Genomic DNA, 288,358 nt, shown 5'->3' on the forward strand with positions numbered 1-288,358 from the left:
CATTATTTGTTTCAGAGGTACAGGTCTGTGATTCAACAGTCTTACCCAATTCACAGCGCTCACCATAGCACATACCCTCCCCAATGTCTATCACCCAGCCACCCCATCCCTCCCACCCCCCACCACTCAGCAACACTCAGTTTGTTTCCTGAGATTAAGAATTCCTCATATCAGTGAGGCGTGATCTCAGGGCCCTGGGGTCAAGCCCTACATTGGCCTCCCTGCTCAGTGGGGAGTTTGCTTGAGGATTCTTTCCCTCTCCCTCTGCCCCTCCCCCCAGTCGTGCTCTCACTCTCTCTCAAATAAAGAAATAAATCTTTAAAAAATATGGTCCAATTACCCCTAAAAATCTAACAACCACAGTCTCCAAATGGTCTTAAATTTTAATCAAATTTTGACTCAAGACTGGGTCTCTAACACCCCTGGAATGAATGAATGAATGAATGAAATTTAATAATAGTAAAAAATATGAAAAATAAGTTAAAATCACTCATAAATATCTAAAATACAATATACATGTATATATATTATGTGTATGTGTATGTATATATACATGTTTGTGTATGTATATGTGTAAAACCCAGATGCCCACAGCTAAAGGCTTCTATTCCCACTCTCCAGAGGAAAACACTGTTAACAGTTTGGTTTTTGCCCTTCCTATTTTTCCCTGTGGTTTTATAGACAGAAAATATATTCATATTGGCATGAATATCATATAGATATGTTTAGCTATAGATATGCAAGAATATATGTTTACTTACAAAAATGGGATCATATTATAATTTTTTGTTCTCATTAACAATAAAATATGCACAAATGTCTAGACTAACACATGTTCTACACCATTCTTTTATAATGGTTATGTAATATTCCATTAAATAGCTATATCACTCTCATTAATGGAAATTTAAATTTTTTCCAGGTTTTTTTGTGTGTTTTTGTTATTACAAAAAATAGCTATCAGTAGCTATTCTTGTAGAGAGATATTTTTACTTATCTATTTTATTACTGATTTTTCTAAAAATAGAATCTTGTAGGTGAAACTGCTAGTTCATTGCATAGTATATTTTAAATTTTAATAAATGCTTCCCAATTGCCTTCCAAAGAATTTGTACCAATTTATACTCTTTCCCTGCCAACAGTGTTTGACAGTACCCTGGCATTTGTACTTTACTGGATTAGAAAATATTACCTTTTTATCTCAGAGATTACACTGGTAAGAATGTCATTTCTATATGGAGTGGTCTGTGTGTGTGTGTGTGTGTGTGTGCACGTGTGCATGTGTGTTCTATTTCATCTCCACATTTATATATCATCTAGGTTTGGTAACATTTTAAGTGTGTTGGGAGTATGGACTGTGTCTAACACTAATGGTGTAAACCCCATGGTGACAAGCATTCTGTGGTGTCATGCATTTCGTGGACAGCTTGGCAACTATTTGCCCTGATGTTGAGAACAGCATTCTGCCAGAGTCTGTGCCAACAGAAAACGTTAGTCATCCAATCTGTTCCACAGGACTGAACTGTTTGTTGAAATAAGCCATTAGGAGTAATAAAGCAACGTGAAACTAAGATAATTTTTCTTGAGTTTGCTATTGCTAAAAAAAACATGTATTCTGTCAAGACAGTCAGTAAGCAGTATGAGACCTGCTGCTTACTTGTGCTCACAGGTGGCAGCAAAGTCAATTAGCTTCTTCTACTCGTGGCAAGTAGGTGATACTGACCTACTTTATAAACCTACATGATGGGGGCTTGGGTGGCTGAGTTGGTTAAGCATCTACCTTCAGCTCAGGTCCTGATCCCAGGGTCCTGGGATCAAGTCCTGCGTTGGGCTCCCTGCTTAGTGGGGTGTCTGCTTCTCCCTCTGACCCTCCCCCGTGCTCATGCTCTCTTGATCTCTCTCTATCTTGCAAAAATAATTAATAAAATATTTAAACCTACATGACATTAAATTAGTAAAAGAGAAAGAGAGAGAACATCTTTCATTCTGTATTTTCCATAGAAATTCTCACAATCAGTCCAGCTTTCTATGCCTATTATAGTAAAATAACTTTTTTAAAGATTTTATTTATTTATTCGAAAGAGAGAGAGATCATGAGCAGGGATGAGGGGAAGAGCAAGAGGGACAAGCAGACTCCCTGCTGAGTGGGGAGCCCCATGTGGGGCTCGATCACAGGAGCAAGGATCACAACCAAGCAGAAGGTAGATGCTTAACCAACTCAGCCACCCAGGTGCCCCAATAAACTCTTGATTAATAGATTAACTTCCTCTGAGGTGCCCAAAAGTCTTTTATCAATATTATCTCAAGTCTCACTGTAACTGATATCCATACACAAATAATGTGCTGATCTTGGAGAAGGAATAAAGACCAAAAATGGACCAGATATTATTCCCATCTTCAAAATATGGCAAAATATATATGGAGGTATTTAGTGTGTTCATACCAGTATCTTTTAAAAAATTTCAACTTTTTGAGGAACCCCCATACTGTTTTCCATAATGGCTTCACCCGTTTGCATTCCCAACAGTGCCAGAGTGTTCCTTTTTCTCCACGTTTTCACCAACACCTGTTGTTTCTTGTGTTGTTGATTTTAGTTATTCTGACAGGTGTGAAGTAATACTGCATCGTAGTTTTGATTTGCATTTCCGTGATGATAAGTGATGATGAGAATCTTTTCATGTGTCTGTTGGCCATCTGGATGCCTTCTTTGGACAAATGTCTGTTCATGACTTCTGTACATTTTTAAATTGGATTATTTGTTTTTTAGGTGTTGAGTTTTATTGGCTCTTTATATGTTTTGGACACTAACCCTTTATCAGATATGTTATTTGCAAATATCATCTTCCATTCTATAGACTGCCTTTTAATTTTGTTGATGGTTTCCTTCATTGTGCAGAACAGTATGGACGTTCCTCAAAAAGTTAAAAATGGGACTACCTTATGATCCAGCAATCACATTACTGGGCATTTACCCAAAGAATACAAGAACAGTAATTCACAGGAATACATGCACCCCTATGTTTAGAGCAGCATTATTTACAACAGCCAAGATATGGAAGCAGCCCAAGTACCCATCAAGTGATGAATGGATAAAGAAGATGTGGTTTATATATTCAATGGAATATCACTCAAACATAAAAAAGAATGAAATCTTGCCATTTGCAATGACATGGATGGAGTTAGAGAGTATAATGCTAAGCAAAGTAAGTCAGTCAGAGAAAGACAAATACCATATGACTTCACTCATGTGGAATTTAAGGAACAAGACAAACAAGCAAAGGGAAAAAAGAGAAATAAGAAACTTAGAAACAAATCAAGAAACAAACTCTTAATTATAGAGAACAAATTGATGGTTACTAGAGGGGAGGGTGTTAGGGAGTTAGGTTAAATAGGTGATGGGAATTAAGGAGTGCATTTATCATGCTGAACACAGGGTGATGTAAGGAAGTGTTGAATTATTATATTGTACACCTGAAACTAATATAACACTATATGTTAACTAACTGGAATTAAAATAAAAACTTAAAAATATTTAAAAATGTTGGATACAATGGAAATATTCAGAAGTTATTGAGTATGGTACAGGCTAAGAGCAAAATGTGTTTTTTTTTCATTCAAGACTTTATTTACATTCTATTTAGTTAACATATAGTGTAGTATTGTTTCAGGGCTAGAATTTAGTGATTCATCACTTGCATATAACACCCAGTGCTCATTATAACAAGTGCTCTCCATAATGCCCATCACTCATTTACCCCATCCCCCACCCACCTGCCCTCTAACAACCTTCAGTTTGTTCCCTATAGTTGAGTCTCTATGGTTTGCCTCCCTCTCTGTTTTTATCTTATTTTATTTTTCCTTCCTTCCCCCTATGTTCATCTGTTTTGTTTCTTAAATTCCACGTACTAGTGAAATCTTTTGCTATTTGTCTTTCTCTGACTGACTTATTTCACTTAGCATAATACACTCTAGTTCCATCCATGCCATTGCAAATGACAAGATTTCATTCTTTTTGATGGCTGAGTAATATTCCATTGCATATATATACACACCACGTCTTCTTTATCCATTTATCAGGCAATGGACAGCTGGGCTCTTTTCATATTTTGGCTATTGTGGACATTGCTACTATAAACATTGGGGTGCAAAATATTTTGTAGTCATTATCAGTAAAAAGTAATATTTTGGAAGAGTAATGAAATGGAGACTTCTTTATGGTAGGCTCTTTAGCTTACAAAAATAAGTGTGCTTAAATGAAATACATATAGAATCTACTATAGCAATATAGTAGAATTTAATTTTGTAGAACAAAAGTTATTTAAATATCCAGAAATACTACTGTAGGCTAACAGGAGTTATTGTTCAGTAGTAGTATTATGAGATATTTATATTTTCTTCTGAGTTTTCCCAAATATCCTAAAATAAGTAATTCCAAACATGTTCATATAAGACATAAAGAGCAACATTTTAATCTTCATATGAATATACACTGTAATGAGCTATCAAATAAAGTTATAAGGATTTCATCTTGAAGGTTTTGAAGATGATAATAGGCTTAGACTTTTTCTTTTTTTTATCTGAGTGCAGGTAACTTGCACCTGGTAATTTACATCAAACCTTGGTACAAACCCCAACTCTGACATTAGCAAGCTAAATTCGTCTAAATCAATTATATTACCAGTTTGAGCTATAATTTTCTCCACTATTAAATGTGTATAACAAAATCAATTCTTCAGTTTTGTGGAAATTAAATATAATATAAATGAAATGACTACTTAGCAAAGGTCTGCCACATATTAGGTAGGCAGAGATGGGATATCTATTTACCAAACTCATTTCACTACCCTCCTAGATACACAGTTACATTCTTCAGCCTCAATTACATTTTTGTTCCGAGAGGGAGGGGGGAGGGTAGAGGAAGAGGGACAGAGAGAATCTTAAGCAGGCTCCATGCCCAGCACAGAGCCCTATATGGGACTCAGTGTCACAACCTTGAGATCATGATCTGAGCCAAAATCAAGAGTTAACTGAGCCACCCACCTGCCTTAGCCTCGATTACATTTAAGGGTAGTAATTTATAGAGTTGTGGCCATTGTAATGTAGGTGGCTGTGTTGTGTGCCAATTCTAGAACTGGCCTATAAATACCTTATGCAAAATCCTTCACCATCCCTCTCTCTGCCAGGTGGAAGGCAATGCTAGTTGAAGGTTGCAGAACCTCCAATAACCTGGGTTTTTAAATTACTAAATCAGAAGAACCCCACTTCCTTCACCTACTGAACATCATAAGAGCAATAAATTCTATTGTGTGAAGCCACTGGAATTCTTAAACTTATTTATTAAAGCAGCAAGTGTTACTTTAACTAATGGAAGTTACTTAATAAATGATAGTTGTAATTGTTACTAACATCTCTCCTAATTCTAAGACTTTCTTATTTACAACTGAATTGAAATGCAAGAAAGTGGAGTGAGGGTATGGGCCAAAATTTAAAAGGCAGTTGATAGTGAAGTTGGAACATGATCTATAGTGACTACCATATTATCTGATACCCAAAATAGGACTGGATTTCAGGGAAAGGAAAAGTTCATGCAGAAATATGGTCTAGTGAAGCAAATGCTCAGAGAAGGTACATATCTTGCTGTATCTACCCTAAGGTTTACACAAAACTCTCCTAAACAAAGAAAATGCTGACATATCATCTCCAAAAATATCTTTTAGGTGCTGCTATGCAATTTGAACATGTGACCTTTTCTTTTCTGCACAGTAGAGAGTCAAATTTTTGCAAAATTAAAATATGTGTTGCTTTTGCCTTTAGAATGAGTTATAAACTCAAAGGTCTGGCTAGTAGTGGTCATGAAAAATTCTCTAGACTCATTCCACAGAGCAAGATGCCTTTCAGTGTTGTGGTAATTCCTGTACATGTGTAGTTTGTAAAACCCTTTGGGAAGCAAAGCCCTCTGTAATTGTCAGACGTTCTTTAGATTATTAGACAGTATGGCAGGATAAAAGTGGTTCTAAATTCTGCAAGTCTCTAAGGACATAGGCAATGTTCTGTAATAAAAAGTGTAGTAAGCCACACACTCTACAACACACATTATAACAAAAGTTCAGTTTTTGATTGTCCTTCCTACAAAGTCTTAGTCTTATTTAGGCATAGAATCTATGCCTTAAGTTAGTATACAATGTTCAGATGCTGATAATTTCAGCTAATTTTAAAACTTGGTGAAAATGTCTACTACTTCCAGGCACTTAAAGTGAACATTTCAAGTCTCCATAAGAATGATATATGTAATTACATTACTGTATAATAAATGTAGTTGTGAGATGAAATGGAATAGGTTTCAAAAGGGTCCAAGAATTTCAGTACATAATGATACATTTTCAGTTCTGCAGTTCAAAACAAGATATAATATGGCACAGACTTCTGATGATACACATTAGAGGGGAAAAAAGCCTACAGCAATAGACTGATGGGATGAGTAGTAACAAAAATATCTGACTGCTACACTGTGATTATCACACTTGGTACTTAATATGAGCATCACCATCCCCAAACACAGTCAAAAGTTTAAAGAAAACATTATAGAAAATTAGATGCCAGAGAAAATTATAACTAACTAGGTCAGAAGTGTTCAGAGTGTCAAAAATCAGAATGTCTATTGAAGGGCAGGAAAATGTCACCAGCCTACAAGAAGCAAGTGATGACTTCATAAAATTTGATTATTCTATAAGATGGGATTGTTGAGAGTAAGCAAGAAAATTGATTCCTGGTAGTTAAAAAGTAAAAAGTAAAACTTACCTGCCCTCTAGGTTTCCCCCAAATTATACCCTAAATAAATTAAGGCAGTTACTAAGCCAGTATCTGAAAATTGTGCTGAAGAAGAGTCCCTTCTCTCAGTACTTCTTACAAATTTTTTTCTGCTATCTGCTGAGCCTTTAACTTCCTATTGTGAAATTGCTGCCTATTGTCATTTAAAAATTTAGTTGTGATAAAGTTTAAAATGAAAGCTACCTAATTTTGCTTATATCTTTGCATTTCTTTACGTCTTGATTTAATAGTTCATTGCTTCAAGCTTAACTAAATATCACATCTTTGTTATTTAAAAAACCTGTTTTATAGAAAATAATTGCTTTAAAAACATGTAAGATGTTTCCTTTTGCAGTTATCTGCATATAAGTCTCAAATAGACATATCTGGTCATTTTGAAGGTAATTTATAGGAGAAAAATAGAAATATGAAAGCTCTTTTGGTCCAGGAACTTCAATCTGGTGAAAAATCATTTGGTCCAGGAAACTCAATCTGGCAGCAGTGATCAGGCAAAGGGACTGGTGGATTCCATGGGTAGGTAACCCAAACAAACAACATCCTTTTTCACCATGTTAATTTCTTTTAAAAGTTAATGCAACGACGTGGATGGAACTGGAGGGTGTTATGCTGAGTGAAATAAGTCAATCAGAGAAAGACATGTATCACATGACCTCACTGATATGAGGAATTCTTAATCTCAGGAAACAAACTGAGTGTTACTGGAGTGGTTGGGGGTGGGAGGGATGGGGTGGCTGGGTGATAGACATTGGGGAGGGTATGTGCTACGGTGAGCGCTGTGAATTGTGCAAGACTGTTGAATCACAGATCTGTACTTCTGAAACAAATAACGCAACATATTTTAAGAAAAAAAGAGAAAGAAGAAGATAACAGGAGAGGAAGAAAAGGGGAGTATGTCAGAGGGGGAGACGAACCATGAGAGATGATGGACTCTGAAAAACAAACTGAGGGTTCTAGAGGGGAGGGGGGGAGGGGGATGGGTTATCCTGGTGATGGGTATTGAGGAGGGCACGTTCTGCATGGAGCACTGGGTGTTATGAACAAACAATGAATCATGGAACACTGCACCAAAAACTAATGATGTAATATATGGTGATTAACATAACAATAAAAAAATAAAAAAAAAAGTTAATGTAGAGAATATAGCTTAGCTTAAAAGCAAAACAGCTTTCTAATATTGAATTTCACAATTAGTCACTTTATCTCACCCCTCCAAATCATATCAACAATCCACTAGGAAAAGTGCCCCCACATGGGAGCAGAGAGAAATGCATCAACTTTGCTGGAAGGCTAACTGCCTAGAGGAAAGCAGAAGCTGAATGGATCTTGCTTAGTTTATTTTTCTTATTTCCAAATTTACTTTTAAATGTATCCAGTAGAGGGATAAGTGAGGGGCCAAAGAGAAGCCAGGAGTGATATAGCTAGTAAAAATTCTTCTACATGGAAGAAACCTTCAAAGTTAGGAATAAGGATTCCTACCTTATAGTGTACAAAAAAACTAAGCAGTTTTGAAGAGTAGCACTGCCAACTCAATCATATAAACATCAATCTTCATCCACCCCTTGCTGCTCCTACCTGAGGACACAGCATTGAAAATCAAAATTCAGTATCTTGAAGCATTTTAACTTCTAGCCTTCAAAGAAGAGCCAGATACAATTTCTGAAAAGACAGAATTGGTTGATAAGTGATCTGGAAGGTGCCCTGTTTAGAATCCTGGTAGGGGACAGAATTTCTTCAGATGATTTACATAAACATACTTTAATGAGAGTACTACTTATAAAGGTGTGGGCAGGGTTTCCTTGTCAGCTCAGACTGATAAAACAAAATACCAGAGACGAAATGGCTTAAACAACAGAAATTTATTTCTCACAGTTCTGGAGGCTAGAAGTCCAGGATCAAGGAGCTTAGAAAGTAGGTTTCATTCTGAGACCTTCTTCTCTTGGCTTACAGGCAGCTGCCATCTCCCCATGTGCTCACAAGACCTTTCCTCAGTGAGTGTACCTGGATTCTTATAATGGCACTAAGCTCCACATGAGTGTCCCACATTCATGACCTAATCTAAGCCTAATTACTTCTCAAAGGCTTCACCTCTAAACATCATCACATTGGGGGTTAGAGTTTCAACATACTAATTTGTGGGGGACACAAACTCTCAGTTCATAACAGAGTTAAGAGAACAACCAACAAATGATGAGGCATTCCAATACTAATAAAAGGGTGCCTGGGTGGCTCAGTTGGTTAAATGACTGCCTTCAGCTCAGGTCATGATCCTGGAGCCTGGGATTGAGTCCTGCATCGGGCTCCCTGCTCAACAGGGAGTCTGCTTCTGCCTCTGACCCTCCCCCCTCTCATTCTCTCTCTCTCTCTCTCTAAATAAATAAATAAATAAATAAATAAATAAATAAATAAAATAAAAACCCAACACTAATAATAGCTGAAAACTGGTACCGCCTGTAGGTTACAGAAAAAAAAATTGTATTATCAGAACCAACTGAGAGCTGGAGCTATGGAGGAAGGAGGAACTCCTAGTGGGAGACATAATGATAGAGTGACACAGCTGCTGCAGAAAAGTGAGAGTAAGGCAGGGAAACAGAAGTGCAGAAATGCCTTGACTTCACTGTCCCTCCACCTTCTAATCCCTTGTATTGACTCCCATTGAATCCTATAGAAACCAGAGAGCAAGGAATCCAAGGAGATAGTTATCTGAGACCAACCTCCCAAGGCACAGAGCAAGACAAAGAATAGAGACTGGATCTGGAGGATCAGTGGAGAACCATTAGCACAGAAGAATTTTGCTCAGGAAGAAAAATAATAATAATCTCAGAGATTTGAGAATACATATGTGGTCAACTTAAATTCTGTGAACTAATTTTTAAAGTTTTATCACTGAAAAGTCATGTCAGCCTAGTCTCTCAGACATGCTTTTCCCAAACTAATGCAAACAGAGAACTATCTAGTCACTCTCCTGATAAACATCACCAGAAGAGAATGCCACCATTTCCCATAATAAAATAATTGCAACCATGTTATTTCAATTAATCTGATAGATATCTGCCTTGTCTCTCCTATTAGATGGTATGCTTTTTAGTATGTATTCTAAGAAATTTCACTACTATATACTCTGTGTACTAGTCTTATATTTCTGTATAATAAATTACCACAAACAGCAAATTAAGAAAATACAAATTTATTATAATCTCACAGTTTCCACAGATCAGGAGTCCAGCAAAGTATGTCCTGAAATCAAGGTGTCCTCCAGGCTGAGTTCTTATATGGAGGATGTGGGAGAAAAGCCTTTAACAAGCTCATTCTTATTGTTGGTAGAATATGGTTCCTTGTGGTTATAGGACTAAAGTCTTCATTTATTTACTAGCTATCAGTCAGGGGCCACTCTCAGCACCTAAAAGTAATACACATTACTTGCCATATGACCCCTTCCATATTCAAGACATAAACACTGAACCGAATCCTTTTCATGCTTCAAATCTCTGACTTCCTCACTCTAAACTCTAGACCCAGTTTTATAGGCTCATATGATTAAGTGAGGTCCATATGAATAACCTCCCTACATTAAGCTCAATTAATTGGGGAACTTAATTACAGCTGAAAAAAAATCCCTTTTACTATATAATGTAACATAATCAAGAGAATAATATCTCATATATTTACAGGTTCTACCCATATCAAGAGGAGGAGATTATATAGGGCATGTGCACCAGAGGGCATAAATTTTAGGAGCCATCTTAGAATTCTGTGTACTATACTATAGGAGATCAATAAATTCTTTTTTTAAGAATTTCTAAAGATTTCATTTATTCATTTGAGAGAGAGAGAGAGAGACAGGATGAGCAAGGAGAGGGGCAGAAGGAGAGGAAAAGGAGAAGCAGACTCCCCACTGAGTGGGGACCCCAACACAGGCCTCTATCCTAGGACCCTGAGATTATGACCTGAGCTGAAGTCAGATGCTTAGCTGACTGAGCCACTCAGGTGCCCCGAGATCAATAAATCCTTATTAATTAATCTAATATCTTCCTTCATTCTGAATTTTCCTGTCCTTCAGCTTCCAGGAAAACAAAACGTATTGGTTGGTCATCATCTTTAAAGTTTACCATCCTATTCTTGCAAACTTCCTAAACTATAAATTATAACTTTTGAATTTCTGATAAATAATTTTAACTACTTTAACCTCTTTCCATATGCCCACTTTGAAAATATTCATATTTCAATTTATCTTCTCTCAATCTTATTCAGTTTCTTCATACGTCTCTCACATTGGGGAATCAAGAGCTTTGTGCATTAGCTTGTATGGTGCCAACGAATCACCAAGTAATGATGAAGAATGTTTAAGAACATTGTTCATCCCGGTTACTTTATCTCTACAACTGTTTTTCATGATTTCCTGTTCTTGCTAACATTTCTTAGTTGCCCTGAGGATAAGGGAAAGAAAATCTATGGATAAATGCACTGAATTCATTATTTTTTTAAACTAAAATCAAATAATCAGTTAAAAATCACTTAAGATAACAACTGAATTATAGTGATAACTAATTTGAAAGTAGTTTATTTTTTTTTGCCTCAGTCAGTGATTTATAGATTTAAAATATTGGTTCCCTGAGATGTGTAAGTTAGGGTTCAGATGGAAAAAATAAATAATTGCTCCAGAATATGTAACATAAAACAACTGCCAATGATTACATTTTTCTTGATAATTTTATTTGACTGTCCATAGAACACCACCCCTTGTGAGGGAAGGCATGTCAAACACTGTCTTACTATTTTAGCAGAAATTGCTGTTATTCTACAAGATTTACATTCATGCATTAAGGTGTTCCAGGAAAAAAAAAAATCATACAAAGTATGTTCCATGTTTTCTAATCTATTTGTTACAAGATTAACTTCTGTGGAACAAAGGGTGCCACAATTAAAACCAACCCTAGTTGTATTTTCCAGACTACAGTAAACTATTGAATGTTCTTGGCAAATAAAAAAGCCTCTTACTCACCATGCAGTATAGAAAATGTGCAGTAATTCTTGCCTGGGAGATTATTACATAAGGAATAAGGCAGTGTATAAATATCATACAACATTTTGAACACAAGTGTGCTGGGTTGTTTTTCTTAAAAAGGCAAAATGAAAAAGAATAAATAATGAGAAGCATTTATTAAACTCTGAGTCATTTGTTCAAATCCAAACCAAGTCAGTAGTGACCAGAAGCTATTACTAAGTGATGATGTATTTTGACCTATGAGAAATAAGCTTGCCCAGTTCCTAATCTACATTGATTGGCACTATTTTTTTTGGGGGGGGGGAATGGATGGACACAGATACTTAACATTCCCTTCTATAGGGGTCAACTTTTTTTCTGTGGGGTTATAGCCCATTGATATGACAGTAGAGAAAATTTCAATGCAAATGCTTCTGTGTGACTTTCTGTAGGCAGTTGACTCATAAGTCAAGTTTCAATTGACTTAGGGTTATCTGAAAAGGTTGATCAAATTAGTGCACTTAGGTATGAATAATGCATGGTTTCCTTTCCCAAGTGAGTTGTAGAAAACTTTACAGAAGGACAGAAGAAAAAGACAAGAAGCGCTAATCAATGTTCTATCAACCACCTGTGGATGACTAAAATCATTAAAGTTCCATTGAACTATAGAAGAAAAACTACAACTACTATGACTCCAATTGCTAACTTTAATTAGAGGTAAGAACAATCAGACACACACATATACAGATACAAAGGAAAGGATACTTGCTTCTGATACTGAACATCACACACACACACACACACACACACACACACACATCAGGTAAGGGTTAAAATTTATTCTGTGGGAGGCTAATATTGACAGATTCTAACTCCGGTTTCTATCAGTCTTCAGGCCACTGTGAGGGACTTAAACCAGAACACTACACTGGATGCACTCCTTACTCTCTCTTTTCCTTAGAGGAGAAATCATGGCAAAGGGATCTCTCTTGGTGCTGAACTATATTGACTTGGGGAAGGAAAAGAGAGGCAAAATAAAACTCCTCTTCCTATATGTTTCAATGTGGTCCTTTTCAGTCCTGTGTTCTTATGAGGTGTTGCAACCTCTTATCTTAGGTTCTAGGGTTCTCTCAAAGCTATTCTGGTCCAAACATAGTTGTTAAATCATTGTTTCTGTTGGGGGGGTTATGAGGTCCAGGATGTGGAGATATTAACACCTTTGTAAACTGTTAGTAAAAATGTAAAATGGTGATGCCACTATGGAAAACAGTTCCCAAAAAAATTAAAAAGAGAAATCTGCAGTTCCATGTTCATTGCAGCATTAGTCATAACAGCCAAGATATGGAAAAAATCAAAATGTTCATTGACAACCAAATGGATAAAGAAAATGTGGTATGTACATACAATGGAATTATCATCCACTCCTAGAAAGGGAGGAAATCCTATCATTTGCAACAACATTAAATGAACTTAGAAGATATTAAGCTAAATGAAATAGGCTAGTCACTGAAAGATAAATACTATATGATTCTACTTATATAAAGTATCTAAAATAGTCAAACTCAAGAAATATAAAATAGAATTGTGGTTGCCAGAAAATGGGAGGAGAGGAAAAATGGGAGTTGTTTTTCAGGGTATAAAGTTACATTTATACAAGATGAATAAGTTCTAAGGATCTGCTGTACAAGAGAATGCCCATAGTTAGTTAACCATATGGTGCTGTGTACTTAAAAATTGAAGAGGGTATATCCCATGTTGTGTTCTTACCACAAAGAAAGTGGAAAGGAATGCAAGGAAACTTTTGGAGATGATGTTTATTACCTTATTTGTGATGTTGGTATCATGGGTGTACACATATGTCCATACTCATCAAGTTATTTTACATTAAATATTTGCAGCTTTTTTTTAAAACAACAACAACAAAAAGGATATTATAGAATTATGGCCTTTGGTGCTCCTTCCTTTTTAAGTAGACCAAGCACACTTAAAGAAAACAATGTGGATATTCAGTGGAGGAAAAGACAACACTTGGAAGACAAAAAGCCAAGATTGAAAACTACATTTCTTTTGGCTAAACTGAGGCAAGGCATACAGTCAGTCTCCAGTTTATCACCAACCTCACTTCTCCCTACTATCCTGCACAAGGCTTCCCGTATGCACAGTATATCTCTGGCCATTAAGATATTTAAACTGTACTCCCAGAAATAAATGGACTTATTTCTGGTTACGTACTATGTCCCCTCTCGTTTTTCCTTTGGAACTCTTGAGTACTTAATCCAAATATTGTTTCATGGATATGGTTCCAAAAGACATTGCCTGAGTTTTAAACCCAGACTTTTTAACATACTAACTACATAATCTTGGACAAGAAAGTCAAAATTTTTGAACTCCAATTTCCTTGACTATAAAATGGGAATGGGGAGAGTGCTAATATCTAACTCAAAGGGTTATTGTAAGAATTAAAAACTAGGGCGCCTGGGTGGCTCAGTTGGTTAAGCGACTGCCTTCGACTCAGGTCAGGATCCTGGAGTCCCGGGATCGAGTCCCACATCGGGCTCCCTGCTCAGCAAGGAGGCTGCTTCTCCCTCTGATCCTCTTCTCTCTCATGCTCTCTATCTCTCATTCTCTCTCTCTCTCTCAAATAAAAAAAAAAGAATTAAAAACTAGTTAGTACAGTGCTTGGAACATGGTAAGCACTATATAAATATTTGTTATTACTTTTCTTTTTTTTAAAGATTTTATTTATTTATTTGAGAGAGAGAGAGAAAGAACAAGCACAAATGGGGGATGAGCTGAGGGAGAGGAGTGGGAGAGGGAGAAGCAGGCTCCCCACTGATCAGAGAGCCAGACTCAGGGGCTTGATCCCAAGACCCTGGGATCATGACCTGAGATGAAGGCAGATGCTTAATGAACTGAACCACCCAGGAGCTCCTACTTTTCTTTCAAAGAAGAGGTAGTGTGCTCTTGAACTGCCCAGAGGCTAAAAGGAGATGACAAGAGAGGACATAGGAAGCCAAAAACTGTTTTCATCTGATTAATTATATGTGGCTCAAAAATGAACACAAATACCAATGAACATGAGCTAAGATTCCATTAAATCTTATTTTAGATTCTTTGAGCCTTTTATAAAAATTTAAGGGGGACCTATTTGTCCCACTGAAGGCAGCTTTTTGTTTCATTGTTAGCATAAATTATTTCACTGATTTGAATGCACTCATGAAATATATGTGACAGTTTTGTTTCCTGAAGAAATTGCTTTTTATTATATGTGTTTTCATGATATAAGTTTTCTTACTATTGGAATCAAGACATGGCCAAAAACAATCTAACTTTAAGTTTTACTTTTAATGAAAGTTTTAATGTCAATAATTTGTCAAAGAATGCAGAGCAGTTTAGAAACCTATTTCAGAGTGTTGGAGAAAGTATCCATTCAAGCCAGGGATATTCTAATGTTCTTTGTATGAGACATATATGGAAATGATGCTAGTACTTTACACTAGTGATTTCCCAAGCTGGTGAAAAGAAGTCACCACGAATCATAGTAGCATTTTTTTTAAAGGTGATAGAGCCATAAACAGTAAGGTATCAAATTTCTAAATATGATGTGTGATCTCCTCCACTTTGGGAAAGGAAGATGTTATATCGGTCAACATGAACTAGGTTACAGTAAAGGAATAAACAATTTCAAAGCTCTGTGGCTTGACACAATAAATGTCATATTTCTTGCTCATGCTACATGTCCAGCACAGGTCATGGGGGAGTTGCTATTTGTACTCAGGGACCCACACTGACAGAAATTCTATCTTAATAGCATGGCAGGGGGAAGGAAATGTGGAAAATTATGCATGGGCTGTTAACGTTTCTGCCTTGAGCAGACACACACTAGTTCAGCAAATATTTCATTAGTTACAATAAATCATTTGGTCATGCTTAACTTTAAGAGGACTGGGAAGTGCAATTCTATCATGTGCTGAGAATGATGAGATCTACAGTATTTATGATAAGCCTAATTACTACCACAAATGCTCATCTAATTTGCAGGAAAATTAGAAGTCTGTGTCAAATGGCAGCACTTTTACAAAAATTAGATCTGATTGATTTTGCTTCAATACCTTTTCTTATCCTGGGTCCCCAGAAAATAAATTCTGATGCAAAAGTTCTATGTTACTAAATGTTTTAGGAAGTGTGATATTATACTGTAGCAGGGATGAGGGAAAACAGGAATAAAATAGGAGAATAAGAAGAGTATATATGAGAAAATGTATTAATATGTGGTCACTGATGGGTATCAAGCCCAACAGATTAGTTAATCTTTTGGTACCATCTTCTGAGAAGTCACATAAACTATTGCATTACAGGACTGTGTGGCAGAGAAAGGAAGAAGAATTTATGCACTGGTTCCTGTCTCTTACCAACCTTTTATTCTAAGGGGCATTTAATCTCTTGCACTATAGTTTGTGCAAACATAGCCCCTGATTGAGTCCTGTGGCACTTCATGCCTCACCCACAATGGAAAATTCCTGGAGCAGAAGTTTAGAGACAGGTGATTTGAGCATGAGATAAAGTGTTGGATTTTGTCTACATGAAGTTGGATAGCTCTTACTTTGACTTAGTCATCAAAGCAGAAGTGAGGATGAAACAAGAAGCCATAGGCCCTGGAGATAGGTGAAACTAAGACCTAATGTGGCACCTAAGAGGTTTCTAATATAGCTCCCCTACCCAAAAGGACACAATTATTTTAAAAATTATCATTTCCCAATCAAAAGTCAAATATGATATTAATATTTTACCAAAATATCTGACGTTGACGGAAGGGTTGGAGAAAACAGACAGGAAGGGGCTTCATTTCCCATAGTATCTCTGATAGGAAACTTAAAATTTCCAGACATTCAATAAATATTTGTAAATTAATAAATATTTGTAAATAAATAATGGTTGACAGCAATCATTTTTCTAAAAGGAATCTCAACCTGTCATTTTTAGAATTAATTAAAAAAATAAAATATTAATCGGTATGTCTGAATCATTTTAATAGCCCTCACTTCTCAGTCATGGGAACAAAAGTAGAAAATTCCAAAAAAAGAGTTTTGAAATGTAGAGAAGTACATAAAATGGTAATAATAATAATAATATACTAATATGTACACATATTAGTCATGATAGCAAATGCAATCAGCACTACTTCACAGGTTTCTACCTCAACATCACTTTTTTAAAATGAGACTATCATTGAACCTCTTCATTGACTTTTTCAGCTTATATGTTTAAAATTTCATTTGACCGTAATTCAACTCAACATCCTTTGATCTAAAGAGATATGAAGTTTTTTTTTTTTTTTAATATATAAAGGAACACTTTCTGTTTAAATCTAGCTAATTCTTTCACTGGTCAATGGAAAAAAAAATCTTGTTTTTCTTCCTATGATCCAACAGCTGGTAGACAAAGAAAGGGAGAATAATGAGTTTTAATTATACCTTTCAAAACCCAACACATTTGAAAGCTATTCAGGAATTACCTCAGAGATTTCTCAGCATTAACTTTTGGGTGGTTAAGAAATACTAGCTCTCATTCTACAGGGGAGATGACCAGACTTGTGTAAGCTACAATACTAAAATTTCTAAATTTGCAACCCTTCACAATGATTATTTTATTCAAGGCTTTATGTGTCTGTTTTTTGCCCTCTCCTTTCCATACTTAAGAATGGCCCAATCAAGAAACCAACACTGTAAATCATCATGCAGCTTTTCTTTTCCAATTACATCAACAAACTTCAGATACCAAAATAGAACACACACCAAGCAAAGAAATGAGATTGTAATATCTTCCACTTTAGACAGGGAGTCAGGGAAAGCAAAAAAATGAGAAAGAGGTTGATGATATAAATGATATTTTTAAACTCATTCCTTGGCTTTGAGGGGAAAAAATATTGCATTTGTAGACCAATGAAACAGAATTGAGAGCCCAGGAATAAACCCACCCATACACAGTCAATTAATATTTGACAAGGAAGCCAAGATCATTCAATGGGGAAAGGATAATCTTTTTAAATAAATGATATTGGGAACACTGGATAACCACATGCAAAAGAATGAAATTGCATCCCTATCTTATTCCACTCACAAAAATTAACTCAAAATGGATTAAAGACATAAATGCAAGACCTGAAATGGCAAAACCCCTAGAAGAAAACATACGGGAAAATCTCAACATTGGTTTTGGCAACGATTTTTTAGATATGACACCAAAAGCTTAAGCAATAAAAGCAAATGTCAGTAAGTGGGATTACATCAAACTAAAAAGCTTCTGCACTACAAAAACAATCAACAAAACAAAGAGGCAACTTATATGATAGGAGAAAATATTTGCAAATTGTATATCTGATACAGTGTTAATATCCCAAATATGTAAGGAATTCATACAACTCAAAAAAATCTAATTTAAAAATAGCAGAGGAACTGAAAAGACATTTTTCCAGAGAAGACATACATACAGATGGTGAACAGGTACATGAAATGGTACTCAACATTAATAATCAGGGAAATCCAAATCAAAGCCACAATGAGATATCACCTCACATCTGTTAGAATGGCTGTCATGAAAAAAAACAAGAGATAACAAGTGTTGACCAGGATGTGGAGAAAAAGGAATCCTTGTGCACTGTTGGTGGAAATATAAATTGGTACAGTCACTATGGAAAAAATATGAAGGTGTCTCAAAAAGTTAAAAATAGAAATACCAATGATCCAGCAATCCCACTTCTGGGGATATGTCCAAAGAAATTGAAACCAAGATCTTGAAGTGATATCTGCACTCTTGTGTTCACTGCATTCTCATGTTCAGCATTATTTACAATAGCCAAGATATGGAAACAACCTAATTGCCTACTGATGGGTTAAACGGATAAAGACAAAATGGATAAAAACATTATATATATATATATATATATACACACACACACACATATTATGCATATATATTATAATGTAATATTTCTCAGCCATAAAAAGAAGGAATTTTTGTCATTTGTGACAATATCAATTGACCTTGAGGGTATTATGCTAATTGAAATGAGAAAGACAAGTACTGTATGATCTCATTTATATGTGGAATCTACAAAAAGTTGAGCTTATAGAAACAGAGTAGCATGGCAGTTGCCAGGAACTGAGGTGTGAAAGAAATGAAAAGATGGTCAAAGGGTACAAATTTATTTTAAGATGAATGAATTTGGGGGATCTAACATACACCATGGTAACTGTAGTTAACAATACTGTGTTATATACTTGAAAGTTGTTAAAAAAGTAGAACTTAAATGTTCTAAAAAATATAGTAGTTATGGGAGGTGATGGATTATTAACTAACCTTATTATGGTAATCATTTCACAATATATATGTGTTTCAAATCATCATATGTTACACAATATTTTATGTCAATTATATCTCAATAAAGCTGGAGAAAAAGTAAAGTTTAAGAAATCTGCTCTTCATTAAAAGTTCTCATATTTTGCTAATATAGATTGGTCAATGAAATCTTACTCAAGTAGCTGTCATAACAATTACTAAGGTGATTCAGGTTTACAATATAGATCTGTAATCTGTTTTCATTAGAAAACAATTCTCATATGTTAACATGGCCCATATAGGATCTGGCCCAGCCTTCCTTCTAAACTCATCTTCTACCACTATCTCCCTTGCTCACCATCCCAGCCATATTGATCACCTTTCTGTCCATCAATAAACACAAACTTCTTTTTATGCATGCTGGTAAATCCCTTCCTCCAAGTCTTCATTAGGCTAACTTCTTCCTGTCACTTAGGTCTCTTTTCAAATGTGACTTGATCATCATGCATATGTTTATTGTCTATCTACTCTACTGGAATGTATGTTCAATAAGAGTAGAAACCAAGTTTGTTTGTGTTGTGAACCAGACACTGGATTCATCTCCAGCATATAATACATGAATAAAATATCTATTAAATTAATAATCAGAATTTTACATTTCCTGATCTTTAAAATCCCTTGATAAAATGTCAGTTTCTGGGTGCCTGGGTGGCTCAGACAGTTAAGCATCTGCCTTTGGCTTGGGTCATGATCCCAGGGTCCTGGGTTTGAGTCCCACATTGGGCTCCCTGCTTAGTGGGGAGACTAATTTTCTCTCTCCCTCTGCCTGCTGCTCCCCTTCTTGTGCTCTCTCTCACACACTCTCTCTCTCTCCCTGTCAAATGAATAAATAAAATCTTTAAAAAATATGTTGGTCTCTTGGTTTTTAATCCTGTCACTCATCTTACATATGTAGTATGATTCTTCACATTTCCATTTCTAACTTTCTCTTGTATTCTTTGCTGGAACTTAGCACTAAGGAACAGATTTCATACAAGTCACGGCATTTATGTCTGTTGGTCCCACTTCCCAAGTCTTTGCTACCCTAGGAGAACTCACCTGGAACCTGAAATGTTTACATCATTCAGCTCACTCCATATCTCAAAACTGGAAAGTAAGGCACAATTTACTGGGCACATATTAGGCATATATGGCATCTAGAGAGCATCACTCATAGGCTCTGTCTTTCTAAATATTAAGCTAGGATAGGATAGATTTAGTGACTATCAAGCAAGTTTTACAATGTACTACCCAAATCAGAATGAAACAAAAGATTAGTACCCATGTATTTTATGTGACTGGTTGCAGGTCTTATACACAGAAGTCAGAATGATAACTTGGACAACTGTCTTTTCTTAAAAATACAATTTATAATTTATTTTTTAAATAAAAGTTTTACATATACTTCATATCTACATAAATAAAGAAAAATTTTATTCCCTTGTGCCTCTCTGCCTCTTTCCTTTGCCCAGATATAACAAATTTCAATTCATTTAGCTGCTTTTTAGTTTTTTTACCTATAAACCTCTTAGTAAAATGATTATAACGCTACTTTTTATTTTTTTAAATTTAAGTATAGTTGACAAACAATGTTACATTAGTTTCAGGCATACAACATAGTGATTCAACTTTTCTATATGTTATGCTATGCTCACCACAAGTGTGGCTACCATCTATCACCATACAATGGTATTATAATGTAATTGACTATATTCCGTATTCTATGCCTTTTATTCCCATGAATTATTCATTCCATAACTGGAAGTCAGGCAACTTTCTTATAAGTATGCACTCCCCACTCCATTAATGTGCTGGTCCCACATCTACCATCTTTGTTTCACATTCTCCAAACATTTACTATTGTCCCCTAAATGCTTCCATAATCTATACATTCAAAAATATTGCCCCTTCCTTTTATAATACAACAATATCAAGGAAGTAAAGTAGTGAGCCAAAGACTGGCTATACATTTTAGGAGCTTGGAGAAAACAGAGAAAATAAGTAGTCTTTTGAACTCTTAGTTAGTGTCTTGTAATAATATGTAGAAAAATTTTAATAATGTCATCTCTAAATGGGGCGCTTGGGTGGTGCAGTCTGTTGAGCATCCAACTCTTGGTTTTGGCTCAGGTCATGATCTCAGGGTCATAAGACTGAGCCCTGCATTGGGTTTCATGCTCAGTGAGGAGTCTCTCTCCCTCTCCCTCTGCCCCTCCCCCCTGCTTGCTCTCTTTCTCTCTCTCTCTCTCAAATAAATAAATAAATCTTTAAAAAAAAATAATGTCTTCCCTAAAAGATAAAGTATCAGAAGGGGTTAATTTATATTTTTAAGAATTTATTTATTTATTTGTCAGAAAGAGAGCACAAGGAGGGGGAGTGGCAGGCAGAGGGAGAAGCAGGCTCCCCACTGAACAAGGAGTCAGATGTGGGACTGGATCCCAGGACGCTGGGATCATGACCTGAGCCAAAGGCAGATGCTTAACCAACTGAGCCACCCAAGCATCCCAAGAAGAGGTTAATTTAAATGATCAAAAATAATCATTTAGAATATGCAATGTTAAGTCAGGAATCAGGAACGTAGAAGAAAATCCTCCAAACTCAACACTCTGTAAATCTTTACTAAGACAATTTTACAACATCATGTCTTTCTCACTATTTGATCTCTCAGAGACCAGAGACATTTTGTCAAGCAGGAAAACTTAAGGCAAATTATAGATTTTTGTATATTCTAGAGATTAGTGTCTTTCTTAATAAAAATGAAGTTTTGACTGTGAGTTGAAATAAACATGAAATATAAAATTTTACCAAAATCTAAGTTTTCTTTATTTATTCAGAGCTCATAATTTAGAGTGGCTCCATATAGAGCTTGTATGTAGTATTTCTTTCCTCATTTACAATCTCTCTCTCTCTCAATCTCTCTCTTATTCTCTGTCTCTCTTTCTCCACTTATTCATTAAAGAAAAAACAAACAAGTACACACATTGCTAAGGTTGGCTTTCTTAACAACCTTGCAATCTCTCAAGGTAGACAAATGAGAAAGAAAACATTTTTTTAAAGATTTTATTTATTTGACAGAGAGAGCACAAGCAGAAGGAGAGAGAGGGAGAAGCAGCCTCCCTGCTGAGCAAGGAGCCTGATGTGGGACTCAATCCCAGGACCCTGGGATCATGATCCGGGCTGAAGGTAGCCGCTTAACCGACTGAGCCACCCAGGCATCCCAAGAGAGAAAACATTTATAGAGACTAGTAATAACTACCTTTTAAAATTGTATTTAGACATAACAAGAGTTTGTGTTCTGCTTGATTACTTACTAGCTCTGTGACTTTAAGGAAATCACAACCTCTCTGAACCCCAGTTTCCTAAAATATAAAATGTATAAAGGAAATCACAGTTTCTTAGAATATAAAATATAAATGTATAAAAATTTTTAGTTTCCTAAAATATAAAATGTATCCATTTTTTTGAATGTTGTAAAGATGAAACAAGATAAAAATAAAGCAAGAGGTATAGTGACTGGCACATAAAAAAGGTAGTTTCCTTCCCCCTTATTATTCTTTCACTTCTATTTGTTTCTTCCTTATTTTTTAAATTTTTATTTTTTTAAATTTGAGTATAGTTGATACAAAACGTTATATTAGTTACAGGTATACAACATTATGATTCAACTTCTCTATAAGTTATGCTATGCTCACCACAACTGTAGCTACCATCTGTCACCATACAACGCCATTACAACACCATTAACTATATTCTCTATGCCATGCCTTTTATTCCTGTGACTTCTTCATTTCATAACTGGAAGCCTGTATCTTTCACTCCTTTTCATTCACTTTGCTCATCCCTCCATGCCACCTTCTCTGTGGTTCTTCTTCAAAGAGGTGTATTATGAGATACAAATATGTAGAATATATCACTCTTTGTATTTCAAATATGGTGAAATAGTTAGAAGCATGAGTTTTGAAATCCAACAGATCTAGTTTCCAACTTTAGTTTCTTCACTTAGCTGTGTAACTTGAGTCAGTTGCTTAACCTTTCTAAGATGCAGTTTCCTCATCTATAAATCAAGATGGTAATAGTATCTACTTCTTAGGTTGTTGTTAAATGGGATAAGCAAGTAAAGGACGCTGACTGTTCCAATAGCTGAAAGTGCTCAATACATGTTAGCTGTTTTATCCCTATTGTCAATAACATAATTATTGTCATAATTATTAGCATTATTTTAGATCAGTGTTTTCTTAACTTCAGGTTGGGGGTGAACAAAAAACATTTTTATGTAGGTTTCTTTTCAACTGTCTTTTATAGACAGTGATTAAAGCGCTGTGGAGGAAATATTATATTGGATGATAAAATCTGTGAAAATGTGAATGAATAATAAGGAATTGTCTCTCCATCAACTGGATAAGTTCTTCTGAGCCTGGCTTACATGAGGCAGACTACATGGAAGACTCTTTTGTAGTCCCTTCTATCTTCAAAAATAACAGAAACCAACTCTAATCTAAGAATAAGAGAGTGCTAGGCTTGGAGTCTACCTACCCAAGAACATCACTAAAAATCATGGTACACAGCTGGTTCTATGCGATGCCACTGTTACCACCACTGGGCACAGATACCCCAGTTTGCCACAAATTATCACCAATTTTGGGAAGTGGATACTACCAATAGAACCATTGCCTCATAGATTAGTTCAGATAATGGCAGATAAAAAGAACAATCAACTACTTACATACTAGAGTCTCATCTGATTATTTTGAATGTTTATTCCTAATGCTTATGCTGGTTTGTTTCCTTCTTTCAATAACATCCCCTGCCCCCACCCAATCTTAATAGGCCAAGGTGTGCTGAAAAATCCCCTTATCTGTTAATTCATCTTACCCTCTTTTGTCTCTCTAAATATCTACTTCTTTATTTTTTTAAGTAGGCCCCATGTGAGGCTTGAACTCATGACCCCAAGACCAAGAGTCACATGCTCTACTGACTGAGCCATCCAGGCACCCATAAATCTCTACTTCTTTTATATGTCTAAGCCACTGAGGCAAAAATAAAACTATGTATTTTGCATGGGACAGTGGCAGCAATGAGCTTCCCCATTAAATTAGCCTAATATTTTTTCTCTCTCTTTAATGAAGATGGATAAATATTATACTGTAGCCTAACAACTTTATTAGCTAAGTGAATTATAACCCTTTCAGCAGAAGTCAGGTAATAACATAAGGAAAAGGAGCAATGGGTTTAAGGTCACCTTGGTAGGAAATACAAGCAACATCCAATATGGGCATAAGTAATTCATAGTCCCTAATAACAAAGCACCAACCAGAGCAACACATTTCACAGGTGGAGGGAGTAGTATGTGGTAGGCTGCTCTGAACTGAAATGTGAAGTAGATACTGGTCTTCTTGAGCTCCTGAATGCACACAAGGGAATATACAACATGACAACACACAGCAAGCCTTTTAATCAGTCATTTAGATTTCAGTGGTAGGAAACACAGTATAAGTGCTGGGTTGTAGTAAGACCATTCTCTTATTGCCGACAGAGCTTGCCTTCATAACTAAAAACGTTTACAGCCTTCCAAGAGCCCCAGAATTCCATGCACTCAGGGCCAATCATTCTGAACTAGAAAGTCTTTAAGTGTGTGTTGGCATTTCAAGCTAATAAACTGACTGTCTGATTAAGCAGCTGGAAAATAGGAAGGATGATCTGATTATGTCCAAAGCAGAATTTAACACCCCCAACAAATCCCACTACTTTTAAGGAATCTATGGAACAGAAGGGACCCACCATTGCATGTTGAGGAATTTTTCTGTTGTGAAAGGAAGTGAGAGGAAGGGAAAGGGTAATGACTTGCTGTTAGGGGAAACACATAAAATTTTACTTAGGAGGCACATAATTTGAAATCATGCCATTTGCTTTGACTACATTCCTGTCATTTTAGCCTTTACTAAGGGAAAAAATGACATTTTCTACAATTTCTTAATATCAAGAAAGAATTTTAATGATCATCAAGCAATATCATTAGAATATTACAGTGAAACTTAGTCTTCCCAGGTGATGGTCATTTGTTGCTCTTTTGAAACTAAAAACTAGTTTGTATACTACCTCTTTTCTATGTTCCCAGTATAGCACTGGATATTGTATTATAGTGGCATGAAGAAAGCTTACTACACACTCTAAATCATTAGTGGAAGTTAAGTTTTAATGAGTTATAAGAGAAAAAAAAAGTCTTTTTTTCTTAACCTCAACCTCTTCTATCCTCTATATTCCTCTAAACCCTAGTTATAATCTTCCTATATTTTAATTTCTTTTTATTTTATTTTATTTTTTTAAGCTTTGGAACTTTCTTTTTTATAATTTTATTTTATTATGTTATGTTAATCACCATACATTACATCATTAGTTTTTGATGTAGTGTTCCATGATTCATTGCGTATAACACCCAGTGTTCCATTCAATACATGCCCTCTTTAATACTCATCACCAGGCTAACCTATCACCCTCCCAGAACCCTCAGTTTGTTTCTCAGAGTTCATAGTCTCTCATTGTTCATCTCCCCCTCCTAATTCTCCCCCTTCATTTTTCCTTTCCTACTATCTTCTTTTTTATTTTTTAAATATAATATATTATTTGTTTTGGAGGTACAGGTCTGTGATTCATCAGTCTTACACAATTCACAGTGCTCCCCATAGCACATACTTTATTTTATTACGTTATGTTAGTCACCATACAATACATCATTAGTTTTTTGATGTAGTGATCCACGATTCATTGTTTTTGTTTAACACCCAGTGCTACATGAAGTACATGCCCTCCTTAATACCCATCAATGGGCTAACCCATCACCCCCACCCCCCTCCCCTCTAAAACCTTCAGTTTCTTTCTCAGAGTCCATAGTCTCTCACAGTTCATCTCTCCCTCTGATATCCGCCCCCTTCATTTTTCCCTTCCTTCTCCTAATGTCCTCCATGTTATTCCTTATGTTCCACAAATAAGTGAAACCATATGATAATTGACTTTCTCTGCTTGACTTATTTCACTTAGCATAATCTCCTCCACTCCCATCCATGTGGATGTAAAAGTTGGGTATTCATCCTTTCTGATAGCTGAGTCATATTCCATTGTATATATGGACCACATCTTCTTTATCCATTCATCTGTTGAAGGGCATCTCGGTTCTTTCCACAATTTGGCTATTGTGGACATTGTTGCTATGAACATTGGGGTGCATATGGCCCTTCTTTTCACTACATCTGTGTCTTTGGGGTAAATAGCCAGTAGTGCAATTGCTGGGTCATAGGGTAGCCCCTATTTTTAATTTTTTGAGGCATCTCCACACTGTTTTCCAAAGTGTCTGTACCAACTTGCATTCCCACCCACAGTGTAAGAGGGTTCCCCTTTCTCCACAACCTCTCCAAAATTTGTTGTTTCTTGCCTTGTCAATTTTTGCATTCTAACTGGTGTAAGGTGGTATCTCAATGTGGTTTTGATTTGAATTTCCCTGATGGCTAATGATGATGAACATTTTTTCAAGTGTCCGTAAGCCATTTGTATGTCTTCTTTGGAGATGTGTCTGTTCGTGTCTTCTGCTCATTTTTTGACTTGATTATTTGTTTTCTGAGTGCTGAATTTGAGTTCTTTACAGAACTTGGAAATCAGCACTTTTCTGTAGTGTCATTTGCAAATATCTTCTCCCATTCGGGGGGTTGACTCTTTGTTAGGCTGATTGTTTCCTTTGCTGTGCAGAAGCTTTCTATCTTGATGAAGTCCCAAAAGTTCATTTTTGCTTTTGTTTCACTAGCCTTTGGAGATGTATCTTGAAAGAAGTTGCTGTAGCAACTTCATATGTCAAAAAGGTTACTGCCTATGTTCTCCTCTAGGATTTTGATGGATTCCTGTCTCATATTGAGGTCTTTCATCCATTTTGAGCTTATCTTTGTGTATGGTGTTAGAAAATGTTCAAGTTTCCTTCTTCTGTATACAGATGTCCAATTTCCCAGCACCATTTATTGGGGAGACTGTCTTTTTCCAATTGCATGTTTAGTCCTACTTTGTCGAAGATTATTTGACCATAGAGTTGAGGGTCCATATCTGGGCTCTCTATTCTGTTCCATTGGTCTATATGTCTGTATTTGTGCTAGTACCATGCTGTCTTGGTGATCACTGCTTTGTAATATAACTTGAAATCAAGCAACGTGATGCCCCCAGCTTTGTTTTTCTTTTTCAACATTTCCTTGGCAATTTGGGGTCTTTCCTGATTCCATACAAATTTTAGAATTGTTTGCTCAAACACTTTTGAAAACTGTCATTGGAATTTTTATTGGGATGGCATTAAAGGTATAGATTGCTCTGGGTAGCATAGACATTTTACCAATGTTTATTCTTCCATTCCATGAGCATGGAATGTTCTTCCATCTTTTTGTCTTCTTCAATTTCTTTCATGAGTGTTCTGTAGTTCCTAGAGTACAGATATTGTACCTCTTTGGTTAGGTTTATTCCGAGGTATCTTATGGTTTTTGGTACTATTGTAAATGGAATCATTTCTCTAATTTCTCTTTCTACAGTTGCATTGTTAGTATATAAGGAAGCAACTGATTTCTGTGCATTGATTTTATACGTGCCACATTACTGAATTGCTGTCTGAGTACTAGTAATTTGGGGGTGGAATCTTTTGGATTTCCCACATAAAGTATCATGTCATCTGCGAAGAGAGAGAGTTTGACTTCTTTGCCAATTTGAATACCTTTTATTTCTTTTTGTTGTCTGATTGCTGTAGCTAGGGCCTCTAATACTATGTTGAACAATAGTGGCAAGAGTGGGCATCCTTGACGTGTTCCTGATCTTAAGGGAAATTCTCTCAGCTTCTCCCCATTGAGGATGGTATTGGTTGTGGGTTTTTCATAGATGAATTTTATGAACTTGAGGAATGTTCCCTTTATCCTTATATTCTGAAGTTTTAATCAGGAAAACATGCTGTATTTTGTCAAATGCTTTTTCTGTATAATTGAGAGGACTATATGGTTCTTCTCTCTCTTATTAATATGTTCTATCACAATGACTGATTTTCAAATGTTGAAGCACCCTTGCATCCCGGGGATAAATCCCACTTGGTCATGGTGGATGATCCTTTTTAATGTATTGTTGGATCCTATTGGCTAGGATTTTGTTGAGGATTTTGGAATCCATATTCATCAGGGACATCAGTCTGAAATTCTCCTTTTTGATGGGATCTTTGCCTGGTTTGGGGATTAAAGTAATGCTTGCCTCATAGAATGAGTCTGGAAGTTTTCCTTCTGTTTCTATTTTTGAAACAGCTTCAGAAGAATAGGTATTATTTCTTCTTTGAGTGTTTGGTAGAATTCCCCAGGGAATCCATCCAGCCCTAGTCTCTTGTTTTTTTTGGAAGGTTTCAATTTCCTCTCTCTCTACCCTCTCAGGGATCCCAATAATTCTGACATTGGAACATTTCATGATATCACCTATTTCTCTGATTCTAATTTCATGGATTTTGAGTTGTTTTCCCCTGGCTTCCTCTTTTTCCTTCTTTTCTATCAGTTGGTCTTCTAGATCACTAATTCGTTCTTTTGCCTCGCTTTCCCTAGATGTTTGATTATCTAGATTAGATAGGATCTCATTGATAGCATTTTTTAAAAGATTTTATTTATTTATTTAATTGACAGAGAGAGAGAGAGAGACAGTGAGAGAGGGAACACAAGCAGAGGGAGTGGGAGAGGGAGAAGCAGGCTTCCCACCAAGCAGAGAGCCTGATGCTGGCCTCGATCCCAGGGCCCTGGGATCATGACCTGAGCCGAAGGCAGTCGCTTAACCAACTGAGCCACCCAGGCACCCCTTGATAGCATTTTTAAGTTCTGCCAATTCAGCTTTCATTTCTGCCTTTAGAGACTCTATGTTGTCATTAATCGATTTCTCCATTCTAGCTATTGTCTTCACAATTGCTACCCTGAATTCCGTTTCCAACATCTTGGTTGTATCTATATCCATTTGTAAATCTGTGGCAGAAATCACAGTCTGAGTCTTTCCTATTTGGGGTTTCCTTCTCTTAGTCATTCTGTTGAGGGGTGGTTGCGGGAATGTATGGAGTCCAAATTATTGACCACAACCCAAGCAAAATGCACCTGTTTTATAGGGACCTTAGGGTTGCTGGCCTCTTGTTCTCCCAGCCTGTCTTCTGGGGGAGGGGCATGCCGTGTTATTACTCAGGCAACTCTGTTTGGGCAGAGTTGCCCTGCCGCCTGTGGCAGGGGATGGGCTCAGTGAAAACTGGTTTTGGGGGCGTTTTGTTCTCTGGTGGCTTTCCCTGGCAGCTTTTCACATCTCTTCCAAGAGTCAGAGCAGAAGAGATCATTTCCAACCCTTTGCCTCAGAGCAGAGAGATCATAGTCTGTTCTTCAATGAGCTCTCCAGGCCACACTATCTCCGTTTCTGTCTCTGCTACTATAAACTGCAGTGTCCTAGATTGTGCACCCCTCAGCAATGTTCCCAGTTCTCACTTCCAGGTTGGGGCATGTCTCTGCCCTTTGTCCTTCTAAAACTGCCAGCCAATTCCAGTTTGCACTCATGGCCCAGCCGCTCCAGGTTTCCATCCAGGGGGCTGCCCTAAAGTCCTTTCTTCATCGCTACCAGTCTGCAAGTCTCTGCCCTGTCCCCAGCGTGGGAGGTTATTGCTCACCTGTGGTGTAGGATTGCCATGGCTCCCTTCCCCCTCTTATTATCCTCCAATATGTGCCCACAGAATCATGGCTTAATGCTTTGTACCTCGAAACCAACCACCTGCAATATTCTGTTTGTAGCAATCAAGATCTATCTTCTTATATCTCAGGCTGATTTCGTGGGTGTTCAGAGTGGTCTGGTAGATATCCAGCTCAATTCTGGAGACCAGTTGGAATAGGGTCTATTCCTCTAACATCCTTTCCAGCCCCCCTATATTTTAATTTCTATTGCCACAATCCTGGTCCACACCTTCACTGCAACATTCTCCTTATCTCCAATTTATTCTCATTGGAATTTATTGTTGACATATTTGCCCAAAAAGTACTACAAAATATGGCCCTTATGATTTCCTATACTCAGAAATATTCAATAACTCCTTATCACCAATTAAAGTCCACATTCCTTAGTCAAAGTTTTCCATAATTTTGCCTTTGACTATCTGTCTATCCCATCTCCCACAGGATGTTATTTCTAATTCATCCGAACTAAAATAACCACTTTTCCAATGTTAATGCATTTTCTTGTATAGAAACTTAGAAGCATGCTGAAAATCTACTCTCAGTGAAGCTTTTTCTCATGCTACTTTTTCTACTTTCTACTTTCTCTATGCTCCAATAGCATCCTATTTGCACCAATATTACAGCACTAGCACATTATGACTTGTATTAGTATTATTAATTTACTCAACAATATGCTTTAAACATAGTCATTGATCAGCAACTATTTATTGGATTAATAAATGAGTGAATGTATTTTCAAAGGTCATTATGCCTATCTTTAAACCAGGTACATCAAGGAGACAGAGTATTTCTCTAATTGGGATGGATCCTAGCACTGGTCTGCAGGGTTACTGAACAATTACAGGTTATTTTTCCAGGATTGTACATAAAGCTGAAATATTATGAATTTGTATTAATATTTAACATGTGATGAAACTTCAGCATTAGTTTGATGAAAACTAGAAAATATGAGTCACATTTAAAAATACAGGTATCCTTTCTATTTTTCTCTATTGATAGAGGAACAGTACAGCTAAAATCAGTATTATAAGATATTACAAGTTGAGGCAGGTCTCATGTCACATAAAGTATTTAGGGTTTTCTTTTTCCATTTACTATATGCATAAATATCCCTGGAACTGATTGCATTATAGATATAGAGTTGACAGTTATTCTTTCCATTTATAGAAGCTTTCACTTTGAAAATCTATAAATGAGGTTATAGGAGTGCCTTTTCAAGCAGGTAGCTATAAATTTATTTTTGCTTTTAAGCTGTATCATTATCAAATACTTTTTTATTTTGCAACTAATAGTCCTTGTGTGATGTATTGCAATGGGGGAAAAAGGGTCAAAGACATCTATGCAAAAAACCTGCACAAAATAAACAATAATGACAAAAACAAACCCCCTAGTTTTCAGGGCTTAATGCATCTGCTTCCTAAAACTATAGATTATCAGACAGTGACAACACATGATTCTGTGTGTCTCAATCCAGTTCACCAATAGAAATCATGTAACTTTTATTTTTTTAATTAATATACACTCATGTGGAGGATGAGAGATGTGCTCCCATTAAGAGCAAAGGTACGTTTTTTCCTTTAGAGCATTTACTTAATATGATAAATTTCTGATGACTTCAAAGTCATAACCTCTGGGAATCAACTATTGGTCATGTATGATAAGTTATTTCTTGCAGTACACCAAAGTACTTATCTTCATATTTCCATTTTGCTATTATCATCATAATGATTATTGAATGCCCATAGCATACATAACATCATATTAAGAAGCAGAAGAGTAGAAATAGGGCAAATTAAATCCATCCAAACTTGTTTTCCTACTCACAAATCTGAGGGAACACAATACCATTGACTGAGACATTGGGATAGGACTTAAATAAATGATCCTTTTTAGTGGATCTTTTCTCCGGTTCCCAAACCAAACCACTGATCTCAAGGATCTATGTTTTTCCCCATCAGACTGTATCTATCAAGAAAAAAAAAACATATTTGTAAAGAAATAATATTCACACCTTTTCTTGGGTAGGAGATTTCGTGCACTCCCATATCTTTAATACAACCCATGGATTATTGACTTCCAAATCCAGTCTACTGTATACCTTTCTCCTATGAACTTAAAACTTACATTTTTAACTGCCTACTAAACAGTGCTAACTGAATATCCCATGACTACCTCAAACTCACCCAGCATAAACAGAACTCTTTATCTTTCCACACCAAACTTCCTTTTAATATTGTATTATCTGTTCTATGATATATGTATAGTTGTAAATACAGATAGAGATATGTCATGTATTCAGTTTCCCAAATTGTAAATCTGACATACCTCATCAGTTAATTATTAAGTCTTATCAAATTTATCTTCTGAATAGCTCTGTAACTGATCCTTTTAGTATTTACCTCCTGTATCTGCAAGGTACTATATTAGATGCTGGAGTGGAGGTAGAAGTGAAAAGAAAAAAAAGTTTGGAAAATATAATCTTTTATTATTATTTTTAATTCTAATGTATTTAATATACAATGTTATATTAGTTTCAAGTGTACAGTATAGTGATTTAGTTATTCTATAAATTATGCAGTGTTCATCATGATAAGTATACTCATTAATACCTATCACCTATTTCACCCATCCCCCCATCTACCTCCCCTCTTGTAACCATCAGTTTGATCTCTATAACTAAGAGTCTGGGATCCCTGATTTTTCTGTCTCTTTTTTTTTCTTTTGCTCATTTGTTTTATTTCTTAAATTCCACATATGAGTGAAATCATATGATATTTGTCTTTCTCCTACTGACTTATTTTGCTTAGCATAATGCTGTCTAGCTCCATCCATGTCATTGTAAATGGCATTCTTTTTTATGGCAGAATAATATTCCATTGTATATATATATATATATATATATTTTCATAAACATTTATATATATACCACTTCTTTATCTTTTCATCAGTCAATGGACACTTGGATTTCTTCCATAATTTGACTATTGGAAATAATGCTGCAACAAACATAGCGGTGCCTGTATCCCTTTGAATTAATGTTTTTGTATTTTGGGGGTAAATACCCAGCAGTAGTTCTATTTTTAACTTTTTGAGCAACCTCCATATTGTTTTCCACAGTAGCTGCACCAGTTTGCATTCCTACCAACAATACATAAGGGTTCCTTTTTCTCCACACCTTCACCAACACTTGTCATTTCTTGTGTTGTTGATTTTAGCCAATCTGACTGGTGTGAGGTGATATTTCATTGTAGTTTTGATTTGCATTTCCCTGATACTGAGTGATGTTGAGCATCTTTTCATGTATCTGTTGGCCATCTTTATGACTTCTTTGGAGAAATGTCTGTTCACGTCTTCTGCTCATTTTTAATTGGATTATTTGGGGATTTTTGGTATTGAGTTGTAGGTCATTTATATATTTTGGATACTTTTTATCAGATATGTCATTTGCAAATATCTTCTCTCATTCAGTAGGTTGTCTTTTAGTTTTGTTGGTTGTTTCCTTTGTTGTGCAGATCTTTTTACTTTGATATAATCCCAATAGTTTATTTTTGCTTTTGTTTCTCTTGCCTCAGGATATATATCTAGAAAGATGTTGCTATGAGCAATGTCAGAGTAATTACTGCCTGTGCTCGTTTCTAGAATTTTTATGGTTTCAGGTCTCACATCTAGGTCATTAATGTTTGAGTTTATTTTTGTGTATGGTGTAAGAAAGTGATCCAGGTTTATGATTTTGCATGCAGTTGTCCAGTAGAAAACAGAATATTTAAAACTGAAAATTTGTCAGGCACATTCAACTCAATATGTCTAAAATTTGACTCATTTCTTAGTCATTATCTTTTCCTCCACCATCTACTGGCAAAATCTGTTATTTGAATTATGTTTTTAATCTCATTTATAATTAATGGAACTATAATGATCCAGTAGCCAAGTTAAATAATTCAGAATCCTTTATCAGGTTAAGAAATTTAAACCTCATCTTGTAGGAGATGGGGGACTATTGAAATATTTTTAAAGAATGACATTATCAGATTTTTTTAAACCATGACTCTGGGCAGTAGTGTGAATAACAGTTTACGGGAAAGATTAAAGAGTGAGAGACCTTTAAGAGACTATTGAGCTATTGAGACTATGGTAATAGTCTTGTACAGAAATGATGGGAGCTTGGACTAAGGCAATGCAATGGAAATGAAAATAAGGTTTATTTCACTTGGAAATGTGCATACAGTATTTAAGCTATATACTATGTTGTCCCATCAAAAATGATTTCCTGAAAAATATTTTGAGTTAATTTTTTAGAAAAATTAAAGATGATACTATGCTGGGGCAAAATAACTTATTTTAGGAAGTTCAAAGAGATGATTATGTAGCAGGAAGAAATCTACACTGGGACAAAATGGAATGTTTTAAAGGTTCCAGTAAAAATTGGGTTCAATCCACTGATTCTTTGGAGAATCACTAAGGATCACTTGGTGGGTCAACAACAACCACATATACACTAGACTTTAGATCAAAGACAAGTGGCACAAATAAAACTAACTTGTAACTGAGCAAAAGTTCATGGACTTGATAACAATTTTCTATAAGGCATGTTCAATGAAAAAAATGGAAAAAAATTAGGAAAAGAGTAAATATACATAGTTTAGGAAAAAAATAATTCCCTGTTAATGGAAAAGGAATTTTTGTTTCTTAACAGAAATTTTTTGAGCCAAACTTGTAGAGTAGCTAACAATTATATTCTTACTATGTTTCCAAGTCTGTTATAAGAAATTTACACATTTTGGGGCGCCCGGGTGGCTCAGTCATTAAGCGTCTGCCTTCGGCTCAGGTCATGATCCCAGGGTCCTGGGTTCGAGCCCCGCATCGGGCTCCTTGCTCGACAGGAGGCCTGCCTCTCCCTCTCTCCCTCTCCGAGCTTATGTTCCCTATCTTGCTGTGTCTCTCTCTGTCAAATAAATAAAATCTTAAAAAAAAAAAAAAGAAATTTACACATTTTAACCATTTGCTTTCCATAACAAAAGCTGTAATGTAGATCCAAGTATTATTTTATTTTATGGAGAAGGAAACTGGTATCAGAGCAGTTATGCAACTAACCCAAGGTCAAACACTTCACAGTACATGGCAGAAATTTCTCTCTCATACATAAGGAACTTCTTGCTCTAAGGAGATGGATTTTATAGGGTTCTAACAATAATAACTATCATGTATGGAACAGTAAGTGCATACCAGGCATTGTGCTAAAAGTTGCATGGATTTTTTCATTTAATCTCTACAATAATTCTATGAGATTTTTTTCATTCCCATTTTACAGATAGGGAAATTGAATCACAAAGACCTTAAAACAATTTTTCAAGGCCATACAGCTGGTAATTGGTTCAGTAGCTAATTAAATTCACATTTGTATAAAGTTCACACTCTTAACCATTATGCTGCACTTCCTTTTTAGCAGTAAGCAGCAGTTCAAAGGTTATCAGACTGAGACATTGATTGGCTGAAGTGCTGCAGAGCTTTTTGTTGACAGTATATATTAAAAAAAGTAAGCCAGTCCCCAATTATGCAGTGGATTTTGAGATCAATAGAAACTTTTACAGAATAAGAATCAAGTTGAAGCACATACCAGAAGAAACTTTAAAGATTGTCTTCTCCTGTCAATTTACATAGAGCCATAGTGTCTTCAGGATAACCATACACAAACAAAATCCAGCCTAATGGCAAACTTGATATTCAGTCAACTTAATAAAGAAGAAAAATTTAACATTTATTTGGCAATTTTCTTCTTCAGTACTTTCCACAAATTATCACCAGCATCTAATCCAAAAGAATTAGATAAATAATTATACCAAAACTAAAGGAACAATAATAGAAATGGCTTATAGCTTTTATCCCAGGACTTCAAAGCATATTACAAATATCAATTAATACATCATTCTTCTGGGTGAGAGTATTTTTACATGAAATTAACAGTTGGGTAAGCTGAAAGGCAGTTACCTAACTAGAGACCTTATGCCCAAGGAACAGATACAGAAATCTTGAGTCCCAGTTCTTATGTTCTGCTTCTTGCACACCAAATACATCTAGTAACAATGTCATTAATAGTATTGATTTTGTTTTTCTTACTAGCCAAGAAGGTAGATAATAATCACTCTTAGGTAAGATGTCTAAGGATTGCAGTATGCCAAACATTTTGTAGAATTTAAACTGAGTTTGAAATTTGATGTGATTATATCTCTGGTCTTTTTGTTTAGTAGGTTGAGGTGGGGAGGATAGGACTAAAAAAAATTATCTTTAGGTGGTTCAGAGAAGGGGATACTATACGTAAGTGACTGTTAGTATATGTGTTTGTATATACATACAGACATGTATATATGTCATTTCAACGTTCTCTTCTATCTACATCATATCATGATAAAAATATTTAACTCTTAGTAAATTACTGTGCAATGCAAAAAAAAAATGACTACGAACATTAACTGGTAGTAACTGAATTTGTGAAATCTTCTAACATTATTGGAAATAGCCTACTACAGCAATTATCCTAAACTTCTGTTACTCTTAACAGCTTTTATGAGAGCATTAAGGAATGCAACAATCTTCTTGTGTTTGCAGGCATCATTTCATGTTCCAAAGGCTAATCTAGATTTTATGGTTGTTTTTTTAAAAGATTTGCAAAAATTGCCCATTGCCAAGTGACTTAGGGACTATGAACACTGTGAAAACAATTATGAAACAATATATTTAAATCATAATAATATGGTGCTTGAAGGGCTATTTATGAATATTAAATGAGATGATGTATTTAAAGGAGCCTAATAGGGGCGCCTGGGTGGCTCAGATGGTCAAGCGTCTGCCTTTGGCTCAGGCCATGATCCTAGGGTCCTGGGATCGAGTCCCGCATCGGGCTCCCTGCTCCTTGGGAGCCTGCTTCTCCCTCTGCCTCTCTCTCTCTCTCTCTCTCTCTCTCTCTCTGGCTCTCATGAATAAATAAAAAATAAAATCTTTAAAAAAAAATAAATAAAGGAGCCTAATAGAGTACCTAGCACATAGTGGAAACTCAAAAGTTTGTTTCTTTTTTTACTTTATACTATGTGACAGAGACTAAGCTAATACCAACCATCTGAAAATTGATGTAAGTAAAGGACATATTTCTATTAATTTTATGGAATGAACCAACACTTTATAAGCTATTTTATTTCACTCCTGGAATATGATAGATAGACTCTACAATCTCCTGGGCCATCTTGATTTGAGGGAATGCAGGGAAAAACTGTCATTTGTTCCCAACTATATTCATTCTTTTTCAGAAAAAGTGAAAGAAAGTACCTGGACTGGCTGCTATGCATAGACCAGTGAATCTATGAAGACTTGGCTTCAAGATAAATATTAAGACAGTAAATAGATAACAGAATGGATTTGTGTACTTCTAGAACAAACTTAAAAACTCTTCCAAGCATGACAAGCTGCCACACAGATACAACTTCTTAGTCCTGTTTGCTATAGGTAAGCTGGTCATTGCTGTCTGCTATAGCGAAACTTTCTGTTGGAGGCAAATTTTACTTCAGTTCCTGTTTTGGGTACTTTATGTACACTCTATAGATTACTTACAGTGTTTTGACCTGTTGCCTGGTTATGACCTCTGCCTTCTTTTTTTTAATTTTTTTTATTTATTCATTTGAGACACAGAGATACAGAGAGAGAGAGAGCATGAGCAGGGAGAGAGGCAGAGGGAGGAGGAGCAGGCTCCCCGCTGAACCAGGAGCCCAATGTGGGGCTGATCCCAGGACCCTGGGATCATGACCTCAGCCGAAGGCAGACGCTTAACCATCTGAGCCACCCAGGCACCCCTGACCTCTGCCTTCTTTTTCTCTTGTTCCTGGTTCCATGTCTACTATTAACTTTTGACATCATCCTAACTCCTGGTATTTTATTTTCCTTGGATTCTAATACTCTTAAGATCTATTTATTCTGGTCCTAAACTGTGCTATACCTCTCCAATTTTGGTTTACATTTCTTATTCCTGGGTTCCACCAAAGGTCAATATGACATGCACTTACCTTGAAATGTAGAAAACAATACAGTCCATAAAATGCAATAGAGAATCAGACATAATGTGGGTGAAAAAAACTGAAGGATTAGACTGGATTTATAAACTCAGTCTCTATATACATAAAAGGAAACATTGCCTCTTTTGGTGGAAAGGATGAAGATTTATCACCTCCACATTCTGAGTTCCTTCATTGCTAGATGCATTATGTCCATACCACCCAATTTGAATATATATTCAATATTCATTATATATAATATATTATATGTAACATATAATATAAAATTGCCTATCAGTAGTGAAGGTATTTTTTTAAGAGTGGTAATTTGTAATTTCATAAAGAAGGAGATGGACATCTCCTATTTTGCAGCTTATAAGTTCTTTGTTAATCTTACAATGAAAGATAAGTAATGTCGCTGAGAAATAACATCTCAGTAGAAGAGTTTCACATTTCTATATATATACTGTACATCTTTTCTGCTGCAGAACTCTATTTGAAGCAAACTGGAAGTACTGAATTAAAAAGCCTGAAACTCTGTCCTTAATCAACATTCCTGGGATTGCCAATCCTGTGGCGGGAGTATGCCCTTCTTGAGAAAATTTCTTCAACCTGAAATAAAAAGGCTTGATTGACAGATTTTCATTTTTTTTCTCCAAAGGGAGATATTTTCCTCTTAGTCATGCATTATTAACCTCCAGACCAAAAGGGCAATGAATGACTGAAAGAGCACATAAAATGTGTGTCACCCAGAGAGCAGCCTTCTTGAGTCAGCACTTCACTGATATGTCCATTGGGAAGAACTTTCTAAGAGACTTTCTAAGAGACATTTAGCTTGGAAAAAAAATCCTCAGCCTGCCTTTGCTATGCCTTGCAGGATCCTGTGTTCTGAATATATTGCTAATAGTTTTGGAAGTCATTCATTATTTCCTGCATTCCTGAGATTGTTCAATACATTGAAAGTGGAGGAGGGGAAAATATGCAGTACTTATGGCCCTAGAAGCTTGGAGCCTGAGGGGCAGCAATCTGCTTGCTTGGTTTTATAGTTAAGATTTTTTTTCCTGCAGATAAGCAGATTGTCAATCTTCTGTTGCTCAGCTCACATGCCAAGGTCTATTCTGTTTTCATTTATGAGGTGTTTCTCAGTGGTATCTCTACATTGGTCATGTCATCCTAAAAGTTGATTTTCCTTAGTGTTCTGTGCATCACAGGGGAAATCTTACTACTGCCTTTATCCTGGCACTCAGAAGACAAATGGAAATCATCCAATTCCATTGCATCTAATTCCTAAAATTTACCTTTTAAATTCTTTCTAAGGATTCCAACCTAAACTGATGAACCAAAACAAAATTGCAGAATGGCCAAAGGAGGTTTAACTTAATAGATAATGAATCTCTGGAATGGTATACTTCTTTCCTCCTTTCTTTCCTTCCTAACTCCCTTTTTCTTTTATTTCTCCCTTTAGCAAACATTAATTATCTCAGGGCCTATGATGTTCCAGGTACTGTGGTAGGTATTGAGAGTACAGAAAGTAATGAAACAAGAACCTGAAGCCTTTATTCTTAGACACTAGCATAACTACTTGAAAGGAAAATACAACTGAATAGGGCACTTACAAATGGATGATGATTGCCATAGCAAATAAGGGAATAAAAATAAATAGTTGACAGTGTTTATAATTAAGGTGAAACTTGCCCCTGGGAGAAAGCTCTACATAACAAAACCTAAAAGAGTAAGAACATTGTATGGGATATGAGGTCCAATTGAAATATGCTCAGGAGGCAGCCAGCAACTCATACACCAGGAGAGTTTGGCAATTAAAATAATAAAATCTTAAAGTTGAATTACCTTTATGGGTCAAATAAATTTACTAAGTAATGTACAAATTTGTCTTCTTTTGATTCATCACTTTACCCAGAAACTACTTATGAGAGTCTCTTTAGTTATCAATTTTTAGAAGAAAAAAAATCCCACTTAAATGTCTCAAACTGATAATTCCTGAACATTGGGACCCAATTTGAACATAATATAGTCATTCATTTCAACAAATAATATTATGCTGGAAAGAGAATTAGAGGGAGCACTAAGTACACACTTTAGGGGAATTCAAAAATCTTATAGTTTATTAGGAGAGATAAGTCATATATTAAGTTGAATCATGTAAATTCTGCTTATATGAGTAAAAAATGGTTGAATATCAACAATTTCATGTAGTTCAACTTAATACTAAAATACAAGGACACAAAGAAGAAAGCATAACTAACAAGTAAGATGCAAAAATAGTACCATTGGATCAGAATAAGGGAGAAAATATTGAGAAGTCAATGAGCAGGGAGGTACGGTCAGGGAGAACAGGTTATAGAAAGCTGTGTTGATAAGGTAGTGTTTTGCCTAGATTTTACAGAACATGGGTAAGAATTTTACATACAGGGAGGGAGGAGAAAGATGGTGAAGGAGGAGGAAACCTAAATTTCATCTGGGCCCAGGAATTAAGTTGGATAGATATCAAACCATTCTGAACACCTACAAACTCAACAGAAGTTTGAAGAAAAGAATAGCAGCAAATTTATGAACAGAAAAGCAACCACTTTCTGGAAGGTAGGACATGCTGAGAAGCGAATCTGAGGCAATAATATGGAAAGATAGAATGCAGTGGGAGGGAGCCAGCTACCAGCAAGTGATAGAGCAGCAGAGCACAAAATTGGAACTTTTAGAAGTCTGCTTCACTGAAGGACGTTGCTCTAGTGGCTAGGTGGGGGGTGGAACCCTGGCTGGGACAGGGTGGTCTCAGGACCCTCGGGGTCACAGAAAGACCAGGGATGCCTGAGTGTGGCAGAGCTCCAAGGTACCAGAGCGGGGAAGCTGGCTGTAAAGACAGAACCAAGAAGTGGGTTCTCAGCTCAGGGTTGCCATAAACCATGATCTGTGGCAGAGTCAGGACACTACTTTTCCAGCAGGGACCAAACAAGTGGCAGATCTGGGGAGACTCCCCTTCTTCCCCCAGGAGGAGCAGTGTGGGAGAGCACCGCAGGAATCTGCTAGGTTTGGAGACTCCAAACAGGGTTGTGTGCCAGAGATAGAAATGCTCGTTCACAGGCCAGGTGAGCACAGAGTGTGGTGGGAGACTAGGGAGACAGGAGTGATTGATTGCTTTTCTCTGAGGGCTCACTGAAGAGTGGGGCGCCAAATACTCGGCTCCTCCAGGCCGCCATTTTCATTATCCTTCAAAGCTGTATGGAATGCTTTCAGGGAACAAAAGCTACCAAGAGCAAACCTGCGCAGATTATTTAGTCTGACCCCTGGCAAGGGTGGGGCAATTTCGCCTCAGGCAAAGACATTTGAGAATCATTGCAACAGGCCGCTCCCCCAGAAGATCAGCAAGAACAGCCAGCCAAGACCAAATTTACCAATCAGTGAGAAAGGCAGAACTCCAGCACTAGGGGAATACAGCACATAGAATTCATGGCTTTTTCTCACATGATACTTTAGTCTTTCAAAGTTAATTTTTTAAATTTTTTTTATTTTTTCTTTTTTATATTTTTTGAATTTTTCTTTTTCCCTTTTTCAAACATCTTATCAATCCCTTTCTTAAAAATCTTTTTTATTTTTAGACTCATACTCTATCCTTTTTCTGTAGTTAACCTTATTTTTGTATACATATAAGTTGTTCTCTCTTTAAAATTTTGGTATACAGTTCCTTCTAACAGACTAAAATATACCCTAAGTCTCTAATGTACAGCTTTGTTCAGTCTCCTGCCTGATCACATTCTCCCCCTTTTTTTTTCTAAATTTCTCTTCTTTCTTTCTTCAACAAACTTCTTATATTATCACTTCCTTTTATAAAATCTTTTATAATTTTCATCTTTACAGTATATTCCATTCCTCCATCGTATTTACCCTTATATTTGTACATATATTAGTTTTTCTTTCTTTAAAATTTTAGGATGCAATTTCTTCTACCAGACCAAAATATGCCCAAAATCTAGTTTGCAACGCTGATTTATTCATCAGCTTGATCATATTTAATCATATCCTTTTTTCTTTCTTTCTTTCTTTCCATTTCTTTTCCACCTGGTTTTGGGTCTCTTCTGATTTGTTTAGTGTATATTTTTCTGGGGTTGTGGTTACCCTGTTAACATTTTGCTCTCTCATTCATCTGTTCTCCTCTGGACAAAATGACAAGACAGAAAAACTCACCTGGAAGAAAAGAACAAGAGGCAGTACCAACTGCCAGGGACCTCATTAGTAAGATGTCAGAATTAGAGTTCAGAATGACGATTATAAAGATACTAGCTGGGCTTAAGAAAAGCATGTAAGATACTAAAGAATCCCTTTCTGGAAAAATAAAAGAACTAAAATCTAAGTCAAAATAAAAAAGGCTATTAATGAGGTACAATAAAAAATGGAGGCTCTAACTGCTAGGATAAAGGAGGCAGAAGAGAGAATTAGTGATATAGAAGACCAAATGATGGAAAATAAAGAGGCTGAGAAAAAAAGAGATAAACAACTACTGGATCACGAGGGCAGAATTCGAGGGATAAGTGATACCATAAGATGAAACAATATTAGAATAATTGGGATCCCAGAAGAAGAAGAAAGAGAGAGAGGCAGAACATATATTGGAACAAATTACAGCAGAGACTTTCCCTAATTTGGGGAAGGAAACAGACATCAAAATCCAGGAGGCACAGAGAATCCCCCTCAAAATCAATAAAAATAGGTCAACACCCAACATCTAATAGTAAAACTCACAAGTCTCATAGACAAAGAGAAAATCCTGAAAGCAGCTTGGGACAAGAGGTCTGTAACCTACAATGGTAAAAATATTAGATTGGCAGCAGACTTATCCACAGAGACCTGGCAGGCCAGAAAGGACTGCCATGATATATTCAGGACTCTAAACAAGAAAAATATGCAACCAATAATGCTATATCCAGGTAGGCTGTCATTGAAAATAGAAGGAGAGAGAAAAAGCTTCCAGGACAAACAAAAACTGAACGAATTAGCAAACACCAAAACCAGCCCTACAAGAAATATTGACAGGGGTCTTCTAAGTGAAGAGAGGGACTAAAAGCAACATAGACCAGAAAGGAACACAGAAAATATACAGTAACAGTCACCTTACAGGCAACACAATGGCACTAAATTCATATCTTTCAATAGTTACCTTGAATGTAAATGGGCTAAATGCCTCAATCAAAAGACACAGGGTATCAGATTGGATAAAAAACAAGACCCATTGATATGCTGTCTGCAAGAGACTCATTTTAGACCCAAAGACACTTCCAGATTGAAAGTGAGGGGTGGAAAACAATTCACCATGTATTCTATTTATGTATTCTATCACAATTCATCCATTGATGCTAATGGACATCAAAAGAAAGCTGGAGTGGCAATCCTTATATCAGACAAATTAGATTTAAACCGAAGACTATATTAAGAAATGAGGAAGGACACTACATCATACTTAAAGGATCTATGCAACAAGAAGATCTAACAATTGTAAAAGTTTATGCCTCTAATATGGGAGCAGACAATTTTATAAACCAGTTAATAACAAAATCAAAGAAACACATAATAATAGTAGGGGACTTTAACAACCCCCTCACTGAAATGGACAGATCATCTAAGCAAAAGATCAACAAAGAAATAAAGGCTTTAAATGACATACTGGACTAGAGGGACTTTACAAATATATTCAGAACATTCCATTCCAAAGCAACAAAATACACATTCTTCTCTATTGCACATGGAACATCCTCCAGAATAGTTCACATCCTGGCTCACGAATCAGGTCTCAACTGGTACCAAAAGTTTGGCATCATTCCCTGCATATTTTCAGACCACAATGCTTTGAAACTTGAACTCAGTCACAAAAGGAAAGGTGGAAAGAACTCAAGTACATGGAGGCTAAAGAGCATCCTACTAGAAAATGAATGGGTCAACCAGGAAACTAAAGAAGAATTTAAAAAATTAATTGAAACAAATAAAAATGAAAACACAACTGTTCAAAATCTTTGGGATGCAACAAAGGCGATCCTAAGAGGAAACTATATAACAATACAAGATTTTCTTGAAAAACAGGAAAGTTCTCAAATACACAACCTAACACTACACCTAAAGAAGCTGGAAAAATAAGAGCAAATAAAGCCTAAACCCAGCAGAAGAAGAGAAATAATAAAAATCAGAGCAGAAATCAATGAAATAGAAACCAAAGAACAGTAGAAGAGATCAAAGAAACTAGGAGCTGGTTGTTTGAAAGAATTGATAAGATTGATAAACCCCTGGACAGACTTATCAAAAAGAAAAGAGAAAGGACCCAAATAAATAAAATCATGAATGAAAGGGGAGAAATCACAACCAATACTAAAGAAATACAAACAATTATAAGAACATATTATGAAAAAATATAGGCCAACAAATTAGATAATCTGGAAGAAATGGATGCATTACCAAGATGTTTAAACTACCAAAAGTGAACCAAGAAGAAAGAGAAAACCTGAACAGACCCATAACCACTAAGGAAATTGAAGCAGTCATCAAAAATCTCCCAACAAATAAAAGCCCAGGACCAGATGCCTTCCCAGGGGAATTCTAGCAAACATTTAAAGAAGAATTAATACCTATTCTTCTGAAACTGTTCCAAAAAATGGAAATGGAAGGAAAACTTCCAAACTCATTTTATGAGGCCAGCATTACCTTTATCCCAAAACCAAAGACCCCATCAAAATGGAGAATTACAGACCAATATCCCTGAAGAACATGGATGCAAAAATTCTCACCAAAATACTAGCCAATAGGATCCAACAGTACATTAAAAGGATTATTCACCACAACCAAGTGAGATTTATTCCTGGAATGCAAGGTTGGTTCATCATCCACAAATCAATCAATGTGATAGAATACATAAATAAAAGGAAGAATAAGAAACATATGATCTTCTCAATAGATGCAGAAAAAGCATTTGACAAAGTACAGCATCCTTTCATGATTAAAACTCTTCAAAGTGTAGGGATAGAGGGTACACACCTCAATATCATAAATACCATCTATGAAAAACCCACAATGAATATCAATCTCAATAGGGAAGAACTAAGAGCTTTTCCCCTAAGGTCAGGACCACGGCAGGGATGTTCACTATCACCACTGTTATTCAATATAGTATTAGAAGTCCTAGCCACAGCAATCAGACAACAAAAAGAAATAAAAGGCATCTGAATTGGCAAAGAAGAAGTCAAACTCTCACTCTTTGCAGATGATATGATACTTTATGTGGAAAACTCAAAAGACTCCATCCCAAAACTGCTAGAACTCATACAGGAATCCAGTAAAGGGGCAGGATACAAAATCATTGCACAGAAATCAGTTGCATTTCTACACAGCAACAAGACAGAAGAAAGAGAATTTAAGGAGTCAATCCCATTTACAATTGCACCCAAAGCCATAAGATACCTAAGAATAAACCTAACCAAAGAGACAAAGGATCTATACTCAGAGAACTGTAGAATACTCATGAAAGAAATTGAGGAAGACACAAAGATATGGAAAAGCGTTCCATGCTCATGGATTGAAAGCACAATATTGTGAAAATGTCCATGCTATCTAGAGCAATCTACACATTTAATGCAATCCCTATCCAATACCATCACGTTTTTTCAAAGAAATGGAACAAAGAATCCTAAAATTTGTATGGAACCAGAAAAGACCCTGAATAGCCAGAGGAATGTTGAAAAAGAAAAGCAAACTGGCGACATCACAATCCAGACTTCCAGCTCTATTACAAAGCTGTCATCATCAAGAAAGTATGGTACTGGCACAAAAACAGACATATTGATCAATAGAACAGAATAGAGAGCCCAGAAATGGACCCTCAACTGTATGGTCAACTAATATTCGACAAAGCAGGAAAGAATGTCCAATGGAAAAAAGACAGTCTCTTCAACAAATGGTGCTGGAAAATTGGACAGCCACATGCAGAAGACTGAACCTGCACCATTTCCTTACACCACACACAAAAATAGACTCAAAATCGATGAAAGACCTATATGTGAGACAAGAATCCATCAAAATCCTAAAGGAGAACACAAGCAGCAACCTCTTAGACCTCAGTCACAGCAACTTCTTCCTAGAAACATTGCCAAAAGTAAGGGAAGCAAGGGCAAAAATGAACTAGTGGGACTTCATCAAGATAAAAAGCTTTTTCACACCAAAGGAAACAGTCAACAAAACCAAAAGACAACCGACAGAATGGGAGAAGATATTTGCAAATGACATATCAGATAAAGGGGTAGTTTCTAAAATCTATAAAGAACATCAAACTCAACACCCAAAGAACAAATAATCCAATCAAGAAATGGGAAGAAGACATGAACAGACATTTTTCCAAAGAAAACATCCAAGTGGCCAACAGAAATATGAAAAAGTGCTCAACATCACTCGGCATCAGGGAAATCCGAATCAAAACTTCAATGAGATCCCACCTCACACCAGTCAGAATGGCTACGGTTAACAACAGATGTTGGCGGGGATGTGGAGAAAGGGGAACCCTCCTACACTGTTGGTGGGAATGCAAGCTGGTGCAGCCACTCTGGAAAACAGTATGGAGGTTCCTCAAAAAGTTGAAAACAGAGCTACTATATGACCCAGCAATTGCACTACTGGGTATTTACCCCAAAGATATAATGTAGTGATCCAAAGTGGTACATGCACCCCAATGTTTATAGCAGTAATGTCACAATAACCAAACTATGGAAAGAGTCAAGATGTCCATCAAGAGATGCAAGAGATGAATGGATAAAGAAGATGTGAGATATATATATGTAATGGAATATTATGCAGCCATCAAAAAAACCCGAACTCTTGCTATTTGCAACAATGTGGATGGAACTAGAGGGTATTATGCTAAGCAAAATAAGTCAATCAGAGAAAGACAATTATCATGTAATCTCACTGATATGAGGAATTTGAGAAACAAGACAGAGGAAAAGTACAGAATTAAAGTGTATATACTTTACAATAAACAACATGTAGTTTAACTAAAATAAGGGACAATAGCTATGACGGTAAAGCATGGGATATAATATTAGAATGGAAAGTGAAGGCAAAACCAGAAATGATCTTGCACACCAAGTTATGAGTTTTAATTCCCTAGACAATGAGGCACCTTTCAACAAATTTGTTGTAGCAGAGTTGTGTTAAATCAGAGCTGGTCTGAGTAGCTCAATTGTCAGTGATGCACATGGTGTATTAATTGTAAGTGTAAAGCGAAACAAGGGGAAATTTTAACCATTAGAGTGAAAATGATTAAGGCCCTTGGAACTGTGGAAGATTCAGTCTCCTAAAAAGGATCCAAATATAATAGAGCTGCTTATCCATCGACAACTTTGAGAAATGGTAAGTAGTTTCCTTCTGATATCTTTAGCACCTTTATTCCCTGTTTTCTCCCACATCTGGGTATTTAATTTTCTTCCATGTTTTTTCCATTTCTTCCATTAAAATCAGTTTTCATGTAGAAATATTTCCAATGATTCATTCACAATGAGGTATAAAAGAGCAATACAGCTTGGTATGCCACCTCTTCTGCTCATCCCCCATCCTCAACTCGTAGCTCAAAATAGCCAACTAGTTGATTGCTTATATGATTGGCAGTAGACACTTCACCAGAAGTAGAGGAACTAAGGGGCTGGAATATATGGCTTTTATTTAACCATTGGCCATTACTGTATTAAATACAAAGCCATTGGGTCTGTGTGGAAAACTACTAAGTAAAAAAGAATATGTCCAAAGGACACCCTTCTAAATATTTGAAAAGGTATCATATAGCTGCTGAGTCTTCTCTTCCCAGAATAAAGAATCAATTTTTTTCCTTAAAATAAAAAAAAAATGATTCCAGTTTCCTTCATTCTGTTTGGTTCTGTTTTGGACACTTCCAGCCTAGCCTATCCAACCCATTAATTCATTCTAAAAATCATAGAGCAAAAAAGGTCAAATCTTTCTAAATCATTTATAAACATGCATTTTGGGGGTATAAAAAAAAGGCTTGGTGTCATATCCAGGAAATGTATGCCAAGATCAATGCCAAGGAGTATTTTTTTTAATGTAATTTTCTAAGTGTTTTATAGCTGCAGGTTTTGGTCTTATGTTTAAGACTTTAATCAATTTTGAGTTAGTTTTAGTGAGTTATGTAAGATAAGAGTTCAGTTGCATTCTCCTGCATGTGGTTATCCAGTTTTCCCAACACCATATGTTGAAGAAAATATCCTTTCCCCATTGAGTATTTGTTTTGTTTTGTTTGTCAAATACCAGCTGACTGTATATGCAGGAGTTTATTTTTGGAATCTTGTTTTTGTTCCATTACTTTATGTGTCTATATTTATGCCAGTACCATACTGTTTTGACTACCACAGCTTTGTAGTATAGTTTGAAACCATGAAGTGTGATGTCTCTGGCTTTCTTCTTCTTTTTCAGAAATGCTTTAACTATTCTGGGTATTTTGTGGTTGCATATAAAATTTACAATTTCTTTTTCTATTTCTATAAAAATGCCATTGGCATTTTGATAAAGATTGAATTGAATCTAGAGATGGCTTTGGATAATATGGACATTTTAACATTCTTCTAATCTACAAACATGAGATATCTTTCCTTTTGTTTCTCTTCTTCAATTTATCAAAGTTTTATAATTTTCAGTGTATAGAACTTTACCTCCTTGGATTAATTTGTTTTTAAGTATTGTTTTAAAGGTTTATTTATTTATTTAAGAAAAAGAGAGAGCAAGCAGGGGGAAAGGCATAGGGAGAGGGAGACAAGCAGACTCCCTGCTGAGTAGGAAGCCCCAAGCAAAGCTCAATCCCAAGACCCTGAGATTGTGACCTGAGCTGAAATCAAATCAGATGCTTAACTACCTGAGCCACCCAGGCACCCCATATTCTGAAGTGTTTTTATGGTTTTTGACACTATTGTGAATGGCCTTGTTTTTGAAATTTCTTTTTCACATGTTTTGTGGTCAGTGTATAGAAACACACTGTTTTTTCTATATTGATTTTGTGTTCTACAGGTTTACTGAACTTGTTAATTCCTTCTAACAGGTGTTTTTGGTGTAGTCTTTAGGATTTTTTATAAATAAGGTCACATCCTGCAAACAAAGACAATTTTACTACTTCTTTTTGTATTTGGATGCCTTTTCTTTATCTTGCCTGGTTGCTCTGGTTATGATGAATAGGAGTGGTGAAAGAAAGCACTCTTATCTTGCTCCTTATCTCAGAGGAAAATATTTCAATCTTTCAACACTGAGGATGATGTAGGCTGTGAAATTGTGGCCTTGGCAGCAATTTCCTGGGTATGACACCAAAAGCATAAATAACAAAAACAAAATTAAATAAGCACAACTATATTAATCTAAAAAAATCCTTCTACACAGCAAAAAAAAGAAATCAACAAAACTAAAAGGTAACTTATGGAACTGGAGAAAATATTTGTAAATCAAGTATCTACTAAGAGGTTAATATCCAAAATATAATTTAAAAACTCATACAACTCAATGGTACAAAAGCCCATACAAACCTGATTTTCAAAATGGTCAGAGGAGCTTGGAAATGGCAGAGGAAAAGGATCTTCAGCTCATCTTCTCCCATAGACACATCAAGGCTGAACCTGAATATAGTGTAACTCACTCTGAAAATGACTTAAAACGAGCAGAACAGCTCTTCCACAGCTAAAGATATAAAAAGGAAAAGCCATTTCAAGAAGGGCAGGAGTGTCAGAGAGGCAGCCAGAAAGCAACCTTCAGCATGTTGACCTACAAGTTGGAGAGGTAACACAAGCATTGATGTCCTCCCTCAGGAATGAAGGGATGAAACCTTAAATTAGGCACCCCATGCCCTGGGGATCTGGACTAGAAAGACAAGTCCCCATAATGTCTTCCTTTAAAAATCAACAGGGATTAACTTAGGGAGGCTTGAAAATCAGTGGGGCTTAACTTTGGTTGAGCCAGAGGGTTATCAGAAACTGAGACTCAACCCTTAAAGGGCCAACACAATATAACACTTACTGTGAGACCCAGAACAGAGGCAGCAGTTTGAAAAGTGCCTGTTATACATGAAGGAGATTAATTGACTAGTTTTAAGACATGAGCCAAAGGAGCAGGTATCTATAGAAATTTCTCCAGGAATGGAAGTTTTGGCAGGCACCACTTTAAAAAAACCTCCTTCAGCCTAATGTTAGGCTTAGCTGGCCTGATATTGGTGGGAGCCAGTTCTGACTCTCTCTATCAACCTTATTACCAATACTCATCTCACCCAAACATTCTCTCATATACCCAATATACCCAACCCTCTTCCTGGAAAGTGTCCTTCCAAAGCAGCTTTTGCCCTGCCACAAAGGCAGGCAGCCCCAACTGGGACTGGAGCGCCCTGCAAACCAACTCCAGTCAGCATAGGGAAGGGCCAACTTTCATCAGCTATGGTCATTTAAAGGAATGCTCATAAATATGCTTATGGTGCCTAAGAGAAGAGTGGAAGAACTCAGTACAAACTTCAACAAAGAGATAGAAAACATTAAAAGAAAACAATCAGAGCTGAAGAATACAATAACTAAAATGAAAAATACACTAGAAAGAATCAACAGCAGATTGGAGGATTCAGAAAAATGGATCAGCAATTTAGAAAGGGAGTAGTGGAAATCTTCCAAGCTGAACAACAAAAAGGAAAATAATTTTTAAAATGAAGATAAATTAAGAGAAACTATATAACATCAAGCATAATAAAATTCACATTATGGGGGTCCCAAAAGGAAAAGAGAAAGACAGAGACAGGAAATTTATATGAAAAAACAAACAACAAAATAATAGCTGAAAACTTCACTAATCTGGGGGAATAAAACAAAACAAAACCAGACAATGATGTCCAGAAAACACAGAGAGCCCCAAGCAAGATGAACCCAAAGAGGTCTACATCAAGACACATAATAATTAAAATGTCAGAAACTAAAAATTAAGAGGGAATTGTAAAAAACAAAACAAAAACCAACAAAAAACAAGAGAAAAGGAACTAGTTATGTACAAGGGAAACCCCATATGACTATCAGCTAATTTATGAGCAAAAACTTTGCAGGTCAGAAGGGAGTGGCATGATATAATCAAAGTGCTAAAAGAAGAAATGTTTGTTCATGTCTTCTGCCCATTTTTAATCAGATTACTTGGTTTTTGGTTGTTGAGTTGTATAAATTCTTTATATGCCTTGGATACTAACCCTTTACTGGATATGTCATTTGCAAATATCTTCTCTCATTCAGTAGGTTGCATTTTAGTTTTGTTGATTGTTTTCTTCACTGTGCAGAAGCTTTTTGCCAACAGACACATGAAAAGATGCTCAATATCACTCATCAAGATATACATCAGGGAAATGTAAATCAAAACTACAATAAGATATCACCTCACACCTCTCAGAATGGCTAAAATAAAAAACACAAGAAACAGTAAGTCTTGGTGAGAATGTGGATTAAAAGGAGCCTTCTTGCACTTTTGGGAGGAATGCAAAACTGGTGCAGCCACTCTGGAAAAGAGTATGGAGGTCGCTCAAAAAGTTAAAAATATAACTACCCTATGATCCAGTACTTGCACTACTGGGTATTTACCCGAAAAAAGACAAAAACACTAATTCAAAGAGATACATGCACTCCTATGTTTATTGCAGAATTATTTACAATAGCCAAACTATGGAAGTAGCCAAGTGTCTATCAGAAGATGAATGGATAAAGAATACATATATGTATACACACATGCATTTATACACAATAAAATATTATTCAGCCATAAAAAAAGAATGCAATCTTACCATTTACAACAACATGGATGGAGCTAGAAAGTATTATGCTAAGTGAAATAAGCTAGTCAGAGAAAGAAAAAATACCTGTGATTTCATTCATGTGTGGAATTTAAGAAACAAAATGAATGAGCAAAGTAAAATGAGAGAGAGAGAGAAAGAGAGCAAGAATCAGACTCAACTATAGAGAACAAACTGATGGTTACCAGAGGAGGATGGATGGGGTTATGGGTGAAATAAGTGATGGGGATTAGAGTGCACTTATCATGATAAGTACTGAATAATGCATAGAAATGTTGAATCACTATATTGTACACCTGAACTAATATAACCCTGTATGTTAATTATTCTGCAATTAAAATGAAAAACTTAAAAAAAGAGTGCTAAAAGTAAAAAAAAACTCTACAGCCAAGAGTACTCTACTTAACAAGTTTATTTTATTATTTGGAATTGAAGAAGACATAGAATTTTCCAGCTAAATAAAAGTCAAAAATGTTTATCACCACTAAAATGGCCTTACAAGAAATGTTAAAGAGACTTCTTTTTTTTTTTAAGATTTTATTTATTTATTTGACAGAGAGAGACATAGCAAGAGAGGGAACACAAGCAGGGGGAGTGGGAGAGGGAGAAGCAGGCTTCCCACGGAGCAGGGAGCCCGATGTGGGACTCGATCCCAGGACCCCAGGATCATGACCTGAGCCGAAGGCAGACGCTTAACGACTGAGCCACCCAGGCGCCCTAAAGAGACTTCTTTAAGGAGAAAAGAAAATTTCATAACTAGAACTAAAAAAAATTATGAAAGAAAAAAATTTCACTAGTAAAAGTAAACATATAATAAAGGTAGTAGATTAATCACATATAAAGCTAGTGTGAAGGTTAACAAACAAAAATAGAAAAAATAATTATATCTCTGATAAGGGATACACAAATAAAAATATATAAAATATAATGTCATATACATAAAACATGGAAGGGGTAAAAATATAGTGCTTTTGGAATGTGTTCAAACTTAAGCAAACATTAACCTAAAATAGAATGCTATATCATAAGATATTATATATGAAAGTCATGGTAACCACAAACCAGAAACCAATACTAGATACACAAAATGTAAACAGAAAGGAATCCGTGCAAATCACTAATAAAATTCATCAAATCACAAGGGAAGAGAGCAGGAGAAGAAAGGCACATAAAAGAACTACAAAAACAACCAGAAAACAATGAACAAATGGTAATAGGTATTTACCTACACTAATTACTTTAAATGTAAATGAGCTAAATGCTTCAATCAAAAGACATAGTGTAAATGAAGGAATAAAAAATCAAGACCCATCTATAAACTGCCTACAAGAGACTTACTTCAGACTTAAAGACACAAATGACTGGAAGTGAAGGGAAAGAAAAAGATATTCTATGCAAATGGAAGCAAAAAAAAAAACTGGGGTAGAAATACTTATATAAGACAAAATGGACTTTAAAGACTGTAGAAAAGACAAAATGGGCATTACATAATGATAAAGAGATCAGTCCAACAAGAGGATATAATAATTGTAAATATCTAGCATCCAACATAGGATCGCATAAATATATATGGCAAATATTAACAGACCAAAGGGAAAAACTGAGAGCAATACAATAATAGTAATGGGAATTAACAGCCCATTTATATCAAAGTATAGCTCATACAGACAGAAAATCCAAGGAAACAGTGGCTTTGAATAGCACATTAGACTAGATGAACTTAATATGTATATACAGAACATTCCATTTAAAAACAGGAGAATACACATTATTTTCAAAGGCATATGACATATTCTCCAGTAAAGATCAGATGTTAGGTCACAAAAGAGTCTCAATAAATTTACAAAGTTTGAAATTATATCACGCTTCTTTTCAGACTGCAGTGAAATGAAACTAGATGTCAATTACAAGAAAAAAAAAACTGGAAAAAAACCCACAAATTTGGAAGCTAAACAGCATGCTACTAAACAACCAATGGGTCAATGAAGAAATCAAAGAGGAAATCAAATCAGTCTTTGAGATGATTGAAAATGGAATCACAATGTTTCAAAATCTTTGGGCACACCAAAATCAGTTCTAAAAGTAGAAGTTGATAGTAATACAATGAACAAGAAAAATCTGAAATAAACATTCTAACCTTCAATGGAAAGGAACTAGAAAAAGAAGAACAAAGCCCCAAAGTTTGTAGAAGAAAGGTAATAATAAAGATCAGATGGAAATTAATGAAATAGAGACAAAAATAAAAAAAATAAAATCAATGAAACCAAATAGTGGTTGTTTGAAAAAATAAACAGAAATGATAAACTTTTAGCCAAACTTATCATGAAAAAAAGAGAAAGGATGCAAATAAATAAAAAGTAAGTGAAAGAGAAGCAGTAACAACTAACACCACAGAATAAAAGGATTATAAGGAATTACTTATGAAAAAGTATATGCCAACATATAATTTGGCCTACCTAGAAGAAATGGATAAATTCATAACACTTTACAAAATTCCAAAAATCAGGAAGATAGAATATCTGAACAGATCAATTACTAGTAAAGAGATTGAATCAATTTCCAAAAAAAAAAAAACAACTCCCAACAAACAAAACTTCAGGACCAGACAGGTGCACAGGAGAACTTTACCAAACATTTAAACAAATTCTTAAAATATTCTACTTAAACTACTTATTCTTCTTAAACTACCCCCAAAAATTGAAAATGAAGCAATGCTGACAAATTTCTATGAAGCAAGCATTATCCTGATACCAAAATGAGATGGACACTACAAAAAAATATTATAGGCCAATATGCTTAATGAACATAGATGCACAAATTCTCAACAAAATATTAGCAAAATGAATTCAACAATATATTAAAAAAATTATTCACCATGATTAAATGAGATTTATCCTAGGGATGTAAGGATGTTTTAATATCCACAAATCAATCACCATGATACAAGATATTTTAAAAAATGAAGGATAAAAAACATGATCATTGCAATTGATGCAGACAAAAGAATTGACAAAATTCAACATCCATTCACAATAAAACCTCAACAAAGTAAAAAAAATAATAATAAATACATAAAATCTCAACAAAGTGGGTATAGAGACAATATACCTCAACATAATAAAAGCTATTTGTGACAAACCCACAACTGACATCATACTCAACGGTGAAAAACTAAAATCTTTCCTACAAGATCAGGAACAAAACAGGGATGTACATCTTGCCACTTTTCTTCAACATAGTACTGGAAGTCCTAGCCACAGAAATAAGAGAAGAAAACCAGATAAAAGTTATCCAAGTTGGTAAGGAAGAAGTAAAACAGTTCCTATTTGAAGATGACATGTCAGTATATATAGAAAACCCTAAAGACTCCATCAAAGGACTATTAGAACTAATAAATGAATTCAGTAAAGTTGCAAGGTACAAAATTAACATACAGAAATCATTTGCATTGAAATACACTGTTAACAAAGTAACAGTAAGAGAAATTAAAAACAACAACAATCCCATTTACAATTGTATCAAAAAATATACTAAAGAATAAACTAAGCCAATGTGGTGAAAGGCCTATTCTCTGAAAACTATAAGGCATTGATGAAAGAAGTTGGAGATGACAAGCAAAAAATGAAAAGAGAGACAATGCTCATGGATTGAAATAATTAATATTGTTAAAATATCCATACATCCCAAGGCAATGTACAGATTCAATGCAATCCTCAGTTTGTCACAGAACTAGAACAAGTAATTCTACAATTTCTGTGGAAACACAGAAAGCCTGGAATAGCCAAAGCAATCCTGAGAAAGAAAAATAAAGCTGGAGGTATCACAATCCCAGATTTGAAACTATACTACAGAGTTATAGTAATTAAAACAGTATGGTATTGGCACAACAATTGATAGAACAATGGAACAGAATAGAGAGCCCAGAAATAAACCCATACTTATATGGTCAATTAATTTATGGCAAAGTAACCAAGAATATACAATGAGGAAAAAGCAGTCTTTTCAATAAATGGTGCTGGGAATCTTGGACAGCTGCATGTAAAAGACTGAAGCTGGACAACTTTCTTACAATATATACAAAAATAAATCCAAAATGAATTAACACCTAAATGTAAGATCTGAAACCATAAAAACCCCAAAAAAGAAAACATAGGTAGTAAACACAGGCAATAACTGAACATTGGTCTTGGCAATCCATTTTGGATTGGATTTCCTTAGGTAAGGACAACAACAGAAAAAATAAACAGTTGAGACAATTTCAAACTAAAAAATAACGTACATCAAAGGAAACTATCAACAAAATAAAAAGTCAAACTACTGAATGGGCAAAGATATTTGTAAATGATATATCTGATGGGTAAATATACAATAAAATATGTAACGAACTCTATAACTCAACACTAAAACCACAAACAATTTGATTAAAAAATTGGCAAAAGACCTGAACAGACATTTCTCCAAGGAAGACATGTAGGTGACCAGAAGACATATGAAAAGATACTCAACATATTTAATCATCAGGGAAATGTAAATCAAAATCACAAGATAACTCCTCACTCCAGTCAGAATGCCTAGTATCAAAAAGGCAAGAAATAAGTATTGGTAAGGATGAGGAGGAACAGGAACTCTCATGCACTGTTGACGGAAGTGTAAATTAGTGCAACCACTATGGACAGCAGCATGGAAGATTCTCAAAAACATTACAAATAGAAATAACATACAATCCAGTAATTCCACTTCTGGACATTTGCCTGAAGAAAAAGAAAACATTAATTTAAAAAGATATATGCATGCTTGTGTCTACTGCAGCGTTATTTACAGTAGCCAAGATAGAGAAGCAACCTAAGTGTCCATCAATATATGAATGGATAAAAAAGATATATATCTATAGATAAGTCTATATATAGATCTCTCTGTATATAGATATATACAAATATATATCTCTATATATATCTCTCTCTATATATTTATATATCTATATATACATATCTCTCTATATATAGATATATATCTATATAGAAAGAGATCTATATATAGACTTATCTATAGATATACCGATCTATATCATCTATATCTATATCTATATATAGATAGGCCTTTTCTATAGATCTATAGATCGATCTAGATAAATCTCTTTCTATATATAGATATATAGATAAATAGATCTACATATGGAGTTATATCTCTATATAGATAGATATCCTCTCTTACTTCAGCAACATAGACTAGTTTTGAACATAGAAATGGCAAGGTTCAGAGGAAGACAGAGAGAAAGAGAGCGAGAGAGAGATTCCAAATTAGCACAATATCACTTCTGACATGTTTTATTGACCAAACCAGCCACAAGTAAAACTCACACTTAAAGAGTGAGGATATATGTTCCACCTCTTGATGGGAGGATCAGCAAAGATATATTTAAAAGTGTGTGACTAGCACTTGGATGAAATAGTTGTTCCTAAGATGGCGGCAGAGTTGGAGGATCATAGGCTCACTTTGTTCCATGAACCCAACTAGATGACTACCAAATCATCTTTTATACCCTTGAAATCAACCTGAAGACTGACAGAGCAATCTCCACAACTAAAGGGAGAAAAGAGGCCACGTTGAAGAACAAGCAGGAGACATAACTGGCTTTTCTAACAAACAGAAGAAAGGCAGAGACTTAGACAAAATGCAGAGACAGAGGGATTTATCCCAAATGAATGAATGCGATAAGGCCATGGATGGCGATCCAAACAAAACAGATATAAGTAACATGCCCGATAGAGAATTTAAAGCAATGATTATAAGGATATTCACTGGAATTTAGAAAAGAGTGGAAGACATGATTGAGAACCTTAACATAGAGATAAGGAAAAACATAGTGAATATAAAAGGCTCAATACATGAAATGAGAAACATGCTTGATGGAATGAACAGCAGTATGGAAGAAGCAGAGGAATGAATTAGTGACCTAGAGGACAGAGTAATGGAAAGTAATCAAGCTGAACAAAAGAGAGAAAAAGTAATTATGCAAAATGAGAATAGACTTAGGGAACTCAGTGACTCCATCAAACATAACTTTCACATTATAAGAAAGCCAAAAGAACAAGAAAGAGAAAAGGATACAGAAAATTCATTTGAAGAAATAACAGCTGAAAATGTACCTAATCTGAGGAAGGAAACAGACATCCAGATCCAGGAGGCACAGCGCATTCCCATCAAAATCAACAAAAGGAGACCCACACCAAGACATATTATAATTAAATTGGCAAAATATAGTGATAAAGAAAAAAATAAAATGGCAAGACAAAAGAAGACAGTAACTTAAGGGAAAACCTATAAGGCTAGCTGGAGATTTTTCAATAGAAACTTTACAAGGCAGAAGGGAGTGGCATGATATATTCAAAGTTCTGGATGGGAAAAAATCTGCAGCCAAGAACACTCTATACAGCAAGAGTATCATTCAGAATAGAAGGAGAGATAAAGAATTTCCCAGACAAACAAAACTAAAGGAGTTCATGACCACTAAACCAGTCCTGCAAGAAATATTAAAGGAGATTCATTGCAAAGGAGAGACCAAAAGTGATGAAGAAGAAAGGATCAGAGAAATCTCCAGAAACAATGACAAAACAAGTAATAAAATGACAATAAATACATATCTACTAATAATTGCTTTGAATATAAATGGACTAACCACTTCAATCAGAAGACACAGGTTATCAGAATGGATAAAAAAATGATACCCATCTCTATGATGCCTTTAAGAGACTCATTTTAGACCTAAAGCCACCTGCAGATTGAATGTGAGGGGATAAAGAAACATTGGTAATGTTAATGGATGTCAAAAGAAAGCCAGAGTAACAATACTTATATAGGACAAACTAGACTTTAAACAAAGACAAAGAAGGTATTATATCATAATAAAGGGGACAATCCAATAATATCTAACAAGTGTAAATATTTATGCCCCAACATTGGAGCACACAGTATATAAAACTATTAATAGCAAACACAAAGGAATTTATTGATAATAATACAATAATAGTAGGGGACTTTAACACCCCACTTACATCAATGGGCAAATCATCTAAGCAGAAAATCAACAAGGAAACAATAGCTTTGAATGACACACTGGACCAGATGGACTTAACATATATATTCAGAACATTCCATCCTAGAACAGTAGAATGCACATGCTTTTCAACTGTACATGGGACATTCTTCAGAATAGATCACGTATTAGGTCACAAATTAGGACTCAACAAATACAAAAAGATTGAAATCATACCATGCAACTTCTCTGACCACAACACTGTGAAACTAGAAGTCAACCACAAGAAAAAATGTGGAATGACCACAAATACATGGAGGTTAAACAACATGCTACTAAAGAATGAATAGCTCAACCAATTAATCAAAGAGAAATAAAAAAAGTGCATGGAGACAGATGAAAATGAAAACACAACAGTCCAAAACTTTGAGATGCAGCAAAAGTCGTCCTAACAAGGAAATATATGGCAATACAGGCCTACCTAAGAAGCAAGAAAAATCTTAAATACACAACCTAACCTTACTCCAAAAGGAACTAGAAGAAGAAAAACAAATAAAGCCTAAAGCCAGCAAAAGGAAAGAAGTAATAAAGATTAGAGCAGAAATAAATGATATAGAAACTAAAAAACAAAATCAAAACAAACAAAAACCAGAAAACAAAAACAGTAGAAAAGATCAATGAAATCAGGAGTTGGTTCTTTGAAAAAATTAATAAAATTGCTAAACCTCTAGCCAGACTTACCAAAAAGAAAAGAGAAAAGACTCAAATAAATAAAATCACCAATGAAAGGGGAGAAGTAATGACCAACACTGCAGAAATACAAGCAATTATAAGAGAATATGAAAAATTAAATGCCAACAAATTGGGCAACCTGAAAGAAATGGATATATCCTAGAAACATAAACTACCAAAACTGAAACAGAAAGAAATAGAGAACTTGAACAGACCAATAACTAACAAAGAAATTGAATCTGTAATTGGAAAACTCCTAAAAGACAAAAGTCCAGGACCAGATGGTTTCACAAGTGAATTCTACTAAACATTTAAAGAAGAGTTAATACCTATTCTTCTCAAATTGCTCTGAAAAATAGAAAAGGAAAGAAAACTTCTAAATTCATTCTATGAGACCAGCATTATGCTGATACCAAAGCCAGATATAGACTCCACTAAAAAGAGAAATAGAGGCCAATATCCCTGATGAACATTGATGCAAAAATACTCAGTAAAATACAAGCAAATCTAATCCAACAATATATTAAAAAATCATTCACCACATTCAAGTGGGATTTATTCCTGTGTTGCAAGCATGGTTCAATATTTGCAAATTGATCCATGTGATACACCACAATAATAAAAGGAAGAGTAAGATCCACATGGTCCTTCCAATAGATGCAGAAAAAGTATTTGAAAAAGTACAACTTCCATTCATGAAAAAAAAATAAAACTCAACAAAGTAGGTTTAGAGGAAACATCTCTCAACATAATGAAGTCCAAATATGGAAATCCAGAACTAATATCATCCTAAATGGCGAAAAACTGAGAGCTTTTACTCTAGGGTCAGTAACAAATGGATGTCTACTCTCACCACTGTTATTTAACATACTACTGAAGGCCTAGCCAAAGCATAGAGACAAGGAAAAGGAATAAAAGGCATTCAACTGGCATAGAAGGGGTAAAATATTCACTTTTTTCAGATGACATGATAGTATATTATATAGAGAACCTGAAAGACTCCACCAAAAATACTGCTAGAACTGATAATTCAGTAAAGTTGTAGGATACAAAAGGAACATAGAGAAATCTCTTGCATTTCTATACACAAATAATGAAGCAACAGAAAGAGAAGTCAAGGAATCAAGCCCATTTACAATTGCACCAAAAACTATAAGATACCTACGGATAAACCTGATGAAAGAGGCAAAAGAGCTGTACTCTGAAAACTATAAAACACGTATGAAAGAAAGTGAGTCATCACTGCTGATGCTAAGCAGATTTACTGGTGGGGAGAGAACTAGTGCTTAATTCCAATTTTCAAAAACATGCTCTAGCTGATATACCACAAATTAGAATTAATTCACATATTGCTGTGGTCACATCATGCCAAAAGGCAAAAAGATATCACTAAGTCCCCTCTCCTTTGTCCTCTGTCAGCTGCAAACAAATCCCAAGCCTCCACATCATTTTATGCTAAAATTTTATCTCTTAGGTTAAGAAGTAACAAAGTGAAAAAAGTCAAAACCTTATTCGATCCAGCCCAGTTGCACACAGCTTCCAATAACATTTTTATTTACATTAATGACCAAAGAGAATTCATAAAGTTATTTCAGGTAATTCCATTGTTCATTTACTCATCCATTCATTTATTCAATTCTTCATTCATTCTCCCATCAAAAGTTTTTTGAGTACCTTCTATTTGTCTGACACTTTTCTAGGTGCAAAAAATACAAAGAAAAAATTTAAAAGTGTAATCAATGCTCAGTCAACTTAAAATGTCCTGTATTTTTTTTATTTTTTTAAAGATTTAATTTATTTATTTGAGTGACAGAGAGAGCTTGAGTGGGGGAAAAGACAAAGAGGGACAAACAGACTCCCCACTGAGCATGGAGTCTGACATAGGGTTCCATCCCAGGACCCAAGATCATGACCTGCACTGAAGTCAGATGCTCAATAGACTGGGCCACCCAAGTGCCCCTAAAATGCCCTGTATTTTAACGTTCAATATGTGTATCTGCCTACATCAAATAATTTTATTGGCAATGCATATTTTGAATAAGACTCATACTCAACATAGTCTAGACTCTGCAAGAGACCAAACTTTTAATATAAATACAGCCAATCCTCCTTTGCTGATACAGAAAAACTGAGATTGTTATACTGTACATTTCAATTTACAGTATGTGTGAAAACCATTGGGGAAATATATAGTCTTAACTGCTTAGCTGAAAATTGTCATTATGTCAATAAGAAATCATAGTCAAACATTTCTGTCTTATATATAGCTAAAAGCTAGGAGTAATTTTACACAAATTTATAGTTTTGTTCAGAAGAAAATTATATGTAGGGTTGTTAGTTTCATTACAATTAATATTATTATTGAAGACTTTCGAAAAGGAAACCGAAAGGTTCAGCTACTACACATTAAACACAGCCATTTACTTCAGTCCTCAAACTGGCTGAGTCTGCAGTGTTAATGTGATTAGGTTTCTGTAGTAGTAGGGCAGTTTCTCTACATAGAATATTACATGGTGCCAGTCTATGAATGGCAGCTGTAGGAGTCAGTGGGTTCACTGAGTATTTTTCCTAATCACTCTGAGTCCCTAAGGGCTTGACTTAATGATTGCATCATTCTAGTAATGAAGTCCCTTGAGGACCTCTATAAGTCAGCATTTTAAGCTTTAAGATTTTACTGCTCAAGATACAGTTGGATTGCTGATGCATAAAAATGATTTTAGGGCACTGATTTTTTGGCTCTGTTATTACAAAAAGAAAGTCATGGAAGGTTAGCAATAATGTCTACATATGTTCTGGGTACAGTGAACTTCTAGTAGCCATTTTAATTTTGGCTTTTAACTCCATTGTATCCAAATAAATGATGTGTAATTAATTACATAAAGGCATAGCATGCCTTCTCCCCAGTATTCACTTGGCAGTTCTAAAAAGTTGTATCTTCATATCTTCACTATGGATAATAATATATATCTACTTACATCTCTGGAAAGTTCTCATTAGCTTGTTACTTACACATGATACTTTCACCTTTATCTGATATCCAAGTGTAAAATCACAGTTCTACTAGAACAGCTTTATCTGACATCAATATTTTTTTCTCTAGAATTAAACTATGGTTGTATAACGCTTTTTAAATTTTATCTAGTACCCAAATAGTTCCAATGCTACTTTTCTCTTTTTTCTCACTAGTGACAGATGCAATATCTCATAGGATCATTTTTTAAAGGGCAAATGTTAACATGCCATTTCTCTTCCTATGATCTTATCTTTCTCATTGACCTCTGGATAAAGTGAAACTCCTTAACATGGCATACATGGCCCAGAACATTCTGATTCCTATCATTACTATCTGATTTCAGGCCTCTCTCCATCTTTTTTTTCCATTCTAGCCATAGTAAACTTCTTATTGTCTTTTGAATACACCATGATTTTATACAGTGACATGGACTTTGAACATTCTGTTCTCTTTACTTGTAATGTCTACATCCTTCTCTTGATTAACTCTTACTCATTTTTCATTATCAGGGAAATCTTATTGATCCTCCAAATAGGTAACCCTTCTTTTTGTATACTTCCATTAGACCCAATACTTCTCTTCTAAGGACTTTGTGCCCTTGGACTTAATTTAAGAAATATGTAAAATTATTTCTTTAATATGCATTTCTCCACAGATCTGTTTGGTTTATCAGTATATCTCCAGTTTCTAGCTAAGTGCCTAATACATGTTAATTGACATATTTTATATTAATACCACACATCTCCAGTAGTGAATCAAATATTATTATTTATTTAGGCCCAACCAATGTCAGCCCTGCCCTGCCCCCATACCACCACATATCAGCAAATACACATACCATTATTTCACAAATCTATTTGTATAAGTCATCAGAGGAAACAAAAGATCCGACATCATATTTCATCTAGCTAATTATCTTATAAGTTTCAGATTATTGGTCTCAGAAGCCTGGGAGGAAATAAAATGTAATGAGACTCTATATGATTTAGTGTTTATAAGGATAAATTCAAGAGCCAGGCAACCCGGGATTGAATTTCGGCTCTGCCACTTACTTGTTGCATGAACTGAGGCAAAGTACTTAATTTTGTCATACTTCTCTTTTGGCAATAAAGGAGACAATGATAGTATCTACCTCACAAATTGTCCATAATAATTAAATAATTTCTATTACGGCAAGAGGCAAATACTATCTAAAGTGTTATTAAAATTTTAATATCACTTAATTTGGTGTTTTGTTGTTGCTATTTTATGATTGGTTTGCAGATTTTATTTTTATTTTTTTTGAGGTGAAGTGGAGTGCTTCATATGAACCAGCAAGTCAGCTAATGATTTATAAATAGACAAACTCAATCTACAGATCTTTAAAAATAAGGCTCTGGGGATTCCAGTAGTATGAGGGAGTAAGTGTAAGGTGCTATTTGACATGAAAGCACAACTATTTTGAAACATCTCAGATTTAAGATTTACAATGATGTAAAATAAAAAAAAGAACAAGAGGAGTTTTCACAAACTGCAGTACAACATTAATGATAAAATGGTCTCTGGTATAAAGACTTGAGGTTTAGGATATATACATTCCAAACAAAATTACAATGAGAAATTAAATGTAGCAGAAATGGGATAATAGTCACAGACATTTCAGGAAGGGACTTTAATGTTAGCATAACAACAAGGTAGTGATGTGTAGTTACACCATCAAAATATCTCTAACACAAATAGAAGAAAAAATATGATAAGAAGAAATAAAAGATCATTGGTCACAGTCCAGACATAATTTCTATATACAGGATAATTTATGGGGCTGAACTAAAAAAAAAAAAACCTCACTCTCAACCATCTAAAACAGAACAGAAAATATTACACACATGCACACTCACAAAAAGAGAAGTTGACTCACTATTTTCACTTAATTCTGGGACAGAAGCATTACACTGATCAGAAAAACTGATGGTTATCTTCCAAATATATGACACATATATTTTAGGCCAATCTGTGCTAGAGTTTGTCTATGCCCTGTTCTTATTAGTTTATGCTTCTATTTAGAGCCCACATCAGAATGTTGTTTGGCAGGAGAAAAGATAGATGAAGGCATGTGGTGTTCTGGTATGTCAACATCTAAGGGGGAATATTATGAACAATGATACAAATTAAAACAGCAATGGGAGGGCATGTATTGTGGATGTGGACTCCACACTGCTCAAATATTTCAAATTACATCTAATTTCCAAGTTTAGTAAAAAAAAATCTGAGAGCTACAACTAGATAATATCTAAATTCATTTTAATAAAATCTCAGTAAATAAATATATTACAAGTTGAACTAAGGCCTGTATGAACTAAACTTCAGATCCAGTTGTAAAAGGAAAAAGATGTCAATATGCAAAATGAACAATGAGGGAAGTTAAAGAGACTGTATTCCTCCTGTCTTCCAGAAAATATGCCTAGATACATATCTACTGAATCAAACATGAATTTGTAAAACTGGTATGGAACTTCTGAAAAGGTCTGAAGCGAGAAGAAAAAGGAAAATCTTTATGACAACTCAGAATAAAACATACCTCTTATACTTTTAAGATAAGATGCACATAAAAATTCTAAAATATATATGTTTATTATCCTCAAAGGTAAAGAAAAATGGAATTTATGTGAAACAATACCAGAGAAAGGTTGAAAGAGAACAGACTGAAATTAAAGAAGAAAGACCAAAAAAACTCACTAAAATGAGAAAAAAATGCAAACACATTATATTAGAAATTTAAAAAATCATATCATAGATAAGAAAAGGATAAATAAAAACAGACTAAGCCAAATATCAAAAAAGTAACATGAGAATATTCTTCTCTACAAAAATCATAGAAGACATTGGCATATCACAAGCAGTGGTTCTTAACATTTTGAGGATCATGACAACTTCACAAGATTTAATAAAATGACTTTAAAAAAACACTTATAAACAAGTAAAATATTGGCATAGATTTCAAAAAATTGATTAAATCCTTTGAAGCCAATTTGTGGTTCCCTACAGTTCATGTATTATATTGTAAAACATTTTTATTTATGAAGTTTTTAGAAAAAATGTAATAAAAATAACACTACCCCAAACCAAGTGTGGAAAAGGAGATGAAAATCATTTTTATTATAACATATTTTATTTATTTATTTATTTATTTATTTATTTATTTATTTTTAAGATTTTATTTATTTGAGAGACAGAGTGAGCAAAAGAGAGAGAGCACAGGAGCAGGGGCAGAAGGAGGGAGAAGCAGCCTCCCCTGCAGAGCAGAGAGCCCAATGCGGGGCTCCATCCCAGGACCCTGGGATCATGACCTGAGCCAAAGACAGACACTTAACAGACTGAGCCACCTGGGTGTCCCTAGGTAGAGCATTATGGACATGGGATAACTAAAGAGCTGATGCCCCAAATCCCATCTCCAGAGATTCCCATTCCATTTGTTCTAGAATTAGGCCTAGATGTTGTTCTTTTGTAGAAGCTCAGCCAGGATTGAGGAGGATTCCCCTAGAATAGAAGTCCTGACTTTGACATGTATTGTAACCACTTGAGGAACTTTGAAAAATACTCCTAACTGGGTCTGACCCAGGGATTCTGATTTAATTGGTCTGGGACAAGGCTGGGCATCAGGATTTCTAAGCACTCCCCAGAGAATTTAATGTGTATCCCAGCATGAGACCCAGTGCCCTGGACCAACGATTTCATTTTGCAGATGGGAAAACAAAGCCTAGAAGTGGCAATGTATTCCAAAGTCACACAGCAAAGGAATGAGTGCAGAGAATTATTATAACATATTTTAGAGAATATAAGAAATATCTTAAACATCTACACTAGGCAACTAGGAAATTTAAAATCTAAGGAATAAAAATTATAAAATGTTTTATTATAAAAAATCATTTTGATTGTCAAATAGAGAGATCAAACCTATCAGTTGTGACAATAAGTATAAATAGATTAAACCTCTATTGAAAGGTAAATGTTCTGAGATAAGAAAAATATATTATTACTCCATGTTTTTATAAGGTACATACTAAAAGTGAAATGAAGTAGAATGATTAAAATGAATAGATAGACAAATACATTCCAGGCAATGACATAAAGAAAAATACTTACAATATCAATATTTGACAAAAAGGAAATTGAGACAAAATTAAATCAGACAAAGGGTTTATTTTATATTGATAGGAGACTGATTCAAAATGAATTTTATTGTTCTAGAAAACAACAAAATATTTAAAGTAAAAACTGAAAAAATATATAAATATCAAATAATATTAATGAAGACTCAACTATAGAGTAACACATTGGTGCATTGTTATCAGTTTTAAAATCTAGCCTAAAAGACTACAAATAAGTCAGCAAGATGGTCAAATAAAAAGCCTGAGACCCTCCATCCCCTGATGGAGACACTAATTCAACAAAAATACACAGACCAATTCATTTTGTGAGAAATCCAGAAACCAGTTAAGAGGCTCCTACACCTGAGGTGAGTATTACACCACCTAAAACAAAGCCAGTAGGAAAATTCATGGCCCCCTGTTAAAATAGTCCCTACTCCCAGAATCACATGAGTGGGAGAAAACTACCAGTTCCTGGTTTCTCCCTGGGGAAGGAAAAATAAAAATTGACTGTAGGCCTAATATTCTGAATGGGTGAAGTGATTTGCCAAAGAGACATGATTCTGCCTGTAGTTGCATGGGTCTCACTGAGAACAAAATCGTTGGGCATTGTGCTGTTGTTTCAGAGGACCTGTGGTATAGGAGACACAAGCCAATACAGCTCAGAGACCTCTCCATCAGCAGGAAGAAGTAGAGTGGACAATATGTCCAAATATCTTGTTTTTGTGGGGGTTGCAAAGGGAGTGGTTTCTGTCTAGTCCAACTTAGAATACTGATAGGACTTGGAAAACTCTAGATGGCTGGAGTCTGCTGAGAAAAAAAATCCAGGTGGCATACTGCTGCCTCACAGGACACACAGTCCAGCAGACAAACATTGGAAGGAGAGATATTATGAGTTCCAAGACTGGAAAATCTCTCTAATTAGGAATTTATACAAATAATCTAGAAAACATGCATTTACAGAGTAGACTTTAGAGGACCCCCCCCCCAATCTCTAACAAGGCTTGTTGGTGAAATTCTCTCCATGTATAATGCCAGTCCATAAAGATTGGGAAAGGTGGAAGTATTTCTCAAATGTATTGGTACAAACCCAAAATTACAAGGAATACAAAGAAACAGGGAAAATGGCCAAATCAATGAAGGAAAAAATCTCCAGAAATTGACCCTAATAAAATGGATGTATATACATTATTACAAAAAGAAATCAAAATAGCCATCATGAAGATGCTCAATGAGCTCGGAGAAATGATGCATGAGCAAATGAGAATTTAAAGAAAGACAGAAAATATAAAAAAGAATCAAACAGAAATTTTGGAGCTGAAGAATGTAATAATTGAACTAAAAAAAAAATCACTAGGGTGTTTCAAGAACAGATTTAATCAAGCAGAAGGAACAATTAGTGAATTTGAAGACAGGTCATTTGAAATGATCTGGTTAGAGAAGCAAATTAAAAAAAAAAGAATGAAAAAAAAGTAAAGAAAGCTTAAGAGACTTAAGCAGTCAACTAAGCTGACCAATATATGCATATAGGTCACAAGACCAGAGAAAGGGAGCAGAATTTTTAAATAAAGAAATGACCAAAAGTTCACAAATCTGGCAAAAAAAATGGACATCAAGATGCAAGAAGTCCAAAGTACTTCATTTGGGAAGAACCCAAAGAAATCCACATTGAGACACATTATTATCAAATTGTCAAAAGTCAAAGACAGAGGAAACATTTGAAAGCAACAGGAGAAAAGGAAATCATCACATACAAGGCAATCCTCACAACACTGTTAGTGGGTATCTCAGCAGAAAACATGTAAACCAGAAGAAAGTGGGATGGTATATTTGAAATGCTAAAAGGAAAAAAAAAACTGCTAACCAAGAATACTATATCTGGTAAAATTGCCTTTCAAAATTGAAGGATAAATAAAGATTTTCCCAAAGAAAATCTGAAGGAGTTCATTGCCATAAGGCCTGCCTTACAAGAAATGCTAAATGGAATCCTAAAGTTGAAAAAAAAAAAGATGTTAAAAAAAGCATATTAAAATCTCTCTGGTAAAAGTAAATATATAAACAAATAAAAATGTTCTAATATTTTCATGGTGATATGTAAATCACTTTTGATTCTAGTATAGAAGTTAATGGACTAAAAAAGATAAAATAACTGTAGTTACAAAAGTATACTTTATATTGGATACACAATATAAAAAGAAGTAACTTGTGACATCAATTAACATAAACTATGGAGGGAGAGGATATAGCCCAAAATGGCAGAGGAGTAGGATACTTTAGTTTCATCTGCTCCCAGGAATTCAGCTAAATAGCTGTCAAATAATTCTGAACACCTGCGAACTCAACTGGAGATCTAAGAAAAGAATAGCTACAACTCTACAAATAGAAAAGCGACCACTTTCTCCAAGAATGACAAGACAGAAAAACACCAAAAAAGGTAACAAGAGGCAGCACTGTCAGGGACCTAATCAGTATGGATATAAGTACAATATCAGAACTAGGGTTCAGAATAATGATTGTAAAGGTACTAGCTGAGCTTGAAAAAGGCATATAAGACACTAGAAAATCCATTTCTGGAGAAATAAAAGAACTAAAATCTAATCAAGTTGAGATAAAAAAGGCTATTAATATGATGCAATAAAAAACGGAGGCTTTCATGGGCACCTGGGTGGCAGTTGGTTAAGCGACTGCCTTTGGCTCGGGTCATGATCCTGGAGTCCCGGGATCGAGTCCCACATTGGGCTCCCTGCTCAGCAGGGAGTCTGCTTCTCCCTCTGACCCTCCTCCCTCTCATGCTCTCTATCTCTCATTCTCTCTTTCTCAAATAAATAAATAAAATCTTTAAAAAAATAACAGAGGCTCTTACTGCTAGTATAAACAAGGCAGAAGAGAGAATTGGTGATATAGAAGACAAAATGATGGAGAATAAAGAAGCTGAGAAAAAGAGATATACTGGGTCACCAGGGGAGAATTTGCATAATAAGTGATACCATAAAGCAAAACAATATTAGAATAATTGGGATCCAAAAGGGGGGGAGGGACAGAAGGTATATTGGAGCAAATTATAGTGAAGACTTCTCTAAGTTGGGAAAGGAAGCAGGCAGTCAAGTTCCGGAGACACAGAGAAACCCTCTCAATATCAATAAAAATAGGTCAACACTTCGACATATACTAGTGAAACTTGCAAATCTCAGAGACAAAGAGAAAATCCTGAAAACAGCTCAAGACAAGAGGTTTGTAACCCACAAGGGTAGAAATATTAAACTGGCAGAAGATCTGTCCACAGGGACCTGGCAGGCCAGAAAGGATGGCATGATATATTCACGGTGTTAAATGAGAAAAACATGCAGCCAACAATAATATATACAGCAAGGATGTTAGGCAAAATAGAAGGAGCGATAAAAAGCTTTCAGCACAAATAGAAACTAAAAGAATTTGTGATCATTAAACCAGCCCTGCAAGAAATATTAAAGGGGATTCTGTAAGTGAAGAGAGGGCCCAAAAGTAAAATAGACCAGAAAGGAAAAGAGATAATATACAGAAACAGACTTTACAGGTTATACAATGGCACTAAATTCATATCTTTCAATACTTACTCTGAATGTAAATGGGCTAAACACCCCAATCAAAAGACACAGGGTATCAGATTGGATAAAAAACCAAAACCCATTGGTATGATGTCTGCAAGAGACTAATTTTAGACCCAAAGACACCTCCAGATTTATTTATTTTTTAAAGATTTTTATTTTTTTTATTTTTTGACAGAGAGAGACACAGTGACAGAGGGAACACAAGCAAAGGGAGTGGGAGAGGAAGAAGCAGGCTTCCCGCGGAGTAAGGAGCCCAATGCGGGGCTCCATCCCAGGACCTTGGGATCATGACCCAAGCTGAAAGCAGATGCTCAATGACTGAGCCACCCAGGTGCCCCGACACCTCCAGATTTAAAGTTAAGGAGTGGAAAACAATTTATGATGCTAATGGACATCAAAAGAAAGCTGGGGAAACAATCCTTATGTCAGGCAAACTAGATTTTAAACCAAAGACTGTAATAAGACATGAGGAAGGAAACTATATCATAATTAAAGGATCTATCCAAGAAGACCTAACAACTGTAAATATTTATGCCCCTAACATGAGAAATATCAATTATATGAAACAATTAATAATATTAAAGAAACATATTGTCAGTAATACAATAATAGTAGGGGACTTTAACATCCCACTCACTGCAATGGACAGAGCATCTGAGCAGATCCACAAGGAAACAAGGGCTTTGAATGACACACTGGGGCAGATGGAATTCTCAGATATCTTGAAAGCATTCCATCATAAAGAAACAGAATATACATTCTTCTCAAGAGTGCACATGGAACATTCTCCAGAATAGATCACATACTAGGTCACAAATCAGGTCTCAACTGGTACCAAAAGATTGGGATCATTCCCTGCATATTTTCAGACCATAATGCTTTGCAACTGGAACTCAATCACAAGAAAAAATTTGGAAAGAACTCAAATACATGAAGGCTAAAGAGAACCCTACTAAAGAATGAATGGGTCAACCAGGGAATTAAAGAAGAATTTTAAAAATTCATGAAAACAAATGAAAATGAAAATATAACTATTAAAAATCTTTGGGATACAGCAAAGGTGGTTCTAAGAGGAAAGTAAATAGCAAGACAAGCCTTTCTCAAGAAACAAAAATGATCTCAAATACACCATCTAACACTATACCTAAAGGAGCTGGAGAAAAAACAGCAAATAAAGCCTAAACGAAGGAGGAGAAGAAAATTAATAAATGTTAGAGCTGAAATCAATGGAATAGAAACCAAAAGAACAGTAGAACAGATAAGAAAACTGGAAGTTGGTTCTTTGAAAGAATTAATAAGATTGATAAAGCCCTGGCCAGACTAATCAAAAAGAAAAGAGAAAGGACCCAAATAAGTAAAATCATGAATTAAAGAGGAGAGAGCACAACCACCAGTGAAGAAATTAAAAGAGAATATTATGAGCATTATATACCATTAAATTAGGAATCTGGAAGAAATAGATGCATTCCCAGAAATGTATAAACTACAAAAACTGAAATGGGAAGAAATAGAAAATCTGAACAGTCCTTAACCAGCAAGAAAATTGAAGCAGTAATCCCACATCTCCCAACCAACAAGAGTCCAGGGCTGGATGGCTTCCCAGGTGATTTCTACCAAACATTTAGAGAATTAATACCTATTCTTCTGAAACTGTTCCAAAAAACAGAAATGGAAGGAAAACTACCAAACTCGTTCTATGAGGCCAGCATTACCTTGGTCCCCAAACCAGACAAAGACCACAACAAAAAGAATTACAAACCAATATCCCTGATGAACATGGATGCCAAAATACTCACCAAGATACTAGCCAATACGATCCAACAGTACATTAAAAGGATTATTCACCACGACCAGGTGGGATTTATTTCTGGGCTGCATGGGTGGTTCAACATCTGCAAATCAATCAATGTGATACACTACATAAATAAAAGAAAGGATGAGAACCATGTGATCCTTTCTATAGATGCAGAAAAAACATTTAACAAAGTACAGCATCTTCTCTTGATTAAAAGTCTTCAAAGTGTAGGGATAGAGGGAACACGCCTCCATATCATAAAAGCCATATATGAAAAGCCCACAGAAAATATCATTCTCAATGGAGAAAGTCTGAGAACTTTTCCCCTAAGATCAGGAATACAGCAGTGATGTGCACTATCACCACTGTTGTTAACTTGGTACTAGAAGTCTTTGCCTCAGCAATCAGACAAGAAAAAGAAATAAAAGTCATCTGAATGGGCAAAAAGTCAAACACTCACTCTTTTGCAGATGACATGATACTCTATGTGAAAAACCCAAAGGCTCTACCCCCAAATTCCTAGAATTCATACAGGAATTCAGAAGCACAGAAATCAGTTGCACATCTATACACTAACAATGAGACAAAAGAAAGCAAAATTAAGGAGTTGATCCCATTTACAATTGCACCAAAAACCATAAGATATCTAGGAATAAACCTAACCAAAGAAGCAAAGGATATGTACTCAGAAAACCATAGAAGACTCATGAAAGAAATTGAGGAAGACACACAAAAATGGAAAAATATTCCATGCTCATGCATTGGAAGAAAAATATTTTAAAGATTTTATTTATTTTTTAATTTATTTTTATTTGACACACACAGAGAGAGAAAGAACACAAGGACAGGGAATGGCAGGCAGAGGAAGAGGGAGGAGCAGGCTTCCTGCCAAGCAGGGGGTCTGTAGTGGGGCTAGATCCAAAGACCCTGGGATCATGACCTGAGCTGAAGGCAGACTCTTAACAGACTGAGACACCCAGGCGCACCTAGAAGAATAAATACTGTTAAAATGTCTGTGCTACCTGGAGGAGGCAAGATGGTGGAAGAGTCGGGGAACTCGTTTCATCTAGTCCCTTGAATTTCACTGGATAACTATCAAACAATTCTCATCACCCATGAATTCAACCTGAGATGTAAGAAAATATATCTGGATCTCTACAAGTAGAAATGGGACTGCTTTTTGTAAGGTAGTACATGTGGAGACATGAATCTGAAGGGAGATATCGAGAGAGAAATGGAGGGGGGAGGGAGTCTCCATAAGCCAGCTACCAGAAAGTGATATAGCCCCAGGGGGCAAAATCCAAACCCTTAGAAATCTGCTCCAATGAGAGACATCCCTAACTGAAAGGGGCTCAGGGGATGTAAAGGGTAGAATTCTAGGTGGCTCAGTGTGGTCTCAGTATCCCAGGAGTCACAGAACTAATGGGTGAGCCTGAGCCAGTAGAGTACCCAAGCAGTGGAGCGGGGAAACTCATTACGATCAGGGGGCCTTGGAGGGGACTCTCAGGCTAAGGTGCCATAAACCACCAGCTAGGCTGATTGGGTGACTGCTCTCTGCCTGAGCACCCTGAAAAAGACTGGAATGTGTGGACTGTCTGCCATTCCCCAGCAGGAGTGATGCGGGTTTGCCCTTGACAAGGCAACAGCTCTCAGGGTAGCAGCCCTGGAAAGGATGGTAGGGTGACACTAAGCCATCTGCTGAGAGCAGTGGAGCAAGTATGTGCACGAGCCCATGACCACTCTCAGCCCCAGGACACAAAAAGTGCAATAACATGGGTCCTTGGGGCTCCCCCCAGGGATGATTGCTGTGGGTATGCACCACAAGAGTCTGCAGCATTTAGCACAAACAAAAGTGAAGACTGCTTGCCTCAGAGGGTTTAATGAAGAGGGGATACCACGATCTATAGGCTTTGGGGCTGGAGATGGGGGCATGGCCATTTTTATTCTGATCCTCTAAAGAGAGGCAAAAAGCCTTCAGGGAACAAAGTCACACGGAAGACCAGCTTACTCTGAGCTCAACACCCTGGCATGGACAGTGCAACTCTGCCCAGGCAGAGACACCTGAGAAGTAGCATATCAGGCCCCTCCCCCAGAAGACAAATTAGAAGAACAGGTGCACAACTAGTTTATGGATCCCATAAGACTATAAAACTGCAGTGTTAGGGGTAAATAGGATATAGAACTCAAGGTTTTTTCTGATGATTTGTTTAACTTTCAGTCCAAAATTTTCCATTTCTTTTTTCTTTTTTCCCATCTCAACTAGTTTCTCATTTTATCAAATCTTTGTTTTTAAGTTGCTTTTTAACTGTTAATTTTTACATCCACATTTTATAGATACATACTTCATTTTGGCCTTTTTTTTTACTCTATTAATTTTATTTTGGTATATATATAAGTTTTGCTTTCTTCGCAATTTTGGGAATTAGTGTCTTCTAACACACAGACCAAAATTCACTCAGGAATAAGTAGAACACCCTGATTAGTCCACCTGTTAGATTATATTCTCTCTCCCCCCCCCTCTTTTTCTAATCTCTTTCTTTTCTGTTTTGTTTTCTTTTCTTTTTGTTTGCTTTTCTGTTTTGGTTTCAGAAAGCTTCAGTTTTGTCTAGTGTGTATTTTGCTTGGATTATGGTTAATATTTTTGATTCTGCTCACCAGCCCACTCATTATTCTCTGGGCAAAATGACTAGAAGGAGGAATTCACAACAAAAGAAAGAACCAGAGGTAATGTTCTCTGCCACAAATCTAATCGATATGGATATAAGTAAGATGTCAGAGACAGAATTCAGGATAACAATAATAAAGTTAATAGATGGGCTTGACAAAAGCATAAAAGACAGTAGAGAATCTCTTACTGCAAAAATGAGATCTAATCAGGCTGAACTTAAAAATGTTAAAATGAAGATGCAGTCTAAATTGGATGCTCTAACAGCTGGGGTGAATGAGGCAGAAGGGAGAATAAGTGAACTAGAATACAGGCTGATGGAAAGGAAAGAACATGAGGAAAAGAGATAAAGACAACTACTAGCCCATGAAAAAAAGGTATGAGAAATTAATGATGTCCTGAAAAGAACCAATGTCAGAATTATTGGGGTACATGAGGAGGAAGAGAGGGGGGAAGCCAGAAGGTATATTTGAGCAAATCATAGCTGAGAACTTCCCTAATTGGGGGAAGTAAACAAGCATTTTTATCCAAGAGACAGAGAGGACCCCTCACAAAATCAATAAAAATAGATCAATACTCCAACATATAATAGTGAAGCTTGAAAATTTTAGAGATAAAGAGAGAATCCTGAGAGCAGCTCGAGTCAAGAGGCTCCTTGCCTACAGAGGGAGGAACATTAGACTAAGATCCCACCTATCCACAGAAGCCTGGCAGGCCAGAAAGGGCTGGCATGATATATTCAGTGTACTAAATGAGAATAGGCAGCCAAGAATACTTTATCCAGCAAGGCTGTCATTCAGAATTGAAGGAGAGAAAAGAGCTTCCAGAAGAGACAGAAACTGAAAAAAATATTTGATCATCAAGCCAGCCCTGCAAGAAATATTAAGGGGACAACTGTAAGTGAAGAAAGACCCCAGAGTCACATAGACCAGAAAGAAACAGAGATGCTCTACAGAAACAGGGACTTTATAGGCAATACAATGGCATTAAATTAATATCCTTCAACACTTACTGTGAATGTAAATGGCTAAATGCTCCAAACCAAAAGACACAGGGTATCAGATTGGATAAAAAAGCAAGACCCATCCATATGCTGTCTATGAGAGACTCATTTTAGACCCAAAGACACCTCCAGGCTGAAAGTGAAATGGTGGAGAACCATTCACCATGTTAATGGACCTCAAAATAAGCTGACATAGCAATCCTCATATCAGACAAATTAGATTTTAAACAAAAAACTGTAGTAAGAGATGAAGAGGGACACTCTATTATACATAAAGGGCCTATCCAACAAGAAGATCTAACAATTTTAAATGTTTATGCTCCACATAGATAATAAAACAATAATAGTAGGTGACTTCAACACCCCACTCACAGCAATGGACAGATCATCTACGCAGAATATCAACAAAAAAAACAAGGGCTTTGGATGACACACTGGACCAGATGGACTTCATAGATATATACAGAACATTCCATCCTAGATCAACAGAATACTCATTCTTCTTTCTTGGGTGCATATGGAACTTTCTTCAGACTAGATCGCATACTGGGTCACAAACCAGGTCTCGCAGATACCAAAAGATCAGGATCATTCCCTGCATATTTTCAGGCCACAGTGTTTTGGAACTTGAACTCAATCACAAGAGGAAATTTGTAAGGACCTCAAACACTTGGAGGTTAAAGCACATCCTGCCAAAGAATGAATGAGTAAACCAGGAAATTAAGGAATTTTAAAAATTCAAGGAAACTAATGACAATGAAAACGCATATTTTCAAAACCGTTGGGATACAGCAAAGTTGGTCCTAAGAGGGAAGTACATTGCAATACAACCTCTCTCAGAAAATTAGAAAAATCTCAAATACACAAGCTTACCTTACACATAAAAGAGCTGTAGAAAGAATGGCAAATAAAGCCTAAAAGAAACAGGAGAACGGAAATAATAAAGATTAGAACAGACATCTTTGAAATAAAAACCAGAAAAACAGTAGAACGGATCAACAAAAATAGAAACTGGTTCTTTGAAAGAATTAGTAAGATTGATAAACTTCTAGCCAGCTTTATCCAAAAGGAAAGAGAAAGGGTCCAAATCAATAAATTCAGGAATGAAAGAGGAAAGATCACGACCAACACGAAGGAAACACAAACAATTTTAAGGACATATTATGAGCAACTCTATGCCAATAAATTCAGCAATTTGAATGAAATGGATGCATTCCTGAAAACTTACAAACTACCAACACTGAAACATGAAGAAACAGAAAATCTGAACAGACCAACAACCAGCAAGGAAATTGAAGAAATAATCAAAAATTTCCCAAAAAATAAGAGTCCAGGGCCAGATGGCCTCTCAGAGGAATTCTACCAAACATTTAAAGAGGAAATAATACCTATTCTTCAGATGCTGTTTCAAAAAATAGAAATGGAAGGAAAACTACCAAACTCGTTCTGTGAGGCCAACATTACCTTGATCCCCAAATTAGACAAAGAGGGTAATTACAGGCCAATATCCCTGATGAGCATGGATGCCAAAATACTCACCAAGATACTAGCCAATAGGATCCAACAGTGCATTAAAAGGATTATTCACAACGACAGGTGGGATTTGTTCCTGCACTGTAGTGTGGTTCAACATTTGCAAATCATCCAATGTGATAAATCACGTTAATTAAAAAAAAGACAAGAACCATTTGATTTTCTCAATTGTTGTAGAAAAAGCATTTGAAAAATACAACATCCTTCCCTGATTAAAACTCTTCAGAGTGCAGGGATAGAGGGAACTTACCTCCATATCATAAAAGCCATCTATGGAAAGCCCACAGAGAATATCATTCTCAATGGGGACAAACTGAGAGCTTTTCCCTTAAGGTCAAGAACACGACAGGGATGCCCACTCACACCATTATTGTTCAACATAGTACTAGAAGTCCTAACCTCAGCAATCACACAACAAAAATAAATAAAAGGCATTCAAATTGGCAAAGAAGTAGTCAAATGCTCTCTTTTCACAAATGACATGATACTTTATGTGGAAAATCCAAAAGCCTCCACCCTAAAATTGCTGGAACTCATACAACAATTCAGCAACATGGCAAGATATAAAATCAATTCATAGAAATCAGTTGCATTTCTATACACTAACAATGTAATTTAAGAAAGATAAATTAAGGAATTGATTCCATTTACAATAGCACCAAAAACCATAAGATACCTAGGAATAAACCTAACCAAAGAGGTAAAGGATCTGCACACTCTAGAAACTACAGAACACTTATGAAAGAAATGGAGGAAGACAAAAAGAGATGGAAAAACATCCAATGCTCATGGATTGGAAGAATGAACATTGTTAAAATGTCTATGCGCCCAGAGCAATCTACATTCATGCAATCCTTATCAAATAGCATCAACATTTTTCACAGAGCTGGAACAAACAATCCTAAAATTTGTATGGAATCAGGAAAGACCCCGAATAGCCAGGGGAATATTGAAAAAGAAAACGAAAGCTGGGGCATCACGATGCTTGTCTTCAAGCTATATTAGAAAGCTGTGATCATCAAGACAGCATAATATTGGCAGAAAACAGACACATAGATCAATGGAACAGAATAGAAAGCCCAGAAATGGACCCTCAACTCTCTGTCAAATAGTTTTGACAGAACAGGAAAGAATATCCAATGGAAAAAAGAGTCTCTTCAATAAATGGTGCTGGGAAAATTGGACAGCCACATGCAGAAGAATGAAACTGAACCATTCTCTTATACCATACACAAAGGTAAACTCAAAATGGATGAAAATCTCAGTGTAAGACAGGAATCCATTAAAATCCTAGAGGAGAACACAGGCAGCAAACTCTTTGACCTCAGCTGCAGAACTTCTTGCAAGACATGTCTTTAAAGGTAAGGGAAACAAAAGCCAAAATGAACTATTAGGACTTCATCAAGATAAAAAGCTTCCGCATGGCAAGGGAAACAGTAAATAAAACTAAAAGGTAACCTACTGACCTATTAAATGGGATAAGAAGTTTGCAAATGACATATCAGATACAGGACTGGTATCAAAGATTTATAAAGAACTTATCAAACTCAACACCCATAAAACAAATAATCCAGTCAAGAAATGGGCAGAAGATATGAACAGACATTTCTCCAAAGAAGACAGAAATGGCCAACAGACACATGAAAAAATATTCCACATCACTCAGCATCAGGGAAATACAAATCAAGACCACAATGAGATACCAGCTCCCACTGGCTAGAATTAATGGCTAGAATTAACCATTCAGGAAACAATAGATTTTGGTGAAGATGTGGAGAAAGGGGAGCCCTCTTACAGTGTTGGTGGGGATGCAAGTTGGTGCAGCCACTCTGGAAAATAGTATGGAGGTTCCTCAAAAAGTTGAAAATAGAATTACCCTATGACCTAGCAATTGCACTACTAGGAATTTACCCCAAAGATACATATGTAGTGATTTGAAAGGGCACCCGCACCCCAGTGTGTATAGCAGCAATGTCCACAGTAACCAAACTATGGAAAGAGGCCAGATGTCCTTCAACAGATGAATGGATAAAGATAATGTGGTACACACACACACACACACACACACACACACACACACACACACTGAAATAGAATACTACTCAGCCATCAAAAAAATGAAATCTTGCCTTTTCGGTGACGTGGATGGAACTTGAGGTTATTATGCTCATTGAAATGAGTCAATCAGAGAAGGACAATTATCATATGATCTCATTCATATGTGGAATTTAGGAAACCAAGCAGAGGATCATAGGGGAAGAGGGGAAAACAAAAAAGAAGATGAAATCAGAGAGGGAGACAAACCGTAAGAGACTCTTAATCTTAGGAAATAAACCGAGGGTTGCTGGAGGGGAAAGGTGTGGGGGGATGGTGTAACTGGGTGATATACATTAAGGAGGGCACATGATGTAATGAGTACTGCATATTATATAAGACTGATTAATCTCTGACCTCTACCTCTTAAACTAATAATATGTTAATTAAAAAATAAAAAATAATAAAACCTAAAAAATAAACTATGGAGAGAGTGAAATTTTCAGTTTTTATACAATGAGTTTAAACTGCTAGTTTAAGATCAATTTTTATAATTATGTTTTATGTAAGCCATATGATAACCACAAAGAAAATACCTATATAAGATACACAAAAGAAAACAAGAAAAGATCAAAGCATGTCACTACAAAATCAATGCAACACAAGCTGTTCTGGTTCAAGATGTAGGATGTAGGATGATCCTGAACAGACTTCCTCCATGGAACACACGAAATTATACCCATTTATGGAGCAATTCTTCCTTGAGAATTGAAGGCTGACTGAATAGCTTCTGTGCAATAAAAGTTAAAGAGAATGGTAAAAGAGAACTGCAAGAGAGATGGAGACATGGTAAAGAAGGAAACCCTCACCCCCAATGCTAGGAACATCAGTAAGGAGGGATAGTACTGAGGGACTGGGAACAGATTTTTCTGCCCTGGGACACAGAAAAAAAGCCAAAGTTTAAAAGAGCATCTAGCTTATGAAAGATCCATCCCTAGAACTCTACCAAACAGTGGAGAAACTGCTGAAACTCTCTCTGGGTCAGAGGGACTGGAGAACAACATGGTTTAGACTCCCCCTCCACCTTGAAAGCACAGAGCAGTGCAGGACCCAGGCACCTTAACTAACCTGCTGCCCCAGTAAGCCCCAGGCCTGTAGTGCACACCAGCCCCAGCCATTCCACGAAGGTGGCCACAGGGCAGTGCACATGGGACACCCCTGGTCAGTACTTACTATAGCTCCAGCATTTGCACCAAGGTGACACAGGGGCAAAGCACCCCAGAACACTCCATTCTGATACTTCTTTGGCTTTAGATGGCTTGCTAGGGCACCCCCAGGGCAGATCACTCCAGTGATGCGTGATTCACATCCAGCTTCCCTAACAGGGTGCTCCCTGCTTGAAGCACCTTGAGAACTCCTGACTTGTGACTGCCTTGGTTCCAGCCACCCTGTCAGGGCACTCCCTACATGGAGCACCATGGAAAACCCTCCCCTGGGCTTGCCTCAGCTCCAGTAACATGGCCAGTACATTCCTGCACTGAACATGCCAGGACACACTGGCTTGCACCCACTTCAGCTTCAGCTATCCTGCCAGGGTGTCTGCTACACAAAGAAGTTGAAGACACCCCGGCTTGTACCCACTTCAGCTTCAGAGGTGCTGCAAGGGCACCGGGACTTCCTGGCCCACACACTGCCTCAGTTCTGGCTTACCCACCAGTGCACCCCCAGGACAGAGCACCTTGGAATTGCCCAGTTTACACCCACTTCAGCTTCAACTATCCTGCCAGGGTGATCTCAGAACTCCAGAATCCCTAACATGCACCCACTTCAATTTTAGCTAACCTGTGAGGGTATCTGCTGTGCAGAGAACCCTGAGAACTTTCAATCCACAACTTACCTCAGCTCCACGTGCCCTGCAAGGACAACTTCTATGTAGAGAGCCCCAGAATTCTCTGGCTGACACTTCAGCTTCAGCTATATTGCTAAGGTGCCCTCTATGTGTAGAGACTCAGGACACCCCAGCTTGCATCCATTTCAGCTTTAGCTCTCCTGCCAGAGCACTTGCTATGTGGAGAGCCCAGAAACCACACCAACCTGCATCTACTTCAGCTTTAGCCATCCTGCCATCCTGCATGGAAAGCACCAGGATCCCTTGGCTTCCACCCACATAAATTTCAGCTGTCCTGTCAGGTCACTCTCTGAGCAGAGAGCCTTAGGACCACACCAGCCCACGACTACTTCAACTCCAGCCATCCAGTCATGGCAGTCCTAGCATGGAGTGCCCTGCAAACCCCAGCCCACTCTAGCCACAGTTTCAGCAAGACTGTGAAAGTCACCTAGCACACACAGTCTACATAGGGGATGACCACATATAAGAGCATTCCTTCAAGTTTAGGAAAAGTAGCTGTTTTTACTTAATCCATTAAAAAAAAAACACTGTAAATCCAACAGAATGAGAAGACAGAGGAATATTCTCCAAAAGAAAGAACAAGACAAAACCTCCCCCAAAAAGACTAAATTAAATGGAGATACGAAATATGCTTGATAAAAAATTTAAAGTAAATGATTGTAAAGATGCTCAGTAAACTGGAGAGAAGAATAGAAGAATTCGGTGAAACCTCCAATAAAGAAATAGAAAATATTAAAAAGAACCAATCAAAGTTGAAGAATTCAGTAACTGAAATTAAAAAAAATACACTGGAGGGAATCAGCAGTAGATTAGCAGATGCAGAAGAATGTATCAGTTATTTGGAAAATGGGGCAATGGAAAGCACCCAAACTGAAAAATAAAAAGAGAAAAAAATATTTAAATGGGTATAAGATAAAGGATCTCTTGAACATCAAGTGAACAACCATTCCCGTTATAGGGGGTCCCAGAATAAGAGAAAAAAAGGGACAGAAAATTTATCTGAAGAAATAATAGTTAAAAACTTCCTTAATCTGGAGAAGGAAACAGACATCCAGGGTTAGAAAGCACAGAGAGTTCCAAACAAATAAACCCAAGGAAGTCCACACCATAACAAATGATAATTAAATGCCAAAGGCTAGAGATAAGGAGAGAATTCCAAAAGCAGCATGAGCTAAGCAAAAAGTTACATTCAAGGGAAACTATGAGGCTACGAGCTGATTTTTCAGCAGAAACTTTGCAGGCCAGAATGTTATATTCAAAGTATTGAAAGAAAAAAAAAAGTATAACCAAGAATACTCTACCCTGCATTATCATTCAGAAATGAAAGAGAGAGAGTTTCCCAAAGAAAAGTTAAAAAAAATTATCATCACTAAACCAGCCTTACAAGAAATGTTAAGGGGACTTCTTAAAGGGGAAAAATGAAGGATGCCTGGGTGGCTCAGTTGGTTAAGAAACTGACTCTTGATTTTGGTTCAGGTCATGATCATGGGGTGTGAGATCAAGCCCACCGTCATGCTCCTCACTTCTGCCGGGAGTCTTCTAGAGATTCTCTCACTCTCTTTCCCTCTCTCTCTCTGACTCTCCACACTCTCTCTCTCAAATAAATAAATAAATCTTTTAAAAAAGTGGGGGAGAATGACCATAATTAGATGTAAGGAAATTATGAAAATAAAAGATGTAAAATATGACATCATTATACATAAAAGGTGGAGGAGTGAGTAAAAAAGAAGTCTTTTTTTTAAGAATGTTTGAACATAAATAACCATCAATTTAATATAGACTGCTACATACTTAGTATGTTACATATTAACCTCATTTGAGCCACAAACCCAAAACCTATAACAGATACACAAAAAATAAAGTGAAAGCCAAACACTACAACACTCATCAATCACAAAGAAAGTGAGCAAGAGAAGAAGAAAGTAACAGAGAAGAAATACAAAAACAACCAGAAAACAATGAACAAAATGGCAATAAGTACGTACTTATCAATAATTACTTTAAATGTAAATGTAAAAGGCCTCAGTGTTTAAATCAAAAGATATGGGGTGGCAGAATGAATAATAATTAAAAAAAAACACCTAAGAGCCATCTACATGCGACCTATAAGGGACTCATCTCAAACTTAAAGACACATACAGACTGAAAGTGAAGTGATGGAAAAACATTTACCATGCAAATGGAAGGGAGAAAAAAAAGTCAGGGCAGCAATAGCTATATCAGAAAAAATATACTTTGGAATAAAAACTGTAACAAGACACAAAGAAGGGCATTACATAATGATAAAGGGTTCAATCCTACAACCAACATAACTGTAATTATCTATGCACCCAACATTGGAGCATAAAACATGGAACATATGTATCTAAACACATAAAACAAATATTAACAGATGTAAAGGGAGAAATTGATGGTAATACTAAAATAGTAGGGGATTTTAACATGTCACTTACATCAGTGGATACATCATTAGGCAGAAAATCAATAAGGAAACAGTGTGTTTGAATAGCACATTAGACCAGATGTACATAACAGATATATACAGAAGATTCCATCCAAAATCCACAGAACACACATCATTTTCAAATACACGTGGAAAACTCTCCAGAATAGAATATGTTAGGCCACAACAATATTGCAATAAATTTAAGAAGACTTAAGTCATACCATGCATCTTTTCTGACCACAACAGTATAAAACTAGAAATCAATTACAAAAACAAATAATAACTGGAAAAATACAAACACGTGGAGGCTAAAAAACATACTACTAAACAACCAATTAGTCAATGAATAAATTAAAAAGATAAATGAAGGGGTGCCTGGGTGGCTCATCATTAAGTGTCTGCCTTTGATTCAGGTCATGATGCCAGGGTCCTGGGATCAAGCCCTGCATCGGGCTCCCTTGCTCAGCAGGAAGCCTGCTTCTACCCACTCCCCCTGCTTGTGTTCCCTCTCTTGCTGTCTCTCTCTCTCTGTCAAATAAATAAATGAAACCTTTTTAAAAAAAAAAAAAAGATAAATGAAGACAAATGGAAAAGAAAACAAAACAGTTCAAAATCTTTGAAACACAGCAAAAGCAGTCCTAAGAGAGAAATAGATAGCAATAAAAGCTACCTCAAGAAAAAAGAAAAAGCTTAAATAAACAATCTAACCTAAAACCTAAAGGAACTAGAAAAAGAAGAACAAGTAAATCCCAAGGTGAGTAGAAGGAAGGAAATAGTAAAGATCAGAGCAGAAATAAATGATATAAATTGCACTAAAAAGAAGAACAAACATAGGAACAAACTTAACCAAGGAGGTGAAAACTTTGTACTTTGAAAACTATAAAACACTGATGAAAGAAACTGAAGGAAACACAAAGAAATTGAAAGATATTCCATCCTCATGGATAGGAAGAATTAATTTTGTTAAAATGTCCATACTACCCAAAGCAATCTACAGATTCAATGCATCCCTATCAATATACCAACAGAACTTTTTACAGAACTTGGACAAACTATCCTAAAATTTTAATGTAACCACAAAAGACCCCCCAAAGCCAAAGCAATCTTTTTTAATTTAAATTCAATTAGACAAGGTATAATACATCATTAGTTTTTGATATAATGTTCAATGATTCATTAGTTGAATATAACACCCAGTGCTCATTATATCACGTGCCCTTCCTAACTTCCATCACCCAGTTACCCCATCCCCCCACCCACCTCCCTTTCCACAACCCTCAGTTTGTTTCCTGGAGTCAAGAGTCTCCTGTGGTTTTTCTCCCTCAAAGATTCCTTCCCATTCAGTTTTCCCTCCCTTCCCCTATTGTCCTCTGCATTATTCCTCATGTTCAACATATGAGTAAAGTTATATGATAATTGTGTTTCTCTGATTGACTTATTTCACTTAGTGTATTACTCTCCAGTTCCATCCATGTCAATGTAAATGGTAGATATTCATCCTTTCTAATGGCTGAGTAAAATACCATTGTATATATGAACCACATCTTCTTTATCCAGCAATCTTGAAAAAGAATAAAACTGGAAGAAATCCCAAATTTCTTTTTTTTTATGTTAGTCACCATACAGTACTGCATTAGTTTTTGATGTGGTGCTCCATGATTCATTGTTAGTGTATAACATCCAGTGTTCATTGCCATATGTGCCCTCCTTAATACCCATCACCGGACTAACCCATCCCCCAACCCCTCCCCTCTGAAACCCCCAGTTTGTTTCCCAGAAGCCATAGGTTCTCATGGTTCATCTTCCCCTCTGATTCCCCCCCCTTCATTTTTCCCTTCCTTCTCCTAATGTCCTCCATGCTATTCCTTATTCTCCACATATAAGTGAAACCATATGATAATTGTCTTTCTCTGCTTGACTTATTTCACTTAGCATAAACCCCTCCAGTTCCATCCATGTCAATGCAAATGGTGGGTATTCATCATTTCTGATGGCCGAGTCATATTCCATTGTATATATGGACAACATCTTCTTTATCCATTCATCTGTTGAAGGGCATCTCGGCTCCTTCCACAATTTGGCTGTTGTGGACATTGCTGCTATGAACATTGGGGTGCATGTGCCCCTTCATTTCACTACATCTGTATCTTTGGGATAAATACCCTGTAGTGGAATTGCTGGGTCATAGGGTAGCTCTATTTTCAACTTTTTGAGGAACTTCCATACTGTTTTCCAGAGTGGCTGTACTAGATTGTATCCCAACCAACAAGAGGGTTGCAAGAGGGTTCCCTTTTCTCCACATCCTATCCAACATTTATTGTTTCCTGCCTTGTTAATTTTTGCCATTCTAACTGGTGTAAGGTGGTATCTCAATGTGGTTTTGATTTGAATTTCCCTGATGGCTAATGATGTTGAGCATTTTTTCATTTGTCTATTAGCCATTTGTTAAAATGTCTATGCTACCCAGAGCAATCTATACTTTCAATGCCATCCCAATCAAAATACCAATGGCATTTTTCAAAGAGCTGGAACAAACAATCCTAAAATTTGTATGGAATCAGAATAGACCCTGAATTGCCAAGGAAATGTTGAAAAAGAAAAACAAAGCTGGAGGCATCATGTTGCCCGAATTCAAGCTATATTACAAAGCTGTAATCACCAAGACAGCATGGTACTGGCACAAAAACCGACACATAGATCAATGGAACAGAATAGAGATCTCAACAATGGACCCCAACTCTGGACAACTGATCTTCGACAAAGCAGGGAAAAATATCCAGTGGAAAAAAGACAGTCTTTTCAATAAATGGTGCTGGGAAAATTGGACAGCTATATACAGAAGAATGAAATTTGTCCATTCTCTTACACCATACACAAAAATAAACTCTAAATGGATGAAAGACCTCAATGTGAGACAGGAATCTATCAAAATACTAGAGAACATAGGAGTAACCTTTTCAACATCAGCCACAGCAACTTCTTTCAAGACACATCCCCAAAGGCAAGGGAAACAAAAGCAAAAATGAACTTTTGGGACTTCATCAAGATAAAAAGCTTCTGCACAGCATAGAAAACAGTCAACAAAACTAAGAGACAACCCACAGAATGGGAGAAGATATTTGCAAATGACATTACAGGTAAAGGGCTGGTATCCGAGATCTATAAAGATCTTCTCAAGCTCAACACCCAAAAAACAAATAATCCAGTCAAAAAATGGGCAGAAGACATGAACAGACACTTCTCCAGATTTCAAGATATACTACAAAGTTATGGTAATTAAAACAGTATGGTACTGGCACAAAAATGACACATATATCAATGGAACAGAGAGCCCAGAAATAAACCCACACTTATATGGTCAATTGATCTATGAAAAGGAGGCAAGACTATACAGTAGAGAAAAGACAGTCTCTTCAATAAATGGTGGTAGGAAAATTGAAGAGTTACATGTAAAAGAATGAAACTGAACCATTTTCTTTTTTGTTTATTATGTTCAGTTAGCCAGCATAAAGCAAATCATTAGTTTTTGATGTAGTGTTCAAGGATTCATTAGTTCCACCAATATGGATGGAACTGGAGGGGATTATGCGAAATGAAATAAGTCAAGTAGAGAAAGACAATTAGCATATGGTTTCACTCGTACATGGAACATAAAGGATAGCACAGAGGACCACAGGGGAAGGGAGGGAAAACTGAATGGGAAGAAATCAGAGAGGGAGACAAACCATGAGAGACTCTGAACTCTGGGAAACTGAACAATTTTCTAACCACAAAAATAAACTCAAAATGGATTAAAGACTTAAATGTAAGACCTGAAACCATAAAAATCCTAGAAGAGATCATAGGCAATAGTTTCTTTGACATGAGTTGTAACAACATTTTTCTAGAATGTCTCCTAAGGCAAGGGAAACAAAAGTAAAAAATACAGTTGAGACTACATTAAAGTAAAAAGCTTTTGCACAGTGAAGGAAATTATCAGCAAACAAAAAGGCAATCTATTGAACAAGAGAAGATATTTGCAAGTAATATATCCAATAAGGGGTTAATATCTAAAATATATAAAGAACTTACACAACTCAACACCAAAAAAGCCCAATCTGATTAGTAGCATTTTTTTTTGAAATGGAATAGACTTGACTAGATTAGACTAAACTAGAATAAAATATAAAAGTAAAAGGAATATATTAGTGAGGGAATCATTGTTCCCCAAAACAGTTTTTATTTCAGTTATGTATGTACTTGTGTACTGAGTCTTAGGTTAAAATTTGTTTCTTAATATGTATCATAATAAAAATTGTTTGAAAGTCAGTATACCAAAGGGTAAAATAAAAGCATAAGACTTATTTTGGCCAACCAAATGAAACGTTCTGATTTCTTCTGCTATAAAAATTTTATTTATTTTGTAAGGATTTTATTTATTTATTTGACACAGAGAGAAAGAGAGGGAGAGAGAGAGAGAGAGCACAAGCAGGTGGAGCACAGGCAGAAGGAGAGGGGGAAGTAGGCTCCCCGCTGAGCAAGGAGCCCAATATGGGACTCAATCTCAGGACCCTGGGATCATGACCGGAGCCGAAGACAGACACTTAATTGACTGAGCCACCCAGGCACTCCTGCTATATATTTTTTAAAAATATATTGATACTAAGGATAGGGCATTTAATTTGGAAATAGTTCTTCCCTGTAGCTTACTTATATTTTCATACAAATACAAACATGACTGAGGACTCAAGCAGTGGCTTTCAAAGTGTGCTTACACCAAATATCATTAATCCTTAATTTCAAATTCTTCCACCAGCCAATACTTCAGTCTGCAAGTCAATTACAGTTTATGCTTTGATCCAGTAAACTAATAAATTTGCAAATACGTATTGAATTTCAAACCATATACATGGCACACCTAGACTTCAGCACAGTTTTCCATCTAGTAGACTATAAATGTGGACATTCCCAACAGAAATTTAAAAACTATAGACTACAACCTGAAAACATCAACACAGAAAACTTATAGACCCCAGATTGCAATTCACAACAGCAATTCCCTAAAACCTAGGCAATCCTCTCTTATTCTGTGTAGCATGCAAAAGATCTTCCATTTTCAGAGGCATTGAGAACTTAATTATGTTAATAGGATCTTAGAGGAAACCTTTTTTATAAATATGGAATAGAAAAATAAAAGAATATTGATGACTCTTCATATTTCCAGTGGTGTGAAAACGTTTGCATTCAGCTACCTACAATTTCTCAGCTATTCTCTTTATTTCCTTCTCTGCCTCTGGAGAACATGTACATGATCTCTCTAGTCCAACAATACTACCTGTGGCAGTGGAAGAAAACATAGAAATTATAAATAAAAAGATAACTGGCCTATTCTATGGCTGTGGCAGTTAGAGGTTTGTGTTGAAAAGGCTCAAGTTTTGGAGTTAGACTATGAAACTTTGGGAATCTTCCCCAAACTGGTTGAGTTTTAGTTTTCTTGTTTTCAATGTGGGGATGATGGCAACAATATACTTCCCTGGCAGGGTTTGCATGAAGATTTAATAAGATTAAGTGTCTTTAAAAATATTAGTTCTCATTACTGTTTTTGATAGTGCTCAACCAAAGTTGTCTCACTGGACTATAGAAGAACCTATATTATGGTCACAAGCTGATGCCTTAACCCAAACTCTCACTATTCCAATCCTCAAGTTAAAAAATAAGTAAAAGACAACTTTATTAAAGCCTTATTACCTTTTATGAGCCATCATTAGAAGGCAGATATACCACAGTCATGACATTGTACTGGTTGTTTAGAAGTGCAGGAAATTCATCCATGATTGATAATACTTAAATAAGAAAAAAGAAGAAAACAACCTCATAGACAGCTGACTGTAACCATACAGTGGAGCATAAAAAAGTAAATCATAATAAATGAAATAATTTCAATGTTTCATTGACCACATTCCAAATTATAGAAGCTCTATATAAGGAGTGTAGTCTAAGGTAAAACTTTGGAATTAAAGTCCAAATATGATTTCAAGTCCTAGTTGAACATTGGGCAGGTCACAACCTCTGAGAGCCTCCAGTGTTTTATCTGTAGATGGAGATTAAACAAATTTTCTCTGCTTTTACAACAATATATATCAACTTCTTGGAATCAGGTGTTATAAATATATGTGATCATGGTTTCCCCATACAACTGTACTAGATGGATTTTTAATTATCATTCTCTTTTTACAAAATACATGAAACTGGTGTTCAAAGAGATTAAATAACTGGCTCAAACTTAAATAAAAAATATAGCAGAACCAAGACTCAATTCTAGACTTATGACTTCATAGGACTTTTAACACTCTTTGATTGTACTATAACTATTTCCATTACTGTTGTGAAGATTCTGGATGTAATCATTGTAAGAAATCGTTGTGTATACTGTAAAGCAGTATATGAATGTAAAGCACCATTATTGCTATTGATTCCAACAGCTTAAAAATCTACACTTTGTTATAAGTCTTTTTTTTAAGATTTTATATATTTACTTGAGATAGAGAGACAGAGCAGGAGCATGAATGGGGGGGAGAAGAGAGGGAGAGGGACAAGTGACTCCCCACTGAGCAGAGAGCCTGATGTGGAACTCGATCCCAGGACCCTGAGATCATGATCTGAGCTGAAGGCAAATGCTTAACCAACTGAGCCACCCCAGTGCCCCTATAATAAGTCTTAAATCATGCTTCATGACATACCAAATAAACTAACTAAACCTTGAACTCTAAGACCCAAATGTTCTTATGAAGCATGACTAAAAACAAATGGAACCATATTGATCAGTCCTAAATATATTAGTACCTAATTTTAACATTTGCTTATAAAAGTTTTATTTATCTCCTATATCTTATTATATATCACATAAAGAAAAGTAATTTTGTCTCTTATCTGTCACTTTTTTTTAGATTTTATTTATTTTACAGAGAGAGACACAGTGAGAGAGGGAACACAACGGGGGGGAGTGGGAGAGGGAGAAGCAGGCTTCCCGCCAAGCAGGAGCCTGATGCAGGGCTCGATCCGAGGACCCTGGGATCATGACCTGAGTTGAAGGCAGACACTTAATGACTGAGCCACCCAGGCACCCCTCTTATCTGTCATTATTTTTCCCTAAGGAAAAAAGATCTCTGTCCTTGCCCCATCACCAAATTTTAATAGATAAAACAGGATATAATGGAGAAGTCTGAAGTGCAGAGAATTAGGGATTTTATTCCTTCTCCTTCCTTTTGTAAGCCAGTTTGAATCCTTTTACTATAATCCCACAGGCATTAAATATTTGTTCAATTAAATAAGGATATTCTTTTTAAAGAGGTTCTCTCAATAGAAAATGGATAATCTAATCCAAGGAAAGTAGGAGGGGAAAAAATAAATTTACTGTATAGAATGTAGAACTAACAACTTTGAACCATTGCTGTATAGAATTTCTAAAACATTGAAGCTCCCTTTGTTCAGGCCAGCCATTTTTGCCAGAAGACAAATGCTGAAATATGAAAAAAATTATTTTCCTGTTATAAGGTATATATTGTGTAATTCCATAAATTCACAATAGATAATGATCAACCAAATTGAGTGTTTAATGTGATTTAAGCCTGAGATCCTTGTTCAATAAAATATTTTATAATATCTAACCATTTAACAAAATAATATCTTTACCATTTTATGGATTTCATAATCATGTCTCTCATCTTACTAGTGTACAGAAATCAGTATTGGTGGTTACAAATCAAAGCGTCCACCCACTTTATCTCTCATAATTTATCTTTCACTTCACAGAATTCCCTCTCCAATAAAATGCCTTTCATAAATTCACAAAATTTAATATAATGTCAAGAATTTATATAGGACTATATAGTTTATTAAATAATTTATTAAATACTTTTATATGTGTTATTATATTTATAATGAAGCATAATATATTAAATGAAAATTTTAAAATAATCATTATGAAAACATAAAATACCAAATTGAGACTTACAAAAAAAGTAGATTTTAGATTACACTTAATTTTATCACACCCTTAGTGACTAAAACAAATGCTTATCTAATTTCTATCTTCAACAGTTTGTCAAATTGCCCTAATCTATTATCATAGCTCTGCAAGTTTCTTATCAATCAGACTTAATTTCCATCTTTTCTTCAAATATTACTTTTAAAATGCCATTTGATACATCACAATCCCATAAGAACCAATATTTAACCCCTCGTACTTTTTCCATATATAGTTTCCTGGTATTAATAACAACTTTCTTAGCATTTTATTTCACTTCACACTATGGGAGAAAGAGAAGAACACACAGGAGATCACACAAGGAAAACATTTCCCCAAAGGCACAGATTATCATGAGGCCTATGCCATGGCTGATGTTGAGTCTGGCAGGCACTGCAGTGGAGAAGGAGAGGAGAAGCCCAGGAACACCTGGAAGAGGTAGCATTGCCATTCCATGAACAAAGGGTCAGCAGGTGCCATTATACTCCCTTGCACCTTAGCATAAGTGCATAGACACCTGTTGAAGGTAGCTAACCTGAACACTGGCTTTTTGTTAAACTTTACTCCAAATTCCAAGCTCCTCTGCATTGATATGATTGCCCTTCTGGAACATACCTGCACTAGCCCCAGCATGGCGTGACCCTCTCCCAGAGGGCCAGCTCAAGTCTGTACCACATAAGGTCCCTAAAATATGGAGTTTTAAAACTCAGCTGGCCTGCCTGGGATAAAACACAGGAACACTGCACTGCCAGGTGGGCAGATGGCCTAGACACAGATAAGATGAAGGCAGGGAACTGAGAAATGCCTGGGACACAGAAGGGGAGATTGCTCTTCTGTGAGAGCTTCCTGGAAAACAGAGGGCAAGAACTCCCCTCTCCAGATAGGAGGGAGATGTCTGGGACGTTTACCTCCTCCACCCTTTGGCATAAAATAACTTCAGTAAGCAGGACAATGCCAACAGTGGTGACATACACCACTTACACCAAGCCCCACCCCCTGTGTGTTGCAAGTGGTTCTTTACTAGGGCAAGTGTGGCTGAGAACCAGAGCAACAAGTCCCTACCCCAGAAGACCAGCACAAACCCCTTGCACCTGCCAAGTATACTGACCATAGAGAGTTCCACAATTCAGCTCTAGTGGAAATAACATCAGATCCCTGTAAACAAGCAAAACAGAGCATACCTAGTTAAGACTCACCATACTTTGGATAAGGTCCAAACATTCCCCATGTCAGGCAAGAGAAACTTCGCAGAGCACTGACCTGAGGGAAAGAGCAGCCAAAACACAATAGCAGAGTACACAGCAAACACCAGAAACATTGCCTGAAGTGCCAGGATCTGGACAGTATATGACCTCTTCTTCATAAAGCCATTACTCTCAGGACTGGGAAACACAACAGGCTTTCCTAACACATGGAAGAAGACAGATACCAAGACAAAATGCCAACATGGAGGAATTCATCCCAAAAGACAGAACAAGAAAAGCCAGGGATCTAATCAAAACAGATATAATATGTCTGAACCAGAATTTAAAACAAAAATCATAAAGATACTTGCTGGGCTTTAGAAAAGCATAGAAAACACTAAGGTGTCCCCTATCACATAGATAAGAGACCTAAAACTTAGCCAGGCTAAAATAAAAAATGCTATAACCAAGATGTGAATCCAACTGGATGTAATGATCAAAGGATGGAAGAAGAAAAGGAACAAATAGGTGATATAAAAGATAAAATTATGGAAAATAATGAAGCTGAAATGAAGAGAGGAAGAAAAATATTGGATCATGATTGCAGACTTAGGGAACTCAGCAACTCCATAAAGCATAATAACATTGGTATCATAAGACTCCCAGAGGAAGAAGAGAGGGAAAAAGGGCCAAAAGTCATATTATTTGAGCAAATTATAGCTGAAAATTTCCTTAATCTGGGGAAGAAAACAGACATCCAAATCCAGGAGACACAGAGCACTCCCATTAAAATCAACAAAAGCAGGTCAACAATATAGTAAGATTTGCAAAATATACAGGAAAGGAAAATATCCTTAAAGCAGCAAGAGAAAAGAAGTCCCTAACTTACAAGGTAAGACAGATAAGGTTAGCAGCAGACCTATCCACAGAAACTTAGTAGGACAGAAGACAGTGTCATGATATATGCAACATGATGAATGGGAAAAATAAGCAGCCAAGACTATTTTATCCAGCAAGGCTGTCTTCAGAATAGGAGGAGAGATAAAGAGTTTCCCAGACAGACAAAGACAAAGACTAGAAAGGAACAGAGAAAATCTCCAGAAACAATGACTTTACAGGTAATACAATGGCACCAAATTCATACCTATTACTGGTCACTCTGAATGTAAATGCACTAAGTTCTCCAATCAAAAGTTATAGAGAGAATCAATTAAAAAAAAAAAGACCTATCTATATGCTACCTACAAGAAGCTCATTTTAGACACCGGAAGATTGAAAATGAGGGAATGGAGAACCATATATCATGTTAATGGATGTCAAAAGAAAGCTGGTGTACCCATGCTTATATAAGACAAGCTAGATTTTAAACCAAAGACTATAACAAAAGATGAAGAATAGCATTATATCATAAAAAGGGGTCTATCCAACAAGAAGATCTAACAGTTGTAAATGCTATGCCCACAACATGGGACCACCCAAACATAGAACCAATTAATAACAAACATAAAGAAACTCATGGATAGTAATACAATAATGGCAGGGGACTTTAATACTCCACTTGCAGCAATAGAGAGAACTTCTAAGCAGAGTATCAACAAAGAAACAATGGTTTTGAAAGACACACTTGACCAGATGGCTTAACAGGTATATTCAGAATAATTCATCCTAAAGTAGCAGAATGCACATTGTTTTTGAGGGCACATGGAACATTCTCCAGAGCAGATCACATACTGGGTCACAAAATAGGCTTCAAACCACAAAAAGATTGAGATCGTGTCATGCGTATTTTCAGATCATAAAGCTAGGAACCTTGAAGTCACCCACAAGAAAAAATTTGGAAAGATAAAAAATATATGGAGGTTAACAAAAATCCTCCTAAAGAATGAATGGGTGATCCAGGAAATTAAGGAAGAAGTAAAAAATACATGGAAACAAATGAAACAGAAAACATGATGGTCCAAATCCTGTGGGATGCAGCAAAAGCAGTCATAAGAAGTAAGTATATAGCAATAGAGACCAACCTCCAGATGTAAGAAAAGACTCAGATACAAAACCTAAACGTATGCCTAAAGAGCTAGAAAAATAACAACAAATGAAGCCTAAAGCCAACAGAAGAAAAATAATAAAGATTAGCGCAGAAATAAATGATACAGAAATAAAAAAAAAACCCACAGTAGAACAGATCAGAGAAACTGGGAGCTGGTTCTTTGAAAAAAAAATTAAAGAAATTGATAAACCTCTAGCCGACTTATCAAAAAGAAAAGAGAGCGATGCCTGAGTGGGTCAGTCAGTTAAGTGTCTGCATTCGGCTCAGGTCATGATCCCAGGGTCCTGGGATCGAGTCCCACATCAGACTCCTTGCTCAGTGGGGAGCGTGCTTCTCCTTCTGCCTGCCCCTCCCCCTGCTTATGCTCTCTATCTCTCTGTGAAAAATAAATTAATTAATGAATAATAAATAAATAATAAATAAATAAATAAAATCTTAAAAAAAGAGAGAGAGAAGAGAAAGGATCCAAATAAATAAAATCACATCATGAATGAGAAATGGGTGTTCACAAACAACACCACAGAAATACTAAGAATCATAAAAGAATATTATGAAAAATTATGTGCCAATAAATTGGGCAATCTGAGAGGACCGATAAAGTCCTAGAAACACATAAACTACCAAAACTGAAACAGGAAGAAAGAGAGCACTTGAACAGACTGATAACCAGCAATGAAATTGAATCAGTAATCAAAAATTTCCCAAGAAACAGAAGTCAAAGGCCAGGGGCCTTCCCAGGGGAATTCTACAAAACATTTAAAGAAGAGTTAATACTTATTATTTGCAAACTGTTTCAAAAAATAGAAATGGAAGGAAAACTTCCAAACTCTTTCTACAAGGTCAGTTTTACCTTGATTCCCAAACCAGACAGAGACTCCACTAAAAAAGAGAATTACAGGCCAATATCTTTGATGAATATGGATGAAAAAATTCTCAAAAAGATACTAGCAAATTGAATCCAACAATACATGAAATGAATTATTTATCATGATTAAGTGATATTTATTCCTGGGCAGTAAGAGTTGTTCAATATTCTCAAATCAATCAGTATAAAACACCATATTATAAAAGAAAGGATAGGAACCATATGATCCTCTTAATGGATGTAGAAAAACCTTTTGACAAAATACAGCATCCATTCCTGAAAAACCCCCTCAACAAAGTAGGGATACCTCAATATCATTAAGGCCATATATGAAAGACACACAGCTAATATTATTCACAATAGGGGAAAATTGAGAGCTTGTCCTCTATGGTCAGGAACAAGACAGGGATGTCCACTCTTAACCACTGTTATTTAACATAGTACTGGAAATCCTAGCCTTAGTAATCTGATAACAAAAAGAAATAACAAGCATCCAAACTGGCAAGGAAGTAGTAAAACTTTCACTCTTCACAGAGGACATAATGCTCTAGGTAGAAAACCCAAGGGACTCTACCAAAAATTTGCTAGAACAGATACATGAATTCAGTAAAGTCACAGGATAGAAAATCAACACACAGAAATCTGTTGCATTTCTATACACCAATAATGAAGCAGCAGAAAGAGAAATCAAGGAATTGATCCCATTTGCAATTGCACCAAAAACTATAAGATATGTAGGAATAAACCTAAATGAAGAGGTAAAAGAACTGTACACTGAAAATTATAGAACACTTATGAAAGAAATTGAAGATGATACAAAGAAATGGAAAGATACTCCATGCTCATGGATTGGAAAAACAAATATTGTTAAAATATCTATACTTCCCAAAGCAATCTACATATTTAATGCAATCCCTATCAAAATTCCACCAGCATTTTTCAGAGAGCTAGAACAAACAATCCTAAAATTTGTATGGAACCACAAAATATCCCAAATAGCCAAAATTATGTTGAAAAAGAAAAGCAAAGCTGAAGGTATCACAATTCCAGACTTCAAACTATATTACAAAGCTGTAGTCATCAAGACTACACAAAACGGACACATAGATCAATGGAACAGAATAGAGAGATCAATGGAACAGACATCTATGTGTCTGTCACAAAAACAGACACAAAAATCAATGGAACAGAATAGAAAACCCAGAAATGGACCCACAACTAAATGGTCAACAAATCTTTGACAAGACAGGAAAGAATATCCAATGGAAAAAAGATAATATCTTAGGGGTGCCTGGGTGGCTCAGTCGGTTAAGTGGCTGCCTTTGGCTCGGGTCATGATCCCAGGGTCCTGGGATCGAGCCCCACATCAGGCTCCCTGCTCAGCAGAAAGCCTGCTTCTCCCTCTCCCTCTGCCTGCCGCTCTGCCTATTTGGGCTCTCTCTCTATCTCTTTGTCAAATAAATAAATAAAATCTTTAAAAAAAAAGAAAAAAGAAAAATCTTCAACAATTGGTGTTGGGAAAATTCAACAGCCACATGCAAAAGAATGAAACTGGACCACTTTCTTATACAATACAGCAAAAGAAATTCAAAATGGATGAAAGACCTAAATGTGAGAAAGGAAGCCATCAAAATTCTGGAGAAGAACACAGGCAGCAACCTCTTTCACATTGCCTGCTCCAGCTTTTTACTAGACACATCTCTGGAGATAAGGGAATCAAAAGCAAAAATGAACTATTTGGACTTCATCATGATAAAAGCTTCTGCACAGCAAAGGAAACAATCAACCAAACTAAAAGGCAACCTTCAGAATGGGAGAAGATATTTGCAAATGACATATCTGTTAAAGGATTAGTATCTAAATTGTATAAAGAACTTATTAAACTCAACACTCCCCAAAAAATAATCAAGTTAAGAAATGGGTGCTATACCTAAACAACGAGTCATGGAACACTACATCAAAAACTAATGATGTACTGCATGGTGACTAACATAACATAATAAAATGAAAAAAAGAAAGAAATGGGCAGAAACATGAAGAGACATTTTTCCAAAGAAGACATAGAGATGGCTAAGAGAAACATAAAAAGATGCTCAACATCCCTCATCATCAGGGAAATACATATGAAAACTACAATTAGATATCACCTCACACCTGTAAGAATCACAAAAATTAACAACACAGGAAATAACAGATTTTGGAAGGATGCAGAGAAAGGGGAACTGTCTTACATTGTTGGTGGGAATGCAAACTGGTGTAAACACTCTGGAAAATAATATGGCGGTTCCTCAAGAAGTTAAAAATACAAATACCCTTCCATCCAGCAATTGCACTACTAGGTATTTACCTAAAGGATACAAAAATACTGATTGGAAGTGATACATGAATCCCAAATTTTATAGTAGCATTATCAATTATAACCAAGTTATGGGTAGAGTCCAAATGTCCATTGACAGGTGAATGGATAAAGAGGTGTGATATATATTAGTCAGCCATTAAAAAGAATGGAATCTTGCCATTTGAAATGATGTGGATGAAGCTAGATTAGCATACTAAGTGAAATTAGTCAGAGAAAGACAAATACCATATGATTTCACTCATATGTGGAATTTAAGAAACAAAACAGATGAATATGGGGGGGCGAGAGAGACAAACTATAAAATAGACTCTTAACTATAGAGAACAAACTGAGTGTTGCTGGAGAGGAAGTTGGCAGGGGAATGGGTTAAATGGGTGATGTATATTATGTAAGGCACTTCTTGTGATGAGCACTGGATGTTATATGTAAGTGATGCATCATTAAATTCTACTCCTGAAACTAATATTACACTATATTTTAACTAAATGGAGTTTAATTAAAAACTTAAAAAGAAGAAAGTCCAGGAAAAATATGTAATCTTTAGCTTTTTCAGAGTTTTTCTCTATATTTAACTACATTTAATCTTTGAGTAGAGGCTTTAAAATGTGCTGAGCACAGCAATTTCCTAGTTTTCAAATAAAGACATATGATCAAGTTTTGTCATACTATGGGTTGTTTGTGCCAAGTACTGAGTGTGAGTACCTTGATTAAGTAACTTTTCTAATTCAAATTTCCCCTCATCCTACTGTGTTTAGTACAACTACAATATAACCAGCAGTCAATAAATGCCTGCTAAATTTTAATTCTCTAAATCATGAAATAATTTTATGTTTTATTTTTTAAGAGATTTTATTTATTTATTTGAGAGAGAGAACATGAGTGTGAGGGGGCAGAAGGAAAGGGAGAAACAGACTCTCCACTGAGCAGGGAATCTGACATAAAGCTTGATCCCAGAACCCTGAGATTATGACCTAAACTGAAAGCAGACACTTAACTGACTGAACGACCCTGGTGCCCCAAAATCATGAAATGATTTTATTTTATTTTATTTTTTTAAAGATTTTATTTATCTGACAGAGACAGAGACAGCGAGAGCAGGAACACAAGCAGGGGTAGTGGGAGAGGGAGAAGCAGGCTTCCCGCTGAGCGGGGAGCCCGATGCGGGGCTCATCCCAGGACCCTGGGATCATGACCTGAGCCGAAGGCAGCTGCTTAACGACTGAGCCACCCAGGCACCCCCATGAAATGATTTTAAATCACAGTCTGGATTTATGTTTTAAAGGTTAAACTGAATCCCTGAAGTGACCAATGGTTGGTGATTATTCTGGAAATAAACCCCCCCCAATCGTCTTGGTGTCTCTGCCATTGAGTAATAGTGTACATATGTTCATAATAAATCTTATCCATTACATCAGTGTTGGACATTGAACGTTTAGCTCTCTATTATAATTTGAGATTGTTGGTCAAGAGCTACTACCTAACTGAAGACTATTTTTATTTTAAGACCAGGCTCAAGAGCAAATTGTCATTCATACTCTAAAGTGAACACAATTAAAATGGCAACAAATGATTTATATGTTCAGTTTCCAAAACAGTACAAGTTTTCCAATGGCTTTAGTGTGCCTATTTATGGAAAATATGGGGGGCACATAAATATATCCAATAAAATCTTACTTCTGCCAAACTACAAAAAGGACACATGGGAAAACTTGATATAAAAAAACAATAATGGATCAGCTATAAAATAGTAATAAAGAATAAAGAGACTAAAGTAAGGCATTCTGGTAATTTAATATGAAAAATACAAGGTGGAAAATGAAAATTTAATAGTTTTGAAAAAATGAGCTCGTACAAATGAGGGAAAATCACTTGTACTGAAATATTACAGAGTTAACATGACTGTCAACTACTTTGAGAATTTGTCACTTTTAAACAGATTGATAGTGAATTTGGATTGTTTTTCTGTAATTACAAATTATAATTACCTTAAAATATTTCTGCCATGATGCAATGTTTAGAATTTAATGAGACCTCATGTTAAGTAAAACTTTAAAAGAGCAGCATCATGAGAACCTATTAAACATTAACTCTTACCAAAAGTGAGGACATATTAATAAATTTTAACATGCTCAGAAAAAATTTATTTGGAAAATTTTGTGTCTTTGAGTATGCATCTCAAGGAGAGCAAAGGACATGGGAATTTTTTTCAGAAAATCTGGCTTAAAAATATGAATACAGCTAAAGTGTTTTGTAAACATCATATAAACCAATGCTTCTTAAACTATCTGTGGGGAAAATCAGTTAATTTTCCAAATCTCCAATTTGTTCCAGGCCAAAGTTCTATAAAATATAATAAAAACAGCTAGGAAAATGGAAGAGAAATAATAACAAATACACAAAAGACATGCCTATATTTTTAATATTATAGATTCAATGCACATTAAATTGCTTAATCAAATTGCTACAAAACTAGCTTAACACAGGCCGTGACACAGTAATGTTTTGTAGACTAGTACCTACCTGGGTACTCACAATCTGTATCCCTTAATTAAAACAAAAATAAAGAGAATCTTTTAGGAAAAATATACTAATACAGCAGAAAGACAAAAAATGAAATCAATCAAAACTCTACCTACTGAAGACACTTTATTAAAACGAAAGGGACTACTCTTTCTTGACTTAGGTATAAAAAAGCCATTTGTTTTGCATGGTGTATAAAATACTCCCTATAAATACAAAACTTATAAGTACACACACACACACAAAATACTTCTAAGATCTTCTCTAACTCCTAAACATTACAACATTAAGCATATATGAATCCATCAGTTATCTGGGTTAAATTTATATTTTTATATTAATTATTTTATAAAATTATAATTATAAAAATGTCCTCTTTAAATGAGCTTTGATTTTCATTTATGCAATAAATATTTACTGATGGACCACTGTATGCCAGGCACTATGCTAAGTACTAAAGTTCAGTGTTTCAAACCTGACTTTAAGTACTGTTATGCTTATAAACTCTTCTGCCAAAGGTATAATAGGTGAGGCCATCTCCAGTTTCAGTACAGTAAAGTGTGGATTATTACAAGTCTTAAAATGGTTTAATTTTTTTCTTTATTTTATTTTATTTGTTTATGTTTTATATAAATTCCAGTTAGTTAACCTACAGTGTAATATTTGTTTCAGGTGCAGAAGTTAGTGATTCAAGACTTAGATACAACACTCGGGGCTCATCACAAGTGTACTCCTTAATACCCATCACCTATTTAACCCATCTCCCCTACCCACCACCCCTTTGGTAATTATCAGTGTCTTCTCTATAATTAAGAGTCCGTTTCTTGGTTTGCCTCTCTCTCTTTTCCCTTTGCTCACTTGTTTTGTTTCTTAAATTCCACATATGAGTGAAATCATATGGTATTTGTCTCTCTGATTGATTTTGCTTTGCGTAATACTCTGGCTCCATCCATGTCACTGCAGATTGCAAGACTTCATTCTTTTTTTTAATGGCTGTATATATATATATATATATATATATACACACACATACACACACCACCTCTTCTTTATCCATTCATTAGTCAAGGGACACTTGGACTGTTTCCATAATTTGGCTATTGTAGATAATGTTGCTATAAATATCAGGGTGTATGTTTCCTTTTGAATTAGTATTTTTGTATTCTTTGGGTAAATACCTAGTAATGTTGCTGTATCATAGGGTAAATGTATTTTTAACTTCATGAGGAAGGAACCTCCATACTGTTTTCCAGTGTGGCTGCACCACTTTACATTCCCACCAACAGTGCAAGAGTGTTCTACTTTCTCCACATCCTCACCAAATTTTTTCTTTAAAGAACACAATACAGGAGTGCTTGTGTGGCTCAGACAGTTATGCATCTGACTCTGGATTTCAGTTCAGGTCATGATCTCAGGGTCCTGGGATTGAGCCCTGCATCAGGTTCCACACTCAGTGGGGAGTCTACTCAAAATTCTCTCTCTCCCTCTCCCTCTGCCCCTCCCCCCACTTATGTATACACACACACACACACACACACACACACACACTTTCTTTCTCTCTCTCTCTCTCAAAGACTGTTCATTCTTAGGCCATTTCATTAATTTTACATATTAAACACCAAATTTACAAACTCAACATATTTTTATTTTTAGGTTTTTGGAAAGCAAAGTCTTACATATAGATTTGGGAAATATTGATGGGAGAAAAATTTGGAAAAAATAACTTCAAGGCCTTTCCTGTACCCCTCTTATATTTTATTATTAATGGAAAATATGTAAGAAATTAAGTAGAAAATATATTATTTTGACCTACCATTGTGATCATTTGAAGATTAAAGTGGACATGATGCTGATTTTTTTAGCAAAAATAAATGCCATAGTTTCCAAGTAACTATGCATTGACTATATAAGCATAATATTATCAAAATACTACATTCATCCTATACTTATTTCATGAAGCTAAATCAACTCTTTGAAGATATCAAGGAAGGAAAAAGTACATTACATATCTTTTTTTTTTTTACCTTCATTTATGCCTCAGAATAGTCTTCTATTCTGAAATGCAGTAGACTCTAAACAAATCCACTGAGATTACTACTAGGTTTTGGTGCAAACTTCTATTAGCTTACTGACTTACTGTACTAATGAGAATACTTAAATGTCTTAATTTTTTCTGATGGACAAACTGAGCTGTGCTTTCAAAAGCTTTGATGGACATAACTAACCCAATATCCAGTCCTTTGTAATTTTGTTAATAGCTTACCTTAAAAATGGATTACATTTTAGAGTGCTAAGGCAATGTACATTGAGTGAAAAGTGCAGAAATTATGGGAAAATATCATCAGGTGGAATTTAATACATACATGTAAAGTTATAAAAATCTACTTTGAATGGAAGGAATGGCTCAATAAGTTAAACTCCCACAAAGATTTGAGCAGCTTTTACTGTTACTAAAAAAATTAAAAGTTCTAGATATTGAATAAGTAGGACTTATTTGAGTCCATGTCACAATAATATCTGAGTTCTCAAGTTTGGTCTGAAAGGTTAGGAAAATTATAATGTAGCAAAAATTATATAGAAAAATTTTCTTTATCAAAAAATAAGATATAGAAAATTCAGTAAATTATTTATAGTGATAAAAAGCCTAAAAAGAGGAAGAAAATAATTGAATCATATTTACTTGTTGACAAATTAATTTATCACTTAAGATATTCAGTAAAATGGGTATGTTTATAGAGGAGATGAAACAGTTAATGACATGGTCTTTTAAATTAAGATATGACCTTTATTGTGAAGACAAAATATATACATGTGGGACAAATCGTTAACACCAGACAATATAATTGAATATCAACTTATATTATTCAGTCAATATATGCTATAGGAGATCCCTAAGGGTTCCAGTTTGAAGGCTGGAGCAGTCAGGAGATGAAACTCAAATTGGATATTGTTTAGATATTATTCTGATAAGAAAGGCTCTTCTACATTCTACTTCATCCCCCAATACACACACACACACACACACACACACACACACACACACACACACACTAAAAGGGTCTTAGTTTTTCTTTTCACATTCTGTAAGGTTCATAGGAATACATGAGAAGCCAGACATGTAAAATATGTTATTTTGGAAGAGAATTTTCTGATTCCCAAAGTAGCTGTAAAGACCTCTAAGTATTCTGGGTAACAAAAAAGGAAAACAGATATACTAGTAAAGTTTAGTTGGTTTCTGATATAAGGTATGAAATAAAACTTTACAAAGTGTTCATGAACATTGCAGGTATTGGACAGGTTATTTGCAAATATACTTACATCTCCAACCGAAGAACTATGGGTCTCTTTAGCACAATTCTCTGTACTTACATTTAGGATCAAAAGTACCTGTAGGCAGACAAACCAGTTTGAAGAAAATATCCTCAAAATCTTAAATAATTGCAAATGATTATTTCAAAATATTTTAAAATCCAACATATATGCAACTAGATGTGCATATATTTATTATGCAGTATTCAGTATATGCACAGCAATAATTATATATTCAGCTATAAATCCATGTTTATTTAGAACACACATGCACCTTCACATGCTTATTATTTTCATTTTTATATTTCTACACTTCAGAGATTTTTCCATGAGCTGAATCAGAAGTGTCAAAGCATAGTAATAGAGGCTATTCACACGCAGCCTAATTACCATCTATGGCTATGTCCATAAGCTTAAATCAGATGTAACAAAGGCTCATTATTTAATCCTATTGACAAAAGCAGCCATTTCCAGAGCTCTCTGAATAATAAGGATCTCTTTTTGTTCACTCTCATCTATCACTGCCAATCAGACTATATTGTTTGAATGCCACTTCAATTCTCTTTATGTAAAATATCACAAACTAAGCCAAAACTCAACATATTTTTCTCCTTTTTACTATTTTTTGTAGTGGCTGGTGACACCAGAATTATTTTATTCTATCAGTTTTTTTTTTATTCTTCTTCAATTTTTTTATTTAAATTCTAGTTAGTTAACATACAGAGCAATATTAGTTTAGGAGTAGTTTCATAAATTGTAAGTCATCTTGGATTTCTCTCTAGTCTTAATTACTTAACTATCCTCAATAAAAAATCTTTTGTATTCTTCACCCTCAGATTCACTGACACTTTACAACATTCTGTTGGTTCTCCTCTTTCCTCTCAAATAAACTTTCCTTAGCCTTCTAGACTTTTCTCCTTTTTTGTAAACCTTAAAAGCTTATATTCTATATGACTGTTCTTAGTTCTCTTATTTTTTCACACTCTCCATTGGTAAACTCATTCAAGAGCAAAGACTTCAATAAAAGTTATATTTTGATGATTTCAGTTTATCTCCAACACAGACCTTTTCTTGACTTACAAATTTGGTTTATAGAAGCATTACAAATTATTCAAAACTGTTTCTTCACTTCTTAAGTCAATTGACTCATCTTCTACTCAGTTTTTAATCTTAACTCATTTCTCCCTCTCACTACCCTCTGTATATAATTTCTATATAATAGGTCACAATGCTTTTTAATTTTGCACCAGAATTGTATCATTTAGTCACTCTTTACTTCCACTGTCACTGACACCCTGTTTATCTTGAGGACTTAATTTAGTCCTAACTTGGAAAATTACAACAGCATTTTAGTTGCTACCCATTTTTTTTCAAATTTTTATTTAAATTCTAGTTAGTTAACATATGGTGTAATATTGGTTTCAGGAGTACAATTTGGTGATTCACCACTTATATATAATACCCAGTGCTATCACAACAAGTGCCTTCCTTAATACCCATTACCTATTTAACCCATCCCCCTGTCAACCTCCCCTCCATCAACCCTCAGTCTGTTCTCTATAGTTAAGAGTCTATTATGGTTTGTCTCCCTCTCTTTTTCTCCTTTCCCTTTGTTCATCTGTTTCTTAAGTTCCACATATGAGTAAAATCATATGGTATTTGTCTTTCTCTGACTGACTTATTTCACTTAGTATAATACACTCTAGCTCCAACCATGTCATTGCAAACAGCAAGATTTCATTATTTTTGACAACCGAGTATAATACATATACATATATATTCTTATGTATTCATCAGTCAATCAACCGTTGGGCTCTTCCATAGTTTGGCTATTGTTGATAATGCTACTATAAACATCGGGGTGCAGGTGCCCCTTTGAATCAGTATTTTTGTACACTTTGGGTAAATACCTAGTCATGCAATTGCTGGGTCATAGGGTAGTTGCATTTTTAAACTTTTTGAAGAAAGTCCATACTATTTTCCAGAGTGGCTGCACCAGTTCATATTCCCACCAACAGTGTAAGAGGGTCCCCCTTTCCATGCATCCTCACCAACAGTGTTGTTAATTTTAGTCATTCTGACAGGTGTGAAATGACATCTTCTTGTAGCTTAGATTTGTATTTCCCCGATGAAGAGTGATGTTTGTTGAGTATCTTTTCATGTGTCTATTAGCCATCTCTATAACTTCTTTGGGACAATGTCTATTCATGTCTTCTGCCCATTTTTTAAAAGATTTTATTTTTTTATTTCAGAGAAAAAGTGGGGGGGCAAAGGGAGAGATCTGCCCATATATTAACTGGATTATTTGATTTTTGGATGTTGAGTTTGATAAGTTCCTTATAGATTTTGGAGGCTAACCCTTTATCAGATATGTCTTTTGCAAATATCTTCTCTTATTCTGTATGTTTCCTTTTAGTTTGATTGTTTCCTTCTCTGAGCAGAAGCATTTTATCTTGATAAGGCCCCAATAATTAATTTTTGCTTTGGTTTCCCTTGCCTCCAGAGATGTGTCTAGTTAAGAAGTTGCTGCAGCCAATGTCAAAGAAGTTGCTGCCTGTGTTCTCCTCTAGGATTTTGATGGTTTCTTTTTCACATTTAGGTCTTTCATCCATTTTGAATTTATTCTTGTGTATGGTGAAAGAAAGTGGACCAGTTTCATTCTTCTGCATACTGCTGTCCAGTTTTCCCACCACCATTTGTCTGTCTTTTTACTATTGGATGATTTTTCCTGCTTTGTCAAAGGTTAGTTGACCATATAGTTGTGGGTCCATTTCTGGGTTTTCTATTCCAGTCCATCAATCTATGTGTCTGTTTTTGGGCGAATATCATACTGTCTTGATCACTACAGCTTTGTAATAATATGACTTGAACTCTGGAATTGTGATGCCTTCAGCTTTGCTTTTCTTTTTTAAAGTTTCTTTGACTATTTGGGGTCTTTTGTGGTTCCATACAAATTTTAGGATTCTTTGTTCCAGCTCTGTGAAAAATGCTGGTGGAATTTTGATAGGAATTGCATTAAATGTCTAGATTGCTTTGGGTAGTATGGACATTTTAACAATATTTGTTCTTCCAATCCATAAGCATGGAACATTTTTCCATTTCTTTGTGTCATCTTTAATTGCTTTTGTCAGTGTTCTATAGTTTTCAGAGTACAGGTATATTACCTCTTTGGTTAAGTTTATTCCTAGGTATCTTTTGGTTTTTGGTGCAATTGTAAATGGGATCAATTCCTTGATTTCTCTTTCTGCTGCTTCATTATTGGTGTATAGAAATGCAGCAGATTTCTTACATTGATTTTTGTATCCTGTGACTTTGCTGAATTCATGTATCAGTTCTAGCAATTTTTTGGTGGAGTCTTTTGGGATTTTTACATAGAGTATCATGTCACCTGTGAAGAGTGAAAGTTTGACTTCTTCCTTGCTGATTTGGACGCCTGTTATTTCTTTTTTTCTGTCTGATTACTGAGGCTAGAACTTCCACTACTTTGTTAAATAACAGTGGAGAGAGTGGACATCCCTGTCTTGTTCCTGAATGTAGAGGAAAAGCTCTTACATTTTCCCCATTGAAAATGATATTAGCTATGGGTCTTTCATATGGCCTTTATGATGTTGAGGTATATTCCCTCTATCCCTACTTTGTTGAGGGTTTTTAACAAGAATGGATGCTGTACTTTCTCAAACATTTTTCTGCATCCATTGAGAAGATCATATGGTTCCTATCCTTTCTTTTATTAATGTGATGTATCACGTTAATTAATTTATGAATATTGAACCACCGTTGCAGCCCAGGAATAAATACCACTTGATTGTGGAGAATGATTTTTCTGATTCTTTTGATTTGATTTGCTAGTATCTTGTTGAGAATTTTTGCATCCATGCTATTTTTCAAACAATTTGAGAAGAATAGATATTAAATGTCCTTTAAATGTTGGTAATATTTCCCTTGGAAGCTGTTTGGCCCTGGACTTTTGTTTCTTGGGATATTTTTGATTTCTGATTCAATTTCTTTGCTGGTTATCAGACTGTTCAAATTTTCTATTTCTTCCTATTTCAGTTTTGGTAGTTTATATGTTTCTAATAATTTATCCATTTATTCTGAGTTGCCCAATTTGTTGGTATGTAAGTCTTCATACTATTCTTTTATAATTGTTTGTATTTCCATGGAGTAAGTTGTGATCTCTCCTCTCATTCATGATTTTATTTATTGGGGTCCTTTTTCTTTTTTATTTGATAAGTCTGGCTGAGGCTTATCAATTTTATTAATTCTTTCAAAGAACCTGCTCCTAGTTTCACTGATTTATTCTAGTGTTTTTTTTTCTTGTTTCTATATCATTTATTTCTGCTCTGATCTTTATTATTTTCCTTCTACTGCCTTTAGGCTTTATTTTTTGTTCCTTTTCTAGCTCCTTTAGATTTAAGATTAGGTTGTATATTTAAGACTTTTCGTGCTATATAATTATCTCTTAGGACCACTTTTGCTGCATTCCAAAGGCTCTGGACTGTCGTGTTTTCATTTTCACTTTCTGAATCAGAGATATCTGTGCTGGTTAATTTTACACATCAATTTCAGTGGACCATTTTGTTTTATTTATTTATTTATTTTAATTATTATGTTCAGTTAGCTAACATACAGTATATCATTAGTTTTTTATGTAGTGTTCAAGGGGATTCATTACTTGCATATAACACCAAGCACTCATCACAACACGTACCCTAATTAATACCCATCACCTGGCTGCCCAAACCACCCACCCCCTTCCCCTCTGTAACCCTCAGTATCTTTCCTGGAATCCATAGTCGTTCATGGTTTGTCTCCCCCTCTGATTTCTTCCCATTCAGTTTTCCCTCTCTTCCTCTATGATCCTCTGGGCTATTCCTTATGTTCCGCATATGAGTGAAACCATATGATAATTGTCTTTCTCTGCTTGACTTATTTCATTCAGCATAAGCCCCTCCAGTTCCATCCATGTCAATGCAAATGGTAGATATTCATATTTTCTGATGGCTGAGGAATATTCCATTGTATATATGAAACACATCTTCTTTATCCATTCATCTGTTGAAGGGCATCTCAGCTCCTTCCATAGTTTGGCTATTGTGGATATTGTTGCCATGAACATTGGGGTGCATGTACCCCTTCTTTTCACTACATCTGTATCTTTGGGGTAAATACCTAGTAGTGCAATTGCTGGGTCTTAGGGTAGTTCTATTTTTAACATCTTGAAGCACCTCCATAATGTTATCCAGAGTGGCTGTACCAACTTGCATTCCTACCAACAGTGTAAGAGGGTTCCCCTTTCTCCACATCCTCACCAAAACTTGTTGTTTCCTGTCTTGTTAATATTTGCATTCTAACTGGTGTAAGGTGGTATCTCATTGTGGTTTTGATTTGTATTTCCCTACTGGCTAGTGATGTTGAACATTTTTTCATGTGTCTGTTATCCATTTGTACGTATTCTTTGGTGAAGTGTTTGTTCAAGTCTTCTGCCCATTTCTTGACTGAATTATTTGTTTTTTGGGTTTTGAGTTTGAGAATGTCTTTATAGATCTTGGATACCAGCCCTTTACCTGTAATGTCATTTGCAAATATCTTCTCCCAATACGTGGGTTGCCTCTTTGTCTTGTTGACTGTTTCCTTTGCTGTACAAAAACTTTTTATCCTGATGAGGTCCCAAAAGTTCAGTTTTTCTTTTGTTTCCCTTTCCTTTGGAGACATGACTTGAAAGAAGTTGCTGTGGGTGATGTCGAAGAAGTTACTGCCTATGTTTTCCTCTAGGATTTTGAGGGATTCCTGTCTCACATTGAGGTCTTCTATGAATTTTGAGTTTACCTTTGTGTATGGTGTTAGAGAATGGTCTAGTTTCATTCTTCTGCATGTGGCTGCCCAGATTTCCCAGCGCCACTTAATGAAGGGACTATCTTTCTTCCATTGGATGTTCTTTCCTGCTTTGTTGAAGATTAGTTGACCATAGAGTTGAGGGTCTATTGATGGGGTCTCTATTCTGTTCCATTGATCTATGTGTCTGTTTTTGTGTCAGGAGCATGCTGTCTTGATGATCACAGCTTTGTAATATAGCTTCAGTCAGGCATCATGATGACCCCAGCTTTGGTTTTCTTTTTCAATATTCCCCTGGTGATTTGGGTCTTTTCTGGTTCCATACAAATTTTAAGATTGTTTGTTCCAGCTCTGTGAAAAATGTCAGTGCTATTTTGATAGGGATCGCATTGAAAGTGTAAATTGCCCTGAGCAGCACAGACATTTTAATGATGTTTATTCTTTCAATCCATAAGCATGGAATGTTTTCCCATCTGTATCTTCCTCAGTTTCTTTCATAAGTGTTATGTAATTTCTAGTGCATAGATCCTTTACCTCTTTGGTTAGGTTTATTCCTAGGTATCTGATGATTTTTGGTGCTATTGTAAATGGAATTGGTTACTTAATTTCTCTTTCTACAGTTACATTGTTAGTGTACAGAAATTCAAATGATTGTTGTGCATTGATTTTGTATCCTGCCATGCTGCTGAATGAGTTCTAATAACTTGGGGATGTAGTCTTTTGGGTTTTCCACATAAAGTATCATGTCATCTGCGAAGAGAGAGAGATTGACTTTTTCTTTGCCAATCTGAATGCCTTTTATTTCTTTTTGTTTCCAGTTGCTGAGGCTAGGACTTCTAATACTATGCTGAACAATAATGGTGAGAGTGGGCATCCCTGTGGTGTTCTTGACCTTAAGGGAAAAGCTCTCAGTTTGTCCCCATTGAGAATGATATTCTTTGTGGGCTTTTTGTAGATGGCTTTTATGATATTGAGGTATGTCCCCTCTAACCCCACACTCTGAAAAGTTTTAATTAGGAAAGGGTATTTTGTCAAATTTTTTCTCTGCATTGATTGAGAGGATCATATGGCTCTTGTCTTTTTTTTTTTTTATTATTGATCTGCTCTATCACGTTGATTGATCTGTGAATGTTGAACAACCCTTGCATCCCAGGAATAAATCCCACCTGGTTGTGGTGAGTAATCTTTTTAAAGTACTGTTGGAGCCTATTGGCTAGAATCTTGTTGAGTATTTTGGCATCCATGTTCATCAGGGATATTGGTTTTGTAATTCTCCTTTTTGATGGGGTCTTTGTCTGGTTTTGGGATCAGGGTAATGCTGGCCTCAAAGAACAAGTTTGGAAGTTTTCCTCCTATTTCTACTTTTTGAAACAGCTTCAGTAGAATAGGTATTATTTCTTCCTTAAATGTTTGGTAGAATTCCCCTGGGGAGCCATCTGGTCCTGGGCTCTAGTGTTTTGGGAGGTTTTTGATTACTGCTTCAATTTCATTGGTGTTTATTGATCTGTTCACTGTCTAATTCTTCCTGTTTCAGTCTTGAGAGTTCATAAGTTTCCAAGAATGTGTTCATTTAGTCTAGCTTGCTAAATTTGTTGGCATATAGTTGCTGGTAATAATTTGTAATAATTGTTTCTATTTTCTTGGTGATAATCATGATCTCACCCCTTTTGTGCATGATTTTATTAATTTGGGTCATTTCCCTTTTCTTTTGGATAAGTCTGGTCAGAGGTTTATTGATCTTATCAATTCTTTCAAAGAATGAACTTCTGGTTTTGTTCATCTGTTCTACTGTTCTTCTAGTTTCTATTTCATTGATTTCTGCTCTAATCTTTATTATTTCTCCTTTCCTGCTTGGTTTAGGCTTTATTTGCTGTTCTTTCTCCTTGTCCTTTAAGTGTAAGGTTAGCTTGTGCATTTGTGATTTTTCTAATTTTTTGAGAGAGTTCTGCATAGCTATGCATTTCCCTCTTAGGACTGCCTTTGCAGTATCCCATAGGTTTTGGACTGATGTGTTTTCATTATCACTGATTTAAATGAATTGTTTAAGTTCTTCTTTAATTTCCTTGTTGACCCCGTCATTCTTTATCAAGATGCTCTTTAACTTCCAAGTGTTTGAGTTCCTTTCAAAATTCTTCTTGTGTTTGAGTTCTAGTTGCAAAACACTGTGATCTGAAAGTATGCAGGGAATAATCTTAATCTTTTGGTATTGGTTGAGACCTGATTTATGAACTAGTATGTGGTCTATTCTGGATAAAGTTTCATGTGCACTCGGGAAGAATGGATATTCCGTTGTTTTAGGATGGAATGTTCTGTATATATCTCTGAAGTCAGTTTGGTCCAATGCATTATTCAAAGCTCTTGTTTCTTTGTTGATTTTCTCCTTAGATGATATGTCCATTGCTGTGAGTGGAGTCTTGAGGTCTCCTACTATTAATGTATTATTATCAATGTGTTTTTTATTTTTGGTTATTAGTTGGCTTATATAATTGGTTGCTCCCATGTTGGGGGAATAGATATTTACAATTGTTAGATCTTCTTGTTTGATAGACCCTTTAAGTATGATATAGTGTCCCTCACATCTCTTATTATGGTCTTTGGTTTAAAATCTAATTTGTTTGAGATGAGGATTGCTTACCCCAGCTTTCTTTTGATGTTCATTAGCATGGTAAATTGTTCTCCATCCCCTCACTTTCAATATGGAGGTGTCTTTAGGTTCAAAATGGGTCTCTTGTAGACAGCATATGGATGGGGCCTATTTTTTATTCAATCTGAAACCCTGTATCTTCTCAAGGGAGCATTCAGCCCCTTTACATGAAGTCACTATTGAAAGATATGAATTTAGTGTCATTGTATTGCTTGTAAAGTCCCTGTTTCTATAGATTTTCTGTTTCTTTCTGATCTATGTGACTCTTGGGGTCTCTCTTTGTTTACAGAACCCCTTAATATTTCTTGCAGGGCTGCCTTGGTGGTCTCATATCCTTCAGTTTCTGCCTGTCCTGAAAGCTCTTTATTTCTCCATCCATTCTGAAAGACAGCCTTGTTTGGTAAAGTATTCTTGGCTGCATATTCTTTTCATTTAGTACACTGAATATGTCTTGCCAGCCCTTTCTGGCTTGTCAGGTTTCTGTGGATGGGTCTGATGTTATTGTGATGTTCCTCCCTCCATATGTAAGGAACCTCCTTTCCTTGGCTATTCTCAGGATAGTTTTTTTTGGCTGTAAAATTTGCAAGTTTCACTATTATAGGTCAGGTTGTTGATTTATTTTTATTGATTTTGAGAGGAGTCCTCTTTGCCTTTTGGACTCAAATGCTTGTTTCCTTTCCCAGATTTGGGAAGTTCTCAGCTATGATTTGCTCAAATATACCTTCTAGCTCTCTCTTTCTCTCCACCCCCTCGGAGATCACAATAATTTTATCACTGGAACTTTTCATGACATCATTAATCTCTCCAATCTTTTTTTTCATATGTTACTAACATCTTATCTCTGTTTTCCCCAACCTCCTTCCTTTGCATCAGTTTATCTTATAGATCACTAATTCTCTCTCCTGCCTCATTTACCCTGGCTGTTAGAGTATCTGGTTTAGACTGGATTTCATTCATAGAATTTTTTAGTTCAGCCTGATTAGATCTCATTTCTGCTTAGAGATTCTATACTTTCAGTAATGCTTTTTTCAAGCCTAGCTATTGACTTTATGATTGCTATCCTGAATTCTATTATCTGATATCTTGCTTTTATCCATATCTATTAGTTCTGTGGCAGAGGACATTGTCTCCGGTTCTTTTCTTTGTTGAGAGTTCCTCCTCCTAGCCATTCTGTCGAGGAATGGTTGAGTGAAAGAGCAGAGTCCAAAATATCAACCACAACCCAAACAAGATGCACCCAGCAAAATGTGGAGTAGTCAGAAGCCACCACAGGAAAAAAAAAAGCCAAAATGAAACACAAGGAAATTTTTAAAAATTCAAAAAGGGAGTGAAAATGGGCAGGGGGCTATAATTTCTCAGTATGGACAAAGCAGGGTGTTTCAGTTGTTCTCGGGTGTATTTTGGTCTGTGTGTTAGAGGACACTACCTCCCAAAATTACAAGGAAAATAAAACTTGTATATATATAAAGGTAAAATTGAATAGAGTGAAAAAAGGACCAAAATAAAGTGTATATCTATAAAAAAATGTGTGGAAAAATACAAGTTAAAAAGCTACTATGAAATATAAGTTGATATAATAAACATCTAGTTGAAATGAGAAGGTAAAAAGAAAAAAAAAACAGAGAAAAAACATAAGAAAAAGAAAAAAACAAGGAAAGGAGAATTTTATCTGAAAAATAAACAAGTCATGAGGCTGCACCTTGTGCTCAATATACAATTTCCCCCTGGAGTTGGAATTTCAGTCTTATGGGATCCATAGGATTTTTGTCCACCTGTTCTTCCAGCCTATCTTCTGGGGGTGGGGCCTGCCATGTTTTTTCTCAGGTAACCCTGCCTGTGTGGGGTTGCTCCACCCCCTGTCAGGGGGATGGGCTCAGTGGAAACTGGTCCTCTGTGTGGCTTTTATTCCCTGGAGGCTTTCTGCTCCTCTTCCGAGGGTCAGAGCAAAAATGACCACATCCAAACCTCTGGCCCTGAAAAGAAAATTTGCAGTCTGGCCTGTTTAATAAACCCTCCAGGACTAACAGTCTCCACTTCTGTACGCGCTGTGGAAATCTGCAGCCTCCTGCAGTGCAGTCCCACAGCACCTCTCTCAGAGGTAGTCCCAGGGGCCTGGGAGTGCCACCGCCTTTTGTGTTCTAAAACCACAAGTGGCCGAGGGCACATGCATGCCCCTGAAGCTCCTGGATCATATCTGGGTGCTGCTCTAAAGCACTTTCTGGGCCACTACTGGTCTCAGGTGCGGGTTCCAAATTTTTTCCACCTGCTCAAGAGAAGAGCAATTATTGACTGGCCTGGCTAGCAGTTTATGGCAATCTGAGCCAAGGTCCCTTCCTGGACTCACTGACCATAACCTGCTTCCTGGATCCACTGTTTGGGCACTCTACTGGGTCAGGAGGCCCCTTTTGCTCTGTGGTTCCTCTTATCCCAAGACCACAATGCCCTATCTAGAATTTTGCCTTTTCATTTCCAGAGCCCCTTTCAGAGAGGGATGTCTCTCATTAGAGCAGATTTCTAAGGGTTCCGATTTTACGCTCTGGTTTTATATCACTCTCTGGGAGCCATCTGATGGAGGCTCCCTCCTCCTTCTGTTTATCTTCTAGTATCTTCCCACAGATTCACAACTCCTCATGTCCTACCTTGCAAAAAGCAGTCGTTTTTCTGCTTGTAGAGATCCAGATATATATTCTTACATTTCAGGCTGATTTTGTGGGTGTTCAAAATGGTTTAGTAGATATCCAGCTGATTGAAATGGGGTCCCTTACTCCTCCACCATCTTGCTTACTCCCTTCTCCATTTTTTTATTTCTTCTTTAATTTCCTGTTTAACCCATTCATTCTTTAGTAGGCTGTTCTTTGACTATTTGTGGTCTTTCCAATTATTTTCTAATGGTTGACTTCAAGTTTCATAGTGTTGTGGTCTGAAAATATTCATGGTACGATCTCAATCTTTTCTACTTGTTGAGGCCTGGTTTGTGACCCAATATGTGATTTTTTCTGGAGAATGTTCCATGTGCACTCAAAAAGAATGTGCATTCTGCTGCCTTAGGATGAATTGTTCTGAATATATCTGTTAAGTTCATCTGGCCCAGTGTTTCATTCAGGGGCATTTGTTTCCTTGTTGATATTCTGCTCAGATGACCTTTCCATTGTATAAGGAAGTGTTAAAGTCCCCTACTATTATTGTGTTATTATCAATGAGTTCCTTTATGTTTGTTATTAATTTCTTTATAATATTGTGTGCTCCCAAGTTGGGAACATAAATATTTACAATTGTTAGATCTTGTTGGATAAAGCACTTTTTTTATGTTATAGTGTTCTTCTTCATCTCTTGTTACAGTCTTTGGTTTAAAATCTAGTTTTTCTGATATAAGTATGGCTACTCCAGCTTTCTTTTGACATCCATTAACATGATAAATGGTTATCCATCACCTCACTTTCAATCTATGGGTGTCTCTAAGTCTAAAGTGAGTCTCTTATAGGCAGCATATAGATGGGTCTTTTTATTTTTAATCCGTTCTGATACCCTATGTCTTTTGATTGGAACATTTAGTCCATTTACATTGATAGTGATCATCGATAGGTATGAATTTAATGCCATTGTGTTACCTGTAAAGTCATTGTTGCTGGAGATTTTCTCTGTTCCTTTCTATTCTTTGTTGCTTTTGGTTTTATTTCCCCATTCAAAGAGTCCTTTTTAATATGACTTACAGTGCTGGTTTAGTGGTCTTAAACTCCTTTAGTTTTTTTCTGTGAAGCTCTTTTATCTCTTTTTTTATTCTGAATGACAGCCTTGCTGGATAAAGTATCGTTGGCTGCATATTTTTCCTATTCATCCTGTTCAACATATTACGCTGCATTCTTATGGCCTGCCAAGTTTCTGTGCATAGGTATGTTCCCTATCTTATCTGTCTTGCCTTGTTATTTAGAGACTTCTTTTCTTTTGCTGGTTTTAGGATTTTGTCCTTATCTGTATATTTAGCAAATTTTACTGTGATATGTCTTGTTGTTGACCTGCTTTTGTTGCTTTTGGTGGGAAGTTCTCTGTGCCTCCTGGATTTGGATCTGTTTCCTTCCTCAGATTAGGAAAGTTTACAGCTATAAATTGTTCATATAAGCCTTCTGCCCCTTTTTTTCCCCTCTCCTCTTCCTCAGGGAGTCTTACGATATGAATGTTATTATGCTTTATGGAGTTGTTGAGTTTCCTAGGTCTGCATTCATGATCCAATACTTTTTTCCCCCTCTTCTTCTCAGCTTCATTATTTTCCATAATTTTGTCTTTTATATCACCTATTCATTCCTCTTCTTCTTCCATCCATTGGTCATTACAACCAGTTGATTTCACACTGCTGTTATAGCATTTTTTATTTCAACCTGACTAGTTTCTAGGTCTTTTATCTCTGCAGTAAGGGACTCCCTAGTGTCTTTTTTTTTAATGTTATGTTAGTCACCATACAATACATCATTAGTTTTTGATGTGGTGATCCACAATCCATTGTTTTCATATAACACCCAGTGCTCTCTGCAGTGTGTGCCCTCCTTAATACCCATCACTGGGCTAACCCATACCCCCACCCCCTCCCCTCTAAAACCCTGTTTGTTTCTCAGAGTCCATAGTCTCTCATGGTTTGTTTCTCCCTCAATTTCCCCCCCTTCCTTTTTCCCTTCCTTCTCCTAATGTCCTTCATGCTATTCCTTATGTTCCACAAATAAGTGAAACCATATGATAATTGACTTTCTCTGATTGACTTATTTCACTTAGCATAATCTCCTCCAATCTCATCCATGTTGATGTAAAAGTTGGGTATTCATCTTTTCTGATGGCTGAGTAATATTCCATTGTATATATGGACCACATCTTCTTGATCCATTCATCCGTTGAAGGGCATCTCGGCTCTTTCCACAGTTTGGCTATTACAGACATTGTTGCTATGAACAATGTTCCCCAGTGTCTTCTATGCTTTTCTTAAGCCCAGCAAGTGTCCTTATAATTATTGTTTTAAATTCTGGTTCAGGCATATCACTTATATCTGTTTTGATTATCTCCTTGGTTGTGACCTTTTCTTGTTCTTTTCTTTTGGAATGAATTCCTCCATATTGATATTTTGTCTAGGTCTCAGTCTTATCTGTGTTAAGAAAGCCTGTTATGTTTCCTGCTCCTGAGAGTCATAGCTATATTAAGAAGAGGTCACATAATGACCAGGGCCTGGTGCTTCAGGCAGTGTTTCATGTGTATGTTGTGTGCATTCTGCTGTTGTGTTTTGCCTGCTTTTTCCCTCAGGTCAATCCTCTGCAGAGTTTCTCCTTGCCTGCAGTGTGGAGTGTTTCAACCTTGTCCAGTATGTGCCAAATTTTAACTAAGTGTGTTTTGGTCTGCTCATTAAAAAAAGTCTAGATCCAGTTTCCACTAGAACTGAAGTTTTGCAGTACTCTATGGTCAGTAGACATGGTACATGCATGTGGGTTGTGCCTGTCCTCTGAGGGAGCAACCCACTGCTGCTCTGGCTCTCAGTCACATTTGCTCTGGAAGAAAAATGGTGTCAGCCTGCTCTCTCATACCTGAGGTGGGGAGTTTGCACCTGTCTCTGTTTCAGAAGCTCTCACAGAAGGGAGAACAATCTCCCCTTGTGTGTCCCAGGCATCCCTCAGATACTGGCCTTCATCTTGTCTGTGTCTGAGCCTACTGACCACCCAGTGGTATAGTATTTCTGTTTTTTGTTTGTTTGTTTGTTTTTGTTTTGCTTTGTTTTGTTTTGTTTTTTATCTCACTCATGCTGGTTGGGTTCCAAACTCAAAAGTTTAGAGACCCAGCATGGAGAAGACCTGCATTGATGTTCGGGGGAGGGTCTCACCACATTGTGGATATTGCTGGTTTGTTCCAGAAGGGTAGTAACACAAACTCATAGGGGCTTGAAGTTTATGATAAAGTACTGTAAAATGATGGTATCAGCTAGCTGCCCTCAGCAGGTGCCTCTGCTCCTATGCAAATGAATAGGGCAGCTCAGAAGTGCCCGTGGGATCTTTTGTCCCCTGAGAGGCAGTGCCACCTCTCTCAAATGCACTCCAAGAAGAGGAACTCTCTCATTGTGACCCACGGGATCCTCAGACCATGCTGTCAACTCCCAGACCTCTGCCCTTCTTCCACACAGGAGTACCGCTATGCCCACCAGAATCCACCCCGGTAATGGTGCAGACTTATAAAACTTTAGACTTGAGCTCTACTGTTTGTAAAAACTTGCAATAATCAGCCCCACCCGTTATCCCAGTCAATGGATTTGGGGAAGTGTTTTTCTTGTGCAATCCCCTGCTTGTTTCTCTCCCTTTCTCCTCTCTGTGACCAGGGATCCTTCCCCTCTGCGGCATCCATGATTATTTTCTCCCCCAAATCATATATTTGCACCTCCTACCTTCCACAATGCAACCTCTTTTCTCCCTCTGGTTATGCAGTTTGTTCTCTCAGTCTTCAGATCAATTTCGTGGGTGTGCAGAATGATTTGATATTTATCTACCTGTGTTTGAGCACAGGGTCCCCCTACTATTCTGCCATCTTAACCCCATCCCCAAAGGCTTCCAATTGACCCCTTTTAATCTACCTTCCACATTTTCTCCAGAATTGTATTCCTAAATCAGAAATTTGATTTTATCACCTACCTGTTCAAAACTCCTCAAATTATCATTGATTTATCTTTGTCTCTAAAATCCAAATTGCTTCATAAGGTCCCAAACTTCCTCTCTCCATTATACCTCACTTACCTAGAATGCAATTCTAATCTAGTAATACTGAATTACTCACTCTTCTTTACAGAAATACCCTTTTCTTGTCCATGTTTCCAATACATCTTAAAAAATGTCCCTCATCATTCTTCAATTTAGCCCATGTCCCACTTTGTGAACTTTTTTTGTTACTACCCTAGGCAGAATAATCACTCCATATTTGTCATTCCATAGAAAAATACATCACACTGTGCTGAAATCACTTGTTTATATATTTATCTCCCCACCACTAAAATGTGAAATTCTCCAAAGTAAAGACTATGTCTTCTTAGTTGTATATCCAGAACTTAGAAATTAGTAGGCATAAAATAACTGTCAGAAGGTGGGAGGGAAGAAGAAAGGGTTTCTCAGGTATGCCACTTCTTCTTAATTTCCATATCTACAAATATATCCAGACCTTTATCACACTGTGCCTACATTACTTATATTTGACTATTATTTCTTATACTTGTGGAACCTTACTTAAAACTAAAATCAAGACCTATAAAGAAACAAAATTATGCCTAGAGTATAAGACTTAGAGCATAGTGGCAGAAAATAACACTTGCTTTAATTAAAAATATAATTTGAAGGGACATCTGGGTAGCATAGTTGGTTAACAGCTGGCTCTTGGTTTCAGCTCAGGTCATGATCTTAGGGTCCTGGGATTGAGCCCCACATTTGGCTCTGCATTCAGCCCAAAGTCTGCTTCAGGATTCTCTTTCTTTTTCCTACTGCCCCTCCCACAGCTCGCTTGTGTGCTCTCTCTCCCTCCCTCTCAGATAAACAAGTAAATCTTAATATATATTAATATATATTATATAATATATAATATTTTATAAATTATAAAATAATTACATAATTATAATTACATAATAATTTATAATTATTTTATAACTATATAGTTAAATATTACATATATATAATTTGAAGAAAATATTGAGATTAGAAGATTCCTTTTACACTTTAAGGAGATGGAAAGGTTAATCAGAGATAACTCAGGCAAGAAGAGATATCAGTGTGAACATTTAGTGCTTTGTAATGATCTGAGGTGCTTCATTGCTCAAGTGTAAACTATGGGAGAAGAAGGACAAGGGAAAAGACATTATTAATGCAAATAATGCAAATGTTAACAAAGGTACATCTGCCTACTCATTAATTTCTTCAAAAATAGTTATTTAATGCCAACTATTGTGGTAGATGTTTGTGAATGCAAAAGTAAATAAGACCATGAAAATTCCCTCAAGATACTAAAGAGCAAATATTAAAAATATATATGCCTGTGGACCTAATGGATTTGCCCTCCTGCCTTAATCAACAAGAAAATCTGAAAAAATATGAACAATTGTTTTAATAGATAATCACAACAGAAGAGTGATCCCTGAAAGAAGGGAAATATGTGAGGTAAGGTTTGTGATTACCTGAAAGAAATTTTCAAACAGCAGCATAGGGAGTGGGAACTTATACATAACACAACAATCTCAGTGAGTTGAAGAGAAAGGGCTCAGAGTCTAGGGGGCCAATGTGGTCAGGATCTGGGGGACAAAATACTAAAGAAAAAGAAAGTGCACAGAGAGAGAATTTTGAAAATATCAAGAGAGTCTTTGGCTGAGTGGTGCACTGTGCAAGCATGCAAAGGAAACCACTTCAAGCCAGAAGAAGAAGAATTATAAAGCATTAGGCTGAACTATTCTCAGGGCTCACACAGAAATTGGGAATAATTTATCCAGATGAAAATCACTTGCCATACATGTGGCCTCAGGTATAGTACTTAGAAGGGTAAAGCCTTGGTATGGGAGTGCTAAATTAGCTCTAGACTAAAAGTTCCAAATGATCTGCATTAACAAAGATAAAAAAATTTGAATGGCGTGAGATGAAAAACAAAGAAATTCATTCATAAAAAAGATTTAAAAAAACCTCCAAAAAGATTAAAGTAACCTCAATACTTTAGCTACATAAAAAAAAGTTTAGCACTTTTTAAAGGAATATAACAGAATATAACACCCAGCAATGTAGAGGTTACAGTGTCTGTCATTCAATTAAAAAACAAAAGGCAAGCAAAGAAGCAGGGATGTATAACCCATAACTAGGAGAGCAATCAATTAATAAAAACAAATCTAAAAATTATGGAGATGACAGACTAATTTCAAAGTAAGCAGAAGGAAGAAAATACCAAAATCAGAACAGAAATAAATAAAATACAGACCAGAAAATCAGTAGAAAAAGACTAACAAAACAGAGAGCTGTTTTTTGAGAAGATAAACAAAACTGACAACCAATAACTAAACTAAATAAGAAAAAAAGAGAAGATTCAAATAAAGGAGTTCAGAAATGAAAGAGCAGACATAATAATGGAAACCACAGAAACACAAAAGATCATAATGGGCTACTGTGAACAATTATATGCAACAAATTGGATAACTTACAAATAGATAAATTCCTAGAAACATACAACCTACGAGGACTGAATCATGAAGTAGAAAATCTGAACAGGCAAATAACATGTAAGGAGACTGAATTAGTAATCAAATACCTCTCAGCATAAAAAAGCCCAAAACCAGGTGGTTTTACTGGTGAATCCTAACAAATATTTAAAGAATAACAATCCTCAAACTTTTCCCAAAAATTGAAGAGAAGGGAACATCTCCAAATTCATTTTAAGAGACCAGAACTACCTTGACAAAAGCCAGATGGGGCACTACAAAAAAAGCTACAGACCAAGCCCCTGAACAATATAAACACAAAAATCCTCAACAGAATAGTAGCAAATGGAATTCAACAGCACATTTAAAGGACCAAACACTATGAGCAAGTGGGATTTATCCCTGGGATTCAAGGACAATTCAAAATACACAAATCAATTAATGTGATATACTACATTAGTAGAATAATGATGAAATTCATATTATCGTCTCAATAGGTGGAGAAAAAATCACTTGATAAAATGTGGCATTCTTTAATGACAAAAATGCTTAACAAATTGGGTACAGAAGGAACACCATTTAGTACAATAAAGGCCATATGTTAAAACTCCACAGACAACATAATATTTAACGGTGAGAAGTTGAAACTTTCTTCTAAGATCAGGAATGAGACGAGGATTACCACTCTAACCACCATTATACAATGGAGTTCTGGAAGTCCTAGCCAGAGTAATAATGCAAGATAAAGAAATAAAAGGCATCCAAATAGGAAAAGAAGAAGTAAAGTCTTTGTTTGCAGACAATATGATCTTCTATATAGAAAATCCTAAAGACAATACTAAAAATCTGTTAGAACTAATGAACAAATCAGTAATGTGGCAGATTACAAAACCAACATTCAGAATGTAGTTGCATTTTTATACATTAAAAAAAACATCTGAAAAATAAATTTAAAGAAAAACAATATCATTCACAATAGCTCAAACAACAAAATATTTAGAAATAAATTTAAGGAGATGAAAGATCTGTACACTGAAAACTACAAGACTTTGATGAAATAAATTGAAAAAGACACAAACAAATGGAAAAATATTCCATCTTTATGGATCATAAAAAGCATTATAACTAAAATGCCCATATTACTCAAAACCATCTATAGATGCAATGAAATACCTATAAAAATTCCAGTGGGTGATCAGAGCTTTGTAACATAGCTTGAAGTCAGGCATCGTGATGCCCCTAGCTTTGGTTTTCTTTTTCAACAATCCCCTGGTGATTTGGGGATTTTTCTGGTTCCATACAAATTTTAGGATTGTTTGTTCCAGCTCTGTGAAAAATGTCGATGGTACATTTTATACAAAGATAAACTCAAAATGGATGAAAGACCTCAATGTGAGACAGGAATCCATCAAAATTCTAGAGGAGAACATAGGCAGTAACCTCTTCGACATCAGCCAGAACAACTTCCTTCAAGACATGTCTCCAAAGGGAAACAAAAGTGAAAATGAACTTTTGGGACTTCATCAAGATAAAAAGCTTTTGCATAGCAAAGGAAACACTCAACAAAACTAAAAGACAACCCACTGAATGGGAGAAGATATTTTCAACGACATTATAGATAAAGGGCTGGTATCCAAGATCTATAAATAATTTCTCAAACTCAACACCCCCCAAAAAAATAATCCTGTCAAGAAATGGGCAGAAGTCATGAACAGACACTTCTTCAAAGAAGAAATACAAATGGCTAACAGTCACATGAAAAAATATTCAACATCACTAGCCATCAGGGACATACAAATCAAAATCACAAGGAGATATTACCTCACACCATTCAGAATGGCTAAAATTAACAAGTCAGGAAATAACAAATGTTGGCAAGCATGTGGAGAAAGGGGAACCCTCTTGCACTATTGGTAGGAATGCAAGCTGGTGCAACCACTCTGGAAAACAGTATGGAGGTTCCTCAAAAAGTTAAAAACAGAGATATCCTATAACCCAGCAATTGCACTAATAGGTATTTACTCCAAAGACACAGATGTAGTAAAAAGAAGGGGCACGTGCACCCCAATGTTCATAGCAACAATGTCCAAAATACCCAAGCTGTGGAAAGAGTCAAGATGCCCTTCAACAGATGAATGGATCAAGAAGATGTGCTCCATACATGCAATGCAATATTACTCAGCCATCAGAAAGGATGAATACCTACCATTTGCATCAACATGGATGGAACTGGAGGAGATTATGCTAAGTGAAATAAGTCAAGTAGAGAAAGACAATTATCATGTGGTTTCATTCATATGTGGAACATAAAGAATAACATGGAGGACCATAGGGGAAGAGAGGGAAAACTGAATGGGGAGAAATCAGAGAGGGAGATGAACCATGAGAGACTATGAACTCTGGGAAACAACCTGAGGGTTTTAGGGAGGAAGGGGGTGGGGTGATGGGGTAGCCAGGCTATGGGTATTAAGGAGGGCATGTGTTGTGATGAGCAGTGGGTGTTATATGCAGCTAATGAATCACTGAACACTACATCAAAAACTAATGTACTATACAGTGGCTAACTGAACATAATAAAAAAAATAAAAAATAGAACGATTTCAAACACAATTAGTTGATGATTTCCATGAACTGAAAATGTGAGGGGGTCATACATGCTACACCAGAATGGGAGTGTTCTTTGGAAGTAGTGGTCTAATAAGATTATGAAAAAATAAATGGATTTATTAGAAAAACAACAACAACAAAACTTCCAATGTAACTTATCAAAGAAATAAATAAAACAAATAGTCCTAAAATTTGTGTAGACACACACACACACACAAAACACACAACCCCCCCCAAAAAAACACACACAAAATGAACAACCAAAGCTAGAGGCATTACATTTATTCATTTAAAACTATACTTCAAAGTATAGTAATCAAAATAGTATAGAACTGGCATAAAAATAGACACATAGAACAGTAGAACAGAATTGAAAGCACACAAATAGACTCTCATATATAGAGTCAACTAATATTTGACAAAAGAGCCAAGAATACTCAATGGAGAAAAGATTGTCTAGGGATGCCTGGGTGGCTCAGTCCATTAAGCATCTGCCGTCTGCTCAGGTCATGGTCTCAGGGTCCTGGGATTGAGTCCCACATCAGACTCCTTGCTCACCAGGGAACCTGCTTCTCCTTCTGTTTGCCATTCCCCATGCTGTGCTCTCTCTCTCTCTCTCTCTCTCTGTTTTTCTCACAAATAAAATTTAAGAAAGAGAGAGAAAGGGAGAAAGATGAAAGAAAGATAGAAGAAAGAAGAAAGAAGAAAGAAAGAAGAAAGAAAGAAAGAAAGAAAGAAAGAAAGAAAGAAAGAAAGAAAGAAAGAAAGAAAGAAAGAAAGAAAGAAAAGATTGTCTTTTCAATAAATGGTTCTGGGAAAATTTCATAACCACCTGCAGAAGAATGAAATTGGACCCTGTTGTTTTACACTGCTCAAAAAATTAATTCAAAATCATTTAGGGACATAAATGTAAGTCTTGGAATGGGAAACCCCTAGAAGTAAACATATGGAAAATATGCTTGACATTGGTCTTTGTCATGTTTTTTTTTGACATGATATCAACAGTGCAAGTAATGAAAGGAGAAATTAACTAGTGGGACTATATCAAACTAAAAATCTTCTGCACAGCAAAAGAATTAATCAACAAAATGAAAAAGCAATCTACAGAATGGGATAAAATATTTGTAAATCATATCTGATGAAGAGTTAATATCCCCAATACATAAATAACTCATTCAAATCAATAACAAAAACTAAACATTCTGGTTAAAAATGGGCAGAGGAACTGAATGAACATTTTTCCAATGAAGACATATGAATAAATGTCTATCAGCTACATGAAAAGGTATTCAACATCACCAATCACCAGGGAAATGCATGTTAAAACCACAATGAGAATATCACCTCACATGTTTTATGATAAGTATTATCAAAAAGACACGAAAAGAGGTAGAGGGAACAAGATGTCGGAGGAGTAGGAGACCTGGATTTTGTCTGGTCTCAGGAATTCAGCTGGATAGGGATCAAACCATTCTGAACACCTACAAACTCAACAGGAGATCAAAGAAAAGAATAGCAACAACTCTCTGAACAGAAAAGCAACCACTTTCTGGAAGGTAGGACGTGCGGAGAAGTGAAGCCAAGGCAATATTTGGGAGGATAGATGGCAGGGGAGGGGGCCTCCGTCGGCCAGTTCTGGCAAGTGATAGAGCCACAGAGCACAAAATTGGAACTTTTAGAAGTCTGCTCCGCCGAGGGACGTCACTCCAGTGGCTAAGCAGGGGGTGGAACCCTCGCAGGACAGTATGGTCTCAGGACCCTTGGGGTCACAGAAAGACCAGGGATGCTTGAGTGTGGCAGAGCTCCCAGGTATCAGAGCGGGGAAGCTGGCTGCAGAGACGGAGGTGAGGAGCAGGCTCTCAGCTTGGGGTTGCCATAAACTGTGATCCGCAGCACAGTCGGGCCACTGCTCCTCCAGCAGAGACCCAAAAAGCGGCAGATCCAGGAAGATTCCCCTTCCTCCCCCGGGAGGAGCAGCATGGGAGTGCACTGCAGGGATCTGCTGGGTTTGGAGACTCCACACCAAGTTGGGTGCCAGAGATAGAAACGGTCGGTGACAGGCCGGGTGAGCATGGAGTGTGGCCAGAGAATGGGGAGATGGGAGTGATTGACTGCTTTTCTCTGGGGACTCACTGAGGAGCGGGGCCCCAAGTTCTCGGCTCCTCAGGGGAGGAGATTGGGAGGCCTCCATTTTCGCTCTCATCTTCCAAAGCTATACAGAAAGCTTGCAAGGGAACAAAAGCTCCTGAGAGCAAACCCGAGCAGATTACTTAGCCCGGACCAGGCAAGGGTGGGGTAATTCCGCCTCCGGCAAAGACATTTGAAATCCACAGCAACAGGCCCCTCCCCCAGAAGATCAGCAAGAATAGCCAGCCAAGACCAAGTTTATGGATCAATGAGAACAGGGGAACCCCAGTGCTAGGAAATACAGCACATAGAATCCATGGCTTTTTTACCATGATACTTCAGTCTTTCAAAGTTAATTTTTTTAACTTTTTTTTCTTTTTTTCTTTTTCAACCAACATTTTATCAATCCCTTTTTAAAAAAACATTTTTATTTTTCTTTTTTAGAGTCATATTCTATCCCATCATAGTAGTTACCCTTACTTTTGGCATATACATATATATATATATATATATATATGTTCTTCTCTTTAAAATTTTGAGATAGAGTTTCTTCTAACACATCAAAATATACCCTAAATCTCTAGTGTATGGCTTTGTTCTAGTCTCCTGCCTAATCACATTCTCTCCCATTTTTTTTAAATCTTTCTTTTTTCAAACAACTTCTTATCAATTTCTTTTACAAATTTTTTTATAATTTTTATCTTTACATTCATATTCCATCCTTTCATCGTATCAACCTTTACTTTTGTACATATATAAGTTTTATTTTCTTTAAAATTTTGGGAGGCTCTTTGTTCTAACAGACCAAAATACACCCAAACTCTAGTGTGTGGCACTGATCTATGCACCAGCCGGACCAGATTTGATCATATTCTGTTTTTTTTTTTGGTTCTGTTTTTGTTTGTTTTTATCTTTTTCTTTTTTTTTTTTGCTTTTTCTTTTTTCTTTCTTTCCCCTTTTCTTTCTTCCCCTGAAGACCGGCTTCAGGTCTTTTCTGATGTGTTTAGAGTATATTTTCTGGGGATGTTGTTACCCTGTTAGCAGTTTGTTCTGTCATTCATCTATTCTCATTTGGACAAAATGACAAGATGGAAAAAAACACCTCAAAAAAAAAAGAACAAGAAGCAGTACCTACTGCCAGGGACATACTCAATATGGACATTAGTACGATGTCAGAACTAGAGTTCAGAATCATGATTTTTAAAGATACTAGCTGGGCTTGAAAAAAGCATGGAAGTTATTACAGAAACCCTTTCTGGAGAAATAAAAGAACTAAAACTTAACCAAGTTGATATCAAAAAGGCTATTAATGAGGTGCAATCAAAAAGGGGGGCACTAACTGCTAGGATATATGAGGCAGAAGAGAGAATAGGTGATATAGAAGACCAAATGATGGACAATAAAGAAGCTGAGAAAAAGAGAGATAAACAACTACTGGATCACGAGGGCAGAAATTGAGAGATAAGCAATACCATAAGACAAAACAACATTAGAATAATTGGGATCCCAGAAGAATAAAGAGAGAGAGGGGCAGAAGGTATATTGGAGCAAATAATGGCAGAGAACTTCCCTAATGTGAGGAAGGAAACAGGCATCAAAATCCAGGAGGCACAGAGAACCCCTCTCAAAATCAATAAAAATAGGTCAACACCCCAACATCTAATAGTAAAACTTACGAGTCTCAGAGACAAAGAGAAAATGCTGAAAGCAGCTCGGGAGAAGAGATCTGTAAACTAAAATGGTAGAAACATTAGATTGGCAGCAGACATATCCACAGAGACCTGGCAGGCCAGAAAGGACTGGCATGATATATTCACAGCACTAAATGAGAAAAATATGCAGTCAAGAATACTATATCCAGTTAGGCTGTCACTGAAAATAGAAGGAGAGATAAAAAGCTTCCAGGACAAATAAAAACTAAAGGAATTTGCAAAAACAAAACCAGCCCTACAAGAAATATTGAAAGTGGTCCTCTGAGCAAAGAGAGAGCCTGAAAACAACATACACCAGGAAAGAACACAGACAATATACAGTAACAGTCACCTTACAGGCAATACAATGGCACTAAATTCATATCTTTCAATAGTTACCCTGAATGTAAAAGGGCTAATGCCATAATCAAAAGACACAGGCTATCAGATTGGATTAAAAAACAAGACCAATAGATATGCTGTCTGCAAGAGACTCATTTTAGACTCAAAGACACCCCCAGATTGAAAGTGAGGGGGTGGAAAAATATTTACCATGCTAATGGACACCAAAAGAAAGCTGAGGTGGCAATCCTTATATCAGAAAAATTAGATTTTAAACCAAAGACTGTAATAAGAGATGAGGAAGGACACTATAGCATACTTAAAGGGTCTATCCAACAAGAAGATCTAACAATTGTAAATATCTAAGCCCCTAACATGGGAACAGCCAAGTATATAAGGCAATTAATGACAAAAGCAAAGAAACACATTGACAACAATACAATAATAGTGGGGGACTTTAACACCCCCCTCAGTGAAGTGGACAGATGATCCAAGCAAAAGATCAACAAGGAAATAAAGACTTTAAACGACACACTGGACCAAATGGACTTCACAGACATATTCAGAACATTCCATTCCAAAGTAAAGGAATGCACATTCGTCTCTAGTGCCCAGGGAACATTCTCCAGAATAGATCACATCCTTGGTCACAAATCAGGTCTCAACTGGTACCAAAAGATTGGGATCATTCCCTGCACATTTTCAGACCACAGTGCTTTGAAACTAGAACTCAATCACAAGAGGAAAGTCGGAAAGAACTCAAATATATGGAGGCTAAAGAGCATCCTACTAAAGAATGAATGGGTCAACCAGGAAATTAAAGAAGAATTTAAAAAAATTCATGGAAACAAATGAAAATGAAAAGACAACTGTTCAAAATCTTTGGGATGCAGCAAAGGCAGTCCTAAGAGGAAAGTATATAGCCATACAAGTCTTTCTCAAGAAACAAGAAAGGTATCAAATACACAACCTAACCCTACACCTAAAGGAGCTAGAGAAAAAACAGCAAATAAAGCCTAAATCCAGCAGGAGAAGAGAAATAATAACGATCAGAGCAGAAATCAATGAAATAGAAACCCAAAGAACAGTAGAACAGATCAACGAAACTAGGAGCTGGTTCTTTGAAAGAATTAACAAGATTGATAAACCCCTGGCCAGACTGATCAAAAAGAAAAGAGAAATGACCCAAATAAACAAAATTATGAATGAAAGAGGAGAGATCACAGTCAACGCCAAAGAAATACAATTATAAGAACATATGAGCAACTCTATGCCAGCAAATTAGATAACCTGGAAGAAATGGATGCATTCCTAAAGATGTATCAACTACCAAAACTGAAACAGAAAGAAATAGAAAACCTGAACAGGACCTATAACCACGAAGGAAATTGAAGCAGTCATCAAAAATCTCCCAACAAACAAAGGCCCAGGGCCAGATGGCTTCCCAGGAGTATTCTACCAAACATTTCAAGAAGAATTAATACCTATTCTTCTGAAACTGTTCCAAAAAATAGAAATGGAAGGAATACTTACAAACTCGTTTTATGAGGCCACCCTTACCTTGATCCCCAAACCAAAGACCCATCAAAAAGAGAATTACAGACCAATATCCTTGATGAACATGGATACAAAAATTCTCACCAAAATACTACCCAATAGGCTCCAACAGTAAATTAAAAAGATTATTCACCATGACCAAGTGGAATTTATCCCTGGGCTGCTAGGTTGGTTCAGCATCTGCAAATCAATCAATGTGATACAATACATTAACAAAAGAAAGAACAAGAATCATATGATCCTCTCCATAGATGCAGAAAAAGCATTTGACAAAGTACAGCATCCTTTCTTGATCAAAATTCTTCAGACTATATGCATAGAGGGTACATACCTCAATATCATAAAAGCCATCTATGAAAAACTGCAGCAAATATCATTCTCAATGGGGAAAAACTGAGAGCTTTCCCCCTAAGGTCAAGAATGCAGCAGGGAGGGCGCCTGGGTGGCTCAAATGGTTGGGCGTCTGCCTTCGGCTCAGGTAATGATCCTGGAGTCCTGGGATCGAGTCCCGCATCGGGCTTCCTGCTCCTTGGGATCCTGCTTCTCCCTCTGCCTTTCTCTCTCTCTGCCTCTCTCTCTCTCTCTCTCTCTCTGTCTCTCATGAATAAATAAATAAAATCTTTAAAAAAAAAAAAGAACGCAGCAGGAATGTCCACTATCACCACTTCTATTCAACATAAGATAAGGAGTCCTAGCCACAGCAGACAACAAAAAGAAATAAAAGGGGTCCAAATTGGCAAAGAAGAAGTCAAACTCTCACTGTTTGCAGATGATGTGATACTTTATGTGGAAAACCCAAAAGACTCCACCCCAAAACTGCTAGAACTCATACAGGAATTTAGCAAAGTGGCAGGATATAAAATCAATGCACAGAAATCAGTGGCCTTCCTATACACCAACAAGACAGAAGAAAGAGAAATTAAGGAGTCAATCTCATTGACAATTGCACCCAAAACCATAAGATACCTAGGAATAAATCTAACCAAAGAGGCAAAAGATCTGTACTCAGAAGACTATAAAATACTCATGAAAGAAATTGAGGAAGACACAAAGAAATGGACAAATTTTCCATGCTCATGGATTGGAAGAACAAATATTGTGAAGATGTCAATGCTACCTAGAACAATCTACACATTCAATGCAATCCCCATCAATATACCATCCAGTTTTTCAAAGAAATGGAACAAAGAATCCTAAAATTTGTATGGAACCAGAAAAGACCCCGAATCGCTAGAGGAATATTGAAAAAGCAAAGCAAAGCTGGCAGCATCACAATTCTGGACTTCCAGCTCTATTACAAAGCTGTCATCATCCAGACAGTATGGTACTGGCACAAAAACAGACACATAGATCAAAGGAACACAATAGAGAGCCCAGAAATGGACCCTCAACTCTCTGGTCAACTAATCTTTGACAAAACAAGAAAGAATGTCCAATGGATAAAAATCTCTTCAACAAATGGTGTTGGGCAAATTGGACAGCCACATGTAAAAGAATGAAACTGGACCATTTCCTTACACCATACACAAAAATAGACTCCAAATGGTTGAAAGACCTAAATATGAGACAGGAGTCCATCAAAATCCTAAAGGAGAGCACAGGCAGCAACTTCTTTGACCTCAGCCACAGCAATTTCTTCCTAGAAACATCGCCAAAGGCAAGGGAAGAAAGGGCAAAAATGAACTATTGGGATTTCATCAAGATAAAAAGCTTTTGCACAGCAAAGGAAACAGTCAACAAAACCAAAAGACAACTGACAGATTGGGAGAAGATATTTGCAAATGACATCTCAGATAAAGGTCTAATATCCAAAATCTATAAAGAAGTTATCAAACTCAACACCCAAAGAACAAATAATCCAATCAAGAAATGGGCAGAAGACGTGAACAGACATTTTTCCAAAGAAGACAAACAAATGGCCAACAGACACATGAAAAAGTCCTCAATATCGCTCAGCATCAGGGAAATCCAAATCAAAACCTCAGTGAGATACCACCTCACACGAGTCAGAAAGGCTAAAATTAACAAGGCAGGAAACGACAGATTTTGGTGGGGATGTGGAGAAAGGGGAACCCTCCTACACTGTTCATGGGAATGCAAGCTGGTGCAACCACTCTGGAAAACAGTATGGAGGTTCCTCAAAAAGTTGAAAATAGAGCCACCATACAATCCAGCAATTGCACTACTGGGTATTTACCCCAAAGATACAAATGTAGGGATCCGCAGGGGTATGTGCACCCCGATGTTTATAGCAGTAATGTCCACAATAGCCAAACTGTGGAAAGAGCCAAGATGTCCATTGACAGATGAATGGATAAAGAAGAGGTGGTATATATATACAGTGGAATATTATGCAGCCATCAAAAGGAATGAGATCTTGCCATTTGCAACGACGTGGATGGAACTGGAGGGTGTTATGCTGAGCGAAATAAGTCAATCAGAGAAAGACATGTATCATATGACCTCACTGATATGAGGAATTCTTAATCTCAGGAAACAAACTGAGGGTTGCTGGAGTGGGGGGGATGGGAGGGATGGAGTGGCTGGGTGATAGACATTGGGGAGGGTATGTGCTATGGTGAGCGCTGTGAATTGTGCAAGACTATTGAATCACAGATCTGTACACCTGAAACAAATAATGCCATACATGTTAAGAAAAAAAAAAAAGAAGATAGTGGAAAGGGAAGAATGAAGGGGAGAAACTCGGAGGGGGAGATGAACCATGAGAGACGATGGACTCTGAAAAACTAACTGAGGGTTCTAGAGGGGAGGGAGTGGGAGGATGTGTTAGCCTTCTGATCGGTATTAAAGAGGGGACGTTCTGCATGGAACACTGGGTGTTATGCACAAACAATGAATCATGGAACACTACATGAAGAACTAATGATGTAATGTATGGTGATTAACATAACAATAAAAAAATAAAAACCTGGTAAGATAAAAAAGTACATGAAATAACAAATGTTGATGAGGATGTGGAAAAAAGGGCACCCTTGTGCACTGCTTGTGAGAATATAAATTGGTACCACTGCTGTGGATAACAGCATAGAGGTTCTTCAAAAAAGTAAAATAAAGCTACCATATGAGCCACTAATCTCACTACTGAGTATATATCCAATGAAAATGAAAACAGGATCTTGTTCAGTTATCTTCACTCCCATGTTCATTAAAGCATTATTCATTCTACCCAAGATATGGAAACAACCGAAGTGTCCATCAATGGATGAATGGATAAATAAGAGATGAGATCGTTAGATAGATGATACATAGATAGATGATAGATAGATAGATAGATAGATAGATAGATAGATAGATAGATAGATGATAGATATTGATAAATAGATAAATAGATATATGATAGATAAATAATATATAGATTGATATTCCCTCCAATTGATATTATTCAGCCATGAAAAAGAAGGAAAACTGCCATTTTTAGCAACATGGATGGAACATAAAGGAATTATACTATATTAAATAAATCAGACCAAGAAAGATAAATACTGTATGATATTACTTTTATGTAGAAACTAAGAAAGCTGAACTCATAGAAACAGAAAGGAGAGTTCTGGTTACCAGGGCCTGAGTGGTGGAGAATGGGGAGATATTGGGCAGAACACAAGCTTTCAGTTTTTAGATGAATAGATTCTGGGGAACTAATGTACAGCATGGTGATTATAGTTAATTATACTGTATTATGTACTTGAAAGTTGATAAAGAGTTGATCTTAAATGTTCTCACCACAAAAAAAGAAATGATAATTTTGTAAGGTGATAGAAATATGAGCTTCTCTTATGGTAGCTATCCTATATCAATGCATGCTAATTAATATATAAATTAATACATTGTACACCTTAAACTTTCACAATGCTATCTGTCAATTATATTTCAATAAAGCTGAAAAAATTTAAAGAAGAATTAACACCAATCCTTCTCAAACTCTTAAAAAATATAAAGGGAAAGAACACTTCCAAACTCATCCTATGAGACTTGTATACCCTGATACTGATACTACAGCTTTATAGAATCAGACTACAACTCTTCCATTGGATCTTCCAGTCTGCTGGCATATCCTGAATATATATCTTCATTACTCTGTTTCTATGGAGTACCCTGACTAATACAGATTTTGGTACCATGAAGTAGAGTGCTAACATAAGAAATAACTAATAATGTGGAATTGATTTTGAAACTGAGTAATGGATAAAAGCCAAGAGTTTTTTTTTTTTTTTTTTAAGATTTTATTCATTCGACAGAGAGAAAGACAGCCAGAGAGGGAACACAAGCTGGGGGAATGGGCAGAGGGAGAAGCAGGCTTCTTGCAGAGCAGGAGCCCAACACGGGGCTCCATCCCAGGACCCTGAGCCGAAGGCCGACACTTAATGACTGAGCCACTCAGGCACCCCAAAGCCAGAAGAGTTTTAAGGCTGATATATTAAAAAAAAAAAAAGCCTAGATTACCCTGGAGAAATTATTGGTAGAAATATGGATTTTAAAGGCCGTCCTAGTGGAGTCTCAAATGGAAATGAGGAACCTATTATTGGAAATTGGGGGAAAGGTGATCTTTGCTATAAAGTGTCAAGAAACTTGGCTTAATTGTGTTGTAGAGTTTCATGAAAGATAGAACTTGCAAGTTGTGAACTTGAATATTTAGCTGAGGATATTTCTAAGCAAAGTCTTGAAGATGCAATCTGGTTTCTCCTTGCTGCTTGTAGTAAAATACAAAAGATAAGAGAAAAATTGAAGGAGAAATTGAAGCAAGAGGGAACCATAACTTCGATATTTAAATAATTCTTGGCCTATCCACATCGCAAGAGAGAGAGTATATTCTGGAGAGAATACTAAAGGTTTGGCTAAATAATCATTCAATAAAGAAATTATGAGTGTGACTCATGGATCTAATCAAACATCCATCTCATCAGAAGGCAGGAATAGAGATGGGGTTATTCCAGCACAAACAATGCTAGCTTGGACTAAAAGAGACACAGCTAGAAAAAAATTAAAGAAGACTGTTGGATGTCTGGGATTCTATGGGGCACGACAATATAACTATTCAACTGCTAACATGCATTACCCTTTAAAAAAAAAAAGAAAAGAATGACTCCAAAAATGATTCAGAGATCAGTAGGGCTGTCAGTCCCACCACAGACCCAGAGGGCATAGGTTGAAAATGAGGACAAGACTGTTACCTCCTCAGATGCAGCAGACCAAGCTGTCACAGCCTAAGCCATCAGGGGTGAAGCTACTGCTGAGAGCCTGAGAGGCAGTGCCACCACACAGAGCCAGAGTTGGGCTGCCACCTCAGTGGGCATGTAAGACAAGATCACCACCAAGATGGGTTCAGAGGACAGAGTATTGAAACAAAGAAGATAATTCTAGAGTCTTAAAATCTAATGGAATTTGCCCTGCTAACTTGGACTTACTTGGGAAAAATGACCCAAAGTGTCTTTCTGATTTCTGCCTTTTGGAATGGAAATGTCTATCCTATGCCTGTCTCATCAATGTATTTTAGAAACAAAAACCTCACCTGGTTTTACAAATTAACAGAGGAAGAAAAATTTGGCCTCAGGATAAATCATACTTCAATTCTCACCCATAATTGATTTATGTGATGTTGCTAGATGAGATTTGGGACTTGGAGTTGATTTTGGAATGGGTTAAGATCTGGGGAACTGTTGAGATGGAGGTGAATGTATTTTGAATGCGAGAAGGACACAAATTTTGAATGTCCAGAAGGTGGAGAATTATGGAATGAATTGTGTCCCCCCTCCCAATTCACATATTGAAGTCCTAATCCCCAGTACCTCAGAATGTGACTGTATTTGGATATAAGGCCATTAAATAGGCTATTCAGTTAAAATGGGGTCATAGGGTGGGCCCTAAAACAATCTGACATGTATCTTTATAAAAAGATTAGGGCACACAAAAACACACAAGTCATGTATATGAACAGAGGAAAGACCATAATAAGACAGAGGAAGAAGACAGCCAAGTACAAGAAAAGAGACCTCAGGAAAAAAAAAAAAAAGCCCTGTTGACACCTCGATCTCAGACTTCTAATCTTCAGAACTGTGAGAAAATAAATTTCTCCTTTTTAAGTCACCCAACCTACAATACTATGCTATGGCAGCCCTAGCAAACTAATGCAGCCAGGCAAAGACATCAACAGAAAACAAAACTACAGACCAATATCTTTTATGAATATTGATGTAAAAATCCTCAACAAAATATTAGCAAATCAAATTTGACAACATACTAAAAAGATTAAAAGAATTACATAACCTACCATGTGGGATTTATCCTGGTATAGACAGTATGGTTCAACATATAAAAATTAGTTTATGTTATATACCACATTAAAAGAGTCAAGGAAAAATAAAAGACACATAATCATCTCAAATATGCAAAAAAAAGTATTTGACAAAATCCAAACACTTTTTTTTCCAAGCACTTTGATAATAAAAACACTCACACACCAGGAATTAAAAGAAACTACCTCAAAATAATAAACAGCATATATGAAATTTTCCCAACTCACATAATAATGGATGGTGAAAGATTGAAAAATTTTCCTCTAAGATCAGGAACAAGACAGGGATGCCTACTTTTGCCACTGCTATTGAGTACAGTATTGGAATTCTAACCAGGGTAATTAGGCAAGCAAAGGAAATAAATGACATCCAAATTAGAAAGGAAGCTAAAATATTTTCTCTGATTACAGAAGACATGATCTTATATATGAAAAACGCTAAAGATTCCATTAAAATTTTTAGAACTAATAAATTGAACAGAGTTGCAGAATAGAAAATCAGCACACAAAAGTTAGTTAATTCTCTCTAAATTAACAATGGCCTATCCAAAAGTTAAGTAAAGAAGACAATTCAATTTACACTGGCAACAAAAAGAATAAAATACTCAGGAATATACCTAACCAAGGAAGAGAATGACTTGTACACTGAAAACTATAAAACACTACTGAAAGAAATTAAAGAAGACAAAAGTTACTGGAGAGATATCTCATGTTCACAGATTAGATTTAATATTGGAAAGATGTTACTACTACTGAAAAGAATATGCAGATTCAATAAAATTCCTACCAAAATCCCAATGATATTTATTTGGCAAAAAAAGAAAAATCCATGCTAAAATTCATATGGAAACTCAAACACAATATAGAAGAAGAAAAACAGTTGGAAGACCCACTCTTCCTGATTTAAAAATTTACTACACAACACAGTTATCAAGAGTGTGGTAGTAGCATGAAGGCAGTCATATAGATTAATAGAACAGGATGAAGAGACCAGAAAATAAAATCCCTTGAATATATGGTCAAATGATTTTCAACAATACCAAGACTATTTATTGGAGAAAAGACAATCTTTCCAACAAATGGTGCTAGGAAAACTGGATGCCCACATGTAAAACAATGAATTTGGACCCTTATATTACACCATATTCCAAAGTTAACTAAACATGCATCAAAGACCTAATCATGAAAGCTGAAAGTATTAACTCTTGGAAGAAAACATAGAGGAAAACTTCATGACATTGGATTTGGTGATAATTTTGGGGGTATATCATCAAAAGCATAGACAACAAAAGTATAAATAGATACATTGGACTTAATCAAAATTAGAAACTTTTACATTAAAGGATATCAACAATAAAGTAAAAGGCAACCCTTGGAATGGAAGAAAATATTTGCAAATCATATAAGTAATAATGGATTTATATCCATAATATGTAAAGAACTCCTAAAACTCAACAACAAAACATAAATAACCCAATTAAAAAATGGGAGGGGTGCCTGAGTGGCATCTGCCTTTGGTTCAGGTCATGATCCCAGAGTTCTGGGATCAAGACCCTCGTCAGGCTTCCTGCTCAGCAGGGAGCCTGCTTCTCCTTCTCCCTCACTGTTCCCCCTGCTTGTGCTCTCTCGCTCTTTCTGTCAAATAAATAAATAGAAACTTTACATTTCACTTAGCATAATCTCCTCCAGTCCCATCCATGCTGATGTAAAAGTTGGGTATTCATCCTTTCTGATGGCTGAGAAATATTCCATTGTATAAATGGACCACATCTTCTTGATCCATTCATCTGTTGAAGGGCATCTCGGCTCTTTCCAGTTTGGCTATTGCAGACATTGCTGCTAAGAACATTGGGGTGCATATGTCCCTTCTTTTCACTACATCTGTGTCTTTGGGGTAAATACCCAGTAGTGTAATTACTGGGTCATAGGGTAGCTCTATTTTTAATTTTTTGAGGAACCTCCACACTGTTTTCCAAAGTGGCTGTACCAACTTGCATTCCCACCAACAGTGTAAGAGGGTTCCCCTTTCTCTACAACCTCTTCAACATTTATTGTTTCTTGCCTTGTCAATTTTTGCCATTCTAACTGGTGTAAGGTGGTATCTCAATGTGGTTTTGATTTGAATTTCCCTGATGGCTAATGATGATGAACATTTTTTCATGTGTCTGTTAACCATTTGTATGTCTTCTTTAGAGAAGTGTCTGTTCATGTCTTCTGCCAATTTTTTGACTGGATTATTTTTAAATTTTTTTTGAAAAATGGGAAAAAGACATGAATAGACACCTCACCAAAGAAGATACACAAATTGCCATTAAGTATGTGAAAAAATGCTCAACATCACTAATCATTAGAAAAATGAAAATCAAAACTACAAGGAGATGCCATTCCACACTTATTGGAATGGCTACTATAAAAAAAATTACTCATGTTGGCAAGGATGCAGAAAAATTGGAACCCTTGTGCATTGTTGGTAGGAATGTAAAATGATGCAGTAACTATAAAAACAGTATTGTGGTAACAAAAATCACACACATAATTACCATATGATCCAGTGCAATGATTGATATTATGTGTCAACATAACTAGGCTAAAGTATGCCCAGATACCTGGTAAAACATTATTTCTGGGTATGTCTGTGAGGGTGTTTCTAGAAGAAATCAGCATTTCAAACAGTATACTGAGTTAAGAAGAACGCCTGCACCAATGTGGGTGTGCATGATCTAATTCATTGAAAGCCTGAACAGAACAAAAAGACAGAGGAAAGACAATTTTTTTTTCTTGAGCCAGGACACCCATTTTCTACTGCTCTCAGACATCAGCAATCCTGGTTTACAGCCTGTTGGACTTAGACCAACTTATAGCATTGGCTGTCATTCTTGGGCCTTTGGACTCAGGATGGAATTCACACCATTGGCTCCCGGGTTCTTAGGACTTCATACCCAGACTGAATTACACTACAACTTTTCCTGGTTCTTCAGCTTGCCAACAGGAGATTGTGGGACTTCTTTGCCTCCATAATTATGTGAGCTAATTCCTATAATAAATGCATATAAAAAAAATCACAAAAATAGATCAATAGGACAAAATACAAAACCCAGGAATAAACCCACGATTATATGGACAATTAATCTTTAACAAAGGAGGAAAGAATATGTAAGAGAGTTCCTTCAACAAATGGTGTTGGGAAAACAGGCATCTACATGCAAAAGGCCACTTTCTTTCACCATACACAAAAATAAACTCAAAATGAATTAGGAACCATGTGAGACCTGAAATGTGAGGTCTGAAACCATAAAAATCCTAGAAGAGAGCACAGGCAGTAGTAATTTCTCTGACATTGGCCATTTTTCTAGATATGTCTCCTGAGGCAAGGGAAATAAAAGTAAAAATAAATTGTTAGGATTACATCAAAATAAAAAGCTTCAGAACAGTGAAGGACACAACCAAGAAAACTAAAAAGCAAATAAGTTTTGGAGGAGTGCTAAGATGGCAGCTTGGTAGGAGGGCCCTAGGCTCATCTCCTCCCTCAAACACAACTAGATAACTATCAAATCATTCTGAATATCCAAGAAATCGACCTGAGTAGTGACAGTACAAACTCCATAACTAGAGGGAGAGAAGAGGCCACATTGAGGAAAGTAGGAAGTGTGGAGGAGACGTGGTTTGGGGGAGAAATAGATCACAGGTGCTGCAGAAGGGAGGGATCCCTGGTCATGAAGAAAGGTGAAAGAGAAGCACACAGGGGAATGCACAAGAACTCTTCTTTAAACCCATTGACTGGGAAAATAAGAGGGGCTGATTTTTGTGAGTTTTTGTAACCAGTGGTGTTTGAGGACTGGAGTTTTAAAGGTCAGAGAGCTTGACTGGGTTAAAACCCTGAGGGCATTGCCCTGCTCCTAGAGAGAAGGCAGGCAAACAACCCAGGGGCCTACTGCACAATCTGAAGAATGCCTAAGGTACACAGAGGAGAGATTTTTTCTGCTTCTTGGAGCACATCTGTGAGAGGTGGCATTCACAGAGATGCCTCTCTGACACAAAAGGGCCAGCGGGCACCATTTCCCATCCATGCCCCTCAGCATAGGTGCAGAGCCACCTACTGAGGGGGGTTTACTCCAACACACTGGCTGCCTACCTTTCTTGCTCCAAGTCACATGCCCCAGTGTGACTGCCCTCCTTGGTCGAATCTGCATCAGTCCCACACAGCAAAACTACTCCCCAGAAAACCAGTGCAGGCCCCTGCCCACAACATGTCAATAAAGTTTGGAGTTTTAAAGTCAGCAGACTTGGCTGGGATAGAGCCCAGAGTGCATTGCGCCACTCCTGGAGATAAGGCAGGTAAACAACGCTGAGACAGACAGTGTGAAAACAACAATCTGAAAAATGACTGGGACACACAGTAGGGAGAATATTTACTCTTCTTGGAGTGCTTCCTTAGAGCAGGAAGCACGGAATCCCCTCTCCAGGGACAAAGGAGCTGGCTGGCACCATTTCCCTCATTTGCCACTCAGCATAACCTTCAGTAAACAGTACAGTGCCTACACCAGCAGCCTACCCTGCTCACGCCAAGTCTTGCCCCTGCCCATGCACTCTGCCAGTACTGCCCTTCTCAGGCAAGTGTGCCTCAGAGGGGCCCTTCCCCAGAAGACCAACAGAAACCCCCACCCCCACCATGTCTCCCAACCAGAGAGTTCTGCAAGTCTTCAGTTCTAGTGGAGGTAGCATCAAGTCTCATTTAACAGGCTCACCAGAGAACACCTAGTTATAATTTGCTACATTCTGGCCAAGATCCAAACACTGCCCACTGCAGGCAAGGAGAGACTGCAGATGACTGGACTGAAGGTTAGGGCAGCAAAAACACAACAGCAGAGTGCATGCAGCACACACAAGACACACTCCCAGGAATTGGATATTATATGACCTTTTCTTCACAAAGTCATTATTCTCAGGAGCAGGAAACATAACAGGTTTTTCTAACACAGAGAAGAAGATGACAGAGACTTAGACAAAATGTCAAGACAGAGGAATTGATCCCAAATAAAACAACAAATAAGTTCATGACCAAAGATTTAATCAAAACAGATATAAATAATATGCCTGATGGAGAATTTAAAGCAACAATCATAACGATACTCACTGGGCTTGAGAAAAGAATGGAAGACATCAGTGAGGTCCTTAACACAGAGGTAAAAAGGTTGAAAAACAGAAATGAAAAATGCTATAACATATTAGAAACAGATTGGATATAATATCCACAAAGATGGAAGAAGCAGAGGAACAAATAAGTGATATAGAAGATAAAATAATGGAAAAAAATGAAGCTGAACAAAACAGATTAAGAATTATGGGACAAGAGAATAAACTTACTGAACTCAGTAACTCCATCAAACATAATAGCATTCATATCATAGGACTCTTTGAGTAGAAAGGAAAGACCAAAAGTGACAAAGAAAATAAAAGAACAGAGAAAATCTCTGGAAACAGCATCATAACAAATAATAAAATTACAATAAATACATATCTATCAATAATTATTCTGAATGTAAATGGACTAAACACTCCAATCAAAAGATATCAGATGTCAGAATGTACAAAAAAACAAGACCCATCTCTCTGTTGCCTACAAAAGACTCATTTTATTTTTTATTTTTTAATTAACATATAATGTATTATTTGTTTCAGGGCTACAGGTCTGTTATTCATCAGTCTTAAACAATTCACAGTGCTCACCAGAGTAAATACTCCCCCCAGTGTCTATCATCCAGCCACCCCATCCCTCCTACCCCCAAACACTCCAGAAATCCTCAGTTTGTTTCCTGAGATTAAGAGTATCCTATGGTTTGTTTCCCTCTCTGGTTTCATATTGTTTCATTTTTCCCTCCCTTCCCCTATGATCCTCTGAAGAGACTCATTTTAAACCTAAAGACACCTACAGATTGAAAGTGAGGGGATGGAGAAACATTTATCAGGCTAATGGATATCAAAAGAAATCCAGAATAACAACACTTATATCAGACAAACTAGATTTTAAACCAAAGACTGTAAGAGATAAAGAAAAGCACTATATGATAATAATGGGAATGATCCAACAACAAGATCTAACAATTGTAAATATTTATGTCCCCAACTTGGGAGCACCTAAGTATGTAAAACAATAACAAACATAAAGGAAATCATTGATGATAATAAAATAGAAGGGGTCTTTAAGACCCCATTTACATCAATGGACAGATCATCGCAGCAGAAAATCAACAAGGAAACAATGGCTTTCAATGACACACTGGACCATATGGACTTAACAGATATATTCAGAACATTTCATCTTAAAGCAGCAGAATATACATTCTCTTTGAGTGTACATGGGATATTCTCCAGAATAGATCACATACTGAGTCACAAACCAGAACTCAACAAGTACAAAAAGATTGAAACCATACCATGCATATTTTCAGACCACAATGTTATGAAACAAGAAATCAACCATAAGAAAAATTTAGAAAGACCAGAGGTATATGGAGGTTAAACAACGTGCTACTAAAAAATGAATGGCTCTACCAGGAAATCAAAGAAGAAATAAAGAAAATACATGGAAACAGGTGGCGGAGCAAGATGGCAGAGGAGTAGGAGACCTGGATTTCGTCCGGTCTCAGGAATTCAGCTGAATAGGGATCAAACCATTCTGAACACCTACAAACTCAACAGGAGATCGAAGAGGAGAGTAGCAACAACTCTCTGAACAGAGAAGCGACCACTTACTGGAAGGTAGGACGTGCGGAGAAGCGAATCTGAGGCAATATTCGGGAGGATAGACGGTGGGGGAGGGGGCCTCCGTCCGCCGCTTCTGGCAAGTGATAGAGCCACGGAGCACAAAATCGGAAATTTTAGAAGCCGGCTCCGCTGAGGGACGACGCTCCAGTGGCTAAGCAGGGGGTGGAACCCTTGCGGGACAGTGTGGTCTCAGGACCCTCGGGGGTCACAGAAAGACCGGGGGTACCTAAGTACAGCAGAACCCCCAGGTATTGGAGCGGGGAAGCCGGCTGCAGAGACGGAGCCGAGGCGCGGGCTCTCAGCTCGGGGTGTCATAAACTGTGATCTGTGGCCCAGTCGGGCCACTGCTCCTCCAGCAGGGACCCAACAAGCGGCAGAGCCGGGGAGACTCCCCTCCCACCCCGGGGAGGAGTGGCGTGGGAGCGCACCGCAGGGATCTGCTGGGTTTGGAGACTCCACACGGGGTCGTGTGCCAGAGATAGAAATGCTCCTTCACAGGCCGGGTGAGCACGCAGTGCGGCCAGAGACCAGGGAGACGGGAGTGACTGCTTTTCTCTGGGGGTGCACTGAGGAGCAGGGCCCCGAGTTCTCAGCTCCTCCGAGTGGAGATTGGGAGGCCACCATTTTTACCCTGGTCCTCCAAAGCTGTACCAGAGCTTGCAGGGAACAAAAGTTCCTGAGAGCAAACCCCAGCAGCTTGCTTAGCTGGGACCGACAAGGGTGGGGCAATTCCGCCTCCGGCAAAGACATTCGGGAACCACGGCAACAGGCCCCTCCCCCAGAAGATCAGCACGAACAGCCAGCAAGCCAAGACCAAGTTTAGAGATCAAGGAGAACGGGAGAACTCCAGCGCTAGGGGAATACTGCACATAGAATTCATGGCTTTTTTTACCATGATTCATTAGTTTTTCAAAGTTAATTTTTTTAACTGTTTTTTTTTATTTTTCTTTTTCCCTTTTTCAACCAACATCTTATCAATCCCTTTTTTAAAAAAAATCATTTTTTATTTTTCATTTTTAGAGTCATATTTTGCCCCTTTGTAGTAGTTACCCTTATTTTTGGCATATATATATATAAGTTGTTCTCTCTTTAAAATTTTGAGATACAGTTTCTTCTAAAAGATCAAAATATACCCTAAATCACTAGTGTATGGCTTTGTTCTAGTCTCCTGCCTGATCACATTCTCTCCCTTTTTTTTTTAAATCTTCTTCTTTCTTTTTTCAAACAACTTCTTATCGTATTAATTCCTTTTATAAAATCTTTTATAATTGTCATCTTTACAGTCATCTTCCATCCCTTCATTGTATCAACCCTTATTTTGCACATATATAAGTCTTTCTTCCTTTAAAATTTTAGGAGGCACTTTTTCTAACAGACCAAAATACGCCCAAAATCTAGTGTGTGACAGTGATCTATGCACTAGCCTGATCATATTTGATCATATTTGGTTTTTTTTGTGTTGTTCTGTTTTTGTTTTTATCTTTTACTTTTTGTTTTTTTTTCTTTCTTTCTTTTCTCTTTCTTTTTTCTTTCTTTCCCTTTCTTTTCCCCTGGTTTCAGGTCTTTTCTGATTTCTATACAGTATAATTGCTGGGGATGTTGTAAACCTGTTAGCATTTTGTTCTCTCATTCATCTATTCTCCTCTGGACAAAATGACAAGATGAAAAAAAATCACCTCACCAAAAAGAACAAGAGATAGTACCGTCAGCCAGGGACCTACTCAAACGGACATTAGTACGATGTCAGACTTAGAGTTCAGAATCATGACTTTAAAGATACTAGCTGGGCTTGAAAAAAGCGTGGAAGTTATTAGAGAAACCCATTCTGGAGAAATAAAAGAATTAAAATCTAACCAAGTCGAAATCAAAAAGGCTATTAATGAGGTACAATAAAAAAAGGGGGCACGAACTGCTAGGATAAATGAGGCAGAAGAGAGAATCAGCAATATAGAAGACCAAATGATGGGCAATAAAGAAGCTGAGAAACAGAGAAACAACTACAGGATCACGAGGGCAGAACTCGAGAGATAAGTGATACGATAAGACAAAACAACATTAGAATAATTGGGATCCCAGAAGAAGAAAGAGAGAGGGGGGCAGAAGGTATATTGGAGCAAATAATGGCAGAGAACTTCCCTAATGTGAGGAAGGAAACAGGCATCAAAATCCAGGAGGCACAGAGAACCCCTCTCAAACTGAATAAAAATAGGTCAACACCCCAACATCTAATAGTAAAACTTATGAGTCTCAGAAACAAACAGAAAATCCTGAAAGCAGCTCAGGAGAAGAGATATGTAACCTACAGTGGTAGAAATATTAGATTGGCAACAGACCTATCCACAGAGACCTGGCAGGCCAGAAAGGACTGGCATGATATATTCAGAGCACTAAATGAGAAAAATATGCAGCCAAGAATACTATATCCAGCTAGGCTCTCATTGAAAATTGAAGGAGAGATAAAAACTTTCCAGGACAAACAAAAACTAAAGGAATTTGCAAACAGGAAACCAGCCCTACAAGAAATATTGAAAGGGGTCCTCTAAGCAAAGAGAGAGCCTAAAAGCAGCACAGATCACAAAGGAACAGAGACAATATACAGTAATAGTCACGTTACAGGCAATACAATGGCACTAAATTCATACCTTTCAATAGTTACCCTGAATGTAAATGGGCTAAATGCCCCAATCAAAAGACACAGACTATCAGATTGGATTAAAAACCAAGACCCATCAATATGCTGTCTGCAAGAGACTCATTTTAGACCCAAAGACACCCCCAGATTGAAAGTGAGGGGGTGGAAAACCACTTACCATGCTAATGGACACCAAAAGAAAGCTGGGGTGGCAATCCTTATATCAGACAAATTAGATTTTAAAACAAAGACTGTAATAAGAGATGAGGAAGGACACTATATCCTACTTAAAGGGTCTATCCAACAATACAGTAATAGTGGGGGACTTTAACACCCCCCTGACTGAAATGGACAGATCATCTAAGCAAAAGATCAACAAGGAAATAAAGACTTTAAATGACACACTGGACCAAATGGACTTCACAGATATATTCAGAACATTCCATTCCAAAGCAACAGAATACACATTCTTCTCTACTGCCCGTGGAACATTCTCCAGAATTGATCACATCCTAGGTCACAAATCACGTCTCAACTGATACCAAAAGATTGGGATCATTCCCTGCATATTTTCAGACCAAAATGCTTTGAAACTAGAACTCAATCACAAGAGGAAAGTCGGAAAGAACTCAAATACATGGAGGCTAAAGAGCATCCTACTAAAGAATGAATGGGTCAACCAGAAAATTAAGGAAGAATTTTAAAAATTCATGGAAACCAATGAAAATGAAAACACAACTGTTCAAAATCTTTGGGATACAGCAAAGGCAGTCCTGAGAGGAATGTATATAGCAATACAAGCCTTTCTCAAGAAACAAGAAAGGTCTCACACACAACCTAACCCTACACCTAAAGGAGCTGGAGAAAGAACAGCAAATAAAGCCTAAACCCAGCAGGAGAAGAGAAATAATAAAGATCAGAGAGAAATCAATGAAATAGAAACCAAAAGAACAGTAGAACAGATCAAAGAAACTAGGAGCTGGTTCATTGAAAGAATTCACAAGATTGATAAACCCCTGGCCAGACTTATCAAAAAGAAAAGAGAAATGACCCAAATCAACAAAATCATGAATGAAAGAGGAGAGATCACAACCAACACCAAAGAAATACAAACAATTATAAGAAGATATTATGAGCAACTCTATGCCAGCAAATTAGATACCCTGGAAGAAATGGGTGCATTCCTAGAGATGTATCAACTACCAAAATTGAAACAGGAAGAAATAGAAAACCTGAACAGACCTATAACCCTAAGGAAATTGAAGCAGTCATCAAAAATCTCCCAACAAAAAAAAGGCCCAGGGTCAGATGGCTTCCCAGGGGAATTCTATCAGACATTTCAAGAAGAATTAATACCTATTCTCCTGAAACTGTTCCAAAAAATAGAAATGGAAGGAAAACTTCCAAACTCATTTTATGAGGTCACCATTACCTTGATCCCAAAACCAGACAAAGATCCCATCAAAAAGGAGAATTACAGACCAATATCCTTGATGAACATGGATGCAAAAATTCTCACCAAAATACTAGCCAATAGGATCCAACAGTACATTAAAAGGATTATTCACCACGACCAAGTGGGATTTATCCCTGGGCTGCAAGGCTGGTTCAACATCCGCAAATCAATCAACGTGATACAATACATTAACAAAAGAAAGAACAAGAATCATATGATCCTCTCAATAGATGCAGAAAAAGCATTTGACAAAGTACAGCATCCTTTCTTGATCAAAACTCTTCAGAGTATAGGGATAGAGGGTACATACCTCAATATCATAAAAGCCATCTATGAAAAATCTACAGCCAATATCATTCTCAATGAGGAAAAGCTGAGAGCTTTTCCCCTAAGGTCAGGAACGTGGCAGGGATGTCCACTCTCACCACTGCTATTCAACTTAGTATTAGAAGTCCTAGCCACAGCAATCAGACAACAAAAAGAAATCGAAGGCATCTAAATCGGCAAAGAAGAAGTCAAACTCTCACTCTTTGCATATGATATGATACTGTACGTGGAAAACCCGAAAGACTCCACCCCAAAACTGCTAGAACTCATACAGGAATTCAGTCAAGTAGCAGGATATAAAATCAATGCATAGAAATCAGTGGCATTCCTATACACCAACAATAAGACAGAGGAGAGACAAATCAAGGAGTTAATCCCATTTACAATTGCACCCAAAACCATAAGATACCTAGGAATAAATCTAACCAAAGAGGCAAAGGATCTGTACTCAGAAAAGTATAAAATACTCATGAAAGAAATTGAAGAAGACACAAAGAAATGGAAAAACGTTCCATGCTCATGGATTGGAAGAACAAACATTGTGAAGATGTCAATGCTACCTAGAGCAATCTACACATTCAAAGCAATCTCCATCAAAATACCATCCACTTTTTTCAAAGAAATGGAACAAATAATCCTAAAATTTGTATGGAACCAGAAGAGACCCCGAATAGCCAGAGGAATATTGGAAAAGAAAAGCAAAGTTGTTGGCATCACAATTCCAGACTTCCAGCTCTATTACAAAGCTATCATCATCAAGACAGTATGGTACTGGCACAAAAACAGACACATAGATCAGTGGAACAGAATTGAGAGTCCAGAAATGGACCCTCAAATCTATGGTCAATTCATCTTTGACAAAGCAGGAAAGAATGTCCAATGGAAAAAAGACAGTCTCTTCAACAAATGGTGTTGGGAAAATTGGACAGCCACATGCAGAAGAATGAAACTGGACCATTTCCTTATACCACACACAAAAATAGACTCCAAATGGTTGAAAGACCTAAACGTGAGACAGGAGTCCATCCAAATCCTAAAGGAGAACACAGGTAGCAACCTCTTCGACCTCAGCCGCAGCAACTTCTTCCTAGAAACATCGCCAAAGGCAAGGGAAGCAAGGGCAAAAATGAACTATTGGGATTTCATCAAGATAAAAAGCTTTCGCACAGCAAAAGAAACAGTCCACAAAACTAAAAGACAACTGACAGAATGGGAGAAAATATTTGCAAATGACATATCAGATAAAGGGCTAGTATCCAAAATCTATAAAGAACTTATCCAACTCAACACCCAAAGAACAAATAATCCAATCAAGAAATGGGCAGAAGACATGAACAGACATTTTTCCAAAGAAGACATCCAAATGGCCAACAGGAACATGAAAAAGTGCTCAACATCGCTCAACATCAGGGAAATCCAAATCAAAACCTCAATGAGATACCACCTCACACCAGTCAGAATGGCTAAAATTAACAAGTCAGGAAAGGAGAGATGTTGGCGGGGTTGTGGAGAAAGGGGAACCCTCCTACACTGTTGGTGGGAATGCAAGCTGGTGCAACCCCTCTGGAAAACAGTATGGAGGATCTTCAAACAGTTGAAAATAGAGCTACCCTACGATCCAGCAATTGCACTACTGGGTATTTACCCCAAAGACACAAATGTAGGGATCCGAAGGGGTACGTGCACCGCAATGGTTATAGCAACAATGTCCACAATAGCCAAACTGTGGAAAGAGCCAAGATGTCCATTGACAGATGAATGGTCAAAGAAGAGGTGGTATATATACACAATGGAATATTATGCAGCCATCAAAAGAAATGAGATCTTGCCATTTGCAATGACGTGGATGGAACTGGAGGGTGTTATGCTGAGTGAAATAAGTCAATCCGAGAAAGACATATATCATATGACCTCACTGATATGAGGAATTCTTAATCTCAGGAAACAAACTGAGGGTTGCTGGAGTGGTGGCGGGTGGGAGGGATGGGGTGGCTGGGTGATAGACATTGGGGAGGGTATGTGCTATGGTGAGCACTGTGAATTGTACAAGACTGATGAATCACAGATCTGTACTTCTGAAAAAAATAATGCAACATATGTTAAGAAAAAAGAAAAAGAAGCAGATAGCAGGTGGGGAAGAATGAAGGGGAGTAAGTCGGAGGGGGAGACCAACCATGAGAGACGATGGACTCTGAAAAACAAACTGAGGGTTCTAGAGGGGAGGAGGGTGGGGGGATGGGTTAGCCTGGTGATGGGCATTAAAGAAGGCACATTCTGCGTGGAGCACTGGGTGTTATGCACAAACAATGAATCATGGAACACTACATGAAGAACTAATGATGTAATGTATGGTGATTAACATAACAATAAAAATTTTTAAAAAAATAGAAAAAAAAGAAAATACATGGGAACAAATGAAAATGAATACATGACAGTCCAAAACCTTTGAAATGTAGCAAAAGTGGCCCTAAAAGTGAAGTATATAACAATACAGTCCTAACTCAAGAAGCAGGAAAAATCTCAAATAAATAACCTAACCTTACACCTAAAGAAGCTATAAAAAGAAAAAACAAAAAAACCCAAACCCAGGAAAAAGAAGGAAATAATAAAGATTAGAGCAGAAATAAATGATACATACAGAAAAAAGAAATCAGTAGAACAGGTCAGTGAAACCAAGAGATGATTCTCTGAAAAAAAATTAATAAAATTGATAAACCCCCAGCCAGACTTATCAAAAAGAAAAGGGAAAGAACCCAAATAAATAAAATCACGAATCATAGAAAAAATAACAACAAACACCACAGAAATACACACAATTATAAGAGAATATTATGAAAGACAATATGCCAACAAATTGGACAAGGTGGAAGAAATAGAAGAATGAAACAGGAAGAAATAAAAAACTTGAAAAGACTTATAAGCAGCAAAGAAATTGAATCAGTAATCAAAAACTCCCAACAAACAAAAGTCCAGGGCCAAATTGTTCACATATGAATTCTACCAAACAAGTAAAGAAGAGTTAAAACCTGTTTTTTCTCAAACTGTTCCAAAAAAGAAAAATGCTAGGAAAACTTTCAAATTCATTGTGAGACCAGCATTACCCTGATACCAAAACCAGACAAAGATTCCACTAACAAAAAGAACTACAGGCCAATATCCTTGGTGAACATGGATATGAAAATTCTTAATAAACTACTAGTAAATCAAATCCAACAGTATACTAAAAGAATCATTCACCATGATCAAGTGGGGTTTATTCCTGGGCTGTAAGGATGGTTCAGTATTTGCAAATCAATCAATGTGATACACTATATTTAAAGAAAAGTATAAGATCCATATGATTCTCTCAATAGATGTAAAAAAAAGCATTTGACAAAGTACAACATCCATTCATTAAAAAAAAAAAAACTCAAGAAGGTAGGGCTAGAGGAATCATAACTCAGCATAATAACGGCCATATGTGAAAAATTCACAGCTAATATCATTCTCAAGAGGGAAAAACTGAGACCATTTCCTCTAGGATCAGGAACAAGACAGAGATGTTCACTCACACCACTGTTATTTAATGTAGTACTGAAAGTCCTACCCAGAGCAATCAGAAACAAAGAATTAAAAGGCATCCAAATCAGCAAGGAAGAACTATTTGCAGATGACATGATACTCTGAATAGAAGACCAGAAACACTCCCACTAAAAAATTGCTAGAACTGATACACATATTTAGTAAAGTCATAGTATACAAAATCAAAGTACAGAAATCTGTTGCATTTCTGCACACCAATAATGAAGCAGCAGAAAGAGAAATCAAGGAATTGATCCCATTGCACCAAATACCATAAGACACCTAGGAATAAACTTAACCAAAGAGGTAAAAGATCTGCACTCTGACAACTATAAACCACTGATGAAATAAACTGAAGATAATACAAAAAATGAAGAAAAACATTGCTCATGGATTGGCAGAACAAATATTGTTAAAATGTCTATATAACCCAAAGCAATCTACACATTTAATGCAATCCCTATCAAAATACCACCAGCATTGTTCACAGAGCTAGAGCAAACAATCCTAAAATTTGTATGGAGTCATTAAAAACCCCTGAATAGCCAAAGCAATCTTGGGAAAAAAAAAAAAAAAAAAGCAAAGTTGAAGGCATCACAATTCTGGGCTTCAAGTTATTTTACAAAGCTGTAGTGATCAAAACAGTATGGTACTAGTACAAAAACACATAGATCAATAGACTGGAATATAAAAACCAGAAGTGGGCCGACTACTATATGGTCAATTAATCTTTGACAAGGCAGGGAAAAAAAGAGTGTTTTCAAAAAATGGTGTTAGAAAAACTGGATAACAACAAAATAAATGAAACTGGACCACTTTCTTACACCATACACAAAAATAAATTCAAAATGGATTAAAGATCTAAATGGGAGACATGAAATCATTAAAATCCTAGAGGAGAACACAGGCAATAACCACATTGACATTGGCTGTAGAAACTTCTTAGTAGATATGCCTCCTAAGGGGAAAGAAAAGCAAAAATACACTATTGGGACTTTGAAAAAATTAAAAGCTTTTGCACAATGAAGGAAACAATCAACAAAACCAAAAGTCATCCTACAGAATGGGAGAAAATATTTTGAAAATGACATATCAGATAAAGGGCTATTATCCAAAAAATATGAAAAACTTATAAAACTCAGCACCCCAAAAACAAATAATCCAGTTGAAAAAGGGGCAGAAAACATGCATTGACATTTTTTCCATGGAAGGCATCCAGATGGCCAACAGACTCATGAAAAGATGCTCAACATCACTCATCATCAGGGAATACAAATCAAAACTATAATGAGATATCACCTCACACCTCTCAGAATGGCTAAAATTAACAACACACAGGAAACAACAGGTGTTGGCAAGGATGCAGAGAAAGGGGAACACTTTTGCACTGTTGGTGGGAATGCAAACTGGTGCAGCCACTCTGGAAAATAGTATGGAGGGTCCTCAAAATGTTAAATGTAGAGCTATCCTACAATCCAGCACTTGCACTAGTAGGTATTTACCCAAAGGCAACAAAAATACTGAATCAAAGGATGCCTGGGAGGCACAGTTGGTTAAGCATCCAACCCTTGGTTTTGGCTCAGGTTGTGATCTCAGGATTGTGGGATCAAGCCCCACATCAGGCTCCATGTTCAGTGCAGTCAGCTTAAGACTCTTTCTTCCTCCCCCTCTACCCTTGCCCCTGTGCTCTCTCTATCTCTAATTTAAATACATAAAATCTTTTTAAAATATTGATTTGAAGGACATGCACCCCAATGTTCATTGCACATTATCAATGATAGCAGATTATGCAAAGAGCTCAAATGTCCATTGACTGCTGAATATATGGGATATTCTTAGCCATCAAAGAGAATGAAATCTTTTCATGATGTGGATAGAGCTAGAGAGGATGCTAAGCTAAATAAGTCAGTCAGAGAAAGGCACATACCATATGATTTCACTTGTATATGGATTTTAAAAAACAAAAAGTCAAAGGGGATAAAAAGAGAGAGAGAGACAAACCAAGAAACAGACTCTTAACTACAGATAACAAACTGATGATTACCAGAGGGGATGGGTTAAATAGGTGATGGATATTGACGAGTGCACTTGTTGTGATGATCATCGGGTGTCGTTTGTAAGTGATGAATCACTAAATTCTACATATGAAACTAATGTTACACTGTATATTAACTAATTGGAATTTAAATAAAAACTTGGAAAAGAAGAAAAATCAAAATTAGCTTCAATCATAAATTGTATTAAAAATTTAAGGAAGAAATAATACCAATTTTACACAAATATTTCTAAAATATGGAAGAGTTAAGAACAGTTCTGAACTTATTATCTTGATACCCAAACCAGAAAAAATAGATATTATACATAAAGAAAACTACAGATTACTGTCTCATGAAAAGACACATAGTCTATAACAAAGGTTTAGCAAATTGATTCAAAATACATATAACAAGGATATTACATCATGAATGAATGTTGTTCATAGGAATGCAAATGTATTTCAAACTATAAAAATTAATTGATGTAATTTGTCATATTAAGAGTCTAGAGGTACCTGGGTGGCTCAATCGGTTAAGTGTCTGATTTAGGCTCAGGTCATGATCTCAGGATCCTGGGATCCAGCCCTGGGTCTAGCTTTGTGCTCAGCAGGGAGTCTGCTTGTCCTTCTGTCCCTCTCCCTGCTTGTGGTCTCTCTCTTTCTCTCAAATAAATAAATAAAATCTTAAAAAAATAAGTCTTAAAAAACCCTTATGAACATCTCAACTAATGTAAAGAGCATTTGACAAGATTTGTCCCCATCAATAATAAAAGAAAAAAATAAAGTAACTAAAAATAGATGGAATTTCCTTACTCCCGTAAATGTATTGATGAAAAACTTATAACAAATATATTAATGGTAAAAATGCATGCTTTACTCTTATGATTGGGAACAAGTCAAGAATACCCACTTTCATTACTTCTATTTAGCATTATAATGGATTTCCTAATAAATTAATTATAAGAAAGTAAACAACTCAGTAATGAAATGGGCATATTTGAATACATTAATGAGATGATATATAACCAGCTAATAAACAAATGAAATACTGTCAGCATCATTAGTTATTAGGGAAAGGGGAAACAAAACCACAAGGAGATACCTTTATCCACACACTAAAAAAGCCTAAAATTTAAAATATTAATTGTATCAAGTTTTTGGATGATATAGAAGAACTAGAACTTTCATTCATTGCTGGTAGAAATATAAAATGGTATATCTATAATTTTATAGTTTCTTATATAGTTACACATACAAGGTAAATGAAAACATATGTCCTCAAAAAGACTTGTAGACTACTGTTTATAACAGTTTTAGGCACAGCAGGCAAAAACTGTAAACAACCAAAATGACCATCAATTGATAAATGGATAAATGAATTATGGTATATCTTTACAATGAAATACTATTAAACCATTAAAAGAGATTGACTACTAACACATGAAACAACATGGATTATTCCTGATAGCAATATGGTATGCAAAAGAAGTCAGACATAAAAGCCTATATACTATAAAAATTCTCTTAAATATATATATATATAACAAAAGCAAGTCTATAGTTGGCAAGGCATGGGGTTTGAGAGACGATATTGACAGCAAAGGAGCACAAAAGGACTTTGGACATGATGGAAATATGATATTACATGACGTTACATAATTGTATAACAAAGTTTCATGAAACTTTACACTTAAAATTAATTTTATTGTATGTAAATTACACCTGAATAAAATTAAATCTTAAAAAAAAACAAGAAAAATGAGTTGGGATGGAAAGTTTGTAATATCTAACATTACTGAAAACTTAGTCTATTCTAGGCATAATGCTAAATATGCTATATACAGTATTCTATTATATCCCCACAAGAACCCTGGAAGAGAAATATAATATTATAATCTCATTTTACAGGTTAAAAAAGGGAATTATGGAGATTAAGTAAACCACACAGTCTATGAGCAATGGAGCCAGAATTTGAACCGACGCTTGTCTGGTACCAAGGCTCATGCTCTTTATATTTTGTTATCACACCTCTAAGCATACATTAAGTACAATGATAAAAGTATATTGTATTAATTAAAGTCAAATAAGAAAAGAGAAGTAAATCTAGTCAAGCAAAGGAACTAAAAAAAGGTATAATAAAGTGAATTGTATAAAATTATTAGAAAGTTTATCTATGGACCCTGTTATCTACCACAATTAAGTCTAAAAGCAACTTACAGGTGTGCCCGGGTGGCTCAGTTGGTTAAATGTCTGCTTTGGCTCAGGTCATGATCCCAGGGTCCTGGGATAGAGCCCCACATTGGGCTCCCTGCTCAGTGGGGTGTCTGCTTCTCCCTCTCCCCCTGCTCGTGCTCTCTCTCTCTCTTTCTCTCTCTCTCACTCACTCCCTTGCTCACTCTCTCAAATAAATAAAAAAATCTTAAAAGATAAAATAAAACAAAATCAACTTACATAACAGCAATTTCCTCTACCGTCCCCATCATTTTGTTTCATAAGAAGAAATCTCCACAAAAACATGGACTTGGTTTTATATGTGTTTGTATTGTACAGTGTAATATAGATCCTTAATGTTGAAGAGCAATACTACTACAACAATGAAAACTAAGGACATACGAAAGAAGAAAATTCTGCCAGTAAATGAAGACATCTTTGAAATAAATGATGAATAAAAACTGGCAAACAATTTATTTTCTTATTAAGTATTTAGATTTGAAATGTATAAAAGAAATTTAGGTAATTGAGCAGAAGTTAAATCTCTTACATAAACAGCTATTAGCAAAAAGTAAGGTCCTTGGAATATCAACCAACATTGCCTCTGGCAACCACCAATCTCTTCTACGTATGTATAAATTTGGGTTTTCTTTAGAGAGTCCACACAGAAGTGAGATCATAAAGTATTTGTCTATGTCTGACTCATTTCACTTAGCATAGTGCTCTCAAGGTTCATCCATGTTGTCACAAATGGCAGAATTTCCCTTCATATACATCACATTTTCTTTATTCATCCATCAATGGACACTAAGGTTGTTAGCATGTCTTGGCTATTGTGAATAATGCTGCAATGAATAAGAAGGTATACAGAGGGCGCCTGGGTGGCTCAGTTGGTTAAGTGACTGCCTTCGGCTCAGGTCATGATCCTGGAGTCGCAGGATTGAGCCCCACATTGGGGTCCCTGCTCAGCGGGGAGTCTGCTTCTCCCTCTGACCCTCCCCCCTCTCGTGTTCTCTCTCTCATTCTCTCTCTCTCAAATAAATAAATAAAATCTTAAAAAAAAGAAGGTATACAGATATCATTCATGATAGAAATGTCTTTTCCTTTAGATAAATACCCCAAAGTGGAATTGCTGGATCATATTGTAATTCCATTTTTAATTTTTTTTTGATAAACCTTCACACTGTTTGCCAATAGAGGCTGTACCAATTTACGCTCCCACCAACAGAGCACAAGTCTTCCCTTTTCTCCACATCTTCACCAAACCTTGTTATATCTTGTCTTCTTGATAATAGCCATTCTAACAGATGTGAGGTGATATCTCATTGTAGTTTTGCTTTGCATTTCTCTGATAATTAGTGACATTGAACACCTTTTCAGGTACTTGCTTCAGGTACCTATATATCTTCTTTGGAAAAAAGTGTCTGTTCAAAGACCATGATTTGTGCAATCTTTTTTTTTTCCCTACCTCACTGCTGAGGACAACATAGGTTGCATATGGAATTATAACACATTTTTTTTACAAATTGCATATAGTTCTTATTGGGCTGGCTGTGTTTTAACTATGGTAACTCCTTTATACCCTGAGGCACAAGTGCTTAATTGATGTTAAAAATCACTTAAGGAGATTTGCCAGAAGGGAGAGTAAATGTGCCACCATTGACTTGAATATGGAAGAGCCACACAAAAAAGACCTGAGAACAGCCCCTAGGAACTGAGAGCAACCCCTGGCCAAGAGCCAACCAAAAAAAAAAACAAATCTTCAGTCCTAATATCACAAGAAAATAAGCTCTGCTAATGACCAGTGAGCTCAGAAAAGAGCATCAAACCCCAAATGAAAATGACAGTTGACATCCTGATCTCAGCCCAGTGAGACCATGATGAGGGTATCTAATAGTGCCATGCCCAGATAGCTTACCTACAGAAACTGTGATATAAATAAATTTGTAGTTTTAAGATACAAAAAATACTTAAGATAGGTATGTGGGCACAATTATGAAAATCAAATAAGTACATTAATATATCAACATGGAATTCAAGTTAAAACATATAGGCATGTTATTTATCCAAAATAAAAGTCTTTCTTTCTTCTTTTATGTAATTTCTAAGTATTTCATCTAAATACTTAAGATACTATTCTTGAGTTCCACATAGTGTGACTAAGTTCTGTTACTAGCCAAATGTTCTAGTACAGAAGAAACCCTGTTAGTGACTATTTATTGCATTGTCCCTATGTAAAAATTGGCTCAGCATTTCAGACACTTGGGAAAAAAAAGCTTATTTTTGTTATACAATCTCACAGAAAGTAGAATTTTTCTTTGTTCAGCCTCATCTTCAAGTCATTTAAAGTTATAATCTTACAAAATGATAATCTGTGTCTAGTGTCAGAGATGGTCAGCCAATCACATTTCAGTAATAGTCTCTTGGCATGTTTTTCATTATCAAAGAAAATTTGTTTCATGTAACTTTAAAATAAATAAAACACCTAGGAGGTCTGAAGTTTTGGTTCCTTCCAATAATGCAGCATGTGACACTGATCTGATTCATGTTAAAGGAAGTTGATGGCAATACCTACCAGGAACCATCAGGAACAAGTGTTGTATGACAAACTCACCTATATATTAGTGCCACAGAGTCATCACTCAGAGAGATCAACTGGAAACTCTGCTGGTAGAAAAGGCAAAAGGGACAGAATTATTTCTTAATAGACACCAATAATAAGGAAAGTAATAAGATACACATTTGTGGTTATAGCCTATTTAGATGACTTCCAACAGAATTACATACACCTATAGCTATGTCAGAAGAAAAAAATATCAGGAATTGTATTACAGTCTTGAAGAAAAAAAAGGACATTAATTTCCTTTACTCACAAGGGTTTTGAGGAGTGCTCTATCTCCAGGCTTCCCTCTGTTTTTTTGCAAGATTGAACAAATTTTTTCCTAACAGCGGGTTTATTCATGAACCACTAGAAGCTGAATTATGGGCAGCTTCTTATACCTACTCAGGTTGTTACAGGGCTGGCTGTGCTGGGTCAACAAGCAAGGTCATGTTCAGCTCAGTGAGTGGCTAGATGGGAGTGTCATAAATCAGGAGTTCTGGAGCCTTCTGTCAGAGCTAATATGATCTAACAGAGGTCTGTTCCCATTCAGGTTCAGATTAAACTGTGACAAGTTGCAGATCCCCAAAATACCGGGGGACTCTTAGAGTTTCTCATTTCTAACCTCATTTTCCTAGTGCCTGGCAGAGTTTTCTATAAACTATTTTCTCACTACTAAAGTAACCCTACTTTTAAATTGAGAAATAAAGAATCAATACTTTGGATCCTGAGCGTGTACTTGGGAGACAGAGAATTTGTGATATGTATTTACAATTTTTTTTCTGAACCACCTCTTCCCAAAAAGCCTTTATTTAAAAAATATAATCCCTTCAAAAACAGACTACCTACTCATAATATCCCTTTAGATTTTCCAAATGATGTAATTTTGAAATATTCAACCAAAAAGTTCTGGCTACTATTTCTGAGCATACTGTCACAAGTATACTACTGGCTAGGTCTCTATCATCAATAAATCCTAGCCACATTTCTTTCCCTGATTTTCCAAGTAGTAATCTTTGGAAATTATTGTCAGAATTAATAGGGGACTAGAGACAGACATAGTTCACTCAATATATGTCTGTGAGAATCCATAAAGACATTTTTAGTCTTTGGAAATTCTAACACTTAGGAAGCATTCAGTAAGGTAAAGGTGATGGAAATGTATTTTATTTCCCACAGGCACTATTACTCTCACTACGCCACTGGTGGATATATACTTTGAAAATACAAATATAATCTTTTGAAAATACAAAACTCAACCCTCATATGGATTAGCAAGTACTATAGTTTGGTTGGGCAGGTTTTGTATTTCAGCAGAAAGAGGCCATAACAGGTAAAATTTTATCTCTCTCCAACACTAAAAAAATCTTTCAAAGATGACACACAAATATCACAGAAAATCTTAACCCTTTGTGGCTTGAATGTGTGCATTTTCCCTTCTCTATAAAAAAATGTGAACCTTATTTATGTACTGCTCCAAATGTTTTTATAACTCCCTGATACACATTACAAAACTTCTTGCCATTTGTTGGGCCCAGAGAACACATAAAAAATTGGGAATATATGGATGTACTCATAGAATTACATCAAAATACACATGTATAAGGATGTTCACTGAAGCATTGTTCATAATGTTTATAAGAATGGAAGTGACCCAAAGGTTCATCAGCAGTAGAATCACTAAGTAAATTATGATATTATTCAATCATAAAGCACAATGATAAGTGGCTGTTAAGTATAAATATATACATATACTGGTATGGAACAATTCCCAAGATATTTCCAAGATATTTACCTTATTCAATGTGCAAAACAGTCTGTAAAATGATATGTAGTTTTGTAAGAAGTTAAAAAATATTGTATATAGACACCTGGTAGAATTTTGCAACAATGTGCTTGTATTGCTTTAAGAAATATTGACATGACTTACACAGGCAATTTAATTATATTTTTTTATAATTTTATTCACTTACGGTAATATTAATAATTGATATTTTAAAGACATATATGGTCACCCAATAGGCCTATTTGACCAGAAATCCAGTGTACCAGATTATGAGGATTTCCTTTCAGGAAACTTGAATGAACCTGTAGGCCATCAGTAGTTAAATAAATTTCCTTGAATTTCATGAACAAGTCCCAGAAACACTCCCTCAGCACTATCCAAAGGCTAGCTGCCAGGTGGGTAGAAAAGACTGAGCAGATTTCATCCTAACTCAGCATATTCTAAGAGCTAAACAGTCTATCAAAAAGAATTCTTCAGATAATAAAGTTTCAAAGCTGAACCTTAAAGTGTACACTAATGACCTGATAATTGTATTAATGACTTTTCAATGAAGTTTGAAATTCTCTGTTAACATATCAACAAAGTGTAAAATATTTTACAAGCACAATTTTATTATGAAATTGTGTGAATGTTATGTATTCTACTAGTAATCCTCATTGCCTGGTCTAGAAAATACTTCTGGTTATAGTCTGAGCATTTGGTCAATTAACATTTATAGTGGCTGACAATATATTTTTTACTCATTTTTTTGACTGTTTGAATTGTTTGTTCATTTGTTTGTTAAATATGGAGACCAGAGAAGATGCCCCTACTTTTCTTTGATGACAAGCATCCAACCTGAATGATACCAAGATGAGCAATTAGTTTCATGTACAAAAAAGATTACAACACTTAACTAAGATTATACAGTAACAATGCTGAGATGATAAATTAGCCTTCCTGACCTCCATTCTTCCACTCACTTCATGACTCCATTCTGGCAATCTTAGAACAAAGCAAAATCCATATATAAAAAAAAGAAAACTTTTTTTAAAATTATGTAGTGATTAAATCATACAGAAATGTACATTAAATAATATATATACTCTTGCTTGTACCATTTCAGGCTTGACCATGTAACTTTCTTTGGTCAATGGGATTTAAGCAGAAGTGACAGTATGCCAGTTGCTACCAGATCTTTTAATCACTATCACATTGTTTTTCATTCTTTCCCCTGCCCTCCACATGAAAGAAACCAGCATGTCCAAGATAGGGTCTATTTTTTGAGCTGTGTTCTAGAATGAGAAGACACATGGAACATAGTGGCAAACAACTCATAGATGTAAAATATATATGTGTGTGTGTGTGCTGTAAGCCACTGAGATTTTGGGGTTGTATTTAATCCCAGAAAATGCTCATGAATACACTTACTTATTATTGTTTTATATGGTCAAACTGGTTTTAGTTTTATTTCTATGTTGATAAGCTTCTACACCTGTTTCTTGTATCCTTGATCTTTCTTCTGGGATTACTTTCTTTCTTCCTGAAGAGCAAGCTTTAGAAATTCCTGTAGTGAAAAACTGTTGGCAGTAAACTTCACAGTTTATGTTTGTTCAAATATATCTTTATTCTGCTGTAATTTTTGAAAAACTGTTTTTTGTAGGTACATAATTTTAAGTTGACAGTTATTCATTTCCTTGATTCTTTAAATATTATTTCACTGTACTCTGGTTTTCATTGCTACTATTGAGAAGTCAACTGACAATCTAATTGTCCTTTTGTAGCTAATCTTTCTTTTCTCCTTGGCTGCTTTATCATTGTCTTTGGTGTTCTGAATTTTCAAGCTATGAAAGCAAGTATTCTTTTGCAAAGCAAGTATTTTTTGCATTCTCCTTGGACCATTGGGAATAATTTTTCTAGTCCTTCTTTCACTGAGAGTGTAACAGTTCTATGCAGTGGTCTCTGATCCAACCTCTCATCTCACATAGAGTTAAGGTTTAATTTTCTATCTATGCATGATGCAAAACCCAAGACCTTAATGTTAGAGCCTCTGAGTTTACTCAGATCAATGACTATCCCTATTTCACTATAGCAAGTTTATGAGATTACCATGCTGGTTTTAATTTTTCTCTTTGCTTCTAGTACTTGATGATTTTTCTTAATTTCTTTTGGCCTCAGCAACATATTTCAGTGGATATTTTTAATTATTTTGCTGTATTGAGACTATCTAGGTATTTGTGCCTGAGAAAGTTTCCCATTAGCTGGGTCTACTATGCTAGAATTAAAAGTCAAAAACTGAAGTTTTAAAAACAAAGGCTTTATGGCCAAGAAACATGAAAAAGTGTTCAAGTTTATCAGTAATCAGGAAAATTCATGTCAATATCACAATGAAATACCACTACATGCCACCTAAATGGCTAAAATGAAAAAGATAGAAAATAGTAAATATTCTCAAGGATATGAATAACTGATACCCTGATAAAATACTGCTGGTAAGAGAATATATTGGTATAGTCAAACACTTTCAAAAAAGTTTTGACAATATCTACCAAGATGGATATATGCATACAATATGACTCAGTATTTTCACTCCAAGATATATATCCAACACAAATGATTTTTATGTTCACCAAAGGCATGTATCAATATTTATTTGTCCATTCTACTGTTAATGGACATTTGTGTAAGCTCCAGTTTCAGGCTATTATGAATAATCTACTATGGATAAAGCATGGGAATAATTTAATCTAAAACAGTCATTTTAAAGCTGTAGAAATTCAAACTTGTGAAAATTAAATGATTTACCCAAGCCAGTTAGTGACAGCTATGGAAATAAAATCCAAACCCTTTGACTTCTAATTCAGTACCATTTCAAGCAGGTATTTTAAAATATTGCCTAGGACTTCAAAATCTCTAGAGAAATGTTATGAATATAATATAAAGAGTATGTGTGTCTCCTTTTTGCATTAATGGAATAAGAAGGAACGTTTCATGCTCTTTGAGTTGTTAACTATTTGATATTTTTAGTATCGAATACCAACAAAATTTCCCTATTGTTGTGGTTTAAAAGGGTCCCTAAATAGAACAACCATTTCCCTGCCCAAATTTTAAACTCAATTAAGAGATAGGCAAGGAGTAAAGGAGAAGGAAATAAAAGTATAGGCCTTATTACTGATTAAGCTGATATTGCAGAATGTGACTTATATAAATTTTCTTTCCATACAGGAATAAACCTCTTTACATTTAAGGCATGGAATAGTAGAGAAGAAAGTTTGTTCTTTGCAAGCAGATTTGTTCCACAATGAAGTAAAAACATAATGGGCCTCTGAAATTCTCTAAATGGAATGAATGTAGGCCCTTCAAGGCCTCAGAATATGTATTGTCAATTCTATATACCTTTAATAAGAATACACATTTATCATAGGTGAGACTGTGGAATATGAGGGAAGAATAAAATAACTGAGAAAAATTATTTTGGTTTAAGTTTTCCCAGGATGCTAACAAGTCAGAATGTCAGGATGCTAGTTTATCAGAGTTCATAACCAGTGAATCTCAAAATAAGGAGGAGAAATTTCCCATAGAGATTAATTTTAGAACCATGCACTGACTTTATCTGGAGAAGAATATCCATCTTGGTATATTATTTATGCTCTGAATGTCATTCAAGACACTTATGACCTCTGGCAAAGTTTAATCATTTGAAATGGTGACAGCCCCAGTTACCAAGTCTTATTTTAGATCTCTATTCCCTTTTGTAGATTTCAGACTTCTTAATTCCTGTTTTTGCTTTGGTCCTACATTTATAGTATCCCAATGTTACACTCAGGGTGGTCTCAGTCTAGTGACATAGCCTTCACTATCTTTTCAGAACCAAAATTATCAGTCTTATGCCACAGTAATTTCTCTCACTTTCTCCTGCTAAAGAAGTGCCTGGTCTTGTGAAATATTTCTTATAAAGAAGGGTTTGTGCTTATTCCAAAATTTATGTCTGCTGGAGTATCACTCTCTGCAGATTTCTGAGGTTCTGAAGTGGAGCTGATGTTGACACATCTGAAATTTATCCCCCAAGTGACCTAATATTTACTAATAACACTCTCATGTGTTCCTTAAATCAGTGCCTTCCTTCTGGCTTTGAATCTTTCAAGGTACAATCAACATTTATGTCTGCTATTTCCTTTTTTTCTTTTCAAAAGTGGAATATGCCTATAACATTTTATTGTCCTCTGTTATTTCTCTGTGCCTTTCAGGAAGACTCAGTTTAACCTGCTTCTTAAGTTGGTAACTTTTCATCTCTGACATATGTAGGGTTAGTATTCTTTACTGGATTTGGATGCTTTCTTTTCTTTTGTTTCCCATTTGATTTCTGACCCAGACATTTGTTTTGTTAACATATTCTTCTATATTTCATTTTTTAGGGTCACACATAGTAAGAAATATGAAATCAATAAAAATTGGGCCTGTCAAAAGTATCTACTCTTCAGACAAATCATGTTCACTTTCACCTTATAGAGTTGGATAATAGTACCCAAGAGATACTCTCCCATTAGAACACTGCCTAACCCAGGTCTGAAGTTATCTATCATTGTTCTGTCTTACTCCCCTTTAACATGTTTCATTCTTGATGTACATTTCTTTTGAGCCTTAATTCATTAAATTTCTCAGACTTGTTCCCTTAAGGCACAGGTTATAACTAAATTACTCTGAAATAAATGTGCTGCCTTGAAACTCACTTAATAATTCTATTATGCTATTTTATACTCTTCTTTGTACTTTTTTCACATCAAATCTGTCCAGATTTTCTGTAATTATCTAATATAGTAGTCCTTAAGTTTGCTCTTTCCACCCCTGGATTCTTTATCTGCAATCTTTCAATAATATACTGGATCCTGGCCCCTACTAAAGAATCATATCTGGTTGTTGTCTATTAACTTTCATCTCTTTCTCTGTTTGATTTCATGGGGTTCTAGTCACTCTCTCTAAAATCTAGTGAAAATCTGGATATTTCTCACTTTAATAATATCATTTTCAGGGAAGTTAGATATGCAACAATCTTCATTTCCTTTTTATATCATTATATTCTGGCCTTTGATATCTCATTTTTTCCTTTCATAAAAGTAGGGTGTTCTATGCCTAACAGCTTTACCTTTCTTCTAAGCAACTATCTTGTTTTCACTCTCCTACTGATCCTATTCTGATATTAAAATTGAAACATACTTTTCAAATCACTCTAGATGCATCTTGATTCCCTAAACACCTCTAACTCTTATGGACAAAATACAGGAATAGTATTTTTAAATTGTTTTCCTACATTTGTGTTTTCAGTCATTTCATTAACTTATTTTGCTACCTCAACCCAGGATGATATATTATTTTTATAATCAATTTATTGATTTTCTAATAAAATCTACCACATTTCTATAGGCAAAGTCACAATTTGGACCTCTGTAATTTAAAGTCATAATCAATATTTTAAAAATTATTAAATCTGGACTCATCTCATGACTATTTGGTGGGAAAAAAACAAATGAGTCTATGGACCAACCATATCAGTTCAGTTCCCCCCGAAACACTTAAAATAATTTGTAGGAGGGAATGGGGTACTCTAGTCTTAATGAGTTTAGTACTAATATTTTAAAGTTAGAATAAGACACACTAGTGCTCTGAAGCACATATGCATTTAGTGTACTGTCTTGCAGACTTAGATGCAAAATAACAAAACAGAACCGAGAAATCTTTGTCTAAAAGGCAAAATATCTAAAAGGTAAAAAAATATTTAAAAGGCAAAATATCTAGGAAGTCTTTTATTTTTTTTAACCATTAGTTCAATCTTGATTCAGCTGCCTCTGCTTCCTAAGGTTGCTGCAGTGCTCATGCATCTGCTGAGGTCCACATGAAGCCCCAAACATATGCTTCAGCCAATGTTCATATACTTACAAAATCAAACAGGTACAGTATGAGCTGTAAAGCCCCCATCATTTGACCAAGACCATTTAGGATATATCATATAAGACTAAGGCTCACTTGGTCTGCTGCTTCTTTGCTGAAGCCTGTAGTTGGCCTCATTTTGCTGCCAACCCCACATGTTGCTGAGCTGCTCAGTTTTCCATAAAGTAGCAAGCTTCATTCAATTTTCACTCAATGTAGCTCTTTTTATAAAAGTATGATTTGCTTCTGGTTAAAGCCATCTGAACTGTTGTGACTCACTGTATTAGCTATATATTATTTTATAACAGATTACCCAAAAATTAGTGGCATAAATTAGTCACATCTATTATCTTACAGTTTCTGCTTGTCAGAAATGTAAGCATGACTTTACTAGGTCTTCTGGCTCAGGATCTCCTACAAGGATGCAATCAAAGTGTTAGCTAAAGCTATGGTCTCATCTGAAAGCTCAACTGCAGAAGGATCCTCTTCCAAGCTCACTGACATGGTTTATTGCAGCATTCAGTTTTTCATCAACTGTTGTGATGAGGGCTTCAGTTTCTCACTACCTGTTAGATGGAAGCTGTCCTAAGTTTTTTTTGTCATATGGACCTCCCCAACATGGGCAGCTTGTTTCATTGAAGCATGAAAGACAAAAAGCAGTATAGAGAATGCTGGCAAGATGAAAGTAACATTGTTTTGTACCCAATCATGGAAATATCATCCCATCATTTATTTCATATTCTATTTGTTAGAAGCAAGTTGCTAGCTACAGCTCAAACTCAGGGTGGAGGAAATACACAAAGGTGTGACTACTAGGAGGGGATCATTGAGGGCCATCTTTGAAAGCTTCCTATCACACTTACCATGGGGAAAATTCCACTTGGCTAGCATTTGGGTCCTAAAGTGGCTTATCCAGGTCACATCATTTAAAAGCCAAGTGAACAATTACAAAAACCAGCCATATGGATCCATATGGCCCAATAAAAGCCTGTACAAACTGCCAAAATAAAATGTCCAGTACACACACTAACATCCAAAGACAAAGCTATGTACCTTAGTCCCAAAAGAGCCTCTAAATATGTTGTTTTGGCCTATAATTCTGTACTTCAAAATTTTCTCAAGGGTTTGATGAAGCCCCATCCCCTATTTCTCTTTCCAATTTCTAAATATGTTAGAAGAGAAATGGTTATAAAGCAGATAGCATTCAAAACATCACTGTTATTACTTTCATAGCTGATATTTGAAAATGTGGCTTATATCTGTGGTCAAGTTGACTTTCTATTATTGAATCTCTAAATTAGACAGGTTTATCTACCAACTCTCAGCACTGTCAGACTACCATATATTTTTTCATAGAAGTAGCCCTTCTTTACAATTTAAAAAGGATCAAATTAGGAAATCTGCTCTATATAGGGATGTTCACTGCTAAGGAAAGAATAAAACAAATGTTGGGGATATATACTCTCTGTTTTTCCAAACTCAACAGTAAGATCTAGTTATTCTCCTCTCTTGATAAAGAATAAGTGAAGCCACAGATAAGTGTAGTTTTCTTCACAAGGCAGGAAACACTAAATAGGATAAAGAAAGTTTCCCCACCTAACAACAGTGAATAAAAGGAAAAATTACAATCTAGGCTAAAATTTCCTCCCAATCTGCACCTTTTATATTCTGTAACAGAACATAGTTAATAAGAAATGTTCTTCAACAAAGAAACACTACATTAAATAATCCCTAGGACATAGAACAATAGATTGAAAGTCAATAAACATGTGCTCTATTCTTGTACCTTTTACTTGACCATTCACAAGTTAACTTAGACTTTTTTAAGTTTCAATTTCCTCAATATAAGGTAAGGATGGACTCATAAGGATATAAATGACATGCACTAGATGAATGATTCTCCAAGGGGAAGAAGAATTAGGTAAGGAAGTGACTTGTTTTTCCCATAATATAATAGATCAGATAGCCTAAAAATCCCTCCCTGTGGAAATAAATAGAAAACTAAAATAACCTTGCTGTCAGTTACAAAGAAATAGAAATTAAAGATTTTCCCACAATAAAAACTCCAGGGCCAGATGTCTTCATGGAAAAGTTCTATTAAACATTAAAACAATGCATAATTATAATATTAGATAAGCTCTTCTAAAATGAAATAGCAAGGAATATTCCACAACCAATTTCATAATCTAGAAGAATCTTCATATCAAAGAAATGACAGTATGAAAAATCCATTTCACTCATTACTGTAGATGGGAAAATTTTTAAATATTAACAAAAAACCCAACAATGTAATAAAAGATGATATATTATGACCATGTTAGATTTATTCACAGAATACAAAGTTGGTTTAATATTATAAAATCTATTAATCAAGATATTCAGTCTTATTAATATGTTCTATTCATTACAAGATTAAAGAAGAAGGGTGCCTGGGTGGCTCAGTTGTTAAGCATCTGCCTTCGGCTCAGGTCATGATCATGGGGTCCTGGGATAGAGCCCCGCATCTGGCTCCCTGCTCTGTGGGTAGCCTGCTTCTCCCTCTTCCTCTTCCCCTGCTTGTGTTCCCTCTCTTGCTGTGTCTCTCTCTGTGAAATAAATAAAATCTTAAAAAAAAAGATTTAAAGATTAAAGAAGAAAATAACATGAATATCCCAATACATGAAGAAAATATTGATAAAATTCAGCAATTGTTCATAATTGCAGGGTAGGACTAGAAAGGGACACTTTTAACTGATAAAAATATCTATAACAAGCAAATCTTAAAATAAACTTAATGGTGAAGAATTATTCTCCTTACAATCAGGATGAAAGCAAGAAGTCCTAATATCAACACTTCTACGGAGCATTTTACTGCAAGTCTTAGCCAGTGCACTAAATGTAAAAAAAAAAAAAAAAGAAACAAAGAAACAAAGAAAAACACCAAAGTGTACAAATTAGAAAGGAAGAAACCAAATTTTCATTACTTGGATAATATTGGATTACTTATATAAAAAATAGGAAAATCTATAGACAAATTATCAAAATTAATAAAATTATTAATTATGATGTATAAATAAGAATAATTATATTTCTACAAACTATTATTGGTTAGAAATGTGATTTTTAAAGATATCATTGAAATAATAAAATTAATAAAATAGTAACAACAAAAATAAGGTACTTTGAAATAAATGTAATAAAATAATATAAAAATTCATGTGGAAATTAATATTTATTAAGTTATTTAAAATTAATAAAGACAAATACCATATTTATACATACAAAAACTAGATATAAAAAAGATGTATATTCTTCTAAAGTTGATCCATGAATTCAATGTGATTTATTCATGAAACTTCACATTGATTCTAAAATTTATGTGGAAGAACTTAAGACCCAGGATAACTAAACCAGTTTTATTTTTTTTTTAAAGATTTTATTTATTTATTTATTTGTGAGAGAGAGAATGAGAGATAGACAGCACGAGAGGGAAGAGGGTCGGAGGGAGAAGCAGACTCCCTGCTGAGCAGGGAACCCGATGTGGGACTCGATCCTGGGACTCCAGGATCATGACCTGAGCCGAAGGCAGTCGCTTAACCAACTGAGCCACCCAGGCGCCCCACTAAACCAGTTTTAATGAAGAAATAAGTTGGATGACAAATCTTTATTATATATCCTTATAAATCTACAATAATTTAGAGGATGCAGTGACAGTCCAATACATAATTGGAAAAAGTACAGTGTTCAAAAACATATAGATACTTGCATATATGGAAGGTTTATCTGAGAAATCTGGCATTGCAGATTAGTGGAAAGAGTTTTTTTTTTTTTAAGATTGAATCATCACTTATGCTAGTTAATCAGTTTGTTTTAAGACCTACACACCTGGTGTGTACGTGTGTGTGTGTGTGTGTGTGTGTGTGTGTGTGTGTGTACTGTTTGTGTCATCTGTGTACTCCTCTCACTCCCTGAGGTACACTCATGGGCACACTACAGTGGGCACATCAAGGAATCAATAATTTATGAATTGCCTCATGATTCCTAAAAAATGAATAAAACTGTTTACAAGGGAATAAAAAAGATTGAGTCCTCAACTCAATTACATGAAATAAATTTTGGGGGTCATAAACAAATAAAAAATATGGAGAAAGTTAACATTGGAGGAAATGAAGTAAATGTACATGAAATCTCTGTATTGTTTCATGTGAACCTGCCATTATCTCAAGAAAATTTTCATTTAAAAAATAGAAGATTGGGAGGATAGGTTAGCCTGGTGATGGGTATTAAAGAGGGCACATACTGAATGGAGCACTGGATGTTATATGCAAACAATGAATCACGGAACACAACATCAAAAACTAATGATGTAATGTATGGTGATTAACATAACATAATAAAATTAAAAAAATTTAAAAAATAGAAGAAAAAATACTACAGTTCTTCACACATAATTATGAGTAAGTGATATTTAATGAAAATATGAATTCGTGCCTCCATGTAAATGTGGTTCAATGCTGGATCACAATACAAAATGCACTACTCACCATGAGCCTTGGTCAAAGAAATTTGAAAACCACTGAATTTTAAAGAAGTTATGTAGGGAAAGTGATCATTTAGATCAAAAGTATAAATAAAAATAGATATGTATTTCACATCATGTACAAAATTAATTCCTGATACATTAAGAACTTAAATATAAAGGCAAAACTATTGAACCATAAGAATAATATATAGGAGAATTTTAAAACAAGAACAAAAAACCCCACAAAAGCTGTAAAGAAGACAATTGATAATTTCAATTTAAATTAAGACTTTCTTTCATTAGAAGATAACAAAAAAGAAGGGATAAGATAGCCACATAGTAGAAGAATTTATTTTTAATCATATGATTAATAATTATTAGAATTATATATATCACATGTTAGAATCACATATATATAATTTATTTAATAATCACATATGAATTATACATAATCAGGATTTATGTGTATTTTTATATATTTTATTATATGATTTATATGTATCACTACAGTAACCCTGCAAATCAATAAAAAGAACAAACAACAAAATAATCGGGAAAGAGACATGAACAGATTTTTCAAAGAAAAAGAAACACTAAGGGCATAAATAAATCTTACAAGATAGAGTTTAGCCAAAGACCCTAAACACAAAATAATATAAACTGCACATTTCCACTTATATAAAGTTCAAAAGCAGGCAAACTACATAATATATTGTTTAGGGACACATGCAAATGTGACAAAACTATATAGAAAAGAAGGAAACTATAAACATAAAATTCATAATAATGATTTTCTTGGATTTGAAAGAGAGATGTGATTAAGCATGGATAATACATAGGAGGCTTTAATAGTTTTGTTTGTTTCAAGTTTTTATTTAAATTCTGATTGTTTAACATTTAGTGTAATATTGGTTTCAGGAGTAGAATTTAGTGATTCATCACTTACATATTATACCCAGTGCTCAGGCTTTAACAGTTTTTAATTTTCTTTGAGTGAGTGATTTTTACTTTATCAATATTTTAAAAACTGTACATATATGAATAATGGGTATGTATATATGTTTTAATATGATATAGTTTATTAAGTATTTAAATGCAGAAATAAAATAATACATGAGAGAAATACATAGATTAGAAAGCACTTCCCCAATTGCCCTCAAATAAATAAACATTAAACTAGATAAAAGTTCCACTTTTAATGCATGATGGATGTAGCCTCACATAATGTGTGTGAAAAGGCTAAAAGTAAAGCTCTGCACTGCTATCACCAGGGAGCTATTAAATAGTCTTACAGCGTAAGTAAGAAAGTGCCCATAACTTCTGTGAAATGTGGGAGATGTTTTAGGTCAGGCTTATCCTGGAATTATTCTCTCCAACAAAAGTTAGATTAGAGAAAATTATTCCCATATCTACAGGGCAGCTGAGATATACATAGGACAAAAGAAAAGATATGCAGCATTAAAAAAAGTAACTGTATTTGATAGCCATAAAATCACAGCAAAGAAGAAGAAAACTATTGTTCTGGTATGAAGCAGAAACATCTGTAAGTTTAGTATGCCTTGAAGTAAAGCAACCTCCTTAGAAACAGAACTAATAACACAACATGTAAGAAGAGCACTTATACAATTAAAGACAGACAGAATTCTCTATGATTCATATTAAATACCTAGTTATAAGAGGCCACTCTAAGAAGTCTAGAAAGGAACATAAATTGAGAAAGACTGATGTAAAATACTTAAGGATTATGAAATAAAAGTTCTAAACCTGGTTCAGGAAAGAAACATTTCTTTTGGTCTCACATTGCTCCAAACCCTGATGAGGAGGAATTATTTTATACCAAAATAACATTCTGTAATATTTGTAGATTTTTACATATATATCATGGTGAATGCATGTAAACATTCATGTGTAAATTTAATTCACTAAATTACATAATGTTCTAATGCTATATTGTGGATTAGGCCTTTTTCAAATTATTCTTTCACTTTATAGAATAGTGGGTTAAAAGCCATTCCAGGTAGATTGGTAGATGGAATAGACAGACATGCCAGTTATTATCTTACCATCTTCTCTTTCAAGTGACAACCTTTTATCATAAGACACCAAAAAATCCCCAAGAAAGTTCTCAAATCAATAACTTAGTTTTCCACCCTAAGAACCTAAAAAATGTAGAGCAAACTAACCCCCCCCCAAAAAAACACAAGGAAGGAAATAATAAAGATTAGAATGGAAATGGATTAAAGAGAGAATAGAGAAATGATATATAAAATCAATGAAAATAAAAGTTGTATTTTGGAAAGATCTATCAAATTGACACATTTTTAGCTATACTGACCAAGAAAACAAGAGGGGGTGGGGAGAAAGCTTAAATTACTAGAATCAGAAATGAAAGTAAGGACATTACTGCCAACCTTATAAAATGAAAAGCATTATAAAGGAATACAATGAGCAACTGTACATCAATAAACTATTTAACTTTGATGAAAAAATTCTTAGAAATATGCAAGCTATTTAAATTGACGCCAAAAGAAATAGAACATCTATACAGACCTATAATAAGAGATTGAATTAGTAATCAAATAAAGTACCACCAAAAAAGCCTAGGCCCAGATGAGTTCATTGGTAACTCTTCCAAACATTTATAAAATTAGCACCAAACCTAGAAGAGGAAACATTTCCCAACTAATTCTATGAGGCCAGCATCAGCCCAATACCAAAACCACACAAAGATATGACAAGAAAAGAAAACTAGAGACCAATATCTCTTATTAATATAGACATAAAAATAGCAGCAAACCAAACCCAGAAACATATAAAAAGGATTATACCAGAGTACACATGATCAAGTGAGACTTATCCCAGAAAAGCAAGGTTGAAATAACTATTAAAAATCAATGTGATACACCATATTAATAGAATAAAAGGCAAAAACTCCATGCTTATCTTACTAGATGCAGAAAAGCATTTAACATAATTCAACAGCCTTTCATAATTAAAAAAAAAATTCAGCAAACTAGGAATAGAGGGGAACTTCTTCAATCTGATAAAGGAAATCTATGAAAAACCCATACCTAACATTACAGTTAATGATGAAAGACTGAAAGCTTTCCCCCTAAGATCAAGAACAAGATAAAAATGTCCACTTCTACTGCTGCTACTCAACATTGTAATATAAGTTCTAGCCAGAGCAATTAGGCAATAAAATAAAACAAAAGGCATTGGAATTAAAAAAGAAGTAAACCTTTCTCTATCGATGACATGATTTTATATATAGAAAATCCTGGGGACCCCATAAAAAATATTTAGAGCTAGTAAACAAGTTCACCAATGTTTCAGGATACAAGATGAATACAAAAATTTGTATTTCTATACAATAACAATAAACAGTATGAAAATAAAATTAAGCAAAAATACATTTACAATAGGATCTAAATAATAAAAAATATTTAGGAATAAGCTTTAGCAAAAAGAAGTACAAGATCTGTAAACTGAAAGCTACAAAATTATCATTGAATGGATTATGGAACTAATATATAGAGAGAAGAAGGGAAAAAAAGATGGTAATATCCAGTGAAAAATAAGAAAATTCCTTTAGTTCCCCACATTCCAGAGTCTGTTCCTACTTAGCCCTGTTCTCTTCTATTTTCTATCCTTGCAATTATTCATTTTTCTATCCATTGATTTTTCCTTTGCTTAACAAATATTATTTGAATGACTAATATATACCAAACATTATTCTAAGCATCAGTAATATATTATATGCTGAATAAAACAAATGTCCTTGCTCACATGGAGATTATATTCTAGTGGTAAGTGATAGACAAGAAACAATAAACATTAAAAGTAAATTACACAAGTGGCAAAAGGTGATAACTACTATTGAAAAATAAGAAAAAGTAAGTATAAAGAAGAATAACAATGTGGTGTATAGGTGGAGTAGATGGGTTGGTGAGTAAAGTGACATTTAAATAAAGACATGAATTCTTCTCTAGTGCCCATGGAACATTCTCCAGAATTGATCACATTCTAGGTCACAAATCAGGTCTCAACCGGTACCAAAAGATTGGGATCATTCCCTGCATATTTTCAGACCACAATGCTTTGAAACTAGAACTCAACCACAAGAGGAAAGTCGGAAATAACTCAAATACATGGAGGCTAAAGAGCATCCTACTAAAGAATGAATGGGTCAACCAAGAAATTAAAGAAGAATTAAAAAAATTCATGGAAACCAATGAAAATGAAAACACAACTGTTCAAAATCTTTGGGATACAGCAAAGGCAGTCCTGAGAGGAAAGTATATAGCAATACAAGCCTTTCTCAAGAAACAAGAAAGGTCTCAAATACACAACCTAACCCTACACCTAAAGGAGCTGGAGAAAGAACAGCAAATAAAGCCTAAACCCAGCAGGAGAAGAGAAATCATAAAGATCAGAGCAGAAATCAATGAATTAGAAACCAAAAGAACAGTAGAACAGATCAACGAAACTAGGAGCTGGTTCTTTGAAAGAATTAACAAGATTGATAAACCCCTGGCCAGACTGATCAAAAAGAAAAGAGAAATGACCCAAATCAACAAAATCATGAATGAAAGAGGAGAGATCACAACCAACACCAAAGAAAGACAAACAATTATAAGAACATATTATGAGCAACTCTATGCCAGCAAATTAGATAACCTGGAAGAAATGGGTGCATTCCTAGAGATGTATCAACTACCAAAATTGAACCAGGAAGAAATAGAAAACCTGAACAGACCTATAACCACTAAGGAAATTGAAACAGTCATCAAAAATCTCCCAAGAAACAAAAGCCCAGGGCCAGACGGCTTCCCGGGGGAATTCTATCAGACATTTCAAGAAGAATTAATACCTATTCTCCTGAAACTGTTCCAAAAAATAGAAATGGAAGGGAAACTTCCAAACTCATTTTATGAGGCCAGCATTACCTTGATCCCAAAACCAGACAAAGACCCCATCAAAAAACAGAATTACAGACCAATATCCTTGATGAACATGGATGCAAAAATTCTCACCAAAATACTAGCCAATAGGATCCAACAGTACATTAAAAGAATTATTCACCATGACCAAGTGGGATTTATTCCTGGGCTGCAAGGCTGGTTCAACACCCACAAATCAATCAACGTGATACAACACATTAACAAAAGAAAGAGCAAGAATCATATGATCCTCTCAATAGATGCAGAAAAAGCATTTGACAAAGTACAACATCCTTTCTTGATCAAAACTCTTCAGAGTATAGGGATAGAGGGTACATACCTCAATATCATAAAAGCCATCTATGAAAAACCTACAGCGAATATCATTCTCAATGGGGAAAGACTGAGAGCTTTTCCCCTAAGGTCAGGAACGGGCGGCAGGGATGTCCACTCTCACCACTGCTATTCAACATAGTATTAGAAGTCCTAGCCACAGCAATCAGACAACAAAAAGAAATCAAAGTCATCCAAATCGGCAAAGAGGAAGTCAAACTCTCACTCTTTGCAGATGATATGATACTGTATGTGGAAAACCCAAAAGACTCCACCCCAAAACTGCTAGAACTCATACAGGAATTCAGTCAAGTAGCAGGCTATAAAATCAATGCACAGAAATCAGTGGCATTCCTATACACCAACAACAAGACAGAAGAGAGACAAATCAAGGAGTCTATCCCATTTACAATTGCACCCAAAACCATTAGATACCTAGGAATAAATCTAACCAAAGAGGCAAAGGATCTGTACTCAGAAAACTATAAAATACTCATGAAAGAAATTGAAGAAGACACAAAGAAATGGAAAAACGTTCCATGCTCATGGATTGGGAGAATCAACATTGTGAAGATGTCAATGCTACCTAGAGCAATCGACACATTCAATGCAATCCCCATCAAAATACCATCCACTTTTTTCAAAGAAATGGAACAAATAATCTTAAAATTTGTATGGAACCAGAAGAGACCCAGAATAGCCAGAGGAATACTGAAAAAGAAAAGCAAAGCTGGCGGCATCACAATTCCGGACTTCCAGCTCTATTACAAAGCTGTCATCATCAAGACAGTTTGGTACTGGCACAAAAACAGACACATCGATCAATGGAACAGAATCGAGAGCCCAGAAATGGACCCTCAACTCTATGGTCAACTTATTTTTGACAAAGCAGGAAAGAATGTCCAATGGCAAAAAGACAGTCTCTTCAACAAATGGTGTTGGGAAAATTGGACAGCCACATGCAGAAGAATGAAACTGGACCATTTCCTTACACCACACACAAAAATAGACTCCAAATGGTTGAAAGACCTAAACATGAGACAGGAGTCCATCAAAATCCTAAAGGAGAACACAGGTAGCAACCTTTTCGACCTTAGCCGCAGCAACTTCTTCCTAGAAACATCGCCAAAGGCACGGGAAGCCCGGGCAAAAATGAACTATTGGGATTTCATCAAGATAAAAAGCTTTCACACAGCAAAAGAAACAGTCCACAAAACCAAAAGACAACCGACAGAATGGGAGAAAATATTTGCAAATGACATATCAGATAAAGGGCTAGTATCCAAAATCTGTAAAGAACTTATCAAACTCAACACCCAAAGAACAAATAATCTAATCAAAAAATGGGCAGAAGACATGAACAGACATTTCTCCAAAGAAGACATCCAAATGGCCAAGAAGCACATGAAAAAGTGCTCAACATTGCTCGGCGTCAGGGAAATCCAAATCAAAACCTCCATGAGATACCACCTCACACCCGTCAGAATGGCTAAAATTAACAAGTCAGGGAACAACAGATGTTGGCGGGGATGTGGAGAAAGGGGAACCCTTCTACACTGTTGGTGGGAATGCAAGCTGGTGCAACCTCTCTGGAAAACAGTATGGAGGTTCCTCAAACAGTTGAAATTAGAGCTACCGTTCGATCCAGCAATTGCACTACTGGGTATTTACCCCAAAGATACAAATGTAGGGACCCGAAGGGGTACGTGTACCCCAATGTTTATAGCAGCAATGTCCACAATAGCCAAACTGTGGAAAGAGCCAAGATGCCCATCGACAGATGAATGGATAAAGAAGAGGTGGTATATATACACAATGGAATATTATGCAGCCATCAAAAGGAATGAGATCTTGCCATTGCAACGACGTGGATGGAACTGGAGGGTGTTATGCTGAGTGAAATAAGTCAATCAGAGAAAGACATGTATCACATGACCTCACTGATATGAGGAATTCTTAATCTCAGGAAACAAACTGAGTGTTACTGGAGTGGTTGGGGGTGGGAGGGATGGGGTGGCTGGGTGATAGACATTGGGGAGGGTATGTGCTACGGTGAGCGCTGTGAATTGTGCAAGACTGTTGAATCACAGATCTGTACTTCTGAAACAAATAACGCAACATATTTTAAGAAAAAAGAAAAAGAAGAAGATAACAGGAGAGGAAGAAAAGGGGAGTATGTCAGAGGGGGAGACGAACCATGAGAGATGATGGACTCTGAAAAATAAACTGAGGGTTCTAGAGGGGAGGGGGGGAGGGGGATGGGTTATCCTGGTGATGGGTATTGAGGAGGGCACGTTCTGCATGGAGCACTGGGTGTTATGAACAAACAATGAATCATGGAACACTGCACCAAAAACTAATGATGTAATATATGGTGATTAACATAACAATAAAAAATTAAAATAAAAAAAATAAATAAAGACATGAAAGAAGTAAAGGATTTGGCCCTATAGATATGTGGAGGATGGGAGGGGAGGAAAAAGCTTTCATACATATGCAAGAGCCAAGACAAAGACCTTAATGCAGGAGTGTGCCTGAAATATCCAAGAATAATAGCAAAGATGCAAATATGGGTAGAGTTAAATGAGCTGACATAAAGCAAAGAGAATATTAAGAGATGAAGTTAAGGACATGACACAAAAATGGTAGATTATGTAGGGCCTTGTAGATCATTGATAGGATTTTAGCTTAAACCATAAGATGCGGAACTATTGGAGAGTGTTGATCAAAATACAGACAGTAACTACACTTGTGGTGAGTATAGCATAATGTATAATTATTAAATCACTATGTTGTATACATGAAACTAATGTAACATTGTGTGTCAACTATACTCAATTTTAAAAATTAATTAAATTTTAAAAATTCAGTATCCACAAAGTGCAATAAAGTGAAACACAATTTTAAAAATTAAAAGAGTGGGATGCCTGGGTGGCTCAGTCAGTTAAGCATCTGCCTTTGGCTCAGGTCATGATCTCAAGGTTCTGGTATGGAGTCCCGCATCTGGCTCCTTGCTTAGCCAGGAGCCTGCTTCTCCCTCTGCCTGCTGCTCCCCTGCTTGTGCTCTCCGTCTCTGACAAATAAATAAATAAAATCTTTTAAAAAATTTTAAAAAGAGCTATTTGATCTAATTTACATTTAAAAAGTTACAATAGCTGTTGGCCAAGGGTGAAGCATAGAGGCAAGTTGGAGGCTGTGGCAAAAATACAAATGAAAAATGATCATGGCTTGGATTAGAGTTACAGCACTGGACATGATAAGAAGTGGTTAGATGTAAATCAATGTTATTTACTCACAAATTAGATATAGGGCATGAGAAAGAGGGAGAAATCAAAGATTATCCCACTATTTCTGGCTGATAAGCTGGAAGGATGGATGTTCATCAAACTACCTATACTATTCTTTCAACAAATATCCTTTATATCTGAAGTGATATAAGTAGCTGTTTGTTATTTACAACCAAATGATTCCTTAAAAAATGATATCTAGACTACTTAGATCCCAGTTGACAGTATAGTCAGGATACTTGTTCCCAGAATGGAGCAAACAGGAAAGCAAAATCATATACATGCTACAAGGTACATTATTTTAAACCAATTCAATCTGGAAAATGAATGAGAAAGTGGAAACTCTTCAGTCTAAGAATTCTTTTGCCAACAGATCTCACAATTCTCTCACCTCCTGAATGGAATTTGGTTGATATCATCAATTAGAACTATCTGAAATATTTAGTATATCAATTAAGCAAAGGATTTGAACAAGGTGGAACCCCAGTTCCACTGAAATGAAAAGAATGACGTGATTACTTACATTACAAAAGTTTCCTGCATTATCAGCAGACCATGGAGCAAGACAAGCAATGGAGCACAAGTTGAGTTTAAAATGCCATGTCCTGGGGCACCTGGGTGGCTCAGTCGGTTAAGCATCTGCCTTAGGCTCAGGTCATGGTCCCAGGATTCTGGGATCCAGCCCCACATTGGGAATCTCTGCTCAGCGGGGAGCCTGCTTCATCCCCCACCACCGCTGGTGCTCTCTCTTGCTATCTCCCTCTCTCTCAAATAAATAAAATGTTTCAAAAATAAGAAATAAAAATTAAAATTAAATGCTATGTCCCATAAGCACTTGCCAGTCTGAGTGGAAGAGAAGCATCAGAATAAAAATGTCTCTACTTTTCAGAAAACTGTATCTCATTCTAGAGAAAGAATGTAGTCCCTATGCTTTATTTCATAAGATCTATTTGTTAATACAGGAGTAGCTTTGCAGTGCTTAGAGAATATCTGTGTTTCAAATCTAAGCATAATAATGAACTCTCTTCAAACTGCAAAGTTTATGGAATTATAATTTTTGGAAGAAGAATTAAGATAATTCAAGACATTACATTATCAGTTCTTTCATAATAGGGAAAGAGAAATAGAAGAGAAAACGAAAGCAGAATTTACTAAACTTTTAGGAGGGAAAAGCACTAATCATTCAGGTTTTCAAAGTTATATTAAAAATCTTGCCTTTTGGGGCACCTGGGTGGCTCAGTCATTAAGTGTCTGCCTTTGGTTAAGGTCATGATCCCCATGCTAAGCAAGGAGCCTACTTCTTCCTCTCCCACTCCCCCTGCTTGTGTCTTCTCTCTAGCTGTCTCTCTCTGTCAAATAAATAAAATCTTTTTTAAAATCTTGCCTTTTATTTAATATAATGCATTACTGTTTCAAAGAACTTTAATGGTTGTGCTATTATCTGAAAAGGGGGAAACTTAGGTTTTGAAATGTTATGTGACTCTTCTGCCTAAGGTCATTCATCTACTTAGCAACCAAAGCAAGACAAATATCTAAGCCTTAAAATTTATAAATAAACTGTTTTTTTTTTCTACTATCAATGCTGCCTTTCAATTTTAAACTAAAAAAAGAGAAAATCAGGCAAAATAATAGAGCTTTTTTAATTCTTTAATAGTATCAGAGGGAAATTATGTAAGCTTCAAGTTCTTACATGAATAGGTAAAGCACTAACTCCTTTACTTGTGGAGTGGTTATAATTGACAACCAATGCACTAATTAATAAAAGCACAGGGAATAGCCTGGCAGAAGAACATGACTTTTAGGAAAATCAATAGGTTACTGTAGCATCTTAGACTAGGAATAAAGGTGAAGAAATATTTAAACTGCAAACACTTTGGAAAACAGCAGTGTTCACAGGCCTGTGATTGCTAAGGCAGTTTTAAATATCAGAATGATCTGGTGAGTGCTGCTAGTGGTAGATAGCCACTATAACTTCTTCCAAAGTACCAGTTTTGGGGAGATATAAAACACAATGGTTGTCATTGACTTGGTGGGAAAATATGCCTTTCTTTTGCTGCATATGGCTAGCTTAGGTAAACGGCTGACACAAATAACAGTTGCAAAGTCATCATTGGAATTAGAATGAGTACCTATCTTTGGAGATGTTTTGAGAACATCAGTGGATGAAAAGTGACTTTACTGACCCTATATGATAACTAAAAGAAAGACTTTTTGGTATTTATGATTTTCTTATCAAAGATTACGTAGATACAAGAGATATAAACCAAATAAATATATGTGTTACAGTAGACATCTTCTACTGTTGCAATTGCATGGGCTGTTCTTTATAAGGAAGGTGTACAACTGAAACTATTAATACTACAGATGTTTCTTCAAGTAACAGAGAGGCAGTGTGTGATCCAGCCACATTGCCCCTTGGGTCCTCCTAAATATTATAATACATATTTTAGTAGAGTTAATTGTAATTACAGGTCAAGTCCATGGCCAGGAAACAAAATAAAGCTAATTATACTGTGAAGGGAGCAAACCCTTGATGTCAGCTGAATTAATGATGTGTCAATGGAACTTCCCACACTTAAGGTAAAGCATAAATTTAAATAGAAAGAGGGCATCATTTGGCTACAGGATTCCTACCAAGTATCTATATTTTTTCCTTCAAACATCTGAAAATAGATTTCTTTCTGATTTATTAATTACTAAGCTCTTTCAGATACCTCCTCTAAAGACAAAATGATATCAGATGGAATCTGTCCAAGTTGACAAATGCTATGTCTTTCTGGTTTTTTAAAACAATAAGAAGAAAGTTTGAGGGTTTAGAAACTTAGAATACTTTATTTAAAAATATTCTGGATTCCATTTCTGTATCTGTGATAATGTGAGTATGATCTTGGTTGAAGGCAATGCTTTAGACAAAATTTCCTTTCAAGATACTCCAGCCTCATGAATCTATCATCCTACCTGATGTAATATAAATACACTAACATTGGGTTTATGATTGAGTCTACCTACTCAGGTCAAAGTGATAAGAACCATGGCTTTTGAAAAATTCAAAGTTAAAAAGACAATATGTTATTTGGATAGAGTAATTGTAATTGGATATTTTCCAATATTGGTTAGTGTGTTTCACATGCACAAAAATTCTATTCTTCATCATTGACAATTCCTTCCAGAACAAGAACCACGTAAAGAAAAAGCCATAAAACTATAAGAAATCAAAGGAAATCGATTTCTAAGTCACAAATAGCCTTGAGACACTGTTCAAAACAGATAACCACACATAGAAATGTTATACTAACATGAGGAAAAGCAAGACTGTCAAATGACATTAGAATTAAAAAGTGAAAATAAAGGAAGCAGAATTTTCTCCCCCCCTTTAATGCAAAACAAGGAACAATTTTTTTAAAATGGTATAACCACTGCAAGGCTTTGAAATCCCAGCCACTTACGTCGCTAATGGAACTGACAGGTCTATTTATTCACTGGCCAATTGGAAAAACTGATTATTGCCTCCCCTTTCCTTCACAGTTTAGAGATAAGTAAAATGAGCAACAGAACTCAGGAATAGAGTAGGTATCTCCCCAAACTAATTTCCATCTTCATATTTGGTGTTTTAATACCAAAAGGTAAAGTTGTTTCAGAAGCCACTATTTTTGGTGATGTGTTCATAATTCATACAAAGCTAATAAGAGTGGGATCGATCCCATGTCCCTCAAGCAGTAAGGTTTATCTGTTGTCAATTTCAGAAATTCATTGTCTGTTCAAAGGCACAGTATGAAAGGAGACAGCACAAAATCATTTTTTTTCTTTTTAAAATATATAGGTTGAGAATTGTGTTTTAAAGTCATTATTTGTGCTTCTTTTGGGTTGTGAATAATTTTCTTACAACTGCTGAGCCATCTGTTAAACAGAAGAGCCTTACTTATTAAAAAAGCTGAAGTTAATTTTTTTTCAAATTTCAATAAACAGCTTTTGTTTGAATCCCCTAGACAATGAATACCCTAATAAATAACAGTTAATGGTATTCACAGGTCAAATTAAGTAGGAAAAAAATAAGCTATCCTTTGAAAATTGTTTTAAACACTGTTTTCCATGGAGAAAGAACAACATGCTCATACCTCTGAGCTCTTGCAGCTGTACCATCTGTGGCCAAGTAAAAAACTATCATGTTTGTCATTTCTCTTGACCTTGAAAGACTAGCCCTTAAATGAAAGAATCTGGAAAACTGTGCAACCAACAGCATAATTTCTATGCAGTTTTCTGTCCACAGATTTTTTCATAAGATCTTAACCCTGAGTAATGTTTCTAAGATGTTAAATATAGTTCCCATATTTGCATTAAATGAATTCTGATTAGCGTAGTGATCCCAAATTTTTTCAACACAGCACATTACCTTCTTATTACTACCTCAATGTATTTTGGAATAAAATATTTTCATGAATTTTATAGTGAATTTCTTTTAAATTTCCCTCAACTTTTTTCATTTTCAGGGTTATTCATTTCTGTAGAAATAGTGCATGACTATGGTACAGTTACATTAAAAACTGTAAGGTGTTTAGCATAGTTTATTACAACATAAATATTACTCAAATTTAGTCAATTATATCTGTTGAATAACTGTAATTTCTTGGCTAACCACATGCCCTATTCTTAAATAAAATAATGGATACTCTACTTAATTCAGAGTCCATCTTTTATAGTCCCTTGTGTTTCAAATTAAGGGGATTTAACTATACTTATCCATTAACAGCCAATATAGTGGTCAGCACTATGTTAAAAAGGAGACAGTCCTATAATCAAAGCTTTCCATCTAAATGAAACCAAGTTTGTTACTTAATAGCAAGTAAAATATATCAGCTGCCCTGCTTAGATTAGAGACAATGATGGTTAGGGCTGAAAGCAATACAAGGAAATAAAATATATTCTCACACAAATATATACTTTTTTAACACCAATTATATTCTCTACCATGATCACAATGAGCTCCTATGCTACTCAGGCTTTTAGTGAATTAAGGCAAGGAAAAGGAGGGAAAAAGCATCAGAGATCCAGGGACTGGGAAAGGGAAAAGAGAGATGGTTATAGAAGGCAACTTGTACAATTTCCAGCAAGACATTTTTTATAAAAAACAGCTTTTTTGACTCAGTGTAATATGACATTTTAAAAAAGTTCTTAGGTTAGCAGATGTTTGAGACAAAAACTTAGAATTATTTAGCAAAGTGGAGACATTTATAATTAGTATATTTGTAATTGAATGAATCAGATAGTGGCATGATGCAGAGAAATACTTAAGGGTAGACTTTCTGTTTGGCTTTCTCTTGTTTTCCTTTCAGAATCCTTAACACCAAGTTGGTGGCCAAGTCACAGTTTGTGCTAAGACAAAAGTTGTCAAGTGAATGGATGAGAAGAATGAAAATGGAAATCAATAATGGAAAAAGATGAGAAAAGGGGGGAGAAGAAACAAAGATAAAAGCCAAGTTGAGTTTGGCCCACATAGAGTCATCAAAGAACGAAACAGCCACTTGGACTTTCACACTTCCAGGACAGTGTCTCAGTATTTTCACTATCTCAAATCCCAAATAATACTCTTTCTTTTTAACTAAAAACTTATAGTTTCCCCCTCCTCTTAATGAGTATAAACAGCTCCTAGAGTATTCAAGGGATATTCCAATTTCTCTATAAATTATTAGTTTATATACAATTGTAATAAATGTTTATTGTTTGAGTTTACTCTGAGTAATCCATTAATATCCCTAATCTTCCCTCATGCATTGGTCTTAAAGATCAACTTCAATGTCAGAATGATAAAAAAATTCATTTCTAATTTAACTTTCTCAATTGAAATTTGAATTCAGACTTTGGGGAGAAAACAAAGCTCACTGACCACTATCACAGTTCTATGAGACAGTAGCTATCTGCCATGAACCAATGTCTCAACTATCCTGATATAGCCTCTATAAAAAGCCCATTATGCCTTTGGTAAATATTTTATACACTAGGAAACAAAAAATTTCAATAAGCAAATCTGGACCAGGCCTTCCCAGAAGCAAAAGACAAATAAAATGTGAATGTGTCTAGGTGCTCATATTTAGAATTAAATATAACTCTCTTTAAATTATGCCTACAGAAGTAGTATCTTGCTCATTTTTTCTGGGTATATTAAGCATATTTAAGACTTTTTTTTAAAAGAGAGAGACAGAGGGTACCAGAGTAAGAGAAACACTCAAACATTACAAATATATAAGAAAATATAATCTGTGAATTTGCTCCATTCCATATTCCCAACCTAGCATTTGATCAGAGAAAATCGCTTGGTAGAGTTTTTAGCTTCAAGCTTTGCTTTTTGTCAGTAGTTTAAAAAAATAGTAATCTAAAACAAACAAAAGTTGTAGGAGTAGGAGGGGAAGGGGGAAAATAAGAAATAAGTAGAGTGAAAGGAGACATTTGGTAGCCTCAAGACAGAGTGATTAAAAGTACACCTTGAATGAAGTAAAATGGTCTGAGGATAGAATTTCAGATCTGACGTTGACTAGTTTTAAAACTTAAACAAGGTATATACCTGTATCCCCTTATATCCTCTCCATCAATAAGCTGAGGACAATGACATCTACCTTACAGTTTAAGGCATATGTGTATAGAGACCGATATAAATATATAGATACATATCATGCAGTAATTGATACCCAGTGGATGTTCAATTAATAGTAGTTATTACTATTACTGCTGCTGCTGCTGCTATTATCATTATTACCTGCTATACCTGGTAGAGAGTAAGTAGTGGTATGCCCAAAAGGGTACTTAAATTTGGTCCTAGGCACATTCAAGATTTGTGTTTCATCTTTTTTATTTATTTCTCAAATTAAACTGGGAGGCTTAGGAAGGTTGAAACAACTTGCCCCAAACCTCATATAAAATAAATAGTAATTATCATCATCAGGGAAATACAAATTAAAACTTTAATAAGATATCACATAACACCTGTCAGAATGGCTAAAATTAACAAGCCAGGAAACAATAGGTGTTGGCATGGATGAAGAGAAAGGGGAACCCTCTTACACTGTTGGTGGGAATGCAAACTGGTGCAGTCACTCTGGAAAACACTATGGAGGTTCCTCAGAAAGTTAAATGACCCAGCAATTGCACTACTAAGTATTTACACAAAGAATACAAATGTAGTGATTCAAAGGGGCACATGCTCCCCAATGTTTATAGCAGCATTATCAACAAGCCAAATTATGGAAGGAGCCCAAATGTCCATTTACTGATGAATGGGTAATGAAGTAGAGGTGTGTGTGTATATATATATATATATTCCATATATGTAATGGAATATTACTCAGCCTTTTGCCACAATGTGGATTGAACTAGAGTGTATTATGTTAAGCAAAACAAGTCAGTCAGAGAAAGACAAATACCATATGATTTCACTCATACATAAATTTAAGAAACGAAACAGATGAATAGAGGGGAAGGGGAAAAAAAAAGAGAGGGAAGCAAACCATAAGAGACTGTTAACTATAGAGAACAAATTGAGGGTTGCTGAAGGGGAGGTGGGTGGAGGATGAGCTAAATGGGGGATGGGCATTAAAGAGGGCACTTGTGATGAGCCGTGGATATTATATGTAAGTGATATTTAGTGATAAGAATCACTAAATTCTACTCCTGAAACTTATATTACATTATACATTAACTAGAATTTAAATAAAAACTTGAAACAAGGAGTGAATTTTATGTAATGTGAATTATAAAAATAATAATTTCAACAAATAAACATAGTAGAATCAGAAAAAAAATAGTAATCCTGAAACATTTGCAATAAATACAAATAAATATCAACAAAAGCTAGCATAAGAAAATATATTTCCAAGTCCAACCAATAGACCAATCATTCTAAATGATGCTTGATAAAAAACCAAATTAAAAACAACAAAAAATTTGGACAGTTTTCAGATCATGTTTGCAATTCAATGTGTACCTGAGACTAAGTATGTCAATATCCACAGTATAAACATATAATTGACCTGGTAGAGATGAGTACATTTTGTCTATCCCATTAATATTTGATTTTGATGCAATTCCATTTTGAAGAGAGTTTCTTTATTCTTAGAATATAGGACCAGGAATAAAAATGCAAATCTATAAGTCTATTTTGGGGTGTGATCTTTTAATATAGTACTCCTGGACTTTTTTTTCAGTTGGCTGATCCTTTTGGTAATATAATATATTCATGATCTTCTGATCTCATCCTTTCTGGTTTTCCCCTAGGAAAAAAAATCACCAGAATTAATACAAAGCTATTATCCTCTTCATGTTCAGTCTTTTTAAATATTATAAGTAAAATATTCATGCACAGCAGAAATAAAAATGTGGACAACGTTACCATATTTCATGTATAAACATTTAAGTGATTAATTCACAGACTACCTAAAGATTATTAAATTAAAATCCATGTACTAAAACTAATGTTTACTTAATTTTCACTATATTCTCTGCACTAGATTTAACATTGTATATTTTTTTAAAGATTTTTATTTATTTGAGAGAGAGAATGCGAGAGAGAGAGCACATGGGGGGGAGGGTCAGAGGGAGAAGCAGACTCCCTGCTGAGCAGGGACTCGATCCTGAAACTCCAGGATCATGACCTGAGCTGAAGGCAGTCGCTTAACCAACTGAGCCACCCAGGCGCCCAACATTGTGTATTGTTATTATGATGAATCCTAATAATCACTGTCAGGTTTATTTTTTGTTATATCTTGATGTTTTTCAGGTAAAGAAACTGATATTAAGCAAGTTTAACTAATTTGCTCATGCTTATATAATCTGAATTTGATCTAAGATTTGACTGACTCTAAAGCCTGTTCTCTTTCTACTACACTATGCTGCCCCTAAAACCACTCAAATATTGTTTACAAAATCTAAGAAAAGAATGCTTCTCAAGACTGGTCCAGATCTGATATCAAATAATAGAATTTTTACCTGGGCACAAGCTCCCAGGGAAACATTCCTCCAGCCAGTTCTCCCTATTAATGCCAGAATATTTGATGGTTGCATGGGTATCAGAGACAGTAGTCACAAAAGCAATACCGGGAGACTGTGCTTAACTAGAGATAAACAAATTATCAGGAAAAGGAAAAGGAAGTTCTGGTGGAACCCGTACTGCATAGAATTCCTACCTTCCCCTTAAAGTGCCTTTCCTTTACACCTCCCATAGTTTACTTCCTTATTCTTATTTCTTTGTTCTTCTTCATCTGCCTGCTCAGACCCAGCACATTTATCAGTAACTTCTGCCCAAAAAAAAGTGAAGTATTGAGAGAAAATACAAAACTATACTAATATATTCATAACATTCTCTACTCTCATTTTATACTGATTATTTCACTTTCAATAGTTCTTAGTATATGGGTTTTTGATTCAGTTCCTAATATACACAAAGCCCTAATTTGCATGAATAAATGTATATTTTGAGTATTACTGCATATGTTCTTCAAGCTCCTAGTATATCAGGCACACAGTGTGTGCTCAATAAATATGTTTATGATGATAGTGATGATAAAGATTATAATAATGCTAGACCTGGTATATTAAAAAAATTGTAGTTTGTGACACTAGAGTACCATTTAACTTATCTCAATGACTACCGATCAGTATCTCCCATTAAAGCATACAGTTAATGTAAGGATCTTTAAAGCACTGCTTTGCACATTTAGATGTTTTTGGTACTTAAAACTCTACTTTTACCTCAAAAGAGCCTGACATATGTGACAGCCAGCACAGAATTTCAGAGAAAACTGACCAGAGAAAATGAGAATTCCCACAGAATGTTAGAGTCTACTAGAATTAATGTTAGCAGTCGATTAAAATTGTAAAATATATGAGAACACACATCTGATGGGTTACAAGGAAAATAACTCCACTCAAGTTTTCCTCTGAGAGCCAACATCCTTGTTACCCAGCTATTACCCACTGGCTTATACTCTGACACCCTGGGAAAATACTTATATTCTCGAGGGTCTCTTTGGAATAATGTGTAAAGACTAGAGCAGGCCCCAGTGAGCTAGTTTCCAAGAATGTACATGGATTACTTAATTCCTAACATTCTCTACTTCCAACATATATTTAAGAAGTCTAAAATTCTTTAAAATTCCCGGCTTAAGTGATTTTAGAATTTAACTTTAAGGAAAAACAGTTTAAAATAATTTAAATCAATAAGCAATTAGAATATATGATCTGTCCAGAAAGTGAGAAAATCATTATTGGCAATAGTTTTCGGCTTGGCTTAGGAAGGGAATATATTGACATTTGCACATGCATAAATTCATAATATTAAATTGTCTTGATTCAAACTCACTGATCATGAAAGACTATGGGTAAAAAGAACTCTGAAGAGTCAAGTTGGCGCCATTTAGTCTGGGACTCTGGAGAATGGGTGTTCACTAAGAATATAAAACTTCTCCAAACTAAAGAGTTCTTTCATGACTCTCAAAAGTAAGCTGGAATACTTTCAAGATCAGACATTCTCCTAAAATTTTCACAACTTCCTGAACCTAAAAGTGCCATGGGAAATTTTTTTGTGTTCCCTTAAAAACTCCTTAAATTTCAGAAAAACATTAATAATAATTAAAAATTGTCAAATATGTAAGAATATTTTATTCTATTGTTGAGACTGAGGTTAAAAAGGGAAGTGGAAATGGTTTTTCTATCATTTGCAAATAAACAACACTACTGTAATTTCAATTGACATATTAAAGTATTTTCTATTTTAATGGATAAAAGCAATCTGTTAAATGAATTTAGACACTCATGCAGAGTATTAAGTGATGCTTTACAGTGTTTGCAAAACTTTCAATTGAAGACTTTTTTTCTAAAATGAAAATGCCCTTGCATTATAGCTTTTCACAGAAACCTTATTTATGAGCATCTGCTTATCTTCTCCCATCTCTATACTCTGCCTAGATTCGGCATGATTGTGATATGAACATAGATGGCAGATGGACTTTTGATGTAGTTAATCATGACTGGAGGCAGTCCAAGATATTGGTCCTGAGGAAACATGGCAGGGCTTTTGTGTAATGGTATATAAAGCAATGGAGTTCCTGCACAGGAACTTCTCATTAAAGCTTTTGCATTTCACTCTTACTGCCTTTGAATAATTGCTATTAAGTAGATCTTTTTAACAATAGTGAGAGAAAGAAAAAAGTTGTTTCTGCATAATATGTTTATTGTTGCTCAGTAGCTAATCACTGGAAAAGTCAATTGCCTGTTTTCTATACCTGATTGTAGAAATTTATTTGGTGAATTGTTTTTGTGTGTAAAATGTTGATAAATTATCAAAACCACTTCTGCAAGTATCTGTTTTCTTGCTCCTGATAGTGAGAGAATGAATTTATAATAAATCCAAAAATAGGGGAACATATAGTGACTATTCTTCCTGAAATCAAAACAAGAATAACAATCAAATTTAGATTACTCTCATTAATGTAAAATCTCATTTTTTGAACAATTATATTTAACCAGTTAAAATATTCATCCATTATCCCAATGTAATCATTCTTCCCATTAACTGACAGACCAAGGCTCCCTTTAAGGCAGCCAAAAAGTCAGGCTTTCCTCTGAATTTCAGACTTTTCTATGAATGTTAGCAAACATTTATTGTCAAACTGATAACAGACTCGAAGAGAATAGAGGATTATAACTTCAAAGCCAGAGACAAAATTCTTAGTGGAATGAATTCAAAAAGCAAATGTGTACTGAACAAAGTAGAGACATTCCTGCTAAATCAGTTGCATTAATAGGCATTATTTCAAGCTTAGCCCTTTTATACAGCAATCATCCTGCAAGTTGCCTTTTGGATCATCCCCTATCTCACAAAAAGCTGTGTGATTTCAAAGACTGAAACAACAAAAAGGCCAGAACAACTAATGTAAAATAGAAGATCAATGTGCAGAGATGCCACTTCAGTTGGAAGCATCTTAAAAAGAAGTGTCAGAAACTGAGAAATGAATAATAAATATGACCACCAAGCCATGACTTGCCAATTTCAAGGTTTCATATTCTTCAAAAATAGGGTCAATTTGCCCTGATATGCTGCTAATTGATTTGGAAGTTTCCGTTTCTCCAAGTCACATCTCTTTCTTCATCTGATGTACAGTTCTTAGTGTATTTACTTTTCTCATTTGTAATAAAAGCTCCGATATTAAAAACAAAACAAAAAGCTTATTGTTTCCATTGATCCTTGATGCACTAGCTTAATTTTTTTATTCTTTTTTAAATTTTATTTTATTTTATTATGTTACGTTACTCACCATACAATACATCATTAGTTTTTGATGTGGTGATCCACGATTCATTGTTTTCATATAACACCCAGTGCTCCATGCTGTACGTGCCCTCCTTAATACCCATCACCGGGCTAACCCATCCCCCCACCCTCTCCCCTCTAAAACCCTCAGTTTGTTTCTCAGAGTCCATAGTCTCTCATGGTTCATCTCTCCCTCTGATTCCCCCCCTTCATTTTTCCCTTCCTTCGCCTAATGTCCTCCATGCTTTTAATATAGATTTTTCTTAGAGCTATCCTCCTGCTTATCACTTTGGTTCCTTCTAGGGCAGCCCTTTGCCTCTGCCATCTTCTCTAGTTGTTTGTTCAACATTTGTTAACACTTTCTTCTTTGAAAGATATAGTGGCTTTCAGGATTCAAATTAAATGAAGTATTATTTTAAGAGTAACTTATCTTGAAGGCTATGACCTACATATTTTCACCTGGCACATTCTGGAGTATCAATTTCATATATCTATGCACTTAGTAATTTCTATATTCTTCTCCTTTGAAATATTACTTTATCCATAGCTTGGAAGTTAGGACAGAGTTTGTCTATGTAGAGATGGCTGCAGTCTAGAATTGACATGCTTAGCAGAGTAATAGATGACACACCTTCACTATGCATAACAAAGTAGCACTGAATAGGTGGCCTTTTTTCACTTCTCAAACTTATTATTTCTCAAACCTTCCTAATTATCTTTAAAGACACAACTAGTTATAAAACTATGTTGTTTGTTTAATTTTCTCATAATAAAATATATTATCTAATCAGAAATATTTTTCTTAAATCTATTTTCTGGAAATTTATGTCTGTTTCACATTATGCTCCTATAAGAAAATGAAACAATAAAAAATTCCATAGGAAAGATTTGTTTGAATTCTAACATTGTTATTAATTATGTATTCTATAATTCTACATCCAGCAGTTGCCCTGAAATCTGACTAAGAACGAGGACTAATATCATTCTACCATTGAGAAGAAATGGAACAAAAGTTTCAACTCCCTTTGATATAACCTATCAAGTTCCTTCCTCAACTGTCCCCAAGTGAGAATCCAAATGCATTCTCCATTACACTCCTCCCCCTACACACATATATTAAGCACAGATAGCTCTTTTCCTGTCCTCCATAATATTAAGCTTAAGTTTAATTAAAGATCTGCCACACATTGAAGGAAAGACTGGTTTTCAAATTGGATTTGCCTTTACCAAATATGTCAGTAGTTCATCTTTGTTTGTGAAATTGGATTTGCATACTTCCCCCTTTGTTACCTCTAAATTAAACTGCTAGGACACAACATATATTGAATTCTGTTCAGAAACATTCTTTTATTACTAAAGTTTGATCCTTTTTTTAAAAGGTAAAAAAAATCATAAGCATGAGTGTGTACGCACAAACAAAATGTATGTGGGAGTAAAATGTGCACTGTAGAAGTTGCCTGCCAGCATCCCATTAATTGAAGCTTCCTTGTTTTTCCAAATTCTGAATAATTCCCATCTGCCTTGGCTCTCTCTGAGCATGAAATCCAAATCCTTAATGCAGGAGGGGGGAAGCTGCAGACTAAAGCACTAAGACAGTTTAAGAATGTTAGTTTTGCTCCATGGAGAATACAGAGCTAAGGTTTCAAAGGACTTTTGAAAATACTTGCCTGTCCCCTAAACAATGTACAATTGCTAATGTAAGATGATATTATGCTGCACTGACTATCAACTATGCATTTGCACACATGTTTTTTTTTGTGCAAATATTTTCTCCCCAAAATAGTACAGGTGCTCTGTAAATTTTGCTACATATGACCAAAAATAGCCTTAAGTTTTGGCTGCTGTTATAATTTAATTCCTGTACCTAGCAGTTTGTCACCTCCATTCATATAAATTTCCTCAATTTTATTTTCCCAGGGTTATCTTATAAATTTTACCACCCTCCCTTCAGCCGGGTACCCATTTGCTTTTTCTTGATAGGAATATGGGATCTCATTCCTAAGTCAGCAGCTTTTTAATTTATTATTTACCCCATTGCACTCAGCTCTTCAATTCCCATACACAGAGAAAATTGGTGCTTTGTGCTCATTTCTTTTGGGAGCCCTACATGAGTTTATGAATTTCCTAAACTTAATACCAACAGATAATGATCCACTTTTATTTTACTGCTCATTACAGGTGAGTTTTCAGGACCACTGATCTTTCAACTTTCTCTTTTCAACAGCGTACTTTATATAATGTCCCTTCCATCTAAATTGTGTATTTCATAGCCTTTTGTCTCTAAAATATTGCTTTATAATAATATGCCATACTGACCATATATCTTCTTAAAAGTAGGTTCTGCTTTTGATCACTCACTTCTATCAAACACATCATATGTATTTCTCTTGTATTCGTCAACTTTTCATCTTGAGAAAATAGTTTGATTTTTGCAAAAGAAAAATATTTTTCCCATGAAGAATATGGAGGCTTGCCTTAAGTTCACTTAGAACATACTTAACATTTATAAGCATATAACAACATCCTGCACTAGGAACATGAAGCATATAAAGTTATTTTCTTAGAAAATGTAGTCATCCTGGTCTTTTGCTCCTGAATTTATCTTTTCCTCTTGCCTCATTTCTCTCCCCACCTTTATATGTGCTCTCTTCTGATATTGACATATTCTATACTGGGGATAACAGTATAGTATTATTGCAGCAGCTCATACTCAAGGAGTTTGAAGAGGAGAGATGTCATGCAAAAGAAGAGACTTTCTCTTAGTTGAAGACATAAGTCACTATCAAATATAATACTTCCAAGCAGTGTTCTTTTAAGCTTGCCATAACAGGCTGGAGACTAAAAATCTTTTAATGGATACTAAAGTGTGCTGTGGAGGAAAAAAAAAAGGCTAATGCCATTCTTTTATTTGCTTCACACACAAGGTCTTTGTTTTGTTTTGTTTTGTTTTGTTTTTTAGCAAAAAGTGGGCTTTGTGTTCTGTAAAGTCACCAAGTGGGTTCTATGTTCTATATAACTTCAGTAAAAATAATATTATAGGTTCTAGTTGATATATTGTCTCAAATGGGGTAGGGGGCATAAAGAGTACTGAGATTGATTTCCTGAGAAGTGTTTTTTTAGGACATGCTGGCAAAGGACATGCTAGCCCTTTCTTATTTCCTCTTTCAAAGAATAACATCTAGAGAATGGAAATCTTCCAAATGAGAAAAATTGGGATTGTATAGTTAAAGCTCTAGCAATATTAAGGTGAAAAAAGTACTACTGTGACAGAGAAAAAGTTATGATCCTTGAAGAAGTTTTTCAGACTGGATTTCACCAACAGTGCAGGGACAACATTGTTTTATCCTGAGTACTCATTCAAAGTGTAACAAATCATAAACAGCAAGGACTTAGCTGAGGAAAGTTAGCTACCAAAGAGGAACCTATTGGAGTAAACTGATTACTTACAAATGAACACTCTCTGAATTATTTTTGAAATTATATCTGTCTTCTGTGTTCTTTATCATCCAGGTATTTGCTATTTTATTTCTAATCATGTAAGAGGAAAGGGGAATAATAAAAACCTTAATAAAAGCTATAGAATGGGGTGCCTGGGTGGCTCAGTCATTAAGCATCTATTTTCGGCTCAGGTCATGATCCCAGGGTCTTGGGATCGAGCCCCATGTCGGGGTCTCTGCTCCAAGGGAAGCCTGCTCCTCCTTCTCCCACTCCCCCTGCTTGTGTTCTCTCTCGCTGTGTTCCTCTCTGTCAGATAAATAAATAAAACCTTTAAAAAATAAAATAAAATAAAATAAAAGCTATAGAAGACTTCCTCGTAAGCAGTTGAAAACTCATTATTGGCTTGCATTATCCCTGCATATAACCCTGCTTGACCTATTCATTTCTATTAGGACTGGTGTCATAACATCAAATAAAGTTCCTTTTTGAGGGGAGCAAATGGAAGTAATCCAGATCTTTTGCTGAGGACAGCTAATGTTGAATACCACCTACATCCAGGAACTGGCAAAAGATTGTAATCTGATGCCATAGCTTTTGTTTCTACCTCCTGTTAAACTATTTAAAAAGTTTATTTTGTTAAGTACTTTGAAGAGTGTCTGGCATGTAATGAGTTCTATTAACAGTTTTCTGTTGCTACTGTTGATATTATTATTATTATTATTATTATTATTATTATTGAACTGAGCTAGCTCACTTTGTAGAAAGTGCACTGGGGTGCCTTCAAGGCATCCAAGGAAATTATAATCTATCTGGAAATTGTTGGAAGACTGTTATTATGCCTTTACAAAGATGATGGAACATCTAGTTGACATTAAGGACAATGTCTTCACAATTTGTCTCCATTTTTTTTTTCCTTTTTGATGTGAATTCTGAGGGTGAGTGGATTACAAAGAATTACTTGAGGTTGAGAGGAGGGAACAGAGAGGAAGGAATTGAAGTAATGTTATTAATATCAGGAGCTTCAGATGAAAGCTCTATAGCTGAAATAGTTCATATCAAATAATTTAAACTGAGAATAACTTGATTTAAACCACTCCAAGATAAAGTTGAGATCAAAGCAACCTCTTGTTTCTATTACTCATTGTGCTAAAATACAGCAAAAGCCTGATTACAATTCTTGAGCCCAGGAGACATAATCTATGACTTGGACTAAAGCTGTGTTTTTAGAACAGAATAAGCTTTCAATTCATCATTATTCCCTCTGTAAACTTATTTTGGTTTAAAAAAAAACTTTAAGTATATTTTATTCTACCACTAAACATTCTCCAGCAATAGGTTAGAGAAACCATGAAAATGGTAGCCACCGAGGATCAGCAAGAGGAAAGTATAATTTACCTTTAGACAAAAGTGATTGTTTAAAATTTTTAAAGGGCACTGCTTCTGACACTTACAGGATGAATCTTTTATTTTCATCCTTTGTTATATTAATTTTTAAAAATGTTCCCTTCCCAAATAATTCCTTCATAACTCAAATTACTTATTCTCCTAAACTAATTTATTCTTCATTCTTCATTCTCTAGCTGTAATCAACAGTTTATACCTAAATATTTGGCCTCATTCTTTGAGAGAGGCCTAGAATTGTTTTTTAAATTGCTCTATCTCAGAAAGTATTATCTTAGGAAAAAAATGAAAAACCCATTAGTAAGATGCCCAGAAATTGTCAGAAGCCATGAACAATTGGCCCGCTGTTTTTTTTTTTTCTTTTTTGCTTTGTTTTGTTTTGTTTTGTTTTTTGAGCCAATCTGCTGCTAGGAAACATCCGTGTAATTAGGAAGGGGAGTTTTTTACAAATTATAACTAATGGTTAATTGAAAGAAAAACAGATTGGTAAACCATCTGTGGCTTGACTAGCATTGGGAAGAACTAGATCAGCTGGTTCTCTGTCATTGCTCTAATTTATAATTCCCAGCAAATAACCACACTGCCATTCCCCGGCCAGTTCTTATGACTCTGCCATCTAATAACTGCAACTGTAGGCAAGTCATTTAACCCCAATATTCTTTATGCCTCAGTTTTTTTATCTGTAAAATTCTGGTAATGGTCATAACTACCTCACAGTGTTGTATGAAGATTTCTTGAGATAAACTGTGGTGTGATTCTGAATCATGTACCTGCTAAAATGCTTAGCATAGTATAAAATAAATATTAGGTGCTGGTATTGTTTTAGTTACTATCAGTACCTAATATCTAATCTAAAGTAGTCAATTAATCTTGTTGTATTTGCTTCTTCATATTTCTAGAAGTTACATTTTTGTTAATAATTTTTTTCTTCTCCAGACTAAAAGCAAGGTATGTGTCTTGCTAAATCACACATTCTGATAAGTTTCACTTTTCACTTCATAAGCCCATTGTAGAGGGGTTTCTATAAAATATTCAGTGCTTTATATCCAAGTTTATTTAATACTTATGACCATCACCAAGATATGAGATAAAGCATTTAGTCAATAATTAAAATAAAAACAACCCATACTTAGTGTGTGTGTGTGTGTGTGTGTGTGTGTGTGTGTGTGTGTGTAAGGGGAAGGGAGAGAAGATTTTTTTTTTATCTGAATAATCCAAATCTGCCTCCTTAGTTATGCAAATCAGTCTTTTCACCTGTGAATATCAACCATGCCATACAGATTTCTAATCTGAAAAAGAACTCCTAAATCTGCTTCAGCATACAGAATTATTTCATTTTTAGTTTGTTCTGTAGTCTATTCCATTACATATCATAATCTGTTGTCTCTGATTTGATAAGCCAGGCAGTGAATGTCACACATTTGTTTGCATCACATATTTGGAGACCCAAAACCAAACACAAACCAGACATGTCCCTAGTAGTTGATTATTAACAAGGACTAGTGGAGAAAGTCAAGCACCTAAGCTGACAAATAGCTGTCATCATTGTGCACAGCAAATAACAACTATTTGGTACTTACTTACTATTCAATTCCATAAACAATGTTAGGTTTCCAAAGTATCTTACAATGAAAACCTTTAAATGTAGTAAAAAAAAAAGTACCTCTCTATTACCTCCCTTAAAACATTACAATGTTACCATATCATCAAATCCAGCTGCTGTTTGTTCATGAGTTACTTAAAAACTCCTAGGAGTACCTGGGTGGCTCAGCCAGTTAAGCATCTACCTTTGGCTCAGGTCATGATCCAGAGTCCTGGGATGGAGCTTCACATTGGGCTCCCTGCTCAGTGGAGAGTCTGCTTCTCACTCTCCCTCTACCCCTCTCCTGGCCTGTGCTCTCTGGCTCTCTCTCTCAAATAAATAAATAAAATATTTTAATTTTTTTACATAAATAAATAAAAAGAAAACTCCTGCATAATATAAAGCACGTTCTAATCTAGAACGTGCTTTATATATATCTAATTATCAAGAACAGTAAATAAATTTCACATTAATTGTCTTAAACACAGCAAAATGAATAATTAACAAATACAGGCTGAAATTTCAAACAAGACAAAGGCCCACAAACTGTGACTCTACCTACCCATTGATTCAACCTACATTGCCCACAGGCATTTTGGAGAAAATGTGTTATTAGATATTCTTGTTTAAGGTGAGATTTCACTGGACTTTAAACTAATGTTTGTAATATATTCTGAATTAAAAGGATGAACAGTATTAAATATTAATAAAATATCAGTATTTTAGAAGTCTTAACCTTATTAACTATCTTTTCTATTAGCTAATTCTCTCTTTCTGTATCCCACTTTGCTCTCACTTTCACTATATCTCATTCCTTTATCATGGATCAGAAAATATGTGTATATGGAATTCCCTGATTTTTTTCCTTTTTAATTCTCAAATGACAACCTGTTCTTTGAAATATGTTAACTAATCTGAGTTCAATAACTACATTTGGAGCATAGTGATTATATCTGAAAGAACCAATCAAAAAATAGCTTTTGAGCAGAAATATCAAAAGTTGTAAAGTACATTTTGTAAAAATGCAGACCTTTATTTTCTGTTGTGACATCCTCCTCATTGCTTAGCGAGATGGATTTCTTAAACGTTTGCCATCACATAAGTGTACTCTTATCTTAAAAGCCTCCATTTTTTGAGAATTAGAGGAAGATGTTAATGGAGTAGAGGGACCCTAGGCTCGACTCATCCCATGAACACAACTAGATAACTATTAAATCATCCTAAATACTCCAGAAATTGGTCAGAAGACTGACAGAACAAATTCCACAGCTAAACAGGGAAAAGAAGCCACATCAAAGAAGATAAGAAGTGGAGAGATGTGGTTTAGTAGAGAAATGGATGCTGTAGAAGGGAGGGAGCAATGGTTGCAGAGACAGGTGAGGGAGACAGAGGATCACATAGGGGAATACACATGAGAGTGTTTCCTTACAGCCATGGGCTGGAAAATGAGAGGGGCTGATTATGGTGAGTTTTTGCAACCAGTAGGGTTTGAAGACTAGAGTTTTAAAGGTCAGCTGGTTTGGCTGGATAGGGCCCTGCCAGCACTGCATTGCTCCTGGAGAGAGGGAAGGCAAACAATGCAGGGGCAGACACTGTGGAAATGGAGATCTTGGGGGATGCCTGAGGCACACAGGGAGGGGTTTGATTTTTTGCTATTCTTGGAGTGTGTCCCTGACAGGCAGCATTCATACAGATGTCTCTCCAGGAACAAGGGAGCTGGCTGGTGAAATTTCCCTCCCCAAACCATCAGCATAAACAGAGCGAACAGTGGGAAGCAGCATAGGACTGACACCAGCTGCCTAATGTGCTTATACCAAGCCCCACAATCAAGTGCTCTGGGGACATTGCTCTTCTCAGACAAGCTTGCCTCAGTCCCAGCACAGTAGGACCACCCCCAGTAGACCAACAGAAACCCCTGCCCACATGGCATGTCCCAATCAGAGAGTTGTGCAGGGCCTCATTTCCAATGGATGTGGTGACAGGTCTCATTTCACAAGCAGACCAGAGCACACCTAGTTAAAACTAACCACATTCAGGCCAGGAACCAATGCTCACAGCAAGCAAGGGCAACCTCTGCAGAAGACTGCCTGAAAGATAGAGCACCCAGAACACAACAGCAGAGGGCATGTAGCAAACACCAGAGACACTCCCTGAAGAGCAGGTGCTAAGCACGGCAGGACCTCTTCTTCATAAGGCTATTACATTCAGAAGCAGGAAACATAACTGGCTTTTCTAACACAGAGAAGAGGCAAAGAGTTAGACAAATTGCCAAGATGGAGGAATTTATCCCAAATGAAAGACCAAGATAAGGCCACAGCCAGAGATTGAAGTGAAACAGATACAAGTAGCATCTGTGATGAATTTAAAGCAATTATTATAAGGATACTCACTGGGCTTGAGAAAATAGTGGAAGACATCAGTGAGACCCTTACCACAAAGATAAAATATTTTAAAAAGAACCAATCAAAGATGAAGAGTGCAATAAATGAGATTGGAAACAAACTTGATGGAATGAAAAACAGGCTGGAAGAAGGACAGGAACAAATAAGTAACCTAGAAGACAAAGTAATGGAAAGAAATGAAACCAAACAAAGGAGAGAAAAAAAGAATTATGCAACACAAAAATAGACTTAGGGGAACTCAGTAACTCCATCAAACATAATAAAATTTGTATTATAGGAGTCCCAGAAGAGGAGAGAGGAAAGGGGGCAGAAAATTTATTTGAAGAAATAATAGCTGAAAACTTCCTTAATCTGGGGAAGGAAACAGACATTCATATCCAGGAGGCACAGAGAACTCCCATCAAAATCAACAAAAGCAAGCCAACATGAAGACATATTGTAATTAAATTTTCAAAATAAAGTGATAAAGAAAAAAATCTAAAAATCAGCAGGACAAAAGAAGTCCTTAACTCACAAGGGAAGATCCACAAGGCTAGCTAGAGATTTCTCAACAGAAACATGTCAAGACAAAAGGGAGTAACATGTTATATTCAAAGCACTGAATGAGAAAAATCTGCAACCAAGAATATTCTTCCACCAAGGCTATCATTCAGCATAGAAGGAGAGATAAACAGTTTCTCAAAGAAAAGCTGAAAGAGTTCGTAACCATTAAACTATCCCTGCAAGAAATATTAAAGGGGATTCTGAGTGCAAAGGAGAGACCAAAAGTGACAAATACAACAAAGTATAGAGAAAATCTCCAGAAACAACAAAAGAAAACAAGTCATAAAATGGCAATAAAAACATATTGATCAATAATTTCTTCCAATGTAAGTAGACTAAATACACCAAGCAAAAGAAATAAGGTGTCAGAGGTGATTAAAAAACAAAAAGCAAACCCATCTCTATGTTGCTTATAAAAGACTCATTTTAGACCTAAAGACACCTGCAGATTAAAAGTGAGGGGGAGGAGAAACATTTATCATGATAAAAGGATTTCAAAAGAAAGCCAGAGTAATAATACTTATATCAGACAAAGTGTACTTAAAACTAAGACTCTGGGAGGTCCAACTTTCACTCTTCACAGATGATATGATACTTTATGTGGAAAACTTAAAAGACTTCACCCCAAATTGTTAGAACTCATACAGGAATTCAACAAAGTGACAGGATATAAAATCAATGCAAAGAAATCAGTTGTATTTCTATATACTAACAATGTGACTGAAGAAAGAGAAATTAAGGAATCAATATCATTTACATTTGAACCTAAAAGCCAGAAGATACTTAGGAATAAACCTAACTAAAGACTAAAAGGATCTGTACTCAGAAAACTATAGAACACTCATGAAAGAAATTGAAGAAGAAACAAAGAAATGGGAAAATGTTTCATGTTTATGGACTGGAAGAACAAATATTGTTAAAATGTCTATGCTCCCAAGAACAACTTATATATTCAATGCAATCCCTATCAAAATATCATCAACATTTTTTTCGGAGAGCTGGAACAAATAAGCCTATAATTTGTATGGAATCAGAAAAGAGTCCAAATAGCCTAAGGAAAGTTGAAAAAGAAAACCAAGGCTGGTGGCATCACAATTACGGACTTCAAGCACTATTACAAAGCTGTAATCATCAAGACAGTATGGTACTGTCACAAAAACAGACACATATATCAATGGAACAGAAATAAAGAGCCCAGAAATGGACCCTCAACTCTATGGTCAACTAATCTTTGACAAGGCAAGAAAAAAACATCTAATGGAAAAAAGACAGTCTCTTCAATAAATGATGCTGGGAAAATTGGACAGCCACATGCAGAAGAATGAGAGTGGACCATTCTCTTACACCGTACACAAAGATAAACTCAAAATGGACGAAAGACCTAAATGTGAGACAGGAATCCATCAAAATCCTAGAGAACACAGGCAGCAACCTCTTTGACCTCAGCCACAGAAAATTCTTGCTAGACATGTCTCCAAAGGCAAGGGAAACAAAGGCAAAAACGAACTATTGGGATTTCATCAAGATAAAAAGCTTCTGCACAGCAAAGGAAATAGTCTACAAAAACCAAAAGACAACCATCAGAATGGGAGAAGATATTTGCAAATGTCCATCAGATAAAGGGCTGGTACCCAAGATCTATAAAAAACTTCTCAGATTCAACAACCAAAGAACAAATAATCCAATCAAGAAATGGGCAGAAGAATGGATAAAGAAGATGTGGTATATAAGGAATATTATGCAGCCATCAAAAGGAATGAAATCTCGCCATGTGCAATGACGTGGATGGAACTGGAGGGTATTATGCTGAGCGAAATAAGTCAGTCAGAGAAAGACACGTATCATATGACCTCACTGATATGAAGAATTCTTAATCTCAGGAAACAAACTGAGGGTTGCTAGAGTGGGGGGGGTTGGGGGGGATGGGGTGGCTTGGTGATAGACATTGGGGAGGGTATGTGCTATGGTGAGCGCTGTGAATTGTGTAAGACTGCTGAATCATAGACCTGTACCTCTGAAACAAATAATACATTATATGTTAAAAAGAAGAAGAAGAAGATAGCAAAAAGGGAAAAATGAAAGGGGAGAATTTGGAGGGGGAGATGAACCATGAAAGACTATGGACTCTGAGAAACAAACTGAGGGTTCTAGAGGGGAGGGGGTTGGGGGGATGGGTTAGCCTGGTGATGGGTATTAAAGAGGGCACATATTGAATGGAGCACTGGGTGTTATACGCAAACAATGAATCATGGAACACTGCATCAAGAACTAATGATGTAATGTATGGTGATTAACATAATAATAAAAAAATAAAATAAAAAATAAATAAAATAAATACCCAGGAATGGATTGACTATCCATAGGATTTGTATTTGTTTAATCTTACAAGTAACTGGAAGTTAGCTTTTAGCAGTTACAAGTAACTGGAAGTTAGCTTTTCAAAGTGGTTGTACTATTTTTCATTCCCACAGCTATATGAGACTTACAGGTGTTTTATGTGAGATTTCAGACTTTCTGACTTTAGCCATACCAACAGATATGCAATGATATCTCATTGTAGAACTGACTTCTTTCCCTCATGACAAATGAGTTGTGCATCTTCTCATGTGCTAATGAACCATTCATATATCTTCTTTTGTGAAGTTTCTGTTCAAATCTTTTGACCAATTATTTTATTGTGTTGATTATCTTAACAGACTATATGATATCTAATACTAGAGAAAAGTTCTTTGTAGGAGATAAACATACTTCTATACTGTGGCTTCCTTTTATGTTCTCTTAAGGTTGTCTTTTCTTTGAGTTACATATAGAAAGATAAAGATAGATAAATTCATTTTCATATCCAAAGAAATAATTCATTGCCTTCTTTAAGCTTGCAAAAATATATGGTTGAACTTTTTGGAAAATATAAAAAACACATTGAATTTCAGGGTATGAAAGTTTTTGTTTTTGCAATTTAAACTGTTTCAACAGCTATATTGAGATATAATTTACATGCAATAAAGGGTATATAATTAAAGTCTAAAAAAAAAATGGGCAAAAGACATGAACAGACATTTCTCCAAAGAAGGCATAGAGATGGCCAACAGGTACATGAAAAAATGCACTTGCCATCAGAGAAATACAAATCAGAAACACAATGAGATGCTGCCTCACACAAGTCAGAATGGCTAAAATTAACAAGTCAGGAAACAACAAATGTTGGTGAGGATGCAGAGAAAGAGGAACCCTCTTACAGTGTTGGTGGGAATGCAAGCTGCTTCAGCCACTCTGGAAAACTATATGGAGGTTCCTCAAAAAGTTAAAAATAGAGTTATTATGACCCAGCGATTGCACTATTAGGTAAATACCAAAAAGATACAAATGTAATGATCCAAAAGGGCACCTGCACCCCAATGTTTACAGCAGCAATGTACACAACAGCCAAACTATGGAAAGAGCCCAGATGTCCATCCACAGATGAATGGATAAAGAAGAGTGATATATAATATTAGCCATCAAAAATAATGAAATCTTGCCATTTTCAACAATATGGATGAAGCTAGAGGGTATTATGCTAAGTGAAAAAAGATAACCAGAGAAAGACAGTTAACATGATTTCACTTATATGTGGAATTTAAGAAATAAAACAGGGGAGCATAGAGGAAGGGAGGGAAAAATAAAACAAGCTATAATCATAAATAGAGGCAAACTATAAGAGACTCTTAGTCATAGGAAACATATTGAGGGTTGCTGGACAGGAGAAGGGTGGGTGGATGGGGTAACAGGATGATGGGCATTATGGAGGTTTCTTGATGATGAACACTGGGTGTTTTATGATTAAGGAGGTCTCCTGATGATGAACACTGGGTGTTATATACAAACGGTGAATCACTGAACTCTACTTCTCAGACTAATAATACACTATATGTTAATTAATTGAATATAAATAAAATAAAATAAATAAAATTTGCCAGTTGGGATCAAGAAAAAAAAAACAAAAAACAAACATAAAAACAAAGCTAAGACACTGACAAGAGACAAAGAAGGGGGAGATAGCCCTGAATAGATGGCAGAGGAGTAGGGAACCCTATTCCAACTGGTCCCAGGAATTGAGCTGGATATATACCAGACCACTCTGAACACCCAGGAAATCAGCATGAGATGTAAGAAGATAGATCTGGATCTCTAAAAACAGAATATCCCAGGAGGTTGGTTTTGAGGTATGAAGCAGGAAGCCGTGATTCCATGGGCAGATATCAGAGGATAAACGGAAGGGGCCATGGCAATCCTACACCACCGGTGAGCGATAATCTCCCATGCTGGGGACAGGGCAGAGACTCGCAGATTGGTAACGATGGGGAAAGGACTTTAGGGCAGCCCCTCCAGACTGAAACCTGGAGTGGTGGGGCCACATCTGCAAACTGAGGCTGGCGGTTTTAGAAGTACAAATGACACAGACATGCCCCAACTTGGAGGTGAAGACTGGGAGTGCTGCTGAAGGGTACACAACCCAGGACACTGCAGTTTACAGCAGCACAGACAAAAACGGAGATAGTGTGGCCTGGAGAGCTCACTGAAGAATAGACTGCAATCTCTCTGCTCTGAGGCAGAGGGTTGGAAATGATCTCTTCTGCTCTGATTCTCAGAAGAGATGTGGAAAGCCACAAGGGAAAGCTGCCAGAGGACAAAAGCCCCCCAAAAACAGTTTTCACTGAGCCCATCCCCTGCCACAGGGGGCAAGGCAACTTTGCCCAAACAGGGTTACTTGAATAGCAACGTGGCAGGCCCCTCCCCCAGAAGACAGGCTGGGAGAACAAGAGGCCAGCAACCCTAAGGCCTCTTGAAAACAGGTGCATCTTGCTTGGGTTGTGGTCAATAATTTGGACTCTGTACATTTCCTCAACCACCCCTCAACAGAATGACTAGGAGGAGGAACCCCCAAAATAAGAAAGACACAGAGACTGTGACTTCTGCCACAGATTTACAAATGGATACAGATATAACCAAGATTTGGAAATGGGTAGCAATTGTGAAGACAATAGCTAGAATGGAGAAATCGATTAATAGCAACATAGAGTCTTTAAGCGCAGAAATGAAAGTTGAACTGGCAGAATTTAAGAATCCTATTAATGAAATCCAATCTAATCTATATAATCTAACAGCTAAGTAAGTGAGGCAGAAGAATGAATTAGTAACCTGGAAGACAATTTAATAGATAAAAAGGGAAAGAGGAGGCCAGGGAAAAACAACTCAGAATCCAAGAAAATAGAATCAGAGAAATAAGTGACACCATGAAAAGTTCCAATGTCAGAATTATTAGGATCCCTGAGGGGGTGGAGAGAGAGAGAGGACTAGAAGATATATTTGAGCAAATTGTAGCTGAGAACTTCCCTAAACTGGGGAATGAAACAAGCATTCACATCCTAGAGGAAGAGAGGACCCCTCCCAAGATCAAAGAAAACAGGCCAATGCCCTGGCATGTAATAGTAAAACTCACAAATCTTAGACCCAAGGAAACCATCTTAAGGGCAGTTAAGGGGAAGAGATTCATTACGTACAGAGGGAGGAACATCAGAATAAGGTCAGACCTATCCACAGAGACCTGGCAAGCCAGAAAGGCCTGGCAAGACATATTCAGGGTACTAAACGAGAAGAACATGCAGCCAAGAATACTTTATCTGGCAAGGCTGTCATTTAGAATGGATGGTGAGATGCAGAGCTTCTAAGACCAGCAGAAACTGAAAGAATATGTGACTATTAAGCCAGCCCTGCAAGAAATATTAAGAGGGGTTCTATAAAAGGAGAAAGACCCCAAGTGTGATATGGGACAGAAATTTACCGAGACAATCTATAGAAACAAGGCCTTCACAGGCAACATGATGACAATAAATTCATATCTTTCAATAATCACTCTCAACATGAACAGCATAAATGCTCTCATAAAAAGGCACAGGGTTGCAGATTGGATAAAAAGACAGGACCCATCCATATGCTGTCTATAAGAGACTCATTTTGAACCTAAAGATACATCCAGACTGAAAGTGAAGGGATGGAGATCCATCTTCTATGCCAGCAGACCTCAAAAGAAAGCTGGGGTAGCAATTCTTATATCAGACAAATTAGATTTTAAGCTAAAGACTGTAGTTAGAGGGGCGCCTGGGTGGCTCAGTTGGTTGGGCGACTGCCTTCGGCTCAGGTCATGATCCTGGAGTCCCAGGATCGAGCCCCGCATCGGGGTCCCTGCTCAGCGGGGAGTCTGCTTCTCCCTCTGACCCTCCCCCCTCTCGTGTTCTCTCTCTCATTCTCTCTCTCTTTCAAATAAATAGATAAAATCTTAAAAAAGAAGACTGTAGTTAGAGACACAGAAGGACACTATATCAATTTTAAAGGGTCTATACAACAAGAAGATCTAAAAATTATAAATATCTATGCCCCAAAATGGGAGCAGCCATCTACATAAGCCAACTGTTAACCAAAATAAGAGTCATATTGATAAAAATACATTAATTGTAGGAGACCTTAATACTCCACTCTCAGCAATAGACAGATCATCTAAGCAGAAAATCAAAAAAGAAACAAGAGCTTTGAATGACACACTGGACCACATGGACCTCATAGATATATACAGAACATTCCACCATAAAACAACAAAATACTCATTCTTCTCAAGCGCACATGGAACTTTCTCCAGAATAGACCACATACTGGGTCACAGATCAGGTCTCAACCAATACCAAAGGACTGAGATTATTCCCTGCATATTCTCAGACCATAATGCTTTGAAATTGGATCTCAATCACAAGAAAAAATTTGGAAGAAATTTAAACACTTGGAAGCTAAAGACCACTCTGTTCAAGAATGTTTGGGTCAACCAGGAAATCAAAGAAGAACTTAAACAATTCATGGAATCCAATGAGAAAAAAAACACCTGAATCCAAAACCTATGGGATACTGCAAAGGCGGTCCTAAAGGGGAACTACATAGCCATCCAATCCTCACTCAAAAAAAGAAAAAAACAGAAAAACCTGAATTCACCAGCAAATTTTACACCTTAAAGAACTATAGAAAAAGCAACAAACAATGACTAAGACATGCATTAGAAGATAAATAATTAAGATTAGAGCAGAGATCAATGAATTAGAAACCAGAAACACAGTAGATCAGATCAATGAAACTAGAAGCTGGTTCTTTGAAAGAATTCATAAGATCGATAAACCACTGGCCAGACTTATCCAAAAGAAAAGAGAAAGGACCCAAATTAATAAAGTTATGAATGAAAGGGGAACAATCACAACTAACACCAGGGAAATAGAAACAATTATTAGAAATTATTATCAACAACTATATGCCAATAAATTGAGCAACCTAGAAGAAATGGATGCCTTCTTGGAAATCTATAAATTCCCAAGATTGAAACAGGAAAAAACTGACAACCAGAATAGGCCAATAACCAGTAATGAGATTGAGGGAGTGATCAAAAACCTCCCAAAAAACAAAAGTCCAGGGCCTGATGGATTCCCTGGGGAATTCTACCAAAAATTCAAAGAAGAAATAATACCTATTCTCCTGAAGCTACTTCAAGAAAGAGAAACAGAAGGAAAGCTTCCAGACTCATTCTATGAAGCCGGCATTACCTTAATCCCCAAACCAGGCAAAGACACCATCAAAATGGAGAATTTCAGACGGATATCCCTGATGAATATGGATTCCAAAATCCTCAACAAAATCCTAGCTAATAGGATCCAACAATATATTAAAAAGATCATCCACCATGACCAAGTGGGATTTATCCCCGGGATGCAAGGGTAGTTCAACATTCGAAAATCAATCAGTGTGATAGAACATATTAATAAGAGAGAGAAGAACCATGTGGTCCTGTGGGATTTATCCCCAGGATGCAAGGGTGGTTCAACATTCGAAAATCAATCAATGTGATAGAACATATTAATAAGAGAGAGAAGAACCATGTGGTCCTCTCAATTATACAGAAAAAGCATTTGACAAAATACAGCATCTTTTCCTGATTAAAACTCTTCAGAGTATAAGGATAGAGGGAACATTCCTCAAGTTCATAAAATCCATCTATGAAAAACCCACAACCAATATTATCCTCAATGGGGAGAAGCTGAGAGACATTCCCTTAAGATCAGGAACACGTCAAGGATGCCCACTCTTGCCACTATTGTTCAACATAGTATTAGAGGCCCTAGCAACAGCCATCAGACAACAAAAAGAAATAAAAGTTATTCAAATTGGCAAAGAAGAAGTCAAACTCTCTCTCTTCGCAGATGACATGATACTTTATGTGGGAAATCCAAAAGATTCCACCTCCAAATTACTAGAACTCATACAGCATTTCAGTAATGTGGCAGGTACAAAATCAATGCACAGAAATCAGTTGCTTTCTTATATACTAACAATGCAACTGTAGAAAGAGAAATTAGAGAAACAATTCCATTTACAATAGTACCAAAAACCATAAGATACCTCAAAATAAACCTAACCAAAGAGGTAGAATATCTATACTCTAGGAACTACAGAACACTCCTGAAAGAAATTGAAGAAGGCACAAAAGGATGGAAGAACATTCCATGCTCATGGAATGGAAGAATAAACGTTGGTAAAATGTCTATGCTACCCAGAGCAATCTATACCTTTAATGCCATCCCAATAAAAATTCCAATGACAGTTTTCAAAGTGTTTGAGCAAACAATTCTAAAATTTGTATGGAATCAGGAAAGACCCCAAATTGCCAAGGAAATGTTGAAAAAGAAAAACAAAGCTGGGGGCATCACGTTGCTTGATTTCAAGTTATATTACAAAGCAGTGATCACCAAGACAGCATGGTACTGGCACAAATACAGACATATAGACCAATGGAACAGAATAGAGAGCCCAGATATGGACCCTCAACTCTATGGTCAAATAATCTTTGACAAAGTAGGAATAAACATGCAACTGAAAAAGACAGTCTCCCCAATAAATGGTGCTGGGAAATTGGACATCTGTATACAGAAGACGGAAACTTGAACATTCTCTAACACCATACACAAAGATAAGCTCAAAATGGATGAAAGACCTCAACGTGAGACAGGAATCCATCAAAATCCTAGAGGAGAACATAGGCAGTAACCTTTTTGACATATGAAGTTGCTACAGCAACTTCTTTCAAAATACATCTCCAAAGGCTAGTGAAACAAAAGCAAAAATGAACTTTTGGGACTTCATCAAGATAGAAAGCTTCTGCACAGCAAAGGAAACAATCAACCTAACAAAGAGGCAACCCACAGAATGAGAGAAGATATTTGCAAATGACACTACAGAAAAAGTGCTGATTTCCAAGTTCTGTAAAGAACTTCTCAAATTCAGCACTCAGAAAACAAATAATCAAGTCAAAAAATGAGCAGAAGATACGAACAGACACATCTCCAAAGAAGACATACAAATGGCTTACGGACACTTGAAAAAATGTTCATCATCATTAGCCATCAGGGAAATTCAAATCAAAACCACATTGAGATACCACCTTACACCAGTTAAAATGCAATAATTGAAGGCAAGAAACAACAAATTTTGGAGATGTTGTGGAGAAAGGGGAACCGTATTACACTGTTGGTGGAAATGCAAGTTGATACAGCCACTTTGGAAAACAGTGTGGAGGTGCCTCAAAAAATTAAAAATAGAGGTACCCTATGATCCAGCAATTGCACTACTGGCTATTTACCCCAAAGACACAGATGTAGTGAAAAGAAGGGCTATATGCACCCCAATGTTCATAGCAGCAATGTCCACAATAGCCAAACTGTGGAAAGAGTCGAGAGATGCCCTTCAACAGATGAACGGATCAAGAAGATGTGGTCCATACATACAATGGAATATGACTTAGCCATCAGATAGGATGAATATCCAACTTTTACATCAACATGGATGGGACTGGAGGAGATTATGCTAAGTGAAATAAGTCAAGCAGAGAAAGTTAATTATCATATGATTTCACTTATTTGTGGAACATAAGGAATAGCCTGGAGGACATTCGGAGAAGGAAGGGAAAAATGAAGGGAGGGGAATCAGAGGGAGAGACAAACTATGAGAGACTATGGACTCTGAGAAACAAACTGAAGGTTTTAGAGGGGAGGGGGGTGGGGGGATGGGTTAGCCCAGTGATGGGTGTTAAGGAGGGCACGTACTTCATGGAGCACTGGGTGTTATACAAAAACAATGAATTGTGGATCACTACATCAAAAACTAATGATGTATTGTATGGTGACTAATATAACATAATAAATAAAATTAAATTAAAAAAAGACAAAGATGGGTGTTATATAATCATAAAGGGGATAATCCAACAAGAGGACAGAACAATGGTAAATATTTATGCCCCCAACATGGGAACACCCAGATATATTAAAAATATTACTAACAATCATAAAGGAACTAATTGATAATAATGTAATAAAAGAAGGGGACTTAAACACCCCACTTCCTTCAGTGGACCGATCATCTAAAAAAAAAAAAATCAAAAAGGAAATGATGGCTTTGAATGACACTGGACCACATGGACTTAGTAGATACATTCAGAGCATTCCATCCTAAACAAAAACAAAAACAAACAAAATACACATTCAAGTGCACATGGAAACTTCTCCAAAATATATCACATATTAGGTCACACAAATAGGCCTCAACAAATACAAAAGATTAAGATCATACCATGCGTCTTTTCTGACCATAACTCTATGAAACTAGAAGTCATTCACAAGGAAAAATTTGGAAGGATCACAAATACATAGAGGTTAAACAACATGCTACTAAACACGGGCCAACCAGGAAATCAAAGAAGGAATTAAAAAAACACATGTAAACAAATGAAAATGTAAACACAATGGTCCAAAACCTTTGGGAGCATTGGTGGTATATTGGTTAGCATATCTACCTTCCGAAACCTTTGGGATGCAGTAAATATGGTCCTAAAAGGGAAGTATATAGCAATATAGGCCTATCTCAAATAAACGACCTAACCTTCTACCTAAAAGAGCTAGAATAAGAATATAAATGAAGCCTAAAGTCAGCAGAAAGGATAATAATAAAGATTAAAGCAGAAATAAATGAAAAAAACTAAAAAAAATAGACCACATCAATGAAACCAGAAGCTGGTGCTTTGAAAAAATTAATAAAATTTATAAAGCTCTAGCTAGACTTACCAAGGAAAGGAAAAGAACTCAAATAAACAAAATCACAAATGAGAGAGGAAAAATAACAACCAACACCATTATGTACATTAGCCAAATTATGGAAAGACCCCAAGTGTCTATCAACAATGAATGTGGTGCATATATACAATGGAATATTGCTCAGCCCTTAAAAAATGAAATCTTGCCATTTGCAATGACGTGGATGGAGCTAGAGAGTATTATGCTAAACAATATATGTCAGAGAAGAACAAATGCCATATGATTTCACTCACATGTGGAATTTAAGAAATAAAACAAACCAGCAAAGGGCCAGAGAGATAGAGAGAGCAAACCAAGAAACAGACTCTTAAGTATAGAGAACAAACTGATGGTTACCAGAAGGGAGGCTGGTAGGGGAATTGGTGAAATAAGTGATGGGGATTAAGGAGTACCTTTGTGATGAGCACTGGATGATGTATGGAAGTGTTGAATCACTATACTGTACACCTGAAACTAATATTATACTGTATGTTAACTCACTGTAATTCAAATAAGAACTTAAAAAAGAATTTTGGAAATACCAGAACATCATATTTATATAATCTATTAATTTATTAAGTTCAGGAATTCTAGTTCAGGAAAAAAGGAAGACGTATTCATATAATTTGTATGTATTGTTCATGGTGAAGTATAGCCTTCTATATTTTAAAGTATAAATTTTAGCAGTTCTATACTTTAAAATGTGAATTTTAGCATAAATGATAAAAAAGTCTGTTCAGACGTGGATGGAACTAGAGGGTGTTATGCTGAGCGAAATAAGTCAATCAAAGAAAGACATGTATCATATGACCTCACTGATATGAGGAATTCTTAATCTCAGGAAACAAACTGAGGGTTGCTGGAGTGGTGGTGGGTGGGTGGGATGGGGTGGCTGGGTGATAGACACTGGGGAGATTATGTGCTATGGTGAGCGCTGTGAATTGTGCAAGACTGTTGAATCACAGATCTGTACCTCTGAAACAAATAATACAATATATGTTTAAAAAAGAAGAAGAGGGGTCGCCTGGGTGGCTCAGTTGGTTAAGCGACTGCCTTCGGCTCAGGTCATGATCCTGGAGTCCTGGGATCGAGTCCCACATCAGGCTTCCTGCTTGGCGGGGAGTCTGCTTCTCCCTCTGACCCTCTTCCCTCTCGTGTTTTCTATCTCTCATTCTCTCTCTCTCTGAAATAAATAAATAAAATTAAAATTAAAAAAAAAAAGAAGAAGAGGATAGCAGGAGGGAAAGAATGAAGGGGGAGAAATCGGAGAGGGAGACGAACCATGAGAGACGATGGACTCTTAAAAACAAACTGAGGGTTCTAGAGGGGAGGGGGTGGGAGATGGGTTAGCCTAGTGATGAGTATTAAAGAGGGCACATTCTGCATGGAGCACTGGGTGTTATACACAAACAATGAATCATGGAACACTACATCAAAAATTAATGATGTAATGTATGGTGATTAACATAACAATAAAAAATTTTTAAAAATCTGTTCAAAATTATGTTTTTATAAAAAACTATGTTCATACAAAGTGCACAGTTACAAATCAATGAGAATAGTGCTATTAACAGAGGACTTATTCTGGAACCAAAGGTGAATTTACTTTTAGTAGTAACCTCAGCTTTCCATTTCTGATAGTCTTTTTTAAATTTTTAAAATTTTTTTCTGATAGTCTTTTTTAAATGTTTTTGAGTGTAGTTGAGACACATTTTATTAATTTCAGTTATGCAACATAGTGATTCAACAAGTTTATAAGTTATGCAGTCTCTAATAGTGTTAGTAGTGATATCAGAACTTAAGATAAGAGAAAATAGGCTTTCATAGAGCCAGATGGACCCAAACATAGCCAAGTTCAGCCACAGAGCCAGAAATTTTAGAATTATTTGGGCAACTATTTTTTCTCCGAAGTTTGAAGGATATTATGTCTATATAGTGGGTATAGTTTGCTTTAGCTCAATCAGATCCTCTTTCAAATGAACTTCACTAATGTGTCAGATGCATGATAATTTATATACTTCCTGAGATATGAATTCTGAAGACAGCTGCAGAATTTTTTTTAACATGAATCATTTATTTTTTTAAATACCCAGTTAACACATGATCATTTTAGAAGAACAAGAACATATAGATAAGTGGGAAAAATTAAAATCATTTCAAATCCCATTATTCAGAGTTAACCATTGCTGACATACTGATGTATATCTATATAAAATGTATGAGCACTGGGTGTTATACACAAACAGTGAATCATGGAACACTACAACCAAAACGAATGATGTAATGTATGGTGATTAACATAACATAATAAAGTTAAAAAAATGTATGTGTGCATGTAAAAGAGAAATAAAGAGACAGAGAGAGAAAAATGTTTACTAATAAAAATGGAACTATACTAGTGTTCAATAACCTGCTTTTATACATATGTCATGGATATCTTTCACGCTAATTAAGTACAGGGCTATGTATTCATTTTTTTTCTGGCTTCATAACATTCCACTCATAGTATGTAATGATTTAATGAGTTTTCTTTCCATGAATATTTAGATTGTTTTCATTTTTTTTCAGCTGTGTAAATATGACTACCATGAACCCATTTGTGTAAAGGTCTTTCTGTTCTTGTACTAGTATCATATTAGGATAAAATCCTCAAAATAATGCCCATTAATAAGGGTGAAGGGGCTGAGATTTTACTTTATTTGCAAGGCAAACATATTAGCATGCTACAGTTTTATGGGTGTTGGTAGAAAACATGAGACTCCTGGGTTAGAAATAGAGGACAGTTTAATATTCATAACATTAACAGTAGCCAGAGTATCAACATTTTTTTTCTGGCCAATACCCCAAGCCCCAGTTTTCACAGAGTGACTCAAAAGGGGGCCTGATAACACCTTTACACACAACTGGTTGTATTACAGGAGAGAAACACTGAGCTTAGGGAAACTGAAACTTTTATACTGAGCAATAATCATGCCTCTCCTTTACTCCAGAGTAAGATACTATCTCTATATTTTAAAATTGTAAAAAAACAAAAACAAAAACAAAAACCTGTCTCTGCATTGGAGGGAGACATTATTTATGTTTTCCACTATATAAACATTCTTGGAAAGATCATCCAGGATAAATGACAGTCAGTGTCTCACTATCAAGATGTGTAGTAATGCAAAAAACCCTAGGATTGGATAATTGCCTCCCAAAAGGATTATTTAGTCAGAGTGAATGTGCATTGTAAATATTTCCCAAACTGCCTTATTTAAAGTTTATACTAATTTTCACCCCTACCAATGATTCAAAAGTGATATTTCGCCATACTTTCAGCTACACTAGATTTTGTCAGCCTTTTATTTATTTATTTTTTTAAGATTTTAATTTATTTATTTAACAGAGAGAGACACAGCGAGAGAGGGAACACAAGCAGGGGGAGCAGGAGAGGGAGAAGCAGTCTTCCCGCCGAGCAGGGAGCTGGATACGGGGCTCGATCCCAGCACCCCGGGATCATGACCTGAGCTGAAGGCAGATGCTTAACAACTGAGCCACCCAGGAGCCCCTTTGTCAGCCTTTTAAATTTTAGCTATTATGATTGAGGAAAATGGCACTTTATGTTCAAAATTTTTAATTTCTTACTAGTGAGATTAAACATATTTTGATGATTATGTTTACCATTTGTATTTCTTCTTTGTAAATTGCCCTTTCATGTCCTTTGTGCAGTTTTCTATTGTTTTTATCTTTTTCTTGTTGATTTAGAGGTAACCTTAGTATATTGAAATAAGAACACATTATACATCATGTATTGCAAATACATACTACATATACCTTTCTGCTCTCTCTTAACTTTGTTTTTTTAGCTGCAAGAAATTTGAAGCATTCATTTGCACTCATTAAAACTCCTGACTCTCTTCAGAAATTATAACTTTCTACCCACAAATAGTTCTGCATTTAAAAAATGAGTTCAGTATCATTCAACAATATGAAATGCATGTAGTCTTCACATAATATCTGCTAAAGTCATAGTCATTTTTAAGTTTAAATACCTATACACCTTTGAATGTATCAACAGTGCTTTTGCTTTTCTCCTGAAGTTTCACCAAGTTCACTGTGGTCAGATATCTTGTCATATCAGTAAGAAAGTACAATATTCTGAACTGTAGGAGTTCAAAAAGCTTAGCCCCTCAGAGGTCTTTCATTCCAAAAAAACCCATGCTCAGTGAATTTCTTTAGGAAATTTCATGATCTAGCCATCTAACAACATCCAAGAAACTTAAATATCTTTTCCTCTTTGGCTTCTTCCAAATATCTTATAAACTGACTATGGTTAGCAGCACAAACGTAAAAAAAAAAAAATCAGTCTCAATCACTTCTTTCACATGTTACCTTATCTGCCTGATAAATGATAAGGTGGAAATTATGTAGAGAATCTTTCCTTTTTCACATAAATGAACTATTGAAATGTTCCCTTCTTTTGTAAATGACTAATCTATAGAAAGTAAATCCAAGTTTTATATGTTTGAAACAATGTTTTCAAATTGTCTAATGGCAGGTGGTTAAATACTCAGTATACGAGGCATAATGGAAACTTTGATATTTGTTAGTAATATCAGGGCTGATCTGTGATGAAAGGATGAACTATCCAATAAATAGAGCTAGAAAAAATGGTTTTCTATAGTAAAAATAAAATTGAATCCCTACCTCAAATTATATACAAAACAAAAACTCCAGGTGAATTAGATGCTTTGATGTATAAAGAAATCTTTAGCACTATTTTTTTTAACTTTAAAGGACTCACCTTAAGAGAAGTGAAAATTTTCTTAATCAAAATGTAAGAACTGTTAACCACAAAATAAAACATTAATCATTTTGACTAAATTAACAACTTATTTTCTTTAAAATAAACATAGTGAAATGTAGTAAAAAGCACACAAATGGATAGAAGGCATTTGTAACACATATAATTGTTAAAGGGCTGATACTAACAATCCTATAAATCAATAGGGAAAGGACAAAGAATATAAACAGGAAAATAGGTAAAAAAATATTATGTCATTTCATAAAGGATAAGAAAAAATGGATATGGCTGGTAAACATACACCGAAAGGCTTTACCTCATTAATAACATAATAATATATGATAAAGTATAATAATGACAATATAATGACCTCAAAGAGACATTATATTATACTCATTTGAATGGAAAAAATGTTAAGAATTTTTACAATACCAGATGATATGGCCCAATAGGATCTTGATAATGTTGCTGGTGAGAGTACAAGCTGATATGATCACTTTGGAAAACAGTTTGTCATTATCTTGTAAAATTGAATATTCATGTACCCCATGACTCAGCAGTGACACTCCTAAGCATATAACCCCCAATATTTCTTGTACAATCACAGAATTATTCATAATAGCACTATTTTTAATAGTAAGGGGAGTGGCACAAAAAAAGAAAGTAAAACAAAACAGTCACAATAAGAAAAACAAAAGCCTAGAAACAACTAAAAACCCATCGTCAGGACAATAGATAATATGTTCAGTGCAAAGAACAAAACCCAGAAGATTACATAGGATGGTGCACTTTTATAAAGCACAAACACAACTAAAATTAAACCATATATATCTTTGGCAGATGTAAGTATGAGATTTTAAAATGTAAGGGAATGATAATGTAAAAATCAGGATAGTGTTTATCTTAGGTAGAGGGGAGTAGGTGATGGGCTAGCAGAGAAGCACAGAGGCAGATGTTAGTTATTGTCAATGTTCTGGATCCCAGGCCAGATAATGGGTTCAATGGAGTTGATTATATAATTAGAAAATAAAACTACTTTGTATGACTTTTTTGTTGCTAAAATTTTCAAGTGTGCCACATTCTGAGATAAGGTGGGCTTCATTTGATGATGATGCAACTGGCAGAATTCCCTTTGTCAAATTCTACTCTCTCATTTGACTAGTGAGAAAGCTGAGTCAGTCCTAGAGAAACAAGACCATTTCCTTATATAGCCTAGGCTGCACCAGTAATAGTATCCAATTCTCCTGGTTATTGGCCACAATAACTAGACAAGGGATGAAAATTATTCCAACTGACTCAATCAGTGTCTTTCCCAGAGATTTTTATCAATGGTGGTGGTGTCATGGCTTCTTTACCTCTCAGACTGTAAACTGTGAGTATGGGAGCCCTGAATTACTGCTGTCCATATCCCCTACTATTTGGAAGAGCTAGTCTGTGAAAATGGCCAGTTACTCTGGCAGACAGCAAGAAGCAGAAAGTAGAGCTCAAAAGAGTCCTAATGTTGTTTGAGTCCTTGATGCAGTTGTATTAGATGAGAATTACATTCTTAGATTTCCTAGTTAAATGAGCCAATAAATTCTCCTTTCTGTTCAAGCCTTTTCAAGTAGGAATCCTGGCACCTACAACCAAACATTGTTGACCAACATATTCGGGGAATGCTTAAAAAGACAAAGAATCAGCAGCAGAGATGTGTTGAAAGAAAACACTTCTTCAATATTTCCTCTGGTATTCATTGACTATAATGGGTTTATGTCTTATTCCAAACCTCAAATTTCCTACCTTTACCTTTAGACTCTGTGGATTTCCTAATTAGTTGCATTCCTTTACTTATTTTTCTTTTAATTTTTATTTATTTTTTGTTTCAAGTTTTTATTTAAATTCTAGTTAATATATAGTGTAATACTGGTGTCAGGAGTAGAATTCAGTGATTCATCACTTACATATAACACCCAGTGTTCACATGACAAGTGCCCTCCTTAATACCCATCACCCATTTAGCCCACCCCCACAACCCCACCCACCTCCCTCCATCAACCTTGAGTTTGTTCTCTGTCATTAAGTTTGTTTTATGGTTTGCCTGTCTCTTTTTTATTTCCCCAAATATATCTGTTTTGTTTCTTAAGTTCCATATATGAGTGAAATCATATGGTATTTGTCTTTCTCTGACTGACTTATTTCACTTAGCATAATACACTCTAGCTTCTTATGATGACTCTGAATCCTTTCTGTGTCAGCACTGACTAAGCATCCAATGAAGACAAGACCCTGAACTAAGCAGTAACACTAAAGGAAGGAGAAGGCATATCTAAGAAATAAAGGATGTACTGCTTGGCATTGAAAAACTTGCAATTTAAAAGGAAAGACACAGCGGCGCCTGGGTGGCTCAGTCGTTAAGCGTCTGCCTTCAGCTCAGGTCATGATCCCAGGGTCCTGGGATCGAGTCCCACATCGGGCTCCCTGCTCGGCAGGAAGCCTGCTTCTCCCTCTCCCACTCCCACTGCTTGTGTTCCTGCTCTTGCTGTGTCTCTCTCTGTCAAATAAATAAATAAAATCTTTTAAAAAAATAAAAGGAAAGACACAGATACATACAAAAATACCAAAAGCATTTGACTATCTATACTTGCAGAGCTTCTCTATTCAGAATTTTTACTCAGCTTTCTCTTTGACCTCAGTGTCTCAGTTTTTAAAAAATGAGTTGCTTGCTACACTGATTCTTGAGAAAGATCGTTTTTAAATATGTCTTTTCTTGAATCTCAAAGTTCACTTTGGATGGAGAGGGAAGAGGATATCAGTGAACAGAGATATCAGTGGTTATTTCTCTAAGACTATGTATACGGGAAGAATTTTTAAATGATGGAAAGGTCTTTGGATACTGTAGTAGTCCCAGTTTTTGATAGAAATAGAACCAATAGGATATGTGTGTGTGTGTGTGTGTGTGTGTGTGCATGCACACACGGGTGTGCGCACCTGTATTTATCCCCTTTTCCACCTCAATATATATAATGATAGAAAGAAGAAGAGGGAGGGGGGAGGGGGAGAGAGAAAGAGTGTAAGGAATCGGCTCACATGGTTATGGAGGTTGATAAGCTCTAAGATCTGCATACAATTGTTAAGCAGGAAACCTAGGGAAGCTGATGCTTTAGTTCCAGTCTGAGTCTAAAGTCAGGAAAAAACCCCGATATTCCAGCTCAAAGACAGGCAAAAAGAATCCTATCTTGTGGGAGGGGCCATATTTTTGTTTTATTCAGGCCTTAAACTAATTGGATGAAGCCCATCTACATTAGGGAGAGCAATTTGCTTTACTCAGTCTACTGATTCAAATGTTAATCTCATCCAAAAACACCATCACAGAATAAAGTTTGACCTAATATCTGGGTACCTCATGGCCCAGTCAAGTTGATAATAAAATTAGCCATCACAGACACTGTCTAGTTCAAATCCCTTGGTTTGCAATTTGGAAAGTGAGATCTAGGGAGGTTAAATAATTACTCCAAGCTCACAGTGCTAGTTTGTACAAATATCTGGAACTAGAACCTAGGTCTTCCCAATTCTAGTTCAGTGCTTTTTCCACCATATAACATTGACTTCTCCCCTTCCCCACTCCAGTGTAGATTAAACACTAATTAAGTATGCCTATTACTAGAAACACTAAAGTATAATTTAAACAAATGGAACCACCTGGGGCGCCTGGGTGACTCAGTCATTAAGTGTCTGTCTTCGGCTCAGGTTATGGTCCCAGGGTCCTGGGATTGAGCCCCACATCGGGCTCCCTGCCCTGCAGGAAGTCTGCTTCTCCCTCTCCCACTCCCCCTGCTTGTGTTTCCTCTCTCACTGTCTCTCTCTCTCTGTCAAAAAATAAATAAAGTCTTTAAAAAAAATTTTTAAAAAATGAAACCACCTGGAATAAATGGATGTTTTTTGGCTAACTTCAACTCTTTTATTAATTGATTAATGTAGAAAGAACACAAGATTGAGATTCAGGAGAGGGTTCTTGTTTTTGCTTTTCCTGTAGCTAATTTAATGAACTGGGAAGATCACTTAATGCTCACAGGGTTTAGTTTTCTTCATCTGAACAAGAGGGGCTGCATTTTAGGTTCTAAAATTTATATGCAAATTTCTAATCCTGATGCCACCCAAAGTATCCAAGGATGCCATCAAGCTTTTTGGTATTTGAATGTAGACATTAGTTGCAGACTGCACAATCCCCACAAGTCATTCTGTTTCTGGTCCTGAATTTGCTGGTGTCACAAATCCATTATCAAACTTTTGGATTGTTATTAACTCTAATTGCTCTCTGCAGTGACATTTTCTAGTCGTATCTCCTCTACTAGGGTCCCTTCTATAAATGGTGTTGTTTAGAGTTTAAAAGTGAACAAAAGGGGGCACCTGGGTGGCTCAGTCGATTAAGCCTCTGCCTCTGGCTCAGGTTATGATCTCAGGGTCCTGGGATGGAGCCCTGCATCCCTGAGCAGGGAGCCTGCTTTTCCCTCTCCCGCTGCCTCTCCCCACTGCTTGTGCTCACTCTCTCTCTCTCTCTCTCTCTCTCTATCTATCTATCTCAAATAAATACATAAAATCTTCAAAAATATTTTAAAAAGTGAACAAAAGTTTATATAATAATAGACTAGCCATTTATCAGGCATTACCCCATGATGAGTTTCTCCAACTTAGAAAGGTTAAGATGATTATCGACTTTCTTAATATTTATGTTGTCAGTTCAACTATTCCCTCCTTGTAATACTGAAGCTTGGGTTAGTAAACCTTTCTTATCTTGGTTCTGTAGTTCCATACTCTTGTATAATAAATAGCTAATGTATTATAATAACTTCCTCAAGCCAGAATATTTTTTCTGTATATTTTATTATTATTTTTTAAAGATTTTATATACTTATTTGACAGAGACACAGCAAGAGAGGGAACACAAGCAGGGGGAGTGGGAGAGGGAGAAGCAAGCTTCCCGCCGAGCAGGGAGCCCAGTGCGGGGCTCCGTCCTAGGAGCCTGGGATCATGACCTGAGCTGAAGGCAGATGTGAACGACTGAGCCACCCAGGCGCCCATTTTTTTCTGTATATTTTAGTCTTAAGACCTCCTAAAGTAACATTACCCACTCCCTCATTCCCCTTCTATTCTGGAATTTTCAAATATTTTGAACAGAAACATTAGAAGCTCAGTTTTATATAAGAGGTTTCTCATACTCTTCCTTTGGGATTTATGTTAAAACAAAGAATTCAATTCATTGAACTGAAAATGATTGAGAAAAAGCTATTGTACTATGTCAAGGCTATATCCAGGAAAACAACACCTGAGAAAAATAGGACAAAGATACAGATGTCCAACTGGTGACAGTAAAGCATAGTATCAATTATGTTTTCATATTAACTCACTAAAGACTTGGCACTACCATTAAGCTTAAAGCTGTGGGAGTTACAATTAGGGAACTATCATATCCTCTGATATTAGTCTCCATTGTTTAAATTATAATAGAATAATGATTTAGAATAAGCTGTTGGTGAGGATGTGGAGAAAGGGGAACCCTCCTACACGGTTGGTGGGAATGTAAGCTGGTGCAGCCACTCTCGAAAACAGTATGGAGGTTCCTCAAAAAGTTTAAAATAGAGCTACTATACGACCTAGCAATTGCACTACTGGATATTAACCCCAAAGATACAAATGTAGTGATCCGAAGGGGTACATACACCCCAATGTTTAGAGCAGCAGTGCCTACAATAGCCAAACTATGGAAAGAGCCTAGATGTCCATCAACAGATGAATGGATAAAGAAGATGTGATATATATATATACATATACATATATATATATACAATGGAATACTATGCAGCCATCAAGAGGAATGAAATCTTGCCATTTGCAATGACGTGGGTAGAACTAGAGGGTATTATGCTAAGCGAAATAAGTCAGAGAATGACATGTATCATCTCTGATACATGATCTCACTGATATCAGGAATTCTTAAACTCAGGAAACAAACTGAGGGTTGCTTGAGTGGTGTGGGGTGGGAGGGATGGGGTGGCTGGGTGATAGACATTGGGGAGGGTATGTGCTATGGTGAGTGCTGTGAATTGTGTAAGACTGATGAATCACAGACCTGTACCTCTGAAACAAATAATATATGTTCAAAAAAAAAAAAAAGATAGTAGGAAGAGGGAAAAATGAAGGGGGGAAATCAGAGGGGGAGACGAACCATGAGAGACTATGGACTCTGAGAAACAGACTGAGGGTTCTAGAGGGGAGGGGATTGGGGGGATGAGTTAGCCTGGTGATGGGTATTAAGGAGGGCACATATTGAATGGAGCACTGGGTGTTATACGCAAACAATGAATCATGGAACACTACATCAAAAACTAATGATGTAATGTATGGTGATTAATATAACAATAAAATAAAACTGAAGAAGAGAAAAAATATATATTATGATCTCTATGAAAGAGATTTAATAAATTGTTACATATAAAAAATAAAGAAAGAAAAAAAGAAAAAAGAAAAAAAAAGAATGAGCTCAACTATGATTGTGCTTGGGCAAAGGGTAAGTATGAACAAACTTTGTCTATTACTCTTTCCAGCTCTTTATTTATAGATCATCAACAAGCTACAAATAAAGGCCAACTATGATAGTTGGAAAAATTAAGGGTTTTTTTTTTGTGCAGGTATCATTTTTTCCCAGGGGTCCTTATATGTTTTATTTTATCTTTATTTTTTTATTAAGTTTTTATTTAAATTCCAGTTAACATACAGTGTAATATTAGTTTCAGGTGTACTATATAGTGATTCAACACTTCCATACAACACCTGGTGCTCATCACAAGTGCACTCCTTAATTCCCATCACCTATTTAACCCAGCCCCACCCTCCTCTCCTCTGGTAACCACCAGTTTGTTCTCTATAGTTAAGGGTCTGTTTCTTGGCTTGCCTCTCTCTTTTTTGTTCCTTTGCTCATTTGTTTTGTTTCTCAAATTCCACATATTAGTGAAATCATATGATATTTGTCATTCTCTGACTTATTTCAACAAACATATACTCTCTAGCTCCATCCATGTTATTGCAAATGGCAAGATTTCATTCTTCTTTCATTCTTTCATGACTGAATAATATTCCATTGTGCATATACGTGTGTGTGTGTGTGTGTGTGTGTGTGTACACTGCTGTTTCTCCAGTTTGGCTGTTATAGCTAATGTTGCTATAAACATCAGGGTGCATGTATCCCTTTGAATTAGTGTTTTTGTATTCTATGAGTAAATCCCTACTAGTGCAATTGCTGGATTGTAAAGTAGTTTTATTTTTAACTTTTTGAGGAAACTCCATACTGTTTTCCACAGTGGTTGCACCAATTTGCATTCCCACCAATAGTGCAAAAGGGTTTCCCTTTCTCCACATCCTCGCCAACACCTGTTGTTTCTTGTGTTGTTAATTTTAACCATTCTGACAGGTATGAGGTGGTAGGTCATTGTTGTTTTGATGTGTATTTCCCTGATGATGAGTGATGTTGAGCATCTTTTCATGTGCCTGTTAGCCATTTGGATGTCTTCTTTGGAAAAATGTCTATTCATGCCTCCTGCCCATAACTGGATTTCAACTGGATTTTTTTGTCTTTTGGGTGTTTAGTTTGATTAGTTCTTTATGTATTTTGGATACTAACCCTTTATTAAATATGTCATTTGCAAACATCTTCTCCCATTTCTTAGTTTGCCTTTTAGTTCTGTGGATCATTTCCTTTGCTGTGCAGAAGTTTTTATTTTGATGTACTCCCAAGAGTTTATTTCTGCTTTTATTTCCCTTGCCTCAGGAGACATACTTCGAAAGAAATTGCTATGGCTGATGTCAAAAGAGGTTACTGCCTGTGTTCTCTTCTAGGATTGTTATAGTTTCCTGTCTCACATTTATATCTTTAATCCATTTTGAATGTATTTTTGTGTATGGTGTAAGAAAGTGGTCCAGTTTCATTCTTTTGCATGTTGTTGTTCAGTTTTCCCAGCACCACTTGTTGAACAGTCTTTTTTTTTCCTTTGGATATTCTTTCCTGCTTTGTCAAAGATTAATTTACCATATAGTTGTGGGTTCATTTATTGGGTTATCTATTTTATTCTATTGATCTCTGTGTCTATTTTTGTGCTCGTACCAAACTGTTTTGATCACTAAAGCTTTGTAATATAACTTGAAGTCTTGATTTGTGATGCCTACAGTTTTGCTTTTCTTTTTCAAGGTTGCTTTGGTTGTTTGGGATCCTTTGTGGTTCAATAAAAAATTTAGGATTGTTTTTTCTAGCTCTGTAAAAACTGCTGTTGGTATTATGATAGTGTTTGCATTAAATGTGAAGATTCCTTTGGGTAGTATAGACATTTTAACAATATTTGTTCTTCCAATCTTCCAATCCATGAGCATGGGATGTCTTTTCATTTCTTTTTGTCATCTTCAATTTCTTTCATCGGTGTTTTATAGTTTTCAGAGTATAGGTCTTTCTTCTCTTTGGTTAGGTTTATTCCTTTTGTTTATTTTTTATTATTTTTCTATATTTTGGGTTTTTTTTCAAGTTTTTATTTAAACTCTAGTTAACCAACATATAGTGTATATTAGTTTTAGGAGCAGAATCTAGTGATTCACCACCTACATACAACACCTAGTGCTTATGACAAGAAGTTTATTCCTACACATCTTATTGTTTTGGTGAAATTGTAAACGGTATTGATTCCTTAATTTCTTTTTTTGCTACTTCATTTTTGGTGTATAGAAATGCAGCAGACTTCTATACATTATGTATCCTGCAACTTTACTGAATTTGTATATCAGTTCTAGACGTTTTTTCGTGGAATCTTTTGGGTTTTCTACATAGAATATCATGTTATTTGCAAACTGAAAGTTTGAATTGTTCCTTGCCAAATTGGATGTTTTTTTATTCCTTTTTCTTGTCTGATTACTGTGTTAGGACTTCCAGTACTATGGTTAGAGTGGTTAGAGTGGACATTCCTGTCTTTTTCCTGACCATAGAGCAAAAGCTCTCAGTTTTTCTCCAGTTAAGATGATATTAGCTATGTTTTTTTCATAAATGGCCTTTATGATGTTGAGGTATATTCCCTCTAAACCTATGCTGTTGAGGGTTTTTATCATGAGTGGATGTTGTACTTTTACAAATGCTTTTTCTGTATCTGTTGAAATGATCATATGATTGTTATCCTTTGTCTTATTGATGTGATGTATCACATTGATTGATTTGGGAATATTGGAGCACTCTTGCAATCCAGTAATAAATCCTTTTCGAGCATGGTGAATGATTTTTCATGGATTGTTGGATTTGGTTTGCTAGTATTTTATTGAGAATTTTTGCATCTGTATTCACCAGGGATATTGTCCTGTACTTCTCTTTTATAATGGAGTCTTTATCTAGTTTTGATATCAGGTTAATTCTGGCTTCATAGACAGAATTTGGAAGATTTCCTTCTGTTTTTATTCTTTGGAATAATGTGAAAAGAATAGGTATTAAGTCTTTTTAAAATGTTTGGTAGAGGGGTGCCTGAGTGGTGCAGTCGGTTAAGTGTCCAGCTCTTGATTTTGGCTCAGGTCATGATCCCAGGGTCCTGAGATTGAGCCCTGCATAGGGCTCTGCACTGAGCATGGAGCCTGCTTGGGATTCTCTCCCTCTGCCTGTCCCTCTGTTCTTTCTCTCTCTAAAAATAAGTAAATATATCTTAAAAAAAATAAATGCTTGGTAGAATTCACCCACAAAGCCATCTGGCCCTGGACTTTTGTTTGTTGGTTTTTTTTTTATTACTGATTTAATTTCTTTGCTGATTATTTGTTCAAGTTTTCTATTTTCTTCCTCTTTCAGTTTTAGCAATTTATATGTTTGTAGGAATTTATTCATCTCTTCCAGGTTGTCCAATTTTTGGCATATAGGTTTTCATAATATTCTCTTACAATTGTATTTCTGTGGTGTTGGCTTTTATTATTCCTGTCTTATTTGTGATTTTATTTATTTGTATCCTTTCCATTTTCTTTTTGATTAAGTCTGGCTAAAAGTTTGTAAGTTCTATTAATATTTGCAAACATCCAGGTCTTAGGTTAATTGGTCTGTTCTTTTTTATTTTAATTTCGATATCATTTATTCTGCTTTAATCTTTATTTTTCCCTTCCTTCTGCTGTCTTTACCCTTTGATTTTGTTCTTTTCCTAGCTGCTTTAGGTGTAAGGTTAAGTTGTTTATTTGAGATTTTTCTTGGTTCTTAAGGTAGGCCTGTATTGTTATATACTTCTCTCTGAGGACCACTCTTCCTGCATCACAAAGGTTTTGGACCATTGTGTTTTCATTTTTATTTGTTTCCATGTTCTTTTTTAACTTCTTTGATTTCCTGGTTGACCTATTCATTGCTTAGTAGCATGTTGCTTAACATCCATGTATTTGTGGTCTTTCTGACTTTTTTCTTGTGATTGACTTCTAGTTTCATAGAGTAATGGTCAGAAAAGATGTAAGGTATGATCTCAGCCTTTCTGTGTTTGTTGAGGTCTGTGTTTGTGATGTAATATGTGATCTATTATGGAGAGTGTTCCATGTGCACTTGAAAAGGATGTGTATTCTGTTATTTGTTTTGTTTTGTTTCACTTTTGTTTTTGTTTTTATTTAGGATAGAATGTTCTGAATATATCTGCTAAGTCCATGTAGTCTGGTGTGTCATTCAAAGCCATCATTTCTTATTGATTTTCTGTTTAGATGATCTGTCCACTGATGTAAGTGGGGTGTTTAAGTCCCCTTCTATTATTACATTATTATCAATTAGTTCCTTTATGTTTGTTAGTAATTTTTTAATATATCTGGGTGCTCCATGTTTGGGGCATAAATATTTACCATTGTTCTGTCTTCTTGTTGGATTGTCCCTTTTACGATTATATAACGTTCTTCTTTGTCTCTTGTCAGAGTCTTAGTTTTGAGTCCACTTTGTCTGATATAAGTATTGTTACTCCAGCTTTCTTTTGACAACTATTTACATGATAAATGTTTCTCCATCCCCTCACTTTCAATCTGCAGGTGTATTTAGGTCTAAAATGGGTCTCTTGTAGGCAGCATAGTGATGGGTCTTCCTTTTTTTTTTAATCCCTTCTGACACCCTATGTCTTTTGTTTGGTGTGTTTAGTGTACTTACATTGGAAGAATTATTGATTGATATGTCTTTATTGCCATTTTATGACTTGTTTTGTTGTTTCTGGAGATTTTCTCTGATACTTTGTTGTCTTCGTCACTTTTGGTCTCTCCATTGCACTCAGAGAGTCCCCTTTAATATTACACTTCTTAAAAATGTTATTTATTTATTTGAGAGAGCATGAGAGAGAGAGAGAGCATGAGCGGGGGAGGAGAGAGAGAGGCAGAAGGAGAAGCAGACTCCCTGCTAAGCAGGGAGCCCAATGTGGGGCTCAATCCCAGGACCATGAGATCATGACCCAAGCCCAGGACATTTGCTTAACTGACTAAGCCACCCGGGTGCCCCCCTTTGATATTTCTTGCAGGGCTGGTTTAGTGGTCATGAACTCCTTTAGTTTTTGTTTGAGAAACTGTTTATATGCTGAATGATAGCCTTGGTGGAAGAATATTCTTGGCTGCAGATTTTTCCCATTCAGCACTTTGAATATAACATGCTACTCCTTTCTGTCTTGACATGTTTCTATTGAGAAATCTCTAGCTAGCCTTATGGGTCTTCCTTTGTGAGGGAAGGACTTCTTTTGTCTTGCTGATTTTTAGATTTTTTTCTTTATCACTCTACTTTGAAAATTTAATTAAAATATATCTTGTTGTTAGCCTGCTTTTGTTGATTTTGATGGGAGTTCTCTGTGCCTTCTGGATATGAATGTCTCTTTCCTTCTCCAGATTAGGAAAGCTTTCAGTTATTATTTCTTCAAATAAATTTTCTGCCCCCTTTCCTCTCTCTTCTTCTGGGACTCCTATAATATAAATTTTATTATGTTTGATGGAGTCACTGAGTTCCCCTAAGTCTATTTTTGTGTTGCATAATTCTCTTTTTCTCTCCTTTGTTTGGTTTCATTTCTTTCCATTACTTTGTCTTCTAGGTCACTTATTTGTTCCTGTCCTTCTTCCAGTCTGTTGTTCATTCCATTGTCTGTTTCCAATCTTACTTATTGCACTCTTAATCTTTGGTTCTTTTATAAGATTTTATTTATTTATTATTTTAGAGAGAGAAAGAAAGAGAGCAGAAGGAGGAGCATAAAGAGAGGAACAAGCACCACACTGATCGCAGATCCTAACACAGGGCTCAGTCCCACAACTCAGATCATGACCTGAGCCAATACCAAGAGTTGGACACTTAACCATCTGAGTCACCCAGGCACCCCTGATTGATTCTTTTTTAACTATTTTATCTTTGTGGTAAAGGTCTCACTGATGTCTTTCATTCTTTTCTCAAGCCCAGTGAATACCCTTATGATCATTGCTTTAAATTCTCCATCAGGCGTGTTACTTATATCTCTTTTGTTTCAATCTTTGGCTGTGGTCTTATCTTGTTCTTTCATTTGGGATAAATTCCTACATGTTGGCATCTTGTTTGAGTCTCTGCCTCTTCTCTGTGTTAAAAAAAAAAAAACTGTTATATCACCTGCTACTAAAAGTAATGGCCTTATGAAGAAGAGATCATGTAATGTCCAGGGCCTGGCACTTCAGGGAGTGTTTCTGGTGTGTGTTTTTTGTGCTCTGCTGTTGTGTTTTGGGTGCTTTATCCTTCAGGCCAGTCTTCTGCAGAGGCTCTAAGGAGAGCCAGTATACTGTGGGCAGTGTTTGATCACTGGGCTGAAAATGGTGAGTTTTAGGTAGGCATGCTCTGGACTGTTTATTAAATGAGACCTGACACCAACTCCACAAGAACTAAGGCCCTTGCAGAACTCTGGTTGAGAGACAAGGTGTGGGCTGGGGTTTGGGCTGGTCTTCTCAGGGGGAGGGGTGCCTGCAGTGCTGTGACTAAGGCAAGGTTGACTGAGAAAGGCAGTCTTGCTAGAGAGCAGGGGTATAAACAAGTTAGGCAGCCAGTGTCAGCACTGCACTGCCTACTACAGGTTGTTGTGTTTATGCTGAGGGACAGGGGAGGGAAATAGTGCTAGCCAGCTCCTTTTCTTCCTCAGAGAGTTTTCTCCATGAACACTGCCTCTTAGGGATCCACTTGGAGAAAAGTATATAAACCTCCTCTGTCCCCCAGGCATTCTTCACATCACTGTTTCCATATTGTGTTCCCCCAGGTTCTTTGCCTGCCTTCTATCCAGGAGCAGGGCAGTGCCCTCCAGATTCTATCTCAGACAAGCCCCCTGACCTTTAAAAGTCCAGGCTTTAAGTCCCACTGATTGCAAGAATTTACAGAATTCAGTGCCTCTCATTTTCCAAACCAATGGCTTGGGGGAAACCTCTTTTTGCATCCCCCTGTGTGCTCCTCTCTCTCCCCTTCTCTGTGACTATGGCTCCCTCCTCTCTGGAGCACCCATGATCCATGTCTTCCCTAAACCATGTCTCTGCACTTCCTACCTTCTTCAATGTGGCCTCTTTCCCTTTAGTTGTGGAGTTTGTTCGGTCAGTGTTCAGATCAATTTCTGGGGTATTTAGGATGATTTGATAGTTATCTTGTATTTGTGGGACAAGATAAGCCTAAGGTCCTCCTATTCTACTGCCATCTTCTTCCTTCCCTCAGTTGTTGAAATATATCTGGTATTACCAAAATTCTTATATTTTCAAATAATGTTGTAGTAAATATCCTTTTAATATGTCGTTCTACATGTGTCTGATTATTTCTTTAATTTCCAATCTGTGGATTTACTAGGTCATAGGAGTAAAGCTGTTTAAGACTCTTCATACATATTGCCAAGTTTCCCTCAAGATAATTTGCACTGATTTACACTTCATTGTCAGTGTACATGAGTGCCAATTTTATAATATTCTCACCAGAACTAGCTATATATTAAAAATCTTTTCCTAGTTTGCCAGAAAAAAATGATTTCATTATTTAATTTGGATTTTAATTTCTTTGGAGGTTAAATATGTTTTCATAGATTGATAGTATTTATAAATTTTATCTTTATGTCCCTTGTTCAGTTTTCTTCTAAAATGCTTCATGTCTTCTAATTGGTATGCTTCTGATATTCATATATTGAAAATATTAATCCTTCATCTGTTATTTATTTTTCAATTATTTTTCAAGTTTGTTATTTTTCTTTTAATGATATTCATTGAATTTGTTTTTAAGTTGTATGCAATCAATTATTTAATTTTTCATATATAGTTTTTTCTTTAGAAGTCATGTTTACAATATCCTTCTACAGCTCCATGACTATATAATACTCACCTATATTATTTCATTGTTTAGTAGGCATACATATGTTTATAAACACACACATGCTCACACACGTATATTCATAAATGAGATTAGACTGTAATTTGTTTGTGATACAGGTTATCTTTGCCAAAGTAGTGCATCAGAGTTATGCTGTTATGCTAGGTGTGAAAATGAACTTTGTGGCTTTGAAGAGTTTATTTTCTGGTAATATAAATTTTAAAAGTACAGGAATTTCCAGTTTCTTAAGGGTTTAAGACAAATTAGCCATAAAACCATTTGGACCTGAATTATCTTTCAGGCAATTCCTTTAAACTTTTCTTTTCCCAACTTCCTTTAGAGTTATTGGTCTATTTTGTGTTTTTATTCTGGAAACACTTTAGCAGTTTGTATTTTCTTCTAGAAAACTGCCCATTTTATCCAGAAATTCAAATTTTAGCATATATTTATTTTTTTAATTCTCATAAACCCTCATTTGTTTATGTATATGTATAAATAAGTATATATCTATGTACATGTATATAAAGACAAAAGGCGAGAAAGAGGGTAAGAATTTTGTCTAGTTTTATTAGTCTTTTCCTAGACTATTAAATGAGATTTTGAGGAAAGTGATGTAAAAGAATGACAATGGGGGCGCTTGGGTGGCTCAGTTGGTTGGGCGACTGCCTTCAGCTCAGGTCATGATCCCGAAGTCCTGGAATCGAGTCCCGCATCGGGCTCCCTGCTCAGCGGGGAGTCTGTTCCTCCCTCTGACCCTACCCCCTCTTGTGCTCTCTCTCTCACTCTCTCTCTCTCAAATAAATAAAAAATAAAATCTGAAAAAAAAGAAAAAAAAAGAATGACAATGGTAGGGAAGAGTAGTCCAGGTAATTTGAAATGAATGAGCCAAGTACTTTCACAAGTTGGATTCACATGAAGAACGAAACCCTATGAAGTAAAAATGGCTTGGAAATTATTTATCCTAATGACTACTGCTCTTGGGAGAGGAAAATACTTGAGTACTGTCTTTATTAAACTAGATTTCAATGGGCTATTACCAATAAGGCACTTTGCTGGAAATTTAGATAAATTATCACCGGTTAGTTGGATGTGTTAATTGTACTGCCATTGCCAAAGAGCAATGCTTACCATAGCCAAGGTTCTCATAGAGAGAAAATGTAAGGGATGGCATAATTTCTAACCTTAAAATTATTGCAAATGTTGGACATCTTAAAATACATAGGCTTAACCACTAACATGCACTGAGAATCACATTTTTAAAACGGTGACACACACATAAAATAAAATTTAAATAAATATAAAATTTTATCTAAGATAAGATTCCATTCATTGTTAGTAATCCTAGACCAATAAGCTAATTTTTAACTTATGTTCTCTTTGTTCTTAGTCTCAGGATTGAGAATGAGAATTCTTAATTTAGGATGAAAAAAAAAATAAAGTCCACTGCATCATTACAAACTTTTGGGCCTGTCTGGGGAAAAAAGTCTCACAACTATGGCTTTCTAACAAGAGACCAGAGTACTTCCAAATCCTATCAAAGAGAAGATATGAAGGTGTTTTTCTAGCATCCCCGGTCATTATTATGAATTCCCACAATTTTCCTCTACAGTTGAAAAATGAAATGAAGAGGAAAGGTTATAAATAAATGTGCTTGCTACTGTGACAGCCTTTCATCCAAAAAAAGGGTAATTTTCCCTTTCTCAATACTAATTCCTTGCCCTTTAAGATAATATTTTACATATATTTATATATTTTGAATCAAATTATCCCTTAACAACATAACACACAATATTATGAATGCACAAAATTTTAGACTATGTTTTGAAAAAGTTTTATATTAAAAACCAAGTTTTGGCCACAGCAACTTCTTAATAGACACATCATCAAAGGCAAGGGAAACCAAAGCAAAAATGAACCATTGGGACTTCATCAAGAAAAAATCCTTTTGCACAGCAAACAAAACAGTCTACAAAACTAAAAAGCAACCCACAGAATGGGAGAAGATATTTGCAGATGACATATTAGATAAAGAGCTAGTATCCAAAATCTATAAAGAACTGATCAAACTCAACACCCAAAGAACAAATAATCCCATCAAGAAATAGGCAGAAGACATGAACAGACATTTCTGCAAAGAAGACATCCAAATGGCCAACAGACACATGAAAAAGTGCTCAACATCACTCGGCATCAGGGAACTCCAAATCAAAACTTCAGTGAGATACCACCTCACACCAGTCAGAATGGCTAAAATTAACAAGTCAGGAAATGACAGATGTTGGTGAGGATGTGGAGGAAGGAGAACCCTCCTGCACTGTTGGTAGGAATGTAAGCTGGTGTAGCCATTCTGGAAAACCATATAGAGGTTCCTCAAAAAGTTGAAAATAGAGCTACTATATGACCCAGCAATTGCACTACTGGGTATTTACCCCAAAGATACAAATGTAGTGATCCAAAGGAGCATGTGCATCCCAATGTTTATAGAGCAATGTCCACAATAGGCAAACTATGGAAAGAGCCTAGATGTCCATCAACAGATTAATGGATAAAGAAGAGTGGCATATATATATATATATATATATATATATCTTTTTTTATATACATATGTACATTTTTGTGATGGAATATTACACACCCATCAAAAAATGAAATCTTACTATTTGCAATGACATGGATGGAACTAGAAGGTATTATGCTAAGTGAAATAAGTCAATCAGAGAAAGATAATTATCATATGATCTCACTGATATGTGGAATTTAAGAAATAAGGCAGAGGATCATAGGGGAAGAGAGGAAAAAATGAAACAAGATGAGACCAGAGAGGGAGACAAAGCATAAGAGACTCTTCATCTCAGGAAACAAATTGAGGGTTGCTGGAGGGGAGGGGGGTGGAGGGACGGGGTGGCTGGGTGGTGGACATTGGGGAGGGTATGTGTTGGGTGAGCATTATGTATTGTGTAAGACTGATGAATCACAGACCTGTACCCCTGAAACAAATAATACATTATATATTAATAATAATAAAATAATAATAATAAATCAATTAAAAGACAAGTTTATCATAGTTTACTTTAAAAATTACATTTAAGGGTGCTTGGATGGCTCAGTTTGTTGAGCGTCCAACTTTTGAGTTCGGTTCAGGTGGTGATCTTGGGGTTATGAGATCCAGCCCTGCATTGGACTCCGTGCTCAGCTGGGAGTCTGCTTGGATTCTCTCTCTCTCTCTCCCTCTGCCCCTCCCCCATGCTCTCTCTCTCTCTCTCCCTGCCTTTCTCTCTCTTAAATAAATAAATAAATCTTTTAAAAAATTGCATTTAGACACAACTGAAAAGTTTAAAACCTTGTCAGGTCTACAATAGTTTCAACACAGCCTCTAGACAATACCATGTACAAGGAAATATTTCAATACAATGTGGTACATCCTAAGATCCATCAATCTTCTTATTTAAATAAAATAAAGCATGTATATTTATCTGCTCACTGTTTTTCAGTATGGTGGAAGATCCTTTCATAGTAGAGATAAGCAATATTTCCAGCATTTAGCTGTGTTGATCTTTTCATTTGGGGGCAGCAGATGAGAGAGAATTGACTGTGAAAGCAAATATTGTTTCACTAGATTATACAAGATTGCTGAAAGTCACATAAATGAATGTACTATATTTTAAAGCACCAAATATCCTATGAACTTAGACCACTGATATTTCCTTTTTGAAAAATCTGTACTCACAGTATAAAATATGAGTTAATCTTGGTCAAAAAGTTCTAGCTGAGTACATAAAAGTTGTGGCACACCACATAAGGGAAGTTCTAATAGGTACATCAGATCAATTTGCAATGGAGCTTATCTTTGATGCAAATAAGATTAACAAAATACACCAACACGCAACAGAACTGATATGTTCAGCTATTGTAAAGATCTAAACCAGCACTGATGCTTTAGTTCCACTATTTATTCCACAAGCCAAAGTAGAGACAACTCTTGTTTCATGTAAGTAACACATGGTGTACTTTGCCAAATGCTTTTTCTTCATCTAAAAAAAAAAAAAAAGGTAACACATGGTGACCATGAGGCTAAAACAACTTTGATATCAGCCCAGAGGATTCTGAGTCCTCCAAATTTAGTGTTCTTTTACACTGATTCTGAAGTGCTACAGCCTGGCTCTAGAAATCTAAAACTATAAAATCCAGAAGGCCAAGTATTGACAAGAATCTATGGATTTTCTCTACTCCAGGCCAAAGATGGTAGATAGAAGCATTTCCCCTAAACAAATATTTGGTTAGCACCGATGATGTGCCAGGCACTGTTCTAGCACTGTAAAAAAAAAAGAATAAACAAAACAGACAAGATCCCTGCCCTTATGAAACTTATATTCTGATTTTAAAAAAAGATATAGGAAGAATCACAGCAAATATTATTATTTAGCTATTTATTTGTTTTCTGGGAAGATGGTCTTTCTAGAAAAATAATTGAATGATAGGGAGAGATGTGATATGATTAGGAAAATTTTAAAATGGAAGCACTTTCAAAGATCTGAGATAATTTGATCAAAGGCCTGTTTTTGGAAAAAAGGGCTTTTTTCATAAGAGAAAAGAGGAAATAATATGGAATGCAGTACAAGAAATTAAAAAGATATGTTTCACTTTTCTAAAGTTAATTCTTGTTATTGAATTAAACCTAACTGTATACATAGAGCTGAGTAATTAAACTCCAAACACATCATTAAATAATTTCATTTAAATAATTATTGAGCACCTGTTCTGTGCCAGGCACTATGCAACAGTAAATAAAACACATGTATTCCCTGCTTTCCATCCTATAATCCAAAATAAAATGTGTTAAGCATAATGATGGAGTGAACAGGGGCTTGTGAGAGTTCATACTAGAGATTTCAACTCATCTGAAGGGTAAGGGAAGCCTATTTGAGAACGGGACATTTTATCTGAGACTTGAAGGATAAGTTAAGAAGGGGGAAGAGGCTGAGGAAAAACTGTTTCAAGCTGATGGAATAGCATATGTGAACCCCTAAACTAAGAGAAATGTCACTGCACATTCCAGAAACAGAAAGAAGTTCAAAGTGGGTGGCATGTAGAAAGCCAGATTGTGCAGATTCTAAAACTAAGGTAATGATTCTGGATGTTATCTGCTGGAGGGAACTTATTGTTAATGTTACAGCATTTACATTTGTTTAAAAAAAGATCATTCTGTCTAATGTGAAGATGGATTGGAAAAGAAAATGATGTGGTAGAGACTCAAAGACCCATTTTTAACAACCATGTTCAGGACCATTATATTTGAATTTTCCATTATTGGAGGAAAAGAAAGTAAGGGATTTTAATGGAGTTTAGAATTATGGAAGCTACATTAAGAGTTGTTTTTGATACCCTTTCCTTTGCTATGATTCTTGTAGTCTGAGATTGGAATACATCTGAAGCTCCCTTTTCTATATTAGACTTAAGTGTCCTTGTTCTTGGGGCCCAACCCTTGATCCCAACATACATTAATCTTCCTTTGAACTTATAAATTGAGGAGGTGCAGTGTAAGTCATTCTCAAAATTTATTTATTCATTCAATAAATTTATGGGTGTCTCTTACAACACAGACACTGTTCTAGGTGTTAAAGATACATCTGTGAATAAGACAGCAAGACTTCACTTTCACTGGGCTTATGTTTTAGTAAAAGGAGACAGACAGTAAAAAAAATAATTCTTGATAGAAGAAATACCTAACATGAAGAAATATGTAATAGAGAGTGACTGCCAGTGGTGGGTGGGATTAAATAAACATGCCATTAGATTGGGTAGTCAAGAAGGGGCCTCTCTATGGCAACAATGCTTGAGCTGTGACTGAGATGAAAAGAAACATGCTATTCAAGATCAGAGGATGTAGTATTCCAAGTAGGAAGAATGAAAATGAAAGGGCCCTTAAGAGAGAATGAATTTGGTATGTCTGAGGGGCAGAAAGGTCCATTTAGCTGAGCCTTAGCAAGCAAAAGGTAAAGTGGTAGGGGATGAGGTTGAAGAGGCATGCAGAGGTTAGATCATCTAAGGCTTTGTAGTTTATTTTAAGTAATAGGAGTCTTTGTTTAAAGTATGATGAGAAGCCAAAACAACTCAATACCAATCATGAAAAATCATAAGTGTACAGTTTATATCCAATAGATCATCATCCACCCTTACCTTGAAGGTCTTACTTTAACAGGAAGTATATAGCTCCATATCTACATCTAGTCAACCCAAGGTCTTTATAAAAAACAAAGAGACCAATTATAACCAGTTGTGAGGTCAGTTTGCAATAGTGTACTTCAGTATGAACTGAGCTTACACTGACTTCATATAAACTCAATGAGCCATCAGAGAGCAAATTCACATATACTCACCTACAAATTTGGACGCCTGGCTTGAAGAATTAACAGGGTCCACTTCAGGGAATCCTTGAGAATAATCATCAGTAGAGTAAGCAGGGGCATTTGCTATCTATCAAATGTTATAATTTGAAAATGGTCTGGAACCTGCCTTTAAATTGTTCCCAGAGTTTTTGGGTACAGAGTTTTGACTGCCCAACATTCTCCCTGTAGAAGAAGAAGATAGCTTATGTTTCCATAGCAAAGGCAAATATCACCAAAAAATAATCCTTTTTTAAAACCTTAGCTTATTTCTGAGGCAAGAAGAAAAAAAATTCTTTCCTTTTTGGCAAAAACTACTTTGTGACAATGAGCATATGTATTAAATCATTTTCTTTCTTGAGAGTAATAATAGAGTGAGTAAGCCAAAGCAGAAACAAGCAAAAAGCAGAAAATCTTACAATTGTAATTGTCATGGCTTTATCTTACACTCCTCAGAAAGTTCACTATGTTTAGCCAGTCATTTAAGTTCCTTTTCTTACTTGTCTTGATCCTTTTCCTTAATGACTATTCTTCATGTAACTGTCAAACCTTTGCATTGTGACAGCCTAAATTAGTGTTTTGATAGTTCTCCCTTTGAAAGAAGGCAACAAAGCAAACAACTGCCAAATATATGCCAGGAGCTATATAAATTGGGGATACTGTGCCCCAAAAGAACCAGAATAATTGTTATCTTGTTACTTTGTTACTAGTTAATAAGCACTTTCCAAACAACTCATTTGGTAGGCTTTGGAGCTGCTTAAACCAGGAAGTTTTGTTTTGCTAATAACATATGCACATACTGAGTGCTCAACAAATGTTTGAGTATCTAAGTGCACATATGACTGATCAACTAATTAAACAATGGGAGGTTAAGGCAAGTGAGGTTCAATGATGTTAACTGACTTGTCCAAATTTTCACAATTAGTAAACAGCAGAGCTATAATTTGAGCACAAATCTAGTTCCAAACACATGTTGTCTTCAGCATAACACTGGTTATTGAATGAATAAGTGAATGAAAGAAAGAAAAAAGTCCATAAAGTATGTCTACCATCAGAAATAAAGCATTTTCAGGGGCACCTAGGTGGCTCGGTCAGTTAAGTGGCCAGCTCTTGATTTCAGCTCAGGTCATGATCTCAGGGTCCTGAGATGGAGCCCCACATTGGGCTCTGAACTCAGTGGGGCTTCTGCTTGAGGATTATCTCTCTCCCTCTGCCTCTCCCCCAGCTCTCTCTCTCTCTCTCAAATAAATAAATAAATCTAAAAAAAGAAATAAAGCATTTACTTAGATCAGTAAAATTCAGGTTCTCTATTCAACAAACTTGAACATTCAATTTATCGCGAGTTATGCATACAAAGTACAAGTATTACTTTAAATTATAAAAAAGTTATTGTTCATAACTAGACTTCTGTCAAAAATTTATTTATATGCTTTTCATTTTTATTTCCTACAAATAAGCAAGTTTAAAGAGAGCAATAAAAAGAGTGCCAAACAAAGATACTAAGAGACCAGAAAATTGTGTGTGTGTGTGTGTGTGTGTGTTTGGCCAATCCATCATTTTATTACTGATCTTGAATGGTAAATAGAATTATAAATCTGTGAGACATCTTTGGCTGTTTGTTGTCTCTCTTTTTTATCCTATACATTTGGAATAGTAAAACTAATCATATACTTATTCCTCAAAATCAAGGTGGCAAGAATTTTATGAAATTATTTAAGTTCTTTTTTTAGAAATATAAACACAGTATTATTCCGATTATGTGAAATATGGAACCAGTCAATGCTAATCTGGATGTGAGAGGAGAAAGCCTATTTTTACTTTGTTCTCCTTTTTCCCCAAATAACAGTGATGGCTATAGAGATAGGTCTGCGGAGACCAGAAAATATTTTTAAATTTTGCCTTTAGCCATTACCTCAAAACCTCAAAACATGGAGAAAATAATATCTTTAATTTTACATTACAAATTACACAGATATTTCTACAAATATATATTCATAAAGCTTTGTCATACTCTTCACTTTTTGCACATACTTTTTAATTCATACACATCTTCATATATATATAATTAAATTTGCAGTTCAAGTTTTACAAGTTTAATTATCTTGGTGTGTCTTTGAATGCATGTTTTTATGTTCTGTGAGGAGTTTGAGAAATTTGGGACTGATAAAGGAAAAGATATGACCACAAGAGACAGTAACACAAAACAGCATACTGGGTGGCCTTTGGACAGGGTTTCCTGAGAAGTCCCTCACAAGCAGTCTTAGCCAGAGGCTAAGGCAAAGGGATATTTACTCAGAAGAGGAAGGGAAGGAAGGAACTCCCTGGGGTAGTAAGGGATCAAGGGAGGGCTTAGGTGTCTAGGTAATGTCACTCAGCAGCGTGGTGGAAAGTCTGGGTCAGAGAGCTCCAAAGGGCCATAGCAGCTTAGAGTCTTATAACCCACAGGCACTACTTTATCCAAGACCAGCAGATGTGGGGCCAGATTTCATATAGTATACAGATGAGTCAGGTCTTAAATTACTAAAAATATGCTTTGGGGGATATTTTAAAAACAATTGAATAAGTACAAATTTGAGTTTGGCACTGGTAGGCTTTTGAGCTAATAGGTTTCAGCCTATTGTAAAGAAATAAACAATCTAGGGGCCAATACACAAAGGTCATCTTTGGCTCATCCTTTTAAGAAAAAAGTCCTGGGGCCTCTGGGTGGCTCAGTCATTAAGCATCTGCCTTTGGCTCAGGTCATGATCCCAGCGTGCCAAGATCAAGTCCCACATCGGGCTCCCTGCTCAGCCGGGAGCCTGTTCCTCCCTCTCCTCTCTCCCTGCTTGTGTTCCCTCTCTTGCTGTCTCTCTCTCTCTCTCTGTCAAATAAATAAACAAAATCTTAAATAAATAAATAAATATCCCAGTAACAATCAGAATAAAAAAAACAAACATTTTAATATCATTATATAATACATAACTGCTACTATAATTATTCATGATTTCAATATTCCTACAAATACACACATATATACATTAATATTTAGAGAGTAGAGCCACCTATAGTCATTTCCCCAAGTACTTCATTCTAAATAAAAAATGAGTGATCTAAATTAAAAGTTATCTTTAATGCAGTAAATGTTTTGGTAATCCAGAAAGAAAAATAATTGTTTTGATCAGGAGATAAGCAGTCCATGCAAATACACAGTTTCAAAGATAGTGGTTTTGACATAAACCAGATATACATTTTTATATGTAAAGTACACATACATATTTAAAGATGTGTGTGTGTGTGTGTGTGTGTGTGTGTGTGTGTATCACTATCTGGAAATATTAAAGAAAATCTCAAATAAAAAAGGATCAGGATTCTAATTGCAAACCATAAATATTTTCTCTATCATCCAAGCAGATAATATGAATTTCAATGGACATATTTTTCTAAGTACACCACAAGTTTTTTTCCCTTGAAGAAGATACATTTCACCAGAGCAATGTTGAGGAAAATAGAGGAAAGAGAGGATAAAATACACATGGTCTTAAGTACTTGCTCTTTCCACCAGTGTGAAGTGAAGACAATTTGTTGGCAACAGCCCTCCCACTCTTCAATGTTCATGCTTTGATGTAGGTACTGCTCCTCATGTTCCAGAAAGCAAGCACTCTGGTACTACACCACAAAGCATCCTACCTGGAATTCTCAGTATGTCAAATGCTATCCCTGTTTCCCATCTCTATCAAAACACACCTATCTTAAGCACCATGCCCTTGAGAACATAAGTGACTACAGCTTCTCTGATGAACTATCCAAGGTAAAACACTAATGGCTTAATGTTTATCCATCTTTAATAACATTGTATTTTCTCTAAAAAAAAATAAGTAACAAAAGATAGGCAATTAAAAGACATTTAAGGGAAAGGAAATATTAGAGGTCAGGGGAAATTTCAAAGGATTCTCAAAATATGCCATTTGATCCATGGCATACTTCAATTATGCCTAAAGAGATGCTATTTAATCAGGTAACTAAAGGAGTAAGTTCAAGAAATCTCAGATGTCATCTCCAATTATATTAAAATATTTTTCAAAATCATAGAATCAAAGATGTTTACAGTATTTATTTATGCAAAAGTGGAAATAATCTAAATGTCCAAATAAAAGGTACTGGGGAAATAAATTAACAGCCATACAGTGAGATACTATGTACTATTTAGTAAATTTAGTATGTACTAAAATGCTATGAAAGTATATTTATTGATATGGAAATATGTTCATATGAAATTATGGAAAAATGTGAAAATGTAATTTGTAAGCCAGTGCATATATCATATTTTTGTAACCACACACACACACACACACACACACACAGCTAAAAATACTGTAGGAAATTTTGAGTTTTCTCCAAATAGTGGGATTATAAGCAATATTTTATTATCTTGTTTATGCTTGTTTGCATTTTCTACCTTTTTAGATCAAAAGGAAAACATGTATTTTTTATATGTATATATTTTTTAATTTAGGAGATGATACATTGCTTTAATAAGAACCAGTAACTTGAGGAAAAGATACTCATCATGGTATCTTCAACAGAATAGATGCTTAAGATTTCCTTGTTTGTTTTAATTTAATTATTTATTTATTTAGATTAAAAACTATTTTATCCTTTCTGGTGTTTTCATTTTCTTATTTTTAATACAAGCATAGTTAACATACAGTGTTATATTATTTTCAAGTGCCCAATGTAGTGATTCAACAATTCTGTATATTACTCAGTGTTCATCAAGACAAGTGTACCCTCAAACCCCTTCACCTAGGTCACCCATCCTTCCCTACCTCCTCTCTGGTAACCATGCTTGTTCTCTATAGTTAAGAGTCTGTTCTTTGGTCTCTCTTTTTTTTTAATTTATTTGATTTGTTTCTTAAATTCCAGATATGAGTGAAATCATATAGTATTTGCCTTTTTCTGACTAATTTTGCTAATCATTATACTCTCTAGATACATCGTGTTGTTGCAAATGGCAAGATTTCATTATTATAGCTGAATAATATTCCATTATATATATATGCCACCTCTTCTTTATCAGTTCATCTATCAGTGGACACTGGGCTGCTGCCATAGTGTGGCTATTATAACTAATGCTGCAATAAACATAGAGGCATGTGTATCTTTTTGAACTAGGGTTTTCATTTTCTTTGGGTAAATATGCAGTAATGGAATTACTGGATCATAATTTTATTTTAATTTTTTGAAGAACCTCCATACTGCTAGCCACAGTGGCTGTACCAGTTTGCATTCCCATCAACAGTACAAGAAGTTTCCTTTTTCTCCACATCCTCCCCAACATTTGCTTTTCCTTATGTTTTGTTTTTACCATTCTGACAGGTGTGAAGTGATATCTCATTGTGGTTTTGATTTGCATTTCCCTGATGATGAGTGATGTTGAGTACCTTTTCATATGTCTATTGACCACCTGTTTATCTTCTTTGGAGAAATGTCTATTCATGTCTTCTTCCCATTATTAATTGAATTATTCATTTTTTAGGTGTTGAGTTTGATAAATTCTTTATATATTTTGGATACTAACCCTTCATCAGACATATAATTTGCAAATATCCCCTCCCATTCAGTAGGTTGCCTTTTAGTTTTGTTGATTGTTTTCTTCAGTATGCAGAAGTTTTCTATTTTGATGAAATCCCAATAGTTTATTTCTGTTTTTGTTTCCCTTGCTTCCAGCTATGTGTCCAGTAAGAAGTTGCTATGGCCAAGGTCAAAAAGGTCACTGCCTGTGTTCTACTCTAGGATTTTGATGGTTTCCTGTCTCACATTTAGGTCTTTCATCCATTTGGAATTTATTTTTGTGTATGGTGTAAGTAAGTGGTCCAGTTTAATTCTTCTATGTGTTGCTGTCCAGTTTTCCCAACACCATTTGTTGAAGAGACTGTCTTTTTCTCATTGGACATTCTTTCCTGCTTTGTCAAAGATTAGTTGACCATATAGTTGTGGATCTATTTCTGGAGTCTGTGTGTTTGTTTTTGTGCCAGTACTATAGTGTCTTGATCACTACAGCTTTGTAATATAACTTGAAGTCTGGAATTGTGATGCCTCCAGCTTTGCTTTCTTTTTCAAAGTTGCTTTGTCTATTCAGGGTCTCTTGCATGTCCATACAAATTTTAGGATTGTTTGTTCCAGCTCTATGAAAAATACTGGTGATATTTTGATTGGGATTACATTAAATGTGCAGATTGCTTTGGGTAGTATAGACATTTTAACAGTATTTGTTCTTCCAATCCATGAGCATGAAATGTCATTCCATTTCTTTGTGTCCTCTTTCATTTCTTTCATAAGAGTTCTATAATTTTCAGAGTGTAGATCTTTGGTTCTTTTTTATGTTGTCTATCTCTTTGCTGTGGATCTCACTGATGTCTTCCACTCTTTTCTCAAGTCCAGTGAGTATCTTTATGATTATTACTTTAAATTCTCTCTCAGGCATATTACTGAACCCTGTTTCACTTAGGTCTCTTGCTGTGATTTTGTCTTGTTCTTTCATTTGGGATATATTCCTCTGTCTCCTCATTTTTGTCTACTCTTTGCATTACTGAATGTTAGGAAAGTCAGCCATGTCGTCTGCTCTCTTGAAACTAGTGGCCATATGAAGAAGAGGTCTTGTAGTGCCCTGCGGTACAATGCCCCCTGTTCACCAGAACTTGGTGCTTCAGGGATATCTCCTGTGTTTTGCATGTGCTCTGTTGTTGTTGAGGTTAAGCCACTTTTTCCTTCAGTCCAGTCACCTGCAGTGGCTCCCATTGCCTGTTGTGGGCAGTATTTTGTACCTGTGGAGTTAGTCGGCCAGTCTGGAGCTGCCTTGGGCTTAAGTTGAGTCAGAGCAAGCATTTGCCAGAGATGCAGTAGCACAAAACTGCAGGGGACTTTCCCTGTGAAGCTTTCATTGGTGGGTGGGGCCTGCAATCAAACCAGCTATTTTCTCCCAGCCCACTGCTGGGACTGCAGTCTCTTGGTGTGTGTAGTTATCTTTCCCTTTCCCTGGGGGCAGGAGTCCTTTGGAGTGGTGCTGGCTACTGTTCTGGCTGCTTGCACACTGCCAGGCCTGTGGTCTCACTTTGGCCAAGAGCATATTGAAGGAGGTGTATCTGTCAAAATGGGGGGAGGGGGGCAGGATGTGCAGGGTTAGCAAGTTAGGTAGTGAGTGTCCACATGTGCTGGTTCCTACAGGTGGCCATGTGTTTATGCTAGGGGGCAAGGGGTAGAAATGGTACCTGCCAGTTTCTTTGTTCCTGGAGAAGTATTCCAAAGATCTTTGCCCTTCCAGCACACACTCTGAGATTAGTACACAAATCTCCCTCCCATATTCCCCAGGCATTTTTCAAACTGCTGCTTCTATACTGTATCTCTTCTGGCTATTTATTGTGCTATCTCTTTAAGGATGAGGATTTGGTTTCCTTTCATCCCACCAGCTCTCCTAGAGCTGAGCCTGCTGATTTTTAAAGTTCTAGGTTTTAAATCCTGCTGCTTGTAAAAATCCACAAAATCCAGTCCCTCTTGTTTACAAAGCCAAATGTTATGGGGATCTTTCCCATGTGGGACTTCTGGTATGAGGGTCTGTTTCTCTCCCCTCTCCTGGCCCATGGCATCCCTCTCTCCTGTGGACAGTCCTGTGGGTCTGTTTGGCTCCCATCCAGGTCTCCACATTCCCCACCAACTTCAATGTGGCCTCTTCTCCACATTTAGTTATGGAGTTTGTTCTGCTAATCTTTGTGTCATTTTCTAAGTTATTTACACTGATGTGAGTGTTATCTAGTTGTATCTGTGAGATGAGGTGAGTTTAGGTTCCTCCTACTCTGCCATCTTACCCAGAAGTCCTCTAGATGCTTAAGATTTTTAATCAAAAGAGAGTCATACAAGTTACTGATTTTCAGATTAATCAGTTTTATAGTATTTTAGTGGTATATTCAATGTATCTTACTCCTTTTACCCATTCCTTTGGAAAGTTTTAAGTTAGGCTTTAAAATTTCATTCAGAAACCATCATATGATCACAAAGAAGATTTGATATTATAAGATACAAAATTAATAAAATATGCTCTTGGCCATGTGAAGACACATTGAGAAGGTGGCCATCTATAAGCCAGGAAGCCGGCTCTCACTAGACTAACCATACCTTGATCTTGGACTTTGCAGTCTCCAGAATTGTGAGAAATAAATGTTTGTGGTTTAAAAATAATAAAATATAAATTTTAGAGGCTACTTCATAATGCTCTACTAATTAATTTCTTGAAAGCTTTCGTATAACAAAACTACTTCCTTATAATGGTATTATAATAATGCTTTTAGCTAAATAACTTCTATCTCTATTCCACCTCACTTGTCATCTTAAACCTTATCATTGCGTGGAATTTCCTTGTTGCCTTAATTGTGCTTCTCCTCATTCTCTGATTGCTATATTATCACATTTTAATAACTTTCTCAGCGTCTTATTGGTCTTGCTACCCATCTAGAATCCTATTCCAAATGTTTCAATTACATTCTCACCAATTCCCTGAACTTTCTAAGTTCTTTGGCTTTGCATTATATCTACCATGCTGAACCCCAATCTTAAATTAATCCAAGAAACCATTTAAAAAATCTCTCCTGATTTGTGCATGTTGCTTCAAGAAAGACTCATCACTATTCTGATTAGATACACTAAATATCCATAATATAAAATTTCAAATGCACCCCCAATTTCAATTCTTTCTTTCCATTTCTAAATAATTATCTTTACTGAATCCACTGCAGCAACTATATACTTTTCTGTTCTCTTCAGTCCCTGTAAACCTTCAGTTATTGTAAAATTTCTCCAATAAGTAGTCTACATTTGCTGCATATTTGCCCTTTGTTTTTTCCCAATTCCTTTCATTCTGAGTTCAACATCTGGTGTGCTATAAATACTATAAAGTCATTATAAAACACCAGTTACCCTGACCTTCTTAATTCTCATTCTAATCGATTTATCTGTATAATTCAGTGTCTTTGACACCCATCCATTCTTACATTTCATTTTCCAATAATTCCTATGATGTTCTTCTCATCTTTTTTTCTTCTCTCATTTTCTCTTTGAATATTCTTCTGTCTCTCTTGTGGAGTCCTCTTCTGTGCACTTCTTAACTAAGTTATACTTCAATGTTCTGTTCCTAATCCTATTTTCATGCTATTAATTCTATTTTTTAATTGTATCTGCTCCCATAACTTCAACAATAATTGCTCAAACCTTAATTCTCTTCTGAAGTGCAGTACCAAATGTATATCTGTCTGATTAGTATTTATTAATGACCCAGAAGCATCTCAAACATAACATATATAAAGCACATCACCTCATCAGACTTCCAACTTTTCCATTCCTTTTGTATTCTCTAAGGACATTTATTTTTCCAGGCATTTAACATTTAAATCAGCATCAATATTTACCCTTCCATATTCCTAGTCATCCCTTATATTTAAGCACGCATTATACCCTGTGACAATATCTTTTTTTTTGGTCACATATTACTCTCTTTCCAAGCAAAGTGTCTACTATCCACTATCTTATCTCAAACACATTCTCACAAGTTTTCTCTATTATAACTTCCAAGCTAGTGTCTTCCTGACTTCAATCCATCACTTTACTCTCCTAAAACACAGATATAATTGCATCATTTCCCTACCCAAACACTTTTGTGGCCTCTCACTATTCACAGAAACAAAGTCAAGCCCATAAAACTGATAGGTGAAGCTTTCTATAGTCATCCCTTATTCTACATTTCTAGTCTTATCTATCACTCATTTGACCCCACAGATATTAAGAAAATTTGATGATGCCCTTTGTTTGACTTGTTCACATTTCTTCCCCACATCCCAACCCCAGCCTCTGAGTCCCAGGCTTACTAAACTTTCACTCATTCATTCAATAACCACTTAGGTACTGAACAATATAATGGACAATTAGGGAAAAAATGGAAAAATGAGTCCTTATTTTGAAAGATTTCATAGTCTAATAAAGAAAGAGATGAATAGATCATTAAAATACAACATAGTAAGCATTATAAGAGAAGTATGAATGAACAAAGAAAGCATGAGGAAACCTGCTTAGTTGATCTGGAGATGGCTTCACACATTAGCTAACATTTGAACAGGGTCACAGAGTTGGCCTATCTCTCATCTTTCTACATACTTCAAAATCACTTTATTTCTACCTCTATTTGTAACACTCAATATAATCTTTGTAGTAATCATTCATCCATTCACTGATTCAACAGTTTTTATTTTCTACTAAGCACTAAGCACAAACAAAAATGACAAAAGCTTCTTATCTTCCTGGAGCTTTAATTTTAGTGTGGAGAGGCAAAAAATGTAAATTATGTGGAATATAAGAATGCCTGTCATAAATACTACAAAAAGTAAATCCAGGTAAAGAGCTAAAATGTACTGCCCATATAGTTACATTCTATTTGCACTTACAATCTATTTGCACTTTTCATAGAAATTATTTTTTTAATAGTTCTTCTGTTGGGTTTTTAGTTTCTCAGGGACAAGAGTCATGGCTTATTTAGTTTTGTATTATGGATGTTTGATAGTTGCATTGAATTGGTTGTAACAAATTTCCTTGAAACTTCTATAGAATTTTTTTCCTTTTATACAAATCTCAGAAGTATTCTCCATAACAAAAGCTGTACTGTTTACACGGCAATAGGGAAGATGATTGTTGAGATGTTCTACATAATCTCTTTCAGTTCATATTCTGTCATAAATGAGCAATTTCCCTTTAACTTCTCTTACTTAAATTTCTCATATTAAACTTCAGATTTCAAGGACACAACAATTGTGAGTGTTCATGGAATTTTTCTGTAATAGGACATGCTCTATAGCATGTAATAGTACATGTCCATAGCAACCCAAAAGCATAATAAAAAAACTAAATAGTTTTTGCTTCATAACTAGGTCAATTAATTTGAAAAAGGAACTTAGAATGAAAGGATAACGATAACAGTTTCAAAAGTACAAATTTTAACTTGTGAAAGATGCTGAACTATAATTACAAACTGCACATCTACAAAAAGAATTTAAAGCTCTTGACAGTTTCTCTGGAATAGCATTTTTGACATCACATTCACTATGGAGAATCATTGATACAATTTTTGTCAAATAAGATTTTTATTAGCTTGTGCATATCATAACTCAGTAAAGATGATGTTTGAGCCTGGACAAATCTTTAACTCAAATCTCAGTTTTCACAATTAACCACCTAACTTTTGTTTAAATAACATAAAATCCATCTATTTAATGTCTTTAAACTGAAATCAAAAATATCACTTTGTTTGGGATATGAAAAGTGGAGCCAACACTGAACAACAACCCCTCAGTGATTAATTCATGTCAGAGTAATAATCTGCACTGCAATTTCCCCAATAATTGTTGAAGCATTAAACCACTCAATAAGAAAAGAAAAGAAAAAGACACTATGTAGAACTTCAAGATGAGTTATATACATTTTACCACTAGTAACAGGATCTTGAAAAAGAGCAATATGTGTCACTTCTGGCAACATGAAGGCAAATGTCATAGCATTTCTAACCACAATGATACACAAAGAAAAGTCCTCACAATTTTAGAAAGATAGGTTATCTGTATTCTTTATTTCCTTCCCACTATAAGTTTGGTTCTAATTTGGTAGGTAGAAACTCATAAAGCTTTCAGATTCATCTCACATATAATTTCTAATTTGTCAAATTTTATAATCTAACTGAAAAATGACTGAGAACTTCCAATGTACCAGTTTATTTTTCTTTTTTTAATATCAGTCATCTTGAGGGGTGCCTGGGTGGCTCAGTCGGTTAAGCATCTGCCTTCGGCTCAGGTCATGATCCCGGGGTCCTGGGATGGAGCCCTGTGTCAGGCTTCCTGCTCAGTGGGGAGTCTGCTTCTCCCTCTCCCAGTACCCTTCCCCTTGCTTGTGCTCTCTCTCTCGCCCACGCACAAATAAATACAATCTTTTAAAAAATATTGGTCATCTTGATTCTCTCCTTTCATTTTTACAGGGTACATATTATCCCTGTACAAACTGTACAAGGGATCAAATGCTCTCCCTGCAACCATTCCAGGAGAGGGTGAGGTATCTGTTCCCTTATTTGCTATTTTATCCAGACTACCTACAGGACCCTGTAAACCCACCAAAAAATTCCCTCTGACAGTTGACAACAAACCAGCCTTTCACTTGAGGTCAGAGAATAGGATCGAATAAGAAATTTTGTCTGTAATTAACATATACTATTAAACATTGATAAGGCTTTCCAAAGACGGTTTTGGAATTCATCTGAATGACCCAGAATAAGAACAGGCAGACGGACGACTGTGTCAGTCAGACTGAGCTATGCTTCAGGAACGGTGCATATTTAAATTGCTTTGATGATCTCAAAGAACAAATCGTGCGTATAAGCAGTTTTCCTTGTTGGAACTCTATATACAGCACATGACAACCTGGCTTCCCTTTTTATTTCCTTTTCAGCCATGGAATTAAATGTTTCAATCTAAATCACATACATACTAGATAACTGCACATATAGTTACATTCAATTTTCTTACCTTCAGAGGCCCCAGAAACATGCCTCCCACTTGGTATTACTCACCTCAGAGATATGTTAAAAGTGTTTGTTAGCATTGAAAGCAAGCTTAGTACAGTCAATGTCTTCCTCCCATTTATTAGATGTTCACCAGCAAGGTCATTTATTCTTAAATTATGTTTACTAGAAAAATGCCCTTATATTTGAATGATTATTTGGGGAAAGATAAAGTTTTTGTGTGAGTCATAAGTGAAAAAAAAAAGGTCATTTGAGAGGATTTCAGCTGAAGAAGAAATTGATGAAGAATATGGAAATGAATTCTAATTAGGCTAAAAGTCTCTAAGAGTGCACCCTATAGTGAAATTAGTGTCTTCAATAGACAATACGCTTCGTTAACAATAGGAATCTGACTTTTATTACACTTTTCTTGGATTTTTCACTTCATGTTGTAACACTTAAATATGCATTAATGACCAGAGGGATGAATCTATTTGCTGTAGCTATTCTGAGCCCCTTGAATGAGCAAGACATTTAGCTTGAACCTTTTAAAGAAGGTAGAATAAATTCTATGATGTATAATCTGGTCACAGATAATGATCTGGTGAGAAGGGTCACCTTTTTAGAAAGCACAAAGAATATTAACAATTAAATGAAGGACCCACTACTATGCATGTTAAGACATTTAGTATCTTCCAAATAAAGGTATATGTTGTTCATATTGATTCTGTGTATCTATCTGATTGTGATGTAGTTCAGACTTGATCAGAAATCTCATGACAAGGTCTAGCATGGAAGATCCAACAGCTATAGTAAAATGGGAAGTAAGTATCCCTAAAGTCTGTTTAATAGCACAACTTTTTCATTCTGGGAAAGAGGGGCTTAAATAAATTCTTTATTTTTAAAAAGTAAGAGAAAGTGAGGTTTTAAAAAAACTAAATATAATGTGCTTAATTGCATAAGAGTCCTTCCTCACTACACTTTATTCTATAATTTGTTAAGCCTGACAAGTTTCAAATACAATAAAATAATGAACTAGTGTTTAGAGTCTATCATTTTACTATTAGAAAGATTTTAATCTAAATAAAAGTTGGCTCAAAATATAATCTAACTCAAAATTGGTTCAACTGGTTGGGGACTTGAAGGTGGAGAGAGAACAAATTGTGGTCACTGTTTCGTTTACTTAATAAGTCCTAGCAAAATGAACAAAGAGAATTATAAGGGGAAACAGCCAGGTACAACATGAATTATCTCTTGAGCCAATGGAATGTTTGTCTAACAATGGTATATCCAATTTCCCAGATAACAAATTTTTACTGTAATAAGATTCCTAAATCCAAGAATAACATTCTGAGAAGAGAAATAAAAATAATCCTGGAATAGGGGGACATTAGGCAAGGAAATATATTACCTTAGAAATTCCTAGTTATTTTTAACCAATTTATATACTCAATATAAAGCAACTCATTGCGATATAATGGTTCAAACCATTATGTCTTCAAGTAATATAGGCTAAGCTGTTAGTCCTGCAAAGGCCTCACAGAGAATGAGCCGTGTAACTTCTCTCACATGTGGAACTAAGTGCCTCTTCCCAATCACTTCCCAATCACTATACTGAGGTATAGGAGGAGGTAGGGAGGGGAGGGTTGCATTTGTTAAATGCAATGTTTTGACCTTTAGACTTGTACTTGAATTGAGCAAAGACAATTAATATAAAAAAGACAAATACTCTAGAACTAGAGAAATGTGAAAACTATTTGCTTCTAATATGTTTCTGACAATCAATGAATAAGAGAAAATGTTATTAGACTAAATTATTCCTCATCAGGAAATGAATGGAATAATTTTATCCTAATAAACATTAGGTTGGATAAGGAGCAGGAAGCTGCATGAAGGGAAAGCATCATCTGTACTTCTTGCCAGACTTTTCATTGCTAAAACCTCACTCTTTGTTAATTCTTTAGTATTTATTTTATTTTATGGAGATTTTTTATCTTCACTATTGGAGTCCTAATCTGGGGAGGTGGGATGTGTGTGATATAACCTATAGTACATGGTTGGAAACATTAAGCAAACGTTTTACCAGTAATAAAAAGTAAAAATCAACTTTTCTTACTATATGTGTACTTAAATCATATATTATTAACCACATGCATGTGGACAAGGAACTATTTTCTAAGTTACTCTGATGACTTATTCATTTTTTTTAAAAGATTTTATTTATTTATTTATTTAACAGAGAGAGAGAGATACAGTGAGAGAGGGAACACAAGCAGGAGGAGTCAGAGGGAGAAGCAGTTTTCCCTGTGGAGCAGGGAGCCCGATGCAGAGCTCGATCCCAGGACCCTGGGATCATGACCTGAGCTGAAGGCAGACGCTTAATGACTGAGCCACCCAGGCACCCTGATGACTTATTCATTTTATTTCAGATTTGCAGAATGATTTCAGAACTCAAAAAACAATTGAAATATAATTGTCCAACATCACTCTGGCTCTTTCCCAATTGCATGTGTTAGACAATTAAAAGAAATCATCAAAGCTGAAGGAAGAAACAAGAAACAAATGTCAGGAATCACAAAAACTACTTCAACAGAACACAGACAGCAGTTAGTTGCAGGCTAGGTATTTTCAACAGTGGAGTAGTTTGACAATTGCAGGCCCCTAAATTATTAGGTGGGAGAGGGAGAGATTTAAAGTTTTTTGAGACAGTTCGGGTTAAAATGTTGTGATTTCTGAACATCTCTATTTCATTTAACACCTATAACCTGATGACCCATGATGTCATCCCAAAGTTTTCCCTGAGCTGCAGATATATAGATCTAACTAAATAGTAAACATTTCTACTTCAATGTCTCAAAAGGTACAAAAATTCCCAATTTTGATCCTCATCACGTGTTCCTTATTGCAAGTCAAAAGCATCCCCTGCTCAAGCCTGAAGCCTGATATCATTGCCTTTAACTCCTCACTTCCCAAAGTGAGGTAATATAGGCTCCTCCTCTAAACCAAAGCTATCAGAAAAATTTCTGCTTCTAAGTCCATATTTTTCCCCAGGAAACATCACCATTATTTTCCCAACAGCACAAGCAAGAAACTTGATGGTAATCAAAGATTTATTCTTCTCCCTGCCTCTGGCCCCTATTCAACACACACACACACACACACACACACACACACACACACACACGACTCACTATGATAATTCTATCTTCCATACCTCTCTCCAAACCTTCCCCTTCTTATCTCCTCAGTCACTAATCTAGACCAGACCATCCATGTCCCTCTCCATGATAACAGTTTTTAAACTTCACCATTGACATCAGAAGTGCATTTCTAACACAAACGTGTTATATCATGCCCTCCAAAATGAGATGAAAAGAAGGGTTATGAGAAGAACCTACTGGGGGGTAAAGAAAACTGTGAAACACTCTCCAATTGTATTATAACTCTTAGAGTATGAATGTCATCATTGAGTCCTCCTTCCCCTCATGCTCCTCCAACTCCTGTTCATTCTAACTCCAGAATGTCTCAAACATTTACCATTTCCTTTCCATCCCTACTGCCACTACCTTAATTCAGCTTCTCATTATTTTTATAGCCTTTTCTCTTGTCAAAATATATTTTGTGCTTCTTTTTTGCTTATAAAAGTAACACAAACTCATTACATCAAAAAATTTTCAGAAAAAGCAGAGAAGTCTAGTGAAAAAAATTAAAATCGTCTGCTATCTCACTTTTAAGAAATCACCATTGTCAAGTATTTTGATGTAAACCCTTCCAGACTTTTTCCATATAAATTTTCCTTCCTCCCTCTTATGTTCTTCTCTCTTTCTTTTTACTTTCCTTCTTTCCCTTCCTTTCTTCTACATCTTAACTTTTTACGAAACTTTTATTATGTATCAAGCACAAAACTGCTAGGGATATACCTGTGAATAACGAATTTACTTTCATCATGCTTACTTCTCGTGGAAGAAATAGGCAACAAAACATAATTACAGATTGTGATTAGTGCTATAAGAGATAAATAGCATGATGTGATGAGGAATGACAGGGGGTACTTAATACAAATGTGGTTATCACATCTGAGGAGGTAAAATTTAAACTGAGATCTAAAGTAGCAGAAGGAGCCATTTTGGGGGGAAAAAAGTGAAAGTGGCTCCCAACAAAAGAGCTTGAGGTGAGGGGGAAAAAGCATGAGAGATGGACTTATGCTAAGTATGTTTTACTGTAACCTGTTTTTCTTCATTTGCCATATGGTGAATACCAGTAAATACACATCAACATTATTTACATCACCCACTGATAGAGATATAGGTTTTCCCCCATTTAAAAATTTTATTTTAATTTCAGTATAGTTAACATATAGTGTTATATTACTTTCAGGTGTACAATATTGTTCAACAATTCTACGCATTACTCATTGTTCATCATGATAGGTGTACTCTTTAATCCCTATCATCTATTTCACCATTTCCCCCCACCCATCTCCCCTCTGGTAAGCATCAGTTTGTTCTCTATAGTCAAGAGTCTGCTTCTTGGGCACTTGGGTGGCTCAGTTGTTTAAGCGACTGCCTTCGGCTCAGGTCATGATCCTGGAGTCCCAGGATCGAGTTCCACATCGGGATCCCTGCTCAGCAGGGAGTCTGCTTCTCCCTCTGACCCTCTTCCCTCTCATGCTCTCTATCTCTCATTCTCTCTCTCTCAAATAAAATAAAATCTTTAAAAAAAAAAGAGTCTGCTTCTTGGTTTGTGCTTCTCTCTTTTGTTTCCCATGTGCATATTTGTTTTATTTCTTAAATTCCACATGAGTGAAATTATATGGTATTTGTCTTCCTTTGACATTTCTCTTAGCATAATACCCTCTAGGTACATCCATTTTGTTGTACCTTGGGAAACTGTGGCCACTTGTAAATCACACCTCAGTCTTCTTGAATAGCACATGTGCATATAATATTTTACCCCTCTCAGAGTTTTCCTGGGATAATATTTCTAGAAATGAAATTTTTATTTTGAAATGTGCACACAACGTTAAGGATTTTGATATATATTATCACCATTCCTCTCAGAATTGTGGTACCAATTATACCACCAGGGGTAATTAATGGAAGTCTCTCATGTTCTTGTCAACACTGTGTATTATAGTTTTTTTCTTATGACTTTCTGGAGATGGGGTTTGACATCTTGTTTTAATTTTCATTCCTTTGATAATTATTGAGATCAAATATTTTTAATATGCCATTTTTTCATCCTTCTATTGGGATATTTTTCTTTTTCTTTTTGATTTAAGAATTTCTTACATATTAATATCATTAATTATCATATATGCAAAAGTAGTTTCCTACTTTCTTAAATTTGGTCTATTTTATTTTGACACATTTTTAATTACTATAGTCAAATCTGTCATTCTTTTTCATTATGAATTCTGTTTTTTTAACATTCATAGAAAGTCATTCCCCTTGACAGATTTTTTGCAAACATTGACCTATATTTTCCTATAGTATGATTTTAATTTTTGCACTTAAATATTTCTTCCATCTGTAATATTTGGATAAGGTATGATATAAAGATCTGTGGCAGAGATAATAGTGACCATCAAACACTTCAGCTATTTTCCCTCATTTTCCAAACTGTTAGGAAGGATCATATGACTAGTTCTGGTGGGTTGGGGAAAAGAATAAAAGACTCAACTCACAACACTACAGCTGTCTCTTTCCCTTCTTCCATGTCTAAGGGGGTCACATGCTCTAGGAAATGCAACTATAAGATATTGGTACCTCTGTCAACAGAGGCCCACTGTCAATCACCAATTGACATGTACTTTAAGTAGGAAATAAGTCTTGGTTTTTTTTTAAGATTTTATTTATTTATTGGTTTGTTTGAGTGAGTGAGAAAGAGAGAGAGAAACAGAGTGGAACATAAGTTGGGTGAGGGGCAGAGGGTGAGGGAGAGACAGAATCTCAAGCAGACTCCATGTAGAGCCCAATGTGGGGCTCAGTCTCACAACACTGAGATCATGACCTAAGCTGATATCAAGAGTCAACCACTTAACCAACTGAGTCACCCAGGTACCTCAAGCCTTAGTTTTTCTAAGCCACTGAAATCTCAGATTTGATTTGTGACTACAGTAAAATATAGCTTAGTGGTTCCCAAACTTTAACAAGCACCATAATTGCTTTGATAATTTGTTAAAACACAGATTGCAGGGTACCACCCTCAGAATTTCTGATTCTGAGGTTTTAGGATAAGGCTTGAGAATTTGCATTGCTAACAAATTTCCAGGTGATACTGATGGTGATGACCATGAACACCACCTTGAGAAATACTGCTCTACTTCACAAATATGAATTAATTTATTTTAATTTTTCTAAATAGAAATTTGCTCCAAAAATATTATTTAATTTTGATGTTGTTTTTTAAATATCCCCTTATCATAAACTAACATATAATTAGACCAATTTCTATTATTTGATTGATTTATCACAGTGACTAACTTGCCTATTCAAGCACTAGTAGCACACTTCTAATTATTATAACTATATATTTTAATATGCAGTAGTATAAGTTCCACCTTTTATTACTCATTTCAAATGCCCATCTTGCAAGGGCATTTTTATTTTCAGATAAAGTTCAGAATCATTTTATTAAGATATAAAATAAAAAAATTCTACTGCAAATTTCCTGGGTTTGTGTTATTTAAAGATTAATTTTGAGAGAATTATATTTTCAGTCATCCAAGGCAAGAACATGAGATTTTTCTCTATTCAAATCTGCTTATATGTACTTTAGTAAAGTTTGCATATTATCTCTTCCCTGGACTATTGCAATAATCTCTTGTAACTCTCCTACCAATTCCAGTCTGATATGACAGCCTTCACAGATCAATCCACCAAAAGGAGGATCCCCAACATGAAATTCATCTACTTGAACACTTTTGATGCTATCTCACTATCTCACTGCTAAACAAATAAGATAAAAACTCCTTAGCCCATGCTCTAGTCCTTAGTTAAAATCTCACAATTGAGAGAAACCTAATGCTATCGATAGTATACCCAATGGCAAAGAATTCTTAAATTTTGGAATTTAGAGCTAAGTGGGGGGGATAGATATATTAAATTCTGATTTAATATACAATTTATCACACAAGATAAATAAATTTGTTCAGGTAAAAAGGACTACCCTTCCAAATTATTCAGAATATTTTTAGATTCCAGACTTGGAGTTTTCTCTAATCTGTTTCACTGTTTTATCCTACAAGTAAAATGGCCAACAATTGAATTTGGCCAGCTTCAAAATAATTTATTTATTTGTTTATTTTTAAAAGATTTTATTTATTTTAGAGAGAGAGTGTGAGTAGGGGTAGGAGCAGAGGGAGAGGGAGAGAGAGAGAGAGAGAGAAGCAGACTCCCCGCTGAGCACTGAGTTGGACATAGGGCTCCATCTCACAACAATGAGATCATGACCTGAGCTGAAATCAAGAATTGGATGCTTAACCAACTGAGCCACCCAGGTGCCCCAAGCCAACGTCAAAATAATTTTAAAATAAGTGAGGAGACTGAAGGGTTAGGTGGATCATCATTATTTCCTCCTCTTCTTTTAGATTCACTTATTATTAGGTAAACACAAGTGGGAGAAACTAATGCATTTCCTAATTATATTGAATAATGGAGTATAGGAATCAGTAAACTATTAAATCCCAGGTTACCGTTAGATGTTTTGTTTGTGAAGACTCTTGTAAAACTTAGTGCTCATATTATTTAGGGTAATCTTAATTTCTATAATAATAGTAAAAAAACCCTAAAAGTTCCAATGGCTTAACAAAATAAAAATTTATCTTTCAGTAATGAAAAAGTAAAATGCAGTTGTTCCTGATAAGTGTATAGCTTTCTTCTACAATGTGATACAGGGACCTAGGTACCTTTCTAGGTCCTTGGAATTCTTTGTATTCAGCTGGCAGATGGAGGAACTGAGTGCAGCAAAAGCACCAACTTTATCAAGATAAGCTATCCCAAAGTGACTTACATATTTCTCCCAGTGTTTCATTAGTGCAAACCAGTCACATGGTCACAAAAGAATGCAAAGTCCATGGTAGGGAGATGTTGTATTTGGCTGGACAGCTATCTTTAGGTGGTAACTCCAAACTATGGAAATGGAAGAGCATAGATCTTTGGTGAATGGTCAGCCATTTCTGTCACAGTGTCTTTCACCATGTTTACAAAGCGATGAAATGTCTGCTTGGTAGGATACTATGGCCAAGAAAATTTTCCCCCTCACCACCTTCTAGTCCATGCCATATTATAGTATTCATTATTTGGAATTCATACTTTGACATTTGATTATCTGTTTTGTGCACTAATTGTTTCATGTGCAGATTTGTCTCCTCAAACATTATAAATTTATCAAGGACAGATAATATGTAGCACAAATAGGTGTTATACATTAGTAAATTCAAGTGAATGCTGCTGCAGTTCTGCAAACTCTGTAAGAGCTTTTCATAACCCTCCACATGAAAATTAAGCTCCTTAGCCTTTGCTGTTATTCTTCCAACTACTCAATCACCTACTTCTCCCTTCATACTCCCTAAATCAACTCAATCAACTCTCTGAAAATCATTGGAAAGCTTAAGGCTTTTGAAAGGCAGCAAGTTAAGATAAGCAAAATTCTTCATATGCTTTAATTCAAAACCTAGATTATAAGTTATTCCAAATTTATGTGGACTATGAACATGTAGATAATTCATGGCTAAAAATAGATGTCCTGGAAAATAATTGAATAAGAGGAAGTAGGAATAGGGACTGGTCTTTAGTGATTCCTAAGTGCTATCCTAAAAGTAGATAAGGTGACATTACTTGAGTATACCTTAGCCACACACATCTTAAACCACCCAAAACCTGGGTAATGATCATATTGTTTGTTGATTCTGTGCCTCAATCCAGAGAAATTATTTGTCCTCCAATCCAGGACTATAATATGCCTCACTTAGCCCAGGAAGTCTTAGTTTATGTCTGTTGTACTGGCATAATTATTAATATGCCCCTTCTACTCTTAAAAAGTACCCCCACTTTAAACAATAAATGATATGGTCATCCTATCTAAATCCTTCAAATCATCTTCCTGTAATCAGTCATGATACTGCTTCAGTGACTGCTGAAGATTTTCTGATGCTTTTCAACATCCTTATAATTATTATTCCACACTATTTCTCTATTAGGTGACTTTTTCTGAGGCTACATTGTCTGCCATTGCCAAGATAGCTAACAGAATGTAAACAATACTACTGTTGATGGAATCTTCATCACATCAAAGATACAGCTCCAATTGCTGGCTACATGGTCTCCATTTTCAGTGTCGCTAATCTCATTGTTCACTCTTTCAGCAGACCTTGAAGTTAGGAAAAGTTGTCTTTCCAACCAGTAAGTGAAATTAGGCACCCCAAAGTAGCTTATTTTTATGAGTTCTGTGCCCTTAGAGCTAAATTAAAGATTATTTAAATGGACTTCTTATTGTCAAATGCAAAAAAAGCCTTTCCTCACATTCATAAGCCCTTCACAAATGATTCTGTGTTTCCGAATAGTACTCGTAGATACTGGGGATGGTATTTTTCTTCCCATTTTCTCAGAATTGTAAATCCTAATGTTTTGAGGAATGTAACTTTTAGTCCTCAAAATCTGTTCCAGCATTTCTCCCAGAAGGCAAGAGATATATACTCAAACAATTCCCTTTGATTGGCTCTTTTGATATCCCATTGTTGGATAAAGTTGGAATGAAAATTAGAGCTCCATTCAGAAGCAATCTCTTTTTGTAACTACTTTATGATGCCATGATGTTTTATAAAAACACTTCTTCTGATTTTTTAAATTAGATTATTTTAGAATTGAGATCTTCCTGTATATTACTCAATATCTTCTTTCCCTTGTTCAGTTGTTGTTTTTGTTATTTAGTTTAGTTTAGCTTAGCTTTTTTAATATGATGTTAAATGGAAATACTTAAGTCTGAATTTGGGCTGAAGCTCTAAAATATTTGGTACCACATATAACAGGTGAAAGTCCACCAGGTGGGATTTACAAAGGTGGCTGAATACTGGTTTCAACATCTTAACTGAGTACTCTATTTTCAGCTTTTTTAAATCTAAAGTTTAGTTAGTTAACATACAGTGCAATATTGTGATCTAGAGTAGAATTCAGTGATTCATCACATACATATAACACCCAGTGTTCATCACAACAAGTGCCCTGTTTAATACCCATCACCCATCTAGCCCATCCTCCACCCACTCCCTCCAACAACCCTTAGTTTGTTCTCTGTCATTAAGAGTCTCTTATGGTTTGTTTCCCTCCCTCCTTTTTTTTCTTTTCCCCATTCCCATATGTTCATCTGTTTTCTTCCTTAAATTCCAAATATGAGTGAGATCATATGGTATTTGTCTTTCTGACTGACTTACTTCATTTAGCATAATACACTCTAGCTTTATCCACATCATTACAAATGGAGAGATTTCATTTTTTTGATAGCTTAGTAATATTCAAATGTATATGTATTTATGTATGCACATGTGAATATATTTGAGTTATATATATATGTGTATGCATATATATATATCATTGCTTTATCCATTCATTAGTCAATAGACATTTGGGTTCTCTCCATAGATTGGCTATTATTGATAATGCTGCTATAAACATTAGGGTGCAAGTACCCCTTGGAATCTGTACTTTTATGTCCTTTGGGTAAATACCTAGTAGTGCAATTGCTGGATAATGGGGTACTTCTATTTTTAACTTTCTTAGGAATCTCCATACTGTTCTCAAGAGTGGCTCAAGAATGGCTGCACCATTTTGCATTCTCACCAACAGTGAAAGAGGGCTCCCTTTTCTCTGCTTCCTCACCAACATCTGTTCTTTCTTGTGTTGTTAATTTTAGCCATTCTGACAGGTGTGAGGTGGTATCTCATCATGGTTTTGATTTGTAACTCCCTGATGATGAGTGATGTTGAGCATTTTTCATGTGTCTGTTAGCCATCTGGATGTCTTCTTTGGAAAAATTTTTATTCATGTCTTCTGCCATTTCTTAATTGGATCATTTGATTTTTGGGTGTTGAGTTTGATAAGTTCTTTAAATTTTGGATACTAACTATCGGATAGGTCGTTTACAAATATCTTCTCCCATTCTGTAGTCTGCCTTTTAGTTTTGCTGATTGTTTCCTTTGATGTACAGGAGGTTTTCAATAGTTCATTTTTGCTTTTATTTCTCTTGCCTCCTGCAATGTGTCTATTAAGAAGTTGCTACAGCCAAGGTCAAAAATGTTGCTGCCTGTGTTCTCCTCTAGGATTTTTTTTTAAAGATTTTTTTATTTATTTATTCATGAGAGACAGAGGGGGGGAGAGAGAGAGAGAGAGAGAGAGAGAGAGAGAGAAGCAGAGGGAGAAGCAGGCTCCCAAGGAGCAGGGAGCCCGATGCGGGACTCGATCCCAGGACCTCGGGATCATGACCTGAGCCGAAGGCAGATGCTTAACCATCTGAGCCACCCAGGCGCCCTCTCCTGTAGGATTTTGATAGTTTCCTGTCTCACATTTATATCTTTAATCCATTTTGAACTTATTTTTGTGCATGGTGTAAGAAAGTGATCCAGTTTCATTCCTCTGCATGTTGCTGCCCAGTTTTCCCAATACCATTTGTTGAAGAGACTGTCTTTTTTCTATTGGCTATTCTTTCCTGCTGTGTCAAAGATTACTTGACCATATAGTTGTGCATCTATTTCTGGGTTTTCCATTCTGTTCCATTGATCTATGTGTCTGTTTTGTGCCAGTATCACATTGTATTGATCACTACAGCTTTGTAATATAGCTTCAAGTCCAGAATTGTTATGCCTCCAGCCTTGCTTTTTATTTTCAAGATTACTTTGGCTATTTTGGGTCTTTTGTGGTTCCATACAAATTTTAAGATTGTTTGTTTTAGCTCTTTGACAAATGCTATTGGTATTTTGATAGGGATTGCATTAAATGTGTAGATTGCTTTGGGTAGTTTAGACATTTTAACAATATTTATTTTTCCAATCCATAAGCATGGAATATCTTTCCATTTCTTTGTGTCCTCTTTAATTTCTTTCATAAGTGTTAAGTTTTCTGAGTACAGATATTTTACCTCTTTAGTTAGGTTTAATCTAAGGTATCTTATGGTTTTTGGTACAATTGCAAATGGGATTGATTCCTTCATTTCTTTTCCTGCTGCTTCATTATTGGTGTATAGAAATGCAACAGATTTATGCACATTGATTTTGTATCCTGTGACTTTACTGAATCCATGTATTAGTTCTAGCAATTTTCTGGTGGAGTCTTTCAGATTTTCTACATAGAGTATCACGTCATCTGTAAATAGTGAAATTGGACTTCTTCCTTACCAACTTGGATGCTTCTTATTTCATTTTATTGTCTGATTGCTGAGGTTAAGAATTCTAGTACTATGCTAAATAGTAATAGTGGGAACAGACATCCTTGTCTTGTTCCTGACTGTAAGGGAAAGGCTCTCAATTTTTCCCGATTTAGGATGATATTAGCTGTGGGTCTTTCATATATAGCTTTTATGATGTTGAGATATGTTCCATCTATCCTTACTTTGTTGAGGGTTTTTATAAAGAAAGGATGGAGTATTTGGTCAAATGATTTTTCTGCATCTACTGACAAGATCATATGGCTCTTATCCTTTCTTTTATTAATGTTTATCACATTGATTGTGAATACTGAAACCCCCTTACAGCTCAGGAATAAATCCCAGTTGATCATGGTGAATAACTCTTTTAATGTACTGTTGAATTTGATTTGCTATTATTTTATTGCGAATTTTTGCATCAATGTTCATCATGGATATTGGCCTGTAATTCTCATTTCTAGTAGGGTCTTTGGTTTTAGAATCAAGGTAATGTTGGCTTCATAGAATGAGTTTGGAAGTTTACCTTCCATTTCCATTTTTTGTAACAGTTTGAGAAGAATAAGTATTAACTCTTCTTTAAATGTCTGGTAGAATTCCCCTGGGAATCTATCTGGCCCAGGACTTTTGTTTGTTGGGAGATTTTTGATTGCTGATTCAATTTCTTCACTGGTTATGGGTCTGTTCAAATTTTCTATTTCTTCCTGTTTCAATTTCTAGGAATTTGTCCATTTCTTCCATGTTGCCCAGTTTGTTGGCATACAATTTTTCATAGTATTCTCTTATAATTGTTTGTATTTCTGCAGTGTGGCTTGTGATCTCCCCTCTTTCATTCATGATTTTATCTATTTGGGTTCTTTCTCTTCTATTTTTGATAAGTCTGGCTAGGGTTTTATCAATTTTATTAATTATTTTGAAGAATCAGCTCTTAGTTTTGTTAATTAATTCTGGGATTTTTGGTTGTTTCTATATCATTTATTTCTACTCCAATCTTTATTATTTCCCTTCTTCTGCTGGCTTTAGGCTTTATTTCCCATTCCTTTACTAGAGCCTTTAGGTGTAAGGTTAATTTGTGTGATTGAGACCTTTCTTGCTTCTTGAGGTAGGCCTCTATTGCTATATACTTCCCTCTTAGGACCACCTTTGCTGCATCCCACAGGTTTTGGACTGCTGTGTTTTCATTTTCATATATATATATATATATATATATATATATGTAATTGGATATTCTTTATATATAATATATATTTTTGGATATATCTTTATAATATATAAAATATTGGGTATATCTTTATTGGATATATATATGTATATATATATATATATATTTCTTCTTAATTTCCTGGTTGACCCTTTCATGCTCTAGTAAGATATTCTTTAACCTCCATGTATTTGAGGTCTTTCTTAATATTTTCTTGGGGTTGATTTCAAGTTTCATAGCATTGTGGTTTGAAAATATGAGTGGTATGATCTTGAATGTTTTATACTTGTTGAGGGCTGATTTGTGACCCGGGATGTGATCTATTCTGAAGAATGTTCCATGTGGACTCAAAAAGAATGTGTATTCTGCTGCTGTAGGATGAAATGTTCTGAATATATCTGTGAAGCCCATCTGGCCCAGTGTTTCATTCAAAGCCATTGTTTCCTTGTTGATTTTCTGCTTAGATGTTCTGTTCATTGCTGTAAGTGGGGTGTTAAATTCTCCTACTATTATTGCATTACTGTCAATGAGTTTCTTCATGTTTATTATTAATTAATTTATATATTTGAGTGCTCCCAAATTGGGGGTATAAATATTTGCAATTGTTAGGTCTTCCTGATCAATAGACTCCTTAATTATGATGTAATCCCCTTCTTCATCTCTTGTTATAGTCTTTGTTTTAAAATGTAGTTTGTCTGATATAAGTATGGTTACTCCAGCTTTCTTTTGACATCCATTAGCATGAGTCTAGTATGATTAGAACCATCCATTAGATGGTTCTTCATCCCCTCACTTTCAATCTACATGTGTCTTTAGGTCTAAAATGAGTCTCTTGGAGGCAACATACAGATGGGTCTTGTTTTTTATCCATTCTGAAACGCTATGTCTTTTGATTGGAGTATTTATTCCATTTGCATTCAGAGTGATTACTGAAAGATATGAATTTAGTGTCATTGCTTTACCTGTTGAGTTGGTGTTTCTGGTGATGTTCTCTGGTCCTTTCTGGTCTTTGTTGCTTTTGGTCATTTTACCCCCATTTAAAGAGCCCCCCTTAAAATATCTTGAGGGACTGGTTTAGTGGTCATGAACTACTTTAGTTTTTGTTTGTCTGAGAAACTCTTCATCTCTCCTATTCTAAATGACAGCCTTGCTGGATAAAGAATTCTTGACTGCATATTTTTCTGATTCAGCACGTTGACTATTTCCTGCCACTTCTTTCTGGCCTGCCATGTTGCTGTGGACAGATCTGCCAGTGATCTCTCTTACTTGTAGGTTAAGCACTTTTTTCCCTTGCTGCTTTCAGGATTCTCTCCTTGTCTGTATGTTTTGTGAATTTGACTATGATATACCTTGGCAATAGTACGCCTTTGTTTAATTAATGGCAGTTCTCTGTGTTTCTTGGATTTTTATGTCTGTGTCCTTTTCCAGGTAAGGGAAGTTTCCAGCTATAATTTGTTTGAATAAACCTTCTGCCTCTTTTTCTCTCTCTTCATCTTCTGGGACTCCTATGATACAAATGTTATTACATTTTAATAAGTTGCTGAGCTCCCTAAGTCTACCTTCATGGTCCATTACCTTTCTTTCCCTCTTTTTTCAGCTTCATTATTTTCCATTATTTTATCTTCTATATCACTGATTTCCTGTGTTTCATCCACCCTTGTTTTTGGCCTCCATTTGGGTTTTCATCTCAGTTATAACATTTTTAATTCTGGCCTGACTAGATTTTAATTCTTTTTTCTCTGCAATAAGGGATTTTTGAGTGTTTTCTCTGCTTTTTTAAGCCCAGCTAGTATGCTTATAATTGTTGTTTTAAATTCTAGTTCAGACATCTTATATCTGTTTTGATTAAATCCCTGGCCATGAGTTCTGCTTCCTATTCTTTCTATTGGGGTGAATTTCTCCATCTCATCATTTTGTTCAGGAAAGAAGTGAAGAAAGGAAAAAAAAGAAAAGAAACAAACAAACAAAAACAAGAAAAACTACATCCTGAGTGTGTTTTGTTCTGCTTGTTAAAAGAATCTAGATCCCAAAATTTAAAACAAAAGAACAGAAAAAAATCAGAAAATAAAAATATTATATATAATATATAAATTTAAAAATAACTATAAAAATAAAAGGGTTTGAAAAAATAAGAAAATAAATTTAAAAAATAATAATAATAAAGAAAGAATAAAAGTAAAAAGGAAGCTATGTCTTATTTCCTTCAGAGCTAAAGATTTGCAACACTATATGATCAGTAGACGGTGTGAGGGAGTTGTTTGTGCTGGTCTTCTGGGGGAAGGACCTGCTGCATTGATTCTCAGTTGGACTTGTTTCAGTAGAAATGTGCCTCCAGGTCACAGGGGGGCAGGACTTGGTGTAAGCAGCTCCAGCCTCCACAAGGTGGCATTGTTTTGCTCCTTGAAGGCTTTCAGCACTGATGGGTGGGATAAATATGGCGGTACCCAGCTCTCTAGCCCTGGAGCTGAACGTTCATGACCCCCACTCTTCAGTGAGCCCTCATAGAAAAGCAATCAATCACCCCACTTGAGTCCCCAATTTCCATCTGAACCCTACATTCACCCTGTCTATGTCTGAGCTTTATTATCTCAGGAACATGCCTGAGTTTCAAAACTCCTAATTTTAAGGACTCCTGCAGCAAGGACCTGTGCTGTTCCTCTGGGGGAGGGTCTCACCATGTTTTTGCCATTTGCCAGCCAGTCCCAGGATAGCAGCCACACAATTGCACATTGGTTTGCAGTTATGGCAAAACAGAGCAAACAGCCAGCACCAAGACCCACTGCTCTCAGCCAGCTTCCCCAGTACTATGCCTGGGAACAGCACAGCAGGTTGGAACCACCCATTCCTCTTGTGACCCAGGGGATCCTCAGACCACATTGTGACTCCTGGGATTCTGCCTCACTTTGCCACCTGAGCATCTTAAAGCAGGCCTGTCCCCCTCAGTGGCAGACTTATAAAGGTTCATATTCTGTATTCCACTGCTTATAATATTTGTGGTAGCCTCTTTAAGCAGACTCTATACTTGCCATGGTATACACAGCTATATCACCCCCAAATCAACTCTCTGCACCTCCTATCTTCCAAAAGGTGGTCACTTTTCTACTTTTAGACTTGCAGTTTTTGTTCTTTCAGACCTCTGATTGATTTCTTGGATGTTTGGAAAGATTTGATAACTATCTAGTTGTGTTTGAGGGACAAGACAAGTTTAGTGTCCCCCTAAACCTCTGACATCTTAACTCCTCTCTATTTTCAGCTTATAAAAGAGGTTGAAGAGTTTGATAAAAAATTAGGAGTTTAGGAGATTTTTGGGAAGAATTGTTGGTGTACTATGAGTACTACCTTCTCAAAGTGTGAATAATGAGAAATGCTCACCCCTCATCAGAATCATATGGAGAGTTTAAAATATGTTTTCTGTAGTGTATTGATGTATGGCTTATAATACCTATACAATCTAAGGGGCAAGACTTGTTGGCTAGTTGCTCCTAGAGCAGAACAAAAAAGGTTGTTGCATTTGAGTGATGCCTGCACTCCCAGAATTTGTTGTGACAAAGGATACATGAGTGTATCCTATAAAGCATATGTAGGCCACATACAAGAAAGAACAAGCGTGGGGTTCTTTAGAGCCTGGCCAAGAAAAGCCATGGGAAAGATGTTTAAATAGGAGGTGAATTGTCAGATTCTTACATAATGAATAAGGAACCATAAAGAAAAAGCCAGAGGAGATACATTCACAAGCATCAGAAGAACTGTGAGTTATTTCCAGTGATGAGGTGGTCTCTGAAGAAGGTAATAAAGTATTCCATGAAAGAAAAGATTAAGCTTAAACATCTATCAAACCCAGGGAATGTGTTCCTTCTCACGGCAGTATAGAAAATTAACTCCTTTCCTGGCCTTTTTATCTTCTAATTCTGTTTTTCTCTTACCAAGAAGTCAAAAAGTTAACAAAATAGAGGAAGAGAAGGAAAATGCATGGTAGAGAAAACATGTCCCCTTTCCTGTTCAAGTTGGTGACCCTGGAAGCAAGCCTGAGTTTGGAAATGAGTGAGGCTTTAAATAAAGTTTACAGTTTTATTGTTACACTGCTGAAGATATATTAATTACTGAAATGAGACTACTATTACTTAAAAGTAACTGGAAAAGTTATAGAAATCTCCTTGATTTGTATTCAAAGGCAAGAGAAGAACTCATTTCACAGAATAAATTTGAAGAGGTCATAAGAAATTAAAATAAAGCTGCTTTCTGATTATATCCAAGTTGTGTATGATATATGCATCAGTTACATGGTAATTATCTCTAAGTTGACTCTTTTGCATCTTACTCATTCATGAATAAAAAGAAATCTATCTAGATCTAAAAACTTGTAACAGATGGTGTATGTGGATTTCCTTGACTTTGTTCTCTATCCATTTGTCAGTTGGAGAAATATCTTCTCAACTCCTTTACAGGAAGTGTTAGAAAGCAGTAGTTAAAAGGGGCTTTAAAATAAGAAACACTGGGGTTCATACCCTGACTCTACCACTTGCTGTATGACCTTGGAGAGTTACTTCAATTTCCTCATCTGTCATACTAGGATGCTATTACTTAACCTATAGGAGTATGAAGATAAAGTGAAGTGACATATATAGCAGGATACATGAGATGCATATACTATTATATAGTGAACATAGTTTGCTGTGCATAATTGCTAGCCCAATTCCAAGAGTCCATTTTTTTAAATTTATGTTCTACTAGACAGAGAGGAGATCTTCTATTGTCCCCACAACTTCATACTCTAAGATTCTTATTATATGAAATATGTTTTTTAGAACCACTATACCAATATACATCGTTAAAAAATATTCTGCTCTGTCCACCCATGCTATGTTGCTTATGGTAATGCTAGCTTCTATAACAAATAAACTAAAATTTCAGTGGCTCATCCCAGTTTATGTCTTGCTGGAACAATTGTTCAATGGATATTCAGTGGCTTAACTTCCATGTGGAGAAACTCAGTCTCCTTTCATCTGATGGCTCTGTCATTCCCTAGGGCTTTAGAATCCTTCAGCTTCAGGTAGAAGAGAGAAAAAAATCACAGTGGAGAGGATAGGATGCCTACTTCTTAATCACTTCTGCCTGAAAGTAATACATACTACTTTCATGCACCTTCTTTTGGCAAGGTACAAGGCTATATCCAGATATGAGGAAGACAGGAATATAATTTCTAGATGGACAGTTGCTTCCAAATACAACTCTACACAATAAAAAGAACATGGGTTTTCAGAAGACAGCTAGTTGTCTGCCATGTTGGCCAATAGTGTTTTATTTCAGGGAACTACATACTCCAGAGTTAATATATTGCTATAACACTTTCACTACATCCTGATTGAATGATCATGAGGACTGCAGTTTCTAACAGGATTTAGAAATGAGATACTAATAGAGACTGAATGAATATGGTGGGGAGAAGAATAAAAAAAAGACAAAAAAATTGTTCTTCCATTTTCTTGCAGACTAGCAAATTTGTGCAACTTAGCATATATTGGCCAACATTTATGTTTATAGATTCAATTCCAACAGTATATTAGTGGATATTTTCCCATATTTTAGGCAACTGATTAATTATTGGTGCCAGGTTTCAGTGGTGCTGTGAAGTTTTGTTTGTTTCTGTGTGTCTCAAAAGATTTTATTGGGAAGTTGGGAGAGGCTATATCTAGTAAAATTAGTCAGATACAATTTAATAATAATAAATGGTCTATATTTTAAACTACTTCATAATCTGCCACCAACTGGCCTAGCTTTATTTGCTGGTATTTCCTCTGCTTTCTAGTCAGATATTTATTCTCACTGTCCTACAGATAAGCTAAATTCATTCCTATCTATGTGCTTTTACTTTTGTTATCTTCTATGTCTCAAAATGTCATACTTCCAGCTCTCTAAATATTATTGATTCTTTAAGTCCAACTCAACCATCATTTCTTCCATAAAATTATTACCTTTAATTCAACTTTCACTAATCTGTTTCCTTTGAACTACACAGTAGTTATGGCCTATAGGGTTTAGCATTGTAATATGTGATGTTTGGCACACATGGTCCTAAGTTTTCTTTCTTCATTCTCTGTGTTATTGTTGTCTACCCAAAAAATTTGTGAGTTCTCTGTAGGCAAGAACTATATACCTTCTGTATACTTCCATAGCATCAAAGAGAAATTTGAAATGTAATTGTGAAGAAAATAACATAAGCTTTGCTTTCAAGGAAATGATTTCTAACATACCAATTTTGGTTTCTATATAAAATTTATAATGCCAATGTGCTGTGGAATTTTCTGTTTACTTAGAGAATGCTTGGAGAAACATTTTTTAAATTACAAAAATTCTTATTGTGGTAAAATATATATAACATAAACTTTGACATTTTAACCATTTTTAAGTGCACAGTTCTGTGGCATTAAGTACATTCACACTGTTGTGAAACCATCACCACCATCCATCTTTAGAACTGTTTCATCATCTCAAACTGAAACTTCATGGTCATTAAATAATAACTCCACATTCTTCCTTCCCATAGCCATTGGTAAATGCTATTACACTTACTGTATTTATGAATTTGACTGCTCTGCATACCTCATATAAGCAGAACCATACAACATGTGTCCTCTTGTTTATTTTACTTGGCATGTCTTCAAGATTCACCCATATAGTAGCATGTGTCAAATTTTATATTTTTAATGCTGAATAATATTTGATTGTATGTACAGTGATATCCCAATTTATTGCACTTTGTTTTATTGTACTTCAGACATTGCATTTTTTACAAATTGAAGGTTTGTGGCAACCGTGATTTGAGCAAGTCTATTGGAACCATTTTCCCAATACCATTTGTTCACTTTGTGTCTCTGTGACATATTTTGGTAATTCTCACAGTATTATAAACTTTTTTCATTATTGTTGTATTTTTTTGATGAACTTTGATCCATAATATTTGATGTTACTATTGTAATTGTATGGGGGCACCACAAACTGTGCCCATATAAGATAGTGTACTTAATCAATAAATGTTGTATGTATTCTGACTGCTCCACCAACTGGCTGTTTCTCCATCTCTCTCAATCTGCTCAGTCCTGCATATTCCCTGAGACACAATAATATTGAAATTAGGCCAATTAATAACCCTAGAATGGCCTCTAAGTGTTCAAGATAAAGGAAGAGTCACATGCCTCTCATTCTAAGTCAAAAGCTAGAAATGATTAAGCTTAGTGAGAAAGGCATGTCAAAAGCCAAGACAGGCTAAAAGCTAGGCCTCTTGCACCAACAGTTATCCAAGTTGTCAATGCAAAGAAAAAGCTCTTGAAGGTAACTAAAAGTACTACTCCAAGGGTTCCTGGGTAGCTCAGTTGTTTAAGCATCCAACCCTTGATTTCAGCTCAGGTTATGATCTCAGGGTCATGGGATCAAGCCCTGCATTGGGCTCTGTGCTCAGTGGGGAGTCTGCTTGAGATTCTCTCTCTCCCTCTATCCCTTCCCACTGCACTCACATGCGTTCTCTCCTCTCTCTTTTTTAAATAAATAAATAAATCTTTTCTTTTAAAGTGCTACTTCAGGGGTGCCTGGGTGGTTCAGTCAGTTAGTTGTCTGCCTTTGGCTCAGGTCATGATCCCAGGACCCTGGGATCGAGCCCCATGTCAGGCTACTGGCTCAGTGGGAAATTTGCTTGTCCCTCGCCCTCTGCCCCTCCCCCCTCAAATAAGTAAAATCTTTAAAAAATAATAAAATAAATAAAATAAAAAGTGCTACTCCAGTGAATGTATTAATGATAAGAAGATGAAACAGCTTTATCTCTGAAATAGAGAAAATTTTAATGGTCTAGACAGATCAAAACTCACAATATTCCCTTAAGCCAAAACCTAATTCAGAGCAAGGCCCTAACATTAATCAATTCTATGAAGACTGAGAGAGGTGAGGAAGCTGCAAAAGTAAAGCTTGAAGCTAGCTGAGCTTGATTCATGAAGTTTAAGGAAAAAAGCCATCTCCATAACATAAAAGTACAAGGTAAAGCAACAAGTGCTGATGTAGAAGCTATAGCAAGTTATCCAGAAGATCTAGGTAAAGTAATTAATAAAAGTGGCTACACAAACAACAGACTTTTCATGTAGGTGAAACAGCCTTATATTGAAAGAAGATGCCATTTGGGACTTTCATAGCTAGAAAGGAGAAATCAATGCCTGGCTTCAAAGCTTCAAAGCTTAGGCTGACTCTCTTGTTAGGAACGAGTACAGCCAGTGACTTTAAGTTGAAGCCAATGTTCATTTACTATTTTTAAAATCCTAGGGCCCTCAAAATTATGCTAAATCTGCTCTGCCTGTGCTGTCATTGGAACAACAAAACCTGGATGATAACACATCTGTTTATAACATGGTTTACTGAATATTTGAGGCCCACTTTTGAGACCTACTCAGAATAAAAATTCCTTTCAAAACATTATTGCAAAAAGTGACAATGCACTTGGTCACCCAAGAAATCTGATGGAGATATACAACGAGATTAACATTGTTTTCATGCCTCCTAACACAACATCCATTCTGCAGCCCATGGATCAAGGAGTCATTTCAACTTTCAAGTCTTATTATTTAAGAAATACATTTTGTAATTCTATAGTACCATAATAGATCATGATTCCTCTGATGGATCTGGGCAAAGTAAATTGAAAACTTCCTGGAAAGGATTTACCATTCTAGATGCCATTAAGAACATTCATGATTCATGGAAAGAGATCAAAATATCAACATTAACAGGAGTTTGGAAGAAGTTGATTCCAGTTCTTATGGATGACTTTGAGGGTTTCAAGACTTCAGTGGAAGAAGTAAATGCAGATGTAGTGGAAGCAGCAAGAGAATGAGAATTAGAGGTGGAGCCAGAAGATGTGACTAAATTGCTACAATCTCATGATAAAACTTTAACAGATGAAGACTTGTTTCTTATGGATGAGCAATGAAAGTGGCTTCTTGTGATAAAATCTACTCCTGGTGAAGATGCTATAAGAATTGTTGAAATAACAACAAAGGATGTAGAAAATGACATAAACTTATTTGATAAAGCAGTGGCAGGGTTTGAGAGGATTGACTCTAATTTTGAAAGAAATTCTAGTGTAGGTAAAATGCTATCAAACAGCATGCTACAGAGAAATTGTTCATGAAAGGAAGAGTCAACTGATGCAGAAAACTTCGCCATTGTCTTATTTCAAGAAATTGTCGCAGCCCCTTCAACCTTCAGCAACCACCACCCTGGTCAGTCAGCAATCATCAATATCAAGGCAAGACCCTTAATCAGCAAAACTTACAAGTAGATGAAAGCTTAGATGATGGTTAGCATTTTTAGTACTAAAGTATTCTTTAATTAAGATATATATGTTGGGGTTTTTTTAGGCATAATATTATTGCACACTTCATAGACTACAGTATAGTGTAAACATAACTTTTATTTGCACTGGTAAACCAAAAAGTTTATTTGACTCACTTTATTATGATATTTGCTTTATTATGGTGGTGTAGAATTGAACCTGTAGTATCTCCAAGATGTGCCTATATACACCAAATATCCTTTATCCATTCATCTGTTGATCACCATCTGTAAATTATAAATTGTAAATGATGCCACTATGAACATTGGTATATAAATATCTGTTCAAGTCTCTGATTTTTTATTCATGTACATACCCAGAAGTAGAATTGATGGATCTTTTGGTAATCCGAATTTTTTGAGGAGCCACCATATTGTTTTTGCAGAGGGTACACCATTTTACATTTCCATGGGAAACATGTTTTTATATCCTGTTTTCAAGTAGAAGTCTAGAGTTTGTTAGAGGTTAGCAGGATGTCCCAGGCATGTAGAATAGATGGAAAGAAATCAAAGACAAGGCAAATCATATTGAAAATGTTATTTCCTTGCTTCTTTCTCATTAACATCAGTACATACATCATATTTTTCACTCCAATGACCTCCTGGTCTTCTATAAAGTTTACTAGTAAGGCAGAAGTCATTCCACTCCCTGGAATGGAAGAATTAACATGGAGTATGTGATCATGTGCAACAGCACTCACAACAAGAACAAGTGCTTAGAAAATTGTGAGATTGTGTTGGGGGCTTCATTCTCTCCTCCTTAGGATGTAACACATGCACACACACATACACACACACACACACACACACACACAGTTACCCAATACCATCATACTGTCCCTCCATTGCCTACCCTCAGCCTTCTCCAAAGCAGTCCACCCAGTCTTGTCCGTGCTATTGCTCAGGATTATAGTCAGATATCTGGAGTTTTCTTAATTTCTCAATTAAGTTCCTTGAGGATCGACACTCTTATCTTTTTTGTTGATGTGTCTTTCACCTTCTCAGCAATAAGCCCTGTGCATTATCATATAGTAGGTGTTCTAACATTGCATTAATTGTTAAAAGAAGAAGAAGGTTAATGTCTTGTAATAACTTAATCCTTCCCATATAACATTTGAATTTGAAAAACTTCTTTAACGCTCAACCCAAAAGAATTGCTAAAGAAAAAATAATCATCAAATCTTGACAAATGGAGTGATTTATGCAGAGGAGTTTTTAATCTCTATAAAACACATCTGGCATGCAGTTTCCTTTACACTGAGTGAGTACTGCCCACAGCAAGAAATGGTAAGGAAGTAGAAACAAGACAGTGAGGCACTGGAGAATATTCACCTACATCTATGTGATTACATTCCACTGTCAGCCTGATCCAACTTTGGAAAACCTTTATGACACAATCAACAAACTGGGAACCAGTGCAGAAATTTAGAATGCCAAAGATGAATTGGGAAAGTTTATCCTGAAATAGCACAAAGTGAAATATCTTCTGCCATAGACAATAAAAGAAAAATGATTCAAAAAATGGAGAACACCCTCCATCAAAATCCTTGAGGAAAACACAGGCAGCAACCTCTTTGACCTCAGTTACAGCAACTTCTTCCTATACACATCGCCAAAGGCAAGGGAAGAAAGGGCAAAAATGAACTATTGGGACTTCATCAAGATAAAAAGCTTTTGCACAGCAAAGCAAACAGTCAACAAAACCAAGAGACAACCGACAGAATGGGAGAAGATATTTGCAAATATCATATCAGATAAAGGGCTAGCTGGTATCCAAAAATCCATAAAGAATTTATCACGCTCAACACCCACAGAACAAATAATCCAATCAAGGAATGGGCAGAAGACGTGAACAGACATTTCTGCAAAGACATCCAAATGGCCAACAGATACATGAAAAATTGTTCAACATCACTCGGTATCAGAGAAATACAAATCAAAACCTCAATGAGATACAACCTCACACAAGTCAGAATGGCTAAAATTAACAAGTCAGGAAACAATAGATGTTGGCAAGGATGTGGAGAAAGAGGAACCCTCCTACACTGTTGGTGGGAATGCAAGCTGGTGCAGCCACTCTGGAAAACAGTATGGAGGTTCCTCAAAAAGTTGAAAATAGAGCTACTGTACAATCCAGCAATTGCACTACTGGGTCTTTACCCCAAAGATACAAATATAGTGATTCAAAGGGGTACATACACCCCAGTGTTTATAGCAGCAATGTCCACAGTAGCCAAACTGTGGAAAGAGTCAAAATGTCCATCAACAGATGAATGGGTAAAGAAGATGTGGTATGTATATACAATGGAATATACAATTGCCATTTGCAATGATGTGGATGGAACTAGAGGGTATTATGCTAAGTGAAATAAGTTAATCAGAGAAAGACAATTAACATATGATCTCACTGATATGAGGAATTTGAGAAACAAGACAGAGATCATAGGGGAAGGGAGAGAAAAATGAATCAAGATGAAACCAAAGAGGGAGACAAACCATAAGAGACTCAATCTCAGGAAACAAACTGAGGGTTGCTGGAGTGGAGGGGGCTGGGGGGATGGGGTGGCTGGGTGATGGACACTGGGGAGGGTATGTGCTATGGTGAACACTGTAAATTGTGTAAGACTGATGAATCACAGACCTGTACGCCTGAAACAAATAATACATTATATGTTAATAAAAAAACAAAAAATGTGAAACAAGTATGCAAAGATATGTATAGCAAGGAATTCACTGCACCCCTGTGAAAGCATCCCCACTGAAAAATATGGAAACCGCCTAAATGTCCATCAACAGAGATTGGTTGCAGGGGGGGATATTCATTATCAGCTTATTAAAGAATTTTCATTGTAGATAATATGTATTTAATAGCAAGAAGCATTATTAAGGTGTACCTTAAGGGTTAGAAGTTTACCAAACAATATATGTAGTAAAATGTTATTTTTTAATATGAAAAAAATAAAAATAAATTAATGTTAAAAAAAAAAGATGGAGAACATTTTAGTGGTGTGGAAGAACCAGAAATGAAAACCTATGTGTATTGCTTTGATCTAATTTAATACTGCACTACTAGATCATTAAAACCTTTAGAAAATAAAGTGGACCACAAGCCAATGATGGGTCTACAGAGTGATAGCCATAATGATAGTACAATATAATAGAAAAGGCATGAGTTTGAAATTGAATAAGCATGGGTTCAAATACCATATTTGTTGCTTACTAGCTTCATGATCATGGATATATCATTTAATCTCTGAGTCTATTTCACATCAGTAAAATAGAGATATTAAGACTGAACTCACAGGACTATGGTGAGAATCAAGCAAGAAGGCATTTAAAGTGCCTAATCACATAATGAACACAAATTTTATTAAGTAATGGAATAGAGAAGAAACTCTACGTCTGCCTGATTTAAAAATTCCCTTTTTTACCACCTTGTTATACTATCAATGAATTAAGTATGCTATTTGCATTAAATTAAATTAATTTTATATTCTTATGAATTATATTTGTGTAGGTTACATTATTTTTTTGAATACATTGTTTTATAGATATGATATGGAAAAGTGCAAGGCAATCAACACTGAGCATTTGCCAAGTAGGATTCTGTACCCTTCATATTAATGTTTATGCTGAATTGTTTCAAAGCTGTAAGATAAGTAAGTGTTAACTCATTTTTACAGTCTAGGAAACTAAGACTCAAATTAATTTACCTAAATTCTTGCAACTGGTAGGTGGTAAATCTGGGATTCACCTTCAAGTAAATCTGATTCTAGAGCTTTATGCCCCTGCTAAGTACTGCCCATGTTTCTTCATCTGTCCATAATCAAATATAAAAAGATAGTGTTTGCTTTAAATAAAAATGTTGTTTGTATATTTTATAAATAAGTATATAAGCAGAAAAGTTGCAAAATGCATCTGAACAGTATCTGAGGAACTGAGCTAGTTTGAAAGGATAACAGGTAATAAGAACTGAGTATAGATCTACTCTTTGGATTGGCTCGACACTTGGTTTCTTTGCAGTGTAGTTTTCTCATCTTCCCTTTCATTTTACTCCTCTATAAGATTATAATGCTGGAAATTGATATTTATACCGATAGCAATGGTTTGAGGGATATATATATATATACACACACACATATATCCTTGGTACTATGAACTGGTACAATGTATATTTATTATATTTTTGCTAATTGACTATCTCTCCTTATTAGAATATAAACTCCATAAGAGGATGCACTTTACCACTTTTCTCTCCCTTCCAGACTTCAGCTTTTTGTATACATGATTTTAATCACTATTCTTGCTTTTTTCATTTAGCATCTTTTTTATTATGTTCAGTTAGCCACTGTATAGTACATAATTAGTTTTTGATGTAGTGTTCAATGATTCATTAGTTTTAAGATTATTTTAAATACCAGTGGTCCACAACTTACAATGGTTCAATTTAAAATTTTTCAAATTTAAGGACCCCCTGGGTGGCTCAGTCAGTTAAATGCCTGACTCTTGATTTAGGCTTAGGTCATGATCTCATGGTCATGAGATCAAGGCCAATGTAGGATTCTATGCTGGGCATGGAGCCTCCTTAAGATGGTCTCTCTCCCACTTCCTCTGCCACTCCCCCCCACTCTCTCTCTCTGAAAAAAAATTTTTTCAACTTTACAATGGTATGAAAGTGATACATAGTAACAATAATGAAAATGAACAACCAATACACTTATTTATAACCGTTCTGTACCCATACAATCATTTTGTTTTTCACTTTCAGTACATTATTCAATAAATTAATAAAATATTCAGCAATTTATTATAAAATAGGCTTTGTGTTAGATCATTTTGTCCAACTATAGGCTAATGGAAATGTCTGAACACAATTAAGATAGGCTAGGCTATGATGTTTGGTAGATTAGGTGTATTAAATGCTTTTTTGATTTACAATATTTTCAACTTGAGAGAGGTTTATCAGGACATAATCCCATCATAAATCAAGAAAGACCTATGGCCTGATTAAGAAATAATTCAGTTGTTATCTATGAACAAGTGAATAAACCAGTCAGTTCATTGAAATCACTAATCAGTTAAGTGAAATAGCTATTCCATTCATAACATTCAATTACATACTTCCATGCCTTTCCTCAGGGTGTTTACAACTTCTGCCCCAAATGATTTGATCATTGCTGTGGATGAGTAACTTCTGTGTGGTTCCCATTCTTCCCTTTTCTAAATGGACGTTTTTGTTGCAACTATACTGTTTCTTCTCTACAATTGTATACTAGGTGGATGAGTGGGAGGGCAGGTAATTTGTCTCTTAGTTTATAGGTGACCAAAGCACAACAAACTTGTTTCTTAGTTTGTAGGTGACCAGAACACAATGAATCACATCTGGATGTAAATTTTAAAGGTGTGTCACCAGATACCTTAAACTTTGAGATGAACACAGTAACTGGATGAGACATTGGGTCTTCTCTCTTGGGAAAGAGTGATATGTGTTCTATGTTTGGAATGATAAGCAATGTTATTTGGATAGTCAATAAGGCAGAGTGTATCAGATATTACTACTTCTTTCCCTATTCAGTATCCATTTTGTTCATAGTAATAAACTTTTAGATGAGCTAAATATTACACTCACAATCTTCCTTACAGCTAGGTATAGCCATGAGTCATAGTTATGTGCAATGCTATAATAAGCAGAACTATCATGTGGTAGCTTCCAGGATTTTTTCCCCCATTGACAACTTTGCCTTCTCTCATTCAAATCCTCCTCCATCCTCCTATCTGGAATATTAATGCCACAATCTTGAAATGTAAAGTTAAGGGCCACATATTCAACATGGCAGAGAGATAGATTGGAAGAAAATAGGTCTCGATGCATATCATGGACCAGAGATGCCAATAACAGCTCTGCACTGCTTATAACCTGAACTTTTATATGAGAAAGAAATGATTTATCTCCATAAAACCACTGTTGTTTTAAGTTTTATGCTCCTTAAAATGGAACCTACCTCTAAATGATAGATATCATAAATATTTAGTTATAGTAGTAACTGTATTAAATTTCTAGGGATGCCATAACAAAATATGATAAACTAGGTGGCTTAAAAAACAAAAATTTATTTTCTCAGTTTTGGAGACTAGAAGTGCAAGAACAAGGTGTTATCATGCTTGTTCTTTTTTTTTCTTTTTCATGTTTTTTATTTAAATTCCACTTAGTTAACGTACAGTGTAACATTAGTTTCAGGTGGAGAATCTAGTGATAAATCACTTAAATACAACACCCAGTCCCCATCACAAGTGTCTTCCTTAATATTCATCACCCATTTAACCCAACCCCCTGCCCAATGCCCCTCCAGCAGCCCTCAATTTGTTCTCTATACCTAAGAGTCTGTTTTCTGGTTTCTCTCTCTCTCTTTTCATTATGATCTTTTGTTTTGTTTCTAAAATTCCACATGTGAGTGAAATCATATGGTATTTGTCTTTCTCTGACTGACTTATTTCACTTGGCATAATATAATCTAGCTCCATCCACATCATTATAAATGGCAATATTTCACTCTTTTTGATAGGTGAGTATGTATATGTATGTGTATATATGTATATATGTATGAGTATATATACTATATATATGTATATATATATAGTCACCTCTTCTTTATCTATTCATCAGTAGATGGAAATTTGGGCTCTTTCCAAAATTTGGCTATTGTTGATAATGCTGCTATAAACACAGGGGTGCATGTATCCCTTCAAATCAGTATTTTTGTATTCTTTGGGTAAATACCTAGTAGTGCTATTGCTGAATAATAGAGTAGTTCTATTTTTAACTATTTGAGGAAATGGCATACTGTTTTCCAGAGTGGGTGCAGCAGTTTGCATTCCCACCAATAGTGTAAGAGAGTTCCCCTTTCTCTGTATCCTCGCCAATACCTACTGTTTCCTATGTTGTTAATTTTAGCCATTCTGACAGGTGTAAGGTGATATCTCATTGTAGTTTTGATTTGTATTTCCCTGTCAAGGAATGATGTTGAGCCTCTTCTCATGTGTCTGTTAGCCATCTGTATGTCATCTTTCAATAAATGTCTACTCAAAGCTTCTACCGATTTCTTAACTGGATTATTTGTTTTCTGAGTGTTATTGTTATTTGGCTCTTAACCCTTTATTTTTTTTAATTTAAAATCAATTAGCCAACACATAGTACATCATTAGTTTTAGATGCAGTGTTCAACAATTCATCAGTTGTGAATAACATGCAGGGCTCATCACATCTCGTGCCCTCCCTAATGCCCATCACCCAGTTACCCCATCCCACCCACCTCCCCTTCAGCAACCCCCAGTTTTTTTTCCCAAAGTTAAGAGTCTCTCATGGTTTCTCTATGTCTCTGATTTGTTTCCATCCAGTTTTCCCTCCCTTCCATATGGTCTTCTGCACTGTTTCTTATGTTGCACATATGAGTTAAACCATATGATAATTGTTTTTCTCTGATTGACTTATTTCATTTAGCATAATACCCTCCAGTTCCAACCATGTGGATGTAAGTGGTAAGTATTCAACCTTTCTGATGGCTGAGTAATATTCCACTGTGTTTGTGTGTGTGTGTGTGTGTGTGTGTGTGTGTGTGTGTGTGTGTGTACCAAATCTTCTTTATCCATTCGTTTGTCAAAGGACATTTCAGCTCCTTCCACAGTTTGGCTATTGTGCATATTGCTACTGTGAACACTGGGATGCAGGTGTCCCTTCATTTCACTACATCTTTTTCTTGGGGGTAAATACCTAGTAGTGCAATTGTTGGGTCTTAAGGTAGCTCTATTTTTAACTTCTTGAAGAACTTCCATATTGTTTTCCAGAGTGGCTGTGCCAGCATGCATTCCCACCAACAGTGTAGGAGGTTTCGCTTTTCTCTGCATCCTCTCCAACATTTGTGGTTTCCTGTCCTGTTAATTTTAGCCATTCTGACTGGTGTGAGGTGGTATCTCATTGTGGTTTTGATTTATATTTCCTTGATGCCAAGGGATGTGGAGCATTTTTTCATGTGTCTGTTGGCCATTTGTATGTCTTCTTTGGAGAAATGTCTGTTTATGTCTTCTGTCCATTTCTTGACTGGATTTTTAGGATAAGTTCTTTATAGATTATGGATACTAGCCTTTTATCTGGTGAGACATTTGCAAATATCTTCTCCAACTCTGTAGGTTGTCTTTGGTTTTGTCAAAGAGGTTGCTGCCTGTGTTCTCCTCAAGGATTTTGATGGATTACTGTCTCACATTGAGGTCTTTCATCCATTTTCAGTTTATCTTTGTGTATGGTGTAAAAGGATGGTCCAGTTTCATTTTTCCGTATGTGGCTGTCCAATTTTTCCAGCACTATTTATTGAAGACACTGTCCTTTTTCCATTGGATTCTTTCCTGCTTTGTCAACGATTAGTTGACCATAGAGTTGAGGGTCCATTTCTGGGGTCTCTATTCTGTTCTATTGATCTGTGTGTCTGTTTTTGTGCCAGTACCATGCTGTTTTGATGATCAGAGCTTTTTAATATAGCCTGAAGTCAGGCATTGTGATGCCACAAGCACTGGTTTTCTTTTTCAACATTCCTCTGGCTATTCATTGTCTTTTCTGGTTCCATACAAATTTTAGGATTATTTCTTCCAGCTCTGTGGAAAATGTTGATCATATTTTGATAAGGATTGCAGTGAATGTGTAGATTTTTCTGGGCACCATAGATATTTTCACAATATTTGTTCTTCCAATCCACGAACATGGAATATTTTTTCCATCTCTTTGTGTCTTCCTCCATTTCTTTCATAAGTGTTCTTTGGTTTTTAGAGTAAAGATCCTTTACTTCTTTGGTTAAGTTTATTCCTAGGCATCTTATGGGTTTTGGTGCAATTGTAATTTGAATCAATTCCTTAATTTCTCTTTCTTCAGTCACATTGTTAGCGTATAGAAATGCAACGGCTTTCTGTGCATGATTTTGTATCTTGTGATGTTGCTGAATTGTTGTATGAGTTCTAACAATATTGGGGTGGAGTCTTTTGGGTTTTCCACATAAAGTATCATATCATCTGTGAAGAGTGAGAGTTTGACTTCTTCTTTACCAATTTGAATGCCTTTTATTTCTTGTTGTTTTCTGATTGCTGAGGCTAAGACTTCTAGTACTATGTTGAACAACAGTGGTGAGAGTGGGCATCCCTGTCGTGTTCCTGACCTTAGGGGAAAAGCTCTCAGTTTTTCCCTCTTGAAGATGATATTTGCTGTGGGTTTCTCATATATGGCTTTTATGATATTGAGGTATATTCCCTCTACCCTTACACTGTGAAGAGTTTTAATCAAGAAAGGATGCTGTATTTTGTCAAATGCTTTTTCTGCATCAATTGAGAGGATCATCTGATTCTTGTCTTTTCTTTTATTAATGTGATGTATCACGTTGATTGATTTGTGATTATTGAACCACCCTTGCAGTCCAGGAATAAATCCCATCTGTCATGGTGAATAATCATTTTAATATACTGTTGGATCCTATTGGCTAGTATCTTGGTGAGTATTTTGACATCCATAATCATCAGAGATATTGGTCTGTAATTCTACTTTTTGATGGGGTCTTTGTCTGGTTTTGGGATCAAGGTAATGCTGGCCTCATAGAATGAGTTTGGAAGTTTTCCTTCCATTTCTATTTTTTGAAACAACTTCAGTAGAATAGGTATTAATTCTTCTTTAAATGTGTGGTAGAATTCCCCTGGGAAGCCCTCTGGCCCTGAACTCTTGTTTTTTCAGAGGCTTTTGATTACTGCTTCAATTTCCTTGCTGGTTATGGGCATGTTCAGATCTTCTATTTCTGCCTGTTTCAGTTTTGGTAGTTTATAAGTTTCCAGGAACACATCCATTTCTTCCAAATTGCCTAATTTGTTGGCATATAGTTGCTCATAATATGTTCTTAGAATTGATTGTATTTCCTTCGTGTTGGTCATGATCTCTCTTCTTTCATGCATGATTTTATTAATTTGGGTTCTTTCTCTTTTCTTTTTGGTATGTTTGGCTAGGTGTTTCTCTATCTTATTAATTCTTTCAAAGAACCAGTTTCTATTTTGTTTATCTGTTCAACTGTTCTTTTGGTTTCTATTTCATTGATGTCTGCTCTAATCTTTATTATTTCTCTTCTCCTGCTTGGTTTAAGGCTTTATTTGCTGTTCTTTCTCCAGGTCCTTTAGGTGTAAGGTTAGATTGTGTATTTGAGATTTTTCTAATTTTTTGAGAGAGGCTTGTATTGCAACATACTTCCCGCTTAGGACTGCCTTTGCTGTATCCCAAACTTTTGAACTGTTGTGTTTTCATTCTCATTAGTTTCCTTGAATTTTTTAAATTCTTCTCTAATTTCCTGGTTGACCGAATCATTCTTTAGCAGGATGATTTTTAACTTCCAAGTGTTTGAGTTCCTTCCAAATTTCCTCTCATGATTGAGTTCTTGTTTCAAAGCTTTGTGGTCTGAAAATACTCAGGGAATAATCCCAATTTTCTGGTATCAGTTGAGACCTGATTTGTGACCCAGTATGTGATCTATTCTGGAGATTGTTCCACTTGCACTCCAAAAGAATGTGGTATTCTGCTGCTTTGGGACGAAATGCTCTAAATATGTCTGTTAAGTCCATCTGGGTTGTTGAAGTACCCTACTATTATTGTATTATTATCTATGTGTTTAATTTGGTTATTGTATTGTATTATTATCTATATGTTTAATTTGATTATTAATTGATTAATTGGCTGCTCCCAAATCAGGAGCATATTTATAATTGTTAGATCTTATTGTTGTGTAGATCCTTTAAGTATGATATAGTGTCCCTTTTCATCTCTTATTACAGTCTGTGGATTATAATCTAATTTGTCTGATATGAGGATTATAAAGAAATAAAAATTAAAAAATAAAATAAATAAATGAAAAATAAAAAAGGTGGGGGGAGAATATAATCTCTCAAGGTGGTCAAAACAGGGTGATCTAGTTGGCCCTGACTGTATTTTGGTTGCATGTTAGAAGACACTAAATCCAAAAATTATAAAGAAAACAAAACTTATATATATATACAACAATAAAATTGCATAGAGTGAAAGGAAGCCAAAAAATGAATATATCTATAAAATGTAAATGTAAAAAAAAATGAAAGTTAAAAAAAGGACAAAATCTAAGAGTTGATAAAATAAGAATCTAGCTGAAAAGGGAAAAAAATTGGAAAATTTTAAACTGAAAGATAAATCACAAGACAAAACCTAGAATTCTATATATTATTTTCCTCTAAGGCTGGAATGTTACAGTCTTGTGGAGTCTGAAAACTTCTTGTGCACCTGTTCTTACAGTTGGTCTTCTGGGGAAGGGCCTGTGGTGCTGCTTTCTTAGGTGTCTTTGCCTGGGCAGAGCTGCACCACCCCTTGTCAGGGGGCTGGGCTTAGTGTAAACTGGTCCTCTGCGTGGCTTTTTTCCCTGAAGTCTTTCTGCACCTCTTTAGAGGATCAAAATAAAAATGGCCACACCCGGATCTCCAGCCCCAGAGCCAAAAGATTACAGTCCCCTCTCTTTAATAAACCCTCTGGGATAAATTGTCTTCACTTTTGTGTGTGCCAGACTGCAGAATCCTGTGGTACTTGCCCATAGCTATCCTCCTGGGGGAATTTGGCAGGTCCCCCGTTACTGCGCTTTGTAGGGCCCTGACACTGAAAACTGTTGCCAGATTATGGTACTCCCGCTCTGCCCCTCCCAGGGGATGGCGGAGGGTCACCCCACACTGTCCTTTACAGGGCCACCACCCTGGGAGCTGTTGCCTGGTAATGCACGCACCCATTCCACCCCTCCTGGGTGATGGTGGAGGGTCCTGGCATTCCAGTCCTCTTCAGGGTCCCCAGACAGATAGCAGTCACCTGATCTGCCCCAATTTGAGGGTTTAGGCAACCAAGCTAAGACCACCCTCCTGGGCTCGCTGACCATAACCAGTTTCTTCACTCCTCTGCTTGGGAACTCTACTGGCTCAGGCTCCCCCATTAATTCTCTGACTCTGGGGATCCAGAGACCATACTGTCCCAGTTAGAAATCTACCTGTTTCATCCCCCGAGCACCTTTCAGGCAGGGATGTCTCTCACTGGAGCAGATTTCTTTTTTTTTAATATTTTATTTATTTGAGAGAGAGAGAATGAGAGATAGAGAGCACAAGAGGGAAGAGGGTCAGAGGGAGAAGCAGACTCCCTGCCAAGCAGGGAGCCCGATGCGGGACTCGATCCTGGGACTCCAGGATCATGACCTGAGCCAAAGGCAGTCACTTAACCAACTGAGCCACCCAGGCACCCTGGAGCAGATTTCTAAGGATTTTGATTTTGCCCTCCAGGGCTGTATCACTTTCCAGTAGGCCACGCCCCTCAGTTTTTCTGATATCTCCCCTCAGATTCACTTCTCTGCACCTCCTACCTTGCAAAAAGTGGTCACTTTTCTACTTGTAGAGTTCCAGATATTCTTTTCTTACATCTCAGGATGAATTCATGGGTGTTCAGAATGATTTGATAGTTATCTAGCTAAATTCAATGGACCAGATGAAAGGAGGTCCCCTACTCTTCTGCCATCTTACCTCCCCCAGGGATATTAAACTTTTATCACATATGTAATTTGCAAATATCCTCTCCCATTCTGAAGGTTGCCTTTTAATTTTATTGTTCCCTTCACTGTGCAGAAGCTCTTTACCTTGATGAAGTTCCAATAGTTCATTTTTGTTTTTATTTCCCTTGCCTAAGGAGACATATCTAGTAAGAAGTTGCTATGACTCATGTCAAATAGATTGCTGCCTGTGTTCTTCTCTAGGATTTTGATGGTCTCCTGTCTCACTTTTAGGTCTTTCATCCATCTTGAATTGACTTTTGTGTAGGATATAAGAAAGTGGGCCATTTTCATTCCTCTGCATATTGCTGTTCAGTTTCCCTAATACCATTTGTTGAAGAGACTTTTTTCCATTGGATATTCTTTCCTGTTTTGTCAAAGATTAATTGACTACATAGTTGTGGGTTTATTTATTGGTTTTCTATTTTGTTCCATTGATATATATGTCTGTTTTTGTGCCACTTCCATACTGTCTTGATCACCACAGGTTTCTTTTTTTTTTATTATGTTATCTTAATCACCGTACATTACATCATTAGTTTTTGATGTAGTGTTATATGATTCATTGTTTGCATATAACACCCAGTGCTCCACGCAGTACGTGCCCTCTTTAATACCCATCACCAGGCTAACCCATCCCCCCACGCCCTCCCCTCTAGAACCCTCAATTTGTTTCTCAAAACTATGGACTCTGAGAAACCACAGCTTTCTAATATAACTTAAAGTCCAGAATTGTGATGCCTCCCACTTTGCTTTTCTTTTCAAGATTGCTTTGGGTATTCAGGGCCTTTTGTGGTTCCATACAAATTTTAGGATTGTTTGTTCTAGCTCTGTGAAAAATGATGGTGGTATTTTGATTGGGATTGCATTAAATGTGTAGATTGCTTTAGAAAGTATAGAAATTTAAACAATATGTGTTCTTCCAATACATGGGCATGGAGTGTTTTTCCATTTCTTTGTGTCATCTTCAAATTCTCATCAGTGTTTTATTCTTTTCAGAATACAGATCTTTTAACTCTTTGGTTAGGCTTATTCCTAGGTATCTTATGGTTTTTGGTGCAATTATAAATAGGGTCAATTCCTTAATTTCTCTTTCTGCTACTTCATTATTGTTGTATAGAAGTGCAACATATTTCTGTACATTGTTTTTTATCCTGTGACCTTATTGAAGTTGTGTATTAATTCTAGCAACTTTTTCATGCAGTCTTTTGGGTTTTCTATATAGAGAATCGTCATCTGCAAATAGTGAAAGTTTGACTTTTCCTTGCAATTTGGATGCCTTTTATTTCTCTTTGTTGTCTGATTGTTGAGGCTAGGACTTCCAGTACTCTGTTAAATAACAGTGGTGAGAGTGGACATTCCTGTCTTATTTCTGGCCTTAGAGGAAAAGCTCTCAGGTTTTTTTTTTCCCATTGAGGATAATGTTAGCTATGTGTTTTTCATATATGGTCTTTATGATGTTGAGGTATGTTCCCTCTAAATCTACTTTGTTGAGGGTTTTTATCATGAATGGATCCTGTAAGTTGTCAATTATTTTCCTGCATCTACTGAGAGGATCATATGGTTTTCATCCTTTCTTTTATTAATGTGGTATATCATATTGATTAATTTGCAAATATTGAACCACCCTTGCAATCCAGGAATAAATCCCACTTGATTGTGGTGAATGATTCTTCTAATGTACTGTTGAATTTGGTTTTCTAGTATCTTGTTGAGAATTTTTGCATCCGTGTTCATCAGGGATATTGGCTTGTACTTCTCTTTTTCATGTAGTTTTTGTCTGGTTTTATTATTAGGGTAATGCTGGCTTTACAGAATGAGTTTTGAAGTTTTCCTTCCATTTCTATTTTTTTTAATAGTTTGAGAAGAATAGATACTAACTCTTCTTTAAATGTTTGGTAGAATTCTCCTGTGAAGCCATGTGGCCCTAGACTTTTGTTTTTGGGGGAAATTTTGATTGCTGATTCAATTTCTTTGCTTGTTATCAGTCTGTTCAAGTTTTCTACTTCTTCCTTTTTCAGTTAAGTGGTTTATATGTTTCTAGGAATCCATCCATTTCTCACAGATTGTCCGATTTGGTGGCATATAATTTTTCATAATATTCTCTTATAATTGTATTTCTGTGATTATTGGTTGTGATCTCTCCCCTCTCATTTGTGAATTTATTGATTTGGGTACTTTCTCTTTTCCTTTTGATAAGTCTGGCTATAGGTATATCAATTTTATTAATTTTTTTCAAAGAACCAGCTTCTGCCTTCATTGATAAGATCTACTTTTCTTTTTTAGTTTTTATATCATTTATTTCTGCTTTAATCTTTATTATTTCTCTTCTTCTGTTGGCTTTAGGCTTCGTTTTTTCTTCTTTCTCCTGCTCCTTTAGGTGTAAGGTTAGGTTGTTTATTTGAGATTTTTCTTGCTTCTTGAGGTAGGCCTATATTGCCTTATACTTCCTTCTTAGGGCCACTTTTGTTGCATCCAAAGGTTTTGGACCATTTGTGTTTTAATTTTCATTTTTCCATGAATTTTTTTTTCTTCTTTAATTTCCTCGTTGACCCATCACTCTTCAGTAGAATGTTCTTTAACCTCCATGTATTTGTTGTCTTTCCAAATTTTTTCTTGTGGTTTGATTTCCCATTTCATAGTGTTGTGGTTGGAAAAGATGCATGGTATGATCTCAGCCTTTTTGTGCTTATTGAGGCCTGATTTGTGACCTAGTGTGTGATCTATTCTGGAGAAGGTCCCATGTGCACTTGAAAAAAGTGTTTTCTGCTGTTTAGGATGAAATGTTCTGAATATATTTTTAAGCCCATCTGGCCCAGTATGTCATGCAAGCCATTGTTTCCTTGTTGATTTTCTGCTTAAATGATCTGTCCATTGATGCAAGTGGGGTGTTAATGTCCCCTTCTATTATTGTATTATCATCAATGAGTTCCTTTATGTTTGTTATTTTTTGTTTTATATATTTGTGTGCTCCCAAGTTGGGGGCATAAATATTTCAAATTGTTAATTCTTCTTGTTGGATAGAGCCTTTTATTGTGATATAGTGCTCTTCTTCATCTCTTGTTAGGCTTTTGTTTAGAATCTAGTTTGTCTGATATAAGTATTGCTACTCCAGCTTTCTTTTGATGTCCATTTGCATGATAAATATTTCTCCATCCCCTCACTTTCAATCTACAGGTGTTTTTAGGTCTAAAATGAGTTTCTTGTAAGCAGCATGTAGATGGGTCCTGTATTTTTATCCATTCTGACACCCTATGT

Source organism: Callorhinus ursinus, unplaced genomic scaffold (genome assembly GCF_003265705.2).
Source record: "Callorhinus ursinus isolate GAN/ISIS: 27379988/994484 unplaced genomic scaffold, GSC_fseal_2.0 scaffold67, whole genome shotgun sequence".
Classification (NCBI taxonomy): domain Eukaryota; kingdom Metazoa; phylum Chordata; class Mammalia; order Carnivora; family Otariidae; genus Callorhinus; species Callorhinus ursinus.